Below are 288,358 nucleotides of genomic sequence, written 5' to 3'. Positions count from 1 at the left end.
TTGCAAAGCCATTTTGCGCCTCTTGAATCAACGCTGTAGGGAACTTACCTTTTCCCGAAGCTGTATTCCCACCTACCTGAAGCTGTGGGGTTAAACCTGAGGCAGGCTAAATGTGAAGGTCCCAGCCTCCAAATGGTACTTAAATAGTCAACCCACCTACTGGGAGCGGGTTGGCTGCCCACCTCCTGTCCCGCTGCTGGAAGTACATTTTGTTGCATTTTGCTGGCTGTACTGAGGGTTGGAGATACTCTATAGCACCACCTTCTGGTATTTAAGTATTTGGCAGAGAACATTCCAGTTAAATGGAAATGTTAACAGTTTTAAAACGGTCTGGATTTCGTGGTCAGCGCAACGTGCCGCCACTTGCCTCAAAACAGCTGGCCACAAATAACTAGTAACCTCTGAGCTGTGGATTTCACTTTTGTGGACATTAATTTCATGCAACGTCAGTAGTTGGAGATCTCCAGTGTCTCACAGTGATGTCATCCAGCAGGCTAAAGCGGCATTAACATTGGAGAATTCTTGCAGACATCATGGGCGGAATTCTCCGGCCCCCCGCAGGGTCGTGGAATCGCCCGGGGCCGGCGTAAATCCCGCCCCCGCCGTGGCCGGAATTCTCCGCCACCCGGGAATCGGCGGGAGAGGGAATCACGCCCCGCCGATCGGCATGCCCCCCGCAGCGATTCTCCAGCCCGTGATAGGCCAAAGTCCCACCGCTGACAGGCCTCTCCCGCCGGCGGGAATTGGAGCACCTCTGGTGCCGGCGGGATTGGCGGCGCGAGTGGGCCCCCGGGGTCCTGGGGAGGCGCGGGGCGACCGGACCCTGAGGGGTGCCCTCACGGTGGCCTGGCCTGCGATCAGGGCCCACCGATCGGCGGGCAGGCCAGTGCCATGGGGGCACTCTTTTTCTTCCGCCTCCGCCACGGCCTCCACCATGGCGGAGGCGGAAGAGACCAACCCTACCGCGCATCCGCCGGTGGTGACACAGTGGCCGCTGACGCACTGGTGCATGCGCGGACTGGCGAAGGCCTTTCGGCCAGCCCCGAAGCCGGGCGGCGTAGCGCCAAAGGCCGTTGGCGCCGGTTTTGGCGCTGGCCGGCGGAGCGGAAACCACTCCGGCGCGGGGATTCCGCACCTTTGGGGAGCCCGACGCCGGAGTGGTTGGCGCCACTCCACTACGCCGGGACCCCCTGCCCCGCCGGGTAGGGGAGTATCCCGGCCTATACCTGTAAGTAAGATTCGCTAAATATCCTTCACTTATTCATAATATTACAAAGAGTGAAATAAAGTTTGGGAGACACACACACGGGATTAAAGTAGAAGTTAAATACTATAAACAAAGGGCGCGATTTAACGGCTGTGTCGCAACCGATTTGGTGATGCAATGAGGCCATTGAATCTCGCCAGAGGCCTCTCGCAAGATTCGTGACATTTGAGATGCCTTGCGAGATTTCACGAGGTTCCGTCGTCTGTACCTCGCCCTCTACACCGTATCCTCCCCGGGCGTGGGAATTAACGGCGGCACCTGGGAAATCTCGCGAGGGAATCCTTTGCCACTGGTCCACACAGACGTAGACTAGGCATAGCGGCACGTGGTGGGGGGATCTTCCAGGCCATTAAGGATGCCCGGGTGGTCCGATCTGAGCAGATTGATTCCCTGGCATTCCTGCTGGCACCCAACACCTTGGCATTGCCAACCCAGCACATTGGCACTGCCAGGTGCCCTGGTAGCACTGTCAGGTTGGCAGAGGCACTGCCAGGGTGTCAGGCTTGCAGTGCCATCGTACCCTGGTGCCAGGTTGCCCATACCAGGGATCAGGCCTGTGAGTGCTTTGCCCTTAAGAGGTGGGATGAGGGGGGCTTGAGGGCACCCTAAGAGGTAAGTTGGGTGCAGTGGGGGGGAGGGGGGGTGCAGAGGCCGCGTTGGGGTGACTGAGAGGGGTTGAAAGATCGGGATGGCATTTTAAAACGGCGCCCTGATCTGTGAGTCATCTTGTTGAACTGGTGATCTGAGCTCGGTAAGTGCAGGAACGGAAGTATGGCAGGCATTCCTTGCTAAGGCAAAAAAAATGAGCAAAGTGTCATTAAATAGCACTGCAGGTGCAGAGAAACACCCCGTTAAACACACCTAAAACAGGAATCTGTTTTTGTCCCGTTAATTCGTGCCAAAACGCTAAAAAGTATTTTAAATTATTTTTCTTAAAAACATTTTTTCCCCATAATGGATACATTTCCTATTCCGCAAATACAAAATGATACTTTTTCTGGGCCAGAAAGGAGTATTCAGGAGTAACTATGAGTTAATACACCCTTTGAAAATGCAGTTACACCTCAGTCAACAAGCCACAATAGCGTCAAGAGTTTGTTTTACAGTGAGACTAACTGCACAAAGTGTGGAGGTTCCAGTCGCAGGAAGTGATTTCTAAGATTCCCACCCGTGAGGTTTTCAACAGTTTGGATTTCCGCAGTAACTGTGCATATTTGGACAGCAGAAGTTGCAGTCAGTTCCACAGGGTAATGACGGTGAATGCTGACAATTGTTCTGTAACTACATCCACAAAATCCAGGGTATTGTAGTTCAAATTGGATCATTGCCTTGGCATTACAGGGAAATACAACAATTGTGGCTATTTTAACATTGGAACTGGTTGTTGTGTATTGCACTCTGGGATAACGCAGGCTGTAACTCGGTGCAGCTTTGACCAAAAGATACTCCAGACTTAGAAGTAAGTTGAATGTGATTAGTTGAACTATTAGCATAGTTCTCTATGAGTTCGACTATCCTGCTAATCTTGCGATAGTAACTCAGTCTAACTAACCAGCCTGCTCTAAGCCATGCGGTGGGTGTGATGCCTCTGATCTGCCCCTGTCCTACTCTCTAAGTGTTGCCTGTGGAAAGAGACAGAGCATGTGTGCCCTGTCCTTTTATATATGGGTTGTGTAATGCCCTCTTGTGGTAGTGTCACCTCTGGGTATCTTGACTGCCCATTGGGCGTGTCCTATTCTATGTGTTTATTAGCTGTATGTCTGCATGTCATGACATCTCCGGTGCTCCCTCTAGTGTTTACTTAGTCATAGTGTATTTGCATTAACCCCTTGTGTATATACAGTGATGCATATCACCACATCCCCCCTTTTTCCGTGTTACATATTTTCTGTACTTTATTGAAGAAAATAAAACAAAATAGGTAGATAAGTGATGACATGTACAAGTCATGATGACTGTGATGATTAGACAAGATCAAAGAATAATTATGATGACATTGAGGACAATACCAAATAACAGTTATGAGTCCAAAGTTCATGAATTTACACGGTTGAGTGGCTTTCTTGTGCTATCATGGAAGTGTCGATGCTGATGTTGTCATTCCCTTGTGAACGCCGTCAGTATCCCTGTGCTTAAGTAACCAAGAAGTCATCAGAAGGTGTTCAAATGGTCAAATAACTTAGTTGCCTGATTTGGGCTTTTTTTTTAATGCTTGTGGTAGTGATTCTTGACGTCATCTTTCCTGTCTAACCTGGACTGTTGTCTGTGTTTGCGGTATTGATGCCGTATGTCAGCTGCCTTGAAAGCTGGTCTGCTTGTTTGTAATGTAGCAAACATGAATCTGTAAGATGCGTTATCATGCCATGGTATGTCTGCACACTTGCCATTGTCTTGAGCTGTGCTGTCACAGTGTCCTGCATTTGCAGAGTTGTACCATGTCGTACCAGTCGTTGTTCCAGTGTTGTTGTTTTTATCGTGCTTGTTGTTGACGTTGGTGCCTCTGGTATGCTTCTTGTTGTTGTCTTTGTTGTTTTTATAGGTTTTGTTGTTGTGTTTGTTGCGCTCAATGACCACACCGAGTGGAGAATTCGAGTCCTTCACAAAGTTACTTGTGTCAGTATCCTTTGTGGCATCTGCTGTTTCATTGAGCGTGCCGTCTCTGATTCCTTGGCACTCCCCGTCTGGAGCCATGTCCGGTTCACTAGAATCATCTTTGGCTTGTCGATGCTCCCCGTCTGGAGCCCTTTCTGGTTCACCTGAATCGGCTTTGGTTTCTTGATGCTCCCCGTCTGGAGTCATTTCAGATTCTTGTGGAGAGGCTCGAGTAGATGAGGTTTGAATTAACGTGCTGTCACTGGACTCACTAGTAGCTTCACTTTGATTATCGAGTGCCTCTGTACATACTAGCTGAGATCTGTCAGTCTCGCTGGGATGTCGCACATCTTGTATGGGAATTGTGAAGCCTGCGTCACTTGTCGCACATACAGTGGGTGGGCCTTCAGTGTCTTCTTGCCGGTTAGGTGAGCTGGGTAGACTGTCAGAATCTTCTGGGTGGCTCAAATAATCTTGGTAGACTGTCATAGTCTTTTTGTTGTTCACGTGAGCGTGGTAGACTGTCGTAGTTGTCTTGCTGTGCACTTGAGCGTGGCAGACTTGCATCGTCTGCTGCTAGTTGCTAAGATAAGGTTGCTAGACCTTCATGGTCTTATTCATGCAAGGACTGCGCTCTAGAGTCTTGCGTTGCTTCCATCGTGGAGTCTGTCAACGCGCTCGCTGTGGAGGCTTGTACCGCTCTCTCTGTGGAGTCTGGCATGGTTCCCTGTGTGGAGTCATGCAGTAGCATCGCTGTGGAGTCGATCTGTGCGCTCTCAACGGAGTCGTGCAGTGGTCTTGCTGTGGAGTCTTTCTGTGTTCTCTGTGTGGAGACGTGCAGTGGTCTCGCTGTGGAGTCTGTCATCGCTTCCTGTGCGGAGTCGGGGCTCTTCATGGTGCGTGGACCACTCTCTGTGTGGAGTCAGGGACTCTTTGTGGTGCGTGAACCACTCTCTTGGCATCAGGCCGCTCTCTGTGAGCTTGTACCGCTCTCTGTCTCTTGGCGTCAGGCCCCTCTCTGTGGGCTTGTACCGCTCTCTGTCTCTTGGCATCAGGCCGCTCTCTGTGGGCTTGTACCGCTCTCTGTCTCTTGGCGTCAGGCCCCTCTCTGTGGGCTTGTACCGCTCTCTGTCTCTTGGCGTCAGGCCCCTCTCTGTGGGCTTGTACCGCTCTCTGTCTCTTGGCGTCAGGCCCCTCTCTGTGGGCTTGTACCGCTCTCTGTCTCTTGGCGTCAGGCCGCTCTCTGTGGGCTTGTACCGCTCTCTGTCTCTTGGCGTCAGGCCGCTCTCTGTGGGCTTGTACCGCTCTCTGTCTCTTGGCATCAGGCCGCTCTCTGTGGGCTTGTACCGCTCTCTGTCTCTTGGCGTCAGGCCGCTCTCTGTGGGCTTGTACCGCTCTCTGTCTCTTGGCGTCAGACCGCTCTCTGTGGGCTTGTACCGCTCTCTGTCTCTTGGCGTCAGGCCCCTCTCTGTGGGCTTGTACCGCTCTCTGTCTCTTGGCGTCAGACCGCAGCAGAATCCTGTACTTATGGGTCGGGATGTCGTCTATGCTGGGCTGAGGATCCTCAAATCCGAAGAACTCGTCCATGCCTGTGTCGGATGCTTCAATGTACAACACGTCTCGCTGCGGTTTGGATGTGGTACTGAGGTCGCCACGCCTAATGATGAAATCATCGTCTGAGTCGTAGTCTTCAAGGACTAAATCATCTCTTAGGGCGGTGCTAACTGCTTGTTGCAGGGTTCTGCGGAGGTTACTTTCAGCTACTGGTTTAAGTTCAGGCATTGTGCTGTTGTCATGACGTTTGTGACGTAGAATGTAGGAATGGATTGCGCATGCGCAAATCGTTTTTCCTTGACTGTGCGCATTTTTCGGAACTGCGTATGCGCAAAACACTGGTTTGCCGGATCGCGTCTTCTTGGGAACTGTGCATGTGCGGCATCTTGCGCAAGATGGCTGACAATCAAAATTGCTGTTTGCTTCTGTTGCTTACCTTTACCTCGTGGTGAGTATAGACGCCAATTTTACCGATTTCTGTTGTGTTCACCTTGCAGTAGTTTTCAAACTTGTCCAGGACTGACTGGAAGTCTCTCTTGTCCTGCCCTTTGGAGTACTTGAAGGAGTTGAAGATTTCTGTTGCACTTTCACCCGCAATGGTGAGTAGAAGATCTATCTTCTCAGGATCAGCCACGCCATCTAGGTCGGATGCTATCATGTAAATCTCAAATCTCTGCTTGAATGCACGCCAGTTGGCACTGAGATTGCCGTGGTACCTGAGCTGCTGAGGAACCGGAATCTCGATCATCTTGCCTGGGTGTTGTTGCTGGTCATCACGGATCTCGCTGAGTTTCACTATATAGATTTAACAGGCTACTACTGGTACCATGTTGTGTTATGTACTCTGGGATAACACAGGCTGCATCTCGATGCAGCTTTGACCAAAAGATACTCCAGATTTTGAAGTAAGTTCAATGTGATTTATTGAACCATTAGCAAGGTTTTCTATGAGTTCGACTCTCCTGCTAATCTTGCTATAGTAACTCAGTCTAACTAACCAGTCTGCTCTAAGCCATGCGATGGGTGTGATGCCTCTGATCTGCCCCTGTCCTACTCTCTAAGTGTTGCCTGTGGAAAGAGACAGAGCATGTGTGCCCTGTCCTTTTATATATGGGTTGTGTAATGCCCTCTTGTGGTAGTGTCACCTCTGGGTGTCTTGACTGCCCATTGGGCGTGTCCTATTCTATGTGTTTATTAGCTGTATGTCTGCATGTCATGGCATCTCCGGTGCTCCCTCTAGTGTTTACTTAGTCTTAGTGTATTTGCATTAACCCCTTGTGTATATACAGTGATGCATATCACCACACTGGTTACATATCTTGACAGTGGAGCAAGCAACTTACAGAAGAATTTGAATATCTTTTTTTAAAAACAATTGTTATTGAAATTTTTTTACAAAATATATAACAACAAACAGTAACAAACAACAATAAAACAACATAATAAACATAACACCGGCAAGACCGTAGCAACGCATATATCGAGCCCCCCCACCCCCCCCAAACCTCAAACAACAAGAGAACTTGAAAATAAATAAAATAAAATAAACATAGTCAACAGCCCCCCCCCCTTCCCCCCCCTCCCCCCCGGGTTGCTGCTGCTGCTGACCTAGTTCACTATCGCTGAGCCAGAAAGTCGAGGAAAGGCTGCCACCACCTAAAGAACCCTTGTACCGATCCTCTCAGGGCGAATTTGACCTTCTCCAGCTTAATAAAACCCGTCATGTCATTGATCCAGGTCTCCACGCTTGGGGGTCTCGCATCCTTCCACTCTAGCAAGATCCTCCGCCGGGCTACTAGGGACGCAAAGGCCAAAACACTGGCCTCTCTCGCCTCCTGCACTCCCGGCTCCACCGCAACCCCAAAAATCGCGAGTCCCCAACCTGGCTTGACCCTGGATCCTACCACCCTCGACACTGTCCTCGCCACCCCCTTCCAGAACTCCTCCAGTGCCGGGCATGCCCAGAACATATGGGCATGGTTCGCTGGGCTCCCCGAACATCTGACACACCTGTCTTCGCCCCTAAAGAACCTATTCATCCTAGTCCCGGACATATGGGCCCGGTGCAGCACCTTGAATTGGATGAGGCTAAGCCGCGCACATGAAGAGGAAGAGTTAACCCTCTCCAGGGCATCCGCCCATGTCCCATCCTCGATCTGCTCCCCCAGCTCCCCCTCCCATCTAGCCTTTAGCTCCTCTACTGACGCCTCCTCCACCTCCTGCATTTCCTTGTAGATATCAGATACCTTCCCATCCCCGACCCAGACCCCCGAAAGCACCCTGTCCCTCACCCCCCTCGCAGGCAGCAAAGGGTATCCCTCCACCTGCCGCCTAGCAAACGCCTTTACCTGCAGGTACCTGAACATGTTCCCCAAGGGGAGCTCAAATTTCTCCTCCAACTCTCCCAGGCTCGCAAACCTCCCGTCAATGAACAGGTCCCTCAGCTTTCTGATGCCCGCTCTGTGCCACCCCAGGAACCCCCCATCGATGTTCCCCGGGATGAACCGATGGTTCCCCCTTAGCGGAGCCTCCATCGAGCCCCCCACTTCCCCCTATGTCGCCTCCACTGTCCCCAAATCTTGGGGGTAGCCGCCACCACCGGACTCGTGGTATACCTCGTAGGAGGGAGCGGCAACAGCGCCGTTATCAGGGCCCCCAGGCTTGTGCCTCCACAGGACGCCATCTCCAACCTTTTCCATGCTGCCCCCTCCCCTCCATCACCCACTTGCGCACCATCAACACATTGGCCGCCCAATAATACCCCGAGAGGTTGTGTAACGCCAGCCCCCCACCATCTACCCCGCTCCAAGAAGACCCTCTTCACCCTCGGGGTCCCATGCGCCCAAACAAAGCTCATGATGCTGCTAGTCACCCTCCTAAAAAAGGCCCTAGGGATAAGAATGGGCAAACACTGAAAAAGGAACAAGAACATCGGGAGCACCGTCATTTTGACGGACTGCACTCTACCCGCCAGCGATAGCGGCACCATGTCCCACCTTTTTAAATTCCTCCTCCATCTGCTCCACAAGCCTGGTAAAATTAAGCTTGTGGAGAGTCCCCCAACTTCTGGCCACCTGCACCCCATGGTATCTAAAAATCTTCACTGCCCTCTTAAACGTGAGCCTACCAATTCCCTCCTCCTGATCACCCGGGTGCACTACAAACACCTCGCTCTTACCCAGATTCAGCTTATAGCCCGAGAAGCCCCCAAACTCAGCCAACAGCTCCATCACCCCCGGCATTCCCCCCACTGGGTCCGCCACATACAGCAGCAGGTTGTCCGCATACAGCGATACCCGATGTTCCTCCCCACCCCGCACCAGACCCCTCCATCTCCCTGACTCCCTCAGCGCCAAAGCCAGAGGTTCAATTGCCAGTGCAAAAAGCAAGGGGGACAGGGGGCACCCCTGCCTGGTCCCACGGTAGAGCCTGAAGTACTCTCACCTCCATCCATTAGTAGCTACACTCGCCATCGGGGCCTCATAACGCAACCTCACCCATTTGATGAACCCCTCCCCAAATCCAAACCTCTCCAGCACCTCCCACAGGTACCCCCACTCAACTCTATCAAAGGCCTTCTCTGCATCTAGCGCCACCACTATCTCCGCCTCCCCCTCAACCGCCGGCATCATAATAACATTTAACAACCTCCGCACATTTGTGTTAAGCTGTCTTCCCTTGACAAATCCCGTCTGATCCTCATGTATCACCCCTGGCACACAGTCCTCTATCCTGGTGGCCAGGATCTTCGCCAGCAACTTAGCATCCACATTGAGGAGCGAGATTGGCCTGTATGATCCACACAGCAGGGGGTCCGTATCCCGCTTCAGGATCAAAGAAATCAGCGCCTGTGACATTGTCGGGGGCAAAGCCCCCCCCCCCCCCCCCCCCCCCTCCCATGTCTCATTGAAGGCTCGCACCAACAGGGGGCCCACCAGGTCCGCATACTTTTTATAAAATTCCACCGGGAACCCATCCGGCCCCGGTGCCTTCCCTGACTGCATTTGACCAATCCCCCTGACTAGCTCCTCCAACTCAATCGGCTCCCCTAGCCCCTCCACCAGCTCCTCCTGCACCTTTGGGGAAACGTAGCTTGTTCATAAAGCTCTCCAACCTCCCCCCCCCCTCCCACCGGTGGCTCCGACCGGTACAGTTTCTCGTAAAAGTCCCTAAAGACCCCGTTCACCTCTGCCCCCTTCCGCACCATATTCCCACCCTTATCCATCACTCCACCAATTTCCCTAGCCGCATCCCGCCTGCGGAGCTGATGCGCCAGCATCCTGCTCGCCTTCTCCCCATACTCATAAACCGCGCCTTGCGCCTTCCTCCACTGTGTCTCCGCCTTTCTGGTGGTCAGCAAGTCGTACTTGGCCTGCAAGCTCCGCCGTTCCCCCAACAATCCCTCCTCCAGGGCCTCCGCGTACCTCCTATCCACATCTAGGAGCTCCCCCACCAGTCCCTCCCTCTCCCTCCTCTCCCTCCTTTCCCTATGGGCCCGGATGGAAATCAGCTCCCCCCGGATCACTGCCTTCAGAGCCTCCCAAACCATCCCCACCCGGACCTCCCCCGTAACACAAAACCATACCCAACAGAACCACCCAGAAACAGAGCAAGAACCAGCATAGAAAAAACATATCAAAAATTACAAAAACAGCAACAGCAAAAACAGCAACAACGTAGTACACAAGACCCCGCAGCCCCCAAACCCTAGTTCGAGTCCAGCTTCTCCGCCTGCACAAAGGCCCACGCCTCCTCCGGGGACTCAAAGTAGTAATGCCGGTCCTTATATGTCACCCACAGACGCGCAGGCTGCAGCATTCCAAATTTGACCTGCTTGGCATGAAGCACCGCCTTCGTCCGGTTAAACCCGGCCCGCCGCTTAGCCACCTCTGCACTCCAGTCCTGGTAGATTCGCACTACCGAGTTCTCCCACTTGCTGCTCCTCTCCTTCTTGGCCCATCGCAGCACACACTCCCAGTCACTGAACCGATGGAACCACACCAGCACCGTCCGTGGGGGTTCATTCGCCTTGGGCCTCCTGGCCAGCACTCTGTGGGCTCCCTCAAGCTCCAGGGGCAGATGGAAGTACCCCGCCCCCACCAACGAATTCAGCATCGTGGCCACATAGGACGATAGATCCGACCCCTCCAGCCCCTCCGCAAGGCCCAGGATCCTCAAATTCGTCCGCCTCGTGCGAAAGTCCAGTTCCTCCAAGCGGTCTTGCCACTTTTTGTGAAGTGCCTCGTGCATCTCCACCTTCCCCACGAGGACCACGGCCTCATTCTCCCGATCAGCGGCCTGCTGCTGCAACTCCTGAATGGCTGCCCCCTGGGCTGTCTGGGTCTCAAGCAGCTTGCTGGTAGTCGCCTTCAGGGAGTCCAGCAACTCAGCCTTCAGCTCCGCAAAACAGCGCAGAAGAGCAGCTTGCTGCCACCAATTCTCGGGTACTCCGCCGGCCGCCATTTTGTCCTCCTTCCCCCACTTTTTCTGGGGAGCTGCTGCTGCCTTTTTCTTTGCCCCACTCTGGGTGCGCACCATAAATTCCGGGGAATGTTCCTCCAAGCACCTTCCCCCACTGGGAATCGTCGAAACAGCGCCGTTTGGGGCCCTAAAACAGGCCCAAAAGTCCTTTGATAGTGGGAGCTGCCGAACGTGCGGCTTAGCTCCGCATCGCCGCAACCGGAAGTCGAATTTGAATATCTTATTCACTTGCAAACGTGGAATGTTTTTTCTCATACTCCTCCAAAATGCAGGGTGCCATACAAATGCAACGTGTCATGTCACGTAAAATGATGAAAGATTGTTTTTAATTTACAAATATCACACAATCTCAGAAATCTTAAGTTTTGCCTGTGATATTAGTCCAGCTTCCTTGCAGCTACCCATGTGACAGTGGCAGTCCCTGACTTTACTGTAGATTAGTATCGGCAAATTATTAGTATTTGTGAAGTGTGTGTGGTAGAAGCCATTTAGTTTAATACCAAAAATTAAAATTTTTAAATGCTCCCAGGAGCTATAAATGACCCGGGAACAGAGTTATACTGATGCTACATTTTTTTACATTTGCATTACAGAGCAGCATGAGAACTGCCTCTGTCGGGTAGGAGAATGATCCCAGTGACCTGGCAAAAGTCCAGCACTCCCATACGTTTCAGGATATCTTTCAGAGAGATCTTTTACCTGGGCACTGACCTTCCAGGGAATACTGCAGATTTCTTGCTGCTACGTTAGCAGCAGGCCAGCGCAAACACCAGAGAAATTATGTAAACACAGCTTACATGTAGTTTCTCTGGGGTTTGCACTGTTCTTCTGCTTGGAGATCGGCTGGAAGTCAATGGTGATGCTGCACAATTTATTTTTTAAAAATAAATTTAGAGAGCCCAATTCATTTTCCCAATTAAGGGACAATTTAGCGTGGCCAATCCACCTACCCGGATCATCTTTGGGTTATGGGGGCGAAACCCATGCAAACACGGGGAGAATGTGTAAACTCCACACGGACAGTGACCCAGAACCGGGATCGAACCTGGGACCTCGGTGCCGTGGGGCAGCAGTGCTAACCACTATGCCTCCGTGCTGTCGATGCTGCACAATTTCAGGGCTTACAGGATGAGAGATATCAAATGCTCTTCGAAAGATATGTGCACTCTAAATATGTTCAATGTAAATTGTGCCTACTTTAATAATTGTTTAATTGTATCTTTGCAAACTTATTCTACGCGTTCATTCAATACACAAAATGCAAAACTGTAGTAACTGCTCAGTAATTAATCTGAAAATAACAAAACAGATGTTTCGAAATGAAAGTCCTTGGGGAGCAATAAACAGCAATAATATTGACAAAAAGAATGACAATTCTAGTTGGTATCATTTTATCGAACTTTGTCAAATAAACTCAAAGACGTGTTCTGCAGACCTCCCTCCTGTGTATTGTTGCTCGTTCTGGGTGAGTGTGTTTTACTCTCAATTTGGCTCTGTTTCTGTTACGCATGCAAAAACACACTTCCGAATTATGAGTATTGATTTGAACTACTTGAACACTTGTGGTTTTTCCTTTTCCCAATTGGATTTCAGATTCAAATTTCTGGGTTCTCTTGGAGTGGGGGGGGCCACTTCTAATCGAGTCCCACCAGAGTCGCCACTAAATGTTGCTCGTTCTGGGTGAGTGTGTTTTAAACTCAATTTGGCTCTGTTCCGTTCCTTAGCTGTGGAGTCACCAGGTATCGTTAAGATACTGCCACAAGTTTCAAGTTCAAGTTCAAAGCAATAAATCCATACACCAGTTAGTAAGTTCAAACAAGACATGTTTATTATATTACAGTAATCTACTAATCATGCATATAAAACTATAAGACTAGGCTAATCCTACCACTAATAGGCCAAATACTTATCTGGATAAGGGGACTGCCGTATCAGGGAACAACGGCCTCTAGCTTTGTCCTGGGTCCGCAGGCTTCCAGTAGTTATGGACTAAAGGGGGTCAGGATTGTCTACTCTCGTAGCGTGCATTGTATGACACTTACGTGTTGGCGGCTGCTGTCCAGACCTCTCCTCCTCAAGGTTCTTCTGCTGCAACGGTGTTCTGCTGGGAGGGCTGGCTGGTCAAGGAGAGGCTGGCAGAGAGAGAGAGCTGGGGTCGCGGTCTCTGTCTTATACTCCTCTCAGGGTCTCTCACCCACTTGGGCGGACCCTCTATACACTCGCAATCGATTGGGTCTCTTCCCAATCGATTGATTTGAATTCCCCAATAACAGGGCAGAACCTCGATCACTGGGCGATTCTTGGGACTTATTGTTTTAGACTTCCTTTGGCGCCGAGAAGTCTGGCCTTCTATTAAATGTATCGATTTGTGTTAACTTGTTTCCATTGTACCTGGGGATCGCCCGGTATTGCCTCATTAGTATGCTAACTTGTTTTCTTTCACAGTGCTGTCTGGTTTCTGCAGCAGTCAGAACTGGTTTCTGCAGTAGTCAGAATACACAAGCGCTTTGCAAGCTGCTTGCTTTTGCAACATGTCCATTTTCCCTGCATTCCTTGCAATCTTCCATTTTGTGTTGGGCAGTGGTCACCCCAGGTGGCTACACTATGACAACAATACAAGTAACAAAGTGAGAACAGGGCTCATCATCCTCACTTACATGTTTAAAACACCTGACATGCCCTGAGCTAGGCCATGATCTGGGGTGAGGTAGAAAATGTCTGCTCAGCACATCATGTATTCTTTGTGATGTCACGTTCTTGTAGCTGCTGTTGCAAAATACACCACCTGAGGGTGATAAAGTTACAGGGAAAATGCATTTCTTTTTTTTTAAAGTCCTGCGTCAATATAAATTAGCAATCTCTGCATAAAAGACATAGGATGTTATGACATATTCAGAGAGTAAAGCACGTTCCAGAGAAGCATAAAGCTTCAAAGATCCACAGTAAGTAAATTTAAGGCACTGTAGCATGACTGGAAAGTGTTTGCCATGTTTCACAATACATTAGAAAATTAGGTATTGACCAGTTTCATAATTCAGGGTGTGATAATGTCAGCAACATGAAGGTTTTGCTGTTTGCATTAATGTCTGATGCAAATGTGAGGCACTGGCACAATTCAGATGTATTGCCAAAACATGTTTTACATCATCAGAATTATTAAAATGAAGTTATAGTAGGGACCTGCTGCTCTTGTAGAACGAATTAGCGAAGATGCAGGCTCAGCTGTGACACTGCAACTCAAAATAATTCACCTTTGAATTTTAACACACAAACAAGATTGGACTAAACATTTAATATAGCTTGAAATAGAACATAAATACATTACTGTAAAATCTGGTACATAAGTCACTCACAGTGCAACCACTTACATTTCAGCCATGGAATTTATTCTGTTTATCAATCTTACAGCAATAAAAGGACTGATAAATCTCACTCCTCACTCAGTTTGCAGTTTCCCCCCCATTTTCCCCCTCTGATATTGTCAAACACTGTGGGTGCGATTCAACAGGGCAAAACCAGAGTCCCGTTTCAGGCACATTTATTCAACCTCACTTTTCTGTTTTGTTATAGCCTCGGCAGGGAATGCCCCATCGAGGCTGCACTTATATAATTTCCTGTACTGAAGAGCTCAGCTCGCCAGTGCAGGAAGAGTACTCGCGGAACGGGTAGCTATTTTTAAAGGCTGCCCTGATCTTTTGACCCCCCCCTCAATGGCCCCACTGCGACCTCTGGACACAAACCCCCCCACCCCCCCCCCCCTCCCCCACTGCATCCAACTTACCTCTTACGGGGTTCTTGAACCCTCTCCACCTCTTATGGGCAAGGCACCCAGGGCTCTACCCCTTGTACAGGCAACCTGGCACCTGGGCACCTTGGCACTGCCGGACTGTTCTCCTTGCAGTGCTTCTACCAGCCCAGAAGTGCCACCTGGATACCCTGGCGATACCAGGGTGACACTGCCAGGGTGCCTGGGTGGCAGTGCTAAGGTGCCAGAATGGAAGTGCCAAGGTGCCAGCGATAGTGCCAAAGTACAACCCTACTCAGAGCCAATGCACCCACCGGTCACTAATGACCTGGGAGCCCCCCCCCCACAGGTGCCATTATACCCACCCACGTTTGTGGAAACCAGTGCTAAATGGCACGGTGGTGATGTCCCCCAGGCATGGCCATTTGGTCCTGGGCGCCGGGAGAATCCCGCGCAGACATATTTAAATGAGCCCAATGGCTGACTTAAAAATGCGAATTTGGATCTTGCGCAGTGAGGGCAAAATCCAGATTGCGACGTCTTTCGACATTCCATTGAAGCTCGCAAGACGTTTTGAGTGTCACGAATCTCACGAGAGGTCTCTCACGAGATTCAGCAGCCTCATCGCGTCACCAGGTGGGGCGCGACCCTATCCTCTCTGATACCTACCAACTGATGAGGTGTCCAGGGGAGATAGATTGCATGATACAACCCACTGATAGTGATGGATACCATTTGCCCAGAATTTATGAAATACCCTTTTTCCAAACAAAATGATGCACCTCATCTCTAGAGCCGTTTAAAGAGCTCCTGCAATTTTATTCAGAAATAATTGGAACTTATAATCTTATACTATTCTTTATTGTCACAAGTAGGCTTACATTAACACTGCAATGAAGTTACTGTGAAAAGCTCCTAGTTGCCAGATTCCGCTGCCTGTTCGGGTACACTGAGGGAGAATTCAGAATGTCCAAATTACCTAACAGCATGTCTTTCGGGACTTGTGAGAGGAAACCGGAGCACCCGGAGGAAACCCACGCAGACACGGAGAGAACATGCAGACTCTGCACAGTGACCCAAACCAGGAATGGAACCTGGGACTCTGGCACTGTGAAGCAACAATGCTGACCGCTGTGTTACCGTGCTGCCCAGAACTTAAAGCTGTTATAGAACAGTACAGCACAGAACAGGCCCTCCGGCCCTCGATGTTGTGCCGAGCAATGATCACCCTACCTAAACCCACGTAACCCGTATACCCGTAACCCAACAATCCCCCCATTAACCTTACACTACGGGCAATTTAGCATGGCCAATCCACCTAACCCGCACATCTTTGGACTGTGGGAGGAAACCGGAGCACCCGGAGGAAACCCACGCACACACGGGGAGGACGTGCAGACTCCACACAGACAGTGACCCAGCCAGGAATCGAACCTGGGACCCTGGAGCTGTGAAGCATTGATGCTAACCACCATGCTACCGTGAGGCCCATAAATATACCCATTATACGGCAGCATTGTAGCACAAGTGGATAGCACTGTGGCTTCATAGCCCCAGGGTCCCAGGTTCGATTCCCCGCTGGGTCACTGTGTGTGCGGAGTCTGCACGTTCTCCCCGTGTCTGCGTGGGTTTCCTCCGGGTGCTCCAGTTTACTCCCACAGTCCAAAGACGGCAGGTTATGTGGATTGGCCATGCTAAATTGCCCTCAGTGCCCAAAAAAAAGATTGGGAGGGGAAATTGGGTTATGGGGATAGGGTGGAAGTGAAGGACTTAAGTGGGTCGATGCAGACTCGATGGTCTGAATGGCCTCCTCCTGCACTATATGTTCTATGTTCCTATGTTCCCATACTTTTATTCCACTTTCTGAGAGAGACTTATAACTTTATGAACAGATACAAGGATAAATGAAGACCTATTTAAAAATTATTCGGATGGACATTGATTTGTCAAAGAATTCCAGTATTACTAAATAGAACATAGAACATAGAACATTACAGCACAGAACAGGCCCTTCGGCCCTCGATGTTGTGCCGAGCCATGATCACCCTACTCAAACCCACGTATCCACCCTATACCCGTAACCCAACAATTCCCCCCCTTAATCTTACTATTAGGACACTACGGGCAATTTATCAAGGCCAATCCACCTAACCCGCACATCTTTGGACTGTGGGAGGAAATCGGAGCACCCGGAGGAAACCCACGCACACACGGGGAGGACGTGCAGACTCCACACAGACAGTGACCCAGCCGGGAATCGAACCTGGGACCCTGGAGCTGTGAAGCATTTATGCTAACCACCATGCTACCATGCTGCCCCCACCATGCTACCATGCTGCCCCCACCATGCTACCATGCTGCCCCCAGCATGGCGCCAAGATTCCACAAGGTTCCTTCTTGTCTCCCATTGTAACACTGGTGCATCATCAGTAGATGACCTGAAGAAACAGGTTGCTTCCAGCTGTTTATCATATTACTATTACTTATCATTGCACCTTATCTCTTTTCCCTAAAATCCTTCTCAAGTATATGTCGAAACTCTCACTCATTCGTGCTGTAACTTGAGTCAGGAAGTTGTGGGAATGGTGGCTGGGACAGGAACTGAATAACTGGTGTTCGCGAAGATTGAGGTTGTATTCGCAGCGACGCTGATGTTTGTACCAGATCTACTTCTGGTGTTGCCTTGTGCATTGAATGCCCACCAGGCCCTGGCCAGATTGTTCTCCTGTGCTGGCAGCAGAAGGGCTGAATTTGCATATATATATTTGCTATATATGCCATGAGTACCCTTGGCAGCCACCTGTGCCAGGTATGGTATAGGTTTGTTTAATGGTTTGTACAGAACAAATAATCCCAATTCACTCTTTTTTTAAATAAATGTAGTGTACCCAATTTATTTTTTTCCAATTAAGGGGCAATTTAGCGTGGCCAATCCACCTACTCTGCACATCTTTGGGTTGTGGGAGCGAAACCCATGCAAACACGGTGAGAATGTGCAAACTCCACATGGACAGTGACCCAGAGCCGGGATCGAACCTGGGACCTCAGCGCCGTGAGGCAGAAATGCTACCCACTGTGCCACCCTGCTGCCCCCCCCCCCCCCCCCCCCGCCCCCAATTCACTCTTGAAATCCCCGAGCTGACGCGCTCTTGACTGAAATTACGGAAAGCGTTACGGTTGAAGCACTGGGTGAGATTTTCTGTTTGGGAGACTCTGTTCTGAATTGCAACTGATTTGCATTCCCACTGGGAGCACAGATAAGGAAGCGATTCATTGTCCTTTGCCATGCAAATTTATGCATGGTAAGATTGCGAGGGTTTTCAGAGGGAATCCCCTCTGTCGGGCGTCAGTTTGACTGGGTGGCCCTATAGCTCGGTCACGCAGCTGGCCATAACCCCCACCGCATCACAATTCAGCCCCCTACCCCAGATTTTCCTTGTTTTCCTCCCCTGCTTCCCCCAAGTAAGGGGGTGACCCAACCCACTTCCCACCAGAGACCCTCTAAATGAAGAGACCTCCCATGGAGGCCCCCTAAATAAAGGAACCCTCCAAGAGACCCCCTAAGTAAAGAGACCCTCCAAAAAGATCCCCTAAATAAAGGGACCCTAAAGAGACACCCTAAATAAGGGGACCCCCACAGACCCTCCAGAAAAGAGAAACCTGTCAGGAAGCTCCCCAAAAAAGAGACCTCTGTCTGGAAGACAGAGGCAGTGAAAAATCTACTGTTGTAACACTCACCTGGGCAATACACCTACTGGCTCACACACAGCAAGCACCAATTCCTGGAAAGATAAACCAGTGACCTGTGTTTAAACCCCTCACATCTTTGAGCTGCAAGTCGTTCATTCATTTCCCTTACTGGGCTATGGTTGACAGCTTCCACACACACACACACACAGCTATCAGCCTTGCTTCATTCATCTTCCTTCATGGTTGAGTAACTCAGAAGCGCTATAGCCACAATGTTTACAAACATCAACCACTTCAAAGAGAGTTAAGTGCTGTCAATTTCCACTTGAGCACTTCAAAATCACACAAGCATGAAGGGGGGTGGTTGGAAAGCACTTCAACTCTCTTTGAAGTGGTTGATATTTATAAACATCATGATCTCTTTATTTAGGGGGTCTCTGGGGGGTCGGTGGGGGGTTCTGATGGGGGTGGGGCAGGTAGGTCTAGCATCGGGGGAGGGTGACCCTTGGATAGACTTTGGGGGCAACTCCCTTCAGGAGTTACGCCTTTGGCCCACCACGAGGTCCACCACATCAAGGCCATGTTTGGAAATGCCTGTAGTAAATGCCTGGAACATCAGAAACTGTTTTCTTCATGACGCTGGATTCTCTGCCATATTGGTGAACTCCGATACAGGCGGCGGGTGGCGAAGAATCCAATCCAATGATTACTGTTAGAATACAACCTGCCCCCATGCCTTATTGCTAGATTGCTACATTCACCAAAATGTGCTGCATGTGCTGAAGTATCCCTGCAAAGTGTTGCCTATGGGAGTCATTGTATCCGTAATCTGCAGCAGATTGTCAACACATTAGATTAATATGACCAAATCATATTTCTTTGAAGACCAGCTAACTTCCACCTTATTCCTACTTTTATTGCCCAATGATTGTTCTTTCTCTATCCGTTGTACTTGCTAATTATGGACACATTTTTCTTTGCAAAGATCAAGAAGATTTGGAAGATTCCAGATTTAATGTAGTAAGATGCCAGTCCATTGCAGCATGATTTCAAGTGCAGGTTATGCAGAAGTTTCTTCACTTCTCACTCAAACACCAACTCTGAAAGTTTTTGCAGGTAACAGGCAAAACATCTGGAACTTTTTGTGGTTTTGTAGCAGCTGCTTCCTTCGGTGGAATAGACATTGGGAATTGGTCAGACTCAACGTTATCATCTGGTACATCAAAGGCAATAGATGAATGAAGTTTTTGAATTTAATCATCACAATGCTTCAAGAGCCGACTATTCAAAGCATTAAAATATCAAATAAAGTAATTACAACCAAGATAACTTAATTGTGGAAAAATGTGTGCTTTTTTTAAAACCTATTATCCATGAAGGTAGGAGAGGTTTGGGACGCAGGGATCGGCTAAAATTTGAAAGATTTGCAATTTGAAAGAGCCCTTTCAGTTTTAACGCAAGTAGGTTGAGAGGTGGAGGTGGATCCTGGAAATGCTAATGAGAAGTTATGCTAATGAGGCTGTGTGCCTCAAATTTGAACAATTTCCTGGTCTGAAGGCAGGGCCTGGCTGGAGCCTTTGCAGCACTGCTTGTTGGCCAGCAAGAGCAGGGATCCTCCCTCTTGGTCCTTTAAACAAACCTGTTCCCTCCTCCATGAACAGGCCTCGCACCCCAGGATCAGAAATCCCTCCTAATGACCATTTTAACTCCCAGACCTCATACAATACACCTTCCCCCCCCCAAAAATGTCCAACATGGCCCCCATGTGCAACAATCACAGGTTCACTTCCGCGACAGTGGACGCTTCCTTCAAGCGGTGAAGACAGGACGAGGGGACCCTGACGGTTAGGGACATGTACATGGACGGTAGAGTAGCGACCCTGGGAGAATGTACGGAGAAGTTTCCGCCCCCGAGATGGAATGACTGGAGGTATATACAGGTCAAAAACTTCCTCCGCAAGGAAACAATGATATACCCACAGATACCAGAATAGTCACTATTAGGAAGATTACTGAACACAGGTGACCTAGGGGAGGGAAACTGTGTGGACATGTCTGGACAACTGTTAGAAGAGGTACGCTCACCCCCGGTCGAGACAAAGGAAAAGTGTGAGGAAGAACCCAAAAGGGAGATAGGGGGAGGACTCTGAACTGAAGCACTGCATGGGGCAAACTTGTCCTCCATGTGCGCAGGGCTGAGCCTAACGCTATTAAAGGTGGTGCACAGGACGCACCTAATGGGAACACGAATGAGCAGGTTCTTCCCGGAGGTGGAGGACAAATGTGAACGGTGCCAGAGGGGCCTGACCAACCACACCCACATGTTCTGGGCTTGCCCCAGACTGGTCGGGTACTGGACAGCCTTCTTTGAGGCCATGTTCAGGGTTGTGGGAGTGAGGGTTGGAGCCCTGCCCATTAGTGGCGATCTTCGGGTCCCCCACCCTTTCTGCCATTGTGATCTCACCCTGTCTCCGCTCCAATCCATGGCTCAGACTCTCCTAGCAGAGGCCTTCCTATCCCACAATCAGCCAGCCTCTTAACCTGGCTGATTGCTGTCTGTGAAAAGAGGGGGGGGGGGGGGGAAGAATCAAATTTGGTAATTGTTAAATTTGGCAAGCCCTCTGCATTGCCTGTATTTCTGGGCTTCCCAGCCACTATAAATGTCATAGCCCTGCTCCATCCCCATATATATCAGGCCAGTATTCATTGAGCTACAATTTTTGAGCACCAGCTTCCCAAGTGAAATCAACTCTTGTTCTATTAAATGTTATTTTCATGATAATGTCCATATATGGTATATCATTCACCTGAGGAAGGAGCAGTGCTCCGAAAGCTAGCATTTGAAACAAACCTGTTGGACTTTAACCTGGTGTTGTAAGACTTCTTAGTTTGCTGTCCCCAGTCTAACACCTGCATCTCCACATCATATATGGGATAGTCAACTTGGCGCGATCACTTCCAAACCACAAAGTGTACGGCCAACAGGTAATTTAGAAAACTGCCATTGATCGTCAGGAGAGATGATAACTTAACCTTCAATCATTTTGTTTTTCCATATTCTCAGACTCTTATCTCCTCTTTCCAACATTTCCAGGCCATGCTAATGCCAAGCTGCACCATGTATAGGGGGGAGATTTTTGACAGCTCGTTCAGAAGCTGAAAAGTCTTCGATGTGACCAAGTTGGGGTCTTCAGCAGAAATACCAAGTTTCTGTTTCTGCTGGGATTAGCAAAGTTGCCATCTTAGTAAACGTGTTAAAACTTGCGTTAGAAACTGCAACCAAAAAATAAATAAGTCGCTGATTGCCATTTAAGTTGCCTGTTGATACTCATTGAGGAGGCTGTATAGCATTTTGGTAGCTAACCAATGTTTGACTTGGTACCCTCTCCTAACAACCAGTTAATTGGGAGTAAACAAATCTTCATAGAGGATTTTGTGCACGATGTAAAGGTATAACCTTTCACTATTCACTTGCTGTTGATAACTTGAAGAGGACTTTTGAAACTCATTAGAGACTTGCCAACATTCGATCAGCATCTATTGTGGAAATTCTTTGAAGATTTCAGATAATACAGATGAGGCTGTGCTACTCTACCTCATTGGAGTCACCAAGAGGTAAGGGATTTCCCTTCCACGAGATAAGGGGCTGGATTATCCGCCCCACCACACCATGGACGGAATTCTCTGATCATGGGGCTATGTCCCCACGCCTGTGAGAAAACGGGCGCGAATCATTCTGCACTTTCCTGGAGAAAGTCCAGAGTGATTCTCCGTTTTGAAGGGGGCTTGCAGGGCCCCGGAGTAGTCCTCGCACCTCCGGCTGCTGATACGGGGTGCTGCACTTCCAGCCGCGGATCCGCAAATGCGTGTGGCGACCGCCTGCTGCGGCAGCCCCGCGCAACATGGTGGACCCACATGGCTGGCCGGCCCCGACAATATAGGCCACCCCAGATCGTGCACGCCCGCCGATCGGTGGCCCTCGATCACGAGCCTGCCCCCCCCCTCCCCCCGAGGCCCCCCCGGTGACGGATCCCCCCGCCCCCCCCACCAGGGCGGCTGCGGACTTTGAGTGCCCGCCGGGTGGAACCATGAGTGAACGACGCTGGCGGAAACTCGGCCAGTTGTCGGCAGAGAATCGCCGCGGTGGCCTCTTTCAATGGCCCTGACCGGAGGCGCGTCGGCCGCGTGCGCGTGATTGGCGCCGATTCTTCGGTCCCCCGAGAATCGAGGGAAGGCGTCGGACACGATCGCGGGTCTGACACCCATTCTCTGCCCCCACGCCCAGCACGATTGCAGCAAGGAGGCTCGGAGAATCCCGCCCCACATTTCTATTTCACCCTGCCGGCGGGATGCTCCGTTACGCCGGCCGGTCAATGAGGTTCCCCGTTGTGGGGCAGCCCCACATCTTCGGGAGACCCCCGGGCTGCCGGCCAAACGGAGCATCCCGCCAGCGGAGATTCCAACCCAAGGAGTGCTGGTCACCAGCACCCTACTGTGGGTCACCTTTTGTCTGAGGGAGGAATGAGAGGGGGACCTGAGACCAGGGAGAGCAGCAGCAGCTGTTGTGGGAGAGAGAGAGAGAGGTGGAGGGCATGGTGTGGACCCCCTTCCTCCCCTGTGGATCCAGGGCATCCCTCCTCCTCTGAATCTCCTCCACCAGCATGCCCTCCCTCTCAGTCCCTGAGAAATCCTCGCGGAATTCTCTGATAATAGGGCTATGTCCCCACGCCCGCACGACAATGGGTGCGAATCACTCTGGACTTTCGTGGAGAAAGTCCAAAGTGATTCTCCGTTTTGCAGCGGGCTAGCAGGGCTCTGGAGTAGTCCCCGCAGCTCCTGTTGCCGATAGGTCAATGCAAAATGGCAGACCCACACAGCGGGCCGGTCCGGACAGTATAGGCCCCCCCCAGATAGCGCGCGCCTGCCGATCGGTGCCTCCGATCGGGAGCCTGGCCGTCCTGGAAGCTCCACCAGTGACGGATTCCCCCCGCCCCCCCCCACCAGGGCGGCCGCGGACTGGGTCCGCAGCCGCCCCTCCGAGCTCCCGCCGGGTGGAACCATGAGTGAACCGTGCCGGCGGGAACTCGGCCAGTTGTTGGCGGAGAATCGCCGTGGGGGCCTCTTTTGACGGCCCCTGTCGACTGTGTCGACTGTGCGGGCCCGACCCGCGGCGATTCTCCAGTCGCCGAGCGCGATTTTGGAGCAGAGGCTCGGAGAATCCCGCCCAGGCCTGCTGCAACGTGTCCATGCCTTCAGGGGAAGTGGGTCTGTGATCCCACAAAAAAATAACATCTAATCAGCCATTCAGTGCTAAACATACAGGGAGCTGCTTCAACACCCTCACACAGGTTAAAATTGTAGTAATCAGCAAGCATGACCAAAATTGCAAGCCAAAGCCAGGCTTTCAAACAAGAGTGTCTAATTACCTCAGTGTTCTTTAGCAGCTGTTTCCACTATCACCAAAATAACCTGGATTCGCTGTTGCGGGTCTGTCCCAGAACTTAGGAGTCATAGTTTAGGATCCTCTGAAGGTTAACATGCAGTTTCAGTTAGCAGTTAGAAAGTTAGAAAGTTAGAAAGTTAGCATTCATGTCGAAAGGGCTAGATTGTAAAAGCAGGGATCTACTGTTGAGGCTGTATAAGGCTCTGGTCAGACCCCAATTAGAATATTGTGAGCAGTTTTGGGCCCTGTATGTAAGGAAGGATGTGATGGCCTTGGAGAGGGTCCAGAGGTGGTTCACAAGAATTATCCTCGGAATGAAGAATTTGTAATATGAGGAGTGGTTGAAGACTGTGCTCATTGGAGTTTAGAAGGTTGAGGGGGGATCAAATTGAAATATATAAAATACAGAGAGGCCCAGATAGAGTGGATGTGGAGAGATGAGAACCTGAGGACACAGATTCAGACAGAAGGGATGATCCTTTAAAACAGAGATGAGGAGGAATTTCTTCAGCCAGAGGGTGGTGAATCTGTGGAACTCATTGCCACAGAAGGCTGTGGAGGCCAAATCACTGAGTGTGTTTAAGAGAGAGACAGATAGATTCTTAATTAATAAGGGGACCAAGGGTTATTGGGAGAATGCAGCAGAATGGGGATGAGAAATATATCAGCCATGATCGAATGGCGGAGCAGACTCGATGGGCCGAATGGCCTAATTTTACTCCCGTGTCTTATGGTCCAGTTACCACGTAGAATTTTGTGCTCAGCGAAATCTCCCATTCATTGCAGCGGGATTGGGTAATTCCACTGCTGTGAATGGACGAAGAATCCGGCCCCTAGTCTCCAGTTTGTTTTCAGTATCTGGGGAACGATAGGGCTGTCGCCGTTATCTGCTCAGTATTTTGCAGGGAAAGTAAGTGCTTGAAATTCTGTATTGATTTACTTTTGCTGTTACTTATTTTACTGATGTCCGCAGCCTAAATATAAACTGGGTGGGATTCTTCGTTGGCCAACGCCAAAATCGCAAAATGCGATTGGACGGAGAATCGGTTCTGACACCAAAATTGCAGTGGGCGCCGATTTGACACCAAATCGTAATTCTCCGTCACCTCGACAGCAGCGTCAATGTGTACCGGAATGCATGTACAGTAAACACCGTGTGCACATCATTAGTGGGCCTTACCTGGTATCCTCCGGGCCCTCCGCGATTCTCCTCCTCCGATGGGCTTTCCTTTGGAAACACTTGTGCTTTTAAAAATCGTGAAACTGCCGTCGTAGCTGATGGAGGAGACAGAGCAGGTAGGACACTAAGAGGAGTGAACATAGGCTGGCTGGGGGGTGTTATGCTTCTTGAAAGAATGCTCGAAGTCGTCTTTAGGTTAAGGATGATTTATTGTGTCCCACAATAAATTACAGATTACACTTGATAAAAGGCTGCTCTTCAATGTTCTGCAACTAGGCCCCAAACAGACTAGCACCCTCCAGCTTCTTGCACCTCTTGCCACTCCAACCCCTCCGGTTCCAAGTGCTGGAGGCGGGCCTTCGGCGTTCCTTTTATGGGTGTCCCCGCGCTGCCCCCTGGTGACTCAGGCGAGGATCACCACATCCCCCTTCTTCACTTTTTTTTTTTTTTTTTTTTTCGTAGTTGCAGAGCTGTAGTAAAACACAAAGGTAAAGAGTTAGGTTTATATATGTATATACACAGAACAGGGCAGGGCGATGCATTTGTCAGTCCATGTTCACAGGTTCAGACGGTCAGGTGCACGTCTGATCCGTGTAGACCTCCTGAGTGGGCTTGGAGATCCAGGGTCGTTTGTGTCCGTGCGGACATCTGCTGCTGGGGTGTCAGGAAGATGTATGACCGTGTCCTGTGGATCCAGTGTGTCCTGCAGATCGAGTGTCGGAAGGACCCGTGGACGAGGTGTGACCTTCAGAAGGTCTCGCCGATTTCGTCGAACCATTGTTCCATCATCCGACTGCACGACGTAGGACCGTGGCGATGTTAGGCGGAGGACCACCGCCATTTTGGACCAACCCCCAGCTGGGTTTCGCAGCCTCACTGTGTCGCCGATGGCCAACGGTGGCAGTACCTTGGCCTGCTTGTCATAGTGCTGCTTTTGCGCTTGGCGCTGTTGACGCATTTGATCCAGGACAGGCGAGTGATCAGGATTGGTGAAGTGTAGCGCTGGTAAAGTTGTCCGCACATCCCTGTTGAAAAGCATCTGAGCTGGTGATAGTCCCGAGCTCAAAGGTGACGAACGGTACGATAGGAGGGCCAAGTGTACGTCAGATTTGGAGTCCGCAGCCTTGCTGATGAGTTGCTTGACTATGTGGACACCTTTCTCCACCCTGCCATTCGATTGCGGAAAGTGGGGACTCGACGTTATGTGCTGGAAATTGTAAATCTTGGCGAAGTCCGTCCACTCCCAGCTGGCAAAACAAGGACCATTGTCGGACATGACCGTCCGTGGGATGCCATGCCTGGAGAAAGTTTCTTTGCAGGCCTTGATGACGGCTGCTGCTGTGAGATCCGGGAGTTGCAGGACTTCCGGGAAGTTGGAGAAGTAGTCAATGATCAGGACATAGTTGCGGCCCATGGAGTGGAACAAATCAATGCCCACTTTGTCCCATGGTGACGTGGCCATCTCATGCTGCTGCAGTGGCTCCTTGCATTGTGCCGGTCGATGTCTTTGGCACGTGTCACAGGAGAGCACCATGTTGGTGATGTCCTCGTTAATCCCTGGCCAGTAAACAGATTGGCGCGCTCTCCTTTTGCATTTTTCGGCACCAAGGTGCCCTTCGTGAATCCTGTGGAGGATGTCCGCCCGGAGAGCCATTGGAATGACGATCCTGTCGTTCCGCAGTATAATGCCATCGACCACGGATAGTTCAGTCTTGACATTCTGGAACTGTGGGCACCGCCCCTTTGGCCAGCCATGCTGCAGGTTGTGTAGGACTTGAAGGAGGGTGGCGTCCTCCTGTGTCGCCTGACGAATTTGCTGCAGCTTCTCATCCGTTGCCGGGAGCGTCTCCTTGCACCACTGTGCATGAGCTTCCACATCATTGATGGACGCCAGTGGCGGGTTGTCAGCGTCCATGGCTCGTGATAACGTGTCAGCTATCACAAGGTCCTTGCCAGGGGTGTAGACCAGCGTGAAGTCGTACCTGCGCAACTTCATCATCATGCGCTGTAGGCGCGGCGTCATATCATTGAGGTCCTTGTCAATGATATTGACCAGCGGCCTATGATCCGTTTCCACGATGAAAGTGGGGAGACCGTACACATAGTGGTGGAATTTGGTCACTCCTGTTATTAGCCCTAGGCACTCCTTTTCTATCTGTGCATACCTGCACTCTGTGGCGGTCATCGCCCGTGAAGCGTAAGCCACTGGAACCCAGTCCAACTGGTCATCCTGTTGCAGTAGCACAGCACCAATCCCATGTTGACTGGCGTCAGTGGAGATCTTGGTAGGTTTCACCGGGTCAAAAATGCAAGCGTTGGAGCTGCCATCAGCTGGTATCTTAGATCATCCCATTCAGCCTGGTGAGCCTGGGTCCAGGCAAACTCCGTGTCCTTCCGTGTCACGTTCCTCAACGCCTTTGTCCGTGCTGCCAGGTTGGGTATGAATTTACCAAGGAAGTTGACGAATCCCAGGAACCTTAGAACCGCTTTCTTGTCCTGTGGTCGCTGCATGCTCTGAATTGCAGCGATCTTCTCAGCGTCCGGCTTCACCCCGTGCTCTGAGATTGTGTCGCCCAGGAATGTCAGAGAGGACTGTGCGAAAGTGCACTTGGCCCGGTTGAGCTTGAGTCCAAAGTGGTGTATCCTCTGGAAGACTTGCTTCACCCTCGCAATATGGTCTTTCTCCGTCGCCGACCATATGATGATGTCATCCACATAGACACGTACGCCTTCGATGCCTTCTACCATCTGCTCCATGATTCTGTGGAAGATTTCGGATGCAGATATAATGCCGAAGGGCATCCGATTATAGCAGTACCTTCCAAACGGCGTGTTGAAGGTGCATAGCAGGCGGCTGGACTCATCGAGCTGCATTTGCCAGAAACCCTGTGAGGCATCAAGCTTGGTGAAGATGCGAGCGTTTGCCATTTCGCTCGTGATTTCCTCGCGCTTGGGGATCGGGTAGTGTTCCCTGCGAATGTTCTTATTCAGGTCTTTGGGATCTAGACAGATCCGAAGTTCACCAGACGGCTTCTTGACGCACACCAGCGAGCTGACCCAGTCGGTCGGCTGTGTGACTCTTGAGATGACGCCTTGAGTCTGGAGACGCTGAAGTTCGGCTTTTAGCTTGTCCCGCAATGGAGCCGGGACCCTCCGTGGGGCATGAACAACCGGTATGGCTGTCTCTTTGAGCAAGATTCTGTACGTGTAGGGCAGTGTACCCATGCCCGAGAAAACGTCGGGGTAGTCGGTGAGTAGCAGCTGTATGTCCTCGTAAATGCGTGATGATGCAGCCGTGTGCATGAAAATCCGCTGAATGAGCTGCAAATCCTTGCAGGCTTGAGCGCCGAGCAGCGAGGACCTGTTGTCTTCCACAATCTCAAAGCGTAGGCCTGTTACGACAGTTTTGTTGGCAACTTGTAGGTGGCAGGATCCCTTGGAGATGATCGGGTTGCCGTTGTAGTCAGTGAGCTTGCATGCTGCAGGTAACACCTCGTGCGTCCCTGGGACCGATGCGAGATCTTTGCTCGTTAGCAAGTTTGCTGAGGCTCCCGTGTCCAGTTTGAACGTGATGGGGAAGTCCTGTACGTGCACCGTGGCAGTCCATTCACTTGCAGAGTTGATGGCATGCACGTGTCGAGGTTGTGTCGTCAGCTCCTGTGGTCCCGCTGTGGCATTAATAATGCCAATGCTGTACGTGTGCTCCCAGGAGTTGAATTCTTCATGGTCGGAAAAATTGTCGCCGGGAGCCTGAGTGTTCGTGACATCAACCGTGCGGACTTTCAGGTTGCCATGCCGTTGAGTGGACGAGTGAAATTTAGCTGTGGATTGACATTGGGAGGCAAAGTGATTCATTTTTGAACACTTTCTGCACCTTTTTCCTTGGGCAGGACATTGCCCTTTTAAGTGGGAGGAGCCGCAGTAATGACACGTCATGACGTCATGCGTATGCTGCGTTCGCGCATGCGCATTGCGGTTTTCAGACCAGGGCCGGTATTGCGAGTAGTGCGCATGCGCGGACCGATCACTTCCGGGATCGCGTCTTTCAGGACGGTGCGCATGCGCAGACGGGCCAGAGAACGGAAGAGACGGCCTGGAAAACGGAAGAGACGACCTGTGAGGGGAATTCACCATCTTTATATCGTCCTCGTGGTGGATGTTTTGTAAGGTATGTTTTTCAAATAGCTCCTGTACCTGCTGCATTTTCTGCTCCTGTAACAAGCATTTTTCTATGGTAGTTTTTAGTGTTAAATCGTTTTGCAGTAATAGTGAGTCTCTTAGTTTTTTGTCAGCAAGACCATAGATTAGCTGATCTCTGATGAGTGAGTTTGTTAAATCACCAAAGTTGCAGCCTTGTGCCAGCAAGCGTAACTCTGTGACCAAGTGGGTGATAGTCTCCCCTTGTTTTTGGAGTCTGTGACGGAGGGTGAATCTTTCAATGATTTCATTGGATTGAGACTTATAGTGTTCATCCAATTTTGCCATTATCACTTGAAACTTAGTTTTGTCTTCAGTATCCGCATATGTGAACGAGTTATATGTGTCTACCAGTTGCTGGCCACACGATGTGATTAAAAGTGCAATTTTCTTTCCATCGGTGGCTGTATGTAAGTCCTGAGCTAACAAGTACATTTCAAATTGTTGTTTGAACATTTTCCAATTATAATTTAAATTACCTGTAGCTCTCATTGGCGCTGGAAGTACCGTGTGTTCCATTGTTGCAGAAAGTCGTCTGAAGTTGAGAGGCTGCAAAGTCTGGTGGCCTGCCTGTTGCTGGTGCTTCTTCTTTGTCTGCTGTCTTTGTCTTTCTTTGTCTTGCTGGTAGCGCTGGTTCCCTCTGTTCAGAGAATCCACTCCTGTACCATGTTATGCTTCTTGAAAGAATGCTCGAAGTCGTCTTTAGGTTAAGGATGATTTATTGTGTCCCACAATAAATTACAGATTACACTTGATAAAAGGCTGCTCTTCAATGTTCTGCAACTAGGCCCCAAACAGACTAGCACCCTCCAGCTTCTTGCACCTCTTGCCACTCCAACCCCTCCGGTTCCAAGTGCTGGAGGCGGGCCTTCGGCGTTCCTTTTATGGGTGTCCCCGCGCTGCCCCCTGGTGACTCAGGCGAGGATCACCACAGGGGGTTCTCTGTCAGGGCTGGGGGACAGGGGGGGGATGGGGGGCGGTGAGTGGCCGGGTGACCCCCACACAGCACTGGGGTGGTGTACAAGCACGGACGGTCATTACTGTGGCCATCTTGCTGTGCACCCACTGACTACCCACCCCAGTCCCTGGGTCTGCAGAGTGACACCGGCCATATTGGCGCCCCCACCCCACCCCCATCCCAACATCGCACCCTCCGCCACACCCCTCCCAACCATCCGGTCACCACCCTCCGGCGCACCACTTAGTGCAGCACCCACAGTAGCCCCTGCGGGGGCCGCAGAGCGTACCACTGGCAAGGGCATCACCAGGCAACCGTGCCGCTGGCATCAGGGACGGGCGTCAGTACCGGAGACCCCCACTGTGCCGGCCACGACGGGGCCAGGGGTGCAGGGATGGGTGGAGGGGGAATGCAGGGGCAGAGCCTGCAGTGCCAGCAGGGGCCACCATGTAGCCTGTTGGACCTGGTTGGGCACTGGGTATGCATGATGCTAACATATCGGTCTTTCACCCCCTGCAGACAATGGACATTAGAATTCAACCAGCCATGGTGGCCTTCCTGCTTGTCGCTGCAGCCCTGGGGGATGCCCTGCGCCGGCCCTAGGGTTGCTGGCGCCCCGGGCAAGCTGAACTTCGGCTCCCTTCGGGGGCGGGGGGGGGGGGGGGGGGGGGGGGGGGGGGGGGGGCGGCGGGCGGGGGGGGGGGCGGGGCGGGGGCCGGGGCCGGGGGGGGGGGGGCGGGGGCCGGAGGGGGGAGGGGGGGAGGCAGAGGGGGCCCGAGGGGGGGGGGCGGAGTGACCACCGGCGAGCCTGGATCCATCCGCCATGTTTGTGCGGGGCGTCCTGAGGGAGGGCGGCCACCGCGCATGCGCTGGTTGGCACCGGCCCAACTGCGCATGCGCGGGACCCGCACTCCTTGATGGCGCCCCCTAGCACATGGCGCCCCGGGTGACTACCCGAGTTGCCGGTACCTTGAGCCGGCCCTGCCTGCGGCTGTATGAGCTGTCGCTGCTCTACGAGCAGGAGGAAGCTGCAGCAGTGGACCGTGCCATAGAGGAACAGGAGGCAGCTGCCCAGGATGGACAGGAAGCTGCCCAATAGGCCGAGGAGGAGGAGGTGCCAAGGAGGCGCTGCATTAGGCCTCGTGTGTACCGGCACCGCCTGATATTTGAGGACCTGCCAGACCGGACATGCCATCCAAGACCCCCCCCCCAACATGGGACTGGGCACCCTCCAATAGTGACCGGAACATGCTCTGGGAGGCCTTGACAATGTCCACATGAGACTATCCCCCAGTGACTGGGACACACAGGGCTGTCATGGTCGTCACCGACTGAGCCACGCTTCGAAAAACCTCAACTCATGCTGCCGGTTCGTGCTCCAGTCTCTCCACTATGGTCACCGCTCTAGCAGTGTTTGTCTCGGTGCCAAGCATTGCCGTTGTTAAATCCTGCACCCGTAGCCTCTGGGAGTCATCCAATCGGTTATGGACCTGCTGTAGGGTCACTGACATCATCCTCTGAATCTCAAGCCTCACCCTATCATCTGCAGCAGCTTCGGGTAAACCTGGTCCAGAGGCTCAGCATCTGTCTGGGATCCAGCTGGGTCCTGGGATCCAGCAAAGCACCTGGGCATTCATTCCTCTACCTGATGTGCATCAGCAACTGTGTGGTGCTCACCAGAATGTGCCCCACTACTGTCACCCACCAAGATGTGTGTCTCTGCGCTGGTGGGGGTTGGGGATGACAGCTGTGACACATTAGCTGTGGCATCCTTGGAGCTTTCCTCTGAGGTGTTCTCATGGGAGGCAGGGGACTACCCCGGATGGGCCGGCGCCATTGGATGGAGCTCCTGCAGGAGAATGGACATGTGATCGGTGGGATTGATGGGTCATTCAGTATGGCAATAACAACTCACGTGTGACAGGTTATCTGGGTGGGGACCGATGGATCCTCACCTCTGTGGCGTACGCCAACCTATACTTCGGTAACAGATCTGTTATCAGCCAACCCCGTGACCTCCAGGGCCTGGTCCTTGTAGGGAGTGAGGATTCTGATGTCCAGCGCCCTGCCGCCCGTCTGGGCCCTCTTCCGTCTGTTGTGGGCCAACTTCTCCTCCGGGGACACAGAGGGGACATGATTAGCCATACACATTGTTCATCTTGGTGGGGGCAGCTTGAGGCTCAGCTGCAAGGGGACGGGCCTCGCGACAGTTCCCCCTCGTTACCAAGCTTAGAAACCTTTTGGTTGCATTGTCAAACGTTTGACATTCGATCGCCTTCCCATTATACACCTTCCCAAGTTCCCATTCCATCGAAGTCCATGGAAAGAAAAATTGGGCAGTGTGTGTGGAGCAGACAGTCAATCCATTGTGATCTGTTTGTACATTTGTTGAATATTAAAATTGTCTTTCTCTCCCCCAGTCTAACCCTCCAGACATAGGTCATGGCCCGTTTTGTCCATTGACTATTTTGACTATTTTGGCTCTGCCCTATCCACTCCATAATGCAAGATTGTCTTTCATTCCCCTTGCTGACCACCACCGTAGTCTCACACTCAAAGAGCAACAAGAGAGGCACTACAAAAATACAAGTTGTTGCATGTATATTAAAATTCGTAGTCACACTTTAGAACAAAGAAAAAGAAAAGTACAGCACAGGAACAGGCCCTTCGGCCCTCCAAGCCTGTGCCAGCCATGCTGCCCGCCTAACCTAAAATCTTCTAAAAGAACAATTATTGAAATTGTTCGTGGCATAAGAGATTTATTTAAATTAGAAACCTAGAAGATAGGAGCAGCAGGAATCCATTCAGCCCTTTGAGGCTGCTCTGCCATGAGCCTGCTATGATCATCAAGTTCAATACCCTGATCCCGCCTTCCCCTGCATATCCTTTGATACCCGTCACCCCAAGAGCTATATCTAACTGCTTCTTGAAAACATTGTCAGCCGGATTTTTCGTCCCTGAGACTAAGTTTTGACCCAGGACAGGATTCTTGGAGTTCCACAACAGCAAAACTGGCGCTGCACCCGGACCAATTCACCTACTGTTGAGGGGCTAGCACCGGTGCCTCATGGAACAATCAATTCTTACAAGAAACGGTGCGGGATTCAGTTTTGTGATTGACACTCAGGAGGTTGACAAGCTGCAGCCTCATAAACACACTTCACTCCCTACACACACCATCCCAGCCAACAAGATGGCAGCAAGATTCATAGACTCCGAGCTCTAGACCCTCCTGGATGTGCTGGAGCAGAGGCATGCCACCGTGTACCCCGGCCCAGGAAGGAGGCTGCCAGCTGTCATATTCACCATGCCTGGGCGCAGGTGGCAGAGGCGGTCAACGCTACCAGCAACACCGTCCGGACCGGCCTGCAGAGCAGGAATAAACTGCACAACCACCTCAGGATGGCCAGGGTGAGTAGGCAGCACTGTGCCCCTGGTACCAACCCTGTCCCACACACCCGTAACCCCCCCCCCCCCAACCCCCCGCACCTGGAGGGTGGCCTAACCCCCACTCTGCACTACATGCCAGCATACATACCGGCTGCCATGGCCGGGTGCCCTGGCCGCTGAGGCCACCAGCTACCCTCCTCCTGGGCTGCATGTGTCAATCTGTCCAAAACTGGAGCTGTCTGTTTCCCCACCCCCTCCAGGAGAAGGCTGCCCATAACCGCCAGGAGCGGGACAGAATTGGAGAGGGACCGCCAGACTTGCGGTCCCTAACCGTGGCTGAGCTTAGGGCCCCAGAACGTGTTCGGTGGCCCAGTGGAAAGGGAAGTCACTGGGGTGGAAGTAGGCTGCGGGTGAGGAAGTGAGACCCTGCTGAGTTGCAGTTCCCCATGTCATGTGTGCCAAATCTCCCCAAAACCACCCCCACTCGCCCACGGTCAAATCAGGCATATTGTCTTGTGTCTTGCAGAAACTGCTGGTGATAGGGTGGGTCCATCTGGTGTCCCCTGCTCCCAGCCAGTGCCACAGCCAGAGCCCCACATTGTGCCGAGCAGCGATCGAGGACAGCAACACGGATGGCAGCCCTCGACCTGAGACACAAGACATCCTGGAGCTCGAGTCCGGGGATGACACAGATTTCCCACCACAGCCATCTCCAACAACGATGTGGAGATGCCGGCGTTGGACTGGGGTGAGCACAGTAAGAAGTCTTACAACACCAGGTTAAAGTCCAACAGGTTTGTTTCAAACACGAGCTTTCGGAGCACGGCTCCTTCTTCAGGTGAATGGAAAGGCTTGTTCCAGAAATGTTTATATAGACACAGTCAGAGATGCCCCGGAATGCGAGCACCTGCAGGCAATCAAATCATCAAAGATGCAGAGAGAGAGGTAACTCCAGGTTAAAGAGGTGTGAATGATCAGAGCCTCTGATCTCCGGGTCAGCATTCTACAAGGAGGCCTTCAGGAGACGCGACAACGCAAAATTGCTGAGCAAAAACTTATAGCTAAGTTCCGCACGCATGAATGCGGACTCAACCGGGATCTGGGATTCATGTCGCATTACATTCGGCCCCCACCAACAAGCCTGGACTTGCAGAGGCCTACCGACTGAACTGGCTTGGGACAATTCACACCTCTTTAACCTGGAGTTACCTCTCTCTCTGCATCTTTGATGATTTGATTGCCTGCAGGTGCTCGCATTCCGGGGCATCTCTGACTGTGTCTATATAAACATTTCTGGAACAAGCCTTTCCATTCACCTGAAGAAGGAGCCGTGCTCCGAAAGCTCGTGTTTGAAACAAACCTGTTGGACTTTAACCTGGTGTTGTAAGACTTCTTACTGATCTCCAACAACGTCCACCATCCCAGAGACACTCACCTTGGTTGGGCACTTTAGTGAAGAGGCTCCTGTGACACCCTCCGGTGCGCACCACACAGCTGCTCCGGTACATCAGGTGGAGGTAGGAAAACCAGGGAATAGCTAGATTTTGGGCTTCTGGAACGGACAGCCCCATCGATTGTGGAGATGGAGTCGCAGAGCCAGGGTCTACATGAGGGGTTGTCAGCGAGCATCCAGCACCTGCAGGTGCAGTTGGAGGAGTCCAATCATGTGCAGGAGCAGGAAGTGACAACCATGCAGGCCACCGAGATCAACACCGCATAGATGGCATCTGCGGTGGAGGGAATGGGGGCGAGGGTTTAGGCTATGGATCAGAATGTCAAAGATCCAGGGCATTCTTTGCAGGATCGGGCCGAGGCCCAGGACAGGACTGCCGTCTCACAGGCAACCGCTGCCAGAGCCACTTGGACATTACAGCAGCACTTCTGAGCTTGGCCCAGTCACAGCGGGCCATGGCTGGGAATGTCGGCAGCATTACCCAGGCATTGGCCGATGTGACGCAGGCACAGAGGGAGGTGGCCCAGTTGCAGAGGTAGGTGGCTCAGTCACTGGCTGATGTGACACAGACCCAGAAGGTGGTGGCACAGTCGCAGCGTGATGTGGTGCAGTCCCAGACGTGTTCACTCACTCAGCTTGTTCAAATCACACTGAAGCATCTTTGGTTCCTCCTCACAGCTCACCCTCCCGTCCAGGTTTGTGATATCTGAGAATTTGGATAATCACATTTAGCTGCCTCATCGAAATCATCAATATATATTGTGAATAGTTGATGTCCCAGCACCCATCCTTGCATACCCTACTAGACAATGCCCGACATTTGGAAGAAGACCCATTTATTCCTACTCTTTGTTTCATGTCTGCCAACCAGTTTTTTATCCATCTCAATACACTAACCCCAATCCCATGCACTTTGATTTTGCATGCTAATCTCTTATGTGGGACTTTATCGAAAACCCTCTGAAAGTCCAAATAAACCACATCCACTGGCTCCCCCGATCATCTCTATGAGTTATATCCCCAAAGAATTCCAGTGAATTTGTCAAGCATGATTTCCCTTTTGTAAATCCATGCTGGCTCTGTCCTACCTCTGTTTTCCAAGTGCTCTGCTAGAAAGTCTTTGATAATGGACTCTAGAATATTCCCCACTCCCAACATCAGGCCGACTGGACTATAATTCCCTGTTTTCTGTCTACCTCCCTTTTTAAAAAGTGGGGGTTACATGAGCTGCCGTCCTATCTGTAGGAACTGTTCCAAACAGTGGATTTGCGTAGGAGGATAAAACATGAAAAATCTGAAACCAGAAATCCATCCACTTCTTGTTTCTATAGATGTAGATTCTTGGTTGTTGACAGGCAACTAATCTTGTCTCACGAGGCTGGTTGGTCATAGAAACCTTTTAAAGAGCATGTGTATTTCCACATTCCCTATTTTTAACCACTGTGTTAATTGTATATTAATTGTCTGCAATTAATTGAGGGATCCATTTGTGCCCAATGAATAGACGCAAACTGAAGGTGTGGTATGCTTGAAATGTGTTATTCTGTAAATAAATGCTTAAAGAGGTATGGCCTTCACCAACTGGCTATCAATAGTATAATATTGTGGGCAAGGATTTCTGGGTATTGGAGAAACCTGACAGGTAAAAGGAGGTGAAAAAGGCTTGAATTTTCAGTTAAATGCCTTTCCAACACTGTTTGTGGGCTAGGACGAACAGGAGTGTTTTACCCAGGCCCACCAAATTAACTTGTAAACCTCACCACACGCCCCAGCTCCATAACCATATTCACAATCTTCCCCTGTGACCACTCTCTTTCTCCCATGATCTTTGAGCCCATTGATCATTCTTGAACCACCCCCCCCTCCAATCATGCTTTTCCCGCCCACCACCTCATGGTCTCTACTTCTAACAACCACAAAACTTGTGGTTGATAGTTAAACTTATCAATACTTGGTAATCTGGTGGGGAACCTGTTTTAAAATAAACCAAGCCGATAATTGAGTTAAAGTTCTGTGGCATTTGAGGAAACCTGGCTGGGATTCTCTGAGCCTCTGCACCGAAATGGTTCTTGGCACGGGGGCGGAGAATTGGGCCTCAGACCCGCAATCGGGTCCGACGTCGGGGCACGATTCTCCGGCGACCGAAGAATTGGCGGCAGTCGCGCGCGCGCGGCCGACACGGCGCCGGTCAGAGGCCATTGAATGAGTCCCCTGCGGCGATTCTCCGCGGTTGACCGACTGAGTTCCCGCCAGCGTGGTTCATGTATGTTTCCACCTGGCGGGAGCTCGCATCACGGCTGCGGTGGCTGTCCTGGTGGGGGGGGGGGGGGGGGGGCGGGGCAATCAGTCTCGGGGAGGGGGGGTGGCCTCCAAGACGGTCGGGACCGCGATCGGGGGCCACCGATTGGCGGGCCCGCGCGATCTGGGGTGATCCTACCTTCTTCCGCGCCGACCTGCTGTGTGGCTCTGCCATGTTGCATGGCACTGGCGCGGAAGCGGCCGCCGCGCGCATGTGCGGACCCACGGCCAGCAGTGCAAGGCCGCGTACAGCAGCTGGAGCAGCGCTGAGCACTCTGGCACCGTGCTGGTTCCCTGTGGCCCACGGAATCGCTGGACCAAGAGGCCCGTTGATGCTGGCGTCAAACACTCCGGTGTTTATGCTGGCGTCAACTCTTAACCGCGTTTTTGGAGAATCCCGGCCCCTGGTCTTCTGCCCCGTCTCTGAAATGGTGCCCAATGGATACTACAGCCACTATGGCTTGGATTCTGGGATAGGATATCTTTTGCAAAGCTATCAGCATCACTGTCAACTTGGAATGAATTGGATGGCAACCTGTGATATCAAATCATGAGCAAAAGATAGAAATGAGGAAATTGTCTGCGCCTGTGTTGCAGGGCATGAAACTGCACCACTTTCAAACTAATTACCCACCGTAGCCATGCACCCCACAGCTGGATCTGAGGCAAACTGCGAAAGTGGACAAATCTGCAGTTGAGACCATGCCTGCTAGGTTCTCAAGGCACGATTGAGAAATAAACAACACTGCAGAGTGCGTGAGAAGAGGAGAGTTGTAAAGCCAGTTTTAGTAAACTAGCTGTCTGGACAGCATACTTCATTAAAGTCAATTAGCACATAATTCTGCAATTGTAAAGGTGTCAAAATTGAAGATTAATGGCCCATCCACGGCAATTGCGGAAAAGATATCTTCAGACAGGGCATAGCAGTTGCTGAACAAAAGGATGTCCTCAGGGTGGGGTGGAGGGGAGGGGGGGGGGCGGTGGGGGGTTGGGGGGTGGCGGATGTGGCCTGCTGAACTGTATTCCATGGAAAATTGCAGTGCTGGGAGAAGAATCGACTAAAAGGACAAAGGCTCAGGACATCGAGCAACAAGAAGCCAGGAGTAACCCTTGCAATAAGAAGGTGCCTGAACTACAGTCAAAGCCTCATCTCTTCATCTTCTTCAACATGAGCTTGATCTCCTCATTTTGTGTGGGTAAAACCTTGGACCTTTCCATAGTCATTGATTAGTCGTTCCGTGTAGGTTAAATGTGTTAAGATTTGTTAATAAATTTCAGTTGTATGAAGCTCTTGGACTTATCTCTTTGTCCGATATGTTGGTTGACGCCCCCATAGAGAGGAGGAATGGTCAACCCACGAACCACATCACAAAATGTTAGGACTGATACTTAGTGAATTTCTAATGGGTTAAGTCTTAATTGCTCCCAAACAGCCCCTCTGGCACTGAAAATTTTAATATTGTTGAAAAATAAAAATATTGTATTTTTGCTTCCTGACTCTCTTACACAGTTCTCTCTCTAAATCCCACCCTACCTTTATTTCACTCTTTTGTACGTGATTTTATATTGAATTAAATATCTCACCTTGCACATTCTGTTTTAGAGTCTGTAAAAATTCTTCAATTCAATTGGGTGAAGACACACACCATGAGTTGCCTTGTTCACACAGGCCCCAGAATTCCTGTAGAGGGTGACTCACTGTGTTAGTCACCCAACTGCTGTAGGTTGCTGTCATAATATACACACAAGTATATGATGGTGCATAGACAGACACTGACTGTCACACTGAATGACCAATCAACACACAGAACACAGCAGCCGCGCAAATCAGAGATACCAGAGGCACGTTGGAAACAGAACCAGAGAAGATTAACAAAACCTTCAAGGCCTTCTACCAAGAGCTGTACACCTCAGAGCCCCCAACGGGGAAGGCTGGGATGAACCGGTTTCTTGACGGACTGAACATACCAGTTGTGGGAGAGGGCAGAAAACGGGATCTGGAAGCACCACAAGCACTGGGAGAGATCATGGACAGCATTAGCTCCATGCAGGCGGGGAAGGCGCCGGGACCGGACGGATTCCCGGCGGACTTCTACAAAAAATTTGCGACAGCGCTGGCCCCGCACATGCGGGAGATGTTCACAGACTCGCTAGCTAGGGGCACGTTGCCACCCACGTTAGCACAGGCCTCAATCTCGCTGATACCTAAGAAAGACAAAGACCCAACGGAATGTGGGTCATACAGACCCATATCTCTGCTGAACGCAGACGCCAAAATACTGGCCAAAATCCTAGCCAAAAGGCTAGAAGACTGTGTACCTGAGGTGGTCACAGAGGACCAGACGGGCTTTGTCAAAGGTAGACAGCTGACCGCGAACATCAGGCGCCTGCTGAACGTGATAATGACCCCCTCCGGGGAGAGAACACAAGAGGTGATCGTCTCCCTGGACGCAGAAAAGGCCTTCGACAGAGTCGAATGGAAATACCTCATAGAGGTACTGGAGCGGTTCGGGCTTGGAACAGGGTTCACCGCTTGGGTAAAGCTCCTGTACAACGCTCCCATGGCGAGTGTACAGACCAACAATACCAACTCCCAATACTTCCAGCTGCACAGGGGCACCAGACAAGGATGCCCACTGTCCCCGCTGCTGTTCGCACTAGCAATCGAACCGCTAGCAATCGCGCTCAGGGCAGCAAAAAATTGGAGGGGGATCCGAAGGGGAGGTAGAGAGCACAGAGTCTCACTCTATGCGGATGATCTGCTCCTCTATATCTCGGACCCACAAAGCAGCATGGACGGGATCATCGCGCTCCTGAAAGAGTTTGGAGCCTTCTCGGGCTACAAACTCAACATGAGCAAAAGTGAGATCTTCCCATTACACCCGCAAGGGGGGGGGGGGGCAGCACTAAAGTGGCTGCCGTTCAAACAAGCCCGACATAAATTCCGCTACCTGGGGATCCAAATAGCCCATGACTGGAAAGGGATCCACAAATGGAACCTCACCAGCCTGACGGAGGAAGTTAAAAAGGACCTGCAAAGATGGAACACACTCCCGCTCTCCCTCGCGGGGAGAGTTCAGACGATCAAAATGAACGTACTGCCCAGGTTCCTCTTCCTGTTTAGATCCATTCCGATCTACATCCCCAAGGCCTTTTTCAAAGCGCTGGACAAACTCATCATGGCGTTCGTATGGGGGGGTAAAAATGCTAGGATCCCAAAGAAGGTCTTACAAAAAACAAAAACCAGGGGAGGGTTAGCCCTCCCGAATCTACAACTCTACCACTGGGCAGCAACAGCCGAGCGAGTAAGGGGATGGATCCAGGAGCCAGAAGCTGAGTGGGTGCGTGCGGAGGAGGCCTCCTGCATGGGAACCTCCCTCCGGGCCCTCGCCACGGCAGCACTCCCATCCCCACCCAAAAAACACTCCAGCAGCCCAGTGGTGACAGCCACCCTCCAATCCTGGAACCAACTGCGGCAGCAACTTGGCCTGACCAAAATGTCGAACAGGGCTCCCATCTGCAACAACCATAGGTTCAAACCAGCACTGACCGACGCCACCTTCAAAAGGTGGAGGCAGGACGGGGGGACACTGACAGTCAGGGACCTGTACACGGACGACAGGATCGCAACACTGGACGAACTGACAGAGAAATTTCAGCTAGCTGGGGGGAACGAGCTACGGTACCTGCAGCTCAAAAACTTCCTACGAAAGGAGACAAGGACGTACCCACAACCGCCACGACAGACACTACTGGAAGACCTACTGGACGCAAGTATCCTAGAGAAAGGGAACTGTAGTGACATGTATGACCGACTGGTAGATAGGGACGACACCGTACTGGACGCAACAAGGAGGAAATGGGAGGACGACCTGGGGATGGAGATCGGGTGGGGACTCTGGAGCGAAGCACTGCATAGGGTCAACTCCACCTCCACGTGCGCAAGGCTCAGCCTGACGCAACTAAAAGTGGTACATAGAGCCCACTTAACAAGAACCCGTATGAGTAGGTTCTTCCCGGAGGTGGAAGACAGATGTGAACGGTGCCAAAGAGGCCCGGCCAACCACGCCCACATGTTCTGGTCCTGCCCCAGACTCGTGGAGTACTGGACAGCCTTCTTCGAGGTAATGTCCAAAGTGGTGGGAGTGAGGGTGGAGCCATGCCCGATAGTGGCGGTCTTCGGGGTTTCAGAACAGCCAGATCTATTCCTGGGGAGGAGGGCGGATGCCCTTGCCTTTGCCTCCCTGATCGCCCGCCGTAGAATCCTGTTTGGCTGGCGGTCAGCAGCACCGCCCAGAGCTGCGGACTGGCTGTCCGACCTCTCGGAATCTCTCCAAATGGAGAAAATCAAATTTGCCATCCGAGGGTCGGACGACGGCTTCCACAGAACGTGGGAGCCATTCATGCAACTGTTCCGGGACCTATTTGTGGCCAATGTACAAGAGGAAGAATAGTCGGGGGAAGGTAGCGGGAGGGGGGGGGGGCTACAGGTTCGTTACGGGGGTTCGATGGCTAGCTAAGGCCCAAAACCAAGCTAAATAAACATGTTGAGGGGGGGGGGGGGGGGCGCAGTTACTACTACGAAGATGCTTACCTGTAAATATGTGTGTTAATTTTTGCGTGTTTGTTTTTGTTTGTTTTTTTTTCTCTCTCCTAACAATTTGTAATTTGTTCAATATAAAATACGAAAACTGAATAAAAACATTTATAAAAAAAAAAAGAACACAGCAGCCAATCACCAGACAGGACACGGCCACTATAAAGCCAGAGGGCACTAGTTTTCCCGCTCTCTTGGGATGCAGCCTCTGAGACAGCCAGAGCCCTTGATCAGCAACACGAACATCCACCATGTGCTAGCAGGATAGTCTGGTCAGGTTAGCCTCAGGTCTCCAGTCAACTCAACATAGTGTCAACCCACAGTGCAAGTATGTTTAACAGCTCATAGTTCAATAAATTAGAGTTGTACTTCTACAAGTGTTGGTAGCCTGTCTCTCTCACTGCTATGGTAAAAGCAGTCCTCGCAGACCCAGCATACCCAACACATCAGTTGCTGCACGCAACCCCACAATAAGGCTGTAGGCAGTTTTAGACACATGCAGTACCTTTCAGTTACCACTGACTGCAGAATCCTGGCCAATAAATTTAATTTGTGCAATTCTGTTCATATTTTGTAATTTGAAAATGTAATTTACACTTTAATTTGTCTTGAATTAAAAAAGATAACAGAATTAATTTCTTTAAATCTTGCAATTGATTGTGTATCTGCAAAAAAGCTTTCAACTGCTCACTGTGACTCGATTTTTATAATTCTTCTTATAAATGCTTAATTTAAAATAATCTACTTCGTTAAGAATGGATCATTTTAATTATGTCTTTATGGACAAGCAAAGCTGATTGTTCCAGTAGCCTGGTGCTTTATAGTTATTAAGAGAAAACAAAATACGTGCACTCATGCTTTGAAGAATTTTATTTAACAAGCATTAAAGCGTATTTCAGGCTTGTAGAAATAATTGCATACTACTGTAAGTAGAACTTGAATCAATAATGTTGTGATAGGTATTATACCAAAAGTAATTCCATTCATCCATTTTACAACATGTATTACACTTTAAAATGAACATTTCAGGCATTGTGTTTCAGGAATTGCCCATTTTATAACTCTGCATGAAGAGATAAATAATAAGGGGTCAATTTTAACCTTACCACTCAAGCATGAGCAACTGCATACTTACTGGTAACTCAAACCTTTTCCTTAGTTTGCAGGATTGTGCAAACCGTTAAAACAGCCACCTAAAAGAGGTTGGGGTTTAATGGATTTATGCAAACTAAGTCCTACTGTGTCAAAAAGACCACTACATTTTAACTGGGGCCTCAGTAGGGAATTTGTTGCCTTATCCTCAACAGGCCAAAGCAGGTCTGCAGCTGAGGTAGACCTATTGCCAACCACCACCACTCAAATCCTCCCGAAATTCCTCTTTCTGACTTCCCATTCAATCAACTGCCACTTATCTCCCTTTTGGGAAGGTAGCAGACGAGTAGCATTCAGATGGTGTTAACTGGATAAGATAGTGTTAACTGGATATTAATTGCAGGCGGTGGGTATTAACTGCAGATTCATAGAACAAACAGTGCAGAAGGAGGCCATTCGGCCCATCGTGTCTGCACTGACCCACTTAAGCCCTCACTTCCACCCCGTAACCCAATAACCCAATCTAACCTTTTTGGTCACTATGGGCAATTTATCATGGCCAATCCACCTAACCTGCATGTCTTTGGACTGTGGGAGGAAACTGGAGCACCCGGAGGAAACCCACGCAGACACGGGGAGAACCTGCAGACACCGCACAGACAGTGACCCAGCGGGGAATCGAACCTGCGACCCTGGTCCTGTGAAGCCACAGTGTTAGCCACTTGTGTTACCGTGTGTCCCTCTAAATGACAGACTGAAGCTGTGGTTGTTGGGTTCAGAGGTGCATGTTTTTAAAATATGCAACTCTTGCAAATAAATGCTAAGAAAAGTGTTTGAAGATTGGTTCTAATTCTGTTCTTCAACTGGCTTTCTGGAGTAGAACAGAAAGATCTCGGAAATTAAAATACTTTGGGCCTCAAACTCAGGTCAGTGACTATATATTAAATATACCACATTGCTGTCCACCTAAAATCTATTTGGTGTTAAGATTGGCCACTTAGACATGTTCGCAAACCTGAAGAGAATTACAACATTATCTGCACAATGTGCAACAAACTATTTTTTATTGTATCAGACAGGAATATGCAAAGAATCAGTGGCTGTCCAAAATGGGAGTACAGTGTCTAGTCTGTTATGTTCCCTGTTTGTTCTCCAAGATACCCAAAGTCGTAGTGTTGACAAAGAACATTAAGCTATATGTTTAAATCAAAACTAGTTTATGTCACACTACTGGTCGCATGTTATGAATTTCCACTACTTGAAAAGGTTCGCACACTGTACTGAGTAACAGTTGTCATGTGAGAGTACCTTTAAGAAATGGGTGTTTTTTTATCGAATAACTGTAGTGGGTGTACCTTTAAGAAATGGGCGTTTATTACTGCAGTGATGTCAGAGAGTGGGTGGTGCTGGGCTGACTTACTGCTTTACTTTCATTTTTGAGCAGGCTGCTATCGAGTGAGGTTTTAATTTTGTTTTCAGAGAGAAGAACTGCAGTGAAAGCCAGCAGATGTGCATGTATCTCTCTACAAGCTAAAGGGTGTTCATTTGGGTGATTTCAAAGGGATAACTGCTCTCATTAGAGAATTTAAACCTGATCTCTGTGTTGAAACGGTCTTTTGTCTTCTGGATGATGTTTGGGAATTTATTAAGGATTACTTAGTGTTGTATTCTTTGGGGGTTGCATTTGAATTGATGGTTGCTAAGATGTTCACTGTATGTTTTAAAAAGGTTAACTTGAGTTCATAGAATAAACATTGTTTTGCTTTAAAAAATACTTTTCCATTTCTGCTGTACCACACCTGTAGAGTGGGCTGTGTGCTTCTCCATACCACAATTTATTAAAAGCTGTGGGTCAGGTGAACTCCATGATACACTCTGGGGTTCTCTAAATCCTGACCCATCACACAGTTAACAAAATAATAGTATGGAATCTATGATGCAGTAATTAATTATCTCTCTAATATACAACCTACACTCTAACTCAACTTCATACTATCCTTCTACATCAACTTCTCCAACAGCTTCTCCCAGAATGCCTAGAGACACAGCCTTTTATAAGACTACTGAGTGATGCAATCTAGTGTTGATATACGTGAACATCATCTTGTTAACCCTTTACTCTCCTTAAATTATACATATCATTACATATTCTGCCCTCGGACAGCTAGCTTTTCAAAAGGTACTATTGTTTCTAGTGAACCAGCCACTGGTGCATGCAAGCCAGTGTGCATTGGTGCCAGTCCCAAGCCAAGATAAATAGGGCGGGTTAGCAGCAGGATGGGCATCGAGCTGTAAATCCACTCACCAACTCCAAATGATGGTTGATATGAATGGAAAAAGCACCCGTGCTGGGGCTTGCACTGCAAGAGAGCTTAAATACAGCGGGGTTGGATGAGGAGTGGGGGACTGACAGGAGGTGAAGGAAAAGGATGACCAACCTGCATTCTGGTTGTAAAATGGGAGAAGCAGAAAGAAGACTATTGATTCTATTAAAGGCATCAAACTGATCAATTTGTCAATAGAGTGGTCTCATGATCATTGCTACTCTGTAGAGTTTGCCTTACAGCTCCAAGGGAATATCAAATAAAAATCTCCATCAGTATTGTTTTCAATTCCGAAAACATTTATCTTCCAGTTCCTGACAACTGGAAGCTAAATGCTATCCCAGTGTTCAAGAATACTAAAATGAGACACAAATTGGTTAATTTTCTATATTTTAAAAAAGATTTGTGATGGGGAAATAGATTTTATAAGATACCTTTTAAGTTAGCCTAAAGTGCTCAGACGCAATGTTCAAACTGGCATCATGAATGGTTCAATCCTCATTACTGGAATTTGTGAAGAGGTAACTAACTTCATTGATGTTGGCTGTCCAAAGGATATCATTTATTGGAGTTTTCAAAAGCCCATTTTGTAGTTTTCATTGGAGAAAATAAAAATTAGGAATGATGCAATTCAGGCGACTCAAAATCAAGATTTGCCTCACTACCTTCAACTTACACAAAAGGACAGGTTTGACCACTTTATTTTCAAAGAACAAGAACAAAGAATAAAGAAAAGTGCAGCACAGGAACAGGCTCTTCGTCCCTCCAAGCCTGCGCTGACCATGCTGCCCGTCTAAACTAAAATCTTCCAGGGTCCGTATCCCTTTATTCCCATCATATTCATGTATTTGTCAAGATGCCCTTAAACGTCACTATCGTCCCTGCTTCCACTACCCTCTGCGTAAAAAACTTGCCTCGTACAGCTCCTCTAAACCTTGCCCCTTGCACCTTAAACCTATGCCCCTTAGTAATTGACTCCTCTACCCTGGGAAAAAGTCTCTGACTATCCACTCTGTCTATGCGCCTCATAATTTTGTAGACCTCTATCAGGTCGCCCCTCAATCTCTGTCATTCCAGTGAGAACGAACTGAGTTTATTCAACCTCTCCTCATAGCTAATTCCCTCCATCCCAGGCAACATCCTGGTAAATCTCTTCTGCACCCTCTCTAAAGCCTCCACATCGTTCTGGTAGTGTGGTGACCAGAATTGAACACTATACTCCAAGTGTGGCCTAACTAAGGTTCTATACAGCTGCAACATGACTTACCAATGTTTATACTTAATGCCCTGGCCACTGAAGGCAAGCATGCCGTATGCCTTCTTGACTACCTTCTCCACCTGAGTTGCCCTTTTCAGTGACCTGTCGACCTGTACACCGAGATCTCTCTGACTGTCAATACTCTTGAGGGTTCTACCATTCACTGTATATTCCCTACCTGTATTAGACCTTCCAAAATGCATTACCTCACATTTGTCCGGATTAAACTCCATCTGCCATCTCTCCGCCCAAGTCTCCAAACGATCTAAATCCTGCTTATCCTCTGACAGTCCTCATTGCTATCCGCAATTCAACCAACCTTCGTGTCGTCCACAAACTTACTAATCAGACCAGTTACATTTTCCTCCAAATCATTTATATATACTATGAACAGCAAAGGTCCCAGCACTTATCCCTGCGGAACACCACTAGTCACAGCCCTCCAATCAAAAAAGCACACTTCTATTGCTACTCTCCGCCTTCTATGACCTAGCCAGTTCTGTATCCATCTTGCCAGCTCACCTCTGATCCCGTGTGACTTCACCTTTTGTACCAGTCTGCCATGAGGGACCTTGTCAAAGGCCTTACTGAAGTCCATATCGACAACATCCACTGCCCTACCTGCATCAATCATCTTTGTGACCTCCTCGAAAAACTCTATCAAGTTAGTGAGATACAACCTCCCCTTCACAAAACCGTGCTGCCTCTCGCTAATATGTCCACTTGCTTCCAAATGGGAGTAGATCCTGTCTCGAAGAATTCTCTCCAGTAATTTCCCTACCACTGACGTAAGGCTCACCAGCCTGCAGTTCCCTGGATTATCCTTGCTACCCTTCTTAAACAAAGGAACAACATTGGCTATTCTCCAGTCCTCCGGGACATCACCTGAAGACAACGAGGATCCAAAGATTTCTGTCAAGGCCTCAGCAATTTCCTCTCTTGCCTCCTTCAGTATTCTGGGGTAGATCCCTTCAGGCCCTGGGGACTTATCTACCTTAATATTTTTCAAGACGCCCAACACCTCGACTTTTTGGATCTCAATGTAACCCAGGCTATCTACACACCCTTCACCAGACTCAACATCCACCAATTCCTTCTCTTTGGTGAATACTGATGCAAAGTATTCATTTAGTACCTCGCCCATTTCCTCTGGCTCCACACGTAGATTCCCTCCCCTGTCCTTCAGTGGGCCATCCCTTTCCCTGGCTACCCTCTTGCTTTTTATGAACGTGTAAAAAGTCTTGGGATTTTCCTTAACCCTATTTGCCAATGACTTTTCATGACCCCTTTTAGCTCTCCTGACTCCTTGCTTAAGTTCCTTCCTACTTTCCTTCTAATCCACATAGGCTTTGCCTGTTCTAAACCTTCTAGCCCTGACAAATGCCTCCTTTTTCTTTTCAATGAGGCCTACAATATATCTTGTAATCCAAGGTTCCCGAAACTTGCCGTATTTATCCTTCTTCCTCACAGGAACATGCCGGTCCTGAATTCCTCTCAACTTTTTTTTTTTTTTTTTTTTAAATTTAGATTAGCCAATTATTTTTTCCAATTAAGGGGCAATTTAGCGTGGCCAATCCACCTACTCTGCACATTTTTGGGTTGTGGGGGCGAAACCCACGCAGACACGGGGAGAACGTGCAAACTCCACACGGACAGTGACCCAGAGCCGGGATCGAACCTGGGACCTCAGCGCCGTGAGGCGGTTGTGCTAACCACTAGGCCGCCGTGCTGCCCTGAATTCCTCTCAACTGACATTTGAAAGCCTCCCACATGTCAGATGTTGATTTACCCTCAAACATCCGCCCCCAATCTAGGTTCTTCAGTTCCCGCCTAATATTGTTATAATTAGCCTTCCCCCAATTTAGCACATTCACCCTGGGACCACTCTTTTCCTTGTCCACCAACACTTTAAAACTTACTGAATTATGGTCACTGTTCCTGAAATGCTCCCCCACTGAAACTTCTACAACCTGGCCGGGCTCATTCCCCAATACCAGGTCCAGTACAGCCCCTTCCCTCGTTGAACAATCTACATATTGTTTTAAGAAGCCCTCCTGGATGGTCCTTACAAACTCTGCCTCGTCCAAGCCCCTAGCACTAAGTGAGTCCCAGTCAATATTGGGGAAGTTAAAGTCTTGCATCCCAACAACCTTGTTGCTTTTACTCCTTTCCAAAATCTGTCTACCTATCTGCTCCTCTATCTCCCCCTGGCTGTTGGGAGGCCTGTAGTAAACCCCCAACATTGTGACTGCACCCTTCTTATTCATGATCTCTACCCATGTAGCCTCGCTTCCTTCTGAGGTGTCCTCCCGCAGTACAGCTGTGATATTCTCCCTAACCAGTAGTGCAACTCCTCCACCCCTTTTACATCCCCCTCTATCCCGCCTGAAACATCTAAACCCTGGAACGTTAAGCTGCTAATCTTGTCCTTCCCTCAACCAGGTATCTGTAATGGCAACAACATCATAGTTCCAAGTACTAATCCAAGCTATAAGTTAATCTGCCTTACCTGTTATACTTCTTGCATTAAAACATATGCACTTCAGGCCACCAGTCCTGCTGTTTTCAGCAACATCTCCCTGTCTGCTCTTCCTCAGAGCCATAGTGGCCCGATTTCCTAGTTCTCACTCAATTTTTTTCACCTTCTGACCTATTGCTCCGGTACCCACCCCCCTGCCATACTAGTTTAAACCCACACATGTGACACTAGCAAACATCGTGGCCAGGATATTTATGCCTCTCCAGTTTAGATGCAACACGTCCTTCTTATACAGGTCACACCTGCCCCAGTGGTCCAGATAACTGAAACCCTCCCTCCTACACCAACTGTTTAGCCACATGTTTAGCTGCTCTATCTTCCTATTTCTAGCCTCACTGGCAGAGGGAGTAATCCTGAGATTACAACCCTTGAGGTCCTGTCTTTTAACTTTCTGCCTAGCTCCCTGAACTCCTGCTGCAGGACATCATTCCCCTTCTTGCCTATGTTGTTAGTACCAATTTGTACCATGACCTCTGCCTGTTTGCCCTCCCCCTTCAGGATGCCCGCTACCCATTTCCTACCTAACACATTGTATTGTACAGAAGCGACAAAAGACGCACAGCCCATTTGGTTCAACCAGTCTGGATTGATGTTTATCTTCCACATTAACACTAGTCTTAACCCCCATCAGCAAGACTGATGCCCACAAATAATCCCGTATGAACTGGGTTAAGACTATCCAAGCATTTGTTTTCCTTGCGTTTTGCTGAATTTTTCAGTTTTCAAAATTATGGGTTTTAATATTTTTTTCCATTCAAAACTTCAGTATTAGAAAAGACTTCCATAGTTGCTGCTCAGTAAAACTCTTATTACTCTCACGCAACATTGGAACATTCGACTTGGCATTGACGTGTTTGTGTTCTATTTTCCCCACCAATCATCATATGAGGGTAGTTTTGTGACAGGTCTTGGGATCCTTCAAAACGTATTACATTAAACCTTTGCGGCCAACATGCCAAGTATAACTTTCATCCCAACTGAGTGCATTTAAAATAACTCTCAGAACTGACAGGCAAATGTGTCAACCTACAATGCCATCCAGTTCAAGTTATTTCCTTGCTTGATCCTTAAAAGAGGAAGCACTTTTCGGAAAGTACTCCAGCTATGTTGCTGAAGTTGAAATATGTAAGAGATACAAACACATGCCAGCAGCACAACGGGTTAAAGACTTTGGGCGGGATTCTCCGACTCTCCCGGCAATTCTCCGGGCCCCGATGGGCTGAGCGGCCGTCGGTTTCTGGCCAGTCCCTGCCGGCGTGGATTGGACATGGTCCCACACGGCGGGACCTGGCAGGTAAGTTGGCTGGTGCGGTCCTCGGGGGGGCACACGGGGGGATCCGACCCGGGGGGGGGGGGCGCTACTTCCAGTTGGCCCGACGCTGTTTTTTATGCCGCCATCGGGCCATCGCGCAGATTCGGGAGAATGCGCCGAATGTCCTTGTAAGCAAAAGCAGATTTTGTTCCAGATAAATCGAAAAGATGAAAGATCCCACTTACATAGCTAACAAGGGAGTTGTATGGCATGACATAGAAAGATGAATGTACAGCGTCATCTTGTGCACCACAAAACTGAAAATTGAACGAAATGTTCAAATTGTACAAACAGTTAAAGTCATGTCACCGAAAAGGCCAAACTCTCTTTCCGAGACATGGATGTGCCAAAAACCCTTATTCATCGATTAAGAGCTAATTTGAAAGAATAATGAGACAGACAAAGAGAGAAGATTTCATTCTTTCAAATTCAACTGGTTTCTTCAGACTTGGAAGATAACATCTGTCAGTTACAAGTTAACAAATGGCCCACTGATCCCACTTCGTACCTTGAACAAAAACTTTCAGAGATTGTATGTGCCAATCAAAAAATAAGTACAGCCAGCAGGTGCTGTTTGACTGTCTATGTGGAGTTTGCACGTTCTCCCAGTGTCTACGTGGATTTCCATCGAGTGCTTCAGGGCTTCCTCCCACAGTCCAAAGATGTGCAGGTAGATGGATTGGCCATGATATATCTCCCAGTAGTGTCCAAGGTTGAGTGGCGTTGGGGGGGGGGGGGGGGAATAGGACATGGTCCCACACGGCGGGACCTGGCAACGTGGGGGGAAGGGGGAGATGGGCCTAGGAAGGGTGCTCTTCGGAGGGTCAGTGCAGACTCAATGGGCTGAACGGCCTCTTTCGGCACTGCAGGGATTCTATGATCTCTATCATCTATAATACTTATATTCTTGTAAACATCAGGGGCAGGATTCTCTGAGCACGCGCCGGATCGGAGAATCGCCGGGGGCGTGGGAAATTCCCGCCACGCCGCTCTGATGCCGGGACGCGATACTCCGGTGACCGGAGAATCGGCTGCAATTGCGCCCGCGGGGTCACCATGGCGCCGATCGGGGGCCGCGGAAATAGGCCCCCGCAGCGATTCGACGGGCCGAACTCTCGCCGAGTTCCGCCGAGTCCCGACGCCGTGGTTCCAACCTGGTACCACCTGGCGGGAGGTCAGACCTGCGGCCGCGCTGGACGTCCTGGTGGTGGGGGCAGGGGGACCTGACTCCGGGGGGTGGGGGCTTCCACAGGGTCGAAGCCAGCGATCGGGGACTCCTGATTGGCGGGCAGCCACGATTTGGAGGGGACCTACCTCCTTCTGCGCGGCCCGCTGTAAGGCCCCCGACATGTTTCTCCGCCCCGGCGTGGAGATGGCAACCTCGGGCATACGCCTGCATGGAGACGGCAAGCGCGGACCCACGCCGGCCATGCAGCGCAGCCTTTCGGCGCCGGAGCAGCGCTCAGCACTCCGGTGCTGTGCTAGCCCCTTGCAGACCGGTAAATTTCTGGGCCAGCGTACACCACGCTGACGTCAACACTTGGTTGGGATTTCGGAGAATTCCGCCCCAGATTTCCCTTGCATTCTATTAACACTATGTAGGTGATGCCCCTTTAAGACCTGGTTTGGAACCCTGGGGGACTTGCCTCCGGCTCCGCCCACCAGGGAGCCTATATAAGGTGACGCCCTGTAGGTGGCACTCAGTAAGCGCCACGCCTCTGTCACTGACTAGTTCTTTGCTTATTAAAGCCTTCATTTACCATTCTACACTCTCGTGTCATTATTGAGGGTACTACAATTTAATAAGCAGATTACGTTAGGATGGACGCCGGTCTCAAGCCTGAAAAGCTCAACCTGGAAGCACGGACACCGGAGGCTAAAGACATTTTTAAGTACTGGCTCCGCTGCTTCGAGGCCTACCTGGAATCCTCGGAAACTCCCATCCTAGGGCCTCGCAAGCTGCGCCTACTCCGTGCCCGGGTGAGCCATAGAATCTCCGACCACTTACGACGAGGCAATCGAGATCCTGCAAAAGCGTTTCGTCAAACCCATAAATGAGGTACATGCCCGGCACCTGCTCTCTATCTGCCGGCAGTGCTCAGGGGAAACGCTAGACGAGTACGTGGAAAAGCTTACCACCCTCGCCAGAAACTGTAATCATCAGGACGTGACGGCGGAAGTCCACATGAACCTGCACATCCGACATGCGTTCGTATCCGGCATCCGTTCCACCTATATCAGGCAGCGACTCCTCAAAAATGGAGCAAAAGACCTTCAGGACATGGTAACGCTCGCCACCTCACTGGAAGTGGCCCATCACAACCTAGGCACGTACCCCGCGGACCCTGCGACTCCCCTCGGACTTCCCCAGATTCGGCCACGCTACGGGTCTGCGCGCGCAGCTTCCCGCCCAGACCGGGAGCACACCGTGCCATTTCTGTGGGCAGGGCCAGCACCCACGTCCACTCTGCCCAGCCCGCTCCGCCATCTGCAGCGACTGCGGGAAGAAGGGGCATTTCGCGAGGGTCTGCCTGGACAGGCCAAAGCCCAGAAACAAAAAGATCACTAGGCCCGAAAATCAAGCTCACAGGCCGGCAGGCCCCGCAACGCTGTGCACTGGCCGGACATGCCCCTTTCTGATGTGTCATCGGCCTCGTGCGAGTCATGGGGGCAGCCATCTTGGCGGCGGCCACCTTTTAGACCCGACACGTGCGACCGACGGCGGCGCCCATTTGGTGAATCCGATTCGGCTGGGGACTCGGACTACCCGCAACTGGAAGTGATCACCCTCGACCAAACGTGGCCAAAGCACCTGCAGAATTCCATGATGCAGGTCCAGGTCAACGGGCGCGACACTCCCTGCCTCTTTGACTCCGGGAGCACGGAGAGCTTTATCCACCCAGACACGGTAAGGCGCTGCTCCTTGCGCACCTATCCCGCCTCCCGAACCATAGCCCTCGCCTCCGGGTTAAACTCGGTCCAAATCAAGGGGTATTGTATTGCGGATCTCACGATCCAGGGCGCCGAATACGCTCACATCAAGCTCTATATCCTCCCTCACCTCTGTGCCCCCCTGCTGCTTGGTCTGGATTTCCAATGCAGCCACCGAAGCCTGACCCTGAAGTTCTGCGGACCCTTGCCCCCCCCTCATGGTATGCAGCCTTGCAACACTGAAAGTTGCACCCCCCTCACTATTCGCGAACCTCGCCCCCGACTGTAAGCCCGTCGCCACCAGGAGCTGGCGGTACAGTGACCAAGATATGATTTTTATCAAGTCAGAGGTCCAGCGTTTACTGGCAGAGGGGATCATCGAGGCCCCTGGAGAGCACAAGTGGTGGTAGTACGGTCCGGGGAAAAGAAACGGATGGTCGTGGACTACAGCCAGACCATAAACTGCTTTACGCAGCTCAATGCGTACCCCGTTGCCCGCATAGCAGAGATGGTCAATCAGATCGCTCAATATCGTGTATTCTCCACTGTCGACCTCAAATCCGCCTACCACCAGCTCCCTATCCGACCGAAAGACCGCCCCTATACTGCTTTCGAAGCAGCCGGCCGGCTCTTCCACTTCCTCAGGGTCCCCTTCGGCGACACAAATGGGGTCTCCGTCTTCCAGAGGGCGATGGACCAAATGGTGGACCAGTAAGGCCTGTGGGCTACTTACCCGTACTTGGACAATGTCACCATCTGCGGCCATGATCAGTAGGACCATGACGTGAACCTTGAAAAGTTCCTCCAGACCGCCTGAGCCCTCAACCTGACCTACAACGAGGAAAAATGCGTTTTCCACACAACCCGATTAGCCATCCTCGGCTACGTCGTGGAAAATTGGTCCTAGGTCCCGACCCATCCCGCATGCGCCCCCTTAAGGAACTTCCCCTTCCCCATAGCCTCAAGGCCCTCAAACGGTGCTTGGGGCTTTTCTCCTATTACGCCCAGTGGGTCTCCAGATATGCGGACAAATCCCGCCCACTCTTAAAGACCACAACATTTCCCCTGGTCGGCCTTCAGTCGCATCAAGGCCGACATCATCAATGCCGCTATTCATGCGGTGGACGAAACCATTCCTTTCTAGGTAGAGAGCGATGCGTAAGACATCGCCCTGGCTGCTACCCTCAACCAGGCAGGCAGGCCAGCAGCATTCTTCTCCCGGACACTCACCGCATCCGAGATTCAGCATTCTGCAATTGAAAAGGAGGCACAAGCCATTGTGGAGGCTGTGCGGCACTGGAGGCACTAGCTAGCCGGTAGGAGGTTCACCCTCGTTACTGACCAATGTTCGGTAGCCTTAATGTTTGATAACACAGAACGGGGAAAAATTAAAAATTACAAAATCTTGAGGTGGAGGATCGAACTCTCCACCTACATGTATGATATCAAGTATCGTCCTCGGGAGCTCAACGAGCCCCCAGATGCCCTGTCCCGCGGCACGTGCGCCAACGCGCAGGAGGATCGCCTGCGGGCTATCCACGATGACCTCTGTCACCCGGGGGTTACCCGGCTCGCCCACTTTATCAAGTCCCGCAACCTACCTTACTCCACCAAGGAGGTCAAGGCCATGACCAGGGCTTGCCAGATCTGTGCGGAGTGCAAACCGCACTTCTACCGACCAGACAAGGCCCGCCTGGTAAAGGCCTCAGGGCCCTTTGAGCGACTAAGCGTGGACTTCAAAGGCCTCCTCCCGTCTACCAACTGCAATATCTACTTCCTAACCGCCATCAACAAGTTCTCCCGTTTCCCATTCGCTGTTCCCTGTCCCGACCTCGGCCACCGTGATAAAGGCACTGCACAGCATCTTCACCCTGTTTGGTTTTCCCGCTTATATCCACAGCGACTGGGGTGCATCCTTCATGAGCGATGAGCTGCGTCAGTATCTGCTCAGCAAGGGCATCGCCTCGAGCAGAACAACCAGTTATAACCCGCGGGGAAACGGGCAGGTGGAGAGGGAGAATGCGACAGTTTGGAAGGCTGTCCTTCTGGCCCTACGGTCGACAAGTCTCCCAAGCACTCTCTGGTAGGAGGTCCTACCCGATGCCCTCCACTCCATTAGGTCGCACCTCTGCACGGCCATGAATGAGACCCCTCACAACCGCTTGTTGTCTTCCCCAGGAAGTCCACCTCCGGGGTCTCGCTTCCACCTTGGCTGACGACTCCGGGACCTGTTCTTCTCCGGAGGCATGCGAGGAGCCATAAAACGAACCCCCTGGTTGAGAGGGTCCGACTGCTACATGCGAACCCCCGATACGCCTACGTCGAACACCCCGAGGGCAGGCAAGAAACGGTTTCCCTCTGCGATCTGGCACCCACTGGTTCCTCCACTACTGACAACCCCCCCCCTCGCGCGGGACCTGGCACTCACTGGTTCCCCCACTGATGCTTCCCCGGGATCTCCGCCCCATCGGTAGACACCGACCGTGCCCCCCCCCCCTAGCTCCCCCCCACACTCCCCACCGGTGCCGGCACCGCTACCCCAGCCCCAGCTATTTGCCCAGCTATTCTCCTTGCCCCCCGACCCCCTACCCGACCCGGACCAAAGCTCCGACCACCGTGCTCCTGGATGTACCTTCACCAAAAACGTCCGTGTCCGCTGCACCACCGCCCAAGCTGAGAAGGTCGACGAGGACGATGCGGCCGCCGAAGAGACTAGACATGTGATTCCACTTCACCCCCGATGGACTTTGCGTTTTTTTTAAAACAGGGGGTGAATGTGATGAATGGTTACTGTACCCTTAACACCATGGAGGTGATGCCCCTTTAAGACTGGGTTTGGAAACTGAGGGACTCCGCCTCTGACTCCGCCCACCAGGGAGCCGTAGAGAAGGTGACACCCTGTAGGTGGCACTCAGTAAGCACACGTCTCGGTCACTGACTAGTTCTCTGCTTATTAAAGCCTTCATTTACCATTCTACACTCTCATGTCGTTATTGAGGGTACTACAATTAGGTAGCAAGTTCTTTATTGCAATGCCTGGAAACTTGTGTTGTGCATGGTTTCTGACCACCCGACAATTCTTTCCTAATAACCTGATCATAAAAAGTCAAAGAGCAAGCAATTGTTTGTGTGTTATTCTAACTTTTGAATTAAAAAGGGGATTAAGCTTCCTGGTGATCCAGGAACCCATCCAAGAGCAACCTTGGGTGCTAATTTGACAGAATTTGTCATGAGTTTTGAGATTTCCGAAATGTGGTACAAAATAATTTTTTTCCCTGTTCAATATGATCTTTGAATGTTGGTCATCTTGTTGTCTGTAATTTTGGTTTGCATCACACACTTCATGATTCAATTCAAAGGGATATAAAAGATTGAAGATATTGGACGCCAGAATTGCGTCCGGCGCCAGGGCGGAGAATCCATTTCTGCGCACGGAATTGGAACCGGCGTCGGTTCCCCGATTCTCCGGACCCCGAAAAGCGGGCATTGCTGGAGTCCTGCCCCGCTATTCTGTGCCCCCGACTGGCCGAAGTCCTGATGGCGTGGGCCACTCATGGTCCTGCCGGTTGGGATACTGGTATGGCGGCTGTGGACTCAGTCCGCGGCTGCCATGGTCAGGGGCGGGCCGATCAGAGGGCAGGGGGGGCCTCATATGGCACTGGGCAATTTTTGGGCAGGCGGTCCGGGTCGGGCATGCAGCTGATCGGGGACACTATTTGTGAGGACCAGCTCCGTGGTCTGAGTCCGCCATGGAGCACGGCGTGGCTGATGGCGGCTGCCGTCGTGCGCATATGCGGCCTCTGACCCGGAAGTGAAGGGGGCCCATGTCTAAAGCTGCTAGATCCATGTCGGGTCCCTGCTAGCCCCCTGCAGGCCTTTGTATATGGGGCCTTGTCACACGAGTTTTTTGGAGCGAAAGACCAGTTTTTATGACAGTGTGGGGACATAATCCGAAAAACAGAGAATCCAGCCCATTATTCTTTGGAAGGTAAAGACATAATTTGGCTAGTGGAGTAATGATAGCTAGCAATATCGACACTCTAGTTAAAATTAGCAACGTTAGATGATAAGGTCAAAAAGACTGCAAAGTCCTGGGTTAATTTCTGGAGAAAGGAAAGGAAATAGTAAAGAAAGACACATTTATATTATCGTGCTTATAACCTCCAGATCTCTTAACGTGCTTCACAGCCAATGAAAATTAATTTTTGCTGTGATGTGACCCTTGTGATCAGTTGGTGACATTAATTGCTGAGAGATACATGTAAATAGGAGTCACTTGGGAAAAATACTAAGAAAAATACTACGAATCGGGGCCTCACGGTAGCATGGTGGTTAGCATCAATGCTTCACAGCTCCAGGGTCCCAGGTTCGATTCCCGGCTGGGTCACTGTCTGTGTGGAGTCTGCACGTCCTCCCCGTGTGTGCGTGGGTTTCCTCCGGGTGCTCCGGTTTCCTCCCACAGTCCAAAGATGTGCGGGTTAGGTGGATTGGTCATGCTAAATTGCCCGTAGTGTAAGGTTAATGGGGGGGATTGTTGGGTTACGGGTATACGGGTTACGTGGGTTTAAGTAGGGTGATCATTGCTCGGCACAACATCGAGGGCCGAAGGGCCTGTTCTGTGCTGTACTGTTCTATGTTCTATAGTATCTATTCCTGCCGCAAGGTCTATTTTTTCAAATGCCAGTACCTTCGAAACATTGCATCTGTTACCATGCAGGCAAAAAGATGCAAAGAATGAAATTCTAGGATAACATAAAACAGAAAATGCTGAATAAACTCAACAGGTCTGGCAGTATCTGTGGAGAGTAACAGAGTTAACATTTTGGGTCTAAATGATCCTTCTACAGGACGGAAGCACGATATAAATGTACAAAATATACAGTTAGCAAGAGAGTGGAGGGGTGGGGAAGAATAGAAGACCAGAGATATGTCGGGGCAACGGGGATATGATGGACAACTTTGTCATGGACAAAGAGGTAAATGGTGTCATTAAGGGATGAAGATGTTAATGGTGGCAAAAGGTGATAGAGCAGAATGTGTGAATGCGAGCTTCTAGGGTCTTCTTTATAAGTTGCTCCATTGCAGAATGCAACAAAACATCAAGCTATATTTGCATGGCAGTTTTAACCTAGGAAAAGATCCCAATGCAGTAAAGATTTGATTCTTGGTCCTGTAAATAGCCATCCTTGTCGTTTGAACTACTACTATTGTATGGCAGAAAATGCTTCTTCTGGGATGTCAAATTTGGTGAATTGTTCGATAGTCTCCCGAAGTGACAAGGGGAGAAGTGAGCTCCTGTAGCAGATCTTAATGGGTAGGCTGATGTGATGTGTTCCATGGTCTGGGACTCGTGACCAGAATTACAGTTCAGATTGTCTTTCATTTTCCACTTATGGAACAGGTGGCCAACTTGTTGATTCCCAGTGATATGAGCACTGTCCACTGTCTTTGAAGGAGATCGAAGCCTGGGACGTGTCAGCTGTCAGGTCAATTGCCCATTCTTTATGCTGCAATTATTGCATGTTTGCATCCTCCTCGTGACCAGAACAGGAGGGAGATTGAGAACCTAGTGGAGTGGTGCAGCGACAACAAACTATCCCTCAATGCCAGCAAAACTAAAGAGCTGGTCATTGACTTCAGAAAGCAAAGTACTGTACACAGCCCTGTCAGCATCAATGGTGCAAATGTGGGTACATTCCTCGGGGTACACATCTCCAAAACTCTGTCCTGGTCCACTCATGTTGACGCTACCACCAAGAAAGCACAACAGCGCCTATACTGCCTCAGGAAACTAAGGAAATTCGGCATGTCCACATTAAATCTTACCAACTTTTACAGATGCACGATAGAAAGCATCCTATCTGGCTGCATCACAGCCTGGTATGGCAACTGCTCGGCCCAAGACCGCAAGGAACTTCAGAGAGTCGTGAACACAGCCCAGTCCATCACACAAACCTGACTTCCATCCATTGACTCCATCTACACCTAACGCTGCCTGGGGAAAGCAGGCAGCATAATCAAAGACCTTTCCCACCCGGCCCACTCACTCTTCCAACTTCTTCCATCAGGCAGAAGATACAAAAGTCTGAGAACACGCACAAACAGATTTTAAAACAGCTGCTTCCCCACTGTTACCAGACTCCTAAACTACCCTCTTATGGACTGACCTCATTAACACTGCACCCCTGTATGTCTCACCCGATGCTGGTGTTATGTAGTTACATTGTGTACCTTGTGTTGCCCTATTATGTATTTTCTTTATTTCCTTCTCTTTTCATGTACTTAATGATCTGTTGAGCTGCTCGCAGAAAAATGCTTTTCACTGTACCTTGGTACACGGTGACAATAAACAAATCCATCCATCCATCCTTTTTTGTGCCATTTGCTGTCATTGGGAATTCACATTGAAACTACCCCACACTGCCAGGAAATTTGTGGGACCAGAGAATTCAGCCGGAGTGAACAGCCGGAGAACTCCGGCCTTTGTCTTGTTCACAATTGCTTTAACTCTCTTCCCATCAAATCTTTGATTTATTTCTGAAGTTACTTGTTACTGCAGCTGGCCCTTTCACTCACAACACTTTGTCTGCTTTTCCCTTGAATTCACCTCTGAACAATACCTTGTTCAGCTTCTGTGTCTCTGTTCTCTTAACTTCAGTCTTCCCAAGGTATTCTTGCTGTCCCAATTCCCTGGTAATCTGGACTATATCTGATCCTTTTGGAAGTCTGACCCTTTGCAGCACCCTTGTCCTGTCCAGCTTGTCTTTTCCTGGCAGTATTGAGGGATCTTTACTCCCTGGAGTCCTACCTTTAATTGTGAACAAATTCAGCTAAAAGTAAATTCAAAAAGACTTTCTACCTTAAAAGTACCCTGATTGCTAAGCAACAGTCAAACGCTTATTACTTTTATTCTTGTTTTATTCAAGCACAGTTTGAATTAAACCCCCACACATATAAACACTTTTGTCCAGCGTGGATTTTACCCTTCCTAACACAGAAACATAAAATTAAATTAAACTGACTTAAAACAATACCTTAAAACGAAACCGTATTTCTAATGTTTACCAATACGAATATAATCCCTTAAAACTAACTTTTGTTTCCTGAACAAAGGTTTTGTCGTTGTACTCCCCCCATGTTGTTCTCGTAATATTTCAGACCAAGTTCAGTCAGACCTTTACTCTCTGGCTGGTGGTGTTCATGCATTTTGGATGGGGGGGATGGTCATCAATTTATTTTGGAAAATGAAATGTTGAATTCTTTCCCAGTAACGTTACTGTTCAGATGGAATGTCAACACAACTATCTTCTCTGGATCGGAGTAGAGACACCAGGTTTAATAGTAGCATTCATGGAGGTCTAGGTTGCTGGTGAGTGCCCACATTGTTTCTTCCAGTGTTGATGCCTGCATCAGCAGCACTTTGTCATTGGCATTTTAGGATTTTGGTGGAGTGATGTTGCTATACCTAGATCTTGGGTGATTAAACACTGCAGCAGCCTCTCACAGCATGCCACATGTTCTTTTCAATAGACTGGTGGCATGTCTCTGACGGCTCCAACCATCAGCAAACTATCACAATTGTGTGGCGATTGCGTTATTGTCTGGATGGTGTTTGTGACAATGCTTGTGAAGGTGGACCACAGTGCCTTGTGGAACTGTTATCCTGCTTTAGTGATGCAGGTGACCATCAGCACCTTTATCCCCTCGAGCATCGGTTTTATGATTCGGGGGATTTCCGAAAGGCCTTCTGGGAGCAGGTGAAATGAATGGAAAAATGTTACATATTTTCAATAATGCTACACATTTTCAAAGTTATGGGCGGGATTCTCCGGCCTCCCAGCCGTGCCTTTCTCGGTGGCAGGATTCTCTGTTCCCATTGCTGTCAATAGGAATTCCCCTTGAAGTCACCCCACACTGCCGGGTAACCTGCGGGCGGGGGTGGGCTGCTGGTAGGACCAAAGAATCTCGCCACCAGCGAGCAGCCGGAGAATTCCGACCTATATTTGCAAATACTGGAGATACTTCATATTTTCTGTTTTTATTTTACATTTCCTGCATCTGCAGTATTTTGCTTTTGTGAAGGCGGAGTTTGTTGATGTTGCAACTGCCGATGGTGCACTTGCTATATGTCAGTTTGATATCAAAGTCAGTGATGTTCCTGGTAGCTGCCTGCATCATGATGGCACAGGTCAAGCAAAGTTCGAAGGAGGGAGGGATGGGCCTGCTGGGTAGCAGAGAGATGGGCTCAGTCCCAGGCGGAGTGCAGTGACCATATTCATTTCTTATTTGGATTTGAGCAGAATCTTTGCATAAAAATTGTTCTTTTGCGAACTGTGCCGCAGCGGGGGAAGAAATAAACCTTAAACTGGAAACTGCAAACAATGCTGCATCAGTTTTCAGTGATGGGAAATTAAATTGCATCAAATGAACAAGCCCAACTCCGCAATAACATCTCTGCAAAAGTAGTCTTTAGGCTAGTTGTGCAAAATGGGATTTTCAATTCATAGCTCGACATTTAACCCAGACTGGGTCTGCTGGGTTAGGACGTGAGGTCCCAAGCCCGAGGAGCAGTGAGACGTAACCTCATGGACGGAGGCTTACAATGCCAAAGACTGCATCATTGCGTGCACTATTGCATGGCACAAAGTTCAGGAAAATGGTAGTGAGGGCATGAGAGAGAGTGGCAGCGGGGAGCAAGATGTGGCGGGGGTGGGAGGGGTGGTGTGTGCGAGTGGTAGTGGAGGGAGCAGGGCAACAATGAACAAGACACTTCTTCTGGTTGCAGATGAAGCACTGGAGAGAGCAGCTGAGCGAGCGACGTGACCATACGCAAACGGCATCAGTACCGGCATTGGTTAATGGGTGTACACCAATGATGTCAGCGATGGGATAAACCACACTAGTGAGTGCACTCTGAGCTGAGTGTACATGTACAAATGTTCCGGACATCTCACTAACCATCATCAGGAGTTATTGATTTGCAAAATAATTGACTTGGAATGAATATTAGCAGAACTTTACCTTTCTATGTCATGAAGTTAATTTGCAACTTCCCTGTATATCTGCAACATTTCATCTGAACAATAATTGCTGCTTGAACTCAAATAATCTCCCCGGACAATTTAGTGTCGTCCACAAATTGAAACATTCTTCTAGTTATTCCCTTTTCCATTATGGCTGCGAAAGTCGAGAGCAGCCATAAAAAGAAAAATAATTGACAATACTTTCCAAGATTAAAAGCATCTTAAAACTTTTTTACAATCTGACTGTTTAGTAAATTAAAAATAAAAATGTGGATCAACATTTTATTGTAAGTTGGCAATCAGTGTAAGAGTAACATATACTTTCCTGCCACAAATCCAGAAAGACGTGCTTGTTCGGTGAATTAGACATTCTGAATTCTCCCTCTGTGGACCCGAACAGGCGCCGTGGTGTGGCGACTAGGGGCTCTTGACAGTAACTTCATTGCAGCGTTAATGTAAATCTAAATGTGACACTAATAAAGATTATGATTATTGTCCTGTGTGAAGTTGTACCTTGGATTAGAAAACAACTCAACCAGTTTCTCCAGCAGACTGATTGTAGAAATTAAAATAAGAGGTGGCTAATATCAATCAATTTGGGACTCCAATTTAATGACATTAAAAAAAATTCAAGTTGTATTCTTACAACTTTCCCTTCTTTTAAACAGCTTGCTGCCCTCCTTCTCTGTAGTGAATGTAGCCACCTAAAATGGACGCTGAGCTACAAAGTAAGCCAAGCGCTAAGACTGCAGGGAAACAGGCAGTTTAGCCAAGACAGCAGTCTGCAAAGACAGCATTTTGCATTTCTGCAAGTAGCAGAAACCAGTTTGGGCTCAGGTGAGAAGACCTTAGTTAGGTGCAAATGGCAAAACGCTTTGCATGCTAATGAGGCAATCAGACCTGAACACCCACACAATAGAAACATTTTGATTCTGAATGGTCACATTTGAATCAAGGCCCAGACATCGAGGCACCAGAAACCTCCAAACAAAAGGGCATAAGAAACGCCCCCCCCCATCACGGAGACCCCCTCGCATTGGGGAATTAAAACAGTATCGATGAGGAATTGACCCAATAGATAACCAAAGGTTAAAGCCCGCCCAAGAAGAGGGAAGGACACTGGGATCCCTATAAAAGACAGGGACCTCGTGTTGTCCGGTCTGTTGTTTGTGCTCCGGCTTAACTTCGATCAAGATCTGTTATTCCGTGCTCCGGCCCTGACCAAGACCTTGAAGATACACTCTGACTCCAGCCGTCGAGCACCAGCCGCCGAACCGTAAGTGCCAGTACGACGCTCGCTACGCGAACTAAGCCCGCTAGAACCCCCAGTGACCAGAACGCTTGCTGAAGGTTGCAGCCCAAGACCAGGATGAAGGCCTCGCTCCCTGACCTTGCCTGTTCCTGTTAGATAAGTATTCTGATTACTTTAGTTTAGTCATAGCTTAGTCTCTCAGTGTGTGCATGAATATTTATTATAACTGTATAATAAATATTATCGTTTGGACCTTACTAATCGGTGTATCGTCTTTATTACTTTGAACTTGACCTTGGAATACTCGTGACGGTGTCTATACGGCACCTGGCGACTCCTAAGCTGAATAAATACATACAACAGAGCCTAGTGGTGTTAAGCACTTGGAAGTTAATACACCCCAATAAACGCGTTTTACGCCCATAGCAAAACGTGCAACATGTTCAATATTTAAGAAGATGGGAAAACAACTAGGTTGAAAAACAATTTTTGTAACTGGTTTTATAAGCAGCCACTCAGGAGACAATTCTGAGTTGTTTAGCCATTGATTTTTTTTCTCCATTATATGGAAAGAAATACCTCACCTCTACACCTACTTGACTAAGACTAGCACGCAACACTGTAAGCAACTAGGGGCATCATACCGGTGTGAAACATGCATATCGGTACATATTAGGCACGAGCTTTAGGTTGCCTCCTGTGCAAGAATAATTAAATAAAGAATTTATAAACTGAACCATCTTTCAGTGTTTGAGACCTATTTGCTGAGTACACTAAAGGATTCCAGATGTTATTATCATTATGCTACATGTTTGCATTTTCAAATAAAGGTTATTGCTATTAGACTACAGCATTTGCATGACATACACAGCCAGCTCTGTTACATAATAAAATCAAGTAAACAATTTAGGCTGTAATGATCATAGAACGAATTTACAGTGCAGAAGGATTCCATTCGGCCCATTGTGTCTGCACCGGCCCTTGGAAAGAGTACCTCTCTTAAGCCCAGGCCTCCACCCTACCCCTGTAACCCCTTAACTCAGTAACCCCATCCAACCTTGTTTGACTCAACAGAGAAACCTAAGCTGGCAACATATCTGACTTAAAAAAAATTGTAATAGGCTAATGATCTGCTCTAGGCAGAAGTAGAGATTTAATCAATTTTGCATCATTCAGATATTCACCTCTCCTAACGGTGATTCACTCTTCGTATAACATTGCCTTATCTCCTGGTGCATTGCTTCTGCCTGAGATCTGGAGTGTGCATCTAATCTTTAACATGGTCTTGCTCCTCATCTTTGCACATCAGACAGTTAGACATGGTCCAGTGGAATGGGGTAGTTTGCAGATTGGTCACAGTGAAAGGGGTCTGACTGGTGGAACAAAATAGTAAGGAGTAGGTGCAGAAGGAGTGGATAAGCATTTAATAATTTTCTTTTCATTGTGAGACAGTTCCCATTCTCCTAAAATGGCTGGTTTCCTTAAAGCAATTATTTAAAAAAAAATCCTACTGTTAATCTTCCAAGAAGCTGCAAAACATGATGTTGTGCATTAGTATCAGCGAGTGTCAATCTTCAGTGAATTTAGTGATTGTCGTCCATGGAATGCATACAGAGAGTTTGCACTGGTGCATTATGTGAGTTGCAATGTTCTGCCTAGTTTAACCTCCTGGTTTAATGGCACAGTGTGGCAACGTCAACAACCCAAGGCCCAGAGACCTGAAAGATGTGCCGACTCTAAAGGATTATTGAAGAGGGGTGGCACGGTGGCACAGTGGTTAGCACTGCTGGCTCACAGCACCAGGAAACCAGGTCCAATTCTGGTCTTGGCTGATTGTGTGGAGTCTGCACGTTCTCCCTGTATCTGTATGTGTTTCCTCCGGGTACTCTGGTTTCCTCCCACAGTCCAATGATGTGCAGGTCAGGTGGATTGGCCATGATAAATTGCCCCTTAGTGTCCAAAGATGTGCAGGTTAGGTGGTGTTACAGGATTATGGGGATAGGGTGGGAGAGTGAGCCTAGGTAAAGTACTTTTTCAGAGGGTCAGTGCAGACCCGATGGGCTGAATGGTCTCCTTCTGCACTGCAGGGATTCTATGATCCTGGGTTACAAACAAATAGAAGATAACTGTATGAGAACATAATTATTTTCTTGTGGATTTTATAATCATTTGGTACGTCTTTTCAAACCTTGGTCGAGATGACAATGAAAAACTGATAATTCCCTGTATTTACTATTAAAATGGTGAATTATTGGTATTTTGAATTATTTCATTGGATCCACTTTTCCGCTTTGCTAGTTTTGTTTTAGTTTGCTGGTTCTTGTTTGACAGCTTGGAAAGAACATAGAACATAGAACAGTACAGCACAGAACAGGCCCTTCGGCCCTCAATGTTGTGCCGAGCCATGATCACCCTACTCAAACCCACGTATCCACCCTATACCTGTAACCCAACAACCCCCCCCCCCAAACCTTACTTTTATTAGGACACTACGGGCAATTTAGCATGGCCAATCCACCTAACCCGCACATCTTTGGACTGTGGGAGGAAACCGGAGCACCCGGAGGAAACCCACACACACAGGGGGAGGACGTGCAGACTCCACACAGACAGTGACCCAGCCGGGAATCGAACCTGGGACGCTGGAGCTGTGAAGCATTTATGCTAACCACCATGCTACCCTGCTGCTTTCATGTACTTTTTGATTAGTACTTTCTGTTGCTGTTTTTCCATGACCTGATCAGTTCTAATTTGTTGCTGCTTTGTGAAAGTTAAATTTGGGCTAATAGAGTGCATGTGCAAGAAATTGCTAAACCTGGATTAAGAAGCAAGATGCTGGAAATGTGATGCATGCAATGTGATGAATGTGCACTTTCAGCAAGATTTTAAAGTAAAATAAAGTCTTACATTTACGTAATACCTTTCACACCTCAGCACGCTCCAAAGCACGTCACAGCCAATAAAGTATTTGACTGTAATGTAGGAAATACAGCAGCCAATTTTCACATGGTAAGCTCCCTCAGACAGCAAGATAATAATGACCAGATCATTTGTTTCAGGGATATTGCATGAGGGATAAATATAGGCCAGGACAAGGGGTAGCTTTTCTTCAAGATAGTGCAAATTTTAGTTTTGGGAGTCGTAGATTACCCAGGATAGGCAGTCAGCAACCCATGGGTGATTTTACATAATAAAAGCAGAAAAATTCTGGAAAAACGCAGGTCTGGCAGCATCTCTTGAGAGAGGAGCAGAGTAATTTTTTGGGTCCGTATTACTCTTCTTCAATGTGACTTTCTAGTAGTTTATTAAGACGCGACAGTTTATATATGATGCAAAAGGATGAACAGATGGATGGCGCAAAGTGTGTGGTTTTCTGTAGCTTGTGTCCGCAGTCTTCTGTGCTCTGGTTAAAGCGTTAGTCATCAGCCATCTTCCTTCCGAAGATTAGGGTGCTGCCTGATGAGAACGCCCTCTGCCTTTGTGCGTCCGTTAATATACTTTATTTGTTAGCCCTTACTAGACATTTATGTAGATAAGAGGGTACAAAATGCTATCCAACCGATTTAAGAATGTCAACAAGGTAACCTGAACCAGGTGACCTCAGTATGTCTAGGGACTGTTTGTATTTTTTCTCGGGAGAGAGAAAATGGACTTCTGCCCAATGTCCTTGTGCCAAACCTCCTAATTCCATAAGAATTCGATCCTTTTTTTGAAAAGTATAGGACGGGATTCTCTCAGCCCGGGGCCGGGCCGGAGAATCCCCGCAACCGGCGTGAATTGCGCCACGCCGCCCCGACGCCAACACGCGGTTCTCCTCAGAGCAGAGAATCAGCGGCATTGACGCCAGCATAGTTGGCGCGGCACTGGTCGGGGGGCGCGCCCGTCAATTCTCGGCCCGGTATGGGCCGAGCGGCCATCGTAAAAAAGCCGAGTCCCGCTGGCGGCGTCTACACCTGCTCTCAGTTGACGGGAACTCGGCGTGGAAGAGTCGGGGGGCGGCCTGTGGGGGGGACGGGGGGGTGGGTCCGACCCCGGGGGGGGGAGCCACCGATGTGGCCTGGCCCACGATCGGGGCCCCCCGATCGGTGGGCCGGCCTCTCTGGCTGGGGGCCTCCTTTCTTCCGTGCCGACCCCTGTAGCCCTGCGCCATGCTGCATCGGGGCCGGCGCGTTGAAGGGAGCCACTGCGCATGCGCGCATTGGCGCCGGTGCCACTGCACATGCGCGGATCCTGCGGTGCACAGTTCACGCCGGGATCAGCAGCTGGAGTGGCATTAACCGCTCCAGTGCCGTGCTGGCCCCCATGTAGGGGCCAGAATTGCTGATCCTGAGGCTGTGTTGACGCCATCGAGAAATGCGCCGGCGTTTCCGACGTCGTCAACACTTAGCCTCAGGGTCACAGAATCCCACCTCGTATTTATTAAAGGGCCCATTTCTTAGAATAGTGACATGGAATCTTTTGTCCACCTAAGAGAGCTGACATTGCCTCATTTCCATCCCTCATGTAAAAGACGGCACCTCTGACCGTGCAGCACTCCTTCAGTACTGCACTGGAATGTGAGCCGAGATGTTTGTTCTCAAGTGTCTGGAGTAGGACTTGACCCGATAACCCTCTGACTCAATGGTAAGCTGCTCACTTACATGTGGCTGACATGGTGGACGGAATTTTATAATTTTTTGACTAAGTGTCAACTCAGGTGGGCAAAGTGGGGTGTAGCCCGGCCTGCACTGTTGGTCTTTCCTGCCATAAGTCCAAAAATAACCCAGAGGTGGGTCCCATGACATCATGCTGGTGCCCCCTCCACCAGCAACTTAAGCTCCTGAAAGATATTCGAAGGGTGCCCAAAAGTATAGTAGCCCCACACCACCACGGAACCGAAACCCCCACGGACACAGAAATTCCATTGCTCCCTCATGGAAACCTTCCCTGGCACTGCCCTGGCACTGTTCCAGACAGTGCTCCCTGACAGCACCGGGGGCAGTGCCAGGGTATTGCCCAGCCGTGACTCTCTCCCTCGTCCGGGGGGCGTACTTACTTGTGCGCATCCAGCGGATTTTGATCGGCAGGTGCATGTTGTGGGGCGGGGGGGGGGGGGGGGGGGGGGGACCCTGGCGTGATTCACCGGCGTGTCCTCACATTGATCTGAAGGGACAGTCCAACTTTAGTTTGGTACTCGGTGGGGTATGAATCCAGTGTGGTATTAAGTCTAGGCTACATTGTCTGAGGAGTTTTGTCCAATTCATTCGACTCTATTTGACATACTTGACATCAATTTCAGTATTTAGAAAAGAGGGACTTCTACTTCTTGCTCTCAATAGGCAGACAGGAGCCAAAAAACGCATAAAGGTTGGAGATTTTTCTGCCTTTGATAAAGGGAGTTCCTTCCTTGACTTGGTATAAGGTTCTAGTTGCGGCAACATCAGATGATAGAGCCCAGTGACAGCCTCTCTGGTTAAGAAAAGGCAGTGGAGACAGTGCTACTGGGTGAAATTGGGTAGGAGAAGTGCTTCCAGAAGACCCTGTATGACCTCTTGGGTCCTCCTTTCTTGCTGAATTCAGCCACGCTTGCTCTCGACCTTCCTGCTCCACCACCCCCCCTCCCCCCCTCCCAAGCTCCAAAGTCAGACTTACTAGACCATCCATCACTGAAATATAACTGTTTTAATGAAGACAAAAATAGTTTGGTATCAGCAAAACATGTTAGTAGAAGCTAGAACTAAGTTGCAGAAGGAAGGAAATAAACCAAAAAATGTCCAGAAGTTAACCTGCTGACTGAAGGGACAAGCTAGCAGCTAGCTTGCATGTGACATTTCTGAATAGCTTTGAAAAAGGAGTCTCGCTGCTTGGCCAGCAGTATGATTTGCTGAGTGAAGTTGTCACCTGGGATGTCAAGTGTTGGGGGAGCCCAATTTCACAAAATAACAAAATTTGGCCCCAATATTTAAATATTATTATGAACATTTCACATGCTTTTGGCACATGCACTGGACACCTCTGATGAAGCGGCGGCATCCAATATGGTGAATGCTGTACTTCTGATACAACAAAAATTTAAACCCAGAACCGCAGCACAGCCCAAATCACAGCATGAAAAATGAAAGAAAACAAGAGCGAGTCACTGAAGATATTCATCCCCAAACTTTAGAGCCATTAAATAGCATGTGGTCAACTTAAATTTGGGACTTGTTCCGTAAATGGCATATCATTGTTAATTTAGGTGAAGTGTTTTTACTGAGTGCTGGATGAAGACACCCACCTCTAGAATCTGGGGCGGGATTCTCCCAGCCTGGGGCCGGGCCGGAGAATCGCTGCGACTGGCACGAATCGCGCCATGCTGCCCTGACGCCATTGGCACCGGCGTGGTCGGTGCGGCGCCGGTCGGGGACCGCTGTACGGGCCCCCCCCGCCCCCCCCGCCGATTCTTGGCCCGGGGTGGGCCGAGCGGCCGCAACAAAAAACCTGAGTCACGCCGGCGCCGTTCTAATCTGCTCTTAGCCAACGACACCTCGGTGTGGAAGGGTCCGGGGGTGGCCTGTGGGGAGGGAGGGGGGGTTCGACCCCGTGGGGGTCCTCCGTTGTGGCCTGGCCCGCGATCTTGGCCCATCGATTGGCGAGCCGGACTCTCGGGCTGGGGGCCTTTCTTCCGTGCCAGCCCCTTTAGACCAACACCATGTAGCTTCGTTGGCACCGGTGCCACTGCGCATGTGCGGACCCCGTGGCGCCCAGTTGATGCCGGGATCAGCAGCTGGAGCAGCAAGGGTCGTTCCAGTGCTGTGCTGGCCCCCTGTAGGGGCCAGAATTGCTAATCCTGAGGCCATGTTGACGCCGTTCAGACACGTGACGGCGTTTATGACGGCATCAACACTTAGCCTCAGGATCAGAGATCCCACCCCTGATGTCTAATATCCTTTCTAATGGAAACAATTCTTCAAAACTTTATAAGGATGCTATCCTCATGCTCTAACAGTTAATGCCCTTTCATAGACCATTGACCCTGCTTATTTAAACGATAACATCGTAACTGACAGTACAGATATTGACACCTTCAATCACTGATGATACACTTGGTACGATTTACAACCTCACTTAGTGTCAACCAAAGCTATAAAGTGCTTAACTTCAAGTCAGCCATTGACCTATCGTGACCTTGGTAGCATTATCATTGTCAGTCCAGCTGTTCGCTGTGGCTTACCAAAGCTTACTTGGCAAGTGGACCAGAAATAAATTGAATGAAGGTTGAAAAATGATTGCACATTTGCCTGCTAATTTAGTTGCAGAAACATCACACAAGTTGCCACATTAGTCCCAGTAAAAATAAATAATTAAACTGGGTTAGGGCATAGAATGTAAAAAAATTAAAGTACAGAAAAGGCTATCTAGGCTTGATAAGGCCACATACACCATTTATTTCTCCTCCATGTTTGTTCAAAGGGGTATATAATTAAAATTTAGATTCAATTTAATTTGGTTGCTTGCACCTAATTACTCGGTTCCAAATCAACCCTCTCAAGTGCTCTAGTTTGAATGAGACTTATCCAAAAGGAAAGACTCTGAAATAGCAAATATCAAAGTTTAGTTAAAAGGGTATAATTAAGAAAATCACAACTGACTTTCATAGTCTTAATTGGGCGATCACCCCAAGTGTGAACATTCCTCAGGTTCCTGAACAGACAGTAATTTCCCAAAATCCTGCCTTAGGGAGCACTGAGTATCTAAATGACTATCGTCCAACTTGCGAGCAACAAGATGGCTCCCGAAAACCACTTTTCATCCTTGAATTAGGCCTGTTTTAATTAGCAAATTTTAATTTGTTGTTACTGGGTTAATTTTTTTATCAGATTTAGCCATATACATATGTTCCTCCGTGGAGTGAAATAATGAGACTGTTCGTGGTCTTTTATTATCTGAATTTAAGCAAGTCTTCATTCATTCACCCAAAGCTGCCTCAGACTGCCAAGGCAACATTTGACCAAGCATGGCATCAAGGAGCCCTAGCTAAACTGGAGTCAATGGGAATCAGGACGAAAACTCTCTGTGGTTGGAGCCGTACCTGGCACAAAGGAAGATGGTTGTGGTGGTTGGAGTTCAATCATCTCAGCTCCAGGATATAACTGCAGGAGTTCCTCAGGGTAGTATCCTAGGCCCAAACATCTTCAACTGCTTCATCAGTGGCCTCCCTTCCATCATAAGGTCATAAGTGGGGATATTTGCGAATGACTGCACAATGTTCTGCACCATTTGCAATGCCTCAGATAATGAAACAGTTCATGTCCAAATGCAGTATGACCTGGACAATATCCAGGCTTAGGCTGATGTGGCAGGTAACTTTCACGCTACACACGTGCCAGGCAATGGCCATCTCCTACAAGAAAGGATCTAACCATCACCCTATGACATTCAATGGAATTATCATCGCTGAATACCCCACAATCAACATTCTGGGAGTTACCATTGATCAGAAACTGACCTGGACTGGTCATATTAATACTATGGCTACCAGACCAGATCAAAGGCTAGGAGTCCTACGGCGAGCAGCTAACTTTCTGACCCCATAAAGCATGTCCCCCATCTACAAGGCCCAAGTCAGGAGTGTAATGGAAAACTCTCCACTTGCCTGGATGAATGCAGCTCCAACAACACTCAAGAAGCTCGACACCATCCAGGACAAAGCAGCCCGCTTGATTGCTCCTCGTCCACAAACATTCAACCTCTCTACCACCGATGAACATGGCAGCTGTGTGTACCATCTACTAGATGCACTGCAGTAACTCACTATAGTTCATAAGACAGCACCTTCCAAGCCCATGACTACTACCATCTGGAAGGACAAAAGCAGCAGATACCTGGGAACATCACCACCTGGAGGTTCCCCTCCTAAGTCACTCAACACCCCAACGTGGAAATATATCGGCGTTCCTTCACTGTCGCTGATTCAAAATCCTGGAACTCCCTCCCTGCCAGCACAGTGGGTGTACCTACACCTCAAGGACTGCAGCGGTTCAAGAAGGCAGCTCACCATCACCTTCTGAAGGGCAACTAGGGATGGGTAATAAATGATGGCCTGGGCAGCACAGTGGCCTAGTGATTAGCACAGCTGCCTCACGGCGCTGAGGTCCCAGGTTCGATCCCGGCTCTGGGTCACTGTCCGTGTGGAGTTTGCACATTCTCCCCGTGTCTGCGTGGGTTTCGCCCCCACAACCCAAAAATGTGCAGAGTAGGTGGATTGGCCATGCTAAATTGCCCCTTAATTGGAAAAAATTATTGGGTACTCTAAATTTTAAAAAATAAATAAATAAATGATGGCCTAACCTGTGATGCCCATAGATTAATTTTTTAAAATGTTCCCATGGATAATGCCTACAGAAGTAAATTAATATTTTAAACTTCAAACTTTAGAATACTATCCAGCCTGAATAACTACTTGACTAATTACTTATTCTTCAGTTATTCAATGAAGCTCACTACTTATTTAATCACCTTTTCCTGACTGGTTACTAATTATGTAGTAATTCTTGATTAATACATATGAGTAATTATGAAGTACAGAATACAAAACATGTTCTTTAGCTCAAATGTTAATACAAAATGGCGTCTTGACCTTATTAACGTCCTACAGTGAATATAATGTAAAACGTTCTAAAAATCGTCACGTTAGCCTAAATTTTGCCATCCAGGTCTGCTTACATCTAGTAGTGAATAGAGGATGAGTGGGTCGATGTAATTAGAGGTCAGTGTGCAGTATAAACACTGGCATGAACAGATTGGGATAATTGGTGTGTTTCAATGTTGGTAAATTCTAATTAATTTGATCATAGAAATATAGGAACAGGAGCAGATCATTGGGTCCTCAAGCTTTGCTACTCAATGAGATCATGGTTGATCTGTATTTGAATTTGATCTACATGACCTGGTTTTCATTTCGTACTTAACACACTTGGTTAGAAAAAATCTATTGATCTCAGATTTAAAATTATTAGTTGTGCTGGCATCTTTTGTGGTGATATGCCTGTGCACAGTTCTGCATATAGTTAGGTTAGTAATGTGACCTCCAACCAACTGGTGGCAATAGAGATCCATCACGTGACTCAACACACTCAGCAGTTGGTAGTAAGATGTACAAGAAGACAGTCACACTTAAAGTAGCTCCAGGAGAATTCACTGAATTCATTTAGTAGCAATCATCTTTACAGTAGTTCCTTAGTTATCTTTTCCACGTGTTTATTCATAAATCATCTTTATAGTGAATCAACTACATGTTCTGTGTTCATCATTACAACAGTTACATCAAAGAACACAACATGGTACCAGGAGTGTAGAACACTTAAACATAACAAAGGGGAAGACAGGGTGAAATAGGCTGAAGACTGAAAAGAGAAAATTCTTCTGCTGACCTGGTGAACTATGGCCATCTGCAATTCAACGCAACAAACAACTGTGAAGTTAGAGATGGAAGGCTTGAAGGCATCCCACCAGCTTCAAGTCTCGGGTAACGTAGATGAAAATTGACATATGTTTGAGCATCAATTTAGATTCTATGTTGCAGCCCTTGTCCTGCAGGCACAGCCTGATGGGAGGCCTATTGTGTTGCTGCTCACGGTAGCAGGTCCTCAAGCAATAGAAATATACAACACCGACAGTGAAGAGGAAAGCAAGAGCTATGATGAGGTGATAAAGTACTACGATTGGCATTGCTTTCTGAAGAAAAATGAAACATTTGAAAGTTCCATACCCAAAAAACAGGAAAATCTTTTGATAGCTTTGTAACCAACTTGCGGTTGAAGGAGCAGTCATGCAGTTTTAGTACTCTGAAGTTGTTGACGATCCATGACCAGATAGTGTTTGGGATATCGAATGATAAAGTACGTGAGAGATTATTACGGGAAGAAGATCTGAGATTGGAAAATGTTCTTAAGATCTGCCATGCAAGTGAGCTGGCTGCACAGCAGATCAGTACGCTCAACCTAAAAACCTTTGGCCCCAATTTGTAAGAAGACGTCAGCGCCATCAGCACTGTGACACAGTTCAATTTCTGACCAGATCCGCCATGTTGTGCCGGTGATGTGGCCATCATCATGGGCCGCGCAATGTCCAGCATTTGGAGGCATGTTCCAAGTGTGGCCGTACAAATCATTTTGTGAAGCAATGTTTTTCGGGTCCTACAGTGGACCAAACAGAATCTGCCAACGCAGTTGATGAGATGTCCCTTGAAAAGCAGTTTTTCATTGATCTGATTTCAACCAAGGACACAATGAGGCCGAATATGAAAAGTACCATGCAGGTGGAAGCCTGTGCCCACATTGAAGAGGCCAAATTTGTGAGGGTTTCAGAGAAACTGTGAGATTTCACTGGCTAGAGAGAGTGATCTCCAATTAGTTCCTCACTGTGAAAGTCGGTTTTTGGGTATAGAAGTTATCCGGCTGGAAAAAGTAGCAGAGAATAGCTTTGGACTCGTTCCTGGAGATTAGAGGTCTACTTAAGAGACAGAGTAAAGAATAACCATGGAGGATCAGTCATCTCAATGTCATGTGGGGATCTTTTCTGTGGTTTAGAGTATAAGTTACCTATTGAAATAGTGTCTAGGTAATGTTGTTTTTAGTTTGTTACAGTAAAAAGCTTAAAGCTTGAAATCTTATAGTCATTCACTGCAAGTTTGAATTTCTTCTTATAAAGTTATGGATCTCTACAGGGATTGTAACAGGTGAGAATAATTTATGAAGATGTGTTGATTTCATAAAATGTTTTTGCAAATAAACAAATCACTCACCTTAACTGTTATTATTATGGTATTTTGACTGATATGTTTGAAAATTGCATTTAGATTATCAGTTCAAAAAACATATATTGTGACTAGTTTCCTGGGCTCAGTTAATCATTCTGGCCCTTTCAGCACACTATTAAAAATGATGGAATTGGAAATGTATTGTAAATGTCAACCATTTATTGCTGGCACCAGGCTGCCATTGAAAATGTCATCTTTCCAACTGCAATCTAACTAGGTAGTGTTTTAAAGAATAAATGAGAGGATGGGGAAAAAAATGCCTGTTGAACTTTATTTTTGTAAAGCAGATCTGAAACATTCATTTGTACAGCTTGAACAAATGTGCACCTGCAAATTCCTATTTCTAAACAAACACTCCAATCATATTTTTTCAACAAGATTGGATTTTGCCTTAAATTCAGTTTAGGTTATTAAAGTAAAGAGATTACACTTTGAAGTAATATGTTTTGTAGCCATATCAGCACTTGCAATATTCTACTGCTTAATATTTGACAGCTAAAGTTTGCTTAACATCATCTAAATACCTGCCTTGCCAAAATGGTTATGATTCTATGCTTTGAAATGATGAAAATTAAATGTGCTGCAAGTATATTTTTGGACCATGGCCTTTCACAAAAAATAGGTATTACATGGCATCAAAAATGGTGTTGAAACTTTGGTTTAGAAAAAGCTTTTACAGATAAGATTGTTAAATCTCGTGAGATATTCCATCACATTGGTTTCTCCATCAGTGCTACCGATACATTGGCATGGATCATTATTGTTGTTCCCTCATCTCATCATCTAATCATTCCAAAGCACCCCATACTTTTCAAAATAAATACAATGCTAAGACTGAAAAGATCTCCTCTGTAGTAATGAATTTGTAAGATGTTGATGCATCCTTTTATATGATGACTTCAGTTCTGATATGGAGCTCAGATCGGGTAGATGGAATAAAATTCTAAGATATAAAAAAAACCCACGTAAAATACGTTGACTCCATTTTTCTAAGAATGGCTTCAATTGCATCAGAGTATAGTACCTTTCCCTATTCCAATTTCATGGGTCATATCATGATGCTTGACGAAATTTGGCCAATCCTGATTGTTAACGGCTTGAGATGTATTTATAAAACGTGGGAAACAGAAGAACAAATTGATAAATGTCCCATCAGTTAAGGTTGGACTGAAATACATTCACTGCGATCGAACGGACACACTGTGCCGATAAGCAGCTCGCCGCAGCTCAGAATTGCCAGTCGAGCTGGTAGACCCCGCTCCCAGGGTCTACCCGGCTTGCAAAGCCTCGCATGATCTAACGTGATCTCGCGAGACGTTGCGATGCAAATCCCGCCTATGTGGATAGGGTCACTTTTTGGCAAATCTGCACATTAAATTGAGACAGCTAGTCTCACTTTAATGTGCAGATTCCCGAGGTACCTGTGGCGATGCGATCTGTCCCCTTTGTCTCAGAGACCTTGGGTGAGCATCATTCAGTACTGATCTCCACAACAGTGGACCAGATGGAATGGTACCTGTGGGGCCTCCCAGGGAATCAGAGGCACCCAGGTAAATGCCCATTGGCACTGTTGGTACCACACTGGCACTGCCAACCTGGCACCATGGCACTGGCAGTGCCACTTGGGTGCCAGCTGGTAGGGGCACTGCCAGGCTGCAGTGCCAATCTGGCATTTTTGGCATGGTGGTGAAGGGGCTGGGTGCACTGTGTGGGTTTTGAGGGGGGATGCTGGGGACCTTCCCATAGCTTGGGTGTGGGTCGGGGATTGCTTCTGGGGCTCCAGAGATCAGGACGCCATTTTTAATCTCTCGCTACACTGAGGTGTTCCGGCGAGTGGAGCTTCTCAATGCAGAAAACAGGGCTGTGTGCGACCTCAACCGTGTGTTCCCGCTGAGGTCCCTATCTAACCCGGGTGCCATTTTATAGCATTGTGGCTAAATGCGCTTGCTATGGGGCTTTGTTCCCATTTAGTTAGATCGCGTCCATTATTTCTAGAACAGTAAGAATATGTCCAAACCCTCAGAGTTAATTTAATGCTAGATTTGGCTAATGGGTAGGGGCGGAAATTGCACAGATCATGGAGTTGCACTCCAAAAACAGCATGGACGCGTTTGAGGACGAGGACGAGACATGGAACTCTTATGAGGAAAGGTTTTCAGTTGTTACTTAAAGCCAATCAAACACCAGCGACCTTCCTCAGCTCAGTTGGAGGAAAACATCCAGGTTGCTCCAGAATTTAGCACACCCAGCTAAACCTGGAGATAAGTCATGTGACAAATTCCACTGACATTGCAATTTCTAGAGCAGATTTTAGGATTGGGGATAATCTCGTGACCAAAGGGAAAATGTTTGGATCCGGAGATGGCACAAGAGCATGCTCTCCTTAATGTTCCAGACAAAGGTCTGCGGTGTGGGGTCTTGGGCCACCTGATGTGGCCCAGGGTGAGTGTGCAGATCAAGGTTTGCCAGCACAACTGGCTCGCTGGACGGCACTCTGAGAGAAGGCGGAACAGTCATGGTAAGGGTGGGGGGGAGGGGTGGCACGCTTTTGAGATTTGCGGGTCCCGGGATGGAACTCCTAACTGATTGTTGGTCTCTCTCCTTCTCCTATTCCTTACAGATACCAAAGTGGTTGGTGATATCGGTCCCGCAATGGCTACCTTGCGTTGCTGGTGGCAACCTAGGTGGCCAGATGTCAGAGAAGGAAATAGCGACGACGCAGGCTGGAGGTGGCACTTCATGTGCAGGGTGCCACCGCACACACTGAAGATCTGTTCGCCCTTCAGGCTGAAGAGGAACACAGAGGGGGAGGCCAGTGATGGCCCAAGTTGTACAGGCATCTTTGATCTCTCACTGAGATGACAGACAGCATAACCTTGAGTCTGTCTCGGGAGTGAGATGGTGCGGCACTTGTGCCACTTTATCGTGGATGTGGCACCCCGTGGAGGAGGAGAACACCCACTACCGGTGGCCGTGAAGGTCACCGCAGATCTCAATCTTTATTCCACTGGTTCATTCCTGCACACAAGCTGGGACCTCTGCGGTTTTTCACAATGTACAGCCCACAGGTGCATCCGGGAGGTAATGGGTGCCCTGAATGCCCGGACATCAGACTTTATCAACCTGGACCAGGTCCATCAAGATCCTCAGCCGCAGGATTCTACACCATAGTTGGGATGCCCATGCTCAGTGGCCAGTGTTCTTCAAAATATTTTTCCAGGGACCCCTTTTTACCAACCGGCCAACCTTCGGGACGCAACCCGGCCGATCTTCATGACCCATGCCGGCCGACCTGCGTGACCCACCATTTTCTCTTACCTTGTTTGCTGCTGACAAAAATGGGGGAAATGGTTTTGGGTCCCTTTGGCCCTCGTACATGCTCCTCCAATGGAACCTGTTGGATGAAGGTATTGGAAAGTGTGGAGTCTCCATCTGTCCAAAGCTCTGCATTTTTTTCCTGTAATATTATATCAAATAAATGAAAAAAATAAAAATTAAATTAATAAAAGAAATGAATAAAATGAATCCCCCCGAACTTGTAAAACAAAAAGCAGCGACCGTTTTAAAAAAAAGAGGCCGCACTGTGCATGTGTGCCTGATCATCGGTGCGCATGCGCATAGTTTTGCATGACCACACCTGGTTGCTGCCGGCGGGAACTGCGCAAGAACACTGGGGGGGGGGGGGGAAGGGCGGGAGTGGGGGGGGGCTGTGGAGGGGGAAGGGGGGTTCCTGCACCGGGGGGGGTGCCTCCGATGGGGTCTGGCCCGCGATCGGGGCCCACCAATCGGCGGGCTGACCTCTCTAAAGGACCTCCTTTCCTCCGCCGCCCCACAAAGATCCATCCGCCATTTTCTTGCGGGGCGGCCTCGGGGAGGACGGCAACCGCGCATGCGCGGGTGACTTCATTTACCCGACGCCGGCCGTGTCATTTACGCGAGAGAGAGAACAAGCGGTCCTAGATATGGTCCTGTGTAATGAGACAGGATTGATTAATGATCTCATAGTTAGGGATCCTCTCAGAAGAAGTGATCACAATATGGTGGAATTTAAAATACAGATGGAGGGTGAGAAGGTAAAATCAAACACTAGTGTTTTGTGCTTAAACAAAGACGATTACAATGGGATGAGAGAAGAGCTAGCTAAGGTAGACTGGGAGCAAAGATTTTATGGTGAAACAGTTGAGGAACAGTGGAGAACCTTCCAAGCGATTTTTCACAGAGCTCAGCAAAAGTTCATACCAACAAAAAGGAAGGACAGTCGAAAGAGGGAAAATTGACCGTGGATATCTAAGGAAATAAGGGAGAGTATCAAATTGAAGGAAAAAGCATACAAAGTGGCAAAGATTAGTGGGAGACTAGAAATCTTTAGGGGGCAACAGAAAGCTACCAAAAAAGCTATAAAGAAGAGTAAAATAGATTATGAGAGTAAACTTGCTCAGAATATAAAAACAGATAGTAAAAGTTTCTACAAATATATAAAACAAAAGAGTGGCTAAGGTAAATATTGGTCCTTAAGAGGATGAGAAGGGAGATTTAATAATGGGAGATGAGGAAATGGCTGAGGAACTGAACAGGTATTTTGGGTTGGTCTTCACAGTGGAAGACACAAATAACATGCCAGTGACTGATGGAAATTAGGCTATGACAGGTGAGGATCTTGAGAGACGATTGTTATCACTAAGGAGGTAGTGATGGGAAAGCTAATGGGTAACTGTGAACAAGTACATTTTAAAAGGGCACAGACTCCCCATGACTCTGTCAAATTCTGAACCTTAGTGTGAAAGAAGCCCTTAAGTCCCATTCTGCAATTGTTGGAACTGGGAGTGGAGGAAGCAGGTAAGATGGGTGTCATAATATACATCTATGTATATAATGGAGCGCAGACAGACAGTGATTGATGCACAGGATGACCAGTAAGCACATAGAACAGAGCAGCCAATCACCAGACAGGACACGGCCACGATAAAGCCAGAGGGCACCAGTTTTCCTGCTCTCTCTGGACCCAGCCTCTGAGACAGTCAGAGTTCGTGAGCTAGCCAGTGCAAACACCATGTGGTAGTCAGTAAGTCTGGGCAGGCTAGTATCAGGTCTCCAGTCAAGTCAGCTTAGTGTCAACCCACAGTTGAACATGTATGATAGTTTAGATGTTAAATAAAATCGTGTTGCATCTCATCAAGTGTTGGAGGTCTGTCTCTTGCTACACTGCATCAAGTGCAGTCCACATCGACCCAGCCTGCCCAACACATCAATGGGTTTAAGAAGATGATCTGTAGTAGAGAAAAGAAGCCAAAGTTTACCTTTGAATGCCATGATAATCTTGGAATAGTGAACAGTTTTGGTCGAGGAAACATGAACTAATTTTGCTTCATGTGATCCAGCCACATGTGGTGGAAGGGTGGATGGGCCAGTTGCCTGTCCTTGGAGTTAAGAGAATGGAGATGGCGGGGTACAATCAGAGTGAGAGAGGGTAATCACTTTATGGGTATTAGGGCATCAAAGGCAAAGGTGAGGGTATGGTTGAGACAATGCAGAAAAGTTGTGGTAAATGAAGTGTCATAAGATATGAAGGGTCATAGGTAAGCATGATAGTTGGCATTTTTAAAGAGCGTTTGTAAGCGAATTGGGAGAGCGATGGCAGGAGAGAGGCGCTTTCAATTAGCTTAATTGCTCAACTAGTTTTATGTACATTTTATTGTGTGGCTTGATATAAAGAATGTTCCTGTATGATCATTTTTTCCAATTGATACTACAGCTGTATTACAACATCCTTAAAATCTTTCTCTGGATTGGAAGGGCTGAATACAGATTTTACATTAACAAAAGTAATATTTATAGTGACAGTACACATTGTGGAAAGTAGTTGCTTCTTAGATTGCTTCTGAAACCTTTAAAACTCGTTGCAACATTGTCAGATTAATGTTACCTCTGAGATGCCCCTGCTGGCTGACAGAAACTTCAGGTGGCCCCTGATGCTTTTTGATAGACTTCATTTGAAATATAAATTCTATTTCACTTTGTTATATAAAAGCCTCATATCGGAACTGCAGAAGTAAATTATTTTGGTTACCGTTGAATTTGTGAAGTTTCTTTCAATCGCTGTCAGTAAAAAGACACGACATGGAACCACAAAGGTTGTAAATCCATCAGCACAGTCAAGACTGTTTGAAATATGTATCACTCTTCATATTTCTGCCGTGTTCTATGGTTTCCAAGTCTTTTTGTACATGTTTGTCGAGGAGATGGCTGGAAAATTTACTTGCTCTCAGGTGACCGATGTGAAAGACCTAATAAACATGATAAATCATTGGTATTTTTGATAATACATATGTTAATGTTATATTAATAATATTGCAGATAATTGAAGAAAACATTATTTAGCTCAGATTTCATAGCTGATTAAACTTAACGCCAATTATATTTATGTGAGGGATATTTACTAACTGGAGTGGCTTAAACTGCAGGCCAGGTCCACCACATACTTGAAGTGTGTTACATTATTAGCTGGGCCATCAATCTAAACTTCTGTAGAATCCCTATTGAGAGTATTTAATGGGAGGGGCAGGGAAAAAGAATGCAAGAAATAATAGCAGAAATAGGCTGCATGGGCTCTTGAACTTGTTCTACCATTCAGTAAGATCATTCTTTTTCTTAAATAAATTTAAAGTACCCAATTCATTTAGTCCAATTAAGGGGCAATTTAGCATGACCAATCCACCTAGCCTTGGGTTGTGGGGGCGAAACCCCGCAAACACGGGGAGAATGTGCAAACTCCACACGGACAGTGACCCAGAGCCGGGATTCGAACCTGGGACCTCTGCGCCGTGAGGCAACAGGGCTAACCCACTGTGCCACCGTGCTGCCTCGATCATTCTTTTTGAATCATTCACGGGATGTGGGTGTCACTGCCTGAGCCAGCATTTATTGCCCATCTCTAATTGCCCTGGATCAAGGCATTTACAGGGGGTATTTAAGAGTCAACCACATGTAGGCCAGACCATGTAAGCAATGGCAGATTTTCTTTCCTGAAGAACATTAGTGAACTAGATCATAGAATTTACAGTGCAGAAGGAGGCCATTCGGCCCATCGAGTCTGCACCGGCTCTTGGAAAGAGCACCCTACCCAAGGTCAACACCTCCACCCTATCCCCATAACCCAGTAACCCCATCCAACACTAAGGGCAATTTTGGACACTAGGGGCAATTTATCATGGCCAATCCACCTAACCTGCACATCTTTGGACTGTGGGAGGAAACCGGAGCACCCGGAGGAAACCGACGCACACACGGGGAGGATGTGCAGACTCCGCACAGTCAGTGACCCAAGCCGGAATCGAACCTGGAACCCTGGAGCTGTGAAGCAAGTGTGCTATCCACAATGCTACCGTGCTGCCCTGGTTGGGTTGTTATGACAATGGTCGTCATTAGACTTTTAATTCCAGGATTTTTATTGAATTCAAACTTAGCCATCTGCTGTGGGAGAATTTGAACCCAGGTCCCGAACATTGCCCTGGGTCTCTGGATTATTAGTCTAGTATGCCACTCCCTCCCCAATTGCCCTTGAGAAGGTGTTGGCAAGCTACTTCTTGAACCACTGCAGGCAATGTGGTGTAGGAACAACCGCAGTCCTATTAGGGCGGGAGTTCCAGGTTTTATGACCCAGAAGATCATGGTTGATCTCTTACATCAATTTCACTTACTTGCCTATGCCCAAGACCTGACCAAGAACAAATCGGAGAAGAACATTAAATATTATTTTTAAAAGGAACTACAGAGCTATTGATATGGGGCACTTTCAATACAACACTAACTAATTGCACCATCTGATGTCGTACTGAGCCTTGCACGTCAGGTAGATGCCAGGTGCGACCAGAAGTCTCTGCGAAGCTACGTGATCCTTGCTGCGGTAACAATAGGCTGGATGAAATTCTTACTCAGCTCCCTGTGCTAGTATTCTGCTTCTTTTTGCTGTTCAGTAATTCTGCTGGAAATGGGTGAGACTAGAGTGGAGGTCAGTTGTGATGCTCACCATGGTGACACCCAGTTCCGTCTGTACCTCAGAGTTCTGCAATCTCTCTCCATTTAACTAATATGCTGCCCTTCTATTCTTCCTGTCAAAGTGGACAGGTTCATATTTTCCGACATTATACTCCAGCTGCCAAATGTTTTCCCACTCACTTAACCTATCTATTTCCCTTTGCAGGCTTCATGTCCTCTTCACAACCTATCTTTGGGTCATAATAAATTTAACGGTTTGGATTTTCCGGCCCCCCCGCGACGGGTTTTCGGGCAGCAAAGGCGGCATGTCATTGGCTGCCAGCAGGATCTTCCATTCCAGATGAAATGAATGACCATTTGCGTCGCTTGCCAGCCGCGCTGCCCAGGAACCTGCTGGCTGACAATCATATATTCAGTCCCTTCATCCAAGGCATTGGAATAAATTGCAAATAGCTGAGCTCCCAGCACTGCTCCCTGTGGCTCTCCACTCATTGCATCTTGCCAACCTGCAAAAGACCCATTTAGCCCTATTTTCTGCTTCCAGTTTTCTAACCAATCCTCCATCCATGCTAATATGTCACCCTAATATATCATGAGTTCTTATGTTGTGTAGTAACCGTCGATGTGGCACTTTGTCAAATGCCTTCTGGCATGGATTCACAGAATATCCACATGTTCTCCTTTATCCACGTTGTTACTTACTCCCTCAAAGAACTCCAATAAATTAGTGAAATATGATTTCCCTTTTCACAAAACCATGTTGACTCTCTTTGATTGCATTGAGATTTTCTAAGTGCCCCACTACAACCTCCTTAATAATCGATTGCAGTAATTTCCCTTTGACAGATGTTAAGCTAACAGGCCTATAGTTTTCTGCTTTCTGTTTTCTTCTTCTCTTGTATAGAGGAGTCAAGTGACTATTCCCCATGCCTGGGCCTGCAGGATGCAGTTCACCAACTGTTTGACTATTTGGAGAGGGATGTGGGATGGTCATGATGGTACAGCCAAACTAAAACGTGTTAACACGTCACAATAATTGCTAAGAACACAGCCCTATCCCAGGTGACTGAGGTAAGTTCTGGTTTCCGAATGCTAACTTGGCTGAGATCAGCTAACAATGCTGAGCATTGAAGACCTGAGACCTTCATGAACACATGGATAGGTTCCGCATGAATTGGTGCATTTACGTGTCAAACCATTGAGGGAGTCCACTCTTTGAATTTGATTTGAGATTAATGCTCTGCTCTTATGATGGCAGCAGCTGTGTTCTGATCCGCTGCCAAGTGGCAGGTGGCTTCAGATCCTGGATGTGGGCTGATAGGAACTCAATCAAATTTATGATGGTAATTTATGATGGCACCGGGTTATCAAAAAGTACTCCTGAAGTCAATGGTGGAAAATCTTATTTCCTGGAAATGTCTGACAATGATATGTTAAACATTACTTGTGCGATTCACCACTTTCCTTTAACACATTTATGAATGAAACATGAGCAGCACCCAAACGGATGATTTTGTGAAAATTGTAGATAATTCGTTTCTTCCCTTGTTACACAATAGCCTGGTAGGAAATCAATGGAAGATTACATTATTGATGCACAGCCCTACTACAATACATTCAATCAGCAAAATGTCACTCTAAACTGGGAAATTAGGGTTGAACCTTTCCTCAATAATTGTGTTTAATTGCTGCACCAATGCTATACAATGCAAAAACCATGTCTCTTTGACTAAGCTTTTGGTCATCTGTCCTAATACCTCATTTGGTTTGATGTCAAATGTTGTTTGATAATGAAGTGAGGACTCTTGTGACATTTTAAAATGCTAAAGGTACAACATAAATGTAACTTATTGTTTGTGATGCCTATGTGTGATGCTTCTGCGGAGGCACGGTCACACAGTAGTTAGCACTGCTACCTCACAGTGCCAGGGACCCATGTAAATTCCGGACTTGAGTGACTGTGTGGAGTTTACACATTTCCCCGTTTCTGCGTGGGTTTCCTCCGAGTGCTTCGGTTTCCTCCCACAGTCCAAAGACGTGCAGGCCAGCTGGATTAGCCGTGCTAAATCAGGGTGGGGTTGCAGGAATAGGGATCGGGGCAGCACGGTAGCACAATGGCTAGCACTGTGGCTTCACAGCGCCAGGGTCCCAGGTTTGATTCCCCGCTAGGTCACTGTCTGTGCGGAGTAGGCATGTTCTCTCCGTGTCTGCGTGAGTTTCCTCCGGGTGCTCCGGTTTCCTCCCACAGTCCAAAGACGTGGAGGTTAGGTGGATTGGCCATGTTAAATTGGCCTTAGTGTCCAAAAAGGTTAGGAGGGGTTATGGGGATAGGGTGGAAGTGAGGGCTTAAGTGGGTCGGTGCAGACATGATGGGCCAAATGGCCTCCTTCTGCACTGTGCGTTCTATGTAAGGTGCTGTTTTGAAGGGTCGGTGGGGACTCGATTGGCCGAATAGCCTCCTTCTGCACTGCAGGGATTCTATGATTCTAGTTTCCTTTGCCTTGCATTCAGTGTAATGCATTCTCTTTTAGGATGCTGATAATGTACCTCATGCTGCTAAAACTTTCAGCCCTATGTTTTTATTTTGTAACACCTGCTCTCACGCAGCTAACTGTAGCTATTGGTTATCATTCTGAAGCACTGGGTATGCATCAAGGCAGTACCAGAAGAGAATTCTCAGCCATTTTATTGCATCATAAAAGGTATGCAAAAATCTAATAAACTAAATGAGGGTTATACTATGCACTTCAATTTTAAATTACAATGATGAAAAAAGGTAATGTGGTTTTTGAACAATAAGTAGGAATTCCAGCTCAAAATGTGCTTCATATCTCAAAATGTAAATAAATACCAGAATAGAAAATTGATAACCTGATTGAGGAAATAGTGCATCCAGCTGCAGAACGGTGTTTGCAATCTATCGAATTCCAAGTCAGATAATTTCTAAATGCTACAGCGTACAATAGTGACGGTTTGTTAATCTTTTGATCAGTGATAACATTTTGCATTTTCTTTAGTGTGACCAGCTGTAATCAATCTTGATATCTGTAACTTGATGCAATAAAAGTCCTGATCTAACCGACTGCTAGTGACTGGGTGCACCTGTCCTTTTCTCTCAATGAGATCTGTGAGATACAGAATGTTGACCAAGCAATGTTAAGGAAATGCTGTGAATTTGTGAAGTAACAGTGGGCGGTTGCACTGAGCGAGTCCAGCAACAATAAGCATACACAAGAGTTACATGCAGACTACAGGTTGAGCACCCCTTATTCGAAATTCTGAAATTCAAAAAGCTCTCAAATCCACACTTTGTTTTCAGCGCCGACGTGACGCCATGAGTGGAAAATTCCACAAGGCTCTGGGAAGGTCCCTGGGCGGCGTTTAGCTCCCTATGTGCCCCAGATGTTTCACAGCTATTGCATTCGACGCCCACCCACCTGGGCGGCCGAGGCAGTGACAGCTTACCTTTCTGAAGGTTCAATGTACATCTTATTATTATTTCATGCAGAAAATGATTCTAAATATTGCAAACAATTACCTTCAGGCTATATGTATCTAAATGAAATATAAATAAAATTCATGCTTCAACCTGGGATTCATCCATGCTGGATGAGTTACCTCATTATATAATTTTACAGATACTCCAAAATTCAGAAAATTCCCGAATCTAAGACACTTTCGGCCCCAACCATTTTGAATAAGGTATGTTCAACATGTACTTTATTTTTCACTGCTTAATTCTTCCCTTACCCTTTTTTTTGTAATTTTACCTTTCAGATTTTATTCTACCACCGAACCTCCGACAGCTCCACCTCCCACCACAGTTACAGCTTTTTACCATTACCTGTATGTTTCAGAGCTCCCTTCTCCCTTTGCACCTGTTGGTTTGTTCATCTCACCCTCAATCTCATGTTGTTCATTATCCCTAACTCTTCTAACTCTTTTTGCATTTGCACTCTTAGTTACTCCTCTTTTTAAGAATTATTTTTCCTTTTATTTCTTTCCCCACTCTATTTTTTCTTTCTTCTGGTTCTTTGTTTCTCAGCCTGCCTTTCTGTTTTGGAGGAGAATTGGATTGTCCTGTATTTTATGTGTGTTGGTCTCTTTACACAGGCTTCCTGGGATTCCTAGGTTTAGCACAAAATTATGTTTTCAGAAAATGGCATTTTGTGATTGGACTGAGTGCACTTCTCTCAGGTACACTCATCCTGCCCCCCCCCCCCCCCCCCCCCCCCCCCCCGGGTCAGACCCCCCCCTCCCCCCCCACAGGCCGCCCTGTGGAGAATCGCGTGCCGGCGGAGGGGAGGCGTGGCCCGATCGTGGGGATTCTTTGGCCCGGACCAGGGCTGGGAGAATCCCTCCCTTGGTGAGAGATTCTGTTAATTCCCTGAGATAGCAGGTTGCAGGTTCAAGTCCCACTCCAGGACTTGAGCACAACAACCTCGGTTGTCACTGAAGTGTGTACTGGAGGAGCGCAGCACTGTCTGACGTGCCGGGTTTCAGATGAGACATTCAACTGAGACTCCATCTGTCCTCTTGGGTGGATGTCAAAGATCCCACTATTTCGCAGAAGGGCAGGGGAACGTGGTTTGGAAAGGTGGGATATCGAATTTGAGGAAGGGGGAGTAGGGAGTGCTATCAAGGAGGAACCACACCCACAACCCGACACCAGGACTCACCAGCTTTTATCTGGTGATCAGGTGTGGATGAAACCCTTGTGGTGGCAGGAGGAGACATTTAGGTAGGCATTTATTGACCACTTAAGAGCCTCAGTTGACCCGCGGATCAGCAGCCAACTGTTACCTTCCCAACATTGTGTGAAATTGCTGCGGAGGTGCAGGAATGCTGCCATGGGCATGGCGCCCAATTTAAGGTTCCCCTCATACCCCCACCTCCTCCCAGCTTTTCTACCTTAGCAAGGCTGTAACATTTCTTCTGTATTTTATGTACAGCAATAGGTTTTGGGTGACTATTAATTTTAGTTAACTTTAATCCAGTTCCCACTAGAATCATCATGAGACAGTTGGTACCATGTTGAGAAACTACTGTTTTTTTTTTTGAATTTAGAGTACCCAATTATTTTTTTCAATTAAGGGGCAATTTAGCGTGGCCAATCCACCTACTCTGCACATTTTTGGGTTGTGGGGGCGAAACCCACGCAGACACGGGGAGAATGTGCAAACTCCACATGGACAGTGACCCAGAGCCGGGATCGAACCTGGGACCTCAGCGCCGTGAGGCGGTTGTGCTAACCACTAGGCCACCGTGCTGCCCTGAGAAATTACTGTTAATTTATATATTTGCTGTGAGAAACCTGTGAGTGTGTGAATAAAGTTGCAGTGTCATACAAAAAGACAATTTTTAACTTTTATTCAGGGAAGAAAGAAGAAAATAAATGTTCATTCTTCACTGACACAATTTTGTACTTTATGACTATGACACCCTTGGTCAGAGCAAATGTATCATTGATAGCTGGAAGGAGGAAACATCAGAGGAAGTTATTCTAAGTAGGATTTTATTTTACCCAACATTGTAGTTGATGTAACTGCAGTACAAAAATACCATGTTGCGGTGCCTCATGTATTTTTATAGGAATCGGAGTGGCATAATGGAAATTTTAAACAAATAGAATAACTGATATAATTATTTTTCAGGCCGAGATATATTTAGCAATTAAGCAAATATTAAATCTCTGTAAGAGACTCAAAGGCTTCGGATATTGTGTTGTCGATATTGGTTAACTTTTGCAAACATGAATCTAAATTAGTCCCTTAACTTTACAAACAGCATTGACCTTGTTACATGTTTTGTTTAGTAAATTTAATCTATTTTTCTGTTAGGCTCAACCAAACGTCTGTTGTTCTTACCCTAAATTGCACCATCACCACTGTTCTCCTGATATTGGCACCAGGTAATTCCTCAATTTTAAAATTCCCATCCTGGTTTTCAAATCCCTCCATTGCCTCACACCTACACATCTCTATAACATTCTCTAGCCCCACAACCCTCCGGGATCTTTGTGCCTCTTAGGCATCCATGTACAGTGGAGGCAATGCCTTCAGCTGCCAAGGCCATAAACGTTGGAATTCCCTCCGTAAACATCTCCACCCGTCTATCTCACCCTTAAAACCTATCTGTTTCAACAAGCTTTTGGTTACTTGTCCTAATAGCTCCTTTTGTGGCTTGCTGTCATATTTTGCTTTATAATACTCCTGTGAAACACTTTCCGGTGCTTTTACAACATTAAGAATGCTATATAAATACAAGTTGTAATATTCTTGTCGGATGGCCTTATTTATATTATAAGAACACTTGTAGCTAAAGCTATAAACGATTTATTAACGTAAACTGTGTTAATATGTAAATTATATACAAAACAACAGACGAATAACAGTAAGGTCAAGCACAAGCAACCTCTCTCCAGCTTCCTCCAGCCAGCCTGAGGGGTCACCTGACTCTAACATTCACTTATATACTAACGAGACTCCTCTTGGTCAATCGGTGAATTACAACACAACCATGATATCACTCCACAAGCTATCATTATTATTGAGGTGAATTCACCAGCTGCCTGAGCCGGACTGGCTGCGGGTTGGGCATAGATTATACAGGAGAGCAGTTGTGAGCCTGTTAAATTGGGGGTAGGGGTTCCAGAGCTTAGAATCAGATGACAAAAATGTTGAACACTGTGGGTGCCGTGAAGTTCTAAAGCTTGAGCCCCTATGCCATATTTTAGCATGGGTTTTAGAATGCCGGTCCAAATTTTCTTTTGGCAAAATATGGTAACTTTGGGTTTTCTACCAGAAGGACATCTGCAGCAGAAAATATGTTTAGTTTGAAAATGGGCACCATTCAGAAGCAAGAAACTCTGGACATATTGTCATGGATTAAATGTAACATACTAGAACTGAATGGTTTTCATGGAAATCATGAACAAAGGAAGGAACATATAATTATTTTGAATTATATATTTCAAAATTATATATTTCACCACTTCAAAAGTAATTCATTGAGGCGTTTCAAAGTGATAAGATGCTATTTACATACAAGCATTACCAGTATTGCATAAGCAGCTTTCACAATGTCAAATGAATATGTTTAAACTTATAAATTGGGATTGGTTTTGCCCTTTGCTGGGATGCAACTATAATTACTCGTGGAATCAGATAGCTTTTGGTTTGCTAAAGTGGAGCCTTCTGATCATTGATCACAAATCGCTGCTCTTATGGGGGAATAAGACAAATAAAGATTCTTACTAATTTAAATAAAATAATTTACTTTAATTAGCAAAATGAATGATTTGTCTATTAAACCATATTCTCTGGGCTCTTTAATAATTACAATATTTATCTTTTCAGACATAATTTCTGCTCTGAGAATAGGTTCCAAGATTTAATATAATATAAATTGCTCCTAAATTCTACAAAAATTAGTTAGTTTTAGATTCCATTTGCCTTTTTAATTTGCTTTGTTCTCCAACTTACCATGGCATATAAAGTATTTTTCCTACAGCACATTAGTACAATATGCAAACAAGGTGTTAAGTTTCAGATTTTACAGTAATAATGTCATTTGGTCTACATTATAAAGGCAAGGTTTGTTGCAGTTAAAGAACCATATTACACATCAGATTGAGGTGAAGCCCAAAAGGCCAGTTTAGAATACAGGGATAACTTCCTAAAACATAAACTTATACAAACTATGTTGACTGAGCATGTCATTTATTCTTTATTGTAGGAAAACTGAAAACGTTGTAAGGATAATATAGACATTTTATAAACTCTAAAAGAACCTGGTGAGCTTACTAATAAGGAATAACCTCTCCACTCTGGGATGTCTATCTAACACAGACAATTGATTTACATAGTTGTAAATTACCAGAGGCGAGATTCTCCAGTCCGCCAGCGCACTTTCTGGCACGGCACGCCCCTGCCGGCAGCGGGCTTCTCCATTCCCGCAACCGGCCAATGGGGTTTCCCATTGTGGCCACCTCACGCCGTTGGAAAACCGGTGGGTGAGGATGTGCTGCCGGTGGACCGGAGGTCTAAGTGTTCAGGCAAAAAGAAAACTGTAAAGTATGTCTCATCATTTAATCAAATAGTTGAGTCCACGAAGAAAGGGAGAATGTACAGTATAATAGCAAAAATAATGTTAGTACTTGTAAGATGAGCTGAAGCCGACATAGGTTATGGCCAAAGAGATAACACAATAACTGTGGATCAGGATTGGTTGCAGGTTGCTCCTGAAGTAAAGTTCGAGCATCCCGGTGGAAAGGTGAACTTCCCAGTGTCACAGCTGCCAACATTGTACAAAAGGGGAGGTTATATTTTCATAGAATTTACAGTGCAGAAGGAGGCCATTTGGCCCATCAAGTCTGCACCGGCTCTTGGAAAAAGCACCCTACCCAAGGCCACACCTCCACCCTATCCCCATAACCCAGGAACCCCACCCAACACTAAGGGCAATTTTGGACACTAAGGGCAATTTAGCATGGCCAATCCACCTAACCTGCACATCTTTGGACTGTGGGAGGAAATCTGAGCACCCGGAGGAAACCCACGCAGACACAGGGAGAACATGCAGACTCCACACAGACAGTGACCCAAGCCAGGAATCGAACCTGGGACCCTGGAGCTGTGAAGCAATTGTGCTAACCACTATGCTACCGTGCTGCCATCTTCGCAAAATGGCATAAATTCTGGAAACCAACCTGCATAGGTTGGACATGTCAGGCGGGATTCTCTGGCCCCCCCCAACCGCGTGTTTCCTGGTAGCGGGAGGGGGTGCGCCTTTCGCTGCTGGCGGGATTCTCTGTCCCTGCCACTTGTCAATGAGAATTCCCATTGAAGCCACCGGACGTCACCGATAAACCCAGAGAATCCTGCCGCATGGGAACGGCCAGAGAACTGCAACCGTCATCTTCCACATGGAGGATTTGCTACACTGCAATTGAGAAAAACTCAAGCTGTGCTGAAATGTTGACTGACAGAGGGGCATCTTGTGGTGTGACCCATTTGTTAGACTTTTTCCCTTACCCATCAGTTCAAAAAAAACATTTGCACTGCAAACTTAAAGCAGTTTTAGCTGATAATGGTGCAGTGAAGACTGTGACCTCAATAAATAGGAGGACCCACAGTCCAATCAATAAGGTGGCATACACTGCCACTCAGTATATTTCACAGAGTCTCATTCAGTTTCAAAAGCAAAAGTTAACTTCCTTACTTCCTCTCACAAAAGCAGAGGTCATTGCCATAAATTCACATGAGTGGACTGTTTGCTGAGTCCAAATCCAATGTTAGGTAGCATGGTATGGCAGGATTCCATTCACTCACCGAGAGACTTTTTGAAAGCCAGTCTTGAGAGCGACGGCAATTAGGATTATCAATAAAATGAATGAACGAAAATCGCTTATTGTCACGAGTAGGCTTCAATGAAGTTACTGTGAAAAGCCCCTAGTCTCCACATTCCGGCGCCTGCTCGGGGAGGCTGATACGGGAATTGAACCGTGCTGCTGGCCTGCCTTGGTCTGCTTTAAAAGCCAGCGATTTAGCCCCGCGTGCTAAACCAGCCCCAATTGGTGACCAGCTGCAGCCAGACTTGAAAAGGTCTCACTTTTTCTTTTGACCTCTCAGGTTGTGGCTCTGTAAATGCTTCAGAGTAGCTTCCAAATTCCTCAAGTGTTCCAGCTCACTTGAACCGGAGATGAGTATGTCATCTAAGTCAGTGCTTCTCAAAGTGTGGTACGCGTACCGGTGCCGGTACTTGAGCCGTCGTCTGCCGGTACGTGGAGTACTCCCAGAAAAGAAACACTTTCACACTTGCGCAAAGGTGAGTGCTGAGCTGGAGCTGGAGCTGGTTCCGTCCTCGTGCTGAGTGGGGCGGGCGGGTGGGTGGGGGGGGGGGGGGGGTGGGGGGGGGTGGTTGGGGTGGGGGGGTTGCGTCGCGTCCTCGGGCCGTGCTGGGGGGGGGGGGGGTTGCGTCCTCGGGCCGTGCTGGGGGGGTTGCGTCCTCGGGCTGTGCTGGGGGGGGGGGGGGGTTGCGTCCTCGGGCTGTGCTGGGGGGGGGGGTTGCGTCCTCGGGCCGTGCTGGGGGGGGGGTTGCGTCCTTGGGCCGTGCTTGGGGGGGGGCAATTATATTACATTATATTATATTATTGCAAATATATCCATTATATTTGGAATAATATAATATAATGTAATATAATTGCCCCTGCAATAAGATATATCTCAAAAAAATTTCTGGGGGTTCACATCCCCACCCCCCGAACCCCCAGCTGGATTGGCTTGTTTTGCTCACCGGTCCCTGGCACATTGAAAAAAAAAACTGCCGGTCCGCCACATCAGGTAGTTTGAGAAGCACTGATCTAAGTAACATTGTACCCCATTAAGCCCACTTAGAATTTGATCTATGTATCTCTGAAAAAGAGCAGGAGCAGATGTTATTCCAAAAGGAAGTATTCTGGAACAAAACATGTTTGTGCGTCACAATGGTGATTAGCGGCATTGATTCTGCAGCCACATTCGAGCTGCCAGAGGCAGTAGTAGAGGAGGGTAAAATGTTGTCTTTTAAAATGTCTTCAGACAGTTATATGGGTAAAATGGGATTGAGGGATATGGGCCAAATGCGGGCAATTGGGACTAACTTAGTGGTAAAAACATGGTAGCATGGACAAGTTAGGCCGAAGGGCCTGTTTCCATGCTGTAAACATCTACGACTCTATGACTCTACCCCCCCGACTATCTACTGATTTCCCTGATGACCCACTGCGCCCCCCTCACTACCTTCCCATTGCCCTCATTACCCCCCAAATAGCCTGCATGAGCGCCCTGCAACCTCCACCACCATTGATGCCCAGATACTGCCACCTTACGTCCTCTGCCAGAATAACATTCTTGACGGAAAGCCCTATGGTGACCTTCCCGCCCTACTACCATTGAGACTCTATGTAGTAAATTAATAGCAGCTTACCAGCGTTCTATGGACTATAGTGTCCACATTGGTGCTTCCATATTTGACTCCAACGGCCTCCCAGGGCAGTGCCCTAATGGCCAGGTCACCTCCAAAGTGACAACCAAGGGTACAATATTGCTTCTGGCTCATTATTCCGGACCCCCCGCAGACCAACCGGACTCGTCACCTTAAGACAAGGGGGAGTTCCGGCAACATTGCCAGGCATGTGGGCATAGAGCACATGGCAATCAAGGCTGCCAGAATTGGCAGAGTCCGCGCCACCCTGGACAGACAATGAAGTTGCCCTGGGTCAGGGCCTTGCACGTGGTACTGAAATGGAGCACATGGACAATATAGAGAAGGTTCTCAGGAGGACAACGTGATGCATTGAAGTGCATCATGGTCCTGAAGGTGGCGCCGATTTAGATCAAACTTCAGGTGAATGGACAGCCCTGATGATGGAGATGGACACAGGGGCATCCGTCGCCATCATTCATCAGCAGACCTTCCACTGACTCTGCACAGGAATTGTGTCACTAAGCCTGTGCGACACGAAAGTCAGATTGGCGACTTCCACTGGGGAACCACTGAGCATCTTAGGAACGACCGTGGTCCTGGTAACCCATGGGCTGCCAGGTCATGGTTCAAGGACCGGGACCTAACCTGCAGGGGTGTGATTGGCTTTGAGTACTCCGCTTCGATTGGCAGCAGATTTTTCGGATGGGCACCAGAAACCGCTATGAGGTTCTTGGAAAATATCCAAACATATTCCAGGAGGGCCTGGGCATGATACATGGAGCCAAGGCATGAATCTACGTGGACCCATAGGTCCAGCCTAGCACCTCAGGGCAAGGCCTGTTCCGTACGCCTTGCTCACCAAGGTGGATGTTGAGTTGCAGAGCCTGGAAAGTTTGGGCATCCTCCGTCCTGTGTTGCAGAGTGGGCCGCACCAGTGGCCCGGTGATGAAGTCGGACAAGTCTGTTCGTCTCTGTGGGGATTATAATCTAACTGTAAACAGGACATCCCAGCTGGACCATTACCATATGCCTCGCGTGGAGGACTTGTACGCGAAACTGGCTGGAGGATGCACGTTCACCAAACTGGTTCTGAGTCACGCATATCTTCAGTTAGAATTGGGCACCACACCATGGAAGTATGTGACTATAAATACCCAAGGTGGCTGTTCAAATACACTCACCTTCCCTTTGGGGTCTCTGCAGCCTGTGCAATTTTTTAAAGGGTGATGGTAGGCATCCGCGAGGGACTACCCATAGTGGTGATGTATTTAAACAATGTGCTCATCGTGGGGAGCACTTAAACGGAGCACATGGACAATCTAGAAAAGGTCCTCAGATATTTTTCCCAGATAGGCATCCGCCTGAAGAGAGGCAAGTGTGTCTTCCAACAAAAGGCTATGACATACTTGGGGGGTAAGGGCAGCTTGCACCCTGTGGAAGAGAAGGTTCAGACAATAAAGGGAGCCCCGACTCCGCAAAATACCACGGAATTGTGTACATTCCTGGGACTCATAAATTATTATGGGAAGTTTATTCAAAACTTGGCTACCTTGTTGGCACCCCTTCACATCTTTGTAAGGAAAAAGCAGAAGTGGGTCTAGCGAACTCCACAGGAGGAGGCATTCACAGGAGTGAAGAGGCATCGCCCCATCTGCTCACTCACTCTGTTCCAACCCAGCGGCTCGTCCCCACTTGGGACGCCTCTCCTAATGGCATTGAGGCAGAGCTGTCCCAAAGATGATACACGGAATTTACAGTGCAGAAGAAGGCCATTCGGCCCATCGAATCTGCACCAGCCTTTGGAAAGAGCAGCCTACCCAAGCCCACACCTCTGCCCTATCCCAGTACCAGTAACCCCACCCAACCTTTCTGAACACTAAGGGCAACTTAGCCTAGCCAATCCACCTGACCTGCACATCTTTGGACTGTGGGAGGAAACCAGAGCACCCGGAGGAAACCCACGGAGACACAGGGAGAATGTGCAGACTCCGCACAGACAGTGAACCAACAGGGAATCGAACCTGGGACGCTGGTGCTGTGAAGCAACTGTGCTAACCACTGTGCTACCGTGCCATCCATGGAGCAGAATGCCCCATCGTATATGCATCCAGAACCATATACGGAACACCGCTACTCCCAGATAGAAAAGGAAGGCTTGGCGGTGGTATTCACCATGAAGAAATGTCAACAGTATGTCTAAGTGTGACACTTTTTTGCAATCACCAAGGATCTCTTTAAGAAGTTTACTGGGTCTCTTTAAGGAGCACAAGGGGATTCCCCCCATAGCCTCAGCTCTGGGAATTTTTGCTGGCGGTGTACGAATATACTTTTCAACATCAAAACAGGGGTCCAGATAGTCCACACCAACGCCTTCAGTCATCTCCGGCTGCCTGTGAGCCCCCATCTCCACCAGTAACAGGTGAAGTTGTAGCAGTTTTGAACTTTATGGGCACACTGCCGGTGAGAGCCATACAGATATGCACGTGGACGCAGAAAGGTCCGACATTGGCGAAGCTCCGCCACATTTTACTGCAGAGCTAATTTCAGGGGATCCAATTGGCAGCCCTATGTCCAGAAACAACAGGAACTGAGCGTCGCAGACGGTATCCTCCTGTGGGGAACATGCATGGTCATCCCACAGCCAGGCCAGGAGTTCATCCTGCAGGACTTGCACAGTGGTCACTCAGGGGCTTCAAACATGAAATGCTGGCATGAAGTTATGTATGGTGGCCAGGGATCGATGGGGACATTGGGTGAGCCATACAAAGATGCCCGGCATGTCAGAAGCATGAGAAACTCCCACCTTTGGTCTCTCTTCAACACTGAGAATGGCCAGGGCATCCCTGGGTAAGGCAACATGTGGACTTCGCTGGTCCTTTCATTGGGGCCGTATCTCTAATCTTTGTGGATGCCCATTCTAAGTGGTTCAACGTATATAGGATAGACTCCACCACATCAAAGGCCACTATCAAGAAATTAAGGTGCTTGTTCAGCCTTCATGGAATTACTGAAGTACAGGTCACCGATAGCCGAACCCATTTATGAGCGAAGAGTTCTCCACATTTGGGCACATATGAACGGAATCTGACACATCCGGACTGCCCCGCACCACCCCTCATCCAATGTCCCTTCTGAACAGGCAATCCAAACATTTAAGAGGGGGCGGGTGGAAGCAAGCCGCAGGCTTCCTGGACACATGGCTGGTGAGATTCCTTTTCAACTATAGGACCACGACGCATGTCACAAAGGGGGTGGCACCAGCAGAGCTGCTGATGGATCAATGCCTCAGAACCTGGTTCAGCCTGACTTTCCCAGACCTGGGCAGGAAATTAGAGTTGCAGCAAGACTTGCAGCGAACATACCATGACCACAGGATACCAGGGCAGAACTTTCAACTGGAAGCCATTGTTTTACACCTGTAATTGTGGAGTTGGGGCACTGGCTCCCAGGGGTCATATTGGAGAAAACAGAACCCTTTTCATACAAGTTTAAGACCCAAGGGAAGACCTTGCACAAACACGTTGACAACCGGAAGACGCGAGCGCCCTCACCAGAGCACACCCGGCCGCGGACATCGTTACTTCACCTCTCTGGGAAGTACTCCTGAGCCAAGGTGTACAGCCCACCATGGCCCAATATATAGACCATCGAGATGGTGCTAGCTGGTTGATGGACACTGAAGCGTCTGCACTGATGGACAGTGTCACGTCTGGGGCCAAAGTCCTGGCAATAACCCTCCGGAGACAGAAAAAGGTAGTATACCAACCGTTACATGCCACCTGACCCTGATCCACCACCACATGCCCAGCCTTGTGCGAAACGGCGCAGAAGTCCTCCTCAGATGGTTGCAGAGGGGGAACATTCGGACTTGGGGGAGTGGGGGGGAGGGTGTAATAAACCCCTTGAGGCCCACAGGAATATCCTGATTGAGCTCCCTGTTAAACTAGTGGAATTCAAGCATCTCCACTAGTGAGCAGAGGTCGATCCAGCTGGGGCTCATGGTGCTCATAAGAATCGAGTATAAAGGCCGACCTGGACAGGAACCAGCATGTTGGTTGTCCCAAGGGGACTGTGTTGTATAAATAGTTCTCTGCCCATGCCAGCCTTTAATTGACATTGATTAAAATCTTACCGTTGGCTTCTTGTACCTTAAAACCTTCCTATGATTCTACATAAGATTGTAGTGATATTGGTTGAAGATAATATGGCTAGAACCTTGGGGAGAACTCCCCACGCCCATCACGCCACTTTTCTTCCAAATAATGCCATGGCAACGTTTCTATTCAGCAAAGAGGACAGACAGTGCCTCAGTTTAGCATCTTATGAAAGATGAAGCTTCTGATAGTAGATGAAGCACTAAATTCTGTAATTGAGTGTCAGCATGGGATATGTGCTCAACTCTCTGGAGGTGGGGCTCCAGTAAATCTGATTTAAAAACAAAATTAATTGTTTATGTGTTGTGTAACAAAGATAAACATATGCACCAGCTAATCACTGCTAAAATTTGTAGCCAATGCATCATTGAATGCAGACTTATATTTTCTCCCCATCTCTCCTGAAAACAGCCATTTATTTTGCGATAAGATTCCTCAGAAACTCGGGAGCCTTTCATACCTTGTATATGTGACTATTTTGTATACCTAGCCTGTGTTTGATCCTGTTCTGCTCAGACCTTCACACATTCATATTCCCAGCTGGATAACCAAAAGGATCAGGAATGACTTACAATTAAGGAAACATTGTTACCTTACACTTCCTGTCTCTTACTCCTGATAGATACCCTCACATCTTTTCCGTTGTAGATTCTTTTAAGACACAGATGGTTCACACCGAGTTGAATAAAATCAATGAAGGTTTATTAACAAGTCTTAAAGTATACTATTCCTGGTGATACCCAACCGGGTCTGAGCAGGCTGGCCGACCTTATATATTGTGGCAATTAAGCTTCCCTGCCTCCCTAGCGGGAAAGTTCACATTCTGCAAAGGGCACTGGGAATACAATGGATCCCACCCCGTAGGTCTCGTGTGGATGCAGATTATGACATCCCTCCCCCAAAGTTCAAAGAACCCTCTGACGTCGGTGGACAAGTAGGAGAAAAAGCAGAAGAAAAAGAAGAAGGAGGGCGATAACTCTCTTCAGCTCAGGCGGAAAATCCTGCTCCCACGACACTGTGTCTGACAACGTGTATGGGGGTCAGAGAACATCATTTCCTGTAGTAAGGCTGTGGCAGGAATGCAGCAGGAGGTAGCTGCACAGCAGAGTCCACATCAGAGGCTGGGGAAGGCTGTGTTTCCATTTCAGAGTATTTTCCAAAACTCATAAGCAGCAGCAGCAGGGCCCAACACTGGATCCTTGCTGACGCAATAGGCCCGATTGCCGTGTCCTCTCGAAAAAAGACCAAGCAAGGGCTTATTGTCTGTCACAATGTGGAAATTGCGGCTTACTTACGCTCAGCATTCGGGATGCAAAGATGATCGTCTGCTCCCGACCATCCGGAATCTAATGGGCCAGAACATTCCCAAACATTTTTTTTTAAAATTTAGGTTACCCAATTATTTTTTCCAATTAAGGGGCAATTTAGCGTGGCCAATCCAACTACTCTGCATATTTTTTGGGTTGTGGGGGCGAAACCCACGCAGACACGGGGAGAATGTGCAAACTCCACACGGACAGTGACCCAGAGCCGGGATCGAACCTGGGACCTCAGCGCCGTGAGGCAGCTGTGCTAACCACTAGGCCACCGTGCTGCCCAACATTCCCAAACATAAGGCGATGCGTCACACGTGACGATCAACGGCTTTCCCGAACCACGGTGTGTCAGCACCCCCAAGGATGACAACCCTCGTTTGATACACCGAGAAGCCGCCTCCTCGGCCGCACCCCAAAATGAGAACTGGTGCTTCTTCAGGACCACATGCAGAGGGACCAGTATGGCTGTGAGATTTAGGACAAACGTCCCGTAATAATTGACCAACCCCAAAAATGAGCAGAATTCCATTACATCAGTCGGGGCGGGGGCCACCTGGATGGCACGAACCTTCTCCACCACTGGGTGTAAGCCGGCGTGGTTCAACCGATAACCCAAGTAGATCACCTCTTTTACATGAAACACGCACCCTGCTCAATGCCGACGGACGCCAAACCTCGAGAAGCATCGCAGCACAGATTTTAGGTTCTTTAAGTGCTTTTGGTCGGTAGTCCCTGTGACCAACATCTCATCCAGATACACCATGAAGCATGGCAACCCGCACAGGATATTCTCCATGATGCGTTGAAATTACCAGCCAGTTTAGCATACAGGTGCTCGATGCAAGGCATGGGGTAGCGAAGCTGTATTGACCGCAAACTTGTAATTCCATGGGGCGGCATAGTGGTGTAGTGGTTAGCACTGCCGCCTACGGCACTGAGGACCCGGGTTCAAATCCCGGCTCTGGGTCACTGTCCGTGTGGAGTTTGTACATTCTCCCTGTGTCTGCATGGGTTTCACCCTCACACCCCAAAGGTGTGCAGGGTAGGTGGATTGGCCATACTAAATTGCTCATTAATTAAAATCCTGTAATCCCTACAGAGGTGGACAGTTCTGTCCGTTTGGGTGCTGCCCAGTTGACAAAAGGCACGGGCTGAATAATGTCCAAGCTTTCCAACCTGTCATTCTCCGCTTCCACCTTCTCCACCAAGGCACAGGGAACTGGGAGTGGCTGGAGGTACTTGCTGAGCACCTCGCACAGTCCATCGGACCCCACCTGTACAATGCGCTGCCAGTCTAAGTGTAAATGGCGCAATCAATTACGCCCCAGCAGGCTGGGGCTGTCCCTGTGAACAACAATAAGGGGGAGATGAGTTGACTAGTTGCCATAAACACAGGAGTCAATGTTGTCCCCACAATACATTTTGCCACATTGTACATTGCCAAATGAGCCACCATGGCTGCTAAGGTAGCTATGCTCCATTTTATGCCATCAAAGGTGCTCTGAGCCATTACGAAAACCACCCACTGTCCAACTCCATGCTCAATACATGCCCATTAACCTGCATCGGGACCTAGATGGGGTTACACGGGACACTGCCAGACAATGCAACTGCATTGCGGCCTAGTCCTCTGGCTCAACTAAGAGAGAATTCTGATTCCGAGGTAGACGTCTACCCCTTCCGGGGCACCTGCTGGGACCCTGCTGCCTGCAGTCGCGCCGGGGCTGGTTGCCGTATGGAAGCAAATCAGACTCGGCAGACTCCGGTGACGGTTCGTGCCAAAATGGTCGGGCCTGTGACCAAAAGTTGGGGTCCCGCTGCCTGTCAGGCCTGGTTGCGGGGTTTCCATGTGAGGGAACGCATCCCAGCGAGTTGACCTCCATGCCCTGTACCTCTTGAAACCCACGTTCCGCACTTCCATGGGACAAGAATATCTGCGATGCCTGCTGGAGATGCAGGGTAGGTTCAGCGAAGAGCTTTATCAGTGTCTCCGCGTTGTTGATGCTGCCGACCAGGTGATCGTGCAACATCTCACACAGCGCAGCCCAATGTTCACAGAACCATGCGATTTTAAAAACCGGGACATCAACCCGGTGACTAACTCACCCGGAGCTCGTTCTGCCTTATTGAAGCGATATCCTTGGACTACAATGGATGGTGTCAGGTTGAAGTGGGGACCGATGAACGCTACAACCAGGTCAAATATGTCCAGCGCTGCCGGCTATGTAAGGCTCCAAATGACCTCAAATATATGGGTGCCACAAGTGGTTAGCAGGATCACCGTTTGGTGTTCAACACACCCGCTCTGGCGTCAAAGGTGTCCTGGTCGCCAATTTTAAGGAGACATGGGAAATCCACACTGAGTTAAATAAAAGAAACAAAAGTTTATTAACAAGGCTTATGGTACTTTGCTCCCGGTGATACCCAACCAGGTCAGAGCATGACAGGTCCTGAACGAGCCGACCTTATATGCAATGGCAATTAAGCTTCCCCCGCCCCCTTAGGGGGGAAGGTCGTATTCTGCAAAGGATTCTGGGAATACACTTGTCCCCATCCCGTAAATCCCATGAGGATGCAGGTCATGACAGATTCCAATTTTGTTTTCCTGCACAGATGTTAAGCTTACAGGTTTATTCTGGTGCTTACTTTCACAAAGGCTGAATTGTTCTCAGTACTGCCCCTGTATTCATGTTTCTGTTGCAGCACTGACTGCTTCTACTCTCCCATGTCTTGACCCGGTTACCCACTGTCATTTTAATTGGTTCAGTGTTCCATGTAACTCTAGGCACTGATGTTTTTAACTCCTGTTTCATTGCAGATTGTAATTTTCTTTGCGACCTCAACACATACTCCCCTCCTATTTAAGTTCCCAAATTGGAATATTTCTGGCATCTCCTATCATGTAAAGGCAATGTATTTTGTAGTTTCAGTAGCCTTGCTTATGCTCTTGAATTTTGCTTCCTTTAAAAATATGCAAAAAATCTATTTTAGTTCCTCCTATGACCTGTGCCATTTGATTTTCTATTTATTTCCTTTTGATCCTCCACTATAAATGTGTTAGATGCTAAACTGTCTGTCTTTCAGCTATAGACTAGCTATTGAAACAGTTCTCCTTTTTATTCATCTTCATCTCCCCATGTGAGCGGAATGTGAGATGGGGCTGGAGGAAGTGTGGATATATGGGGATCCGGGATGGGCAAAAGAGAAACCAGGGACTGGGAGCCAAAATCCTTTGGGTTGGTTGGTCGGGTGAGAGAAGGAGACTGGGGAATGGGGCCTGGAATTACCTACAGCGCTGGGAGGAGCGGCATTAATGTGGTGATTGGGAATGGCGCGGAGAGAGGAGCAGTTAGTAACATAACATCATTGAAAAAGCATTCCTAAATCTTCACAATCATTGCTAACCATAAATGAATTGCGGTCTTAAATTTCAAAGCTGCTATTAAATATTTCATAGTTTTCTTTCCTGTTGTCTTTTAATCTTTGGTGTCTTGTTTATGTTTTGCTACTGTTTTTAAAGCTGTCTAGACTTATTGCAATTCAATTCATACGGCACGGTGGCACAGTGGTTAGCACTGCTGCTTCACAGCACCAGGGATTCAGGTTCAATTCCGGCCTTGGGTGACTGTCTGCGTGAAGTTTGCACGTTCTCCCCATGTTTGTGCGGGTTTCCTCCGGGTGCTCTGGTTTCCTCCCACAGTCCAAAGATGTGCAGGTTAGGTGGATTGGCCATGCTAAATTGCCCCTTAGTGTCCAGGGATTTGCAGGTTAAGTTACGGGGTAGGGTAGGGTAGGGGAGTGGGCCTGAGTGGGTGTAGACTCGATGGGCTGAATGGCCTCCTTCTGCATTGTAGAGATTCTATGGATTAGAATTGCATTTACTGATATTTGTTTGTCTGTTCTTCATTCATTTTTTATTTGCTCATAATTAATTATCATTTCTTCTGTCTGCCCGTGGGGATTTGAATTATTGCAAACCACTTTCCTTCTTGTTAGTGGTTGTTCTTTTAAAAGTTAGGACTGAAATAAAAATATATCAAGATTCCCCATGAACTTTTAGTCTCCGTTCAAATGTCAAACACCCCACAAGTGATTTGCACCCTTCGATGTTCACTGGTCATAAAATTGCAGTCGGTACACCTTTGAAGTTTCTTTGAAGACCGTAGGACATAAGAGCACCCTCTCTCCTAAGCCATGCCCGGGTGTGTATCTTTCCAGGGTTTGTGCTCCTTGCGGAGGGAGCCTCTCTTCTGATGTGAGGTTATCGGGGGGGGGGGGGGGGGGGGGGGGGGAGGGGGGGTGATGGACGAAGTAGGAAGTAGCCGCTTGCTGGTTTTGTGGCTCGCGGCCTGGAAATGTTGCTTTGGTTTTAACTGGGACCCCTTGGGGGCGGTGGGGGGGGGGACAGGGGGTGCTTGTGTAACGTATATGGGTGGCTTTTTGGTATTAGTAGATGTTTCTTCCTTTTGACGTGCTACTATTTCTGTCATTTTTGATTGTACCGTTTTTATATGTCGATGAAACTGTTGAAATGTATTGAGGCCTTGTGCCTTGTGACTGTTTTACTCGTGACTGTCGAAATATTACTATGTTAAAATATTTTGAAATGTATTGAGGCCCTGTGCCTTATGACTGTTTTACTCATGTGACTTTTGAAATGTTACTACATTAAAATATTAAGACATAGGAGCAAAAGTTGGCCATTCGGCCCATCGCTTCTGCTCCACCATTTAATGGAATCAGGACTGGTCTGATGTGATAATGCTCAACTCCACTTTGTCGTGTTATATCTTTAAGTTTTCCACAAAGAGAAAATGTATGGAGGTGCCCACACTTCTTACAAACACAATGAGAGGTTTTATTAGGAGATGTTGCTCTTACAATCTAAGATGGAGAACTGAAGCCTCTCTCTGTTGGCGTCACTGGAAATCATGCGATGCTTCACTAGAAGGGGTGTATTCTCTGATACATAACATCCCTCCCCCTTTACTTCTTTAGTGCAACGACTTATAATTTATACAACAGACCCGCTTATGCACTATATCAATACACATATCGAAAAAAAGCATAGAAAAATACAGCACAGAACAGGCCTTTTTCGGCCCACAATGTTGTGCCGAACTTTTGTCCTAGATTAAGAACAAATTAATCTACACCCCATCATTCTACCGTAATCCATGTACCTGTCTAATAGCCCCTTGAAGGTCCCTAATTTTTCTGACTCAACTACTTCCACAGGCAGTGCATTCCATGGCCCCACTACTCGCTGGGTAAAGAACCTACCTCTTGAAGTATTGGCTAGTGTAGACTTGAGAGATGAGCAGACACTTCCAACACTGATGAAGGTTCAACTCAATTTTATTAACTATTTCTAATTAACTAACACACGATGACTGTGGGTCTAAATGATGCTAACTTAAACTAGAGACCTAAGCCTTGTCCGAACCAGTTGAATCTCTCAGCATGTGTTGTGAGTCTGTGCTGGGCTGGATAAGTTCTTATTACACTCAGAGGCAGCACCCAGAATGAGCGGGAACCGTGGTGCCCTCTGCCTTTATAGTGTGTGTATTCTAACTGGTGATTGGGGCTGCGGTGTTTGTACATGTTGATTGGTCCCTGTGTGTGTCCATCAGTGTGTGTCTGCACCATTATGACACCTCTGACATCCCCCCTATATCTTCCACCATTCACCTTAAATTTATGTCCCCTTGTAATGGTTTGTTCCACCCGGGGAAAAAGTCTCTGACTGTCTACTCTATCTATTCCCCTGATCATCTTATAATCCTCTATCAAGTTGCCCCTCATCCTTCTCCGTTCTAATGAGAAAAGGACTAGCACCCTCAACCTTTCCTCATAAGACCTACTCTCCATTCCAGGCAACATCCTGGTAAATCTCCTTTGCACCTTTTCCAAAGCTTCCACATCCTTCCTAAAATGAGGCAACCAGAACTGCACACAGTACTCCAAATGTGGCCGTACCAAGGTTTTGAACAGCTGCATCATCACCTCACGGCTCTTAAATTCAATCCCTCTGCTAATGAACACTAGCACACCATAGGCCTTCTTCACAGCTCTATCCACTTGAGTGGCAACTTTCAAAGATCTGTGAACATAGACCCCAAGATCTCTTTGTGCCTCCCGATTGCCAAGAACCCTACCGTTAACCCTGTATTCCGCATTCATATTTGTCCTTCCAAAATGGACAACCTCACACTTTTCAGGGTTAAACTCCATCTAACACTTCTCAGCCCAGCTCTGCATCCTATCTATGTCTCTTTGCAGCCATGATGTGGATCACCTGAGGAAGGAGCAGTGCTCCGAAAGCTAGTGTTTGAAACAAACATATTGGACTTTAACCTGGTGTTGTAAGACTTCTTACTCTTTGCAGCCGACAACAGCCCTCCTCACTATCCACAACTCCACCAATCTTCGTATCATCTGCAAATTTACTGGCCCACCCTTCAACTCCCTCATCCAAGACATTAATGAAATTCACAAACAGCAGAGGACGCAGTACGCCACTGCGGTACGCCACTGGTAACCCGGCTCCAGGCTGAATATTTGCCATCCCTCACTACTCTCTGACTACTATAGGTTAGCCAGTTCGTTATCCAACTGGCCAAATTTCCCACTATCCCATGCCTCTTTACTTTCTGCATAAGCCTACCATGGGGAACCTTATCAAATGCCTTACTAAAATCCTTGTGCACTACATCCACTGCTTTACCTTCATCCATATGTTTGGTCACCTCCTCAAAGAATTCAATAAGACTCACAAATCCGTGCTGACTATCCCTAATCAAGCAGTGTCTTTCCAGATGCGCAGAAATCCTATCCCTCAGTACCCTTTCCATTACTTTGCCTACCACCGAAGTAAGACTAACTAGCCTGTAATTCCCAGGGTTATCCCTATTCCCTTTTATGAACAGGGGCACGACATTCGCCACTCTCCAATCTCCTGGTACTACCCCTGTTGACAGTGAGGATGAAAGGATCATTGCCAACGGCTCTGCAATTTCATCTCTTGCTTCCCATAGAATCCTTGGATATATCCCGTCAGGTCCGGGGGACTTGTCTATCCTCAAGTTTTTCAAAATGCCCAACACATCTTCCTTACTAACAAGTATCTCCTCGAGCTTACCAGTCTGTTTCACACTGTCCTCTCCAACAATATGGCCCCTTTCATTTGTAAATACTGAAGAAAAGTACTCGTTCAAGACCTCTCTTATCTCTTCAGACTCAATACACAATCTCCCGCTACTGTCCTTGATCGGACCTACCCTGACTCTAGTCATTCTCATATTTCTCACAAATGTGTAAAAGGCCTTGGGGTTTTCCTTGATCCTACCCGCCAAAGATTTTTCATGCCCTCTCTTAGCTCTCCTAATCCCTTTCTTCAGTTCCCTCCTGGCTATCTTGTATCCCTCTCGTGCCCTGTCTGAACCTTGTTTCCTCAGCCTTACATAAGTCTCCTTCTTCCTCTTAACAAGACATTCAACCTCTCTTGTCAACCATGGTTCCCTCACTCGCCCATCTGTTCCCTGCCTGACAGGGACATACATATCAAGGACACGTAGTGTCTGTTCCTTGAACAAGTTCCACATTTCACTTGTGTCCTTCCCTGATAGCCTAGGTTCTCAACTTATGCGCTTCAGTTCTTGTCTGACAGCATCGTATTTACCCTTCCCCCAATTGTAAACCTTGCTCTGTTGCACGCACCTATCCTTCTCCATTACTAAAGTGAAAGTCACAGAATTGTGGTCACTATCTTCAAAATGCTCCCCCACTAACAAATCTATCACTTGCCCTGGTTCATTACCAAGTACCAAATCCAATATGGCCTCTCCTCTGGTCGGACAATCTACATACTGTGTTAGAAAAGTTTCCTGGACGCTGCACAAACACCACCCCATCCAAACTATTTGATCTAAAGAGTTTCCACTCAATGTTTGGGAAGTTGAAGTCACCCATGACTACTACCCTGTGACTTCTGCACCTTTCCAAAATCTGTTTCCCAATCTGTTCCTCCACATCTCTGTTGCGATTGGGGGGCCTATAGAATACTCCCAACAAGGTGATTGCTCCTTTCCTATTTCTGACTTCAACCCATACTACCTCAGTAGGCAGATCCTCCTTGAACTACCTTTCTGCAGCTTTTATACTATCTCTAATTAACAATGCCATCCCCCCCCCCCCCCCCCACCTCTTTTACCACCCTCCCTAATCTTATTGAAACATCTATAACCAGGAACTTCCAACAACCATTTCTGCCCCTCTTCTATCCAAGTTTCCGTGATGGACACCACATCGTAGTCCCAAGTACCGATCCATGCCTTAAGTTCCCCCACCTTATTCCTGCTGCTTCTTGCATTGACGTATACACACTTCAACCCATCTCCATGCCTGCAAGTACTCTCCTTTGTCAGTGTTAACTTCCCCACTGCCTGACTACACGTTTTGGCGTCCTGAATATCGGCTACCTGATATATACAACTTAATAAGACAATCTCTCAGGTGGATGTCTATTCCCTTTGGGTTGTATTCAACGTTCTAGAAGCTGGCTACTCACGACCTTGGAAGTGGCCTCTTTTCCCTCAGTAGGTGGCAGGTTACTGCAGTGTTCATCTCTAAAGGTATTGTGAAGTCCTCAGAAACAATCTGCAATTGCCTCGGTTCTGTTCCGAAGTATTGCAGTCTATATTTTCCATGGGAAATATTTCTTGAGAATTTTCAGCGATTTCACTTCATTTAGCTTGTAGCTGGTCAGCGCGACTTGCCAAACTCTTTAATCGCCCGTCTGTACGATGTGTCATATTAGACCTGTCTTTGCCAGGATCACACCAAGTACTCATTTCTCGCTGGTGATGTAGCTTCTGGCTACTACACCCTCTCCTTGATCGAATACTCACTTTTAAGAGTTCTGTTCTCTCTCAGAAATCTATGCTTGCTGTTGATGTCACCATCACCAACAGTCTGTCCTTTCCACTCACGTTGATGCAACAGTCAAGGAAGACTAACAACGTCTCTACTTCCTACAGAAGCTAAAGAAATTCGGCATGTCTGCATCGACTCTCACAAACTTCTACAAATGTGCCATAGAGAACATCCTATTCGGCTAGATCATAGCTTGGCATGGCAACTGCTCGGCCCAAGATCGCAAGAAACTGCAGTGTGGTGAACTCAGGCCAACGCATCACACAAGCTTGCCCCCTCCCATTGATTCCGTACACACCTACCGTTGTCTCAGGAAGGCAGACAGCATTGTCAGAGATCCCTCACACCCAAGCTTTGTCCTCTTCCAGACCCTTCCATCAGATGGAAGATACAGAAGCCTGAAGACCTGCACATCTAGACAAAGGGACAGCTTCTTCCCCTCTGCTACTAGACTCCTCAACGACCCCCCCCCCTCAGACTGATCTGTTCGCTGTAAGAACACTATTCATGATGCCCTATGCTGCTCTTGCTCATGTATTGCTTGCTTGGCCCTTGTTCCGCACTGTAACCAATCAGTATTTGTTGATGTACCATTTGGCAATGTACTCTGTCGAATAATCTGTCGATTATTCTTTTGTCTGCTATGTATGTACTGTGTATGTTCCCTTGGCCGCAGAAAATACTTTTCACTGTACTTCAGTACATGTGACAATAAATAAATATCAATATCAATCAATCAGTGACTCTCTGAAGTATCAGGTGGATCGAACAAACCAAACTGTGTCGCAGGTTCCTTTTGAACAGCAACACTGCTGGTGAACTCGGTGTTGTTGTGTGCTCGGTGTTCTAGTAAAGACATTAAGAATTTGTTTATTCTTCTTGCCGTTGTACCTTGGTCCTTTGATGCTTGATGAAATGTTTCAAGGATTGAACAAAATGTTCAGCCAATCCATTTCTTATGGGATGGCACAGAGCTGACTTGATGTATTGTATATAATTTCCCTGCAGGTAGTTCTAAACTCCTTTGAACTGAGTACCTTTGTCACTCATGACCTGCTCTAGTGTCCTAAATCTTGTGAACATTTTGTTCAGCTTCTCAATGCTTTGTTCGATCGTAGTGACCCTCTCAAGACGAACTTCTGTCCAGCTAGTGTGTGCATCAAAATCACTAGTCCCCTTATATGGGAGTCACTGGTCACATGACCTTGGTATTGAGAACACATGGTGTATCTGCACTGCCACCTGCTGGTTGGAGATCGCAAACCATCCATCTATGATATAGCCCATAGACATATCACCACATATCTCAGCCTTGAACATTCTTAACAACCCAGCCTCTACTGCCCTCTATGGTGAAGATCTCCACAGATGCATGACCCTCTGAGAGAAGAAATTCTTGCTCTTCTCTGAATTAAATGAGCGACCCGTTACTCAGAGATCGTACTTCCCATTTCCAGTGGGGTGACAACCTACAGACTGTGCAGCAGTCATACAGAACCATGGAAATCCTGTAGAATTTCTATGGTATCTTTATAAATCTGGCAGATATCAAATGCTCATCTCGGTTCAAACAGACTAAGATCATGGATCAAATTTATTTACAATTAAAACAGTTACAGAAGTGAAAAAATATTTGGGAGAAAATAAGCAGCACAATAATTCCACAAATCCCCTTGAAATTTACCTTTCCCTTCCTTTCATTAAAAGCAAGCAGTTATAATTCATTCCAACAATACCGCTGGCTCTATGAAGCCAGCTTTGTCAAAATAGCATAATGTAAGCTTTTGTTACAAATTTTCTTCCTTCTCACTATGTTCAGAATCAGAAAAGAGCTAACAGCTAACAGTGCAATGCTCGTTTCGGATCGGTTTCACTTTAAAGATAGGAATGTCCATCAAATGTTTAATTATAGGAGAAATTGCTTTTTCTGTCACATTACAACACTACAGATATTGCCTGATATAAAAGCACGCTATTGTACAGACTAATGGGAAATAGCTGAGGGACTTTTTTCTTGCAGTCAGTGATACAATAATGGTATTCTGGAATTGTCAAAGTGTTGCGAAGCAGTTGATGCTTTGCAAACCCTGGGCAGATTTGTGCGCTATCCTGCGGGTGGGTTGGCAGGTGGGTGTGTGCGTAAAATTGGGCACAATGCCGTAAGCGCCAGTCCCAGTGTCTACCAGCCCATCTCAATCCGACTGCAATTTTACCCCTTGTGGGGAAGTCATTGGGCGACCCACCCATTGGACCAAATAGCCAATAATTGCCATTTATGACCTCTTACAACCCAGCCACATTGTCTGACATGCTGGGAAGAGGCCGATGCCTGGTTTGAAGCCCACCAAGCCTCTTGCAGAATTACCTTATGGCAGAATGGTTACAGCTCGGAAAGAGACCATTGGGCCCATCGTTTCTGTGCTGGCCCTTTGAAACAGCACGTGAACAAGTGCCACACCCCACCTTCACTCCGTAGTCTGGAACATTCTGTCTTTTCAATCCAATTCCATCTTGAATACCTTGATTGAACCTGCCTCCACCACACTCTTTGGCAGTGCACTCCAGCTCCTAACCATTCGCTGTGTGAAAATGTTTTTCCTCACATTCACCTGAAGAAGGAGCCGTGCTCCGAAAGCTCGTGTTTGAAACAAACCTGTTGGACTTTAACCTGGTGTTGTAAGACTTCTTACTTTCCTCATATTGTCATTGCTTCTTTTGCCTATTACATTAAATATGGTTCTCTATCCTTTCACCAGTGGGGGCAGTCTCTTCCTGACTACACTACCCAGACCCCTCAAGATTTGACTATCTCTATCAAATCTCATCTCAACCTTCTCTTCTCCAAGGAAAACAGCCCCACTTCGTCCGATCTGTCTACAGAATTGAAGGTCCTATTATCTTGAACCATTTTTCATGAATCTTCTGAGCTCTCTGTAACTCCATCATATCCTTCCTAAGTTGTGGCATCCATAAAGGTCATTGGTTCTTCACAGAGTGTATAGTAGGTGAATGGGCATTGAAGTGCCATATCTTGGCATGAAGGGTGAGTGGAGGGGTATAGTTTTCAGGATATGACAGCAGTGGGAGATTGGGTGGAGTACAATTGCTTGGCAAGGGAGGCATGGGAAAGACCTTTTGAAGTAAGGTTGCCTCACCCAGACCAATATTTTATGACACCTCTGAGGTTCTTGAACCGTGACTCTTTGAAAAACTGGCCTTACTATGAAAATTTTGGAGGACTGGGATATGCCTATCCCTTCATTGGGGCCGGCCAGGTCAGGGGTGCAGGGCGTAGACTCGCAATCCAAACCAGCGCATACCCTTAAACAGCTGAAAATTGGAAACCCCAGGAATGGGGTTGTGAATCTTGGAATCAGGCCCCAGCTGCCCTCCACGGAGTCTTCCCAGCTCCATGAAAATCTAGCCCATTGTCTTCATCATCATGCCTCTTCATGGACTTTTTTCTCCTTCTCACGAAAGCCTAGTTCTAATCATGATCTAAAGATGGGAATTAAACTTGTCGTAGTGCAAAAGTTATTCCTCTTAATTTGCCAAGAGTATAATGACCCATTAAGATAGAAGTTGTAAATGCATTTTTTCTCTGCTGACTAGTCCTGTGCTTAAATTGTCCACGTCTTTTGTATCTTACAGTAGCATTTTCAGGAAAGTAATTATTGTTTCTAAAATTATAAAATTGGCAAAGGTAACCTTCCCCTGACAGGAAAAATCCCAACGATAAAGCAATTTAGACCAATGTGAGAAAAAATTGTACAATTTCAACGTGAGGGTTGGTCGGAAGCCCGTAAATACTCAGAGGTTACTATTTATCCATGTAGAGGCAGTAATGTTATAAGGACAACATTTGAAAAAAAAACAGTAAGCTTATTCATTGAGAATCTAATAAAATGTGAAGAATGAATAGACAGAATTGAGGAGTCTAGTTATTAAATGGTGAGCGCAGCATCAGATGATATGATTACATAATTACCAAGCTTCAAATGAGAGTCGAGATGGGAAGAATTATTTTTCCAGTAGATGTAGATAACAAACTCCTATCATAAGTAATTAATGCTCTGGTAATTAGCTTCCTTTAAAAGGAATATCGACATGCTGGGGATAATCTTAGGAGGTGGGAGGAAACATAAAGGTATAAGAAAGAGTAACAAATCTACAGTAGTGTACTTAGATAGACGTCATGCCATGTTTTAGAATTGGAATAGTCAGTGAGATGAATGAGGTAGCAAGAAATGAAAAGCATTAATGATATGATCTAGGAGCATCTTGTTAAGGAATATGGGATAATGAATGACAGTTCACGATAGTTATTTTTAATGCAGAATCTTAATGTGTTCTTTGTTTAATGCATTGGTCCCTCATTGATACTTGTATGCAGATGCGAACAATGGTATTACAAAGATATCCATTGCTTATGTTACAACCATATCTTCAAATACTGTATTTTCTTGCAAAATACGAAAAGACATTGGGCTGGATTCTCCAATCCCCGACGCTGAAATCGTGTTCGGCGACGGGGCGGAGAATCCCCGATGACGGCGAAATCGGGGGCAGCGCCGTTTTCGCAATGCTCTGCCCCTGAAAAGCGGCGTACTCTAGTTAATGGTCTCTAGCCATTCAGATAGTAATATGCCTTCCTGTTTTTGCTACCAAAGTGGATAGCCTCACATTTATCCACATTAAACTGCATCTGCGATGTGTTCGCCCATTTACTCAGCTTGTCCAAATAACACTGAAGCTTCCTCCTCATAGCTTTCTGTGAAGAGAAAAAGATTGGTAAAGGCAAATGTCCCTTTACAGTCAGAAACAGGGGAATTTATAATGGGGATGGCTTTGTGCCATCTGAAAACTTGGAAATATTGCAAATAGTTACCTCATCTAAATCATTAATATATATATATATAAATGGCTGAGGTTCCCGCATCGATCCCTGCGGACCTCACTCGTCACTGCCTGCCATTCGGACAAAGACCCCTTTATTCCTACCCTTTGTTTCCTGTCTGCTAACCAGTTTTCTATCCATCTCAATACACTAACCCCTAATCCCATGCACTTTAATTTTACACACTAATCTCTTATGTGGAACTTTGTCAAAAGCCTTCTGAAAGTCCAAATAAACCACATCCACTGGCTCTCTCTCATCAACTCTACTAGTTGGGTCCTCAAAGAACTCCAGTAGATTTGTCAAGCATGATCTCCCTTTCATAATTCCATGCTGATTCTGTCTGATTCTGCCACTGTCCGATTCTGCCACCGTTTTTCATGCGCTCTGCTGCAAAATCTTCGATAATGGATTCTAGAATTTCCCCCACTACTAACATCAGGCTGACTGGTCTTTAATTCCTTGTTTTTTCTTTACATCCCTTTAGTTGGGCTACATTAGCTGCCTTCCAATCTGTAGAAACTGTTCCAGAATCTATAGAATCTTAGAAGATGACCACCAATACATCCACTATTTCAAGGCCACTTCCTTAAGCACTCTAGAATGTAGATTATCTGGCCCTCGGAATTTATCGGCCTTCAACCCCATCAATTTCCTTAACATCGTTTCCCTACTAATACTGATTTCTTTAAGTTCCTGCCTCTCACTAAAGCCTGTGTTCCCCAACATTTCTGGTATGTTATTTGTCCTCCTTTGTGAAGACAGAACCAAAGTTGGTCAGCCATTTCTTTGTTCCCCATTATAAATTCCCCTGTTTCTGACTGTAAAGGGACTACCTACATTTGTCTTTACCAATCTTTTTCTCTTCACAGACCTTTAGAAACTTTTGCAGTCAGTTTTTATGTTCCCCGCAAACTTACTCTTGTACTCTACCCGTATTTTCCAATTAAGGGGCAATTTAGCGTGGCAATCTATCTACCCTGCACATCTTTGTGTTGTGGGGGTGAGATCCACGCAGACATGGGGGGGGGGGATGTGCAAACTCCACACGGACAGAACCCGGGTCCTCAGCGGCATGAGGCAGCAGTGCTAACCACTGCGCCACCTTGCCACCCCTATTTTCTCCTTCTTAATCAATCGCTGGGTCTTCCTTTGCTGAATTCTAAAGTGCTCCCAATCATCAGGTCTGTTGATTTTTCTGATGCTTCTTTTTCTAAGTCAGCACGGTCAGTGACTTGGACAGGAGCCTCCAGGTGGTGGTGTTCCCAGATATCTGCTGCTCTTGTACTTCTAGAGGGTTGTGGTCGTGCGTTTGTAAAGTTCTGCAATTATTTTAATGGATGGGGGAGAAAACTCATTAAAAGGCAAAGTCTAGTGATTTACTGGATATCACATGATTTGCTGGATATCACGTGACAGAGGTGAGCTTTACATTGTGAACTTATTTTTTGAATTCAGTTGAGAATGAACTGAGAAAGAGAAAAATTGCCCAGGTTGCATTCTCTTTGCCTTGCCTGTAACCATGTGATTGTCAGTTTCCTTCAGTGGAACCTATCTGTCTTTGCAAATCCAAATGGCTGAGACAAGAAGGATTGATCCAGTTACATTTTCCTCCATGCCAAAGCTCCATTGGTGAGAACTTCTGGTTATCCACGGGGATTAGCGGTCCATCTTCACGCGAGGGTGCTCCAGATTGACAGCATGGAAATCTGGCAAACTTTATAATTTTCTTCAATAAATGTTATGATCTGACATTACCAGGCAGCACAAATCCCAATGAGAAACTTGAACCAGCTGTTGCATGGATTATTAGTTTGTATTTTATGAAAAGGATCTGCAGTCAACAGAAAGAATTTCAAACTACTTGTGAAAATTTTAAAATTTTAAATATCTATTTAAAAAAAATGAAAACTTAAAGACACAAGATTACATATGCACCATTAACAGTACTTTGATAAACATTTCCCAAAAGGATTTCTGTGTAATTAACTAAGAGCTAAACATCCCTTTTAGGCAACATTCCTCATAGATTTTAAACTGTAATAATCTCTCTGCCTCTCTTGCCTCTCTCTCTCTGTCTGTCTCACCTCTCTCTGTCTGTCTCGCCTCTCTCTCTGTCTCTCTCGCCTTTCTCTCTCTCTGTCTCTCCCGCCATACTCTTTGTCTCTCTCACCACACTCACTGTCTCTCTCTCTCACGTTTTGGACAGGTATAGTGGGATCTTGGCGCCGAGAATGACCCTGCTACCAAATGGGATTCTGTCATTTTATTTGGCCTAGGCAGGGGACACCCTGCCAAAGCCGCACTTATTCATTTCCTGCATTGATGAGTTGAGCTTGTAATTTTTAAATGCCACCCCAATCTCCCAACCCCTCTCAGACACCCTTGGACACCACAGACCCTTGTATTGCCTCAACCTATGTCCCAGGGGGTCTTTGACCTCCACCTCACCCTACCTCTTTAAAAAATATATATTTTTAGTAAAGGCACTTTGCATATATGCGTAGAAATATCAGAGAACCAGAAATCCACAGGAATACAAATCACCGACCCTCACCCCACCTCTTAAGGATAGGGCATTCCCAGGCCCAATCTCTGGCATGGGCACCCTGGCACCCAAGCATTTTGGCATTGCCAGCCTGGCACCCTGGCAGTGCCACTTGGGAACCTTGTCAGTTCCAGGATGGCATCGTCAGGGTGCCCTGGTAGCAGTGCCATGGTACCAGGCTGGCAGTGTCAAGGTGCCAATGTGCCATCTGGAGTGCCAGGGTACCACCCTGGCCATAGCCCGACAACCCAGGGGCCTCCCACTGTGGACCAGCGCTAATTGGCACCATGGCGAAGTCTCATATGGGCAACTGTTGGATCCTGGGCCTCAGGAGAATCGGGTGCAGACATTTTAAAGTGTGCCATTCAGTTAATCTGATCTTGAGAGAGTTTGTGAGGCGTTTTGATCATCTCAAATCTCACAAGATTTACCGGGCTTGTTGCATCACCGAGTCGGGTGGGGCGATGCCAATCGATCTTGTTCCCAAAACCTTGCAGACATAGATACTTTGAGGGTGATAGCAGCTTTTCTTTACAGGTCTCTCTCATAACCCACTTACTCATACAGTCTTCCATTTCACTTTAAATATGCTTTTTCTCTTTCACCTTGAACTTTATTGTATTAAATTCCTTTAGAAATTATTTTTCTCTGAATTTCCACGTCTTTCATGGTATTTTATGGCCACTACTTTTGGGTAAACACAAACGTAATCATTTGCTTTATTTCATAAATGATTTCCTCCAATTGTACATGTTCCTTTTGAATTGCAGTAGCTAACTTCAATAGTTTTCCTCCAATGCAAATTTCCATTCATGCTGCTCACTGTTCGCCCTGCTCAATTTCCACTTCAAAATATTTGCTTTCACACCTATTTCCTTTCTAAAGTATTTACATTTGATGTCTAACAGTCATCAGGGTAATCAAATTAGTTACATCCCTACACAAACACGCATGCACACACACACACACACACGAGTCTGTTTCAGAATACACTACAGTAATACTAGGAAAATGCTGCACATGATATTTTCATCACTTAAAGTCTATTCTCCAAAGCCCAGCTCTGCACAGACTCCTGTTTGTCCTTTGTTTGTTTGTTTGTGTGTGTTCTAGGGAATTTTATGAGTGATAGATAGTTATACTTCCAAATCGCAATTGTGTATTAACCAGTTTTTGCAACTTGTTTTAAAAAATAAGCTTAATTTTATAATAAATTAATCTTTCTGAGCTAAAGAATTTATTTTATTCTGGGACTAACGGTACTGAAAGTGAACAAAAGGCCATTTTGGTGCATGAACTAAACTGTTAAACTCATGGTGCAACCAGTAGTAGTGGGGCTAGATAATCTGTGTACCCCTCCCATCCATCAGAACACTTAGTGACAAACATCAACAGCGAAGACCATAGATGATAATTATATGGACACAATTGTAGGATATGTAAAAGCACAGTGTGTTGAAATTGTGCTCACCAAACAGCAAAGGTTGTTTAGCAAAGTATAATTGACCTACATTTTCCACTTAGCCGTAAAGAGAAGCACACAAATAATTTTAATTCTACACTGTCCACGCAAGGTTGTATGCCATCGATCCATTGATACACATAGGAAGGAGGGTAAGTTGGGTTTTGCAATATCTCACTGTGTTTATATTCTATTCAGGGCTGTGAGCAGTTTGGCTAACATTCAATATGGTACTTTTATTTTAAACACTAGAATACACAAATATCAGTTGTAACAACCACAGAATCAGGCGCGGGATTCTCCGACCCCCCGCAGGTTCGGAGAATTGCCGGGGGGGGGGGGCGGCGTGAATCCCGCCCCCACCGGCTGCCGAATTCTCCGGTGCCGGAGATTTGGCGGGGGCGGGAATCGCGCCGCGCCAGTCTCGGCGGCCGCTGGCAGCCCCCCCCCCGGCGATTCTCCAGCCCGCGATGGGCCGAGTGGACGCCCATTTTCGGCCAGTCCCGTCGGCGTAAATTAGAGTAGGTTCTTACCGGCGGAACCTGGCTGTGCGGGTGGCCTCCGGGGTCCTCGGGGGGGCGCGGGGTGAATCTGGCCCCGGGATGTGCCCCCACCGTGGCCTGGCCCGCGATCGGGGCCCACTGATCCGCGGGCGGGCTTGTGCCGTGGGGGCACTCTATTCCTCCGCACCGACCATGAACCCCTCTGCGCATGCGCTGGGATGATGCCAGCACGCGCTGGCACTCCCGCGCATGCGTCAACGCATGCCGGCTGGCAGAGGCCCTTCGGCGCTAGTTGGCGTGGCGCAAGCCCCTTCCCCGGGGTGGCCCGACGCTGGAGTGGTTCAAGCCACTCCTCGGCGCCGGGATCCCCTGACCCGCCGGGTAGGGTGAATCCCGTCCCAGATCTTTATTGAGCTCATGTTACATAATCTAACAGGAATATTTAGGTAAATCATGCTTCATGATTCTACTATGATCGCACCATTCTTTATTGAGCTCACAATTCACTTTGAGAAATCAGCTATATTACACTTCACAATCCACAGAATCATAGAATTTACAGCGCTGAAGAAGACCACTTGGCCCATCGAGTGTGCACCGGTTTGGAAAGTGCATCTCACTTAAGCCCACACCTCCACCCTATCCTCGTAACCCAGTAACGCCACCTAACCTTTTTGGACACTAAGGGCAATTTAGCATGCTCAATCCACCTAACCTGCACATCTTTGGACTGTCGAAGGAAATCGGAGCACCCGGAGGAAACCCACGCAGACATGGGGAGAACGTGCAGACTCTGCACAGACACTGACCTAAGCCAGAAATCGAACCTGGGACCCTGGAACTGTGAAGCAACAGTGTTAACCACTGTGCTGCACGTCGCCAGTGTGACTACAACATACAGTGGTTTCCTGAAAATTCTTATGTCAATTCTAGCTTGACATTTAAATTTCATGAATACTATCCCTCGATCACAGTACATCATAAGACACACAAAGTAGCATTGAATAAATTAACTTGGAACAAGAATTATACACTTGGCCTGTCTCAAATTCTGTTAATTATCCTGATACTATGGTTATTTAGTCTAATTAAGCTTTTCAATTTTTTTTTGCTTTTATCACAACATCCTAGGCTAGTGCACAATCAATTACAGCCCTATCTGACCCAGAGTCACGACACAAGTGAAATTAGATGTTATTTATAAAATATCCGAGGACCTTGGTTAAGCCCAATAAACTTCAGTCATCAGGGTTGTAAAATGTAAACACAAGTAACCTTTTGTCATGTACAGTATTATAATCAAACTGACAAAAATGTAACTGACTACCTAATACCCCTTTCCCAACCTTCCCTTTCTAATTACCCCATTCTCTCGACACACGGACAGACAAACAACACAGAGGGAATGGTGATTGAAAGGTGAAGAAAATATTAATAAAAATAAAAGAACAAAGGGTCTTTGATTCACTGGGAGGGCTTCCAGTTAATGTCTGTCTGAAGTTTAAGTTTTCGTTCTGGTACTTCTTTGTCGGTTTGAGATGGATTTCTGTGCCAAGGTCGTCTACTTTATTTGTAGATTCAGGATTATTTCAAGTTTACAGCAAAGATGTGCCAGGCATTCACTGGTTTTAGAATATTTAAGCAGTGTTTGCACATCAGCAAGCAAGGGAGAGACAGATTTCTCCTTCCAAGGTCTAACCACTTCTGCCCAGCACTCTCAGATAGCATCATGCAGGAACCAATCACTGACTGTTGTCAGGCAGAGCAATGACCCTGACCAACCGACAGGTTGCCAGCCGGCCAATTGAACTGACATCCTCCAAAGCTGGTTCCATGGTCCGTTCGGTACCGACGAGTCTGTTTCTCCTCATACAAAACTTTGGAACTCAATGTTCTGGTAAACAGGCTGCTTCAGCTTGAACTCTCTGCTTAAAGGCACATTCTGAATATGGGCCCTTCGACCAAAACTAATAAAATGAAAATTTTAAAAATGGGATCAAAGGAAATAAACGGGAAGGACTCGTATAAACACAGTGATAGCAACACAGAGACCAACATTTCCCAAAGCAGGGTTCAATAACCTTCACACATTTCTTGAATTCCTGATCATTACCTTAGGCCGCATAAGACAACACCATTATTCCAGCAATCAACCTAGTGAGCGTTCTCTGAACTGCTACCAATGCAAATGTGTCCCTCCTTAAGTAAGGTGACCAAAGCTGTACACGGTAGTCTAGGTATGGTTGCACCAAAGCCCTGCGCAGTTCTAGAATGATTTCCTCATCTTCATAGTCCATCTCCCTTTCAAGAAATACCAACACTCTACTTGTCTTCCCAAATACATAATAATAATAATCTTTATTATTGTCACAATTAGGCCGACTTTAACACTACAAAGTTACTGTGACAATCCCCTAGTCGCCACAATCCAGCTCCTGTTTGGGTACACTGAGAGAGAATTTAGAATGTCCAATTCACCAAACAGCACATCTTTTGGGACTCGTGGGAGGAACTGGAGCACCCGGAGGAAACCCATGCAGACACGGGGAGAGCGTGCACACTCCACACAGACAGTGACCCAAGCTGCTAATCGAACCTCTGACCCTGGAGCTGCGAAGCAACTGTGCTAACCACTGTACTACTGTGCCACCCATACTCTCACACATGCTCTCACACACGTTCTCACACACTCTCTCACTCATGTTATGTGTGCATGATAAATTCTTGTGATTTGTGTAGAAGGACACCCAGACCCTCTGTACTGCAGCAGTCTGCAGTCTTTCCCATTTAAATAATATTCTGCCTTTCTTTTCTTCCTGTGAAAGAGGACGACTTCACATTTTTCCACATTATACTCAATTTACTAAATTTTGGTTAACTTACTTAACCTGTCCATCATCCCTTTGCAAACTTTTTGTATCCTCCTCACAACTTGCTTTCCTACCTACCTTGACATGATCAACAAAAGTGGCCTCAATACAGTCAGTGATCTCATCCAGTAATATAGACCATAAAATGGCACTCCACTAGTTACAGTTTGTCATTCACAAAATGGCCTATTTATCCTGATTCCCAGTTGCCTGTTAGTTCGCCAGTCCTCTAACCATGCTAACATATCACCCCAGCATCATAATCTTGTGTCATAACCTTTTATGTGGCACCACTTCCCATTGGTCTGCCCTGCTTGCTACATCCTTAAATAACTCTAATAAATTTATCAAACATGATTTCCCTTTCACAAAACCATGTTGACTCTGCCTGATTACTTTATGATTTTGTCACTGTCCTGCTAGGACCTCCTTCATAATAGATTTGAGAATTTTTCCAAAGCAGATGTTAGACTAACTGCTAATAGTTTCCTGCTTTGTGCCTCCCTCCTTTATTGAAAAAATAGATAAGGGTAATGTAGTAAATGTATTTTATTTGGATTTTCAAAAGACTTTCAATAGAGTACACATAGTTGCCTGAGGACTAAGGTACGAATATGGGGAGTCAGAGAAAGTGAATAAGAAACTTTTTATAAAACAGAAAGCCCAAACCATTGGTCAAAAGTCGATAAATGGTGGAAAGTGATGTTCTATAAGGATTGGTGCTGGGACCACTGTTGGTTGCCACTTGAACTCAGGAATTATAATTTCGATATTTGCAGATGACCCCAAGTTGCAAGGAATCGTTAATAGAAAGGAGCACTGTGACAATGTACAGGAAGCCATAAACTTGCAGAATGGCAAATGAACTTCATTATAGCTAAATGTGGGATGTATGTTTTTGTAGGGAGAATAAGGAGGCCACATATTTCATGGAAAATAGACTCTAAATTAGCAACATATGATAATAAGGCTATCAAATAGCAAATGAAGCACTGTGATTCATTTCTGGAGGAATATATTTGAAAAGAAGAGAAGTTATGCGAAACTCATGTTGAAGCTTGATTGAATCACATTTGAAGTACTGTCAACAGTTCTGGTTTTCCTGTTATAAAACGAATATAGAGGCATTGAAAAATGTGCAAAAATGGTTTATGAGGTTGTCGCCGAAGTGACAGGTTATACCTATTAGTAAAAGATTGCCCAGGCTGGGGCCCTTCTCTCTCGGAGAAGACTGAGAGTGACCTGATAGAAATCAACAGTGTGCATTTATATGCGATCCACTGTGCATTCAGAGCACTCAAGTCTATTTCACAATTAATGGATTGATTCATTACTGCCATTTTTCTGATTTTCATCGACCACGCAATCTAAAATGGAAAATGCATATTGTCAAAGGTAGGAGATAATGGTCAAATTTTCCAAATATTTTTTGGCTTGTTTTAGCAGTGTATGATAAAACTTCCATATTCTTATCAAAAGAAGAATTGGTTGTCAAATTCCTTCATTTATGAAAGTAACTTCTGTCATGGTGACATAACAGTTCCACTCCACAAAATCTGCCGGAGGAATCAAATATGTGTAGTCATCTCCTGAATACGAGAAGAATACAATGTAATGTGCAGATAACAGCCAGAGGAGAGATTATCACAAGAGATAGCCTTTTCCATGGATAGACTAACAACTAACTAAACATTTGTCAGATAACCAGCCTGATAACCTCTTCAGGAGATGCTGTTTGTAATGAAATACTTTCCACGTACACATAAACTGCTCCAGCCAAAATGCTGTTTAAATGAGAAAACTAAAACTGTGATAGAGATACAAAAAAGCACTTGGGCTGTATTCAAAATTTGCCTCGTGTGAACTGGGGGCATGGGTGGGGGAGGCCTGGAAACACGTGGGGAAAACAGGAGTGAGTACAGTTCATCTGTCCGTGGTATTTGAATCCAGACACTACGGGTGGGATTCTCCGTCCAGCGATGCCGAAGTTGCAAAACGTGATCGAGCAGAGAAGCGCGCGTCAGCCAAAATTCGAGGCTGCCGCCGGGTGCCCAACGGAATGTCATGCTCTGGTGCTTGGATAGCGGTGTGAATGGATTCCACAACACACGTCGGCGGGCGATGCAAATTGTACAGTAATGGCCGTTAGCATGTCATTAACAGGCCCTACCCGGCACTCTCTGGCCTCCCGCGATGCTCCGCCTCCACCAGACGGACGCCGGCCGGGTTCACTTGTGTACCAAAAATCGTGAACTGGGCGCCGCGGCTGCTGAAGGTGTGAGAGAAGGTAAGCCGAGTACCCAAAGGCATAACCGCGGGCTGCCTGCCGTACCGGTGGACAGTGGGGTGCGGTGGGGATCTGTCAGGGCTGGGGGGAGTTGCGATGGGTGACCAGGCAACGGATCGTGGGTTTGGAGTGTCCCACCATCGGACTGGGGTGGCCAGGCCACCATTGCCACGGCCTCCATGACAGTCAATAGGCTGCCCACCCCACTTACTGCCCAGGACAGATGCCACACCTGTGGCACCACAACGCCCTGGCGGATGCCCCGAGGCTGTACGAGCAGGAGCTGTTTGGGGAGGACTCTGGAGAACAGGAGCCTTGCCCAGAGGCTCAGGGGTGTGTCAGTGATGGCAGAGAGCCGGTCATCTAGCAGGCCGAGGAGGAGGTAAGATGGAGGTGACAGATCAGGCCCCATGTACACTGGCAGCGCCTATTATTTGAGGTCCTGCCAGACTGGGTGTGCCGTCCAAGACTCCGTCTGAGCCCCAGGGGGTGATTGATGGGACACATGTTCCCCTGCGGGCGCCAGCACTTGAAGGGGTGCCCTTCGTTGATATGAGGGAATCTACTCCTTTGACGTGTAGCTGGTGTGTGATCACCGCATGCCCATCGTGCACGCCTGCGTACATAGCCGGACAGAGTGCACCATGCCTTCATCCTGACGCACTCGCCGATGCCAGAGATGTTTGAGGCCCGGGTGAGGGGCTGGATGCTGGGCAATAGAGGTTATCCGCTGCACCCATGGCTGATGATGGCTATCCGGAGGCCACAGTCAGACACAGTAACCCGCTTCAACGATGCCCATGCAGCAACCAGGGGCATGATCGAGCGGTGCATTGGCATCCAGAAGGCACAGATCAGGTACTCTGGAGTGGCCCTCCAGTACATCCCTGGGAGGGTCTCCAGCATCGTGGTGGCCTGCACAACAATGCGCAGCAGAGGGGCGACATGCTGGAGGAGGAGGTGGAGGAACAGCATTCCTCATCCGACGAGTAGGACACAGAGGAGGGCCAGGGTGGCCAGTACTTGGGGCCTGGGCAGGCACAGGAGGCCACCCAGCGTGTGCATCAGGGCCTTCACGCAAGGGACAATTTGGTCGCCTCCAGGTTCACTGATAAGGTGGCCTCACCAAAGGCAGCTCAACCGTCCCGTCCCACCCCCACCACCCCACATCCACCCCTCCCCCTGATCCGCCACTCCCCCTCAACCCTGCACCCATCCACCCGAGTCCCACACCATATGCCATTACTCCAACTCCCAGGTCTCTTTTTTTCCCTTCTTGAAAAAGAAGCTGGTAGAGAACATGAGAGAGAACATGCTACGAACAGCTGAAGAGCAGAGGTGCTGAAAACCAGTGAAGCCTCAGCATCCCTGGCTCTCTCAGAGAGCCTCCCTGTTGCATAGTGACAGAATTTAGTACGACATGGTTTCATAGCATATGACACTCATTCATGTTGACTTGATGTCAGCAGCGAGTAAATTATAGTGATTACTTAGAACATCCTGACCTTGACAATTCAAACTCATGTCCTCAATCTTCCATAAGATCTTGAGGCATATTGCAGGAGGGAGTGCAGGAGAATGAGGATGAGAGACGTTCGCTCACTCTGAGGGTGTACCATTACAGCATTCATGCAGCCAGGCCCCGGTTCAGATATTCACGGCCTGGAGAGGACGATAGTTGGGTTTTCGCCTGGTGAGTCACTCATTACAAGTGAGCAAGAACTCCTGGTGGAGGCAGGGGCATGGGGAGCTGGCATCGGAGGCTACAGGGCACACGTGTTCTGTTCAGCTGTCGTTTGGGGGTCTTTGAAGAACAGGACAATACTGGATCAGCAGCAAGAAATGTGGATTGTAGTGACAGGTGTTTCAGCGCACTGTGCACTCTACCATTCAGATTAGAAGGGTGTTCTTTAGTAAGTGTGGCATGATGTCACAATGATTCACAGAAAAAGTTACCATCTATATGGAGCACTATGTGTGAACATCAAACAAGTGCATGCAAGCCCCCACCAATGGCTTGCATCACTGAATATGCCCTAATCTTGGCTGTTCATCAATCCACTGATCTGCAACCATTTACTCCAGTTCATGTGAACAGGGAGGCACAAGTGGGCCATGAGAGGGATGATGATGAAAGGGGAGATGGAAATGGGAACTTGGCTCAAAGTGGCTCCACTTCTCACCAATTGCTCCTCACAAACCCCCTACATCCCAGTCATTAGCCCGCACTCTGCCTCATGTGCTGATGGCTGAGTCTGCCCCTGCACAGGTTCGAGCAGTATTTGGTGGGAGTTTCCTTGGCTCCAAAACCAGGAGGACATCAGGCCAGAGTAGCTCAGCAGTCAGAGCAGGGATTTTAGCAGCCTGTCTCAAACCTTCGTGAAGGGACATGCATTTGTTGAAGTGCTGGGGAGAGAATGGGTCAAGGTTTGTGGTCGCACACATGCATACACATGGTGGCATTACACACTGTTGGATTGGTAAGTTGCTATCTAATTTTTGTCCCATAAAATATTATTTGTTTCCTCCAGTTTGGTGCCTTGCCCACTTTAGCTGCGGGGTTGACAATGGCCTTTTCACTTGTAATGAATGGTATTACATGAGCTGATGTGGGGCTATGAAAAGGAATCTTGGTTAATTGCAGAACTGCTTTGTCATAACTGTGGTAGAGGAAGGGGAAGTTTAGCCTTTCATGTGGTTGTCCGATAGATGGACCACTGTAACCTGAGTGAATCATATCATAATGAAGGCATCCCAGCAACAATGGACCATGAGTTTTGTGGATAATGAAAGTTTAGTAAAACATTCTTCAACAGAAAGTGATGTTTCTGGATGTGGTCACCCTCTGCAACTCAAAAGGGTTCAGGCAGCAATGGAATAGGCGACCACCAGACAGTCAAGGAGTACCAGGCAGGTAGCTCAGGAGTCACCTGAGTGCATCTCGCTCAACAACTGTTATTTGGTTCTGAATATTGGGAAGAGTGATGCGCTCTTGGGAGTGCAGTCAGAGCTAAATCCACAGCACCTCAGCTTGCTCAGGGCGACAGGAGGAAGATTGGGAAAGCAGTAGTCATCAAGGATTCGATAGTTAGGGCAACAGATAGGCAGGCGTTCCTGCAGCCGCAGATGCCAATCCAGGATGGAATGGTGCCTACCTGGTGCTGGGGCCAAGGTTGCCACTGAGTGACTCCAGAGAATTTGGAGTGGTATTATGATTCCATACCAGACCCCAACAGTGGCTAGGATACTGGACAGAAGCCCCAACATTTTATTTTAATTTTGTAAGACTGTGAGGAAAGGATACCTCACTCCAGGAGTGATTTCAAGCAAAATTGGGATATGGTATATGAAAACAAACTTTATTACTGACACAATATTAAAATATCTTTAACATCACAAAAGGAAAATAGTTTACAATTACCCCTTAAACGATGCTACTCAATAGCATTGACACAACCCTTAACTGCGTTTTGTGGGCAGCACGGTAGCATTGTGGATAGCGCAATCGCTTCACAGCTCCAGGGTCCCAGGTTCGATTCCGGCTTGGGTCACTGTCTGTGCGGAGTCTGCACATCCTCCCCGTGTGTGCGTGGGTTTCCTCCGGGTGCTCCGGTTTCCTCCCACAGTCCAAAAGGTGTGCAAGTTAGGTGGATTGGACATGATAAATTGCCCTTAGTGTCCAAAATTGCCCTTAGTGTTGGGTGGGGTTACTGGGTTATGGGGATAGGGTGGAGGTGTTAACCTTGGGTAGGGAGCTCTTTCCAGGAGCCAGTGCAGACTCGATGGGCCGAATGGCCTCCTTCTGCACTGTAAATTCTATGATAAATCTATGCTATCTTTATTCCCACTCAAAAAACAAAACCATCCCCGCTCACAATCCAATTTTAAATACGGTGAGCACTCAGGAATACCTGCTGTACAGAGATGACTGGATCCTCTACTTTGAGAAAGAACGATCTTTTAACACTGCTTTAACGCAAGAGAGCTGGCCCTGTCAGAACAATGCAGGATCTGGAGCTGAAGTCTTTAGAAACTCTGGCTGTATTTATTCAGAAGCTACTTCTCAGCTTGTTTCAGCTCCCCTTCAAGCCACACAATTCTGAACTGCTTGGAAATAAACTGCTAATTGTTCTACAGACATATCTTTAACTGAACTGCAGTAAGAGCAGATGCTTGACGTCTGCTCACAACCCAATCTAATACTCAACTAAACTGTTTTTCTGCAAAATGCTTGGCACCTTAGCTCGTCCCATTAATTACATCATCTTACTAAGCTGAAACATAATGCATCTAATTAACTACACAGGGATTCCCCTTAATCTGAATGGATTAGTCCACGTTTTTACAATGCCTTAATTGCACCAAAACCTTTCAGACCAGGATGTTGAAAAGCACTACTGCAGCAGTCATACACACACTAATTCAGGCTTTTAACCCTGACTGCACCAAATACCTATAATACAATGGCTGGGATTCTCCCCTACCCGGCGGGGCGGGGGATCCCGGCGTATTGGAGTAGCATGACCCACTCCGGCGTTGGGCCACCCCAAAGGTGCGGAAGTCTCCGCACCTTTAGGGGCCAAGCCCTCACATTGAGGGGCTAGGCCCGCGCCGGAGTGGTCCCTGCTCCGCTGGCTGGCGTGAATGGCCTTTGGCCGTAAGTCGGCTGGCGTAGGTCCGCGCATGCGCCGGAGCGTCAGCGGCTGCTGACGTCATCCCAGCGCATGCGCAGGGGAGGGGGTCTTTTCCACTCCACCATGGTGAAGACCATGGCGAAGGTGGAAGAAAAAGAGTGCCCCCACGGCACAAGCCCGCCCGCCGATCGGTGGGCCTCAATTGTGGGCCAGGCCACCGTGGGGGCACCCCCCGGGGTCAGTTCGCCCTGCGACCCCCCGCAGGACACTGGTGCCCGCCCGCGCCGCCAATGCCGCCAGTCAGGTAGGTAGTTTAATCCACGCCGGCAGGAGAGGCTTGTCAGCGGCGGGACTTCGGCCCATCGCGGGGCCCATTGACCGGCGCGGCGCGATTCCCGCTCCCACCGAATCTCGGGTGGTGGAGAACTCGGGACACGGCAGGGGCGGGATTGACGCCGGCCCTGGGCGATTCTCCGTCCTGGCGGGGGGTCGGAGAATCCCGCCCAATATATCTGAAATGTCTACATTCATCACAGTGGGGAGGATGAACAGTCAGTGGTCATGGTGCTCCTTGATACAGAGATAGGTAGAAAGTGCGATGGGGTCTTTAAGCAGATTTTAGAGAGCTTAGAAAAAGACATCAAAGGTAGTAATCTCTGAAATTCCCCATTCCACATGTTATTGAATATAGAAATAAGAACATAGAACAGATGGATGCATGTCTGAAGAAATGGTGCAAATGGGAGGGATTTAAATTCCTAGATCATTGGAACCAGTTCTGGTGGAGGTGAGGCCTGTAAAAGCTGGATGGGATTTGGGACCAATGCCCTCAGTGAGTGGTTGCTAGTACTGTTGGCAGGTAAATGGGCATTATAATGCAGCATTACAAAGGAGAAATAGTGCTTGAAGGGTTGGGTGAGATACATAACACCAGAGAAACAAATGATTAAATTGTCGAGGAGGCCAGACTGAAAGGGAATACAATAAGGTCTAAATTAGATTTACAGTGCATATTTATGAACGCATGGTGTTAGAAATATGGATGGGAAGTTATATTTGCAAATAGCCAAATGAGAATATAATGTTGTGACAATAGCAATGGTCTGGTTCAATAAAAGTCAAGAGTGGGCATTAAATACTCCTAGATTAAGAATGGAGGATAAGCAAAGATGAGGATCGGGGTGTGGGGTTTGGGGGGGGGGGGGGGGCAAGTGTTGCAATATCGATTAAGGAAAATATGACAGTATTGTACAGGGACAATGTCATGGAGAGGTTGAGTACAGAATTTATTTGGTGAGAAGAAACAAAAGAAGCACCTGATCACAGCTGGGTGTATTCTATAGGCTATCAAATAACAGGAAAGATATAAAGGAGCAAACTTGCAAGGAAATTAAAGATATGTGCAAGAACTATATGATAATGATAATGGTGATTTTAATTACCATAGCATAGACTGGGATTACAACAGTGTAAAGGACAGAGAGGGGCAAGAGTTACTGAAGTGTCTTCAGGAGTATTTTCATGATCAGGATATTTCCAGCCCAAGATTGAGGCATTGTTGGGTTTGATTCCGGAAATGGGGTGGTTCCAGTGCATGGTGTTTTATTACCACATTTCCCTGTATGTCTTCAGATCCTTCAATTGCCATTTAGGGCTGAAGGGATCAAGGGATATGGGGGGGGGGGGGGAAGATGGTATTGAATTTGATAATCAGCTATGATCATAATGAATGGCGGACCAGACTTGAATTGCTGAATGGCCCCCTCCTGCTTCTATTTTATATGTATGTTTTTCTAAAGGTTCTCTTCTTGCTTTCACTGGCAAGTTCCAAGAATCCTGGGAAACCCATAGATCCACAGTTAATTGGCAAAGACTGTGTTAATGTCACTTTGATATAGTGGTTCACATGTCGAAATTAACAACCTGCCTCTCCTGAAGAGGTTATACACATGCCATCCAATGCGCTGGAGTTAACTGCGGAAGTCGATGGGTGATAGCTCACTTCATGACGCAGTCACATTTTCCCAGGACTTAAACTCTAACCTGCACCCAAACACATGTGCTCATCCACCTCAACATGCCAACTCTATCAGAATAATAATAATCTTTATTGTCACAAGTAGGCTGACATTATCACTGCAGTGACGGCACTGTGAAAAGCCCCTAGTCGCTACACTCCGGCGTCTGTTCGGGTACACAGAGGAAGAATTCAGAATGTTCATTGTCCAACCTAACAGCACATCATTTGTAGCCACCTAAGATGGACACTGGGCTACAAAATGGAGAACTGCTAAGGCTGCAGGGAAAAACAGTCTTAGCAAGGACAAGCAGTTTGCAGGAGACTAATTAGCATTCTGCACGTACAGAAACCAGTTTTTGGCCAGGTGCAGATTTTCAGCCAAAGGTGTAAATGGCACCAAGATCTACATAGTAATGAGGTGATCCAGATCCAGACCCCGCACACTAGAAACATTTAAGTATCAATAGATACTTTTGAGTAGACGCCCAGACAAAACGGCACCACTGTATCCACCACAAAGAACCATAGGGACAGCCCACCCATCGAGAAACGACCCTCAGATTGGGGGGTTTAGAAGATATCGATTGGGAAAGGCCCAATCGATACATGGCAGGTAAAAGGCCCGCCCCGAAGGGGCACGGACTTCTAGGAACTATAAAAGTAGACCCCGCACATGGTTCGGTCTGTTTTGTCGCTCCGGCTCCGCTTTGCTGATACATCGCATCCTGACTCCAGTTCCATCACCAGCCGTTGAGCCATCAGCCATCGAACTGTAAGTGCCAATACAACGATCGCTATGTGATCCAGACCTTGCTAGATCCTGACAACTTTAAGTACCTGAGAGTTGCAGACCAAGAACAGGACGAAGGCCTTGCTCCCTGACCTTGCCTGTTCCTGTCTAGATAAGTATTTTAGTTGTTTAGTATTAGAAGTAAGTTAGTCTCTTTAGCGCATGCATGTGTATTTATTATATTTGTCATAATAAATATCAATCGTTTGGACTTACTAATCGGTGTACAGATTTATTACTTTGAACCTGACCTTGATATACTTGTGAGGTGTCTAAATACGGCACCTGGCGACTCCTGAGCATAATTACATACACAGAGCCATAGTAGTGTTAAGCACACGGCCTTTAAACGGAGGCGCGTTAATACACTCCAGTAAAACAAGCAACACTTTCGGGACTTGTGGGAGGAAATCGGAGCACCCGGAAGAAACCCACGCAGACACAGGGAGAATGTGCAGACTCCACACAGACAGTGACCCAAGCTGGGAATCGAACCTGGGACCCTGGAGCTGTAAAGCAACAGTGGTAGAAAAAGGAACAGAACTTCTTTGAAATGTAAAGAAGGACAATTAGCATTTACAGGTAAAAGATAGGTTCATATTTTGGTTGGGACATTTCATCACAATGCTGTTGATACATTTTCTCTTGATGGATTAATGGCTTGGGGTCAGCTTCGCAGTTTTCAGATGTTGATTGATCTGTTGTAAGTCTGCACTATGTTGGACAAGGAAAATAAGAATAATGCAAACTTACTGGGCGCGATTCTCCGCACCCGCGGAAAATCGCGAAGTCGGCCGTGGCCCGACATGGCCCATTTCCCGACGTATTCACGTCCGGGAAATGGGCTAGGAATGGGGCCGCGTCAATCACGTGCGCGATGACGCTGGAACATGGCGACGCTACGAACACGCCCACGTGACGCCGCCCGACGCCGTAAAAAGGCACGGGCGAGCACAGAAACTAGGCCAGGACGTCGGAGCTCAGGAGAGCAGCCCCGCGATTCGTTGAGGCTGACATGGAGACGCTGCTCGAATCAATCGAGCAGAGGAGGGGCATCATCTGCCCGCGTAGAGGGCATCGCCACCCTGCCAGCGCGGTGCGCCAGGCCTGGCGTGAGGTGGCTGCTGCCGTCAGTGCTGTCCCCTCACTCACGTCAGACCCCTCACTCTGCAGACCAATGTCGGAAGAAGATGCACGACCTCACCAGGGCTGCCAGGGTAAGTGCCAAGAGGGTGCCCCCGGGTCACAACCATCCCTCCCCCCTTTACTTAATCACCCCCCCCCCCTCCCCCCCCCGGCACGGGGGGTGGAGGGGGATTGGGGCAGAGTGAGTTGAGGGTGGTTCACAAAGTTGTCACAGACCCAGCGCTCTGGCCCCCGTGGAGAGATGCAATGGTCTTATTACAACTTGACCCCCATTCTGTGCCAGTATCTGAACGGACTGCTGATACCTGCCGTATTGTAATGATCTACCTATGCCCCCTCCCCCAACAGGACAAGACCGCTCACAACACTCGTGAGCGGAACAAGACTGGAGGGGGTTCGCCCATCCTGCACCCCCTCACCATGTTTGAGCAGAGGGCACTGGACCTTGTTGGGGGCTCTGCCACCTGGGAGATCGCGCAATGCGAGGTTGGCGGAGCTGCAACAAGTGAGACAACCCTGCATGACAAACACCCCGCCTCCCCCATCCTCTGTCCCTTCACACTCTGCCCACTGGAACACCTCCCCATCCTCTGTCCCTTCACACTCTGCCCACTGGAACACCTCCCCCATCCTCTGTCCCTTCACACACTGCCCACTTGGACACCTCCCCCATCCTCTGTCCCTTCACACACCCTGCCCACTTGGACACCTCCCCCATCCTCTGTCCCTTCACACACCCTGCCCACTTGGACACCTCCGCCATCCTCTGTCCCTTCACACACCCTGCCCACTTGGACACCTCCCCCATCCTCTGTCCCTTCACACACCCTGCCCACTTGGACACCTTCCCCATCCTCTGTCCCTTCACACCCTGCCCACTGGGACCGTCCAGCGCCCGGCCGAGCGAATCTAAATAACCCGTTTCATTCTCTTCCCTTGGACGTGATGCCAAACGACCAGGGCCGTCTGCCTCCAGGCGGACACAGGCATCTGCCCCCACCTCACCCAGGGCCGCACAACAGAGAGTGCCCGATCAGCGGGGAGTCCCATCCTCCCCAACCAAATCTGTGGAGCAGGACGCCCAGAGGGCGGCGAGAGAGCAGGAGAGAGAAATGGCCCGCGAACGCCCTGCGGCCTCTCAGCGGGCCGATGACATAGAGGAGGCGTCAACCCAAGACGACCTCGAGCTTGCGGCACAGCTATCTCCCACACCATCCACCATCCCAGAGACACTCACCCCGGTTGGCCTATTTAGTGATGAGGCTCCTGGGTCACAGTCTGGGTCGCACATCACAGCTGAGCAGGTACAGCAGGTGGAGGTCGGAGCAGCCGAGGGCCCGGACTGGCGGAGGCCAGGACAGGCCCATCATGCAGCTGGCTCCCAGACGTTTTCCGAGTTCCTGGACTTTCTCAACCCACCCGCACAGCCGATGCATCAAGAAACCCAGGGAAACAATGACGGGATGAGGGCTGTCTTCAAGACTCTGCAGACGCTGTTAGAGGAGTCGAACCGCGTCCACGAGCAGGGAGTGGTGCCGCTCATGGCAGCAACCCAGGCCGACACTGCACGGGTGGCATCCGCGGTGGAGGCAATGGGTCAGGTTATGCAAGGCGTTGGGCTTAATGTGCACGCGTCATCCTCGGCCCTGGACAGGGTTGCCCTCTCACAGGCAGCAATGCGCCAGAGCCAACACGACATTGCCGGCGCGCTGCGGGGCCTTGGCCGAGTCTCAGCAGGTCATGGCCCAGTCGCAGCACGCCATGGCACAGTCACAGCAGTCGATGGCACAGTCCCAGAAGTCGATGGCACAGTCCCAGCAGTCAGTCGCGGAGAGCATCAACCGCCTGACACATGTGCTGGATGGCGTCGGGCACTCACAGGTTGAGATCGCACAGTCCCTGGCGGGAATGTCTAACTCCCTGGACTCCGTCTCTGCAAACCCTTGGATCCTGGTGGATACAGTTGCAGGCCTCCAGGACTGGCAGCGCCAGGTGTCGGTGGCGCGACGGGGCACCTCCCCGCTCGCACCTCTGTCCCAAAGTGAGGCCCGGGGGCCACCGGGCTCCCCGAGGGAGGAGGAAGTTTCAGGGCCCACCCCATTAACTCCATCACGGGACGTCCCGGAATTCTCGTTCTCCCCCCGTCCCATCCCTGGTGCATCGGGTGGGCAGCAGGCAGAGCAGGGTGGCACAATGTTACCCGAGACGCCCGCAGAGCAGCCTGGCCCATCAAGGCCGGGTCGCCCCAGGAAACGCTTGCCGAAGGAGAAAAAAGTCGAAGGGGGCGATTTGCAGCAGTCCTCCTCCATTCCTGCTGTATCATCTGGGGAATCACTTAGACATAGTGGTAGGGCCCGTAAGGCAACAAAGAGAGACACTGAGTAAGTTGGCACGGGTGAAGGGCACAGTTTAGTTGTAGGGGCTAGGGCACCTGTAAATTATTGTTCACATTAAACGCACTGTTCCACCTTGCTTGTAATACCGTGTGATTGTTCCACAGCCACAGGAATCGTGATGGTGACCGAGTGTCGCTGGGGTTGACGAGCGGTGAAATTTCGGTGCCGGGTGTGCAGTCCCTTCCCCCCCACCCCCTCCCACAGCTAGCCCACGCGGGCACGTGATGGAGTGTCCGTGACGAACTCAGCGGCCACCAAGGTGGATGGTTCAGCTATTGCCATGGGTCAGACTCTCTCTAACGATTCTGAGCTCACAGCTCTTCGCAGAGCGGGCTGTCATCATTCCACATGGCACTGATCACACCCGCTGACACAGCCATCAATGTTGTGCCATACAGTCTGGACCCAGTGGTAAGGGTGATGTCGAAGTGGAGCAGTGTACACTGAGGGGGGGGGGGGGGGGGTTGTGGTGGTGGCAGTTGTGTGTTGACCCTCTGCACGACTAGCGATGCAGGTGGTGGTTTGGTGTTCAGCAGGGACGTCGCATACGACGCGTGAACCGTGCTGCCACCAAGGCGTCGCGTGCCCGCCGTCCTCGCCAGGTCCGTCATGCCGCCTCCTGGACATCACCAGCACCTGGGTCGTGTCTGCGTGCTGCGCCCGCCACTCCACCAGCCTCCTCCTCCTCCTCCCTCTCCTCCTCCTCCTCCTCCTCCTCCTCCTCCTCTGTGCTGGCACCACTGCCACTGGCTTCTCCCTCCGCCTCCTGCAGCCGGTCATCTCCCCTCTGCATCGCATTGTTGTGCAGCGCACAGCAGACCACAACAATGCGAGCGACCCTGTCGGGCTGGTACTGCAGGGCCCCTCCGGAGTGGTCCAGGCACCTGAATCTCATCTTCAGGAGGCTAAGGCAGCGCTCCACCACACCCCTGGTTGCTGCATGGGCCTCATTGTATCGGGTTTCCGCATTGGTCTGAGGCCTCCGTATAGGAGTCATCAGCCAAGACATCAGCGGATAACCCCTGTCGCCTAGCAACCAGCCCCTCAGCCGGGGGGGACGTCCCTCAAACATCGCAGGGATGTACGACTGCGCCAGTATGTAGGAGTCACGCACACTCCCTGGGAACCTTGCACAGACGTTCATGAACGTCATGTGGGGGGTCGCATACCACCTGGATATTCATGGAGTGTGTCCCCCTCCTGTTTGTGAACACCACCCTGTCCCCTGCAGGCGGGCGCATGGGGACGTGAACACAATCGATTGCCCCCTGCACCATCGGTATCCCGGCCACACTGGCAAATCCACAAGCTCGTGAGTCTTGAGTTGCTTGGTTCTCGGGAAAGGTGATGTAGCGGTCCGCGATGGCATAGAGGGCGTCGGTCCCATCCCGGATGAACCTGTGGACCGATGACTGGGAGATCCCGGAGAGGTCCCCGCTCGGAGACTGGAAGGAGCCGGTCGCATAGATGTTAAGAGAGACCGTCACCTTGATGGCTACCGGGATCGCGTGTCCACCCCCCGTTCCACGTGGGGCGAGGTGCGCCACGAGGTGACAGATATGTATCACCGTCCGCGTACTCAGCCGGAGTCTCCTCCTGCAGGTGATGTCCGTCATTGTTAGGAAAGAGACCCGGACACGGTACATCCTCAGCCTTGGTCGTCGCCTCTGGCGCCGTGGCTGCACCCTCACTCTCTCCTCCTCCCCCTCCTCCTCCTACCCCCCATGCTGCTCGATGACTGGCAACTTATAGATACATAGAATAGAACAGTACAGCACAGTACAGGCCCTTCGGCCCTCAATGTTGTGCCGAGCCATGATCACCCTACTCAAACCCACGTATCCACCCTATACCCGTAACCCAACAACCCCCCCCCCTTAACCTTACTTTTATTAGGACATTACGGGCAATTTAGCATGGCCAATCCACCTAACCCGCACATCTTTGGACTGTGGGAGGAAACCGGAGCACCCGGAGGAAAACCCACGCAGACACGGGGAGGACGTGCAGACTCCACACAGACAGTGACCCAGCCGGGAATCGAACCTGGGACCCTGGAGCTGTGAAGCATTTATGCTAACCACCATGCTGCCCTGCTGCCCCAAAAACTCCTCGGCCCTTCCCTCTGCTGCTGTAGCTGGCTTTGCATCCACTGCGGGTTGTGGCTGTGGATGCTGCTGCATCTCCAAATGCAGTGCAGCGGCCCCAACCACTGCGCAGAACATAGCCGTTCTGTTCACAGACATTGTGCTAACCTACAGGTGGTGGGGGGCAGAGAAACGGTACATGTTAGACGGAGGTTAGTCAACACCTCTGCAGCCACCTGCCACGGGATACCTGTGTGTCCCGGTGGCCTGGTCACGCTGCTGACACGCGGGCAGCCTAACCCCTGGTCACTTTCTGCATCCAACGGGCAGTTAACTACGTCCTCTTCACCGGTGCGTCAGTGGCCTGTGGCCGTAAGCCACAGGGGAACCAGCGGCCGTGTCCTCGTGACTGGCACGCCATGGCATGGTGGCAGACATTTTGTAACGGGGTTGGACAGTCACTCGCTCACTCTCTCGCTAACCCCCCCCACTCCCAATCCCCCACTCCCCCCTCAGTCTCCCCCACTCCCCCCTCAGTCTCCCCCACTCCCCCCAGTCTCCTCCACTCCCCCACTCCCCCTCAGTCTCCCCCACTCCCCCCTCAGTCTCCCCCACTCCCCCCTCAGTCTCCTCCACTCCCCCACTCCCCCTCAGTCTCCCCCACTCCCCCCTCAGTCTCCCCCACTCCCCCTCAGTCTCCCCCACTCCCACCTCCGTCTCCCCCACTCACCCCTCAGTCTCCCCACTCCCCTCTCAGTCTCCCCCACTCCCCCCCTCAGTCTCCCCCACTCCCCCCTCAGTCTCCCCCACTCCCCCCTCAGTTTCCTCCACTCCCCCCCTCCGTCTCCCCACTCCTCCCCTCAGTCTCCCCCACTCCCCCCTCAGTCTCCCCCACTCCCCCCTCAGTCTCCCCCACTCCCCCCTCAGTCTCCCCCACTCCCCCCTCAGTTTCCTCCACTCCCCCCTCCGTCTCCCCACTCCTCCCCTCAGTCTCCCCCACTCCCCCCTCAGTCCTCCCCCACTCCCCTCTCCGTCTCCCCCACTCCCCCCTCAGTCTCCCCCACTCCCCCTTCAGTCTCCCCCACTCCCCCTCAGTCTCCTCCACTCCCCCCTCAGTCTCCCCCACTCCCCCCTTCCCCTCTCCATCTCCCCCACTCCCCCCTCAGTCTCCCCCTTTCCCCCCTCCCCCCTCCGTCTCCCCCACTCCCCCCTCAGTCTGCCCCACTACCCCACTCCCCCCTCAGTCTCCCCCACTCCCCCCTCAGTCTCCCCCACTCCCCCCTCCGTCTCCCCCACTCCCCCCTCAGTCTCCCCCACTCCCCCCTCAGTCTCCCCCTCTCCCCCATAGTCTCCCCACTCCCCCCTCCCCCTTCTGTCCCCCCCACTCCCCCCTCAGTCTCCCCCACTCCCCCCTCAGTCTCCCCCACTCCCCCCTCAGTCTCCCCCACTCCCCCCTCTCCCCTCCGTCTCCCCCACTCCCCCCCTCAGTCTCCCCCACTCCCCCCCTCAGTCTCCCCCACTCCCCCCTCAGTTTCCCCCACTCCCCCCTGCTCTGGACCCCCTCCCGTTCTCGGGGATGCCTTCCCCGTTGTGGCCAGACTCCAGCAGTGCGCTGAGCGGTGCGCCCACCTACTCGAAGCTCTCGTTAGCCAGCACGACTGGTTGACGAACTTGAAAAGCAGGTGTGTTGGCCGGCGTGAAAACATTGCGTGATGACGTCGAGACTTTGGCCCATCCGGACCGGAGAATAGCAGGGGGCCAATAAGTTGCGATTCTGGTCGTGTCGGGGGGCACTCGAGGCCTTTGCCGGGAATGCCGACGTGTAGTTTGTGCGGGGTTCGGAGAATAGTGGGAGGGCGTCGGACCGGCGTCGCCGTGAAAATATGCGCGGCCCGCTATTCTCCGAAACGGCGTGAGTGCGGAGAATCGCGCCCACTGAATATGTGAAAGTGGAAGGGACTTGATAGAAAGTGGGAGAATCCAGAATGAGAGGGTATAATCTTAACGTTAGAGTTGATGTAAGACTTCATCACCAAGAATAGTGGAACACAATCACCCAAAAGGTTTTGGATGCCAAATCAATCAAAATTTTCAAGGTAGTTATTGATAGATTTTTGTTAGCTAAGGGTAGGGAGGAACATGGAGCAGGTAAATAGAGTTTATGGATAAGTCTAATAAAACAGTGAACCAGGTTTGACAGTCTCAATGGCCTAATCTTGTTTTCACGTTTCTCTCAGTCAAACATGCTTGAGGACATGTGGCAGTGAAATATCATGATATATTGCAAAAAATATGTTGGTTGACAAAATCAATGATTATCCTCTTCTAATTTCCATTAGATGGAATTCAATGTTTTAAAGTCTCATTATTTTCAAAATGTATTCTGCAAGGAAAGATATATACAGTACCACGTGTCAGCGTTACCAAAATGATCCGAAACAAATAAGTCTAAAAATGTTGTTTGAAGCCACTGGGTTTTATGGCATTATTAGCCAATGAGGACTGCCGAAAAAATGACTTAGAATATGATAATATTGGGTATTTATCTGCTGTTACTGTCTTCATAATTCCACTCACCTTCAATACCTTTTGTGCCTGACATGTTTTTGACTTTGTTAATTGGGAGAAAAGACCGAGACCCAAGACGTCCGACATAAAAGATTAGCATATGTATGTAAAATGACATCTGCAAGACCAAAGCTGTGAGGAATGTTTGGCAGTTCTGCTCCTGGAGAGTTTTAAATTGCTAATTGAATTGAAGTAATAATTAATTTAAATCTCCTCAGCAAAAGTGGCAGAATCGGTGGCAAATGAACCAACATTCTCTGTAGAATTAATAGAATACTTCAGGATTAATTCACCATCTGTTTCTTAACACAGTCACTATAGTCAGAGCTACAGTGGGTATCCTTGATTCCATAGTTGTTACCTGCCTAATGTTCCTACTCCTTCAAATATTGTGATAATGGACAACTACAAAATTAGGCATCATGGTTGTTCCTGTGGTGTAGCACATATGTTTTATTTATTCGTTCAGGGGATGTGGGAGTCAACCACATTGCTGTGGATCTGGAGTCACATGTAGGCCAGATCAGGTAAGGACTTTTGTGTTCTATGTGACGACCGTTGCAATGATGTGCATAGGACATCTAATTGTTTAACTAGGAAGATGATTTATTAACAAACACATGGAAAGAAAACTGACAAACTATAATATAGATGATGATTACTAAATTAATTCAGTGAATTTTCCTGGAGCTACTCTAAGTGCGACTATCCTCTGATATGTCTTATTACCAACTGGTGGGTGTCTCAAGTCATGTTATGGATCTCTAACGCCACCAGCTGGTTGGAGGTCGCATTGCTAACTATATACAAAACTGTACAGAGGCATATCACTACAAAGACGACAGATTCCCTTCCTTAAAGGATGTTAGTGAACCAAATGAGTTTTTAACGACAATCGACAATGGTTTCATGGCCATCATTAGACGTTTAATTCCAAATCTTTATTGAATTCAAATTTCACAATCTACCATCGCAGAATTCAAACCCAGGTTCCCAGAGCAAGACCTTGGGTCTCTGAATTACTCTGGATTACTAGTCCAGCAACAATAGCACAAAGCCACTGCCTCCACTAATGATTTGATTCTTGTGGTTCAAGACCACGTGAGCATTAAAACATGTAAACCATTCTTAAAAGTTGTGTAATCATGTGATTCATGGAGGGCTACATGTGAGGCATTATTGACACCTTGCACTTTTAGAAGGCTTTCATGCAGTAAAACTGCTATTCCCCTTGATCAGCTGCCTCGGTTCCATGGGAAATGTATTTCCCCAGAGAAACAAAATCTTGTTGGCTTAGTAGTGCACACAAAACTGACAGACTGACTTGACAAATTTCATGATTGGAGGCTTGGGAGGACCAGCGTATCACATAAAACCTTGACACTCCAACCACCTTCACATAGCAGACCTTTTCCTCTAGTGGATATAAAATGGGGATCTGAATTGGGAAAGCACCCCAACCTGATGGGATGCCTCCCTCGGGAAGCATGATAATGAACAAAGGTCAATTCTGACATTCCCAGGTGTGGGTGCCTTGGGATGAAGGCAAATGAAATGAAAATCGCTTATTGTCACGATTAGCTTCAATGAAGTTACTGTGAAAAGCCCCTAGTCGCCACATTCCGGCGCCTGTTCTTCAGTCTTCTTGCACCCACCCATCTTCTTTCCTCAGAAACTCGGCTGCTTCTTCCAAATCTAAAAGTACCATAGAAAGCACAAAGGAATTCCAGGCCTGAACAATTTGCCGTCTGAAAGTGGACTGGTAATTGTCAGTGTTAAGGGATTGAATGCAAGTGAGAAATCCATTTTGTATTGAGCCTTAACAATGTTGCTGATGGCGGCAGAGGTCTCAAACAGTCTTATTGAGATCAAACAATACACTTCCATTTAATTGTATAAATATATATTTTATGTTTTACTTACTCTGAATATCAGCAGTTAATACTTCTGGAACTTCTGAATGTATAAAAGTCAAGGCATATATATGAAGTATTGATTGATTGATTTGATTTATTGTCACATGTACCGAAGTACAGTGAAAGGTATTTTCTGGGGCTGGGGGAACGTACACACTACGTACATAGTAGAAAAAAAGAATAATCAACAGAGAGCATTGACAAATGGTACATCGACAAACAGTGATTGGTTACAGTGCGGAACAAAGGGCCAAACAAAGCAAATACATGAGCAAGAGCAGCAGTGGGCGTTGTGAATAGTGTTCTTATCGGGAACAGATCAGTCCGAGGGGGAGTCATTGAGGAGTCTTGTAGCTGTGGGGAAGAAGCTGTTGCTATGTCTGTATGTGCGGGTTTTCAGACTTCTGTACCTTCTGCCTGATGGAAGGGTCTAGAAGAAGGCAATGCCTGGGTGGGAGGGATCTCTGATAATGCTGTCTGCCTTCCTGAGGCAGCGGGAGGTGTATACAGAATAAGTAGTGCATTTAGAAAGATGTAAAAAGGGTGAGGTTAATTGCTTTCTATGGTTCGAAGAGGTCTATAAAGTTGAGCTCATTATTTGTAACGTGACGTTTTACAGCAAAGACAATGTTCATTTAGTTCTTCATGAACATAGAACCAGAGAAAAGTGGTAGCACAGAAGGAAGCCGTTCAGCCCATCTTGTCCATGCCAGCCCAAGGATAGTCAGATGCCCTTTCTACTCCCACCTCCTGCACCTGGTCCATAACCCTGTATCTTACGCAGATCCTGGTTCTTTTAAAAAGAGTTTAGGGTCTCTGTCTCCACATGTGAGTGTTTGACTCCTACATTTAAAACTCTCAATTCTAGTACACAGACAAGAATTGCAATTGTTTGGGGGGGGGGGGGGGGCGGAAGCAGTAGATGGTGTGAGAGGGGACGATGGAGTGGGGGGTGTCAGGTGGTGGTGGCTCTGCTTATAATAAGATACTGGTGTGAGGCTCTCACAATCATGTCGTAAGTTTTCCAGAAAGTTTCAAAAAGGTTTTTAATGCTGTTGGTGTTTTTTGCACATTGGATGTTCTTATCTTGTTCACTGAGGCACACTCCTGGAATATATGGATGTGCTGTTTGTTGAATGAGCCCTGCATTATCAAGCTGGCAATTGTAAAATGATAATACTTCTGCCTTCAGGGCTAGAAACTAAAGCATAGGCCTTTTATAAGGGATGCGGAATAATGTATGTTATTGCTTTTAACTTTGCATCATTGTATTGAGATCACTGAGAGACATTAATGGGCAAGAAAACAACATTATTCTTCTATTCTTGCACTCATTTTATATTATTTATTTAGAGATGTCATTAATTTGAGTAACAAATTAACATTTTTGTCTTAACTTTAACTTGCATGCCTGTTTGCTTACTAGAATGAGTATTACTAAGGAGTGTGACCTTTCACAATGCGTTTTTATGCAGTGATTGATTCTCAGTTACTGGACTTGTAGAATCATAGGTTGCAGCTGTGATCACTGATCAACATTTGTGAACAAATGGATTTCTTGATTCAGTTTTCTGATAACAGATTGCACAAAAGGGTTGTTACTCATAATTAAAACTACTTTTGGATATCACGTTGCAGTGAATGAGGAGGGGGTTAGCCTTGTGCTGCCGACCACAGGCACACAGTGTTGTGGAAACAACTTATTTTCCTACCCCTGATTTTTACTCTTTTTTTTCCTTCACCATCTTCTCACTATAAAACTGGGCACAGTAAGAAGTCTTACAACACCAGGTTAAAGTCCAACAGGTTTGTTTCAAACACGAGCTTTCGGAGCACGGCTCCTTCTTCAGGTGAATGGAAAGGCTTGTTCCAGAAATGTTTATATAGACACAGTCAGAGATGCCCCGGAATGCGAGCACCTGCAGGCAATCAAATCATCAAAGATGCAGAGAGAGAGGTAACTCCAGGTTAAAGAGGTGTGAATTGCCCCAAGCCAGTTCAGTCGGTAGGCCTCTGCAAGTCCAGGCTTGTTGGTGGGGGCCGAATGTAATGCGACATGAATCCCAGATCCCGGTTGAGTCCGCATTCATGCGTGCGGAACTTAGCTATAAGTTTTTGCTCAGCAATTTTGCGTTGTCGCGTCTCCTGAAGGCCTCCTTGTAGAATGCTGACCCGGAGATCAGAGGCTGAATGTCCTTGACTGCTGAAGTGTTCCCCAACTGGAAGGGAACAGTCCTGCCTGTTGATAGTCGCACGATGCCCGTTTATTCGTTGTCGCAGTGTCTGCATGGTCTCGCCAATGTACCACGCTTCGGGACATCCTTTCCTGCAGCGTATGAGGTAGACTACATTGGTCGAGTTGCACGAGTATGCGCCGCGTACCTGGTGGGTGGTGTTTCCACGTGTAATGGTGGTGTCCATGTCGATGATCTGGCATGTCTTGCAGAGATTACCCTGGCAGGGTTTTGTGGTGTTGTGGTTGCTGTTCTGAAGGCTGGGTAATTTGCTGCAAACAATGGTTTGTTTGAGGTTGCGCGGTTGTTTGAAGGCCAGTAGTGGGGGTGTGGGGATGACCTTGGCAAGATGTCCATCCTCGCTGATGATGTGTTGGAGGCTGCGAAGAAGATGTCGTAGTTTCTCCGCCCCAGGAAAGTACTGGACGACGAAGGGTACTCTGTCAGTGGTGTCCCGTGTTTGTCTTCTGAGGAGGTCGGTGCGGTTTTTTGCTGTGGCGCGGTGGAACTGTCGATCAATGAGTCGAGCGCCATATCCCGTTCGTACGAGGGCATCTTTCAGCATCTGTAGGTGTCTGTTGCGCTCCTCCTTGTCTGAGCAGATCCTGTGTATACGGAGGGCTTGTCCATAGGGGATGGCTTCTTTAATGTGTTTCGGGTGAAAGCTGGAGAAGTGGAGCATCGTGAGATTATCTGTGGGCTTGCGGTAAAGCGAGGTGCTGAGGTGACCGTCCTTGATGGAGATGAGTGTGTCCAAGAATGGAACTGAATTTGGAGAATAGTCCATGGTGAGTTTGATGGTGGGATGGAACTTATTGATGTCATCGTGTAGTCGTTTCAGTGATGTCTCGCCGTGGGTCCAAAGGAAAAAAATGTCATCGATGTATCTGGTGTATAGCATCGGTTGAAAGTCCTGTGTGGTGAGGAAGTCCTGTTCAAACTTGTGCATGAAGATGTTGGCATATTGAGGTGCAAATTTGGTCCCCATGGCTGTTCCGTGCGTCTGGATGAAGAATTTGTTGTCGAAGGTGAAGACGTTGTGGTCTAGAATGAAACGGATGAGTTGCAGAATTGCGTCTGGAGATTGGCAGTTGTCGGTGTTGAGGACTGAGGCTGTTGCAGCAATGCCGTCGTCATGGGGGATGCTGGTGTAGAGTGCCGAGACATCCATTGTGACGAGGAATGTTCCTGGTTCAACTGGTCCATGGGTGCTGAGTTTCTGTAGGAAGTCCGTCGTGTCGCGACAGAAGCTGGGTGTACCTTGTATGATGGGTTTCAAGATGCCCTCGATGTGGCCAGAGAGGTTCTCACACAGGGTCCCATTGCCTGAAACGATAGGACGGCCTGGTGTGTTGGCCTTGTGTATTTTCGGGAGGCAGTAGAGATCTCCAATGCGGGGATTACGTGGGATGAGAGCACGTAGGGTGTTCTGAAGGTCTGGATCTAAGGTCTTGATCAGTCTGCTGAGTTGGCGGATGTGTTCCTTGGTTGGATCTGCGGGTAACTGCCTGTAGTGTTCCTGGTTGTCGAGTTGTCGGTATACTTCTTTGCAGTAGTCTGTTCTGTTCAGTATGACGGTGGCCCCTCCTTTGTCTGCTGGTTTGATGACGATGTTGCGGTTGGTCTTGAGAGTGCGGATGGCGTTGCGTTGTGCTTGGGTGACGTTTGAGGCTGCCTTGTGATTGCGAGTGATGAATCTGGCATTGACACGACTTCTGACGGCTTGAGCATACATGTCGAGTCTAGGGCAGCGGCCTTCCGGAGGGGTCCAATTTGACTCTTTCCTTTTCGGTTGCTGCACTGCAGATCTCGCGGTCTGCTGTTCCGGTTCATTGGTCGTGTCCCTGGGTTCGCTGTCGGCCTCTTGGGGTCTGTGGAAGAATTCCCGGAGCCTCATTCGCCTGATGAATTCCTCCGTATCTGCCGCGAGACTGATGGGGTCCATTTTGGTGGTGGTGCAGAAATTGAGCCCTCTGCTGAGGACTTCGATTTCGTCTGGTTGAAGGGTGTAGTCTGACAAGTTGACAATGGATTTCCCTGTATTGTTTTCGACTGTTGTACCGGGAGAAGCTTGATTGCTGCTGGTGGTGATGCCAAGTTTCTCAAGCTTCCTGTTCTTGGTGTGCATGTAGGTGGCATAGTATTGCTGTCTCATCTGTTTGGCGGTTTTCCGCAGCTGGTCTGCTGTGTCCTGAGCGCAAGTTGAGAATATGGCCTCTCTCTTGGTTTCCAGGTTGCGTCGACTGCTGTAGGTGTACGAGGTGTTTGAGGAGTGTGACAGAGGTGCGGTGGCAGAGTCTTTCAGCGTAGTCTGTGTTGTAAGTCGACTTGAGTGGGTTTTTGATCTGTAGTCCTTTCGGGATCTTGTCTGCTTTTTTGCATCTTTGTAGAAACTGAATGTCAGTGTCTATATGCGCGATCTTCCTGGAGATCCTCTCCACTTTGAGCCGGCAGTTTGCGGTGTCAATGGTAGCCATGATGTGGAGATGCCGGCGTTGGACTGGGGTGAGCACAGTAAGAAGTCTTACAACACCAGGTTAAAGTCCAACAGGTTTGTTTCAAACACGAGCTTTCGGAGCATCGAGGGCATCTTGAAACCCATCATACAAGGTACACCCAGCTTCTGTCGCGACACGACGGACTTCCTACAGAAACTCAGCACCCATGGACCAGTTGAACCAGGAACATTCCTCGTCACAATGGATGTCTCGGCACTCTACACCAGCATCCCCCATGACGACGGCATTGCTGCAACAGCCTCAGTCCTCAACACCGACAACTGCCAATCTCCAGACGCAATTCTGCAACTCATCCGTTTCATTCTAGACCACAACGTCTTCACCTTCGACAACAAATTCTTCATCCAGACGCACGGAACAGCCATGGGGACCAAATTTGCACCTCAATATGCCAACATCTTCATGCACAAGTTTGAACAGGACTTCCTCACCACACAGGACTTTCAACCGATGCTATACACCAGATACATCGATGACATTTTTTTCCTTTGGACCCACGGCGAGACATCACTGAAACGACTACACGATGACATCAATAAGTTCCATCCCACCATCAAACTCACCATGGACTATTCTCCAAATTCAGTTCCATTCTTGGACACACTCATCTCCATCAAGGACGGTCACCTCAGCACCTCGCTTTACCGCAAGCCCACAGATAATCTCACGATGCTCCACTTCTCCAGCTTTCACCCGAAACACATTAAAGAAGCCATCCCCTATGGACAAGCCCTCCGTATACACAGGATCTGCTCAGACAAGGAGGAGCGCAACAGACACCTACAGATGCTGAAAGATGCCCTCGTACGAACGGGATATGGCGCTCGACTCATTGATCGACAGTTCCACCGCGCCACAGCAAAAAACCGCACCGACCTCCTCAGAAGACAAACACGGGACACCACTGACAGAGTACCCTTCGTCGTCCAGTACTTTCCTGGGGCGGAGAAACTACGACATCTTCTTCGCAGCCTCCAACACATCATCAGCGAGGATGGACATCTTGCCAAGGTCATCCCCACACCCCCACTACTGGCCTTCAAACAACCGCGCAACCTCAAACAAACCATTGTTTGCAGCAAATTACCCAGCCTTCAGAACAGCAACCACAACACCACAAAACCCTGCCAGGGTAATCTCTGCAAGACATGCCAGATCATCGACATGGACACCACCATTACACGTGGAAACACCACCCACCAGGTACGCGGCGCATACTCGTGCAACTCGACCAATGTAGTCTACCTCATACGCTGCAGGAAAGGATGTCCCGAAGCGTGGTACATTGGCGAGACCATGCAGACACTGCGACAACGAATAAACGGGCATCGTGCGACTATCAACAGGCAGGACTGTTCCCTTCCAGTTGGGGAACACTTCAGCAGTCAAGGACATTCAGCCTCTGATCTCCGGGTCAGCATTCTACAAGGAGGCCTTCAGGAGACGCGACAACGCAAAATTGCTGAGCAAAAACTTATAGCTAAGTTCCGCACGCATGAATGCGGACTCAACCGGGATCTGGGATTCATGTCGCATTACATTCGGCCCCCACCAACAAGCCTGGACTTGCAGAGGCCTACCGACTGAACTGGCTTGGGGCAATTCACACCTCTTTAACCTGGAGTTACCTCTCTCTCTGCATCTTTGATGATTTGATTGCCTGCAGGTGCTCGCATTCCGGGGCATCTCTGACTGTGTCTATATAAACATTTCTGGAACAAGCCTTTCCATTCACCTGAAGAAGGAGCCGTGCTCCGAAAGCTCGTGTTTGAAACAAACCTGTTGGACTTTAACCTGGTGTTGTAAGACTTCTTACTGTGCTCACCCCAGTCCAACGCCGGCATCTCCACATTATAAAACTGGGGGCAGCATTCTCCCAATGTGCCAGCAGCAGGTTTGGTCGCAAGTGGGCATGGAGAATCTGGCAGGAAAATCTGAGTACAACAAAGCCTTTCTGCCATGGTGCTGTGCTGTTCACCACTCTGCCAGGGCAGACTGGTCCTACCCTCCATCTCTATGCTGAGCTGGCCATCATGGAAGCACTGTGTTGATAGGCCAACGGACCCTCCTGTATCACTGTCTTGATTCAGTACTGTGTCTGGGGTTGGGGAGTACAGGGGTCTCCTTCCCCCTCCACCCCAATGCCACATACCAGTGTCTATGTGGACAGCACTGTGCTGCCGACCACATGCAACCAACGCCTCAAAGGTCCTACGTTCGACCGAGGCTGGAGTGCAAGGGGTCTTCTTCCCCCATGGTGTGTGTGGGGCAGGACAAAGACAAGCACAGACTAGGAGGACAATATGGACAGAGGGCTGTGCAAGGAGTGGGGTGGGGGAAGGGCAAACACATGCTGCTGCCCGTCCATTCCACCGAACACCCCCAGTGCAGAGCACGGTCCGTGATAATATGATGAAGGCCACTGTAGCTCCCTTGACCATGAGCAGCCTCTGGCTGCACAGTTGAAGGCTAATGCTAATAGGGAATTGTCATTGTTTGTTATATGAGCGTTTCAAAGCTCTCCGGTAGAATCCCGTGGGTACACGTGCCATGTCTCAGGCAAGTGTTATTGTCTAGCATCCCAATCAAAGAGTGAGGCCTAGATACTTTTACCTGAACCCCGGAGGCGACAACATTACAGAGGCAGCAGCCAACAATCAAACCCCCTCGATCTGGGCTTCAGCACTGGGGATATCCCGACAACCGGAGTATGAGTGTGTGGATTGGGGAGAGAACCTGAGCCTGGTCCAAGTTATGTTTTTAGCAGGGGTTTGGAGTCCAAAGCCCCTGCTGTGGCTGGGGATGCATGTGCAGGTGGGGTCCCCAGAACAGCCGGCTCATTGAATGGCACCCTGGGAGAAGGCAGGGAAGGTAAGGATGGGGGAGGCTTGGGGGATTTGCAGGTCCTTGGGTGGAAGACATAACTGATCATTGGTCTCTCACCCTCACCAATTCCTTACCCATATCACATCTGGATGGTATTGTGGACCCCACAGCAGCTGCCCCCATGGTGCTGGTGGTTGCCCAGGCAGCCAGACGCTGGAGAATGCGGCGGCAGCAGTGCCGATGGAGCCTCATGGCAGCAGCCCATGTGCAGAGGCCCGCCCCACACCCTGAGGACCCGGCCACCTATCAGGCTGGAGAGGGACACAGAGGGGTAGGCCAGCGATGGCTCAAGGTGCCATTGGTCGTTTGAAGAGATGTCGGACAGCATGTGTCACAGGAGGCTCCACCTCAACAAGGGAACGGTGCAACACCTATGCCATGTCCTTGAGGACTTGGCACCATGTGGAGGAGGAGGATACCTGCTCCCGGCGGTCGTAAAGGTCACTAGGCTCTGCACTGCTACACTTAGGGTTCATTCCATGGCTCGAGCGAGGGGTTTTGTAGCATTTCACAACCTACAGCCACAAGTGCATCCGTGAAATCATGGATGCCCTGTATGCCTGGGAAGCTGACTATATAGATTTTGAGCTGGAGCAAGCCCATCAAGATGACCGGGCAGCAGGATTCTCCGCCATCGCTGGGATGCTCCAGGTCCAGGGGTAATGGATGGCACGCATGTCGCCTTTGCACATCTGACCAATAGGGAGTGCCCTTCATCAACGGGAAGGGGTTCCACTCCTGAATGTCCAACTCGTGTGCAACCACCACTTCTAGATGAAGCACATGTGTGCATGTTTCCCCGTCAGTGTGCAGGACAGCAACATACTGCGACACCTGGAGATCCCCGGCATCTTCGAGGACCACCCCAGGATGACAGGTTGGCAGATAAGGGGAACCCATTGAGGTCCGCGCTAAGGATGCCAGTACGGAGGCCTTAGACCAATGTGGAGACCTAGAATGATGAGGCCCATGTTGCCACCCGAGCTGTCATTGAATGGTGCATCGGACTGCTCAAAATACAGTTCCAATGTCTTGACCGCTCTGGTGGTGGCCTGCAGTACACCCCTCAGAGGGTTTCCCACTTTGTGATGGTCAATGTGCCTTCCACAACCTGGCACAGCAGCGGGGGCGACGTGCTGGAGATGGAGGAGGAGGGGCAAGCAGCCATGTCTGAGGAAGACGGGGAGGAGGGGCTGGATCAGGAAGGGCTGATGTACAATCCTGGAGAGGACCCACTGGAGCAGTCGGAGGATGGAGGACAGGTGGTAGCGAGGGTCTGGCATGCCTGGAGAACAAGGGATGCCCTCATCATCTCCTGCTTCTCATAGCATGGGATTTGGTCCATCATCTCCCCCCCTCTCCCCCTTCCCACCCATTTCCCCCTCCCACACCCCAATCACTCTGTTCCACCCTCTCAGGGTCCGTGTACCATCACTCCAGGGTTATGGGTCTTTGATGGCACTGTCAGTGGGTCATTAGACAAGGCAGGAGGGTGATGATAACCTGCTGCGAGGTATGTTCTTGTGCTCCTCAATCTATGTAAAGTGTTTGATAAGGCTCCCCACGGTCGGCTATTGCAGAAAATACGGAGGCTGAGGATTGAGGGTGATTTAGAGATGTGGATCAGAAATTGGCTAGTTGAAAGAAGACAGAGAGTGGTGGTTGATGGGAAATGTTCAGAATGGAGTTCAGTTACGAGTGGCATACCACAAGGATCTGTTCTGGGGCCGTTGCTGTTTGTCATTTTTATAAATGACCTAGAGGAGGGCGCAGAAGGATTGGTGAGTAAATTTGCAGACGACACTAAAGTCGGTGGAGTTGTAGACAGTGCGGAAGGATGTTGCAGGTTACAGAGGGACATAGATAAGCTGCAGAGCTGGGCTGAGAGGTGGCAAATGGAGTTTAATGTGGAGAAGTGTGAGGTGATTCACTTTGGAATGAATAACAGGAATGCGGAATATTTGGCTAATGGTAAAATTCTTGGTAGTGTGGATGAACAGAGGGATCTCGGTGTCCATGTACATAGATCCCTGAAAGTTGCCACCCAGGTTGATAGGGTTGTGAAGAAGGCCTATGGTGTGTTGGCCTTTATTGGTAGAGGGATTGAGTTCCGGAGCCATGAGGTCATGTTGCAGTTGTACAAAACTCTTGTACGGCCGCATTTGGAGTATTGCGTACAGTTCTGGTTGCCTCATTATAGGAAGGGCGTGGAAGCTTTGGAGCGGGTGCAGAGGAGATTTACCAGGATGTTGCCTGGTATGGAGGGAAAATCTTATGAGGAAAGGCTGATGGACGTGAGGTTGTTTTCGTTAGAGAGAAGAAGGTTAAGAGGTGACTTAATAGAGGCATACAAAATGATCAGAGGGTTAGATAGGGTGGACAGTGAGAACCTTTTCCCGTGGATGGAGGTGGCTAGCATGAGGGGACATAGCCTTAAATTGAGGGGCAGTAGATATAGGACAGAGGTCAGAGGTGGGTTTTTTACGCAAAGAGTGGTGAGGCCGTGGAATGCCCTACCTGCAACAGTAGTGAACTCGCCAACATTGAGGGCATTTAAAAGTTTATTGGGTAAGCATATGGATGATAATGGGATAGTGTAGGTTAGATGGCCTTTAGTTTTTGGACTTCCCATGTCGGTGCAACATCGAGGGCCGAAGGGCCTGTACTGCGCTGTATCGTTCTATGTTCTATGTTCTATGTTCTATGTCATAGTCTGACTCCTGGCTTCCTGCTGTCAGTGTGCTCACACTCATCACCTGTACATGGTAAGCCTTGGGGTTGCCAGATCTAGGACTACTGTGCCGGGGGGAGGGGGGGGGGGTTGCAGGGGAGAGCGGAGGGTGAAAGGGGGTGTGGCGGGGGTGCAGGCTGGCCGGCAATGGGAAATAACGTGACAGGAGCCTCACAATTCCCCGGTGTAACATGTTCTAATAGTGAACAATCAAAACCCAACTGGCTCTAGCCAGTAATGGTGCGACCCCCCCTTCCCCATAGTGCCCTCTCAGTGATCCTCAATCCTCTTAGTCCTCCGTGCTCTGCAGCTATGTCTAGGTGTGTTTCTAGGATGCACATTGGAGATGGTGGCAGCTTGCTGGCTTTCCATGCCCTGTGATCTTTTATTTCCCTAGCGGCGTCCTCTGCAGGGCATGGAACTAGAGGTCCAGGCTACCTTACTGGTGGCACTTGCCTCACCGTGCCACCCCGTTCCGCCCGCTTACCTCTAGACATGCCATTGTCAAGCGGTCTTGGGAGAGCTGGAGGCCGCAATTGTCTCCCTGTTGGGAGGCTCCAGGCCACAGTATGGTGCTCCCTCCTCCCAGACGGTGCCTGTAGGGCTCTGGGGGTCACCTTGGGATGGAGGGGCAGCTGGAGTGAGCTCCAGAAGCCCTTGCATCATCTGGTCGTGGTCTCGCCGGGTCAGCCCGGCAAGTTGCATTCGCTCCCTGATGCACGATCAATTGCACAAAGACTAAGGTTGGATTTGGCTTTATTGCAGTAAGATGTGTGGCCTCCCACAGCAGCTGGCGAAATGGCTGCTGAATAGAGGACACGCTCCTCCTACTGGGCGGAGCCAGAGGCAGGGGCTACCGGCGAACCTGTAGTACAGGTCCTACCTTACATCACCTAATACAGGTGTAACAGTGGTTTACCACACTCCCACACTGAGTGCTCCTCCCGTTATATTGCACCCAACATGTTTCAAAATTTTAAATATATACCATATTAAACACTGATAGGTTTGTGCAGTATCTCTGCATATGTCTGGGCAAAGATTTACTTTGCTGGGATGGTACTTTTTTTTGAGAAATGTTTAAACTTGGATCCAAGTTATACTTCATCAGCTAAGGCGGCACGGTAGCTCAGTGGTTAGCACTATTGCTTCACAGCACCAGTGACCATCGATTTGATTCCCGGCTTGTGTCGCTATCTGTGTGGAGTCTGCACATTCTCCCCGTGTCTGCATGGGTTGCCTCCGGGTCCTCCAGTTTCTTCCCACAAGTCCTGAAAGACGTGCTTGTTAGGTGATTTGGACATTCTGAATTCTCCCTCTGTGTACCTGAACAGGCGCCGGAGTGTGGCGGGAAGCGATTTTCACAGTAACTTCATTGCAGTGTTAATTTAAGTCTATTTGTGACACTAATAAAGATTACTATCATTAACAAGCGATCCCAGAAAGACTATGGGCTGGATTCTCCATTCTGGAGAGTAAGGGTTGGATTCTCCTCCCCGCCGTACCGCATTTCTGACTCGACCCACAGGTGGGATTCTCCGTTACACCGGCCGGTCAATGGGGTTTCCCTTTGTGGTGCAGCCTGACGGACGCTGGCCAAACGGAGCATTCCGCCAGCTGAGAATCCCGCCAAGTACGCCAGTGAAGAATGTGTCGAATTTCACGACAGGAAATTTGGCACCGACCCCTTACCAATTCCGATACCGGTCAGGGGCTAGCACCGGCGGCGAGTGAACGTCCTGTGGATCGCGCCCAAAATGGCCGCCAAATAGGCGGGTCCCGGGCCACGCATGCGCAGGCTGACGACCTGCACTGGCCGCGCCATACAACATGCGGCGGCCGTACGCAAAACCTAACCCACCAATGACGACCCCACAGCTCACCCCCTGGCCACCCCCCATCAGTCCCCCTAGCCCTAGCAGAAGCCCCCCCCCCCCCCCCCCCCCCTGCCCAGCGACATGGACCCTGGCTGAGTGTGGTGGTGCTGGACACAGTCCGCAGGCGGAACGCCGGCTGAGACCACACGTGACCCGCACCGTCGGGAACTCAGCCCATGGGGGTGGAGCATCGTGGGTGGGCCAGCATGCGGCGCACATGACGATGACGGCATTTTGGAGGGGGTGGTGCATGGTGGACCAACGTCAAACCAGCGCCGGCACCGGTTTGACGTTGGTCGGCCATGCTCCACCCCTTCCAAAATGCTGTTGTCGTGATGTCTATTCTCCACTCGGTTACCGATCTTGATTTCGGTGTCGGCTATGGAGATTCCGCCCTATTTGTTCTTTTTTTGAGAAACCAGTAGGGGGCAGTAGTCATTTGATCTGCAAAGATCAGAATGTAATTTGAGCTGCACTCAAAAACTAAAAGCTTACTGGGGAAGTGATTTCCTTAAACATTGCCAAATTTGTATATATTTTGTGTCTTTCTTTCATAGATGTACACATTCCACTATCTAAAATCTCATACCCACATTGCAGCTTCTGTATCTGAACAGAAAATTTACACTGGACTGATTTTTAAGTCGACAAAACAGCAAACAGTCACAATGGATTCACCCAGACTGTGATTAAGAATGATTGAGTTGGACAGCACGGTGGCGCAGTGGTTAGCACTGCTGCCTAACGGCGCCGAGGTCCCAGGTTCAATCCCGGCTCTGGGTCACTGTCCTTGTGAAGTTTGCACATTCTCCCCGTGTCTGCGTGGGTTTCGCCCCCACAACCCAAAGATGTGCAGGGTATGTTGATTGGCCACGCTAAATGGCCCCTTAAAAAAAGATTGAATTAATGAACTGGAAACCTATTCTCAACGTAAACAAGTTTATATTCAAACAAATTGCTGACATTTCCTTGTGTTCTGCACCAGCTATTATTTCCACCCCCTCCCATGTAAGCTCCAAAATGTTTTAAATAAGTCTCAAGCAAAACTGTTTCAGACATTTCAGCCAGGTGTCTGCTGCACAGAAATTTAGAAACATTAGTAAAATATTTAGTATGGCTGACATGGAGTACATACTCCTCTCCACGCCTTATTTAACTTGTTTTGGCTCACTTGATAGGAATCTCACTTCTGGGTTCAACTCGTTCCAGGACTTCAGTAGATAATCAAGGCAGGTGCTCTTGTGCTGCACTGCAGCGCTAATCGCTGCAGGTGCTGTCCTACGGATGGAACATTAAACCAAGACCTACCGCATTCCCATAATGATGCTATTCAAGGAAAAACAAGCAGTTCTTCCAGTGTCCTGAGACAATCCCAAAGATTGTGGGATTATGGCTGTGCTAAAAATGGCTGCCAGACTTACCTACCAAACAAATCTTTGCAGCTCAAGGTAGCTCTCATATTTGCTTTGCGAGGTTTCTCAAACTCGCACGTAAATATAAGCTGAGGAAGAGACAAGTTGATGAGAGCTCAAAGTTTGGAGGCAACTTGCATTTAATACAACCACTTTGTGAGGAATTAATTTCTCCAAGGACTATATGCTTTTTCAATTGACCACTTTAGTGAATGAATGAAATATTTAAACTATTGCTTCGACCTGTGGGGGAGTGAGGCTCGAGCATTTATGCACTCCTCCCATCCAGGTCATAACTTATTATAACACATTGAATGGTGTGCATTGGTATTGCTGGAATTTAAACTGCTTCAAGCATTCAGCATGAAGTATCAGGAAGCTTTATGTTACTCGTCTAGATAGGGCAACTCTGTTGCAAAGCATGCTTTACCTCAACACCTTTCATGTTTAAGAACAGTTTCCATAAATAGACACATGGAACAAAATTTGCACCCCTATGTATTTGTTTGTGTATCTAATAAAATGGTTTATGGAAAATGAAGCTGTGAGCCTCATATTCCTATCATTCCTACAATGGAAAAAACAAAAAATTCAGTCCAATGGTAAATTACATGGTTAGATTTACATAAGTAATAATGCATATAGTGTGCAATTTAACGGGACAAAAACAGATGCATTTAGCCTGTAGTGCCAAGAACGACATCACTATTTAATGAGACTTTGCCTTTTTTTGGGCCTTGTTGAGGAACACCCCGCCGAGGCGGCACTTACCTTCATTTCGCGTACTGCTGAGCTCAGCTCACCAGTGCAGGAAGAGTATTCGCGGATTGGGTCGCCATTTTGAAATGCCGCCCCAATCTTTCCACCCCTCTCAGCCACACAACGCAGCCACCAGACCCCGTCCCACTGCACCCAAGCTACCTCTTAAGGGCAAGACACTTCTGGGCCCGACACCTGGCAGGGGAAACCTGGCAACCGGGCACCTTTGTGCTGCCAGACTGGCACCCTGACAGTGTCACCAAGGCATCTGGCAGTGCCATGGTTCCCAGGTGGCAGTGCCAATGTGCCAGGCTGGCTGTGTCAAGGTGCCCGGGTGTCAGTAGGAGTGTGAGAATGAAAATGTGGGCAGAGAAACAGTGAAATTCAATTGCCCCTATAAGGTGGTTAGGAGAGTGAAATGAAATGAATGAAAATCGCTTATTGTCACAAGTAGGGTTCAAATGAAGTTACTGTGAAAAGCCCCTTGTCGCCACATTTCAGCACCTGTTCGGGGAGGCTGGTACAGGAATTGAACCGTGCTGCTGGCCTGCCTTGGTCTGCTTTCAAAGCCAGCGATTTAGCCGTGTGCTAAACCAGCCCCTCGTGTGTTACTTACCTAATCGATGCTCCAGATTGTAGGAAGAAGTACCAATGATGCCACGTAAATATGTTAAAGAAATACCATCGTAAGGAAAAAGATAGGAAGGGGCAAGTGCGTCAGGTGGTACAAGTAGTGGAAGAGGCTGACAGTTCACAGAACGACCCTCCGGTGGTGTGACTAATAAATACGGGCATCTTAGAGCAATTAGAAGCCCAGTTTGGCTATTTCGAAGAAGGACACCAGAAAGATCTAATAAAGAGACTGAGAAAATATAGGACACATTAGGGCCCACTTTGTTAACTAGTCATGCTGTAGACGGCAAGGCATGGGCGGCACGGTAACACAGTGGTTAGCACAGTTGCTTCACAGCTCCAGGGTCCCAGGTTCAATTCTGGCTTGGGTCACTGTCTGTGCGGAATCTGCACGATCTCCCCGTGTTTGCATGGGTTTCCTTTGGGTGCTCCGGTTTTCTCCCACAGTCCAAAGATGTGCAGGTTAGGTGGATTGGACATGCTAAATTGCCCCTTACTTCCAAAAAGGGTTAAGTTGGGTTACTGAGTTACCGGGATAGGGTGGAGGTGCGGATTTGGATGGGCTGCGTTTTCCAAGGGCCGGTGCAGACTCAATAGGCCAAATGGCCTCCTTCTGCACTGTAAATTCTATGATGTTGATAGACATAGGAAACCCCGAACCAATAATGCAACATCCATTGGAGGTGGAAATCCAGCGCATGTTGGATATGTTGTGGAAACAAGCGAAAATGGTATAGTTCACAGAACGCTAAGTCGCGTTTGGGAGATTGTGGGCCATGTTAGTGGGTAAACCAATGCTGGCCACCATGGATTTTTCCAGACCTTTTAATATGACCAGAAATGCCAGCGACTGAGGAGTGGGGGCAGTGCTACTACAAGACGGCGAGGCAGGAATAGAGAGGCCAGTGGGATATTTAAAAAAAAACGAAGTCCATGCCAAAGAAAATATTCCACCATTGAAAAGGAAGCTGTAGCATTGCTAGTGGGCCTTCAGCACTTGAAGTATATTTCCAGCATGACAATAAACAAAGCTTAGTTTATACGGACCGTAATTTGCTTGCATTTATAGAAAACTTTAAAACCCGGAACACTAGGGGCGAGATTCTCCGCACTCCCAACGGTGCGGAGAATAGCGTGGCTCGTAAAATTTTACGGCCACGCTGTTCCGACGCCCTCCCGCTATTCTCCCCCCCCCCCACGCCCAACTCCCGACACGAATCGCTGCCGCCATTTTTTTACGGCCGGCAGCGATTCTCAGCTGATGGATGGGCCGAGTTCCCAGCCCTTTATGGCTGTTTTTACGAACGGCAAACACACCTGGTCTGGCCGTTCGTAAAAACGGCCGTAAACACTCGCATTTTATAACCATGGCACCGATTGGCACGGCAGTACCACGGCCGTGCCAAGGGTGCCATGGGCCCGCGATCGGTGGGCACCGATCGCGGGCAGCGGGCCCGATGCCCGCGCACTATTTCTTCTTCCGCCGCCCCGCAGTATCCATTCGCGGGGCGGCTGAGGGGCAACCCGGCCCGCACATGCGCGGGTTTCGCGCAAATGCGCGATGACGTCATCCGCGCATGCGCGGGTTGGAGTCTTCAAATCCGCGCATGCGCGGCTGACGTCATATGACGCGTCAGCCGGCGCTAACTCCGGCAAGCGGGCTTAACGAAATTCGTTAAGCCCGTGATGCCGGAGCTTACGGCGTCGGGCTGCTAGCCCTGACCGGGGACCAGAATCGGTTCCCGGTCGGGAAGGGGGGGGGCTGGCGTCAAACCCGCCCGGGTTTGACGCCAGCCTTACGATTTCTCCCCATATGGGAGAATATCGCCCAAGATTATTCCATTGGAGTTTATTATTGAAACTGTTCGATGTAGCCAGGATGTAATCCATATGACCAGCATAGATTGTTCTTAGTATCTTTCAGTTTAGCTAGCAGCATGTGGTTTGGAGGAATTGTAGCTGTACTTTCTTATTAACAATAATTGCTGAATCTTAACATGTCTGCTTAGCAAACCTGCACTATACCTTCAAATAAACCAAACCTATGTTTAGTTCGCCAGTCCTGCATGAGATTGGTAAGTTTGTATGAAGCAAACATAGAATTACAACATAGTGTGTCGCAATGGCTCTTCTTAGACAATATGGTGAAGATTTCAAGATCACAGGAAAAGCCACTGACAAGATTTTAGAACATAGAACAGCCAGTGCAGAAGGAGGCCATTTGGCCCATCGAGTCTGCACCGACCCATTTAAGCCCTCACTTCCACCCTATCTGCGTAACCCAATAACCCAGCCTAATCTTTTTGGACACTAAGGGCAATTTACCATGGCCAATCCACCTAACCTGCACCTGGCGGAAACCCACGCAGACACGGGGAGAACATGCAGACTCCGCACAGACAGTGACCCAAGCCGGGAATCGAACCTGGGACCCTGGCGCTGTGAAGCCACAGTGCTAGCCACTTGTGCTACCGTGCTGCCCTTAATCTTGCCCTTTATGTTGTACAAAGGCTGTGTATGCATTGAAGACCCCTGGAAGCAGAATTCCTTCACAGACAGTGTTTCGCAGAGCAGTAAGTATCTGATTTGTGGGATAGCTGGACCAGTGATGAATTGGGCAGTTCATTTTTGAATTGGATAGTTCAAGCCGCAGGGCCTTTGTGACGTGTCATTCCTGCACAAACAAAAGGCAGCTCGTGAAGCAGAACCCCCCCCCCCCCCCCATACTGCAGCCAGTGAATAAAAAAGGGGGAAAGAGAAAAAGAAACTGATTCAGCTGCTACATTGCTGAATCTCTCCACAGAGAAGCGACAAATCTCTATCAAATCAACAGCACACTTTAAACACAGGAAACATCAGGAAAATGGCCACTGAATTCCCCAGTATGAATTGGAAGGCAAGTGATTTGATTTGATTTGGTTTATTGTCACATGTACCGAAGTACAGTGAAAAGTATTTTTCTGCTGCCACGGGAACGTACACAGTATGTACATAGTAGACACAAAAAGAATAATTGACAGAGTACATTGACAAATGGGTACATCGACAAACAGTGATTGGTTACTGTGTGGAACAAAGGGCCAAACAAAGCAAATACACGAACAAGAACAGCATAGGGCATCGTGAATAGTGTTCTTACAGGGAACTGATCAGTCTGAGGGAGAGACGTTGAGTCTAATAGCAGTGGGGAAGAAGCTGTTCATATGTCTGGATATGTGGGTCTTCAGACCTCTGTACCTTCTACCTGATGGAAGGGTCTGGAAGAAGGCAATGCCTGGGTGGGAGGGGTCTCTGATAATCCTGTCTCCCTTCCTGAGGCAGCGGGAGGTGTATACAGAATCAATGTGGGGGTGGTAAGCTTGTGTGATGCGTTGGGCTGAGTTCACCACACTCTGCGGTTTCTTGTGATCTTGGACCCAGCAGTTGCCATACCAGGCTGTGATGCAGCCGGAGAGGATGCTCTCTTTCACATAGGTGCAGAAGTTTTTGAGAGTCGATGTAGACATGCCGAATTTCTTTAGCTTTTGTGCGAGGTAGAGACGTTGTTTGGCTTTCTTGACTGTTGCATCAATGAGAGTGGACCAGGACAGACTATTGGTGATGGTGACCCCCAGGAACTTAAAGCTATCGACCATCTCCACTTCGGAGCCATTGATGTAGATGGGGGGTGGGGGGTGGGGGGGGGGGGGGGGGGGGGTGGGGGGGGGGGGTGTCGTACTACGCTTCCTGAAGTCAATGATTAGTTCCTTGGTCTTGCCAACATTTAGAGAGAGGTTTTTTTCGGTGCACCATGCAACCAAGTGATCTATCTCCCTTCTGTAGTCTTATTCGTTGTTGTTTGAGATATGACCCACCACAGTCGTATCATTTGCAAACGTATAGATTGAGTTGGAGCTAAATCTTGCCACACAGTCATGTGTGTATAGGGAGTACAGTAGAGGACTGAGCACACATCCTTGCGGGGCCCCGGTGTTGAGGACTATTGTGGGGGAGGTGCTGTTGCCTATCCTGACAGATTGCGGTCTGTTGGTGAGGAAGGCAAGGATCCAGTTGCTTTCAAGATCAAGGCAAGGAGCTATGCTTTTTAGTTTGCTCCATCGCAGAACCAGATAAACAAGCTGTGAAAATGAAGATAACTATTGGTAACTAGGGGTTGCTCAGATTCAGCACTTAGGGTCTGAAGTGGATGATCAGAAAGACTCTGCCAAGTTGTGGAACATGCCGGAGGATCAGCTTTGTGAACTTTAGAATATGCCGTTGAGAGCTGATGGCTTACAGACAACAGCCAGAAGAATCAATCGATCAGTTAATCAGTTGGTGCTGTGATAAGGGCAAGGACTGTGATTTCTCAGAAACTCAGTTGTCTGAATCATAGAATCTTAAAATCAGAGAATTTACAGTGCAGAAGGAGACCATTTGGCCCATCGAGTTTGCACCGACCCTTGGAAAGAGCACCCCACTTAAGCCCATGCCTGCACCCTAGCCCCATAACCCAGTAACTCCACCCAAACCTTCTGGACACTAAGGGCAATTTATCATGGCCAATCCACCTAACCTGCACATCTTTGGACTATTTAAGGACATTGGGCTCACCTATACAGGAAGACTGGTTCCAGGGCTAAGATGCAACTGCACAAAATGTATGTGCAATGTACTGGCAACAAAAACAGTGGGCAGGATTTTGCAGCCCCCCCCCCCCACCCACGATGTGTTTTAGGGTGGTGGAGGCGGCTTGTCATTGGCTGCCAGCGGGACCTTCTGACCCCGACAATGTGTGTGGTGTTTTGTGTGGCTCGGCCATTCCACCCGCAGGAAACCCGCTGGGGAAGTCACCTTTGGTGGGACCGGAAGATCCTGCTGGCCGGAAGGGATGGAAAATTGTGCCCAGCGAATGTGATAGAGGTGACTGTACAAGTTTCCAACATAAAAGTAATCATATGAACATCTGAAATAGCAGCAGAAGAATCATAGAAACGTAGAAAATAGGCTGTTCAAGGCTGCTGAAGCACTCAATATGATCATGGCTGATCCTCCTTCTCAATACCATATTCCCACGCTCTCGTCATTCTCCTTGGCGCCTTTAGAGTCTTGAAATCTATCTATTTCCTTCTTAAATATATTCAGTGACTTGATCTCCACAACCTTCTGTGGTAGTGAGGTTCACCATCCTCTGAGTGAAGGGGTTTCTCCTCCTCTCAGTCTTAAATCATAGAATTTACAGTGCAGAAGGAGGCCATTCGACCCATCGAGTCTGCACCGGCTCTTGGAAAGAGCACCCTACCCAAGGTCAACACCTCCCCCTATCCCAATAACCCAGTAACCCCACCCAACACTAAGGACAAATTTTGGACACTAAGGGCAATTTATCATCGGCAATCCACCTAACCTGCACATCTTTGGACTGTGGGAGGAAACCGGAGCACCCGGAGGAAACCCACGCGCACACGGGGAGGATGTGCAGACTCCGCACAGACAGTGACCCAAGCCGGAATCGAACCTGGGACCCTGGAGCTGTGAAGCGATTGTGCTATGGCCTCTCCTGTATCCTGAGACTGTGACCTCTTGTATTAGCCCCTCCCAGCCAGAGGAAACATCATCCCTGTATCCAGTCTGGACAGCCCTGTCAGAATTTTGTATGTGTCAATGAGATCCCCTCTCATTCTTCTAAATTCCAGTGAATACAGACCCAGTTGACCCAATCCCTTCTTGGTACCACAACCCTGCCATCTCAGGAATCAGTTTGGTGAACTGTGGCAAGTATATCCTTTTTAAAATAAGGAGATCAAAACTGCACACAATGCTCCAGGTGTCATCTCCTGTACAGCTACAGTAAGGCATCCATACTCCTGTACTCATGTTCTCTTGCAATAAAGGCCGCTATACCATTTGCCTTCCTCACTGCTTTCTGTACCTGCATGTTTGCTTTCAGTGACTGGTATACAAGGATACCCAGACCCCTTTGTATGTCAACATTTACCAATCTATCATAATTTCAATACTCTGCTTTTCTGTTTCTCCATCCGAAGTGGATAACTTCACATTTATTCGCGTTATACTTCATCAGCCATCGATTTGCCCATTCGTTCAAAGAATCTTAATATACTCCTCACCAGTCACATTCCCACCATGTTTCATATCTTCAGCAAACTTGGAATATTGCATTTGGTTCCCTCATCCAAATCATATTGTGAATTGCAGGGACCCAAGCAGTAATCCCTGTGGTACCGCATTAGTCACTGCCTGCCATTTCATAAAAGACCCATTTATTCCTACTCTTTGTTTCCTGTCTCAGCCAGCGTCTCAATACCCTTACCCGTGGAGCACTGAGACTGTGCCACATCCCTCAGCGAGTGTGTCATGTCTCTCTGTGCCTGGCAGAGGTCAGGCTGTGCCCAGCCAATGCTCTTGACGCCCTCAGCCATGATCCTTTGTGGCTGGGCCAAGCTCTGGAGCACTGCAGCAGTGTCATGTGACTGCCTCCCCATGTGACAGGGCTCCCCTGCCCTGAGCCTCAGCCATCAACCACACAATGTGCCCAATATCCTGGACATCTTGACCCATGGCTGTGACTTTTTCACCCAATGCTGCCACCGTGGGTACCACTCGTTCGGTGTTGGCCTGGGTACCACACATTGTCGGCACCGTGTCCTGCGCCTGGAGGCGGTTGGACTCCTCCGACTGCACTTGCAGGAGCTGGAAGATTGCTAACATCCCCTCCTGCAAATCCTGGCTCCGTGCCTACATCTCCACTAGTCAAGATTTCATTCTTTCCAGAAGCGTGATACCTGTCCAGACTACAGCTGTTTCCTGGGATCGGGCAGCCCTGCGACTGTCGGCTCCCTCGAGTGGCCATACCTCCACCTGATGTGCTGCAGCATGTGTGACGTGTGCACCAGATGGCGACCCAGGAGCCTCTTCACTAATATGACCCACTGAGGTGTTCGTATCTGCGTTGGTGAAGGGTGCAGGTGAATGCAGTGCTGAGAATCATAGAATCATAGAATCATAAAGTCACAGAATTTACAGTGCAGAAGGAGGCCATTTGGCCCATTGAGTCTACACCAGCCCCTGAAAGGGACCCTACCTAAGCCCACACTTCCACCTTGTCCCCATAACCCAGCAATCCCACCTAAATTTTCGACACTATGAGGCAATTTAGCGTAACCAATCCATCTAACTTGCACATCTTTGGACTGTGGGAGGAAAATGGAGCTCCCAGAGGAAACCCACGCTGACACGGAGAGAACATGCAGACTCAAGCCAGGAATCGAAGCCAGGTCCCTGGCGCGGTGAACCAACAGTGCTAACCACTGTGCTACCGTGCCGCCCCAGAAGCTGATGTTATCCCCGGAATGGTCCTCCGGGGTGTGCTGGGGTGACGGCTGGGGGTGAGGTACCCCAGGCGGGCCGGCCTAATCTTAGGAAGGAGTGGTCTGGGGGAGAGGGATATCTGGGGGAGAGGCTACAGGGATATCACTTTGCATTAGCCGCTCACTTGATTGTCCCATGCCGACCTCTGCCTGGGAGATAGTCGTCTCTTCCACCTCTCCGGAGAATTACATCAGCCTCTGCTTGGCGGCCATGTGAGTCGCAAGATCCAGCACACCCCCTCCTGTCTTCTCCCACCCCCGATGACGATGGACCATCTTTTCCCTGGGGACACATAAAGGACATGGTGAGATGCATGGACGTGAGTTACATGGGATGAATGTAGCTGGTGGCCGGTGTGTGCAAGGCACTTGGCCAAAGAGGACAATATAAGTGTTGGGGTTTGATACAGGGTTGGATGTAAGGAGGGGTGCAGACAGGAGCTTTGAATGGCTTCTAGGGGATTGCAGGGGTGAGTATCGGCTATGATGAATGAGGGATGGGAGTGATGCCAGGGGCACAGAAATGGTGACTCACCCGAGTTGACCTGAAGAGGTTGTTCATCTTTGTTCATCTTTTTCCTGCACTGCGTGCCGGTCCGCCTGGTGAGACTCACAGCACTGACTGCCTCTGTCACCTCTGCCCAGGCCTGGTTCACATCTGTGGGCAGTAGCTTCCTACCCACTCTGGGGAAAAGGTTGTCCTGCCTCTTCCCCACTGCATCCAGCATTCTATGCAGCTCTGCATCCTTTACCCTGGGGGAGGGGAGGGGGCAGCTTTTGCGGGGCCATCTTCTTGGCTGGAGTGAGTGTTCGGGGAGTGGAGTGCTTAGAAGCTGCTCCAGCTTGTCAAACCCGCCAATGCCAATTCCGGCCCCAGCCAATCCGATGCCAGTGGGAATGAGAATTGCTCTAGATTCACGTGGGCAGAGTACTGGCCCATTAAAATGTCCTGAATTGCTCCAGAAATGATGCCTCCAATGGGAACGGGAACCCCACACGATTCAGTGCCAGCATCAACCAGCTCCCAAACGGACAATCTCATCCCAGTATTTTAGACTGAAACTGAAATCCTCAACTTTTATACACTCCATGAAGTCAGTGCTGACCACAACAACTTGTCCACAAACTGTTTATTGCAATATTTCTCTTTAGCTCCTGATGATACATCCACCTGTACTCTGAAATTCGTCCCTGTGGGTGAATTTCTAAAAGATCAAAGCAACACATTGAATCAAAGGAGGTTCTTTTGATGAAAACTGCACATCAGAAGCTTTCAGCTGATTTCGCCAAGCAATCAGAACAAAATTCTTCCACCTCTCCGGCTAATTGCTTTGCCCTCTCCTTGGCGGCGATGAGAGTCCCGCGGTCCGGCATGCTCCCTCCTGTCTTCTCCCACCCCCGGGGATTATGGACCATCTTTTCCTTGGAGACACAATGAAGATGAAAAATGAAAAAAGTGAAATTAAAATCGCTTATTGTCACAGTAGGCTTCAAATTAATTTACTGTGAAAAGACCCTAGTCGCCACATTCCGGCGCCTGTTCGGGGAGGCTGGTACGGGAATTGAACTGTGCTGCTGGCCTGCCTTGGTCTGCTTTCAAAGCCAGTGATTTAGCCCTGTGCTAACCAAGATTTGAGCATCACTGAGCAATCTGGGATGCCTGATGCGTTTTGGTTTCCTGAATGTTGAATTTTCATTCCAACACATATTGTCATCACAAATGTTATTCCCAGTATTTGTGGAAGAGCTCCCAGTTACCATGGTCACTCCTGGTGCAAAGTAGTTCAGCTTCTATATTCATTTCAAAATTTTTACAGAAAAGCTGAGCACAACTGGTGTATAACTTGAGCCCACCCACGGACGACTTGTCAATATTCCTGGTTAGAAATGGATATGAAATCCCACAACCTTTTGAAGGAAGCATGGTTGGATACATCAAAGGCTGATTAGAGGTACGGATCATTTGGATACGTCAAAGGCTGATTAGAGGTACTGATCATTTGGATACGTCAAAGGCTGATTAGAGGTACTGATCATTTGGATACGTCAAAGGCTGATTAGAGGTACTGATCATACTGTGGGATACTTTGATTTTTTAAAACAAATGTTTCATTTGGTACTGTAGTACAGTGATCTCTCCGACATGGATATTAAAAAGGAGAATCAGACCACCAGGAAAAAAATGGGTCCTATTAGGACTTAATGCACCAACATGGAGCCTTCCCATTGCAGACCAGTGGTATGATCCTCTGGGCAAATGCAAGTCCAAAGCGCTGATGCAAAGCATAAGTAGATTAAACATCGGATTCGGAAGTTTCTTTCCAGAATATGGGGGTTCTGGTTGTTAATGTTCTATTTGGGCACAGCACCAGTTTAGCAATTTTAACTACCTAATCTGTGAGCCACTGTTGTCCCATCTGAGCCTAAAGAATTGCCCATTCTCCTCAGTCAAATAAAGCATCAAAACTGCCCGGTTGACAAGTGAAAACCTGCTTCCTAATGTAATGTCGTCCAATCTGAAATTTGCTAACACCACCGCCATTGGCAGAGTGGTTAACTGTTCACCTGAATGGCAAATATTGATCATAAGAATCCCAGTACTTGTGACAGCATTGGAAAATGCACAAAACAATTCGGTGGATGCGTTTAACCCTTGTAAGTTGGAATGTTGTTTATAGCCTTATTTTGGACATTATAATTTCAGTTCCTCAGGAAAAATCGGTGAATGTAAAATTTTTAGCAAGCATTGGAGTAATTTATGTGGAAATGTTGGTATGATACCGCTAAGTAGCTGGAGTGTCTAATGACAAAATGACATGAACGCATTAACACAGGGATTTTTCCATTATAAATATTGACATAGAAAATGAATGATCAGAAAACTGCTGAGTTGTCTTTAACACCAAGAGCAGAAAATGAATAACTCTGCCCACATGAACATACAAATTAGGAGTGGGCGTAGGCCACTCAGCCCCTCGAGCCTGCTGCGCCATTCAATAAGGCCACGGCTTCGCTAATTTTAATACAGACCGATATTTCTCATTTCCTTCTATATTTAAGGTAACGGTTACTCCTTGGTACACAAATTCCAGCTGCTTGCTTTTTGATGTTTAGTCTGGCCTGGGAAAAGCAAGTAGCAAAGATTGCTGGAAAAATAAGAAGTCTCACAACACCAGGTTAAAGTCCAACAGGTTTATTTGCTCCTTCATCAGGCTGGAAAAGTTGGTAGGAAGCGTGAATCCTTATCACCACTTAATGTTCAGACTGCAAAAGAAAAAGACAGACTAGTGGTTTATGAAGTGCTTTTTGTGACCACTGGAAGTCCCAAAGCAGATTACAGCAAATTAAGCATTTCTTAGAGTGTGGTCACAGTTGTAATGCAGGAAACATGGCAAGCTCCCAAAAACAATGATCTGATAATTATTTTAACTCGACTGATTGAGGGATAAATATTGGCCAGGATGCTGGGGATAAATTCCCTGCTTTTAGTCAAAGGAATGCGATGGGATATTTTACACTCACAAGAGCAGGCAGGTAGTGCCTTTGTTTAACATCTCATCTGAATGATGGCACCTCTGACAGTGTAGCAGCCCCTCAGTACTGCTCTGGAGCATCAGCATTGATTTTAGTTTGATTCCCATCAGAGGGGGAATGAGCCTGTTGCCTCTGATACTCATAATAGCTTGAGTAAGCTTGAAGCAGTAAATATTTGGTCCCCATATTCTTTTGTGATGTGAGCATTGCTGGCAAAGCCAGCCTTTGTTTCTCATCCCTATCTGCTCTTGAGAAGGTGACGGTGAGCCATCTTGTATAACGTCTGCAGTCCAGCAGTACAGCCAATTCAGTGTGGTTCAGAAGAGAGCTCCAAGATGTTGACCCAATGATAATGAAAGAATAGTGATATAGTAAAATGTCATGATGGTGTGTGGCTTAGAGGGAAACTTAGATGGTGGTGCTCCCTTGTCTTTGCTGTCCTTTGTATTTAGGTTGTATGTGTCATGGGTTTGCAATGTGCTATCAATAGAGGCGTGGCAAATTTCTGCAGTACCTCTTGTTGAAGGGAGTGAATGTTGAAGGTGCTGGATGGGGTGTCAATCAAGCGGGCTGCTTTATCCTAGATGATTTATTTATTTATTTATTTATTTTTAAATTTAGAGTACCCAATTCATTTTTTCCAATTAAGGGTCAATTTAGCATGGCCAATCCACCTAGCCTGCACATCTTTGGGTTGTGAGGGCGAAACCCATGCAAACACTGGGAGAATGTGCAAACTCCACACGGACAGTGACCCAGAGCCGGGATCGAACCTGGGACCTCGGTACTGTGACGTAACAGGGCTAACCCACTGCGTCACCGTGCTGCCTTGTCCGAGATGATTTTGAGCATCTTGAGTGTAGTTGGAGCTGTACTCACGCGGGCTAGTGCATAGTATTCCATCACACTCCTGACCTGCGCTTTGCCGATGGTGGATGTGCTTTGGGGAGTCAGGAGGTGAGTTACCCCTAGCATGATAACTAGCTCCTGATCTGTTCTTGCAGTCTTGGTATGTATGTGGCAGGTCCAGTTCAGTTTCTGGTCAATGGTAACCCGCTGCATGGTAATGTGGGGGATTGAATAACACAGACAGAGGAACCATATAAACTAGTCTTACCCGCAGGTAAACTATATTTGCTACTTATCAGGATAAGTATGAATACTGTCAAAAGGATAACCAAAATACAGAACATGCACCTTGGAGCACCAGACTACCCAAGAAGGGAGGAGGAGGGGATTCAATAATTTGGGGAATGGTGAGCATTCCTTGTAAGAAGGATTGAGTGCCCAGCAGGTCATGCTTCCTATCTAGTGCCAGGGTAAAGTATATCTTGGAGCAGGGCCGGCCAAAGGTACCGGCAACTCGGGCTGTCGCCCGGGGCGCCATGTGCTAGGGGGCGCCAGAGACTCGGGTCCCGCGCATGCGCAGATGGGCCGGTGCCAACCAGCGCATGCGCGGTGGCCGCCCTCCCCCAGGGCGGCCCCCTCTGCCCCCCCTCCGGCCGCCCCCCCGTCCGCCCCCCCATGGTCCCACCCCCGCCCCCCCTTGGCCCCCCCCTCGTCCCCCTCCCCCCGGCCCCCCCCCCTCGGCCCCCCCTCGGCCCCGCCCCCCCGCCTCGGCCAATGAACACACAGGTCACAGAACAACCAATTACCAGACAGGACGCCACCACTATAAAGCCCACAGGGCATTAAGACTTGATCTTTATGTCGTCTTTGTCGACAGGAATAGTGCCGGATGACTGGAGGATAGCAAATGTTGTCCCCTTGTTCAAGAAGGGGAGTAGAGACAACCCTGGTAATTACAGACCTGTGAGCCTTACTTCGGTTGTGGGTAAAATGTTGGAAAAGGTTATAAGAGATAGGGTTTATAATCATCTTGAAAAGAACAAGTTGATTAGCGATAGTCAACACGGTTTTGTGAAGGTAGGTCATGCCTCACAAACCTTATTGCGTTTTTTGAGAAGGTGACCAAACAGGTGGATGAGGGTAAAGCGGTTGATGTGGTGTATATGGATTTCAGTAAGGCGTTTGATAAGGTTCCCCACGGTAGGCTATTGCAGAAAATAAGGAAGTATGGGATTGAAGGTGATTTAGCGGTTTGGATCAGTTATTGGCTAGCTGAAAGAAGACAGAGGGTGGTGGTTGATGGCAAATGTTCATCCCGGAGTTCAGTTACTAGTGGTGTACCGCAAGGATCTGTTTTGGGGCCACTGCTGTTTGTCATTTTTATAAATGACCTGGAAGAGGGTGTAGAAGGATGGGTTAGTAAATTTGCAGATGACACGAAGGTCGGTGGAGTTGTGGATAGTGCTGAAGGATGTTATTGGATACAGAGGGACATAGATAAGCTGCAGAGCTGGGCTGAGAGGTAGCAGATGGAGTTTAATGCGGAAAAGTGTGAGGTGGTTCACTTTGGAAGGAGTAACAGGAATGCAGAGTACTGGGCTAATGGCAAGATTCTTGGTAGTGTAGATGAACAGAGAGATCTCGGCATCCAGGTACATAAATCCCTGAAAGTTGCCACCCAGGTTAATAGGGCTGTTAAGAAGGCATATGGTGTGCTAGCCTTTATCAGTAGGGGGATTGAGTTTCGGAGCCACAAGGTCATGCTGCAGCTGTACAAAACTCTGGTGCAGCCACTCCTGGAGTACTGCGTGCAGTTCTGGTCACCACATTATAGGAAGGATGTGGAAGCTTTGGAAAGGGTTCAGAGGAGATTTACTAGAATGTCGCCTGGTATGGAGGGAAGGTCTTACGAGGAAAGGCTTAGGGACTTGAGGTTGTTTTCGTTAGAGAGGAGAAGGCTGAGAGGTGACTTAATAGAGACATATAAGATAGTCAGAGGGTTAGATAGGGTGGACAGTGAGAGTCTTTTTCCTCGGATGGTGATGACCAACACGATCATAGCCGGGACATAGCTTTAAATTGAGGGGTGGTAGATATAGGACAGATGTCAGAGGCAGTTTCTTTACTCAGAGAGTAGTAGGGGTGTGGAACGCCCTGCCTGCAACAGTAGTAGACTCGCCAACTTTAAGGGCATTTAAGTGGTCACTGGATAGACATATGGATGAAAATGGAATAGTGTAGGTCAGATAGGCTTCAGATGGTTTCACGGGTCGGCGCAACATCGAGGGCCGATGGGCCCGTACTGCGCTGTAATGTTCTATGTTCTAAGACTCTCGCTCTCTCACAGGGCACAGCTACTGAGATAGTTAGAGTGCACAAGCCAGTGAGCATCATCACCCCATGTGGTAGAAAGCTCGTCTGGTCAAGCCAGTAGAGTGCCAACCCACAGCAGATTATGTACAGCAATCAGCATGTTCAATAAAACAGTGTTGAACCATCTCCTGTGTCGGAAGCCTGTTTCTAGTTTCACTGCATCCAGTTGCAGTCGATGTTAGACCAACTCAGATAACACATCATGGTACCAGAGAGCTATTAATTCTAATGAACCTACCTCGAGTGAATCTGCAACAACCAGCAAGCAGCCATCCAGCGGCATGGAGAAGATTGAGCCTCCTCCGCAACTCCGGATCTCAGACAACCTCGGCGCCAACTGGAAAGTCTTCAAACAGAAGTTCCTCCTGTATATCGAGGTCTCCGACCTCGAGGCAGCATCGGATGCCAGAAAGATTGCACTGTTCCTGTTGACTGTGAGGGATCACGCCATCCACATCTATAACTCGCTCACGTTTGCCGATGGCGAAGACAAGACGGTTCTGCTGAAATTCGACAGCCACTGCAACATTGAGGTGAATGAGAGCTTTGAACGGTACATCTTCTAACAGAGGCTTCAGGATAAGGATGAACCTTTTTAGTCCTTCTTGATCCATCTCCGCATCCTAGCGCAGTCATGTAATTATGACTCGACGGCTGATTCCATGATCCGGGATCAGATCGTTTTCGGGGTCCAGTCCGACTCCCTGCGGGAGCAGCTTCTCAAAATCAAACAGTTGACCCACTCCGTCGCCATCGAAACGTGATTTGTCCATGAGCATGCCAGAAATCGTTACTCCCACATCAGGGCGGCCGAAACTGCAAAACTGGCCTCCCACGAGGCAGAAAGGGTGCAGGCCATCGCAAAAAATCCAAGGCCTGAGCATCGAGGAGAGTGGCCGTTTCACGTGCTTTTCCCGGGACCCTACGCATGCGTGCCACGACCGGGTGGACGAGGAGGCTGAAGATCCTAATGCGCATGTGTGAACGTCGGCCGACCGCACTGCGCATGGGTGATGGCGCACAGAACGCGCTGACGTCAGCGTCATGACATGTCCAAATTGTGGCTCCGCCCATTTAAAGCGGCAATGTCCAGCCAAAGGAAGGCGATGTCTACAGTGTGGAAAGCCTGGGCATTACGCGGCACTTTTGCAGGGCAAGAAACAGCCAGCGATCCCAGCTGCAGCGCAGACATATCCGCTGCGTACAACAAGGCATGCAGGATTCGGATCCCGACAGCCCAACGGACCCCGATGCTGACTGCCTCGAGTCTCCATATCGGATGGGCATCATCACCACCCGCGAGCTGGTCTCCACCGCGCCTGCAAACCGCCTTTCAATCCTGAGTGTGGAGCCTGACGACGAGTGGTGTGCTGTCATCACGGTCAATCAGTCTCACATCCGATTTAAATTGGACACTGGCCCATCTGCAAACTTCATATTACAGTCTGACCTCGACAGCATCCGAGACCAACCTAGTATTCTTCCACCAGCCTGCCAGCTCCTTGACTACAATGGCAATGCCATGGCTGCCAGTGGATCGTGTCAGATAGGTGTATCTTACAAGGCAATCAAGGCGATGTTACGATTCAAGATCGTCCAGCCTGACAAGGCATCCCTGCTCGGTGCTCGCGCATGCAAACTCCTAAATCTGGTCCAGCGTGTCCATCCCATGTCCTCGACACCAGCGACTGCCTCGCCCAATGTAAATGTCCAGGCTGAGATAGACGACATTCTCACGCAATACCACAATGTGTTTGATGGGATGGGCACGCTCCCATATAGCTACAAGATATTGCTCAAACTGAATGCCATCCCAGTCATCCATGCACCGCGCCGGGTGCCGGCTCCTCTCGAGGATTGTCTGAAATCGCAGCTACGAGAGCTCCAAGACCAGGGCATCATCTCAAAGGTCACAGAACCAACAGACTGGGTCAGCTCCATGGTCTGCGTCAAGAAGCCCTCTGGTGAACTCCGCATTTGAATTGATCCCAAAGACCTGAATCGCAACATCATGCGCGAGCACTACCCGATTCCAAAGCGTGAAGAGTTAACCTGTGAGATGGCTCATGCCAAATTCTTTACCAAGCTGGACGCCTCCCGTGGGTTCTGGTAGATACAGCTGGACGAGTCCAATCGGAAGCTGTGCACGTTTAACACTCCGTTCGGCAGGTATTGCTGCAACCGCATGCCGTTTGGTATCATCTCAGCTTCCACAGTATTTCATTGCATAATGGAGCAAATGATGGAGGGCATCGAGGGGGTGTGAGTATATGTGGACGACGTGATAATCTGGTCCACGACGCCCGAGGATCACATCGTCGCCTCAAACAGGTTTTCCAGAGGATTCATGAAAATGGCCTCCAGCTCAACAGGGCCAAATGCTCATTTGGGAGGTCTGCCATCAAGTTTCTGGGTGACCACATTTCACAGCAGGGTGTGCAACATGACGCTGACAAGGTGCTGGCAATCAATGCCATGAAGACCCCAGAGTACAAAAAGGTGGTCCTCCGTTTCCTCGGGATGGTAAATTTTCTCAGAAAATTCATTCCCAATATGGCATCCCACACCACGGCCCTCCGGCATCTCGTTAAAAAGTCGACAGTGTTCCAGTGGCTTCCCGCAAATCAAGCGGAGTGGCTTGAGCTGAAGGCGAAGCTCACAACAGCCCGAGTACTGGCATTCTTTGACACAACCAAGGATACCAAGATATCCACAGACGCAAGCCAGGACGGCATTGGGGCGGTGCTCCTCCAGCGAGACGACTCCTCGCCCTGGCCTCCAGTGGCATACGCCTCCAAGACCATGACTCCGACCAAACAACGGTATGCCCAGATCGAAAAGGAGTGCCTGGTTCTCCTGACAGGAATAGTCAAGTTTCATGACCACGTATACGGCCTGCCAAAGTTCACGGTGGAAACAGACCACAGGCCTTTAGTCCACATAATCCAAAAGGATTTAAATCACATGACACCTCGGCTGCAGTGAATTCTTCTTTGTCTCCGCCGATATGACTTTGAACTTGTCTACATACCGGGTAAGGAGCTGATCGTCGCGGATGCCCTATCCCAATCAGTCACTACGCCATGTGAACAGGGCGACTTCATTCGCCATTGAGGCACAGGTGCAGTTGTGTGCCAGCAACCTCCCAGCCACTGATGAACGAGTTGTCCAAATACGCAAAGAAACTGCCAAAGATCCCCTACTGCAGCGCGTGATGCAGCACCTCGCCTATGGCTGGCAAAAGGGGCACTGCCCCCAGTTCTTCAACGTTAAGGACGAGCTAACGGTTGTTGAGGGGATCCTTCTTAAACTAGATAGAATCGTCATTCCCCAAAGCATGCAAACCATGGTGCTCAGACAGATCCATGAGGGTCACCTTGGGGTCGAGAAATGTCGACGCAGAGCTCAGCAGGCAGTTTACTGGCCTGGCATCAGCCAGGTCATTGCCAACATGGTCCTTCACTGCACAATATGCCAGAAGTTTCAACCAGCTCAGCCCAAGGAAACGCTGCAACAACACGAGATCATGACTTCTCCGTGGTCCAAGGTGGGGATAGACCTCTTTCATGCAAATGAGCGTGATTACGTGCTCTCCAGCTACCCGGAAGTGGTGAAACAGTAGGAACTCACGTCCAAGTCCGTCATCAAAGCCTGCAAAGAGATGTTTGCCAGGCATGGGATAACACTCACGGCAATGAGTGACAACGGTCCATGTTTCTGCAGCCAAGAGTGGTCCGACTTTGCATGATCCTACCACTTCAGCCATACCACATCCAGTCCCCATAACCTGCAATCAAACGGGAAGGCCGAGAAGGGGGTCCATATTGTCAAGTGGTTGCTGTGCAAGGCTGCAGACTCAGCCTTGGATTTCAACCTGGCGCTGTTGGCATACAGGGCAACCCCTCTGTCGACTGGTTTGTCTCCGGCGCAGTTGCTCATGAACCACAACCTGAGGACGACTGTTCCAGCCATCCATGTTCCAGACCTTGACCACCTCACGTTGCTGCAGAAGGTGCAGCGATCCAGGGACCAGCAGAAGATCACGTATGATGCTCATGCCACGGATCTGCCTGCGCTGGCTCCAGACAATGTTGTTCACGTTCAGCTGCCTGAGGGAGGTTGGTCAGCCCCAGCTGTTGTTGTCAGACAGGTTGCCCGCAGGTCTTTCGTTGTTCAAATGGCTGATGGCTCCATTCTACGGCGCAACAAAAGGGCGCTGCACAAAGTTCAATGCATACCAACTGACCGCACTTCTCCACATGTCATCATGCCTCCTCCGGACATCTTGCACCACGAGGCCACCGATCTGGCAGCGATCCCGCCTGTCAAAGAGGCCACCAAAACGGCAGCGATCCCGCCTGTCCAGGTGCCGGCGCCCCCACTCCACCTCTGAGGCGATCGACAAGAATTTGTCGCCCACCACAAAGACTGAATCTATAGACTTAAATCTTGTAAATTTTGTTCAGTTTGCTCTGTATCTGCACGATAGACACCTTCCCATGTACATATGTTCATTCATTCACCACTTGTACATAGTCATGCATGTATATACAGCCACGTTCCAAAATTTATTTTAAAAAGGGGAGATGTCATAATATCCACTCATGTATTTCATGAGATGCAGACAGGCAGTGATTGACACACAGGATAACTCATGAACACACACGACACAGAACAACCAATTACCAGACAGGACGCCACGAAAAAGCCCAAAGAGCCCATCTCGCTCTCTCACAGGACACAGCTACTGAGATAGTTAGAGTGCACAAGCCAGTGAACATCATCACCATGCGGTAGAGAGCTCGTCTGGTCAAGCCAGTAGGAGGTTATCAGTTAGATTAATAGAGTGTCAACCCACAGCACATTATGTACAGCAATCAACAGGTTCAATAAAACAGTGTTGGACCATCTCCTGTGTCGGAAGCCTGTTTCTAGTTTCACTGCATCTAGTTACAGTCGATGTTAGACCAACTCAGGTAACACATCAGAAACCCCAACAGTTCTTCAATTTGAGAAACTGTGAGGGAAGGATACTTCACCCCAAGATTGATTCCACTGACAAATAGGGATCGTTTATATTAAAACAAACATTTTTACTCATACAGTATTGGCCAGTTTAACATGAAAATGAAATGAAAAATGCTTATTGTCACGAGTAGGCTTCAATGAAGTTACTGTGAAAAGCCCCTAGGCGCCACATTCCAGCGCCTGTCTGGGGAGGCTGGTACGGGAATTGAACCGTGCTGCTGGCCTGCTTGGTCTGCTTTAAAAGCCAGCGATTTAGCCCAGTGAGCTAAATCAGCCCCTAAATCACACAGGAACAGCTTTTCAATTAACAGTTAAATAATTCTTAAAATAAAATAAATCAGGTCAGCAAACACAGGAATACTAGCTGTACTATTGGGTGGCGATTTCTTGGAAAGACTGCTTGGAGAAAGAGACCCGTCCAGGCACAACCTGGAATCCTTCTCTCTTTCTCAGACTAAAAAAGCCTACAGTTAAACTGCATGCCAAAGACCTGGGGCTGGATTCTCCGACTCCCCGCCGGGTCGGAGAATCGCCAGGGGGCGGCGTGAATCCCGCCCCCGCCGTCTCCCAAAGTCTCCGGAACCAGAGATTCCGCGGGGGTGGGAATCGCGCCACGCCTGTCGCCCCCCCCCCCCCCCCCCCGGCGATTCTCCGGCCCACGATGAGCCAAAGTCCTGCTGCTGTCATGCCGGTCCCACCGGTGGGAATCAAAACACCTCCCTTACCGGCGGGACTGGCGGCGCGGGCGGGCTCCGGGGTCCTGAGGGGGGGGGCGCGGTGCGATCTGGCCCCGGGGGGTGCCCCCATGGTGGCCTGGCCCATGATCGGGGCCCACCGATCGACAGGCGGGCCTGTGCCATGGGGACACTCTTTTCCTTCCGCGTTGGCCATAGACTTCCCGATGGCGGATGCGGAAGTGACCCCCTCCACTTCGCATGCACGGGGATGACGTCAGCAGCCGCTGACGCTCCAACGCATGCGTGGACTTCTGCCGGCTGGCAAAGTCCTTCCAGCCCCGGCTGGCATGGCGCCAAAGGTCTTTCCCGCCGGCCGGCACGGCGCCAACCACTCTGGCGCGGGCCTAGCCCCTCAAGGTTAGGGCTTGGCGAAATCCGCACCTTTGGGTGTCCCGACGCCGGAGTGGTTCACGCCACTCCATCCCACCGGGACCCCCCGCCCTGCCGGGTAGGGGAGAATCCCGGCCCTGGTTCCTCCCATTAATTACATCATCTCTATCCCACTCAGATGTCCCATGATTGTCTTACCTAAGTCTAAACACATAGACTTAAATGATCTTCTCCCCAGAGAATTGCCAGAAATCATAATAATGTTGTATTAGGCCCTCCGTAGCTAAACTAGTAAATGGTTAGAATACATCATGACCACAACTTTTACAACCTCTTATTTACAGGTTTAGCAGACATACAAGCTGGATACCTTAACCTACATTGTTTAATAATATTACTGCAACAAATATATGTACCTTAACCCAGGCTGTTAAGAACATTGTTGCCACAAATATGAAATACAATCTATATAAAAATGTCCTACATTCATCACAATATAGATTTACAATCACTGAAGACATCAAGGCTTATGGAGATAAGATGGGGAAGTGCAGTTGAGGGTCATATCCGTTCAGCCATGATCACAGTGAATGGTGGAGCAGGCTCGATGGGCCGAATGGCTTACTTCTGTTCCCACATCTTACGTTGCAGCCAAGAACATAGAGGAAGAATAAGCAAGCATTCCTTTTTGGAGAGTAACAGAAGATAAATTAAATAACAAAATCTTCAAGATTACAACCTGTAGCTGTATGCAAGTTAGCGCAGCGATTAGAAAGGTTATCATGTGACTGGAGGAGTGGGATGGGAAAGAGAAATCCCATTTTGTGGGACACCAATAAGAGGACTTGGACAAGCAGAAGTATCTGTATCTAAAATGGACTGAGCCAGGGGAGAAGCTGCAGGTTAAATAGGGCAGTCATATGGACCTTAAACTAGTATATAAGGGAAGGAGAAAATTTAGTATAAATAACTTATAAACAGAAAGGGAATAGATTAAGCAGCAAAACACAAGAATTAGAGCAGGTAGACCATATGCACATGACACCTATTCTGCAATTCAGTGATCGATCTTGGTTTTTAACTCCATTCTTTCACCTATTCCCTATATCCCTTAATTTCCTGAAAGACTAAAAATTTGTCTATCTATCCCAGCCTTCAACGCATTCAATGCTGAAGCATCCATCCATTAGAGAGTTCCAAAGATTCATAACCCTTTCAGTTAAATAATTTCTCCTCATCTCATTCCCAAAGCAAAGACCCCTTATCCCCAAACTGTGCACATGTATTTTATCATCGCGCGAGATAATCTCTCAGCATCCACCCAATTAAAGTAATTCAGAATTGTTTTTTATTGGCCATGGATCAAGATGTCCAAGGCCTGGGGCACTCTTTGTGGGCGTGGCCGAGTCACAGGATAGGGCTGCCCTGTCACAGGCAGCCATGTACTAGGGCCACCTGGATATTGCAGAGGAGCTCCAGAGCTTGGCCCAGTCATAACAAGTCGTGACTGAGGGCGTCGGCAGCATTGCCCAGGCGCTGGCCGACCTGAGCCAGTCACAGAGGAGGTAACGGTTTACTGGAGGTCACAGTTACTGGGTGATGTGGCACAGTTCCAGAGGGAGCTGGCCCACTCCTTGTCCTCCATGGCTGTAACATTGATACCCTGGTTGAGACGGGAGCAGGGCTTCAGGACTGGTAGTGCTAGGTAGCGGGGGAGCACCAGGGGGTAGCCCAGGTCACATGCTTGTCCAAAGAGTAGCTCAGGGGCCATCGGGCATCCCGAGGGAGGAGGTGTTGGGGAGGTTCTGGAACACCAAACCGACTCGGACTAAACCTCCCCCCCACCTCCCCTCCTGTCCATTGTGCATCTGATGGGCAGCGGGCAGAACCGGGTGGCACAACACCACCATGGACACTCGAGCGATGGCCGGGGCCATCCAAGCCTGGTCGCTCCAGAGGACGGCCGCCAAAGGGGACCCATGTCACAGGACAGGAACCGCAGCCGGCCACCTCCTCCCCTGATGTCCTGGGGAGGATTAGGGTTCCTGTCCTGCACCCTCCTGCAGGGGCTACTGTGTTGCCCCTTGCTGGGCCGCGTGCTGTCCCGCCGGTGGAAGGCGCCTGGTGGGCGGGGGAGGTGCGGTGGAGGGGTGGTGGAATGCGGGGATGGTGGGCTGGGAGCACCCATACGGGCACTGTCACTCTGCGCGACCACTGGCCATGGTGGGCAGTCGGTGGGCAGCGCAGCAAGATGGCTGGCTAGGGGGCTGCAGCAATGGCAGTCTCTGCCTGGGTAATGGGTCACTTTGACCGCACTGCCAATTCCCTGGCCACCCCTGTCATACCCCGCTATCCACCCCCTCAGTCCTGGCAGAAGCCCCCCACCCAGCCATCCCTGCCAGTGGCAGGACCAGCAGCCCAAGATCGCACCTCAGCATGTCCAACCTCCTCTCTATCCCTGAGCAGCCACGGCACCAGCAAGTGAAACTCGCTGTGGGTAGGTCCTCCTGGGGGAGGTGAAGCATTACGGAGGCCACGGAGAATACCGGGTCAGGCCCCCTCATGATATGCGAATGCTATTTATTGTACGTGTGGAGTAGAACACATTTACGCCGCTGTTGAGGCACCCGAGAATGGCATTTTGTCGGGCACCCAGCCCTGCCCACGATTTTCACCTCACACTCCATTCTCCGCCCAAGCATGTTTCCCGATTCCAGCGTAGGTTGACGGAGAATCCCGCCCAATGAATTTCTTGTTTGTGTTTAGCATGATTTTCTGTAACAATGGAATTCTCCGGCCATTCGGGATTTTCTGTTACTGGTGTTACTGGGTTTCCTGGTGGTGGGGGGTGGCTTAATTTGGAAATCTTAATGACAAGCAGCAGGAGTAGAGAATCCCGCCGCCAGCGAACGGCGCGCCCCCGAGAAATGGCGCCCCCCCCGAGAAACACGTGGCTAGGGGACCGGAATCTAGCCCAATATGTCCCAGAACCAACAAGGGACGTGTCATATTGGATTCTGTAATGAACCAGATTTAGTTGTTAAATAATTGAACACTTATCTAATAATGGTCATAATACAATCAGGTTCAACACCACGTTTGAAAGGGAGACAGCTGCTAAGAAAATAGATTGAAATAAGATGGTCTTTAGAGTGATGAAGTAATGACCATCCACAGTAAACTGGCTAAAATGACTGGAGGCCAATGCCAGGTGTTCAAACAGGTTTTAATTTGATAACCAGTTCATACCCCAAGGGATCAATAGCTCAATTACCAATAAACAGCCATGGACAACTGAAGCTCTAAGAGACAATATAAAACTAAAAAAGTAAACAGAAATGCAGCAAAAACACACATCCTGGCAACTGGGAGAGACCCAAAGAACAGCAAAGAGAGAGGAAGAGCAACAAACCTGGTAAACTTGGACGTGACATCGAAATTGGCAAAAGAAAAAACTTTCTCAATTTCAAAAAACAAGGATGGCGAGGAGCATTGTGGGCCCTTGAAAACTGTGAATTGCTGTACTATAATGAAACTAATGAAATGGTGGGCATGTTGAATCGATGCCAGAGATCCCAAAACAACTAATTTTGAATCAACGGAAGGAGGATCGCAAAATCAATGCAAGACAAATAACAGTAATGGAGACATTTGTTTTTTAAATTCACTTACGGAATGTAAGCATCAATGGCTAGGCCAGAATTTATTGCCCAAGCCTTAATTGCCCTTGAGAAGATGGTGTTAAGCTGACTTCTTGAACCGCTGCAGTCCCTCCGATATAGGCATACCAGCAGGCCCTGTGGTATATGTACACTGGCAGTCCCTCTGGTATTGGTACACCGGCAGTCCCTTTGGTATAGGTACATCGGCAGTCCCTCTGGTATGGGTACACCGGCAGTCCCTTTGGTATAGGCACACCGGCAGTCCATCTGGTATAGGCACACCGGCCGTGCCTCTGGTATAGGCACACCGGCAGTCCCTCTGGAACAGGTATACTGGCAGTCCCTTTGGTATAGGTACACCGGCAGTCTCTCTGGTATAGGCACACCGGCAGTCTCTGTGGTATAGTCACACCAGCAGTCTCTCTGGTATAGTCACACCGGCAGTCCCTCTGGAACAGGTACACCGGCAGTTCTTCTGGAACAGGTACACTGGCAGTCCCTCTGGAACAGGTACACCGGCAGTCTCTGTGGTATAGGCACACCGGCAGTCCCTCTGGTATAGGCACACCGGCAGTCCCTCTGGAACAGGTATACTGGCAGTCCCTTTGGTATAGTCACACCGGCAGTCCCTCTGGAACAGGTACACCGGCAGTCCTTCTGGAACAGGTACACTGGCAGTCCCTCTGGTATAGGTACACCGGCAGTCCCTCTGGTATGGGTACACCGGCAGTCCCTTTGGTATAGGTACACTGGCAGTCTCTGTGGTATAGGTACACCGGCAGTCCCTTTGGTATAGGTACACCGGCAGTCCCTCTGGAACAGGTACACTGGCAGTCCCTCTGGAACAGGTACACCGGCAGTCTCTGTGGTATAGGCACACCGGCAGTCCCTCTGGTATGGGTACACTGGCAGTCCCTCTGGTATAGGCACACCAGCAGTCTGTGTGGTATAGGCACACCGGCAGTCCATCTGGTATAGGCACACCGGCAGTCTGTGTGGTATAGGCACACCGGCAGTCCATCTGGAACAGGTACACCGGCAGTCTCTGTGGTATAGGCACACCGGCAGTCCCTCTGGTATGGGTACACCGGCAGTCCCTCTGGTATGGGTACACCGGCAGTCCCTCTGGTATAGGCACACCGGCAGTCCCTCTGGTATAGGCACACCGGCAGTCCATCTGGTATAGGCACACAGGCAGTCCCTTTGGTATAGGCACACCGGCAGTCCATCTGGTATAGGCACACCGGCCATGCCTCTGGTATAGGCACACCGGCAGTCCCTCTGGAACAGGTATACTATCAGTCCCTTTGGTATAGGTACACCGGCAGTCTCTCTGGTATAGGCACACCGGCAGTCTCTGTGGTATAGTCACACCAGCAGTCTCTCTGGTATAGTCACACCGGCAGTCCCTCTGGAACAGGTACACCGGCAGTCCTTCTGGAACAGGTACACTGGCAGTCCCTCTGGTATAGGTACACCGGCAGTCCCTCTGGTATGGGTACACCGGCAGTCCCTTTGGTATAGATACACTGGCAGTCTCTGTGGTATAGGTACACCGGCAGTCCCTTTGGTATAGGTACACCGGCAGTCCCTCTGGAACAGGTACACTGGCAGTCCCTCTGGAACAGGTACACCGGCAGTCTCTGTGGTATAGGCACACCGGCAGTCCCTCTGGTATAGGTACACCGGCAGTCCCTCTGGTATGGGTACACCGGCAGTCCCTCTGGTATAGGCACACCGGCAGTCCCTCTGGTATAGGCACACCGGCAGTCCCTCTGGTATAGGCACACCGGCAGTCCCTCTGGTATAGGCACACCGGCAGTTCCTTTGGTATAGGTACACCAGCAGTCTGTGTGGTATAGGTACACCGGCAGACCCTCTGGAACAGGTACACCGGCAGTCTCTGTGGTATAGGCACAACGGCAGTCCCTCTGGTATGGGTACACCGGCAGTCCCTCTGGTATGGGTACACCGGCAGTCCCTCTGGTATAGGCACACCGGCAGTCTGTGTGGTATAGGCACACCGGCAGTCCCTCTGGTATAGGCACACCGGCAGTCCCTCTGGTATAGGCACACCGGCAGTCTGTGTGGTATAGGCACACCGGCAGTCCCTCTAGTATAGGCACACCGGCAGTCCCTTTGGTGTAGGCACACCGGCAGTCCCTCTGGTATAGGTACACCGGCAGTCCATCTGGTATAGGTACACCGGCAGTGCCTCTGGTATAGGTACACTGGTAGTCCCTCTGGAACAGGTACACTGGCAGTCCCTCTGGTATAGGCACACCGGCAGTCCCTCTGGTGTAGGCACACCGGCAGTCCCTCTGGTATAGGCACACCGGCAGTCTGTGTGGTATAGGCACACCGGCAGTCCCTCTGGTATAGGCACACCGGCAGTCCCTTTGGTGTAGGCACACCGGCAGTCCCTCTGGTATAGGTACACCGGCAGTCCATCTGGTATAGGTACACCGGCAGTGCCTCTGGTATAGGTACACCGGCAGTCTGTGTGGTATAGGTACACCGGCAGTCCCTCTGGAACAGGTACACCGGCAGTCTCTGTGGTATAGGCACACCGGCAGTCCCTCTGGTATGGGTACACCGGCAGTCCCTCTGGTATGGATACACCGGCAGTCCCTCTGGTATAGGCACACCGGCAGTCCCTCTGGTATAGGCACACCGGCAGTCCCTCTGGTATAGGCACACCGGCAGTCCCTCTGGTATAGGCACACCGGCAGTCCCTCTGGTATAGGCACACCGGCAGTCTGTGTGGTATAGGCACACCGGCAGTCCCTCTGGAACAGGTATACTGGCAGTCCCTTTGGTATAGGTACACCAGCAGTCTCTCTGGTATAGGCACACCGGCAGTCTCTCTGGTATAGTCACACCGGCAGTCCCTCTGGAACAGGTACACCGGCAGTCCTTCTGGAACAGGTACACTGGCAGTCCCTCTGGTATAGGTACACCGGCAGTCCCTCTGGTATGGGTACACCGGCAGTCCCTTTGGTATAGGTACACTGGCAGTCTCTGTGGTATAGGTACACCGGCAGTCCCTTTGGTATAGGTACACCGGCAGTCCCTCTGGAACAGGTACACTGGCAGTCCCTCTGGAACAGGTACACCGGCAGTCTCTGTGGTATAGGCACACCGGCAGTCCCTCTGGTATGGGTACACCAGCAGTCCCTCTGGTATGGGTACACCGGCAGTCCCTCTGGTATAGGCACACCGGCAGTCCCTCTGGTATAGGCACACCGGCAGTCCCTCTGGTATAGGCACACCGGCAGTCCCTCTGGTATAGGCACACCGGCAGTCCATCTGGTATAGGCACACCGGCAGTCCCTTTGGTGTAGGCACACCGGCAGTCTGTGTGGTATAGGCACACCGGCAGTCTGTGTGGTATAGGCACACCGGCAGTTCCTTTGGTATAGGTACACCGGCAGTGTCTGTGGTATAGGCACACCGGCAGTCCCTCTGGTATGGGTACACCGGCAGTCCCTCTGGTATGGGTACACCGGCAGTCCCTCTGGTATAGGCACACCGGCAGTCTGTGTGGTATATGCACACCGGCAGTCCCTCTGGTATAGGCACACCGGCAGTCCCTCTGGTATAGGCACACCGGCAGTCTGTGTGGTATAGGCACACCGGCAGTCCATCTGGTATAGGTACACCGGCTGTCCCTTTGGTGTAGGCACACCGGCAGTCCCTCTGGTATAGGTACACCGGCAGTCCATCTGGTATAGGTACACCGGCAGTGCCTCTGGTATAGGTACACTGGTAGTCCCTCTGGAACAGGTACACTGGCAGTCCCTCTGGTATAGGCACACCGGCAGTCCCTCTGGTGTAGGCACACCGGCAGTCCCTCTGGTATAGGCACACCGGCAGTCTGTGTGGTATAGGCACACCGGCAGTCCCTCTGGTATAGGCACACCGGCAGTCCCTCTGGAACAGGTACACTGGCAGTCCCTTTGGTATAGGCACACCGGCAGTCCCTCTGGTATAGGCACACCGGCAGTCCCTCTGGTATAGGCACACCGGCAGTCCCTCTGGAACAGGTACACTGGCAGTCCCTTTGGTATAGGCACACCGGCAGTCCCTTTGGTGTAGGCACACCGGCAGTCCCTCTGGAACAGGTACACCGGCAGTCCTTCTGGAACAGGTACACTGGCAGTCCCTTTGGTATAGGTACACCGGCAGTCTCTCTGGTATAGGCACACCGGCAGTCCCTCTGGAACAGGTACACCGGCAGTCCTTCTGGAACAGGTACACTGGCAGTCCCTCTGGTATAGTCACACCGGTAGTCCCTCTGGTATGGGTATACCGGCAGTCCCTTTGGTATAGGTACACTGGCAGTCTCTGTGGTATAGGTACACCGGCAGTCCCTTTGGTATAGGTACACCGGCAGTCCCTCTGGAACAGGTACACTGGCAGTCCCTCTGGAACAGGTGCACCGGCAGTCTCTGTGGTATAGGCACACCGGCAGTCCCTCTGGTATGGGTACACCGGCAGTCCCTCTGATATAGGCACACCGGCAGTCCCTCTGGTATGGGTACACTGGCAGTCCCTCTTGTATAGGCACACCGGCAGTCTGTGTGGTATAGGCACACCAGCAGTCTCTCTGGTATAGGCACACCGGCAGTCCCTCTGGTATAGGCACACCGGCAGTCCCTCTGGTATAGGCACACCGGCAGTCCCTCTGGTATAGGCACACCGGCAGTCCATCTGGTATAGGCACACCGGCAGTCCCTCTGGTATAGGCACACTGGCAGTCCCTCTGGTATAGGTACACTGGTAGTACCTCTGGAACAGGTACACTGGCAGTCCCTCTGGAACAGGTACACTGGCAGTCTCTGTGGTATAGTCACACCGGCAGTCCCTCTGGTATAGGCACGCCGGCAGTCCCTTTGGTATAGGTACACTGGCAGTCGCTTTGGTACAGGCACGCCGGCAGTCTCTCTGGTATAGTCACACCGGTAGTCCCTCTGGTATAGGCACACCGGCAGTCTCTGTGGTATAGGCACGCCGGCAGTCTCTGTGGTATAGGCACACCGGCAGTCTCTGTGGTATAGGCACACCGGCAGTCTCTGTGGTATAGGTACGCCGGCAGTCTCTGTGGTATAGGTACGCCGGCAGTCACTCTGGTATAGGCACACCGGCAGTCTCTGTGGTATAGGCACACTGGCAGTCTCTGTGGTATAGGCACACTGGCAGTCTCTGTGGTATAGGTACGCCGGCAGTCACTCTGGTATAGGCACACCGGCAGTCTCTGTGGTATAGGCACACCGGCAGTCTCTGTGGTATAGGCACACCGGCAGTCTCTGTGGTATAGGCACACTGGCAGTCTCTGTGGTATAGGTACGCCGGCAGTCACTCTGGTATAGGCACACCGGCAGTCTCTGTGGTATAGGCACACTGGCAGTCTCTGTGGTATAGGCACACTGGCAGTCTCTGTGGTATAGGTACGCCGGCAGTCTCTGTGGTATAGGCACACCGGCAGTGATGTGTGGGAGGGAGTTCCAGGATTTTTATCCAGCGATAGTGAAGGAATGGTGGTGGTGTGAATTGCAATAATGAATGACAAATCAGGAGGACCAAGTGGTTTCCAAACCAGAATGAATTACGTGAGAGCATTGCAATGCTCTAACTATAATTATTTCCCAGACTCTTTAATCCTTTTCTCCCTGAGAACACAACTCCTGAGTCACATGATCCTGATTTTGAATCATTTCCTTTTTTGCACAGGAGCAAAAGGATCCACAGCCCACTGAACTTCAAAACTGATTGATTGCAGATGGGAGGCAAACAGGGGTTTACAACTTGGAAAAGCTCAGAACTAAATAAGGCAAAGTTACTAAATTTACTTTTACCAAAACGAGGGGGCAATAGGAAAAGTATAAGAGATTTTTATATTCTGGGACAGGTACTTTTCAAAGAAGGATAAAGTGTTGCTCATTCTGCGTGAGTGTGCTTTACACTCAATTTGGCTCTGTTTTATTCCTTAGCTCTAGAGTCGCCAGGTATCGTTAAGATACCGCCACAAGTTTCAAGTTCAAGTTCAGACCAATAACTCAATACACCAGTTAGTAAGTTCAAACAAGACACATTTATTATAATACAGTTATCTACTACTTATGAATATAAAACTACAAGACTAGGCTAATCCTACCACTAACAGGCCAATACTTATCTGGAATAAGGGAACTGCCGGATCAGGGATCAATGACCTCTTGCTTTGTCCTGGATCCGCAGGCTTCCAGTCGGTGTGGACTAAAGGGGTCAGGAATGTCTACTCTCGTACCGTGCGTTGTATGACACTTACTTGATGGCGGCTGCTGTTGGCCAGGCCTCTCCTTCTCAAGGTTCTTCGAGAGCTGCTAAGATGTTCTGCTGGGAGGGCCGGCTAAGAGAACGAATCAGTCCTGGGACCTGACTTTTATAGGTCCCAGGGGCTTCGCATCCTTCAGGGCGGACCCTCTATAAACCTGCAATCGATTGGGTCTCTTCCCAATCGATTGATTTGAATTTCCCCAATAACGGGGCCGTTCCTCGATCACCGGGCGGTTCCTTACACCTTATTGGTGTCCTTTGTCTTAGACTCTACTGGCGCCGGAATGTCTGGCCTTCCATAGACTGTTTAACTGTTGTATCCATTGTGCTTGGGAATCACCGTAAATCGCTTCATTAATATGCGCAGCTTGTTAGTTACAATTCTGTCGGGTTTCTGTGGCAGCTAGAATACAGGGGATTCTGCAGACTGCTGGTTTCTTTACCAATGTCCATTTTACCCTGCAATCTTTGCGTTCTTCCATTTTGTGTGAGGAAGTGGCCAGCCCAGGTGGCTACAAAAGACAGTGGAAACTGGATGAAAGAGGGGGAAAGGTCCATGAGAAATGCTGAGACCTCAGGGGAGTGGCCATGTAAAACTTCCTGGAGAGATGCTCTGTGCTGGGAAAGAATTGTCAGAAGAAGCAAAGTGAAGCAGCTTCCAGCCAACCCAGAATAGAGCCTCTTTTTCAGAAGCAGGAGTTAAAACTTTCTTGAATTTTAACAGCAGAGTGGAATATGGAATGAGTAGCCCTGTGACCCATCTTCCCCATAGCTACAGTGTGTTTGCCTTGCGGTAATATTACTGGAACCTTTGTGGATTAAATGTTTAAAAGGGATTGTTGCCAAAAGGCTGTTAATTTGTGAGACTAATCAAGGAGGAAATCTTTAATGAGAATATTCTGTAAGACTAATTTTAACTATGTAAATACAATCTTGTGTGTTTAAGTTTTCTTTTCTTTGTTAATAAATGTTTTAATTTAATATTTAAAATATCCAAACGTTTTACTGGTGTTTGTGGCTTCTGACTTCAGTGTATGTTTTTTCTTGTGGTAAAAGTACAAAAATGAAAGAGCTGTAATAGCTTGCCAAGTTTCTTTTGTGGATTTGGTTTGTGTGGCACTTACCACCTGAAAGATCATAACATCATGCACCTGCTTCCCTTGTTTTCCACATTGGTAGAGTTTTGAAATGTACTGTTGAAAAACTCCAAGCAAGTTGCTGAAGTGCATCTTGCAGATGGTACACATGGAAGCAAACTCTATGCTCGTGGTAGAGGGAATGAATGTTTGAGGTGGCGAGTGGGGTGTTAAGTAAGAGGGCTGTTTGCTCTGGATGTTGTTGAAGTCATATTTAGAAAGAAGATTTTAGATAAAGGTACCCTGCCTTAGATGCCAGGATAAGAGGCAATTTGTAGCAAATAGTTAGTGTATAAACACTGCGTGTGATTTTATAACCTAAGAATTTCTAATATCAGAAAGGACAGACATACAATTAAAAGAAGTTACACAAAATGTCTGTTAGCTGAGTTAGCAATACTAAAGACACAAAATGGCCTTTAGCTGAATTAGCCACATTCCTGAACACCCATTTGCTGGGTGTGATGAATGGTATCAGTAGCTGCTGTAACTGTACCTTACCTTTAATACATTGGCCCTTTAAGACCGGGCTTGGAACCCTGGGGGACTCCACCTCTGGCTCCGCCCCCAGGAAACGGTATATAAGAAGAGGCTCACTCGGCAGCATGTGGTGAGCACACTTCTCGGCTGCTGTTCAGTTCTCTGATGATTAAAGCCTTTGAATTACCAATCTTCTCTCATGTGTCGTAATTGAGGGTATCTCACTGGGTTAAGTTGCAAACTGGTATAAATAACATAATTTAGTTACAGACAGCAGAGATAGTCAGGGAGACAAGGACGATTGATATTCAGGCATTGAATGGGAAACAGATGTGGGAGATTCTAGGGAGGCAAGGGAGTATGCACAGAGAAGTACAAGGAGCATTGTTCATCCTCGCCAGCCCAAGGTTGCCGATGCAGGCAGGAGAGATAACTTTAACAGTTAGTATGAGTGACTTCTTCATGAAGTCAGGAGCTGGTAAGATACCAACCTACTTTACTTAATGTCAAATTTAATTGGATATATAACTAATGTATGTAATCCATAATCAATATTATTGGACAAGGTCTAATGGGCTGAAATGGGCTGTGTAGCTGTTTTGAAAATGTATAAGAATGGATGTTTTCCTTTATTCGGTAGAGAGGCAGTCTGGGACTTAATAAGACGCCATCTCCCCGCCGGCGAAATAAACCGTTTGATGTAAGGACCAGCAGCCCTGAGCGTTGAGTCATTTCTTTGAGATTCTCTCCCGCTAACATTGTTAAACATCTTGAGTATTGTTGGAGCTGCATTCGTACTGCGCTGTAATTTTCTATGTTCTATGTTCGAACACTGATATCATGCAATTTTAGATGGTGGAAAGACTTCACGAAAGTTGGAGCTGAGTCATTGATTGCAGAAAACCTACTTTTTATCTACTGGTTGATCCAGTTACGTTTCTGGTCAATGGTAACCTCAAGGAAAATTGTGGTGGGGGATTTGGTGATGCTAATCCCATTGAATGTCATGGGAAATAATATGAATCTTTCTTTTTGGGGATGGCCATTATCTGGCCCTTGTGCGGAATGAATGTTACTTCTACATACCAGCCCAAGCCTGAATATTGTCTAGATCTAGCTGTATGCAGGTGCAGCCATTATCTGAGGAGTTGCGGATGCACTATCTTCGGTTTCAATCATCGGTTAACTTTCTTCACTTATGACTCAAAAAACAGTAAAACCTGGGAAATGGCAGGTACTGGACTGAACTGGTTTTGTAGATCCAAGTATGGAACTTTACTTTGGATAAATAGCAGTCATTTGCAAGTTTTGCCTTTTTCCCCTGGCTGGGTGGGGAGAAGGTCACTAATGAAGCAACTGAAGGTGCTGCTTGGGTCTTTCACACTGTCCTGAGGAGCTTCTGCAGCAATATCCTGGGGCTGAGATGATTGGCTTCCAACAACCACAGCCATCTTCATTTGTGCTTTGTACAATGGAGAGTTTTCTCTCGATTTCCACTGACATCTCAGCCAATGGAGAGTTTTCTCTCGATTTCCACTGACATCTCATTTACTCCTCCGTCAATAGCTACATTGATGTCCAAAGCAGTCATTCTCCCTCACCTCCTGGAACTTGGCTCTATTGTCCATGTTTCGACCAAAGACGGTAATCAGATGTGAGCAGGAGAGAAGTGTAGTTTTATAGCACTTTCAATGACTCCTTTCATCATTTTGTAGATTATTGAGTAGACTAATGGGGTGGTGATTGGATTTGACCTGTTTTTCATGAACAGAACATACCCGATCAATTTCCCACTGTTGGGTGAATGCCACTGTGGTAGCCGTTTAATACACAACATAAGTTAGTTGATATTAAACCTTTCCAAGTTGCATTGTTTTCTCAGTGTTCATATTAAGCATTCATAGCTAAATTTTGTAATCTAAACAAAAACTTGCTCTGAGATGAACAGTAAACATGGGTGCTCTTCCATGTTACTTATGCAGATGTGTTTTGAATTTGATCATATCTAATTGTGGTGGAGCAAAATTTAAAAAAATACGTGTTTACTGTCTCTGAGGTTAATTTACAAATTGATTTTCAGTGAGGTTATGCTTGCACTCTCACACCTTAGGCGGGATTCTCTGATCGATCAAGTCGGAGAATCCCTGGGGGGGACAGCGCGAATCCCGCCCCACCACTCCGATGCCGGCTGCCGTATTCTACGGCCCGCGAAAAAGCCCACTGACGGGAATCGCGCTGCGCACCTTGCAGAATGGCAAGAATCCGCGCGACGCGATGTTCCCCGGGTCTGCTGCAAATCTCCAGCCTGGATGGGCCGAAGTCCTGCCGGTGTAAATCAAAGTAGGTTCTAAATGGCGTCAACCAGTCGTGCTGGCTGATGCCGGTGAGCGAGGAGGTAGGGGTCGGCGTGGGACGGCCGCCGGAGAGGAGACGGCACCGGGGTGCATGCTGGTAATTGGGACGGTGCCGGGGGTTGGGGTGGCAGAGATAAAGGGCAACAGTGTTAGGCGAACATATACTTGCAGACCAGCAGTTGTGTGTATGTTGGCATAGGTTCACAGCCCACCCTGTCAATGTAGCCTGTATGGGTGGGTGCAGCCATGTCGGTTTCAGCTACGGATGTGCCGCCCATCCTGGTGGGGAGGGGGGGAAATGGGGGGGGTAATTAATGGGGGGGGTGTGGTACTTACCTTGGCTGCCCTGACTAGGTTATTGACCTTCTTGTGGCACTGGCTGCCTGTCCTAGCTGTTACTGCCACGGCGCTGACGGCCTCTGCTACCTCCCTCCACATGCGCCAGCTGATGTTAGATGCGACCCTGCGGCCGTGTCCGGGGTATAGGGCCTCCCTTCTCTGCTCCACTGCGTCCAGGAATGCCTCAATGTCCCACTCCTGGAACCTTGGCGGGCGGCCATTTTGCCATCTCTCCGGCGGTGGTGTCTTTTGTGGAGCGACGCCACGCACATCTGTGACTCGTTCCCGGGTCACCCCGTCACGATTGGCATCACACCGGTGCTAGCCCCTTCCGGTGCGGAGGATTCCGCAACTTCCGGGCGGCCCGCGGCGGAGTGGTTAGTGCCGTTTTTGACGCCGGCGACGTGCCATCACGCCGATTTCAGAGAATCCCGCCTCTTATAGCTATTCCTTGCGCTGTATTGCTTACATTGTCTATTATGGATAACAACACAGGAAATTAATAGCAAAAAGATTTTGGAATATTTCAGATTTCAAATTTAGTCCAGTCAATCATCATTGATTAGCATTGTGTATAATTCAGACAGCTGATGATTCTGACTAAAGGTGACTTAATTTCTACTGTTACGAACAGGAGGGGTGGGGGCGTTATTTTTTGAATGGGCCCTGATTTCTCTTCTCATGGTCTATCGATAAACAGAAAGGTATTTTTGTTGCTTTCCCGAACCCTTAAATTTGTTGTGTTCCAACCTTTCTATGAATAACTTGCATAACTTAAACATGCTCATAACATGAATGACTCAAGATAAGATAATGTATAGGGGTTGGTTTATTTAACACACACACAAAATGTGGGAATGATGATTCATAACATGCTCCCTTTTTCACTCACACCATCAAAGTGAAATAATAATTATAATAATCGCTTATTGTCACAAGTAGGCTTCAATGAAGTTACTGTGAAAAGTTCTTATTCGCCACATTCCGGCACCTGTTCGGTGAGGCTGGTACGGGAATTGAACCCGCGCTGCTGCCTTGTTCTGCGTTACAAGCCAGCTGTTTAGCCCACTGTGCTTAACCAGCCCCTAAAGGGAAAGGAAGGAGGTTCAGGGCAAGACCACAGCAAAAATGCAAGTTCGGGTTTTACGTGTGTCCAAAGTCCATAATCAAAAGTCTAATGTAATGTTTTGTCAGCGGGGAGGTTAGTTGACTGTTCCGGGTGACCCATCTTTCCAGAAACAATACTTCCACAAGGGGATAAGGCAGAAAGTCCTGAAATCGGCTTGAAGGCACCAGTTTCCACTGTTCCATTAGTTTGCAGTTTAGATGAGAGCCAGGTAATTGTACCTGAACAGAGTTCCTTCTGCTGCTACCTGTTTGATGGTCAGTTGATACACAATGTAGGCTGTTGCCTGGAGTTACTCTTCGGAGGCCAAACAGCGACTGAAGATAATGTCCAACAGCTTATTAATTAAAGGAATTCAGACAGCTCAAATTTTGGTCATGGACAGCATGGTTTTGGAACAAAACTCCTGGTTGGAATTAATTGTTTTTGGAAGCAGGTAATGGCCAGACATTAATACCATCTTGGGATATTGGGAGTCACATAGAGGTGCCTTTGCCCATAGTTGACTGGGACAGACACACTGTACCTGGGGCTGGAATTCTGCCTTAGAAATTTAAAAGAATTGATGTTCGTTTTGGGAATTTAATTGTCATCAGTCATTGAAGGCATTAGCGCCTCTTTGAAAGATAATGAGCTCCCTGCTCATTTTCTGAAGGTTAGAAATTCCTCCTGTACGAGTCATGGCTATTCATGGAGCCTTGACCATTTAAAACAAAAACAAATGAAAATAATGACAGAGTAGTCCGGGTGACGTTGACATGTATTCATTTCCCCTACCCGTCTCAATCGGGACGCAATGTTTCTAGTTCCATCTAAACATTAAAATGATCTTGAATTCCAAGATTCTCTTCTTTCCCCCCTCCCCCTTTCCCACCAGTTGGTTTTACATTGAGTGAACAAACTGTAAAATAGATCACCAAAGGAAACAATTAAATGCAGTCAATTAGGCATCTTGATATTTATTCTAATAATTTGCTATATTTTAAAATCCCTTTCTTTGACCCAAAAGAACCTACAGAATGCTTTAAGCTTGTAAAGGAAAATGGTTCAAATGATCATTTTCTCGGGAATGAGAGACATAAGAAAAATTCAATTCTGTTGCAGTGATAGATAGGCACAGTGGTCACCAAGGCAACCAGAGTAAATGTTCAGTGCAGACCGTTTGCATGTGTAATAATAACCAGATGTTCTTGAGGAAGATAAGTATCATGCAAATGTTGTGGTAGGAAGTGCAGAAGGAGGACTAAACAGATTTTTACTCTCAATAGACGCCATACTTCATGAAAAAGAAAAATTCAATTTAATTTGATGTAGTTGACAACCTGGACGAAGGGACATGGGGCAGGACTCTATCCTATCCGACGGGACGGGGGTCCCGGTGCCGAGAAGTGGCGTGAACCACTCCGGCGTCGGGCCGCCCCAAAGGTGTGGAATCCTTCGCACCTTCAGGGGCTAGGCCGGCCCTGGAGTGGTTTGCGCCGCACCAGCCGGCGGGGAAGGGGCTTGGCGCCACGCCAACCGGCGCTGAGGGGCCTCCGTCGGCCAGAGCGAGTTGGCGCATGTGCGGGAGTGGCAACGTTTGCTGGCGTCATCCCAGCGCATGCGCAGAGGGCTTTGTCTCTGCACCAGCCATGGCGGACCACTAGAGCTGCCGGTGCGGAAGAATAGAGTGCCCCCACGGCACAGGCCCATCCGCGGATCGGTTGGCCCCGATCACGGGCCAGGCCACTGTGGGGGCAGCTCCCGGGGCCAGATATAACCCCCCCGCCCCCGAGGACCCCGGAGGCCGCCCGCACTGCCAGGTCCCGCCGGCAAATACCTGGTGTAACGTACGCCGGCGGGACTGGCCGAAAACAGGCGGCCACTCGGGAGAATCGCCGGGGGGGGGGGGGGCGCTGCTAGCGGACGCCGACCGGCGCGGCGCGAATCACGCCCACGCCTGATCTCCGGCGTCGGAGAGTTCGGCAGCCGGTGGGGGGGGGGGGGGGGGAGGGGGGGGGGGGGATTCACGCCGCCCCTGGAGATTCTCTGACCCGGCGGGGGTTCGGAGAATCCCGCCCATGGAGACCCTCCGGCCCATCATGTCTGTGCCAACCATCAAACACCTATCTATTCTAATTCCATTTTCCTGCACTTGGTCTGTAACATGTTCATAATTGGAGCTTAAAATGTAAAGAAATATGTGCATTTATATTGCTTTTCACAATCTTAGGGAATCTAAAAGCACTTGCAGTAACTGAAATACTTTTCTGAAGTGTCACAACTGCTGAAATGTGGGGGACGTGGTAGTGGGGAGAAAATAAAACAAAGAGCAATGCCACTGATTTGATTCAGAAGGCTGAGGTAAGTTTAGTTCAATGGAACAGAAAACTGTGGTGTTTTTGGTGTTGCTTATTTCAGGATGGTCGGCATAGTGTTCACAAAGGCCACAAAATAGCTTTAACTGAAACAAAGCTATAAATGTATTACCACTACCAACTTGGATCGACACATACTCCTAAAGAATACATAATTGACTAGAAATCGAACCGCTAGCAATCGTGCTCAGGGCAGCAAAAAGTTGGAGGGGGATCCGAAGGGGAGGCAGAGAGCACAGGGTCTCACTCTATGCAGATGATCTGCTCCTCTATATCTCGGACCCACAAAGTAGCATTGACGGAATCATCGCGCTCCTGAAAGAGTTTGGAGCCTTCTCGGGCTACAAACTCAACATGAGCAAAAGCGAGATCGTCCCAGTACACCCGCGGGGGGGGGGGGGGGGGGGGGGGGGGGGGGGGGGGGGGGGGGGGGGGGGGGGGCAGCACTAAAGGGGCTGCCGTTCAAACAAGCCCAACACAAGTTCCGCTACCTGGGGATCCAAATAGCCCATGACTGGAAAGGGATCCACAAATGGAACCTCACCAGCCTGACGGAGGAAGTAAAAAAGGACCTGCAAAGATGGAACACACTCCCACTCTCCCTCGCGGGGAGAGTCTAGACGATCAAAATGAACGTACTGCCCAGGTTCCTCTTCCTGTTTAGATCCATTCCGATCTACAACCCCAAGGCCTTTTTCAAAGTGCTGGACAAACTTATCATGGCATTCGTACGGAGGGGTAAAAATGCTAGGATCCCAAAGATGGTCCTACAAAAAACAAAATCCAGGGGGGGGCTAGCCCTCCCGAATCTACAATTCTACCACTGGGCGGCAACAGCCGAGCGAGTAAGGGGATGGATCCAGGAGCCAGAAGCCGAGTGGGTGCGTGCGGAGGAGGCCTCCTGCATGGGGACCTCCCTCCGGGCCCTCGCCACGGCAGCACTCCCATCCCCACCCAAAAAACACTCCAGCAGCCCAGTGGTGAGAGCCACCCTCCAATCCTAGCAGCCCAGTGGTGACAGCCACCCTCCAATCCTGGAACTAACAGCGGCAGCAATTTGGCCTGACCAAAATGTCGGTCAAGGCTCTCATCTGCAACAACCATAGGTTCACACCAGCACTGACTGACGCCACCTTCAAAAGGTGGAGGCAGGACGGGGGGACACTGACAGTCAGGGACCTATACACGGACGACAGGATCACATCACTGGACGAACTGACAGAGAAATTTCGACTAGCTGGGAGGAACGAGCTACGGTACCTGCAGCTCAAAAACTTCCTACGAAAGGAGACAAAGACCCACAACCGCCACGACAGACGCTACTGGAAGACCTACTGGACGCAAGTATCCTAGAGAAAGGGAACTGTAGCGACATGTATGACCGACTGGTAGAAAGGGACGACACCGTATTGGACGCAACAAGAATGAAATGGGAGGACGACCTGGGGATGGAGATAGGGTGGGGACTCTGGAGCGAAGCACTGCATAGGGTCAACTCCACCTCCACGTGCGCAAGGCTTAGCCTGACGCAACTAAAAGTGGTACATAGAGCCCACTTAACGAGAAACCGTATGAGTAGGTTCTTCCCGGAGGTGGAGGACAGATGTGAACGGTGCCAAAGAGGCCCAGCCAACCACGCCCACATGTTCTGGTCTTGCCCCAGACTTGTGGAGTACTGGACAGCCTTCTTCGAGGCTATGTCCAAAGTGGTGGGGGTGAGGGTGGAGCCATGCCCGATTGTGGCGGTCTTCGGGGTTTCAGACCAGCCAGATCTATTCCTGGGGAGGAGGGTGGACGCCCTTGCCTTTGCCTCCCTGATCGCCCGCCGTAGAATCCTGTTTGGCTGGCGGTCAGCAGCACCGCCCAGAGCTGCAGACTGGCTGTCCAACCTCTTGGAATCTCTCCAAATGGAGAAAATCAAATTCGCCATCAGAGGGTCAGACGATGGCTTCCACAGAATGTGGGAGCCATTCATGCAATTGTTCCGGGACCTGTTTGTGGCCAACGAACAAGAGGAAGAATAGTCGGGTGGCCAAGAATCAGGGGAAAATGGATGGGAATCGGGGGAAGGTAGCCGGGGGGTGGGGGGGGGGGGGGTTCGTTATGGGGGTTTGATGGCAAGCTGAGGCCCAAAACCAAACTATAAATAAATGCCTATAAACATGTGCCTCGGCCATATTGGGAATTGTAAAATATGTATGCCGGCTAAAGGGGATGGCCACAATTGTTATTATGAAGATGCTTACCTGTAAATATATATGTTATTTTTTGTGTGTTTTTTTTCTCTAATAATTTGTAATATGTTGTATATAAAATATGAAAACTCAATAAAAAAACATTTAAAAAAAAAATACAAAATTGATTAATAACATTTAAACTACGCTCGTCTACAGCTAATCTCACTACTGATATAAACTATGTAAGAAGTCTTACTACACCAGGTTAAAGTCCAACAGGTTTGTTTCAAATAACTAGCTTTTGGAGAACTGCTCCTTCCTCAGGTGCCCATCCCAGTCCAACGCCGACATCTCCACATCATGATATAAACTATGATCTGCACTGACTTACACTATCTGTGTTCCTGACTCTCTCTAGCTAACTCCTGCACACACTCTCCCCACAAGTTGTAACTAGGGTCCCTCTAGTGGCTACTCTAGACACTTCATTAACCCTTGCAGTTCTTACAGTTATGATAATACCACACAAAGAACTTCAGCTTTTAACATTGGGTTAATAGCACAAAACAGATTATTGTGTGAAAACAAGGTAAATACTGTATTCAGTAGCGGGCCAATAGACCCCTTTGCACATATACCTACTACAGCAATGCCCCGCTCGCTTCAACTTCTCCCACACACACAGTCACAAAATAAATACTGTACCTTTCTTCTTTGGTTCCAATGAGCCAAATGCTTGCAGGTAGTGTTTCTATAAGTTCTTCCTTATAAATCCTCACCTCGGAAGTATACTGTCCCACCTCCTCTTGATTGTCCTTCATATATTTGGCTTTCCTCAGTCATTATTTCAGCCAATTTCTGAGGTCCAATGTCCATTCTCCAAAGTAGTTTTGTACTGAATTTCTGTTGCTTTGTAATCTACAAATTCTCAGTGACACTACATCATCGGAATCTTGCTGCTGAATCATGAGAGCGCACTTATTGATATAAGTGTTCAACCTGAAAAGAGTGTTATGGATAAGGGTAAATGAAAAACCTCCAGTCCATGCAATTAATTGTTGCAGGACACATGTGAAGAGGATATGTTGTATTGTAAAGTGATCGCATGCAAATTTATCATGAGTTCCCTGCTTTTATCTCCAAACAGCTTTCCATGTTGCAAATTCCCAATTGTGTTTGAATTGTTTAGGAAAGTTGAAATGAAGGCCAGGAAAGAAAGTTGAAAGTTGTCCTGGGAGAAGAAATGGGTCAGGAAAGGATGCCGAGCATAGAAGTAATGTGAAAAGAGGAGAAAATAATGCAGAATAAAATGGGGCGAATGGAAAAAGGACAGAAAATACAAGAGAATGTTGACTCAGGACTTGTTGAATACAATGCCATGAATATAAAGTTCGGAATTCTACGGCCGTTCCCTCGCGTTGGGATTCTCTAGTCCTGTCGGCAGTGCACCCCCTCCCGCGGGTTTCCTGGTGGGGTGGTTTCAAGGAAATTTCCATTGACAGTGGGGGAAGCAGAGAATCCCGCCACCAGCGATCGGTGCACAGCCAGGAAACACATAGGCCGGGATTCTCCGAAATCCCGGCCAAGTGTTGACGCAGGCGTAAACACTGAAGTGGTGTACGTCGGGGCCAATGGGCTTCCTGGCCCAGCAATTCACCGCTGTTCAGGGGGCTAGCACAGTGCCGAAGAGCTGCGTGCTGCTCCGGTGCCGAGAGGCGGCCCTGCACAGCCGGCATGGGTCAGCGCATGCGCGCGACAGCCGTCTTCCGTGCCGGCTCCGGCACAACATGCGGAGCACTACAGGGGACCTGCGTGGAGGAACATAGGCCCCCCCCCCGGAATGAGCGCACCCGCGGATTGGTAGCTCACGATCGCGGGCCTGGACACCGTGGAGGCCCCCGCCGGAGTTGGATCCCCCTGCCCTCCCCACCAGAACGTCCCCCGCAGCCAGAACGCCGAGGTCCCGCCAGGTGGGACCACATGTGAACCACGCCGGCAGGTCTTGGCGGAACTCGGCCGGCATTCGGCCCCTCGAGCGCGGAGAATCACTGTGGAGGGTGCTTTCAAGGGCCCCCGACTAGCGCTGCGTCGACTGCGCGCGATTGGCGGATCCGTGGAGAATCGCGGAAGCACCGTCTCACCAGATTTACGGCGTGAACAGCTATTCTCCACCCCCGTGCTGGGCCAGATTCCGGCGCGGAGGGTTCGGAGAATCCCACCCATAGCTTGGAGACTGGAGAATCCCATCCTGAATTTATTCCACGCAGACAGGGGAAGAATAAGCAGACTCTGCCAGACAGTGAGCTAAGCCGGGAATCAAACCTGGGTCCTTGACACTGTGAAGCAACAATGCTAACCACTATGCTACCATGTCGCCCCATATAGGCGTATACCCAAAATCTGTAATACTTTGATTTAATGATTCATCGTGAATTCTCTTCATAAATTTGTTGGGTGGGAAATTGCTTTGCACAGTCTTGAGAACCAAGGGTAGTCAGATGGAAGACTGATGCTGAAGTTTATTTTCCATTGCCCAATGCCAGTATTGGAATTCCTGATTGGGCGAAGGATGGCAGGTCGCCTGAAAAACAGGATTGGCGGTGGGTGCAAAACCCATTGCTATGCTTCGATCCCCTACTGGCAGTGGCAGAGTGTTACCTGCCCCTTGCCAGTGGGAACATGTAAATCAATGTTAAGTGTACATATGAATGCAATTAATGGACTTGAAGCTCAAGTCTGTTCTCCCCCCTGCTGACGTGATGCTCTGACCCCCTCATCCAGAAAATCCACAGGATGAGCTTTGGTGTGAGGTTGGCCAAGCGCAGCCCTGCCATAGTGGAGCCCAACGAGGAGACTAGTGGAGCCTTCTGCCACTGCCAGGCTGCAGATGGAGGGGGGGGGGGGCATCCAGCAAAGGCCCTGGAGGTTGGTCCCTCCCCCATCAGACGCCCCCATCAGAGACCCCCAAAAGGCCCCCATCAGTCACGACTGCCTGAAAGCTGAAGAGCAGTCAGGCAGTAGGTTTCACTTCCTCTTTCTCACAGCAGAAAGCACTTACCCCTTTTTATGTGATGAGGAGCTGTCAATTATAGCAAGTCTATTCATAGACATTGCGATCAGCATCAACGCAGATTACATTAGATGCATTCAAGCGTGAAGTGAAAGATCAATAAATAATCCACCAAGCATGGTGCCTGAGCCATAACACTGTCAATCACAAGCTAGTGAAAGGTTTTTGTCAGTGGTTTTGGAAGTTTTACATTTCAAAGGCTGTCCGGGAATTTGAAGCCGTGTGTTCTGAGTTTTTGAGGAAGCCTCTGACACTTATAACAGTTGCTACTTTAAACACTTTCGTCTGAGGCAGCAGATTTTAGAAAAGGGTAAGTGAAAATGCAATGATTTTTCATTGTACTGCCTTGACTGCTCCTCAGCTCTCAGGAAAGGATGATTGGTTGGAGGGGTCTGATGGGGATCTCTGATGTGGTGACTGATGGGAGTCTCTGATTGGGAGGTCCGAAGGGGGGCACTGATAGGGGACTCTGATGTGTTTCTGATGGGGGTGACTGATGGAGGTCCCTGATGGGGGAATCTGATGGAGGTCTGATGAGATGGGCTTGGGGGGTCGGTGGGAGAGTGTGTCAGGTCACCCTCATGTGTGCATGATGTCCCATTCCCATGTTGGGGGTGGGGGGTACAGGATAAGCATTGTGTGGGGAGGGATGCCTGTCACTGGACCTCATGATTGGCCTGCCTGCTCAAAATGGTGACCTCTCCCCCATGCATATATTTTCATGGTTAAGGAGTGAGACTCACACATGGCCCCCGCTCCCAGCACCAGCAGACACCAGTCCCAATTCTCCGCTGGTGGGAGCATTTAGGCTGCAGAATGGAGAATTCTACTGTGTCATGGAAAGTTGGTGCTTTAAAAAAATGTGTCCATGGGGTGTGGTGCTCATTGGCAAGACTAGCCTTTATTGTTCATCCCTAATTTCCCTTGACATGTTGTTGCCTTCTTGAACTGCTGCAGTCCATGTGGTGCAGGTGCCTCTTGTTATGAAGCGAGTTCTAGGATTTTGACCCAGTGACAGTGAAGGAATGGTGATGCTTTTACAAATCAGGATTGTGTGTCACTTAGGAAGAAAATCCCTGGTGCTGGTGGTCCCAGGCATCTGCTGCATTTGTCCTTTTAGATGGTAGTGGTCGTAGGTTTGAAAGAAGTTGTCCCCGGAGCCTTGGTGAGTTCCTGCAGTGCATCGTGCAGATGGTTCACATGGCTGTCACTATGTGTCAGTGGTGGAGGAAATGAATGTTTTTTGGTGAGGCGCCAATCAAATGGGTTGCTTTGTCCTGGATGGTGTGGACCTTCTTAAGGGACGTTGGAGCTGCATTCATCCAGGCAAGTGGAGAGTATTCCATCACACTCCTGACTAGTGTCTTGTAGATGATAGACATGCTTTGGGGAGTCAGGAGGTGAATTACTCACCACAGATTCATTGTTCTCTGACCTGCTCTTGTAGTCACAGTAGTTAAACCCCAGGATATTGATAGTAGGGGATTCGGTGATGGCAATGCCACTGAATATCAAGGAGTGATGGTTAGATTCTCTCTTGTAGGAGATGTTCATTGCTTGGCACATGTGTGGCATGAATGTAACTTGTCACTTGTCAGCCCAAGCCTAGATATTGTCCAGTTGTTGTTGCATTTGGACATGGACTGCTTCAATATCTGAAGAGTCATGAATGGTGCTGAACATTCTGCAATCATCACCGAACATCCCCACTTCTGACCTTATGATAGAAGGAAGATCATTGATGAAGCAGTTGAAGATGGTTGTGGATAGGGTACTACCCTCAGGAACCTCTGCAGCAATGACTTGGAACTGAAATTATTAACATCCGACAACCACAACCATCTTCCTTTGTGCCGGGTATGACTCCAACCAGCTTTGCCTTGAAAAATGCAGGGATTTAGCACTGGAAAATTACCCCGTATTAGTTCTCTGCTTGGCGTACTGTTTGTGATGTACATGTTAGAGTCACATTTGCTTTTTTTGTTTTCATGCTGCAGAGTGTTTTCCAGGGATATCTCTATTGCCTGTGCAGCAGGTGAGTGAATGAGGATTCATCCAGTATCTTCAGTATCATCGGGCTTCTCCATTGAAGATGGTACTGCATCTATGATGGCAGCATCTGTCAGTTCCAATGTTCAGCGTACAGCATCGTCCACCTCCACATAAATTTCTGTGGTTGTCTTTTATACAAGGTGCGTGTATACAGGGGCTGGTTTAGTACAGTGGGGTAAGACAGCTGGCTTGTAATGCATAACAAGACCAACAACGCAGGTTCAATTCCTGTTCCAGCCTCCCCGGACAGGCGCCGGAATGTGGTGACTAGGGGCTTTTCACAGTAACTTCATTGAAGCCTACTTGTGACAATAAGTGATTATTATTATTATGTTGGCCTCCAGTAGGAGAGCAAAACTGCCCCATCATCGGCTAGGTTGGCCTCGCTCTGCTCCTCCTCATTCTTCATATCTTGTGCAGTTGTAAACAGTTTGGACCTAACACTATGGAAGCAGTTGGCAATTATGGCTTCCACCATCACCTTCTTAGGCACTACTTTGTGAACGTGGCCTCTAAAACAGTTCTTTTCCATCGTCTCATTAATCTGAGAGATCAGCTGCCATCGGCAGTGGGTTTCCGGGTTCCTAATCGTTCCATGAACCATTGGTTGGAGCCTGACTATTGTGTTGGGAAGCACTCTCTTTTTTTTAAAATAAATTTAGAGTGCCCAATTTTTTCCAATTAAGGGGCAATTTAGTGTGGCCAATCCACCTATCCTGCACATCTTTTGGGTTGTGGGGGTGAAACCCACGCAAACACGGGGAGAATGTGCAAACTCCACACAGCCAGTGACCCAGAGCCGGGATTCGAACCCGGGTCCTCAGCGCCGTAGGCAGCAATGCTAACCACTGTGCCACCGTGCTGCCCTGGGAAGCACTCTCTTAATGACAGTGATGGTGAGGTGTGCGGGGAGGTTACCTGTTAGCGATGACAATCCTCCTTTTCTTTTTGTTCTTATGTTTTGTCCACTTTCCTGATCCATACCTCAAAATTGCTCGAGGTAATCCACGTGGTTTTGAAAATCACATACTGCATGGATAATGTCTTAACATTAGTGAAGCAACATGGCTTCCTGGACCTTCATATCACAAAAAGCAGCAGCTTTTTTGCCATAATCCATGTTGGCACAGACCATAGCAGTGAATTGCAGAGTTGTCACACTGCAGAAGGATGCCATTTGGCCCATCATATCAGCACCGGCTCTGCAAATGAACATCATGACTTAGTGCCATTCCCCTACCTTTTCCCCATTCTCTTGCACATTGTTTCTATTCACCTAAACATCCAATCCTTTCTTAAATTTGACACATTCTTTGCTCCACATTCTCCCGTTAAATGGCTCACCTTTAAACATCAGAGTGGCCTGGCAAAAGACGGTGAAACAGTCCAGTTTCATCTCATAGGTTTTGCACGTCCTTTCACGGGAAGGTCTCAATGCCAAATGATGGCTTGCCCAGCGCTCCAAGAATTTGTTTTCCTGCGCGGTCTAACTCCCCTCTGATTGGTCAGCACTGTTAAATGGCAAGTTTATACATATTTGACAAATCTGCAGGAACCAGTGCAGTATTTCGGTCTATTGCTGGCATCATTCTATGGGATTTGCTAATCTGATAGCGGGAATGGTTGACGACTTCAACGTGACCAGAATTTTGTGTCATCCGAGTTTGACTGGGGTTAGTTCTTGTGGTTCTGAATGTTTTGTGGTATTAAGCTGCTGATTTGAATAGTTTATACAACAATGCTGATTCTGATGCAATGCTTAATTTTGCCCATGAAGCTGCACAAATTCTGAATACTTTATTCTTGAAACTTTACTGAATCGTATTACCATCCAACCTCTTTCTTTCTACGTTCAAAACAACATGTTTGAAATAAGCACAAGACATCTTGTAGTGTAGTATATGGAACAAACTTCATTGATGCATTGGTTAATCCAACTAGGATTAGAGAGTAGTTTTGTGGTCTCTGTATCTTTTGAGCTCTCTTACTGGTGAAAACCATGCTCCTTTACATATCATACTTTGTCTACACGGAAGTGCATGTCATAGATAAGACTGCATTTATGTACGTATTTCCACATTCTTTAAATATTCATGTAAAGATTGCCACCAAGATTCTTCCCTTAAACAACACCTGCTCACCTAACAGTTTCCAACATCTTTAAATAGGCTTTATAAACCATTATCTTTATATACTATAGCTATTGGGTATAGTCACTTGTGTCACAGACAGGAGGAGAATTAATTTAAACAGCCCTGATTTCTCCTCTCATAGCCTGTCCAGAAACCAGAAAGTTGTTTTTGATTTTCTTTCACCCCGTTTATAAGGGGTGTTATATTGGATGGGATTCTCCGACTCCCCCACCGGGGGGGCCGAGTGGCCGTCCGTTTTCGGCGGGTCCCGCCGGCATATGTGATGACAGGTACTTACCGGCGGGACCTGGCTCTGCGGGTGGCCTCCGGGGTCCTCGGGGACGCGGGAGGATCTGCCCCCGGGGGTGCCCCCATGGTGGCCTGGCCCGCGATCGGAGCCCACCAATCCACGGGGGGGGCCCTGTGCCATGGGGGCACTCTATTCCTCCGCGCCGGCTGGTGTACCGATCCGCGATGGTTCATCTCTGCACAGACAGGAGGAGAATTAATTTAAACAGCCCTGTGCGGAGATGAACCCCCCCTGCACGTGTGCTGGGATGACGCCAGAACACGCTGGCGCTCCCGCGCATGCACCAACTCGCGCTGGCCGGCGGAGGCCCTTTGGCACTGGTTGGCGTAGCGCCAAGCCCCTCACGGCGCAAACCACTCCAGTGCTGGCCTAGCCCCTGAAAGTGCGGAGGATTCCGCACCTTCGGGGCAGCCCGCGCCGGAGTGGTTCATGCCACTCCTTTGCGCCGGAGTTGCCCACCCTGCCGGTTTCCGAAGAATCCCGCCCACTATCTCCAACCCTTAAATTTGGATGGCGGAATTCTCTGTTTGGGAGACTAAGTGATGGTGCCGGGACTTAATTGCGAGTGTTCTGCATGGATGAAAGCGGTGCCAGTCCCCGAGCGATTTAGGTCCCGTTAATGGGCTAGCACCGGCACCATGTGGAACTCGTGCAATTCCAATGCATGCCGACCCTCATCCCAGCCAAGATGATGGGCTGATTGCGCTGGAGCATGGTCATCCCATTGATGGGTCAGCTGGGGCCAGATGGAACCTAGGGTGGATGGCCTGGGGTGGTGGGGTGGGGGGGGGGGGGGGGGGGGTGGGGTGGGGGGGGGGGCATAGTGGCGCTAAGTTCATAGTGGGCAGTCAGAAACATGCGCAGCCCGATGGCTGTCTTGCAGGCTGCAGCAATGGTGGTCCGTGCCCATCCACCCCAACCGCATGGCCCACCTCCTCGCCACCCCCACTACTCCCCCCCCCCTCCCCCGACCCTGGCAAACATCCCCCGGCCAACGGCATAACTGTCAGCACACTATAGTGATGTTGGGCACTTTACGAACTCCCTCCCTCTCCCTCAGCAACCATGGCACCTGTTTCCCAATTTAAAGTACCACAAGTGGACCTCGCCATCTGTAATTCCTACTGGCAGTGACCAGCATCACTGGGGGCCCAGGAATTGCCGGGTCGGGCTCATTAGTGATATTCCAAAGGCGCTTACTGCATGGCCAAGCTGGCTTGCGGTGTGCAACACATTCATGCTGTTGTCGAGGGACTGGAGCATGGCATTCTGTTTGGTGCCTGGCGCAGGCCTCAATTTTCAGCCGACGCACGATTCTCCGCCCAATTGTATTTCGCGGTTCCGGCGTTGGCTGACGGAGAATTCGCCCAGTGTGTTCCAGTCTTCCACAGTAAACACAAGAAAAATAAAATGATAGGGTTGGGCTTATTTCACGCACAATCAGAATGTGGAAAAGAGGTTTTGCAATGTTCTCCCATATTGTACTCATACAATTAAGGAGGGATAAGGGAAAAAAAGGGGTATAGGGTCAGGCCACAATTAATTTAAAAAAATATAATTTAGAGTACCCAATTCTTTTTTTTTCCAATTAAAGGGCAATTTAGCGTGGCCAATTCACCTACACCGCACATCTTTTTGGGTTGTGGGGGTGAGACGCATGCAGACTTGGGAGAATGTGCAAACTCCACATGGAGAGTGACCTGGGGCCAGGATTGAACCCAGGTCCTGAGCACCGTGAGGGCGCAGTGCTAACCACTGCCCCACTGTGTTGCCTTAGACCACAATAAAAATGCAAGTTATGGTTTTATATGAGTCCAGAATTAAAAGTCTAATGGATGGTTTCTTCCAAGGGTAAGTTGGTTATCTTTTGCAGGATGATTGTCTTTCCGATATGAGACTTTCACGAGGGGAGAAGACATGTAGGATTGGATTATACTCGAAGGCACCAGTTTTGATGTTCCAATATTCCACAGTATAGATGAGGGCCAAGACTGTCACTACCTGGACTGAGCTCTTTCTACTGTTACCTGATTATAGGAAGGGTGTGGATGCATTGGAGAGCGTGCAGAGGAGATTTACCAGAATGCTACCTGGACTGGAGGGCATGTTTATGAAGAAAGGTTGAGGGAGCTAGGGCTTTTCTCACTGGAGCGAAGAAGGAAGAGAGGTGACATGATAGAGGTGTACAACGTGATGAGGGGCATGGATAGAGTAGATAGCCAGAGACATTTCCCCAGGGTGGAAATGGCTGTCACGAGGGGACATAATTTTAAGGTGATTGGAGGAAGGTATAGGGGAGATGTCAGGGGTAGGTTCTGTACACAGAGAGTGATGGGTGCATGGAATGCACTGGCAGCTGAGGTGGTAGAGTCAGAGTCATTAGGGACATTTAAGCGACTCTTAGACAGACACATGGACAGCAGTAAATTGAAGGGGTGTAGGTTAGCTTGATCTTTGATGAGCATAAATAGTCGGCACAACATTGTGGGCCCAAGGGCCTGTACTGTGATGTACTGTTCTGTTCTATGTTCTATGTTTGAGGGTATTATGGTAGACAGCAACAGGCTCTTTGCCTGGTGTTACTTATCTGTTCAGCGGTCAAACAGAAAACATTAGCTAAGATCCAAAAGCTGCATAATTAAAGACCGCTTAAGCCTCAGTCATGTGATGATGTGGTTTCAGTTTAACTAACGAGATCCCTTGTTGAAACTCATTGTGTGTTGGAGAAGGTAATGGCCAGTCCATTAACAACACATTGGATATCAGGAGTAGCTGCCTTGGACCAGAGCTGGCTGGGACAGACATACCATCTCTGGGGCTGGAGTTCTGCCTTCAAATGGAAAACAATCAATGTATTTCTCTGAAACTCAATTGCCGGCAGTCACAGAGGACATTAGCAACTGTTTTTAAAAATAATGAGCTCCCTACTCATTTTCTGAAGGTTATATATTCTTCTGTATGAGTTACGGCTTGTCCTTAAAGAAAAATGGTAACTTTTACAGAGTAGTCAGGGTGACATTGATATGTATTTATTTTTGAACCAATTAACACTCTTGTCTCATGCAGTAAAATTGTTGTCCCCTGTAAAATTGGTATTTTTGGGAATCTGTCCTGGTGAGGACAAGACAAAGATCTTTAACAACATGTCTCTATTTTTCAGAAATAATGGATAGCTCCTACAATGTTTATTACCCTAGTCCCTGAAGTTACACTTTTATTTCACATGGTTGATATCATTACTGTCACATATCCCTTTACACAAGTACTTCTTGAATCAGCAGACAAACTATGCTTGCTTCCCACGACACTTCAAAGCCATCCTGGTTAAACTGGAAAATCTATTGCTCTGTGATTCAAATAGGTTTGACTGTTCTTTTAACTCTCCACAATGTTCAACAGACTTGAAAATAATTACATTATTGCTTTAGTTTTCTCACGCTTATATTTGAACACCTTGACAATTTTCCCCAGATACTTTGGGTACTGAGGAGTTTCCAATATGGCATCTTGAGCTGCCATGCCACTTTAGCCAGCATTGAACAAAAAAATGGCACCTTTGTGAAGGAGTTAAAGCTTCTGCTAAGTACAGCCACCCAGAAGACTGTTATGAGACTGCTTCCTGATTAAATTGCCTGACAGCACTAATTAAAAAGGCTATTTGGCATTTTGTTGGGTTGCACATCAATCTCTTAACAGCGAACCTTTGAATAGGAGTAAATAAGTCATTGGTGAGGATTTCGAGAGCTACTTAAAGCTATGCTTGGCCTTCACTATTGACTTTCTGCCGGCAGATTGAAGAGGACTTTAGAGGCACAGCTTAATATTTCAGGGACAGTTTGTTCAGACTTCACTGTTACAAATATGAAGTTTGAAATATAGTTGTGATGTGGGACTGTCTTTTTTAAGGTAAAATTGAAGAATGAAGGGGATCCTCTGAATTCTGCCCAACATCAACCCTGGGTGGCTTCGATGTTAAAGGATTGCCTTACTGGGAAGGTGTTTACACCTGTAGACAATGGTAAGAGCAGTTACATTGACTGTTGTTAGACTATTACTCTCCAAGTATCACGGGGGGTCTTAGAAATTATAGGTTTTATAAATGGTTATACTTTGAACTGTCTGTGTAATTCCAAGATAGAATGGAGTTAGGGGTCTAGAGGTTCCCACCTGCATACAAGATCCATGTGTTTTTTGTTGCCATGGGCTTTTTGGGCGAATAAGTGTGGAGTAAACAATTATAGTCTCAACTTCCCTGGGTTTATAAGATATCATATACCTCATGAACCGCATATACAAGAGTCTGCCAAAACCGAGAAAGAGGGAAAGAGAGAGGAGAGAGAGAATTCAGGTGAATTCAGGCAGCCCGTCCTGTAGCTGCAGCCGAGAAAATGGCAATTATATTTTTCACCACCCAAAACACTGGTGGGAGCTTGTGCTCACATTCAAGAGACTAAGCTAGTTAGGATATAAAAAGGCTGGAAGATTTGTCTAGCATGGGCTAAAGGGAAGGAACCTTCAGCATAACCCTCACAGTGAAAGTCAGTTTGCAGGTTAGAAGTTATCCGGTTTGAAAAGAAAAAAGGACAAAGCCCATCGGGGCTGGAAAACAATCTTGGACTGGTTCCTGGAGAATAACTAATCACGTAAGGGACAGAGTGAGGAATAGTTGCAGACGGGGATTTCAGTAACTTTAAAAGTTGAATGAAAAACATTTCTGTCATTTAGAGTATAAACTATCTATAAAAATATTGTTTGCTCAATCTTGTTTTTATTGAAATAAAAATCTTCAAACTTGAAACCTTGAATCATGTGATCCTTTCCATCAGCAACTGGATATTCAAATACATTTTTAAAATTTATCAGTCTTTGTGGGGATTGTAAAATGACCTAAAATTGGAAGTACGAATTGAAAAGAATAGCTTGGTTCTAAACGAAGGAATAGGGATTATTTAGAACATGGGTCGACAGCTGAGACCTGCTGCTTCCAATTCCTGTGCCATGTAGGAACTTCAGGGCACTTCATGTATCTTGGCTGACCACGTGTAGGAAGTATCTCCAGCTGTTTCAACTTGAGCTCAGGAATTCCGAAGGGCAACCGGCATTCCTGAGGAGCTTCAGGGAGGAGTTGATTGCTGTAGGAAGTAGCAGCCCTATAGGCCGATAGAGCTCAGGAGATTAGACCGGGGGGGGGGGGGGAGGGGGCATTGAGAAGAGTGGCAAGAGGCAGGAGGTTCTGGGTTTTGTGCCACTCTTGAACTACTACTCGGCATTGGAGACTGGTGAAAGTGACGGCACCCTGAAGGACTCCAGTCCAGACCACTGCACCATGGGCAAGGGGTTGCACAGAGGGAACCAGCAAAGAGTAGCAATGCAGTCATTACAGTAGATCCCATAGACAGAAAAACATGTTTAAGAATATAAGAATTAGGAGCAGGAATTGACTTATAAATTCATGGCTGACCTGGTTGTGGTCTCAACTCCAGCTTCTTGTCTGCACCCCCTGTAACCCATGACTCCCTTGTCTGTGAAAGGATTTACTGGTGCTAGAGGGTGTGCAGAGGAGATTCACTAGGTTAATCCCAGAGTTGAAGGGGTTGGTTTACGAGGAGAGGGTGAGCAGATTGGGACTGTACTCGTTGGAATTTAGAAGGCTGAGGGGGGATCTTATCGAAACATATAAAATTATGAAGGGAATAGATGGGATAGATGCGGGCAGGTTGTTTCCACTGGCGGGTGAAAGCAGAACCAAGGGGCATAGCCTCAAAGTCAGGGGAAGTAGATTTAGGACTGAGTTTAGGAGGAACTTCTTCACCCAAAGGGTTGTGAATCTATGGAATTCCTGGCCCAGTGAAGCAGTTGAGGCTCCTTCATTTAATGTTTTAAGATAAAGATAGCTAGTTTTTTGAAGAATAAAGGGATTAAGGGTTATGGTGTTCGGTCCGGAAAGTAGAGCTGAGTCCACAAAAGATCAGCCATGATCGTATTGAATGGCAGAGCAGGCTCGAGGGGCCATATGGCCTACTCCTGCTCCTAGTTCTTATGTTCTTATGTCGATCAGAAATCTGTCTAACTCAGCCTTGAATAAATTCAATGACGCAGCTTCCACTGCTTTATGGGGAAGGGAAGTCCACAGACTAACAACCTCCTGAGAAAGAACAATTTCCTCCACTCCATCTTAAAAGAGATATCTTCTTCTTAAACCATGTCCCATAGCTCTTGTCTTCCCAACAAGAGGAATCATCCTCCTGGTATCCATCCTATCAAGCCCATTAGGAATCTCTTATTCATAGAATTTTAGAATCCCTAAGTGCAGAAGGAGGCCATTCGGCCCGTTTGAGTCTTCACCGACCCTTTCAAAGAGCACCCTACGTAGGCCCCCTCCCTTGCCCTATCCCCATAACCCGACCTACCTTTTGGACACTAAGGGGCAATTTAGCATGGCCAATCCATCTAACCTGCACGTCTTTTGGACTGCGGGAGGAAACCGGAGCGTCCAGAGGAAACCCATGCAGACAGGGGGAGAACGTGCAAACTCCACATAGACAGTCACCCAAGACCAGAATTGAACACTGTGAGGCAGCAGTGCTAACCACAGTGCCACCATGCTGCCCTGTAACCTGGGTCGCTGTAACCATCATTGTGAGTCTCACAAGCTGGGCTGCCTCTCTTGTGAATAGGGTACAGAATATTCTGCAGGGGAAATGGGGTGAGGCAGAAGTTGTTATACGCGTTGGTACCAGTGACAAAGAGAAAGCAGATATTGAGGTCCTACGGTCACATTTTCCAGAGATAAATTGGATCTCTAAGGTCGTGATCTCTGGATTACTCCCAGTGTCATGTGTTAGTGAGAGTAGAAACAGGAAATTAGGAATGATCACTGCATGGCTTGAGGAATGGTGGAGGATGGATGCTTTCAGTTTCTATGGATGATGGGACTAGTTCTGAGGCAGGAACAATCTAGTCAAAAGGAAAGAGTTGCACCTCAAGCACACTGGAACCAATGAATTTGTAACAATTCAAATTCCTTGGTGTGCACATCACCAACAATCTGTCCTGGTCCACCCACGTCGACGCTATGACCAAGAAAGCACAACAGCACCTATACTTCCTCAGGAAACAGGATATTCGGCAAGTCCACATTGACTCTTACCAATTTTTACAGATGCACCATAGAAAGCACCCTATCTGGCTGCATCACAGCTCTGTATGGTAAATGCTTGGCCCAAATCGCAAGAAACTACAGAGTCTCTTCCAGCCTCTTCCTTTGGGCAGGAGATACAAAAGTCTGAGAACACGAACTAACAGATTCATAAATAGCTTCTTCCCCATTGTTACCAGACTTCTGACTAACCCGCTTATGGACTGAACTGATCTCTCCACGCATCTTCTCTACTGAGTAGTACTACGCTTCGTATGTCTATGTATTTACATTGTGTATCTATTGTATGTCCTATGTTTTTTCATGTTTGGACCAACTGACTGTACTGTACGCAGAACAATACTTTTCAATCCCAAATCCAAATTCATAACGTTCACTAATGTGTTTGGGGAGGGGGATGGACACCAACATATAGATGTAGAAAAGAAGAATAAGGTGCAGAAAGGAATAAAAATTGTAAATGGTACTGGAGAAGGAAGTAGTGCCTTATGACAAAGGAGCAAACTTAGAAATACAGAGAAATACAAAGACAACTTGTGTTAAATGCCCTAACTGTGGTGAACAAGCTACAAGCACACAAATAGTCTTGTGGGAATATGAGGTACTTACAATAATGGAAACAGAAGCTGCATAAAGTGAACTGGGAAATTAGATTAAGAGATAATGAGTAAAGGTGCAGTGGCAGACATTTAAGGAGATATTTTCTAACACTCGGCAAAGATACATTCCAGTGAGAGAGAAAGACTCTTGGGAAAGGATGTATCCTTCATGGCTAACTAGGGAAGTTAAAGATAGTATCAAATTGAAAGAGAATGGGTACAGTTCTGTGAAGGTTAGTGGTAAGTTAGGAGACAAAAACAGCAAAGAATAGCTAGAAAAATAATGAAGGCGAAATTAGAGCACAGACCAAAGCTCACTGGAAATATACCGACAGCGAACCCAGGGACACGACCAATGAACCGGAACAGCAGACCGCGAGATCTGCAGTGCAGCAACCGAAAAGGAAAGAGTCAAATTGGACCCCTCCGGAAGGCCGCTGCCCTAGACTCGACATGTATGCTCAAGCCGTCAGAAGTCGTGTCAATGCCAGATTCATCACTCGCAATCACAAGGCAGCCTCAAACGTCACCCAAGCACAACGCAACGCCATCCGCACTCTCAAGACCAACCGCAACATCGTCATCAAACCAGCAGACAAAGGAGGGGCCACCGTCATACTGAACAGAACAGACTACTGCAAAGAAGTATACCGACAACTCGACAACCAGGAACACTACAGGCAGTTACCCGCAGATCCAACCAAGGAACACATCCGCCAACTCAGCAGACTGATCAAGACCTTAGATCCAGACCTTCAGAACACCCTACGACCCGTGCTCTCATCCCACGTAATCCCCGCATTGGAGATCTCTACTGCCTCCCGAAAATACACAAGGCCAACACACCAGGCCGTCCTATCGTTTCAGGCAATGGGACCCTGTGTGAGAACCTCTCTGGCCACATCGAGGGCATCTTGAAACCCATCGTACAAGGTACACCCAGCTTCTGTCGCGACACGACGGACTTCCTACAGAAACTCAGCACCCATGGACCAGTTGAACCAGGAACATTCCTCGTCACAATGGATGTCTCGGCACTCTACACCAGCATCCCCCATGACGACGGCATTGCTGCAACAGCCTCAGTCCTCAACACCGACAACTGCCAATCTCCAGACGCAATTCTGCAACTCATCCGTTTCATTCTAGACCACAACGTCTTCACCTTCGACAACAAATTCTTCATCCAGACGCACGGAACAGCCATGGGGACCAAATTTGCACCTCAATATGCCAACATCTTCATGCACAAGTTTGAACAGGACTTCCTCACCACACAGGACTTTCAACCGATGCTATACACCAGATACATCGATGACATTTTTTTCCTTTGGACCCACGGCGAGACATCACTGAAACGACTACACGATGACATCAATAAGTTCCATCCCACCATCAAACTCACCATGGACTATTCTCCAAATTCAGTTCCATTCTTGGACACACTCGTCTCCATCAAGGACGGTCACCTCAGCACCTCGCTTTACCGCAAGCCCACAGATAATCTCACGATGCTCCACTTCTCCAGCTTTCACCCGAAACACATTAAAGAAGCCATCCCCTATGGACAAGCCCTCCGTATACACAGGATCTGCTCAGACAAGGAGGAGCGCAACAGACACCTACAGATGCTGAAAGATGCCCTCGTACGAACGGGATATGGCGCTCGACTCATTGATCGACAGTTCCACCGCGCCACAGCAAAAAAACCGCACCGACCTCCTCAGAAGACAAACACGGGACACCACTGACAGAGTACCCTTCGTCGTCCAGTACTTTCCTGGGGCGGAGAAACTACGACATCTTCTTCGCAGCCTCCAACACATCATCAGCGAGGATGGACATCTTGCCAAGGTCATCCCCACACCCCCACTACTGGCCTTCAAACAACCGCGCAACCTCAAACAAACCATTGTTTGCAGCAAATTACCCAGCCTTCAGAACAGCAACCACAACACCACAAAACCCTGCCAGGGTAATCTCTGCAAGACATGCCAGATCATCGACATGGACACCACCATTACACGTGGAAACACCACCCACCAGGTACGCGGCGCATACTCGTGCGACTCGACCAATGTAGTCTACCTCATACGCTGCAGGAAAGGATGTCCCGAAGCGTGGTACATTGGCGAGACCATGCAGACACTGCGACAACGAATAAACGGGCATCGTGCGACTATCAACAGGCAGGACTGTTCCCTTCCAGTTGGGGAACACTTCAGCAGTCAAGGACATTCAGCCTCTGATCTCCGGGTCAGCATTCTACAAGGAGGCCTTCAGGAGACGCGACAACGCAAAATTGCTGAGCAAAAACTTATAGCTAAGTTCCGCACGCATGAATGCGGACTCAACCGGGATCTGGGATTCATGTCGCATTACATTCGGCCCCCACCAACAAGCCTGGACTTGCAGAGGCCTACCGACTGAACTGGCTTGGGACAATTCACACCTCTTTAACCTGGAGTTACCTCTCTCTCTGCATCTTTGATGATTTGATTGCCTGCAGGTGCTCGCATTCCGGGGCATCTCTGACTGTGTCTATATAAACATTTCTGGAACAAGCCTTTCCATTCACCTGAAGAAGGAGCCGTGCTCCGAAAGCTCGTGTTTGAAACAAACCTGTTGGACTTTAACCTGGTGTTGTAAGACTTCTTACTGTGCTCACCCCAGTCCAACGCCGGCATCTCCACATCATGGAAATATAAAAGCAGATAGTAAGAGTTTCCTCAGGTGTTTGGAAAGGAAAAGAATAAGTAAAGAAAATAGTGATCCTCTACGGAGTGAACCTAGGTAATAAGTAATCGAAAATTAGGGCCTAGAATTTATAAATTTTCTCTCCCCTCTCCCCTCCCTGCCCACCAGGTGGGTTTTGAGGTGATGAAATTGCATGATGGGAATTCCTCCGGGATCCCATCCATCCCGGCTCGGATTTTACAGTGGGGCGGGCAGGGCCTCGGACGGGAAGCCTTTCCCTGCCCCAACTGAGGCTCTGAAGTGGCCACTTAATAGCCACATAAGGGCCTTCTCCCGACAACCCTGAATTTTTAAAACTGAGGGTGTGAAACAGAAACAGTCTCAATCTTCGAACTTGGGCTGGAAGGAGACACCACTATCAGAAGCCCCCCTTCTAATTAGGGGTTCTTCCCCTCAAGGACCAGATACTTCCAGACCTCCCTCTTTCACACCCCACCCACTGAACTACCCCCAATAACCCAATCACCCCCTCATACGCTCCTCCCCCTCCCCCCCACCCAGGGATTTCCTCCCCTCCCCTCCTTGGGACCCCTACCACTAACGTGGCCACCATGTCCCGGGCACAGGGCTGCAGTGCCTGTAATGGCCATGCAAATGTGTTCCCCTTGACTTCCTGGATGGGGGGGTGGGGGTAGGTTGTGGTTTGAGCCTGACCATGCTAAAAATTCTCTGTTTCCCCAGCCATGTGTTTCTCGGCGATGCATCGTTCGCTGGCAGCAGGACTCCATACTCCCCCCGTTTGCCAATGGGCTTTCCCATTGAAGCCATCCTACCCCACCAGGAACTCTATGGCAGAGGTGCACTGCCTGAATCACAACAGCTGGAGAATTGACATCAAGTGATGAGGAAAGATAGAGAAGTAAAATAAAGGGAGATGGCAAGTACTAATTCGTGAAGACGTTGGAGTGTTAGAAATAAGGGATGTCTTCAATGGGGCAAAGACAAAATCCATTTGAGTAAAGTTGAGAAGCAAAAAGGTTGTGGTGTACCAATAGTATTCTATTGGCCTCCAAATAATGAGAGATAGAGGAACAAACCTGCTGGGAAATGACAGAAATGTGCAGAAACCGTAAAGTGATGATACTGGGGCATGCTCAGATATCGACTGGGATCAAGTTTGAGTAAAGGGTAAGGAGAGGGAGGAATTTCTGAACTTCTGTGTTCAGGAGAACTTCTTTGATCTCTGTCGAAATAAAATGAAAGGCATGTCTGGATCTGGTTCTGGGAAATGAAGTGTCAAAGTGGACCAAGTGACTGTGGGGAAACACTTATTGTAACATAAATTTTAAATCAGCAGTGGAGAAGAACAAAAAGCAATCTAAAGTAGAATGTCAAAGTTAGAAGAGGGCTCGCTTCAATGAGATGAGGGAGGATGTAGCCAGGGTGAAGCGGAACCAAACAGTTACAGGAAAAACTGAAACAGTGGGTGATTTTTGAATATGTTTCAGGTACAGGCTAAGGTACATTCCAACAATGACGGAAGGTAAGGGAATCAAAGCCAATGTTTCTTCGAATACGAGGGAGGTAAGGAATAAGATAAAACAAAATAAAAGAGTATGTTATGCATGTCAAGTGGATTATTCAAACAAGAAGCAGGTCAAATACAATCAGTTGAGAGAGAAAGTGACGAAGGAAGTATGACTGGGAAAGAGAGAATTTGAGAATAGAATGACAGTTAACATAAAAGTGAGCCCAAAATCATACAAATAGTAAATGGGTCGTAAGAGGTAGGGCATGGGTCTATTAGGGGCCAAGAGGGTCATATATACTTTGGGTATAGTGCAAGGCTAGACTATTTGATGAGTCCTTTGTATCAGTGTTTACCAATCAAGAGTATTTTGACAAAATATTGATAGAGAATGGAGATGGTAGAAATAATGGATGCAGTAGAAAGTGATAGAGAGCATGCACTGGAAATGTTGGCTATGCATATGATAATGTAATTTGCCTGGTCCACGTGACTTACATCCAAGTTGCGAAAAGTATGTGGGAGTGGAGATAGCAGAAGGAGTTGCCATTGGGCGGCATGGTGGCACAGTGATTAGCACTGCTGCCTCACAGCTCCAGGGGCCTAGCTTCAATTCCAGCCTCGGGTGGCTGTCTGTGTGATGATTGCACTTTCTCCCCATGTCTGCGTGGGTTTCCTCCGGGTGCCCTGGTTTCCTCCCACAGTCCAAAGATGTGCAGGTTAGGTGGATTGGCCATGCTAAATTGACCCTTAGTATCTAAAGGGTTAAGTGGGGTTGCCGGGTTACAGGGATAGGATGGAGGCATGGGCTTAGGTAGGGTGCTCTTTGTGGTGGTATGAATGCGAGCACTGCCATTGGTGCAGAGCATTGGTTTCCCATTGGCTTTTAGAAACAATAACCAGGCACTTGGAGTGGTTTGAGTTAATGAAGGAGAGCCAACACGGATTTGTAAAAGGCAGATTGTGCTTGGCTAATTTAATTTAATTTCTGATGAAGTAACTGAAGGTTAGTGAAGGGAATGCAGTAGCTGTTGTCTCTGTGAATTTTAAGGAAGCGTTTGCCAAAATACTACATAAAAGGCTGGTCAACAAAATTGACTTGACAGAAAACAGCAAATCTTGGAGAATGGGCATTTTTCAGACTGAAGGTTGGCAGACAATGATGTTCCCCAAGGGGCAGTGGAAAACCTGGAGCACAGCGTCTGCATCTTGAATGGGGGTGTCCAAGGCATGGCTCAGTCTGTGACGACGATGGCTGAGGGCCTCGATTTGTGCCCCAGTCACTGAGTTACATGTCCCAGACGCAGGTGGGCATTGCCAAGGCATTGCAGAACATGGCTCAGTCACTGAGGATCATCATTGAGGGTGTTGACACCATGGTGCAGACAATGGGGAGCCACCAGGGCTGGCAGAGCCAGAAGATTCGGAGGCCTCTGGAGCTCATTCCAGCTGCCCTGCTGTTCTATGGAGGCTGCCAGAGGCACCGTCCATTCAGTTGCGAAGCTAGAGGCTGCTCACAGTAAAAGGGAGTTAAAGTGATCTTCAGCATATATCAAAGAACAGGGTATTGTCCTGAGAAGTGTTTGACAGGACAGACAGGCAGCAGCTATAGTTGCCCCTGTTATGAGTATCCATAATATTTAAAGATGGCTTGAAGGCCTTACAGACGAAAAGCCCTTGAGCTGCATGCTAGAAAATGGAAATGGCTACTCACCTCCCCAGTTTCCCTCAGCAGCCATTGCGCCAGCTTCACGCTTAGTACTAAACAACGCCAGCGCAGTTTCTCGCTGGGGAGCCGGTTCATTCCTGGGAGGTCGTTGCATTTGACTTCAATCTCATTATTGAGATGGAAATGAATGCAAATGAGGGTTAATAATATGCTCGCCATATTTGGAACTCACCATTGGGAGCCGGCCGATTTGATAGCAAACTGATTTGCTCATGGCACGAATCTTGCTTTTGACCTATCCTGCCATTTAACCGGCACGGACAGCACGGTGGTTAAATCGTGCCTGTAAAGTGAACACGGTTCCTCTCTCAACAGATGCTCCCTGACTTTCTGAGTATTTCCCATAGTTTCTGTTCGTTGCAACCTGTTCGGCTCTGTGAGCATTTAAAGCAGGAAGCCAAGCATCCAATAAATAACTGATACAACTGCACCACAAACTTTATTGTGTATCTAAAATAATTAAACAAAGTAAGTCCGATTATCTTAACACCATAGCTTATAAAGACTTACGTTAAAAACTCAGTTGTACTTTTTACTTCCCCTCCACCTCTGCATCCCTAGAGTTCCCGTATACTTTATATGAACATGGAAGGTTCATCGCCTTCTTCTCGGTAGCATTGTGGATAGCACAAACGCTTCACAGCTCCAGGGTCCCAGGTTCGATTCTTGCTTCGGTCACTGTCTGTGTGGAGTCTGCACATCCTCCCCGTGTGTGCGTGGGTTTCCTCCGGGTGCTCCGGTTTCCTCCCACAGTCCAAAAATGTGCAGGTTAGGTGGATTGGCCATGATAAATTGCCCTTAGTGTTCAAAATTGCCCTTAGTGTTGGGTGGGGTTACTGAGTTATGGGGATAGGGTGGAGGTGTTGACCTTGGGTAGGGTGCTCTTTCCAAGAGCCAGTGCAGACTCGATGGGCTGAATGGCTTCCTTCTGCACTGTAAATTCTATGATAATTCTATGATAATTCTCTGAGACCAGAGCAAAAGTATATTAGAGCTCTCCAGTATATACTCTGATTTATTTTCTGTATTCCAGCTATTCTCCAAGGGTCAAAAATTCATGGGGGTGCTTCTGTTAGATATTGTCTATGTAGCCATTCAATTTCTTAAAAATTTACACCCTGGAGTCCACTGCTCCAGTACGGCTTCCATGCAACTGCTGCACAGTGGCTTAAAACATCAGAAAATAGCCTTGGTTTGCAATAACCCTCCATTATGGTTTCTTTAATAAGAACATGGCGAGTCCATACCGAATAAAATAAAGAAACGTAGTTTTATTTACACATGGGGCTGGATTCTCCGCCCTGCCATGCCACTTTTCAGCCTCGACCCGCCGGCGGGATTCTCCATTACGCCGGCCGGTCAATGGGGTTTCCCATTGTGAGGCAGCCCCACGCCGTCGGAAAATCCCCGGGTGCCGGCAAAACGAAGAATCACGCCAGCGGAGAATCCCGCCCATGATATTAACACCGCTCGATAGATCCTTACCGGGTTCCTGCTCTGGTCGATGTCTTACTGGCCGACATTTTATACAGAGGTTAATAGAGATACCCCGCCTCCAGTGGGGGAACTCGTACTCCGCAAGGACCATGGGGAAGATAATCATCCCCACCCCATAGGCCCCGTTAGCGGCTATTGCAGTTTCAAACCACAGGAAAGCTGATTACTTCCAGAACTCCCAACAATCTGTCCTGGTTCACCCATGTCAACACTATGACCAAGAAAGCACAACAGCGTCTATACTTCCTCAGCAAATTAAGGAAATTCGGCATGTCCACAACGACTCTGACCAATTTCTATAGATGCACCATAGAAAGCATCCTATCTGGCTGCATCACAGCCTGGTATGGCAATTGTTCGGCCCAAGCCTGCAAGAAACTACAGAGTCGTGAGCACAGTCGAATGTATCACGCGAACCCGCCTCCTATCCATTGATTTTGTCTACATCTCCCACTGCCTTAGGAAAGCGGGGCGGCATAATCAAAGACCCCTCTCACCTGGATTAGTATCTGTTTCAACCTCTTCCATCGGGCAGAAGATACAAAATTTTGCGAAAAAATTACGAATAGATTCAAAAACAGCTTCTTCCCACTGTTACGAGACTCCAAAATGACCCTCTTCGGGTCTGAACTGATTTTATGACTGAACTGATCTTCCTGCATCTTCTCTATAGTTGTAACTCTATATACCCTATATTTCTCCCAATATGTTTATGTATTTTGATTCTGTATCCTCATGTATTTACCAGATGTTTTATGTTTTCATGTATGGAGTGATCTGACTGGACTGTACTCAGAACAATACTTTTCACTGTATCTCGGCAATATTGTGACAATAAATCTAAATCCAAATCCAACAAGGTGAACTGTCACAATGTGATTTTCAGGTGAGGTGCTTTTGACTTTCTTTTGCTGCTGCTGAGTTGTGTACTGTGTTGTTGTAGAAGCTGACATGCATGTTCCTTTGAGTTGGAAGGGGGTGCTTCTCCTTTGCAAGGAGTTGTCATAGAATCCCTACTGTGCAGAAGGAGGCCATTTGGCCCATCGGGTCTACACCGATTCTCCGAAAGACAACCTACCTAGGCCCACACCCCCACGCTATCCCCATAACCCAGTAACCCCACCTAACCTTTTGGGCATTAAGGGGCAATTTAGCATGGACAATCTACCTAATCTGCACATTTTCTGGACTGTGGGAGGAAACGGGAGTACCCGGAATAAACCTACACAGACATGGGGAGAATCTGCAAATTCCACACAGTCATCCAAGGCTGGAATTTTCCCTGGCATTGTGGGGCAGCAATGGAAACCACTGTGTGCGTGAAATGAACTTTAAAGGTCTTTGAGAAGAAAATTTGCTATCAGTCACAGCCAGTGGCGGACTGGGTCTAAAAATATTGGTTGCCAGGAGACAAAGGGGCCCACCCACAACTACAATGCTATCATTTAATTTTCATAACGAATAAATAAAATTTTCAAAAAATACATATGGAAAAAAGGGTACAATTAAAATTTTTGTGGAAAAAATGTGTATTTCTTAGTAATTACAGTGTACATGTACTGTACATATTACTGGCAGTAGATACCAAATGTAAATACAGAATGTTATAATTGAATTTTTTATTTATTTATTAAAATTTTAAGTAATTGGTGATATTTTAAAATAGGTTACTGCACAATTTACACATTAACAGATAGTTCAAAAGCACAATAGAGCATTGCATGCAGTCCACTATATTAAGAGCAATCGTATGTGTTTGCTAGATGATTGTGCGAATCTGCCAATAATTGCTTCTGCATCCAATTCATCTAACAATTCCTTTTCAATGGATAGCAACATGTATGATTCCAAATTCTCCTCAGACAGCGAATTTCTTAACCTTGTCTTTATGATATTTAGCTTTGAAAATGTCCTCTCACATTGGACTTGAGTAACTGATAGTGTGCAGATGACTTTATAAAGTTCATAAAGGTTATCATATGTTATCATATCAAAGGTTGTCATGAAGTCTGTTGGATGCAAGAATTTTTAGTACACATGATGGGCAAGTGCTGCAAATTTTACAATTGTTGCAACTGGAATCCATATTCTCACCATCATTAAGCAATAGCTTTAATACATCAAAGTTTGAAGCAAAAGAAAACAATTCCAATATTACTTGATCTTTGCTGATTTGTGGAAACAGCTTAATAATACCTTCCAATGCTTCATATTCAAGGCCCTTCTCTGCAATAGTTTTAAACTTTGCTGGGTCCAAGCAGGATAAATCTTTATACAACTGTTTGTGTTGTACAAAGCGTGATTCTAGTGACTGGACAATGCGATCCATTATTAGGTTAAACACATTTACTCGAAAATCAGCTAGAGAATCTGAGGAATTTCTTTCATCATCAATAAGCTCATCTGCCATTCTTTTTTTCTTCCTCTGCCTCCTAACTGGCAATGCTGTTTCCAAAGCATCAATTTCCAATGTTTGATTTTCATCCATATTCATCTGTGAAATCCTGTCATTACATTTATTTACAAATTCCAAAGCCTTACTGTGGACGTTATCAAATGTTCTTGTCTGTTCCTTCAACTTTGTTGTAGCTGAATCTACCAAACTCCATGCAGTAAACATATCTAAACCACTTGTCTGTAGATAACTTGATAACGGGGTTGTAGTTTCAAATATATACAAGTAAGTAAATGCTGTCAATATGGTTTCAAACTTTAGAAGACTTTGAAGTAAAACATTTGCTTCATGTTTTGTTTTTGCATCAAACTTTTCTGAATCTTGTATCATTGATAAGCATGTCAATAGATTTACGAAAGTACTGGCAGCGGCATCATCAAAATGTCCAAATATAGTTTTTGCTGCATTGGATTTTCCTGACCATCTGGTCTCACCAATTAGCTTTAATCGTTTCATTTTTTCTTGTCCTAGATGTTTTCCAACAACTTCTACCCATACAGCCATTCTTCTCTTGTATGATGCTTTCACAAAAGTTGCTATATTCTGGAGCAAATTGAAAAAAGAAACTGCAGGCACACAACATTTTGTTGTTTCAGTTATCACCAAATTCAAGACATGGGCATAGCACCATATATGAACATATTGATCAGCCACATCAGCAATTTTACTTTGTAAACCATTATACTGGCCATGGTGGCTTGCAGCGCCATCTGTGCTATCAGATAAACATTTTTGTGGGTCAATTTTAAGATGCTGTAATGTTTCAATCAATAGATCAAAACATCCCTGTTTCTCCTGTACCATCATTCCTTGGCACAACTGAAAGTAGTCGCTCACAGATAATACCTTGAAGCACATACCGAATAATAATGCTAAACTGATCGATGGATGAATTATCTTGTGTTGAATCAACCTGAATAGAATAATATTTTGCTTGAGAAACTTCATGACTAATTCTTTCTTGTATCATATTCTTCATAATTTTGATTAACATGTTTATAGTTGTTTTACTCAGGTATGTAACAAATCCACCACGGCCTTTACTTTGAGTCTTTCCATGTTGCTCTAATCGTTTGATTCTTTGTTTAGACTTGTTTTGCACTGCAGAAACGTGAGCTGCCATAATGGGGTCATATTTTGCCATCAACTGCACTGCAGCTAAAAAATTGCCATGATTCAGAACCTCATTATCTAGAGTGTACGCCGGTTCATTTCTGTGACCTCGAAAAGTAAGTGCTTGCTTGCCTAACATCTTTATGATGTCTATAATCCTCATGACAATACTTCTCTGCTTCAATACTTCTTGTTTCCTTTTAATTTGTCATGCTGCAAAAAATTTATCTAAGGTGCCATGATTAACCACACTGATATATTGCTGAGCATTTCTGACATGTGTTGTTGTCGATTCATGTAAAGTCAAGCTCTGGCTAATACGCCTGTAGTCACTAAAGCCACGTACAAAGGGTGATGGATTACAAGTGTTGGGAAACTCAAAGGCTAAGCAGTATGAACAATATAAGCATCTATTTTCTTTGTTATATGTTAGCCATTTTCTTGGGACTGAGTCATTCATAATTTTCCTCTCATACAAACGAGCATCAAATGGCAGATCATCAAGTGGCTGAAGTGGATGTTCAGCAAAAAACTGTTTTAGCTTTGCTCGTGATGGATATTGGAAGATTCCCGTAATTGATCTTTCATTTTCTTGCGTAGGTTCATTTACAGGATGTGCTTCAGAAACCAAGTCATTTATGTTTGAAGGAATATCTGATTCCCTGTCACTAGTTGAAGCTATGTGTTCAGATGTTGCAACTACAGGCAGTACAGCTACCGGAACAAGGAAGCCAGAAGAAATATTGGGCCTGGGTTGATTAGTAATGGATGCACTTGTATTTGTCTCTACATTCAAAGTAGCTCTTCTCTGTTCTTGTAACTCGCATGTCATTGCATCATCACCATGAGCATTGTTTCTTGCTTCTTGATTATTTGTTGCAGGACTGGATATTGATGTGGATTGTGCTTGTGGTATTATAAACTCTGTAATAGGCCTGCATCGCTTGGCTGATTCCTTCCTTTCTGCTTCTTTTTGTTCTTTGCGTTTTAGTGACCCAGATTTATGCTTTTTCTTTTCCATGCTGGTAGGGGTAATATTCCTGAAATAAAAACTTAATTAAAAATAGCCCACATTGGGAAAAATGAATATTGATGATTGCAAGAATAACTTGAAGGAACGCCAGATATACCCCTACTTGATAAAAAAAAAAAAAATAACTTACTTACACTTCAGTAGGCTATGTTCATTAGTCAATACTACTGTGCCCTATGCAGCTTCAGAAGAGGAGACAACCCACTGTCCAGTGTTCACACCAGCAAGCAACTGAGACAACTGTTGAAACTTAGAAGTTTGGTCCGACTATAGTAAGACATTAAGAATGGTCCCACGACCAAAGTTAACATGTCCAGTTTGATACCAGTGTAGTGTTACAAGTCGCAACCCTTTGAGTTTACCGATCATGGCTTATCACTTCAATATCTTTGACCTCATGATTCACGGTCAAAGGTACCGCTTCTCCTTTTCGGTGACCTCACGACCCTATGTACTGCTTAATATCCTTTCAAGTTGCCGACCATCTCAAATCATGAACTGTAACTTTATCTTTAAATTCACGCACTCTTGCTGAAAACGTGGATTTCCAACTATGTCTGACCCGGGTGAACCAACCCCCCCCCCCCCCCCCCCACCCACCCACCCCCCACTCCTTTTCACATCCGTTTAACACTGCTTCGTTCCTTCATACACTGAGTGATTATTTGTTTGTTTCTTTATTGCATTTTTATTTGGTATTGCTCTTTTTAAAAACAATTATATTTTATTAAGTTAGAATACAAATCTCAGGAAAGAAGTTGGAGATTTATTTATCTAATTAATTATAATTTTTAAGGGCCCTTCAGTGATTCACGGGCCCCTTCTTGGCTCTCCGGGCCCCGGACCGATGTACCGGCTGAACCAAGACTACTGCTTGATATCCTTTGAAGTTGCCGACCATCTCAAATCACGAATTGCAACTTTATCTTTAAATTCACACACTCTTGCTGAAAACATGGAATTTCCTTAATTATGCCTGACCCGGGCCCCCCTATTCCACATCCTTCCACTACCTCCCCTGCTTTGTTCCTTTTCATGCACTGTTTATTTGTGTCTGTTCTCTTTTTTTTTCTTATTCCTTTTTATTACTAAAACAGTTGTCTGTGTTTGTTTCTTTATTGCATTTTTATTTGATATAGGGGGCCCACTTCATCAGGGGCCCACTTGCCATCGGGCAAGCTGACACCCTGGCCAGTCTGCCACTGGTCACAGCTACTAGTCTTGGATCATCACAGTGAAATAAATCTCCTTGGTCTCTTCTTTTTTTAAATTCTCCAATGCTAATTGCGTCCTTGAACACCTCACACCTGACCCCTCCACTTGTGCTTCCAGAACTAAGTGCAGAGAATTCACTGTCATCAAGCTTTGAAACCAACAATTCTTCTGCTTCTTTCACCTGTTTTCCTCCCAGCTCTCCAACTTCCCTCTGCTGTTATGGGAGAGGTGTATTCAGAACCCCAAAATGTATCATGGAGTTCAACCAACCCCCACCTTTAATGGATTGTTGCTTTTGAAGCACACGGCTTGTTCCCCACGTGTAGTATTACAATTATGGACATGTGTTTTTTAAAACAAAACAATGTTTATTCCATGAACTCAAATTAACCTTTTAAATAAACATTGTATCTCTTAACACCCCTTACTTCAAAGATAACCCTGAAAAGAATACAACACTACCCAATCCTGCAAACTGTTCCTTTACACATCTAAAAGACTTCACCTTCACAAAAACAGTAACACACCAGGCTAAAGTTAATATATATTTTCTGTTAGATGGCAGAGATATATCAGCTTGGTTGACTTCCGCTCCAGCACCTTGCTTTTTCTTCATGCGGCTCATAGCCACAAAACACAGCCACACCCAAGCTGCTGTCTCAAGCGGAAACTAAAACTCCCAAAAAGCAGAAGTGAGCTCAGCTCCCCACCCCCCCCCGCCCCCCACTCCCGTGACATCACTTCAGTATTATGATCAGCTGCATTTCTTAAAGGTACATTTCTTAAACATCCAATTCTTAAAGGCACTCTCACATGACACCTCTCCCCAAGAAAAAAAAGAAACCACCAACTTCAAGATGATTTCATTTTTCACTTTTGCACCATCCACTAAGAAATGCACACAGCAAATATACATTTTTGTTTAAAAAAAGACAACACATGCAAACATGCATAATAATAAAGTCCATCTTTCCCGTTCTTTCTCCAACTGAAAACCTTCGCGATTGACATAAGAAAGTCTCTGCACGATCCATTCATTCCTCGACTCCTCAGCATTTCTCTTTAGAATCAGATACTTTAGTTCAATCTGATCACAGAGCCCCTTGCAATTCTCCAATACAGGAGCATTGGTGATCACAGCTTTCAGGCAGTCAAATGCCTGTTGAAAGTCCCATGTCCAGTGAAATATTTTACATTTTTTCGGTAATTCCATCAGTGGAGCAACCACGCGACAAATCGTTTGCACAAAGGTTTGATCAAATTTATTCATGCTAAAAGATTGCATTATTTCCCTTTGTCTTGAGGGTATCGGAAACTCCTCAAGGAAAGTGATTCGGGCTTCCACAAATTCACTTTCGGCTAGGTTTATCACCAAACCCGCCTCCTGAAGTCGATCGAGGAACTCCATACGATGTTTTAAATGTTCTTTCCATGTCTGGAAGTTGGAAATAAAAGCAGATTGTCCCACTTTCTCAATGCAATCCTTCAAACATGGGATAAGGTAAGAGTCCGTTCTTGTAACTGCATTCACCTTTCGATAGTCCACACACAACCATTGGGTACCGTCTGGTTTAGATACCATCACTATGGGTGAGCTCCATTGGCTGCAACCCACTTCAATTGTGCCATTTTAAAGTGTACTCTCAATCTCTCTGTTAACCTATGCCAATTTTAAAGGACTAAGTCTATATGGATGTTGTTTGATTGGAACAGTATTTCCCACATCTACATCATGTATAGCCATTTTAGTAGTTCCCATTTATCTCTACCAACTTGCCCATGTGATATCAATAACTCTTTCAGGTCAGTTTGTTTTTCATCTGGAAGGTAACTTAACAATTCATCCCAATTTTTAAGAACATCCTCATTTTCCAATTTAATATGAGGTATGTCAAATTCATAGTCATCTGGATTTGGTTTGTCACTTTGAGTTAGAATCCTTTATCTCTCCTTCCCTTTCAAAGTACCTTTTAAGCATATTCACATGACACACTCGGTGAGTCTTCCTTCTATCTGGTTTTTTACCACATAATTCACCTCACTTAATTCCTTTCAATCTGATACGGTCCACAAAACCTAGCTTTTAAAGGCTCACCTACCACTGGTAACACTAAAACTTTATCTCCACTGGCAAAACTACGAACTTTGGATTTCTTGTCCGCTACCCGTTTCATCACATTTTGTGCAACTTTCAAATGTTGTCTAGCCAATTCACCTGCTCTATTTAATCGTTCACTAAAATTTGACATGTAATCCAATAGTGTAATTTCCGATTTCTCACCCACCAATTTTTCCTTAATCAATTTAAGTGGTCCTCTTACCTCATGACCAGAAATTAGTTCAAAAGGTCTAAATTTGGTAGCCTCATTAGGTGCATCCCTAATTTCAAACAATACGAATAAGATTCCTTTATCCCAATCCTCTGGATAATCTTGACAATACACCCTCAACATTGTCTTTAATGTCTGATGCCACCTTTCTAACGCTCCCTGTGATTCTGGATGGTACGCAGTTGATTTAAATTGTTTTATTCCTCAACTATCCATAACTTCCTTGAATAACTTTGAAGTAAAATTCGATCCTTGATCCAATTGAATTTCTGTGGGTAGTTCATATCGAGTAAAGAATTGAAGTAACTCCTCTCCAATTCTTTTAGCTGTAATATTAAGTACTGGAATGGCCTCTGGAAAGCTGGTGGACACATCCATTATAGTAAAAAGATATTGATTCCCACTTTTTGTTTTAGGAAGCGGTCCGACACAATCAATTAGGACCCTCGTAAAAGGTTCCTCAAATGCTGGAATGGGTATTAAGGGCGCTGATTTTATCACTGCTTGAGATGATATGACATGTGTGACATGATTGACAAAATTTAACTACATCTTTATATAGTCCAGGCCAATAAAAATGTTTCTGGATTTTAGCTTGAGTTTTCCTTATTCCCAAATGACCTCCCACTGGTACCTCATGTGCAACTCGCAACACCTCCTTTCTATACCCTACCGGCAATACTACTTGATGAACTTCTGCCCACTTTTCATCTGCCTGCATATGTACAGATCTCCATTTTCTCATCAAGACATCACTTTTACGGTAATAACACTCTGGTATACTCTCAGATTCCTCTTCCGTATATGCTTTCTGATATATCCGTTTTATTTCTACATCTTTCTGTTGTAACTCCAACAATTTTCCTGAACTAAAAATATCTGCCTCATCCTCCACCTGTTCTTGCTCTTTTTCAACCATCTGAACAAAAATCGTTTCTGATAATGGCACTTCAAATTCATCTTCACTCTTTAATTTCTCCTCTTGTCTTAACCTGTGACTTTGTGATCTTGTTACTGCACAAACCCAGGATATTCGCCACTCAACCCTTCAATTGTCTGATTTTCCACTGGCTTATTAACCACAGTAGGCATCAATCCCACCTGCAATCCAGCTATATAATTACCCCAAATAAACTGTATTCCTGGACAAGATCTATTACTCCTACTACCACTTCACCACTCTTCACTGGACTTTCCAACCTTACCTTATATAATGGAACGCTACTCATCTCACCCTGAATTCCACATATCACTACCTTTTCTGGCAACATTCTTCCCAAACTATATAATTTCTCATATCTTACCATTAAAGATTGATGAGCCCTTGTATCTCTTAAAATTGTGACTTCTTTACCTGCTCCTCCTGATACACATGAGTAAACTTTACCCACACAAGTAAATTCTTTAAAGCATCTGGCACCTTCTGAACAATTACTTCTTGAACAGGCTATACAATCATTTGCAGCTCCTTCGCTTCCCTTGGGCTTTCCTTTATCACTCTAACAAATCCCACTGTCTTATCCAGTTTCACCACATCAGCCTCCCAGTGCTTTTCTTCAACCACCAACACTGTGACTTTACATGGCCTAGTTTATTACAGCGAAAACATTTGAAACTTTTCATTTCTCTTCCACCCTCCTGGATTTCTTTTTTAATCTGAGGTACACTCTCTTTATTATCTCCCATCAGATCACCTTTACCTTTACCACTTGAGTATTTCTCATGTCCCTAGTTTCTATCCCTCACCGGCTGAAACTGATGTCGGAAACCAATCTTTGATTTATGAACTAATTCACAATCATCTGCCATTTCTGCTGCTAATCTCACAGTTTTAACCCTCTGTTCTTCCACATGAGTTTTCACTCCATCAGGAATTGAATTTTTAAACTCCTCCGAAAGTATAATTTCTCTGAGAGCTTCATACATTTGATCTATTTTCAAAGCCCTTATCCACGTATGAAAATTACTCTGTTTGAACCTTTCAAACTCTATGTATGTTTGACTAACTTTTTTCCTTAAATTTCTAAACCTTTGTCTGTAAGCTTCAGGCATCAGCTCATATGCACTTAAGATGGATTTCTTCACCTCCTCATACATTCCAGATATCTCCTCCGTTAGTGATGAAAACACTTCACTAGCCCTACTTACCAGCTTTGTTTGAATCAGTAATACCCACATGTCCTGTGGCCATTGCATTTGTTCAGCTATCTTCTCAAATGAAATGAAAAAGGCTTCTACCTCCTTCTCATCAAACCTTGGCAAAGCTTGGACACATTTAAATAGATCCCCACGACATCTTTGACTATGACGCTCTGTCTCATTGGCCTGATCCACCTCCTCCAACTGTACGTGTCCCTTTGCGTCTGCCAATTTTAACTGATTTTCATATTTCAGAACCACTTTCCGAAGTTCAAACGCTCTCTCTTTTTTCCTTCCCTCTCTATCTCTTTCTTTGTTTCTTTCTTCTCTCTCCTTTTCTTTTTCTTCTCTATCTCTATAACTTTCTTTTTCTTTCATTGCATATTCAAGCCGCTTTAATACTTTTTCATGTTCAAGTTGCTTTAATTATTTTTCATGTTCAAATTGCTTAATCTGCAACTGGAGCTTTGCCATATCTAATGAGTCAGAATGTATCACAGGCAAACATAAATGCGCAGATACCGCGTTAAGTACCTCATCTTTTTGTATTTTGCTAGGCAGTGTTAACTGCAATGCTTTTGCCAAACCTAACAGTTTGTTTTTAGTCTCTGTCATAGATCATAGAATTTACAGTGCAGAAGGAGGCCATTCGGCCCATCGAGTCAGCACCGGCTCTTGGAAAGAGCACCCTACCCAAGTTCAACATCTCCACCCTATCCCCATAACCCAGTAACCCCACACAACACTAAGGGTAATTTTTGACACGAAGGGCAATTTATCATGGCCAATCCACCTAACCTGCACATCTTTGGACTGTGGGAGGAAACCGAAGCACCCGGAGGAAACCCACGCATACACAGGGAGGATGTGCAGACTCTGCACAGACAGTGCCAAGCCGGAATCGAACCTGGGACCCTGGAGCTGTGAAGCAATTGTGCTATTCACAATGTTACCGTGCTGTCAGTAAGAAATCACGTATTACCGTGTCCACCCCCAAAAACTTCTGAGCCTCCGAAAGAGCCATTGTTCACAACACTCTCCCCACTTAAACTAAAATACCACACCAGAAAAGCAACAATCCTTCAGTGTCTTTAAGTTCACAAAAGCCAATCCAATAGATAGACTTTTATCCCGGATGAGCCCCCAATTGTTATGGGAGAGGTGTATTCAGAACCCCAAAATGTATCATGGAGATCAACCAACCCCCACCTTTAATGGATTGTTGCTTTTGAAGCACACAACATGTTTACAGGTGTAGTATTACAATTATGGACACGGGGTTTTAAAAACAAAACAATGTTTATTCCATGAACTCAAATTAACCTTTTAAATAAACATTGGATCTCTTAACACACCTTACTTCAAAGATAACTCTGAAAATAATACAACACTACCCAATCCTGCAAACTGTTCCTTTACACATCCAAAAGACTTCACCTTCACAAAAACAGTAACACACCAGGTTAAAGTTAATATATATTTTCTGTTGGATGGCAGAGATATTTCAGCTTGGTTGACTTCAGCTCCAGCACCTTGCTTTTTCTTCATGCAGCTCACAGCCACAAATACACAGTCACACCCAAGCTGCTGTCTCAAACTGAACCAAAACTCCCAAAAAGCAGAAGTGAGCTCAGCTCCCCCCCTCCCGTGCCATAACTTCAGTAATATGATCAGCTTCATTTCTTAAAGGTACATTTCTTAAACATCCAATTCTTAAAGGCACTCTCACATGACACAGCCCGCTGAACTAAACCTGGTCCAAGATCTCTCATTGCCCTAGCCTGCTTGGATCCATGTCTCTTTCTCCTTTTTCTTCTACCTCTCATCTTATATTCACTGAGCTCATTTTGTTCGGGAGATCTACTTCCTGTTCCATTGCATCCCGTTCCACATTTATATCTCCCCAATCCGGTGTCTACCCCATACACAACATTGAAAAAGCCCTAATTAAGGTCACAAAATGACAATTTGCATGCATGTCCCCATTATGCATCTATCTTCCTTGTTCTCTCTGGCTCTTCTGAAAACCCAACTCTTCCAAACATTTGGCTTGGCATTTATTTCCCATTGTCCGATTGCACTCTGCACTCGGAAGTGCTTCAAGTTGTTTCTCAACATTAAAGGCAAGTTCTTGTTGCAAGGTCGACAAATAAAGCTTTATTGCAGATTTTGTTTTCATGTTTTTGTTCTCAGAAGATCTGCAATTTAAATATTAAGTAAAAGGGGGCTGAGCACGGTGCTTCAAATTATTATTTCTAAATAGTCTTTTTGAAACGCCAAAATCTGATAAACTCTATTTGTTTGATGCTATTTGCACAATCTTTGAGAAATGATTGCCTGACTGCTAGTAAATTCAATCCAACACACGGACAGAATGCTGACAGGAATATTAACTGGGGAAGGCTGGCAATATGGAATATAGATGAGTTTTTTAGACTGCAGAGCACAACACTGATCTATAGACTTCTCATTTCACAATAAATCACTGGCTTCTAGACAGCTCTGTGCACTTAGGATATTGTTTAATGTGGTATCAAATGTAACAGTTATGTGAATATTACAAAAGGTATTGTGTAGGTTTGTCTTGATGTCAAGAATAGAAATTAAATCGTACATGGCTCAGAATATGCATTTAAATTCAACATTATTTATTCCTTGGAAGATAAAGGGGCTGTATATTACCTTGATAAATAATGCAAGTAATATTTAACTGATAAATGACTTTTTGATGGCAAGGTTGTTGCTGTGTGAATCACGTGCATAGCTCTTTCATGAATATGGTTACTTTTCTATTGGAAAACAATTACCTATGTGAGAATAATTCCTCGGGCACAATTCTGAATAAAGCCTCTGAAACATTCTCTGTGAAATTGTCTTTAATTATTTTGTGATTAAATTGCTCAATATTTTAATTGTTCGATTCAAATCTATATTTAAAATAATTGTTAATTGTCCTTTTTTGACCCTCGTTTATTATAGAGAAACCTATCAACCTATCTTCACTGAGCAAAGTGAAAGTAATTTTAAGAATGTGCTTGTGGTTTGAAATATGGTTGTTAATTGTTGGAATTGGCAACTTTAATCTCAGAGCGTCACCTGCAAGAGTTAGAAATTAAATGGCTAATTCTGATAGCCCCTGAAAACTGGGTGGGTGAGAGGGATTTTCTGATGACAAGGACTATCTCCTCATGATGGCAAGATTGTGCAGCAATCCACTAATTTCAACACCCACTCGATTGAATATTTCAAGATTATTACTCCAAAGCGGTCCAGGCAGTGGAGTGGTGTTTCAGCAGAGTGATCTGTTCTACCACATTTATTGTAGTAGTATATTCTCATTCCATTCATGCTTCTCATGTGTGTCGATTCTAGACCGGGGTCATGCGCTATGTCACCAGCAGATACCCCTTATCCCGCGTTAGCCACCTGTTGGCTTGCCATAGCTGCTCAAATGCAGATGGCAACACAGACTGGTGCAGACTGAAGATATCATGACTGCTGCTAGGATACTGGGCGTTGATCTGCATGCCTGTTGATGCATGGTCGCACATCAGTCAAATCCCATTTGACTGTGGATCCTCCCAGAGTTGACACTCAGGGCCCATAAAGTGATGTGCGTTCAGTAAATTGTGGCCAGCCATCCCCCCCGAGTCACGAACTTGTTCCATCTGCCTTTCTCTGGCAATGAAATAGTACGCCCACAGCCACTGGAAATGCTGTCTTCGCCCTGCTGAGGTTGCAGTTGTGGCTTACAGCATGTGGCAGATTTCAGTGAGCACATCTTTCCTGATGTACGGGTGTCTCACACACTGTTCCCGGTTGAGGTCCAGCTAAGAGAATGGCTCCCTAGGTGATATTTGGTCTCCTGCTGAGAGTTCTCTTCCTTTTTCCTCTTGTGGCTGCATGCTCTGCTCTGTGTTGACTCTGCTCAATCTCCCAGCCTTGCTGCTTTCCAAGGTGAATGCCTGATAGAGCATACCTGAGAGCAACCAGTTTGTGCAGAAGCCTTGAAATTAGGACAAAATCCTTCAGCATCTGCCACACCACCTTCTTTCAACTTTTAGTAACTTTAAGCAACTTTAGAAAACACCAAATGATTATACAATCGCACCAGACACCAGTAGAAGTCAATTAAACTGAGGTTAACTGCTGATCCCTTTAAAACCACTGGTGGTGATGGGGGTTCCTTCCTGCTACTGAATGCATAATCAGCCAAGTATCACCACTCTATAACCCTTGCACATCTCTTTGATATCCCTGCATATTTATTCCTCTTATTCACTCACTATTTGAAGCCTATAGAACTCTCCAAAACTCAGGTCATACACTTTTTGTTTCTCAACTCCAACCAAATAGATTCTGTCTTTACCGCTCAAGGACATCCCCTCTTTCCAACTTTACAATGCCTTCTATAATCAGTACTGCCACACAACTTACCTTTTTTTCTTCCCTGTCTTTTCTGAGCATCTCGCAACTCACCATTTTAAGCCATATTCTATTATTGCCACTGCATCACCTCTGTTCATCCTCTGATGTTAGTTTCCCTGCTGTTTGACCTTTCACATCTTTTGTCCTCTCTGGGGACTGCCATTAACACTCTTTCCCCTTGGTTTCTGTGGCCATTAGCACCAAGTTTCCCTGGGTTTCTGTGGCTATGACTCATCTTTCATTCTCACTCCACAGTATAAATATTTCCCACTCTCTCTGTCTGTTAGCTTTGACAAAGAGTCATCGGACTCAAAACGTTAGCTCTTTTCTCTCCCTACAAGATGCTGCCAGACTTGCTGAGATTTTCCAGCATTTTCCCTTTAGTTTCAGATTCCCGCATCCGCAGTAATTTGCTTTTATAATAGTAATAATCTTTATTGTCACAAGTAGGCATACATTTACATTGCAATGCAGTTACTGTGAAAAGCCCCTGGTCAGAATGTCCAAATTACAAGGGCAGTGCGGTGGCACAGTGGGTTAGCCCTGCTGCCTCACGGCGCCGAGGTCCCAGGTTCGATTCTGGGTCACTGTCCATGTGGAGTTTGCACGTTCTCCCCGTGTCTGTGTGGGTTTTGCCCCACAACCCAAAGATGTGCAGGGAAGGTAGATTGGCCATGCTAAATTGCCCCTTAATTGGAAAAAATAAATTGGGCACTCTAAATTAAAAAAAAAAGAATGTCCAAATTACCTAACAGCATACCTTGCGGGACTTGTGGGAAGAAAGCGGAGCACCTGGAGGAAACCTACGCAGACACAAGGAGAACGTGCAGACTCCAAGCCGGGAATCGAACCTGGGACCCTGGAGCTGTGAAGCAACAGTGCTACCCACTGTTCTACTGTGCTGCCCCCAGTTTGAGAAGCTGATAAACAAACCTAAAGTAATTGCTTACCAAAGGGTGGCCAATGTTTATTCTGTAACATAATGGGAAGTTTTGGATTCTAAACAATGACCTATGCTCTGTGCTTCTTGGTGGAGATGGGTTGGCTACAACTATCTCAGTAAGGGATTTAAACAATTCACCTGGTTTCCCAGAACAAAAGGAATGCTTGGGTGTTGGAGTAATTACTCTCCATCTAGGACATTATCAATGTGCCATATTGTCATGGAGAATGTTGTTTTTATTTGAGTGATTTCTTGCAGAAACTGATAGTTAAAGTCTGGGCAGTCAACCTGACAGCAGCTTTATTGACAGGCAGAGAAAGAATGTGTTCTGAAAGCTAGTAAATTGAAACAAACCTGTTGGACTTTAACCTGGTGTTGTAAGGCTTGTTAGCATTCCTATTTTTGCCCTCACTAGTGCATGGCACTGGGTGCTATCCAGAAATTCTTTCAAGTTGTTGTCATTTCAAGCAATCTCCAATGCTGAGTACCTGTTTGAGAGTGGCACACACCCCGGAGCATCCTGTGTTTCCTGCCACTTCCTAGTCTTCCCAATGGCCATCTACCTACTAGGTACAGGAGTTCCTCAGGGTAATGTCCCAGGTAATGTTGGAGATAGTCATTGTGAGGCCTCTTACAGCCTGTGCATTGGGGGACATCCTGGAACATTTGATCCTGGAAACCTTCATCCTCTCTGATGCCCCACAGTGACTCCAGCTGCCCCTTGAAGCTCAGAAATCCTGTGTTCAAACTGAAGCAGCTGGAGACACTCTCTGCGCACATGTGACCTAAAACATGTGGCAGTATTGAACTTTCAACATGGCAACAGGCCTCCGATGCCCATTCATGATCCAAATCAAAACCCTCTCTTCCATCTTGAAAATCTAGTTGGCCCCTTGTTTAAATTATCAATTTTAATTCAATTTTCAAAAAAGTATTTCACAGGGTGTGGGCCTCTGGCTAGGCCAGCATTTATTGCTCATCACTAATTGCCCTTGAAAAGGTGGTGGTAAGCTGCCTTCTTGAACTGCTGCCGCCTATCTGGTGTAGGTAAACCCACAACGCTGTTAGGAAGGGAGTTCCAGGATTTGTACTCCGTGTCAGTGAAGGAATGCCGATATAGTTTCAAGTCACGATGATGTGTTGCTTGGAGGGGAATGTGCAGGTGGTGGTGTTCCCAAGCACCTGCTCGTCCTTTGAAATGGTAGGGGTCACGGATTTGGACATTTGGAAAGTAATGATGAAGAAACCTCATTGAGTTCTGCAGTACATCTTGGAGATGACACACTTTACTGCCAATGTGCATTGGTGATGAAATAAGGTATTGTTTAAGCTGGTGGATGACGTGCTGATCAAGTGGCTTGCTTTGTCCTGGGTGATGTCCAGCTTCTTGAGTGTTGTTGGAGCTGTACTCATCCAGGCAAGCGAAGAATATTCCATCACACTCCTGACATGAACCGTGTAGACAGTAGACAGGCTTTAAGGAGATAAATTACTCACCACAGAAGTCCCATCCTCTGACCTGCTCTTGTAGCCACAATATTTATCTGGTTGGTTTAGTTTCAGGTCAATGGTAACCCCCAGGATGTTGATAGAGGGATTCTGCGTTGGTAATGCCATTGATTGGCACGGAGAGATGGTTGCATTCTCTCTTGTTGGAAATAGTCATTGCGTGGCATTTGTGTGGCATGGATGTCAATCACGACTTATCAGCCCAAGCCTGGATATTGTCCAGGTCCTGCTTCATTTGGACATAGACTGCTTCGGGTTTGAGGAGTCGCGAATGGTGCTGAACTTTGTGCAGTCATCAGTGAATATCCCACTTCTGATGTTATGATAGAGGGAAGGTCATTGATGAAGCAGCTGAAGATGGTTGGGCCCAGGACATTACCCTGAGGAGCTCCTGCAGCAAAGTCCTGAGACTGGGATGATTGATCTCCAACAATAGCAACCATTTTTCCTTTGTTGTATGGTATCACTCCAACCAGTGGGCAGATTTCCCCTGATTCCCATTGACTCCAGTTTTGCTGGGGCTCCACGATGTCAGAAATGCCAAGGATATTTGATGTCAAGCGCACTCACTCTCACCTCTGGAAGTCAGCCCTTTCTCCAGACCTGCTTTATGGTCTGCTCATACTAATTGCCTTACTGCTATACTTACCCCGACTGAAATTATTAATTCCCAAGCTCCTAATTTGAACAAAAATAGTTGAGGGAGAAAAAGAGAAAAATGCTCAACAACTAAGAATTTGCCTGCTACCCTGTGATATCCGACTTTGATTTTTTTTTTAATGCGGTCAATTGTATTTGAACTACCTCCTAGCTCTTTTATCCTCCCCACTGGTCTCGCTGTAGTCTCCCATCCACTGGTCTCATTGTCTTCTTCCTCTCATTGCTGCTGTTGCCGCACTTTTACATTCCCACTGCTCTCACTGTACTCTCGTTCTTGGTGCTGCTCTGCGATTGCTGTCTGACATACGAACGTATGAATTAGGATCAGTCATGTCTGATCTGATTGCCGCCTCAACTCCACTTTCCTGTTTACAGCCACAATGTCAGATTCTTGATGAACAGGATAGTCAGTCTAACTCAGCCTTAAAAATATTCAATGACTGCCGCCACTGCTCTCGGGGCAAGAGAACTCCATAGATTACCACCCCCTGAGAGAAGGAATTTCTCCTCATCTCCATCTTAAATGGGGAACCCCTTATATTGAAATACTGACCCCTTGTTCTAGTTTCTCCCATAATGGGTAACCTCCTCTCAGCATCCACCCTGTCAAGTCTCCTCACGATCTTATATGTTTCAATAAGATCACCTCATAATCTTCTAAGTTCCAATGGATATAGACCTAGCCTTTCCTCATAAGATAACCCCTGCATTCTCCCGCCGGTTTTGAGGTGGTAATAAGGGTGGGAAGAATAACAGTCTGCTTGGAATCATGTTCTTGTCTCCATTTTATGGCCAGTTGGAATACCCTAGTATTACCTGTCTTCGTGGGGAATGTTCAAGGAATTCCCCATTGAGATAATCGAGGCAACATTTGTCTTCACTCCAGCATACATTTCTACCATGTAATTGTTTGATATTGGGTGTGATTTTGTGTGAGAATTCCTTTTCCCACATGAAGGTATTTGTGGAAGATGAGAATAAGGTCCATGGTTGTACATAACTACATCCTAAAACTCCAGTTCTGTAGAGGGGTCAATGGACTCGAAATGTTAACTGCACTTCCCTCTCCACAAAGGCTGCCAGACTTCTTTAGTATGTCCATCATTTTCTGTTTCTATTTCAGATTTCCAACATTGGCAGTATTTTGCTTTTACCTAAAACGTTAGGTTGGCTTATTCCTTCTTCAAATTCTCCTTCATGAACAGAGGGAGTCAACATGTATAGGAGGAAATCTGTGGATAATGTTACTACATGCACTTCGCAGGGAGAATTTTCCCAGGCCTTTTGGAGGCAGGTTTGGAGGATTGTGGAGGCAGATGAAAATGGCCATCTGGCAGGTATTCCAATGTGCTTCCCAGGGGCGGTGTGGGTATGTTGGCCTCCACCTGCCTGGCAGTCGCAGGAAACCACTGAACCTGTTAAGGAACAAATTAAAGAGGAATTTTCCCAGTGGAATCCTACTTTCCCAGCAGGGGCGCAGTCTCACACACTGTCATATTGGAGGAGGGGAGAGCACAGCAGGAGGGACTACCTGAGTGAAGCAGCTGTGAAGGCTTTGATCTGATGCACTGAATAGCGACTGTAATGGGCGGGCTCAGAGGCTGCCTTTTAAAGCTGCCACCAAAGTCTATCATTGTTCGATAGGTGAATACCAACTGTCCAGAAGACACTCCACTCACCTTTAGCTGCATTGCCCAGTCCTCTGTCTGCAGAATGGCACAGGACAGGTTTGGCATCTCCCTTGCCCCTCTGCTAAGGCTCCAAGGGAGAGGGCCTCCCACTACAACATGCACCCGCAACAACCTTCTTCATAGCCATATGCCCCTCCATATAGCAGACAGAGAGGGCACCAAGAAACAGGCGAGAGGAAGCCTGAGCCCCAACATAGGATCCACAGAAAATGGACCGATATCCTGACATGTACCTCAGGAAGCCCATGATCTGACAGCAGCTCTTTCCAGATTTCTGCATCTTCATGATCCCAGACCATCGTCACAGTGGAGCAGGTGGGTGGCGCATTGCCAGTGCTTGACAAGGTGCTGATTAATGGAAGCCCATCCCCACTTCCAAAACCTGCGTCCTTGATTCTCGACAAGTTTTATGGTCTCTTCTCTTTCAATGAGATAAAGCAGGAAGGTGGGAATGTTAGTAATGGTTTATATTCAGAGGTATGAAGGACAACATTTGTATGGAGTAGCTGTAATTGTGTGAAAAGTAAATAGGGTGAGCGTGAGCATTTGCTGTTCAGAGGGAGTTGTGAGGTGCTTGCAAAGGAAGAATGATAGGTCTTGCAAGTCCTGAGCTGTACTGTGCAGGGAAATGCTGGGATGTCACAGTGTTTAGCTTGGCACCTGAGAGTGGATTGCTAATTATCTGTCATACTCTCCTGAGGTCCTGGATCCTCCTGGTTCACGATCTCCAGGCTAGAATGACCATACTGCAGCTCCCCACTCTCTGTCTATTCCATCCATCATTGAAGAAGCCACTCTCATCCTTCTGCCCTTGGGAAAGTTTGCCTCTCTTTAGTCCCTCAGATCTCGCGACAGGATCTCCAGGTATGGGTGGGAGACCTTTTCCAGGATTCCTCGCCGTTCCCGTGGGCACAGCAGCCTAAAACAATCTAGGTCCTGATGAACTTCTCTGAAGGAAGTTGTAGTCCCTTCAATCAGAAACCTTTCCTCTGAGAAAATGGCTGTGACAGAGCCTCCCTCCCCACCCTGTCCAATTGGACAAGGAGGCCAGAGGTGGGATGACAATTGGCTTATCCTGGGAAACAGCAACTGGGAGACCAACTGCTCCAGAAAACAGATTCACGACACCAAAATGATTACAATAACCGAGGAAAAAATACAATGGGAAGATTCAGCCCATTATTTGCCTCTTGCAGTTTAGAAAGGTTTCGGGCTAAGGTGTAACAAAAAGCAAGGGCAGGATTCATCGACCCCCCCCCCCCCCCCCCCCCCCCCCCCCGGGGTCGGAGAATCGCCGGGGGAGCGGCGTGAATCCCGCCCCTGCCGGCTGACAAATTCTCCGCGCCGGGGATGGGAATCACGGCGCACCGGTCGGGGGCCGCTGACAGCGCCCCCCCCCCCTCGGTGATTCTCCGGCCTGTGATGGGCCGAGTAGCCACCCGTTTTCAGCGTGTGCCGCCGGCGTAAATTAGAGTAGGTATTTACCGGCGGGACCTGTCTCCGCGGACGGCCTCTGGGGTCCTCGGGAGGGCATGTGGGGATCTGGCCCCGGTGACCTGGCCCACGGTTGGGACCCACCGATCTGGCCTGTGCCCTGGGGGCACGCTATTCCTCCGCATCGACTGCTGTCAGCCTCCGCGATGACCGACGCGGAGATGAACCCCCCTGCGCACGCTGGCGCTCCCGCGCATGCGCCAACTCACGCCGGCCGGCGGAGCCCCTTCGGCACTGGTTGGCGTGGTGCCAAGTCCCTTCCACACCGGCCTCTGATGATTCCGCACCTTCGGGGGGCCCGACGCTGGAGTGGTTCATGCCACTCTTTCGCGCTGGAGTTGCCCGCCCCGCCGATTCCCGCAGAATCCCGCCCCAGAAATCTCAAACTCATGTACACAATAAAGATTGAATGTGAATTAATCTTGAGCACACTCCAAATGACAAACCTGCCCATGACAAAAGCAATCTTTTGCAATATTTGCCCTCGGCATCCTCTCCAGATTGATGTACAACATCAGCGCCCCTAATTTGTCGAACCGGTTTTGTCAACTTGCTTAAAATATCCAGGTTTCGAGTTTTATTGATGCCATTTCATGCAAGCCGCAGTATCTCACTGCGTTTGTTTTCTAGATTAATTTGCTTGAGTCATAAAATACTTTGGGTGAAAAAATGCAAGACTGAGCATCAATTTTATTGTTAAGATTGACATTGACAGCAGAGAGAAAATACAGCAATTTAAAAAGACACATATAGGGACACATTAACATACAAATGAGCTCTGCTGCTTGTACCACTGTGAACTTCAGCTGTTCGGAAAACCTATCCCGGCAGTCTTTTATGTAACACATATTTTGTCTCAATTAACAGCACATTTCCATGTTAAGTTTTAACATTAACTCATATATTTCCTTTAAATCAATTTGAAACATTTCTTTTGTTGGTTCCTTTTAAAACTTGTGCTAATTTAGTTTTGGAGTATTTCCATTTTTTCAGTTGAGTTAGAAGCTGATGTGCAATCTTCTATAGTCATTTAAAAAGAAAAACATTTTTTTTCCAATTTCGATTTTCTTTTCCATGAATGCTCCTCTGCAAGTTATGATATAGCCTTTCCACAATGCTCCAGTGAATTGATTTGTTTTGTTATCTGCCTGCTACGCAAACCGGAACTTTTGTACATTTCCAAGTTTTGTCTCAATAGTTAATGAGTGGCCAATGAAATAAAACCCTCATGATAGACATCTTGGTTTTATCAGGTATTCCAATAACTCAGCAATATTTTAGTCGCAAAAAAATCCAAATATTCCTACTTTTAGTTTGAAGGATGGGCATCGAATATGGAAAAAGAAAATTGCAGCTTTTGAATCTAATCTCACGGTAATGCGGCTAAACATGAAGTCCCCCAGTGGATCATCAATTTAAATTAAGGTTCTGAACTGGTGGAGTACCTGAATATTGTTAGGAATCAGACAGGAACCCTGCAGACATGCTAGGCTGCCCTACTGTGCACAAGTAGTCACCACCCTATGCCCCAGATTTCAGATCTGATCAAGCAGTGATGTATTTGATTGTCATTGTATTGAAGTGAATTACCTCTGGGAAAAGAGCTAATTTACAGCACAAGATGAGTTTAGAGTTAGAAGATACAACAGCTCTCTATTATAACCGATTCATTAAATGTAAGACTGTAGGTGTATGAGATCAGGCTTCCTAAATCAATGTAACATCTTTTAAGGCTGATGACAGGTAAAAGCTGAATAAGCCTCTTTAATGATGAGCTAACATGTTGTATTTTAAGCTTATAATCTAATCGGAATTTGCATTGTTTTGAAATGGTCCGAATATATCAATCACTACGACTCATATATTTTCTTTAAATCAATTTGAAACATTTCTTTTGCTGGTTCCTTCTAAAACTTGCGCTAATTTAATTTTGGAGTGTTTCCATTTTTTCAGTTGAGTTAGAGGCTGATGTGCAATCTTCCATAGTCATTTAGAAAGAAAATCATTTTTTTTTCCAATTTCGATTTTCTTTTCCATGAATGCTTCTCTGCAAGTTATGAAATAGCCTTTCCACAATGCTCCAGTGAATTGATTTGTTTTGTTATCTGCCTGCTACGCAAACTGGAACTTTTGTACATTTTCAAGTTTTGTCTAAATAGTTCACGAGTGGCCAATTAAATAAAACCTCCACGATAGATGTATTGGTTTTATCAGGTATTTCAATAACTCAGCAATATTTTAGTAGCAAAAAATCCCAAAATATTCCTACTTTGAGTTTGCAAACATTAAAATAAAACAGGAAGTGCTGGAAAAACTCAGCAGGAAGTTAACAGTTGAGATTTTCCAGTTCCCCTGCCGGCAGGTTTCCCGGCGGCGCGCCATTCGCTGGTGCTGGAATTCTATCGTCCCACCGCTTGTCAATGGATTTCCCATTGAAGCCATCCCATGCCGCCAAGAAACAAACGGACAGGGTGCGCTGCCAGCAGGAAAGGTGTATCACAATGACTGGAGAATTTAGGCCAACATTTCAAGGCCAATATGACTGTCCTTTGGATTTATGGGGCTGGGTTCTCCATTTCTGAGACTCTGAGAAAGTGCTGACGCCAGCGTGGGAACAATGGAGTTTTACGACAACAAAAATGGCACAACAGCTGCACCGATCTACCACTCTGTATGGGCTAGCACCATCGCCACGTGGAACACAAACGGTTCCATGTGAAACAGCGCCGGATTCGCCGGGTCCGTGATTGGCACTGCAGCCTCATTAAATGATCCACCCCCCCCCCACCCACAACATCCCAGCCAACACGATGGCTGCAAGGAGAGCGGCGCCGGGATCAGGGATGCTGAGCTGGATACCCTCCTAGACGCCATGGAGGAGAGGCGGATGTACCCCAGCCCGGGACAAAGGCCATCAGGCGCTGCCGTTCACCGTGCCAGGTTGCAAGTGGCAGACGCGGTCAGCGCCATTGGCAACGTCGCCCGGACTGGCATAGAGTGCCGGAAAAATCTTCTCGACTTTCTCAGGGTGGCCAGAGTGAGTTGGCAGCGCTGTGCCCCTGGCACTAACCCTAACCCCCCAAACACCCGTAACCCAGTCCCTCCCCCCCCTGGGGGACAGCCGAACCCCCACCCTGTCCCACATGCCAGTGCCCATGCCAGCCGCAATGGCCGGGTGCCCTGGCCACTGATGCCATCAGCTATCCAACCCTTGGGCTGCATGCGTCGAAGCATCTAACACTGTTGTGACACATGTGTCGGCACCCTCGACCCACACCCCTCACCCCCCCCACATCCCCCCTTACCCCACCACACATCCCCCTCACCCCCTTCACCCACGCCCCCCTCACACACACAGGATTCCCCCTAAGATCCCACTTGCCCCGACCCAAGTGCAATTTCACAGTAGGGCAGACAAGGCATTGGACAGGAAGCCTGCCCAAACCCTCTTAAGGCCCTTAAGTGGTCACTCAAATTTTAGGCTGGTAGGCGCCATTTGGATCAGGGTGATGAATAGAAAAAGTTAACAATCTCAATCCCGGATGGAAAATGTGTGCTGTGGAGAGGGGCAGGATGGTGGTAGGTGCCTCAACCTGAAGGCCCCTACAGATTTAGGAAACCCTCTCCTCAGGGACGTGGGAACTCTGGACCTTGTCCCCCCCCCCCCCCCGCCGTTCCCCCCACTCCCCCGTCGACCCCACACCCCCCCACCGCCACCCCCTCCCTCCCCAATGCTGAGATTTCCCCTTCCCAATTCCATAGGGCATTCCCTTCCCTCCAGCCCGGGACCCCTACTACTTATTGTTATGTTCGTGTACAACAATAATAAATGAATTAGCGTACAACAGAACATCTAGTTCAAGACTAGTTATTTAAATCTGAATAAACTGTGGGTAGACAAAACTATTGCTAACCAAACTGTGGATCTTTTCAACATGCTACCAGCAGCTTCTGTAACTCTGATCAAGTCTGGCTCTGTCCGGTTCCAGTGTCTTGTTCCTCTTGCATGACACCTTGTTGTAGGAGGCTACATACACTTTTATATACACTTTTATATACACTGTTTGTGCACATCATTACACTTATCTGAAATGTGGTCATGGGACCTGCGCACGATGCTGCAGCACCTATTCCGCCATTGCAGTGCTGTGCCTGGAGGGGCTGGGGAGCTGTTGGCCAAGCAGATTAGCCGACAGCTCTCTATGGTGGGACCTCCTTCCAAGGGTGGACACAAGTCCTGCCCGCTGCCAATCAATGTTAAGTTGAACATGAAATGGCAGTGGGCCTGCAGAAGCCAGCAGGGATGCGTTCCCCGCGCCGAGCACTCACCATATTGAAGATTTAGACCAATAATAATAATAATCTTTTATTGTCACAAGTATGAAATTACTGTGAAAAGCCCCTAGTCACCACATTCTGGCACCTGTTCGGGTGCACAGAGTGAGAATTCAGAAGTCTCACTCATGGCCTTGTTCTGCATTACAAACCAGCTGTCTAGCCCACTGAGCTAAACCATCCCTCACCAACACCTCACCCTCACTAAAACACCAGGGTGTTTTTGTGGTCCAGATGGTAATGTTGGCCATTTTTGCAGCAAAATTATAAGCATTTTAGGCTTTTGGCCTCAAGTTACTTTCAATAGATTGGAGTCCTTTAATTGCTATATTAATAGCTCGTTAAGTGAAGATGCAACTTAAACAAATTGGGCTTTTACAGTCTCAGAGGTATGATAGGTTATATATAAGTACTTAGTTGATATTTTTTAAAGCTGGATGACTGAATAATAGATTTTGACAATACATGTCAGTGACTGATGATTTTTAGCAGGAAACATTCAAGTGATGAGAATGTCAGATCACAAATATACGATTATGAATAATCTCTGACACAACTATTTTATTTACCATAAGCAAGTGATCTCCAATGTGTATTTAATTAATGCTGTTCATGAATTTATTCATCTATGATATGCGTGTTTGTTTACTGTTTGAAAATAACATATTTGCATTTAATATTTTGGATGAACTGATTGCTCTGCCTGGAGTGATTATATTACTGTGGCTGCTGCAGTTTGTCAGTAGTCAATCTTCCTGTCTCTTTGCAGTGTGATTGTTAAAACGACAGGTAAACAATGACAAGATTAATAATGTTCTGAATGTGATGCAATGGCAGTATTAATCACTCATCTTAACTTGTTTCATATATGAAATAATGAAAGACTCTAAAGAAGTGAGTATCCCATTTCCCAGGGGCAGTGGGGGATTAATCCTGAATTAAGAACACCAAATCTAAAATTTGTGCTCAGTTCCAAAATGGTTTCCACTGTGGAGCTGGTATAACCCAAAGTATTGACCCTAAATTCTTAATTAGTGTGTTAATGAAACACCACCAGTGGAACTCTCCATTCCTGAGACTAAGTGTTAACACACACGCACCATCCCAGCCAACAAGATAGTAGGGAGGAGAGTGGCACCCTGTTTTAGGGTCACCGAGCTTGAGACCCTGCTGGATGCCATGGAGGAGAGGCGGGCAACCATGTATCCCAGCCGGGAAGGAGGCTGCCAGCGCTGGCGTTCTCCGTGCCTGTGCGCAGGTGGCAGAGGCCATAAGTGCCACTAGCTATACTACCGGGATCAGATAGCAATGCTGGAAGAAATGGCACAACCTCGTCAAGGTGGCCAGGGTGACTAGGCAGCACCGTGCCCCTGGCACTAACCCCCGTCCCACACACCCATAACCTTACCTCCAACCTGCACCACATGCCGGCGCCCATACCAGCCACCGTGGCCAGCTGCCCTGCCCACTGAAGCCACCAGCTACCCAACCCCTGGGCTGCATGATTCGCACATCCCCCAGGAGCGGGGGAAGACTGGATGGGGACCACCAGATGTGCGGCCCCTCACCGCGGCAGAGCAGAGGGCACTGGAGGTGGTTGATGGGCCAGAGGTAAGGGCAATCGCCGGGGTGGAGATCGGCCTTGGGCGAGAAAGTGAGACCCCGCTGAGTTGCGATTTCCCATGACACCTGTGTCACCAACCCCCCACATTACCCTCACACCATCCTCACCCCCCACCCTCACCCCCACCCCCACAACACACGCCACCCCCCTTACCCCCCCAGACCTAGTGATGGGGTGGGCACTTCTGGTGTCCCCCGCCCCCAACCACATCCAGAGCTCCGGGTGCCGAGCAGTGGCGAGGACACTGATACAGATGGGAGCCATGAATCCAAGACCCAGGACATCACGGAGCTCAGGTAGCCCGAGGGCCATCAGGCATCCTGAGGGAGGTGGAGGTGAAGGGGCCCATGCCTGCGACTCCCACAGGAGAGGTGCTGGAACTTCGCAGCGCCTTGGTCTCACCCACTCCTGCCCCTGGCTCATCTGGTGGGCAGCGGGCAGAACAGGGTAGCACTTTGCCCCCTGGAATGCTCGGGCAGCAGCCAGGCCCATCCAGGCCTGGACGAGCCAGAAGAAGCCCTCCAAAAGGACCCCCAGGTTGCAGAATGGGAATCACAGCAGGTCACCTTCACTCCTGATGTACCATCTGGGGATCCACCAACACATAGCGTTAGGGCCTATAAGGCCAGAAATATGCCTCAGTGCTCTGTGAGAAGGGTGTGAGCTGTGGGTTGGTCTGGGCTGACCACAGAGAAGGTGCGGGTGGGGAGGGGTGGGGAACGGGCAGACGTCGTGGTTGGGCTTGGCTCAGGGACCGCATTTCAGCCAGTGCCCACCGTTCCAGCGTGCCCACCCCCAGCCCCCCCTTCCCCCCCCATACTCCCCCCCCCCCCCCCCCATCGTCCCCACCTCCACCACCTCAGGGATCCGATAGGACCGTGTGATGGAATGGCCAGCTCACATGCAGGGACCACACAGGTGGACGGTGGAAAGTGCTACAATGGGCAGGAGTCAAACACTCAAATGATACGGAGAACCAGGGCTCATCACAGAGCGGATGGTCATCATCCTCCATCCCATGGGCCAGACCTGCCGTTACTGCCAAACTGGGGCCCACACACCGTTGTGCGGCAGGTATTTATCATGGAGGGGGTTACAGACAGCGGGTTGAGGGTGGGGGAGAAGGTGGTCAGCCGGGGAAGGGGGGGGCATGGAGGGGCTGTGGTGTGTATGGGGCGGGGTGCGGTGTCCATGCCCCCGGCCAGTTCTCCCCCCCCCCCCCCCCCCCACACACAGTCAGTGAACCTGGAGGCGATCAAAGCGCCACATGCATGTTGGCCCTGGCATACAAGTGCAGCCTCCCCTCCCTGCCAGGCCCCATGCCTATCCTTGCCCTCCCTCGCATTCTCCTTGCTGGACGAGGACTGCCGTTCATCCTCCTCCTCCAGCATGTTGCCCCTCTGCTGTGTGTTGTTGTGGAAGACACAGCAGGCCCCTCACGGTGAGGGCGACCCTCCCAGCATCAAACTGGAGGGCCCCTCCAGAGCTGGAACTGCACCTTGAGCAGTCCTGTCATTTTTTTCACCAGTGCATGCATTGATGTATGAGCCTCATTGCAGCAGGTCTCAGCGTGTGTTTGTGGCCTCTGCACTGGCATCATCAGCCAACTCTTTATTGGGTACCTTGTGCCCCTGAGGAGACATCCTTCCAGTCGCTGCTCTCCCTCAAAAACGGCTGGCAGCTGCGGGCATCCCAAGATGTAACCCTGAGAAACAGACACACATCCGCATAATGCACAATGCATGGCCTCAGACGATTTGGACATTGAAAGAGTGGTATCCTTTATGGTTTATGAATGGAGTGGCATGCTGCCATAGAGAACATAGAGCCATGTGGGTGCAATCAATGACACCCTGCGCCTAGAGCATGCCTGCAATGTGGGCGAAACCCATGCCCCTGGTGTCCTGGCTTGCCTGGACCCGGTCCGAGTTTACGTACATGTGGGCCCTCGCGAATCGCGAATCTGTGACCTCCTTTATTCACTTGTGCACAGCTGACTGGGAGATCCACACAGGTCGTCTGTGCAGCCCTAAATTGAGCCACTGGCAGAGACATTCAGTGCGGCTGTAACTTTCAGGGTCACAGGCAATGGGTGACCTCCCAGTTCATGTGGTTCCAACTTTTGCATCACCTGGCACAGATAGCCCTTGTCCCCCGGGGTAGATGCAGTCTTGTCTGCACTGGACCTTCAACATCTGAAGCTACGAAGTTCTATGGTAGGCCCTGCTTTCCCTTCCTCTGCAGGGTCATGATCCTGGCCAGATGCAGCGGCACATCGATGTCACTGCTCTTGCTCGATAGCAATCCAAAGAATTGCCAGATTGACTTGCTCCATGATTCTCCTGATTTAAAAACTGAAAGGTGGAAAACATCAAAGTGAGCAATGAGGAGTCCTGCCAATTCCTGACTCACAACGCTCTCAGGATCTGGGAGGTACATCCATGCGCATCCCCCTATGTGAACACCTTTCCAATGTGTCTCACTCTCTCCCCTGTCACACAATAGCCACTTTACCACAGTTGCTCCTCCTGAATGAGGTGCTCCAACCCTTGAATAGGGTTAACTATTCGGTGCCAATCAGTGGTACACTAATGCATTGCAATGCTAACTAAATTGGCACAATTGCTTCTTCAAGGAAAGGCCAGGGAGCTGTTTAGGCAACTAGCTTCCCCTTGTAGTAGGCGAGACACACCTGATGCAAGTGAAGTCTGCAATTTACAGTAAACTACAGCGGCCGTGAACCTCTGGGTAGTTCATATCCTCAGGCCTCAAAGGTCAGCCTGAGTGTGGGGATTCATTCTGACTCCACTCGTCCTCCCTCTGTGTGAAGGTCATAAGGCTGGAAACCACCCCTTGGAAGAGTTCTCCACTCTCTCCATGCAGCCTGGAATCTCACATGTCCCCACCCAAGAACCTCACAGTCAGACCCAGTGCTGACCCTGTGGATTTACCTGCTCCAAACCACTTTCCAGCTGCTACTCTAGATGGGTAATCCCTCAGTGGTGACATCACTACAAGACCAGCAAGGGGGACACGGGAAGCGATGTCTACTCACCAGCCGCCATACATAGAGGCTCACAGATATGAAGGGCCGCTAATGTGTGCGAGCGAACCCACCCCCCGAGATACCGAGACTGAACAACCCCCCAGGCCTGATTTGCACTTGTGTGCCCCCCCTCCCCCCCCCCCCCCCCCCGCCCCCCCCCCCCCCCCCACACTCTCCAGTGCCCCCTCTGTAATTGGCACCCTCAATGGTGACGATGACCTGAGTGCTCACCTCTGACATGCCCTTAGGAAGTGGGGACACCAGGTTATCATTTTGAAACAGCTGTGATGTCATGCAGGAGGACACACTAATGCTATGTTGATGATGTATTTGAATGAGGTTCCTGACCTTCTATGGCGGAATTCCCGTTACGTCACTGGCGAGAGGCTGGAAAATCGAGAAATGTGATCTCACTGGCGAGAATCGCGTTTCCTAATTCTCGCCGTATTTTGCACCCACGTTGCCATTCTCGCTGACGGCTAACGCTGGCTGAAAAATCTCTTTGCTTTCTTACACTTGCCGGACATAAGCGGTCATTTACATCAGATAATACTACCGCCTGCAGCACAATTTGCGAAAATAATGAACAGCGTAGTGCATCACATCAATAGGAGGGTACTCAGATTGTTGTGAATGCGCAAGTGCTCGAACTTTCCCATTTACAAGACTTTGGATGGTCAGTTTGAAAAAGTGAGTTGGAAGGTAGCCACAAGAGCAGATCTGGTAAAACCGAGAAGTGTAGCCCCAACTAAGGGTGATACGGTAGCACTGCTGCCTCACAGCGCCAGGAACCTGGTTCAATTCTGGCCTTGGGTGACTGTGCGGACGTTACATGTTCTCCCCGTGTCTGCGTGGGTTTCCTCCGGTTGCTCCGGTTTCCTACCACTGTCCAAAGGTATGTAGGTTAGGTGGATTGGGCCTTGATAAATTGGTGCTTAGTGTCCAAAAGATTAGGAGGGATAAGGGGGCTAGGGTGGGGTCGCGGCCCTTTCCACGCATGGTATAGACTTGATTGGCTGAAAGGCCTCCTTCTGCTCTGTAGGGAGTCACTGATAACTGAGGTTGAGAAGAGCTCATCCTTGTTCAATAAATGTGCATCATGCATAGAAGAAGGTGATTGGTCATAAATGTTAATCCATGCATCTTAAAAAAGTTGAGGAAGAGATTTTATGCCAGTAGATGCCAAGGAATGGTGGCCTGCAGGTTTATAATACATAAGTCTATACTATGCATCCTATAAGCACTGAAATCTCAATATGATAAAGCATCAGCAGTAGAAAGCAAACCAAAATGTATTCTAAAATGACTTGTATTATATAAAAACAAGAAATACTGGATAAACTCACCCGGTCTGACAACATCTGTGGAGAGAGAAACAGTGTTAAAGTTTCGAGTCCATGTGACCCTTCTACGGAACTGTTTTTATTTCAGATTCCTGACATCTGCAGTATTTTGCTTTAATTTCAAATTACTTTCCAGCTGTCTCACCATCCAGTCACAGAGGCTGAAAGTTACATCGGTGAGGCTCAGAAACATGATTCTGAGTGGCCGAGCGGTGCCAGCAGAGTGAGTACAGGAACAAGTTGTCAACCTTGTTGAGGGATCATTTTACATACAATCGATTACAATTAAAAGCTTTAATATCATAGAATCATAGAATTTACAGTGCAGAAGGAGGCCATTCGACCCATCGAGTCTGCACCGGCTCTTGGAACGAGCACCCCACCCAACGTCAATACCCCCACCCCATCCCCATAACCCAGCAACCCCACCCAACACTAAGGGCAATTTATCATGGCCAATCCACCTAACCTGCACATCTTTGGACTGTGGGAGGAAACCGGAGCACCCGGAGGAAACCCACGCACACACGGGGAGGATGTGCAGACTCCGCACAGACAGTGACCCAAGCCGGAATCGAACCTGGGACCCTGGAGCTGTGAAGCCATTGTGCTATCCACAATGCTACCGTGCTGCCCCATGGCACGCACATGCTCTGGGTGCAGCCTCTATAAAATAGAGGTAATTGAATTCAGATGCCTGGTGATTCCGATTCTTGGGCACACTTATCTGATTTAGGCAGCATGCATATAAAATATGCAATTGCAGCCCTGAGTCTGCAATCATGGCATCATACCAGCCTGTCCTGTCATTGCCAAAATATACAGTGTAATGGCTATAAGTTAAACCTGTGACAATTATTTTGTTCCAGGGGCCATAAACCTAACAGGCTGAAACTTGTGATGTAAGGCTGTAGCACACATTATCTGAAGTAAACATTAACCAGGAACGGGCAGGGTATTGTTCATCTTGACAAGGCAGCCTGAGGTGGATTACTGATTGTCGGTGACAAAAGGTGGTTGAAGTTGACTGTCTGTTTCTCTATCTAAGATAATGAAACTGTGAGCGTGAAATGGAGAGTAACCCACTTGCCTCACTGCCTAAGATGATGCCGACTGGTTTTGACAGACTTACAAATCTACCCTCCAGTGCTCGAGAGGTAACCTGAAAACTTCTTTAGCCTGAGGCCCATTTACAGCAGCTTTAAATGGGGAAACTAAATTAACCCGGTGCAAATTTGCATATTTCATTATTTGTCTCCACTGAATAAAGAGTTAACAAGCCTCAAGAGAAAAACAATGAAGTAATGTGGACTAGGATTATTAAATCCACGGAGAGAATTTCTGAATGTGGACATCGTTTTGCTTAATAATGAATCACAAAATTATACCCCTTAATGCACAACCTGCGTGTGTACTTGTTCTAACATCATTTCAATCAGCCCCTGATTTCTAAAAGATGCACAATTATAATTTTCACAGAGATTGTTACGCTTGCTGATGTTTTTCTTTAATAATCCCGCTAATGTCTTCCCTCGTTTCATCGGACAAAACAAAGTTCATTTATAAAAAAGCAACTCCAGGAGGGAACCACATTATTTTGAATTTTCTATGAGCAGTTCAGAGAACAATCTTGAATGTTTGACTTTGTGCCTTGATAAACATTGAATTTAAACACATTTCTAAACATATCACTTTGTGGTATTGAGAGCTGATGACTCTCAGGACAGCAGTTCTGTACAGTGAGTGGTAAGTACTGCCATCAGAAAGTGCACAGATAGTTAGTTCCAGCTGTACTGTTATCAGAGTGCTTGATAAATCACACTAATGTGCGGTACTCTTTATCTATCAAAACACCTGTTGTGCAAACTGATTTTAAACACCACATTCTCCATGCTCTTATTTTTTTTTTAAAAAAGGCTTATTTTTTATAACAACTCTCCTACCTCTAGATATTAGTTATCATAAAACATGGAATGGATCCATGTGAACCAACATGTGCAGTAAGCAAATCATCTCAGCTTGAGACCAGGATGTTTCGGATGACATAATAATAATAATGTAATAATCGCTTATTGTCACAAGTAGGCTTCAATTAAGTTACTGTGAAAAGTCCCTAGTCACCACATTCCGGCGCCTGTTCGGGGAGGCCGGTATGGGAATCGAACCCGCGCTGCTGGTCTTGTTCTGCATTACAAGCCAGCTGTTTAGCCCACTGTGCTAAACCAGATGGAGTCTCACCTCCCACCATTTGAGGAGTCAGTGGTGAACATGTTGCTGACATGTGGTAGAAGTTAGTATTAAGATAGCACTTAATCAGGACTGCATCTTGTATATATGTGTATAGCTATGTATTATTAATGAACAATTATTGTTTGAGAGCCTCTAGGCCTCTTCGTGAGGCAACATACAACCTTGCAACATGGTGGCAGCAGGTGAAGGACTCCATAATCCAGAAAAATGAAGAAGTAAAGAAGTTGCAGCCCGACCTGGCCTAACTTTATTACCTCAAATGCACAGCTGCACATTGTCGAAGAAACTTCATTACAGGCATAGACGTTGAAGGGCAGAAGAAAGATCCATTATACAGCGTAAGAGAACTCCACCAAAGCACGTGGAGGTCTGTTGCAAAATCTGATCCGAAGCAATGTCAAAGGGCCTAGCCAGATTGCAAAAGGGTGAACAAACCTTCCAAGAAAAGGCTAAAATCAGCTTTTAATTTTGGCGCAATCATAGAATCCAGTACAGAAGGAGGCCATTTAGCCCATTGAGTCCACACCGACCCTTGAAAGAACACCCCACCTAGGCCCACTCCCCCACCCATTCCTGTAACTCCATAACCCCACCTAACCTGTGGACACTATGGGAAATTTAACATGACCAATCTACCTAACCCGCACATATTTGGACTGTGGCAGGAAACCACAGCACCCGGAGGAAATCCATGCAGACAGAGGGAGAACGTACAAACTCCGCTGAGAGAGTCACCCAAGGTCGGAATTGAACCCCGCTCCCTGGTGCTATGATGCGGCAGTGCTAACCACTGTGGCACCCCAATAATCAGGCAGCAGTGCCAGACTAATTGTTTTTTTTTGAAAAATATTTCTATTCTTCATTTTCATATTTTCTTCAGAATTTACCCCCCCACCAACAAACAGTAAACGGTAATGAATACAATGTCAACCCCCCTACCAGCAACAATGATCCCATCCTCCCACCACCCTGCAAATAATGGCCCATCTGACAATATGAGCATCAAATAAAACTAAACCTCCCAAGGTGGAAAAAAGGAAAAAAGAAAAAGGAATCAGGAATCGCCCCGGTCACCATTGATACATATAGTCAACCCCCCCCTAATATTCAATGCCATCCAATCCCCGAAAGAGTACCGTGAATGGCACCCATGAATTGTAGATCCCCCCCCACCCCCCCCTCCCAGACTCCTCCCCTCCACTTCCTCTTGTCAACTCCTCCCCTCAACCTCGGTTCCTTTCCCCCAACTTTTCACCCCGGCTAGACTCACCGAAATCTGTTCTACCAGGCTCTAATGGCCGCAACCGCTCCTCCCACCTCACTCCCGTTCACTGACCGACTTAAACCGGTCAGCGTGGAGGCCCCCACTGGGGTCTCCTTCCCCCTTGCTCGGTCCCAGGAAAACCAAGAAATTCCCTTTAGCAACAACCCCAGTATACACACCCAAGCCCCAAAGAACCACCATTGCAAATGTAAGCCCCAACTCTTCCCTTGTCCAAATATACAGCGTCGACTCATTTAGTACATACACCAACACACAGTGAAAAAATAAAGTTACTTGAGGCTACATCGGTACACGACCCGCTCTCAGTCCCATTTCTCAATTCTGCCACAGTCCTTCTGCTTTCGCAAATTCCTCTGCCACTTCCGCTGTCCCAAAATAAAAGTCCTTGGATTTGTAGGTCACCCTCAACTTCGCTGGATATACTATGCCGCACTGCACCTTGCTGATGTACAGTGCCTTCTTCACCCGGCTGAAGGCAGCCTGCCTCCTCGCCAGCTCCACCGTAAAGTCCTGGTATATGCATATACCAGCTCCAGCCCACTGCACCACCCGCTTCTGCTTGGCCCAGCACAGGACCTTCTCCTTCACACTGTACCTACGGAAGCACAGAGTCACTACCCTTGGCGGCTCACTCGCCTTTGGTATTGGCTTCCACGACCGATGAGCCTGATTCAGTTCATATCGAGAGGGATCGTCCCCCTCCCCCAATAGCTCCGCCAACATCATGGCAAAATACTCAGTCAGCCTTGGGCCTTCCACCCCTTCGGGCAGACCCACGATCCTCAGATTCTGCCGCCTGGACCTGTTTTCCAGGTCTTCCATTTTGGCTCGCAGACCCATGTTGGTCTCTGTCACCTTCCGCAACTCCTTCCTCATCGAGTTGAGTTGATAACTGTGCTGCGATAATACCTCTTCCATTTCCTTCAGTGTCTCACCTTGCTCCCGCACCACCGCCGCTGCGCTTGAAACAGCCGCCCTCATCGGGGCAATCGCCTCCTCCACCAGCACTTTCAATACCGCCCCCACCTTCTTCTTCATCGCTTCCATGTGCTTTGTGAACTGTTTTTCAAGTTCCACAACCATCACTTTGGTCATTTCTTCTGCTGTGAGCGATGCGGCCTCCACTGGTGCTCCAGCCTCCACTTTCCTTACAGTTCCTGCGCTGACTTTTCCACTCACCGGCGGACTTTCATTAACCCCTTTTTCACGGCCGTTTTTTTTCCCAAGCTTGGACATTTCTCCTCCCTGTGCCTTCTTACAGCTTTTTCAGCCTCTGTTGCCCCTGGGACAAGGCGTTAAAACCCCAAAATTTCTATTCCTGAGCGGGAGCCCTCTAGTGTGCGGCTGCCTCCCGTCCGCTGTCACCGGAAGTCCACACTAATTATTTTAACAAGCTTGAAGAAAGCTGCAGCACAGATCTAATCTCATCACCATAACACATGGCAAACACGTGCAAATGAAAATAAAAGTTTTAAAGAGACATCATAGCAAAAATCAATTTAAGTTTAATTCTACAACTCGAGGAAAGCAAATGGTTGGCCAAAACAATTAATTTTGAAGATTTTCTGCAAAATCTCTGAAGTTTTAAATGGCTCTATAACTGCAACAGGAGCCTGCCATATCCCAACACGCATGGGAAGAGAAAACAATTGCTGCAGCGCCCTTCAAAAAAATACAACAGCATCCCCCTGTACTTAAAACAGCTATGTATGATAAATCAACACTGACGACCAATTAAGCAGATAGAAGGGACCGACCAGGTACAAAATGAGATTTTTAAGATATATTATAACATCAGGCTTGAATGGAAAAATAGAGGCTGGACAAATTAATACACAAGTTTATTAAGTGGGGCCAATCACTGATGCTATAATTGCCAGATGAGAAATAAATAAATCTTCCATTTATGTCTACATCATGAGATACTTAGACACTGACTTTAAATTAAAAGTGATAAAAGTTTGGAGCAAGCAAAATTTAACTAAGGAGCTCAAAAGCACAGGGAACTGGTAGACTCTTTAATTAATGAGTTAAATAGATTGGCTGAAGGCTGTGACTGTGATAATCTTAACTTGGAGCTCATAAGGAGGGGCCAATAACACCCTTTTGGACGTACCCAATCTACAGATTATCTGGCATTGGAAAAAGTAATTCAAATCGTCAGAGAATTGGAAGTGCATGAGCAAAGCCAACTCATTCTGCGTGGTGAAGTTAAACAGGGGTACAGAACAACCCCAACAATCTTGCCCCCTAAAGCAATGGAACGTTAAATTCCAGGTCAAGGAAAGCTATACCCAAAGCAAAATACAAGATAGTAAAAGACCGTGTCAGTGCTATGGTGCCGAAATACACACCACAGCACTGAGCAGTGTCCAGCAATATCACTGTGGGATACTTTCACTGCAACCACCAGGATCACTTTGGAAAGATGTTTAAATCCAAAACCTTGAGATGTGTAGAGGATCAAAATAGGTCCATGAGATAGATGACACACACCAACTACACCAAGCAGAATTCCAACACTGCGTCTTGGGTGAAATTAAGGGTCGCAGATCCACATTTTGCAAAGCTGATACATCTGTCAATGGTCATCTTGTGAATTTTAATTTAGACAGCGTGACTGTCCTTTTCAATCAGCAACCGTGGCTACAAAACCTTGTAAGAAATCTTACAACACCAGGTTAAAGTCCAACAGGTTTGTTTCGAATCACTAGCTTTCGGCGCACAGCTCCTTCCTCAGGTGAATGAAGAGATAGGTTCCAGAAACATATATATAGACAACGTCAAAAATGCAAGACGATACTTTGAATGTGAGTCTTTGCAGGTAATTAAGTCTTTACAAGTCCAGATGGAGCAGGTTAAAGAGGTGTGAATTGTCTTAAGTCAGGACAGTTGGTCGCATTTCTCAAGCCCAGGCCAGGTGATGGGGGGGGGGGGGGGTGAATGTACATAGAACATAGAACATAGAACAGTACAGCACAGAACAGGCCCTTCGGCCCTCAATGTTGTGTCGAGCCATGATCACCCTACTCAAACCCACGTATCCACCCTATACCCGTAGCCCAACAACCCCCCCCCTTAACCTTACTTTTATTAGGACACTACGGGCAATTTAGCATGGCCAATCCACCTAACCCGCACATCTTTGGACTGTGGGAGGAAACCGGAGCACCCGGAGGAAACCCACGCACACAGGGGGAGGACGTGCAGACTCCACACAGACAGTGACCCAGCCGGGAATCGAACCTGGGACCCTGGAGCTGTGAAGCATTTATGCTAACCACCATGCTACCCTGCTGCCCCTAATGTAATGCAACATGAATCCAAGGTCCTGGTTGAGGCCGTACTCATTTGTGTGGAACTTGGCTATAAGTTTCTGCTCGGCGAATCTGCGTTGTCGCACGTCCTAAAGGCTGCCTTGGAGAACACTTACCTGAAGATCAGAGGTTGAATGCCCTTGACTGCTGAAGTGTTCCCCGACTGGAAGGGAACATTCCTACCTGGCGATTGTCGCGCGATGTCCGTTCATCTGTTGTCGCAGCATCTGCATGGTCTCGCCAATGTACCACACTTTGGGATATCCTTTCTTGCAGCTTATGAGGTAGACAACATTGGCCGACAACTGTTGGTCTTTAACCTGGTGTTGTAAGACTTCTTACCATGCTCAGCCCAGTCCAATGCCGGCACCTCCATGTCGTAAAAATCCGGGAGGGATCTAACTACTGGTCATAGGCATGATTCGAGAGCCGATCCGATATGGCTACAAACAAATAATCAAAATTCTGTATGTCATCCCAATCAATCCCTTCTCTCTTCTGCAAAGGTGTCTGTGTTGTTCTTAATCTCCTCAAGCAGAAGACATCAAACAACCCTTCAAGTTAGTTACACTGAATTAGAGATTCATGGGAGGTCCACCAGTGCTGATGGTCTCAACTTGGACTTTAGTTTGGGATTCCCCTCATTCTGTGCAGAGGCAGTTTGCAGATGGAAGAAAATACTCTTCTTCAGTCAGACCAACCAAACCTCTAGATAAGTGGCGACATACTTAAAACAGAAGATACAGGGGAGAAGGAGCAGAAACACAAGGTTGAGCCTGAAATTCAGAATCAAACAGTTGCTGTTACAGAACCAGAAAACACTACAGCAACAAAGCTGAAACCTCAAGCTCACACACACAACATGAAGTCTATCCTGAGCAGGAGAGAAGCAACCAACAACTCACCAAGGTCCACATAAAGAAACAGAGCACAGCATTAGTGTAGTTATCTAAGGATGTTTGGCATAACAAAGGTTCATCTGGGGAACAGCACTGACATATATTCCCATCTTTGAACAATTCCTGTGTGCTCTTAATCATGTATCCCAAACATGGAAGAAATGTCAATGATTTCACTGCACCTACATGTGTGGCGGGATTCTCCCATCTCCCAGCTGTGTGTTTCTTGGTGGCGGACTGTTTGCTCGCAGCAGAATTTCCCATTGAAGCTCCCTTAAACCTGTGGGTGAGGGTGAGCTGCCAATGGGAAAAGAGAATCCCAATGGCTGGAGAATTTGGCCGTGTAATCAAAATCAATTATCTTAGTTTTTGAGTGGGGAGAGTTTGCATTTAAATCAATGGAAATGGCAAAACAATATGCTGAAAATCAGTTTGATACTCCAAACAAAAGTAATGTTGAGCAAAGGGTGTTTTGAATTGCAGGTGTTGTCACAAATAGGAAGTTTGTAAGATTATTATGTTTTCTACTTTTCTCTCTAATTTGGGGTATAATAGAGAAGTGAAGGGGGGGGGGGGCGTGACCTGTTCTGACAAAAAACCTGGGTGGCTTGATTATTAAAGGTTAAAGGGGGGGGGGCATACTGGTTGTCTTACTGGAAAGAAGGAGCAAGGCATTCACACCTGTAAACAATGACCAAGGGAGCTGTGCTGAGGATGAGTAGACAGTTAGTCTCCGAGTCACTGAGAGGTGTTAGGAATGTCAGGTTTAGTTAATGGTTATACTTTAAACTGCCTATTTAATTCCAAGATAGAATGGAACTGGACAGCTGAATGGAGAGGATAGCTATTAGCAATTCTACTGATACAAGGCCCCTGCTATTCACATTTTCATGAAAATTGGCTTTGAGAGAAGAAGAGTCCTTAGCAAGCCATTGTAGAGTTTTTCTTAAGGTATCTCTGAACCTTACAGACAGGTCAGCCTGCAAGAATTTGAGAGAGAAAGAGGCAGGCAGTCTCTATTGTTCACCACACAGAATGTTGGTGGGAGCTCCCGCTTTGATTGAACAGTCTAGGTTTCTGAGGATTTAAACAAGGCTAGAACATTCAGCCAGCATTGGTTAGAGGGAGGGATCTCCATGGTAACCCTTACTGTGGACGTCAGTTGGGTATTAGACGTTATCAGCTGAAAACATGATAAGGAAGCTAGCCATCAGAAGCTGAGAATAGCTTTGGACTGGTTCTTGGGAGAATTAAGTGTCCACATAAGGGACAGAGAGAAGTATGATCATGAAGGGGGATTTTCAGGCATTTTAAAAGTTCAATAACATTTGTTGTAGTTAGAATGTAAGTAGCCAACCGAATTGTGTTTAACCACTGTTGCTTTTCATTTGTTTGCTGCAGTAAAAGTCTTAAAACTTAAAGTCCTGTCATGTGATCCTTTCAGTCGGTCACTGGAAGTTAAATCTGTGTGTGTATGTGCATTTTTAATAAAAGTGTCATTGAGAATTTAGACATCCAGTTAGAATGAAATGTCTTTCATCTATCGCAGTACTATACCAGGACTAGTCTTTTGAAAAACAAAACAGGGAGTGAGGTAGCAGGCTGGAAACTGTGCTCTCAATATGGTACGACTAGCAGATTATCAAGTGAATAGTCCACCTTTGAAAGAAAGATGCACAAAAGAGATAGTAATTTGAAGAGTAGAGAAAATAATGAGGAAATCATAGTTGCTGTAATTGTCATGCTTCGAAGTCTAAATGTCAAAAAAATACACAAGAGGTAAATAAAGGTACTTATATTTCAAAAGATGAAATGATACTTCTGGGAAGGTTCCTGGTGCAGATTCTTAATTTAAAAAAAGGCAAAACTAGAGCAGCTGGAGTTAGTTGAACAGAAGGCCTGAGTAGTCATGAATCCTGTCAGCAATAAAGGTGGGGGTCTGTAAAATGAATTTTAGTTACTAAGAAAGAATTGAATATAAACCAACGACAGTCCAAAGATGTGCAGGCAAGGTGGATTGGCCATGCTAAATTGCCCCTTAGTGTCCAAAGACGTGGGGCGAGATTCTTCGCAAATGCGGAGAATCATAAAGGCTGCCGTAGGACAGGCCGTGACCCACGGGAGCCTTCACGGCCACTTCCGGGGCCGATTCTCCCTCCCGGGTGGGGCTAGGAGCGCGGCCCCGTGCATCACGGCGGCGCGGCCTTGACGACAGTCGTCAAGGCCGCACGTCAAGCGTCACAGCGGCTGACGCGGCCGATGACGTCAGCTGCGCATGCGCAGGTTGGACAACGCCAACCCGTGCATGCGCAGTTGGCGTCTTTCTCCTCAGCCGCCCGGCAAGACGTGGCGGCTTGATCTTACCGGGCGGCGGAGGGGAAAGAGTGCGTCTGTTTTGGACGCTGGCCCGACGATCGATGGGCATCGATCACGGGCCTGTCCCCTCCCGAGCACAGTCGTGCTGCTCCCGTGCCAATCGGGCCTCTGGATGCCCCAAACGGGCATCTGGTGCTCGTTTCACAACGGCAGCGAGCAGGTGTGTTTGCTGCCGTGGTGAAACGGGCGTGAAGGGCCGGCCGCTCGGAGAATCGCTGCTCGCCGTAAAAAACGGCGAGCGGCAATTCGTGCCGTGGGTCGGGCGTGGGGGGGGAGAATAGCGGGAGGGTGTGAAAAATGTCGGGAGGCCCTCCCGCTATTCTCCCACCCGGCATGGGGGGGGGGGCGGAGAATCGCGCCCGTGGGGTTATGGGGATTGAGCGGGGGATTGGACCTAGGTGGGATGCTCTTTCGCAAGGTTGATGCAGACCCGATGGGCTGAATGGCTTCCTTCTATACTGTGGGGATTCTAAACATAAGGGTATATGTTTGAAAATCAAAATGTGTTTAATCCAGTTAGTTATATCTGAACTTGTGTAAAACTGCATTTTTTGTGTGGAAGAAAATTTCCGCTCACAGAACATGCAAACCATTTAAGTATTATTAAAGAAAAAAAGAAAGACATTCATAAAGTGCTTTTCATGAGCACCAGATATCACAAAGTACTTCATAGTTAATCAAGTACTTCTGGGGTGGGATACTCCTTCCCCCTGCCAGGTCGGAGAATTGCCCGGGGGGGGGGGGGGGGGGGGGGGGGGCGTGGGGCGTGAATCCCGCTGCCGCTGGCTGCCGAATTCTCCGGCGTTCGGATTTTGGCGGGGGTGGGAATTGCGCCGTGCCGGTCGGCGGCCGCTAGCAGCGCCCCCCCCCCCGGCGAACGCTCCAGCCCGTAATGGGCCGAGCCGCCACCCGTTTTTGGCTGGTCCTGCCGGCGTAAATCACAACAGGTCCTTACCAGCGGGACCTGGCTCCACGGGCGGCCTGCAGACTCTTCGAGGGGGCGCGGGGGATCTGGCCCCGGGGGGTACTGCCACGGTGGCCTGGCCCGCGATTGGAGCCCACCGATCCGCGGGCGGGCCTGTGCCGTTGGGGCACTCTATTCCTCCACACCAGCCGCTGTCAACCTCCGCTATGGCCGGTGCGGAGAAGAACCCCCCTGCGCATGCTCAGGGATGACGCCAGCACATGCTGGCGCTCCCAAGCATTTGCCAACTTGCGCCGGCCGGCGGAAGCTCTTTGGCGCAGGTTGGCGTGGTACCAAGCCCTTCCGCGCCGGCTGGCGCGGCACCAAACACTCCGGCGCTGGCCTAGCCCCTGAAGGTGCGGAGGATTCCGTACCTTCGGGGCGGTCCGACGCCAGAGTGGTTCACGCCACTCCTCGGCGCCGGAGTGGCCCGCCCCGCTGGTTTGCGGAGAATCCCACCCTGAAGTGTAGCCACTGTTGCTACACAGGGGCAAGCTCCCACAAACAAAATAATGAGCAAGTAATCTGTTTTTGTGATGTTGACTGAGGGATAAATATTGGCCAGGTCTCCAGGATGAACTCCCCTGCTCTTCTTTGAAATAATGCCATCGTATACATCCAACAAAGCAGGCAAACAGGCCCTTGGTTTAAGGTGCCTCTGACAGTTCAGCACACCCTAAGTACTGCACTGAAGTATCAGCTTTGATTTTTGTGCTCCAGTCCTGGGGAGGATTTGAACACGAAAACTTGTGACTCAGGCAAGGGTGCCGCAGCTGACACAATATGAAGCACAATATTTGCTTTGAGAGGCATTGAAATGCTATTCAATGGTCCTGCAAAGAAGGAAGCAAATTCTGAAAGAAGGCTTTGTAGAAAGTAATTCCTTGGGTTGGAATAGAATCTGACAAAATTGCATGGAAGGTGTTGAATGTCAGAGCACTATGCACAACTTTATTTAATACTTCAAGGAAGCTAAATAGGGTACACCTCGTAAGAGGTAAAGTCTCCATTGTCCCAGATGGCCATAGGCTGCTTTCCCCATTGAGGGGGAGAGCTGACTGGTGGTGATTTAACCTGAGGATCACCACACCTCAGTCGAGGGACAAGGTTGACAAGGCGGGCCCCGGTCCCTAGCGCTGTGAATCAACAGTGCTAACCACTGTGCTTGTCGAAGCAGATATTTGGGACAGGACCCTCCAGTCTCCTCGGTCTCCCTGGCGGGAGGCGGCGCACCATTCGCTGGTGGCGGTATTCCCTGCTCACGCCGCTGTCAACGGGAATTCCCATTGAAGCCACCCCACACCGCCAGGAATCCATGGTCAGAGGTGCGCTGTCAGTGGGCCAAGAGAATCCTGCTGCCAGCGAATGGCTGGAAAATTCCAGCCCTGGTCTAGTTAACCAAAATAAAATGTTAACTGGGTTTATTTTAAGTTTTAATCCATGTGCTGATCTTGGAAAATCCCATTATTGCCGCACATTGTTTTTGCCATTCCACTTTGGATAGAGTCACAAATTTAACATAGTTACCAACTTGTTACCAATAGTCACCAATGGGTGGCACGGTAGCACAGTGGTTAGCACTGTTGCTTCACAGCGCCAGGGTCCCTGGTTTGATTCGGGGCTTGGCTCACTGTCTGTGCTGAGTCTGCACGTTTTCCCTGTGTCTGCATGGGTTTCCTTCGGATGCTCCGGTTTTCTCCCACAAGTGCCGAAAGACGTGCTGTAAGTAATTTGAACATTCTGAATTCTCCCTCAGTGTACCCGAACAGGCGCCGGAATGTGGCGGCTAGGGGCTTTTCACAGTAACTTCATTGCAGTGTTAATGTAAGCCTACTTGTGACAATAAAGATTATTATTATTAACTTGTGTTGTAAAATTACCAGCTCAGTTATGGACTCAAAACAGTAATTTGAATAGCTATTGCGTTATTTGGGCTAAAGTTTCTTATTGCCCAATGTATACCCGCTGGCTCTGAAAGGCAGTCAGAATAATTAAGGACCCCACGCACCCCAGACATACTCTCTTCCACCTTCTTCCGTCAGGAAAATGATACAAACGTTTGAGGTCACGTACCAACTGACTCAAGGACAGCTTCTTCCCTACTGCCATCAGACTTTTGAATGGACCTTGTATTAAGTTGATCTTTTCTCTACATCCTAGCTATAACTGTAACATTATATTCTGCAGTCTCTCCTTCCTTCCCTATGTATGGTATGCATTGTCTGTTTAGCATGCTAGAAACAATACTTTTCACTGGATACTAGTGCATGTGAAAATAATAAATCAAATCAAATATATTTTCAGACTATAAATGCAGTTACAAGTTGCTTTTTCCCTCAGCTGAAAGAGTGTGAAATTCCAGTTATAGAGGATGATGTACCATAATTCACTGCAAGGTGATGAGAGTGAGTGAACATAGGCTTTATTAACCAAGAACTTGCCTGCCTGTGTCTGCTGTACAAATGAGCGCTGCCCCCAGGCAGCCGGTCTATATACCGTCCAGTGGGGGGGGGGGGGGGGGGGGGCAGAGCCAGAGGCGGAGCCCACCAGGTTCCAGTACAATATCTGGAAGGATATCACATTACCATTGGGCCACAGTGCTACACAGACAGCTTATACTATGGTGAATATATTTACCACAGAGGATGTACTTTTAGAGGTGGGGAAAATAGCAACTTCCTTTGCGTTTGCACAACCCCTTCCCTGGATGAAATGCTACCTCAGTCACTGTGTACTGGCACTGCAGGTTGGATGTCAATTATTCTTTTGTTCTACACACTGACATCTGCTATCTGAAGCACAAAGAAACTCATTGTGATCGAGCCAGCGGCAGTGCAATAAATCCAGCCCAAATGGAAATATTAAATTGACTTTTAACATTCCATTTTCTTTAATATTTCCATCTTCCTCTGCATGAACTGTTGTGAAATCACCAACTGAGCAGTTCATAAAGATACGGTCCTCTTTATGACAGTATATTGTGAACATCTGTGAGACACCTTAACACGTTTACCCGATAAGAACTATTTTATAGAAAAGCCAATAACAAAGCTTTATATTCTTGTTTGTGCATTTAAAATAAGTTCCATTTTAAATAGGCACACTTTGTCTCTAAATGTTTTGAATGCAATTAAGACAGTAATCGTTCAAAATTAACATGAGGCCAGAACCATTTGTAAACAAAACTGTCAGTCAGCTCTGCAAAGACCAACCCATCTCTGAACTGCATCTAATTTGCAGTGCAACAAAATGAGAGTGTGTTGAATGTGGTTGATTATATAAGGCAGACAAGGATCTGCTGCCATTAGAATGTGTGTGTTCCTACCTTGATATCCAAGTCCTGCTTTCAAAAATGAAATAACGTCGGTTTGATTTAGTGATGCCTCAATGGAAATCAAACAGATATGCACGGAAACCATTTGAAATCACTGGCTGCAATTTTACATCCTTCTTCAACTCTGCCCCGGGAGCAGTGTGGCAGGCAAGCTGGGGTGTAAAATTGGAGGAAATGGGTGCAGGGTCACCTTGTCCTTTGTCCATCTGTAATGTCAGATGACCCACTTACCCTTGGACTAATTGAGGCTCTGAATTCTCTCCATATGTCCCATTCAGGGTCTCCCCCGAGTGGAAAGGGATGCCCACGTTTGAAATCCCGCCACAGCCTCCTGATTATTGACCCCGCCCTCCTTTCTGGTGGCTGTCTGACTGGCCCTGGTGAGAACTCTCCAACTCCCCACTTAACTTCAAGTCTGGCTTCCAGCGACAGTCCTGCTCGGGGACGGACTGCAGACCGAGAAATGGCCACCACCCCTGGTGTCATTGTTGGGGTTGGAGAGCTACCAGTCACTTGATTGGCCATCAGGCCTTTGAGGTGGGATATCGTTCCTCATGGGGATGGAAACCACAACCTTTAATTATCTGACGAGTGTAAAATCCGGTTGTGGCTTTCTGGACCGACAGAGGTGGAATCCATGTAATATTCAGTTTGTTATTTCCGATAACTTTTCTACTCTGCCAAGCTGAACACCGCTAAAGTGAATAGGAAGACTGCTAACATCGCTTACTGTTGCAATTAAACAGTGTCTGCAGTAGTTTGCGTTTGTAGTCCAGAGTACACGTTTTACAATATTTATCATATTCCCTCATGATACAATGTAAATCAATGCAATATTATTTCATCAGAAGACCTAGTTGTGTGGTAACTTAGAGCAGGAAATGTCAAGGCTGATTCAGGTGACTGTCCATTTTTATTTACCTCCCCTCATGTGTCTTCTACTCAGCATCTTCCTGCACGAGCATAGTTGGAATCTGGAATTCTGAATGTGGGAAAACTTTCATGCATTGATATACTTCAGAAAAACTCTTATGGGGTAGATAAGGCAGGGTTTTCAAACTGCGCGTCATGAACCTGTGAGTGGATTGAGCGCAGGTGTTGGGAAGGTCACAGAGCAATCAGTCGCGGCATTCTCGATCGCCGAAGAAGTGGCAGTGACCAGCTTTTAAGAATGCGACAATCCTTCAAATGCAAACAATGCAGTCTTCCCGCCAGAAGTAGTGGCATCGAGCAGGTCACATGACCTGTACGTCGGTGCTTTTGGTGCAAAATCACAGAGGAGAGATTCCTCCATTTTGTAGCTGGCAGAAAACAAAGCAACAGGACTGTGAAGAAATGAAGATGGATCGTTTTGTTATAAGGAAGAGAGGGCCTGAGACACAAACAGGCCAGGATCTCACAGCTGAAGCTTTGGAGAGAGCTGCACAGGAGAGTCTTTGGCAGGACAAAACAGTGCTAGTATGAGCTGTATACAGAGCTCCAGGACCTCTGGTGAACAGCCTACTAAAAAGAAACTAAAATCGGGAAACAAAGCAGTATAAAGAGGATTTCCTGAGCTATGGCTTTGTTAATTGTTAAAACCCATGTGTGTCATATGCAGGGAAGCACTGGCAATTGAGAGTTGAATGCTAACTATGTCTTACCTTGCAGACATATTTTCAATTCTAAACAAACTGAACCTCAAATTGCAAAGAAAGAATGATGAATACTTTTGGTACTGTGAAGAGATAGATGCTTTCCAAAAGTCATTGAATGTTGGGCAAGAGCGAGTACAAAGCCAAAACTACTACATGTTCCCCACACTGCTACGACACATCGAAGAAAACAGTGTTAGGAAGAAAAAAGTCAGTTGACAGGCAAACCTTATTCAGTCGCATCTAGCTGCGCTGGTCAACATTTTATGCAACTACTTTCCAGAGGAGAAGTTTCAGATTTTGAAAGAGAGAGGTGGGTGAAAAACACGTCCATGATGCTGTCAGTATTCTGGAGTAGTGTCTCTGAGGAGTATCCAGTGCTGAGTAAAACAAACATTTTGTTGCTATTGCCCTTTACAGTAACCTACATATCTGAGGTTGGATTTTCTGTCCTCACGAAGGTGACGACAACACAAAGGAACCGGCTGAATATGAGCATTTCCCTCTCCTCCTGTGAAACTGATTGAAGTGAGATTGTGACGACCAAGCAGGCTCGCCTGTCACATTAAAGGTAAGCAAAATGTTGTGATGGGAAGGTCAGCCAGAGTGGATCGCGAAGGTCGGCCGGCATTGGCATTGTTTTCTTCCAGTTTTCAAGTAAAGTTGTCAAGTCTTTGGGCCATAGCAACATAACCTTTAATCAGCACCCAGAAACAGAAACCCTAACTGCTGAACCGTTGAGAAAGAAAGTCAAAGAGTCAGAAATGTTTCAAGAGATAATCTATACTTTGGATTTCTGAAAATCATGCCGAGAACCACAAAACCAACTGAAAGAGGTGTTCAGAAATGTAGAAACTGACATTTTTCTAACTTTAAGCAGCTTGTAATGCAATGGCAGTACTGCATATCATAATATAACAAGTTTTCTCAACCGAACCGATGTATGCCCCACATAAGTCTCTTCCCACACCTCGTCATCCAACCCAATCAGCAGAAAAGCCGTGGAAAGCTTTCTGGCATGAGTAAGCAGCCTGAGGTATTCCTACTCAAGATAAATGTCTTTGGTCATGAGTATGTGTTCTAGTTGTCTTTTGATTCCCAGATGCTGGTAATAATTACACTTTAAGCTTGGAAAGATCAGAACACTTTGGCTGGGATTCTCCGATCCCGCGGCGGGTCGGAGAATCGTGCCGTGCTGCTCCAATGCTCCGGCGCGGATTCTCCGGCGCCCGGGGGGTTGCCGCTGCGCCGGTCAGGAGCTGTAGAAAGCGTCCCCCCCACGGTGATTCTCCGCGCCTCGATGGGCCGAGTGCCCACCAAGTTCGGCCGAGTCCCGCTGGCATGGGTTATGTATGATCCCAACCGGCAGGACTTCAGAGTTCTGCCTGCAGGGGCTGTCCTGGCTGTCATGTACAATGGAAGGACCAGCTTGAACTGTTCTGAAGCACATCACTTCAGTCTCAAGTGCAGCCGTGAAATGTGATCACCGGAACACTTACCATTTGTTCACAGCTAATTAGCTCCTAGCTCTTTACAAGTTATATGACAATATATAACATCCCTCATTCTTAAATACACAATGTGTCTATCAAATCAGTTGTTCCAGTCATTAACTTTTATAAACTAAAGAAGATTATCAATCGACTTTTGGAAATCAACTGAACTCTTTCATAGGTATTTTATAGCATATATTCTTTCATAAAAATATTGTTCACGGTATTACTTAGATGGTAAAATGTTATGCCTCCATCTTGTACATTTGACACTCATTACTCTTTGTGGTGATTTGTGATGAGTTGCCACTCTGCACAGCTGATGTGCGTGTGTTGTCCCTGTTATTGCAGGAGCCATCCTGTTGTTGCTGATGTTATCTCATTTACGGTAGTTGTAATTATGATGTCTTCCTGGATATAGACGTTTCTGATGCTGTTGCTGATGGTCTTTCTCTTTTTCAGATCTGGTCTTGGTTGAATATGAATTACTAGTTCAGCAACAATACCACTAATCCAGCAGGATGCCCACCTCCCTCACCCCTCAAACCTGTCTGTTAGTCCTTTCCTCAGAGCAGGTATCACTGACTCTGGCCAGGCGCCCCTACAGTTTTAGCGCCTTCTACAAAATTTCACTGACATCTGGCAGTTCCCTTTATGTAGCAGCTTCCCTGCCACCACACGCCTACTCCATCAATAACCTTCTGAGACAGCCGGGACTAACCCTGTTTGCTTCCTTGCTGCCTCATTCCACTTGTTGGAGCTCTGAAGATCTAAGGTCCCGGGGAACCATTGATAAAGTTTGAAATATATAGTAGCCCACACAGGGGCCTACAGGATGGGAATGATAATCTTCCCCGTGGTCCTAACAGTGTATGAGCTCCCCCGCTAGCGCGTGGGAGCGGGGCAGGGGGAGGGGGTCTTTATTAACCTCTGTATCAAAGGGCGACCAGTAAGGCACTGACCAGAACAGAAACTCAGGAGGGGTCTATCTAGTTATGTATATATCACATTGTAACTACAACTATGTTTCTTTATTTTACGCGGTGTGGACTCCGAGTCCTTTTTTAAAAATGCATTGTAAGATTGGAGTTAATTGCAAATACCTTAATTAATGTCAAAATGGTTTTGTGAAAGAAAAGTCGTATTTGATTCATTTATTACAGTTCTTTGAGCAACACAGTGAAAACTGGAGATGTGATTTCCAAAGACATTTGATTAGGTGCCACATCAAACATTACTCCACAAAATAAGAGTTCATGGTGTAGGGGGTAACATATTAATCTGGGTACCAGGCACCCAGCTGGCATGGACACTGCCAAGGTGCAAGGTTGGTAGTACCAAGCTGGCAATTTTTGCACGTGTGCGATCGGGCCAGGATTGCCCAGCATGGGTGTTGCGGGCAGGGCCTGGGACCCTCCTCTCTTGTATACAGGCAGAGGGGAGGAGGTAGGGATTGTTTTGGGGGCCTCAGAGATTGGGACACCATTTTTAATGGTGCTCGCTCGAATGGGGGGTTCTGGAGAGCAGAGCTCTCCACTGTACAAAACGGAGCTATGTGCCGCCTCAGTCGCGTGTTCCCCATTCAGGCCCCTTATTCAATGTGAGTTGCGTTGAATAGTCATCTATTTATTGGCACTGAGAGTGCCGGGAAATACGCGGCTGAATGCACTCGCTCCGGAACTTTGTTCCTTTTTGGGAAAATCGCTCCCGTATGTCCCATATTCACCACTTGTTCCATAACACAGTTTTTCCTCATATCACCTTTGATTATTTTGCCAAGCCCCTTAGGTTGTTGCCCTCTGGGTCTGGATCCATCCAGCAGCAGGAACAGCTTCTCTCTATCTACTCTATCTGAACCCTCTTGATTTTGAATACCTCTATCAAATCTCTTCTCAGCCTCTCTTCTCTTAGAGGAACAACCCCAGAATCTCCAGTGTATCCTGTAACTTGAAGTCACTGATCCCTGAACCATCCTCGTAAATTCTCTCCGCACCCTCTCTAATGCCTTTGCGTTCTTCCTAAAATGTGGTGTTCAGAATGGGACATAATTGTCCAGTTGAGACCAAGCAGATTAAAAAGATCATTATAACTTATTTGCTTTTGTACTTTGTGCCGAGAATCCTGTATGCTTTTTGAACCAGTGTGGAGTCACCTTCAACAATTTGTGAACATATCCACTCTCCCTGCAGCCCCTTTACTTTACATTGCCTCTCCTCATTCTTCTTATCAAAATGTGTCACTTGTCTGCATAACACTTCATCTAGCACCTGTCTACTGATCACAATAACCTGTCTATGACTTCCTGATGCCTATCACTATTGTCCTCACAGTTCACTATACTTCCAAGTTGTGTGACTTGTGCCCTGAAGACTCAAACCTAAGTCATTAATATAAATCAAGAAAAAGAGTGGGGCCAGTGTAGAGGCCTAGGTAGCACCAGTGTGTATCTTCCTCCGTACTGAGAAACAACAGTTCATCACTCTCCTCTGTTCCCCGTCACTCAGCCAACTTCACAAACAGATTGCTACAAAAGCTTTTATTCCATGGGCTTCAAGATTTCTTGCAGGTTCATTGTATGACATTTTATCAAAGGACTTTTTAACACCACTTCAACCATATTACCCTTATCGACACTCATTGTTACCTCATCAAAGTTTCAATCAAGTTCGTTCAACATGATTTTCCCGTAAGAAATAAAAGCAGAAAACACTGGAAATGCTCAGCAGATTAGGCATCATCCAGGGGGTAAGAAATAGAGTTGATGGGCAGAGTTTTCCGAGGAGTGGCAATCACCAGGCCTCTTCAGAAATGTAGAGTGTACATTTTCTCAGTGTATCGCAGAGGCCCTGGGGGAAGTCAACCCATGCCCCCTTTTTATGGCACTAGCCGTTATATTCCAATCAGTTTAAATGCCCGAAAACCACTTTGAGAAGTTATGGAGATAAGGTAAGTGTTTCTGATAAATGAGTGAGGGGGCAGGGTGGTAGGTAGGTCGGTGAGAGGGTTGGGTGGTGGATAAATGGGTGAGGGTGGTGGGTAAGTGGGGAGAGGGTAGGGTATTGGATAAATGGGTGAGGAGGTAGCGTGCTGGGTAAAATGGTTGAGAAGATAAGTGGGTAAGGGGTGGGGTGGCGGTTGGCGGGTGGGTGAGGGGGTGGGGTGGCAGGTGAGTTGGTGACGGGGTAGAGTGGGTAAGACAGGTTGGGGTCATACGATGGTCAGGTTGTTGGGGTAGTGGAGGTGGGGTTGGAGAGGCAGTTGGGTCGGGGTAATCGGGGGGCATTCAGGGTGTTTCAGGGCCTTGTGGGTAGTCAGGCCAGAGATCAGGAGGAAAGTCGGGTCTGCAGGGTAGTATGGTGTTTGGGAGCATTCCTGTGGGAAATTAGGAATCAGTAGTATAAACCCAGGAGTTAGAACTGTTTTGAATGCTTTGAACTGTTTCAAGGGTGGAATTTCCTACCTGGCGCTATGTCCCATGGTGGGGAAGGATGGGTAGTATTTCCTGCTGCAGAGACCAACAGGTAATCGTGCTGTATCTTCCAGCCCTGACCTAATTAAGTATGCACCTGGAGGTGTTGCGCTGTACTCCATTGTAGGGTAGGTTTGATGGCGAGGGTCCCGCCATCATATCTGGGAACTCTATTTAAGAGGCGCCTATCATCACTGGCCCACCGTTGATGAAAGATGGACCTCCTGAAAAATAATGGATCTCCAGGAACACACTGAGGATGGAAGATGTACCTCCTCGATGACACTGAAGCTGAAATATCCACACGAACAATGCTCCACCCACCTACTGCTGTGGTAATCGGGGTCCAGAGTCGCTGGCAGCCTCCATCCCAAACTCCAGAGGCAACTCCAGGCCTTCTTTAGGTAAGTCCCGACTCCTTCATGCCATGTTGTTCCAGCCATGTTCTGGACTGGTGTGCTTTCATGCCAGCATCGCGCAGAATGGGGAGGGGAGGGAAGATTATAATTGGGCCTTCATCTGCATGTCATTAGAATCACAGCATCCCTACTGTGAGGAGGAGGCCATTTGGCCCATCGCATTTACACCAACCCTCAGAAAGAGCATCCGAACCACTTCCCCACCTGTTACCTCATAAACCCCACCTAACTGTTGAACACTAAGGGGCAATTTAGAGTGGCCAATCCATCTTTGGATTGTGGGAGGAAACCAGAGCACCCGAAGGAGCCACAGACAGGGGCAGAATGTGCAAACTCCACAAAGACAGTCACCCAAGGTTGGAATCAAACCCGGGTCCTTGGCACTCTGAGGGAGCAGTGCTAGCAACTGTGCTACCCTGGGATGGAAATCAGTTTCACGCTGGTGTCAAGCGGGATTCCCGCTCCGCCATGATGGACCCCAGCGGAAAATCCCATGGGAAATTCACATCGGCGAAAAACCTATTTGAAATGAAAATGAAAATCGCTTATTGTCACGAGTAGGCTTCAAATAAAGTTACTGTGAAAAGCCCCTAGTCGCCACATTCCGGCGCCTGTTCGGGGAGGCTGTTACGGGAATCGAACCGTGCTGCTGGCTTGCTTTGGTCTGCTTTCAAAGCCAGCGATTAGCCCTGTGAGCTAAACAGCCCCTTTGGGCCTCCCAACAAATTGTCGCCTCCGCCCAGCATTGAGCCTACCGGCAGGGGCATGGGAGCATTTTGCCTTGAAGGGAGTGAATGTTTGTGGGTGGAGGTAATCAAGGGGGTTACTTTGTTTTGGATGGTGTTGAGCTTCTTGGGTGTTGTTGGAGCTGCATTCATCCAGGCAAGTTGGGGGCATTCATCACACCCCTGACTCCTGCCTTGCAGATGGTGGACAGCCCTTTGAGAGTCAGGAGGTGAGTTACTTGCCACATGATTCTCAGCACCTAGCCTGCTCTTGTAACCACAGTATTTATATGGCTGGCCCATTTCAGTTTCTGGTCAATGGTAATTCACAGGGCGTGGATAGTGGGGTTTTCAATGATGGTAATACCATTGAATGTCAAGGGCCGAGGTTAGATTATCTCTTTTTAGAGATTGTCATTGCTTGACACTTGTGTGGTGTGAATGTTACTTGCCACAAATCAGTTGATGCCAGATACTTGTTGGAAAACAGCATGATTTGGAGAATGGACAGAGATCACGCAGAGCAGGTAATGCTGTGGGAAGAAGGAGGAGGAGCAGCCAAAGGGTTGTCATCAGGAGATCATATTGGTTCAGGTTGTTCAGATAGTAACTCTCCTACCTGAAAGTCAGCAACAAACAGATTGTGAGTTATCTGTGCTTCCCGAAAGATATTTTCCCTCGGAAGGAAATCTACCACATGCTACAGCCAAAACTGCATCTCAGAACAGGGCATGGGTCACATTTGCCAGCATCTGAGAAGGTACCCTTGACATGGACCTTAGAGGCATTGACCTCAATCTTGGCTGGAGCTGGAGATATTTTAGAATCTGCAATCATCTTCAGACGATAAGACGCAGCATAAGATGCTGGCCATCTGAGGCTTTGTATTCCAAGGGAGTTGAATACATTTCATCATCTCTTGCCAGAGACAAACCAGTAGATTGAATACATAGCTTTGTGAGGATTGCAGACTTTCCCATGGTGAAGAATGGCTGCATACACTTTGCTTTGTGGGTGTCTCATATCAGGTCAACTATAAGGTGTGTCACACCTGAAAGAGATCCCACACCCTCAACGTTCAGCTGATGTGTGACCATAGGCAGCAAACATGCAGGTCAGTGAACTGGTTTCTCAGCAACAGCGATGATGCCTTCATTATGTGCCATCTGCTTTTGCGCCGCCACGACAAGCCAAAGGCTGGCTGCTGAAAAACCAGGGCTATTTGATCGCAGTATGGCTGATGTTGTCAGTGCCCAAACCACACATGTGGACAACATACATACAGTGAAAGCCCACAAAATATGATGGAGCAGGCTTCTGGCATGCTGAAAAAATGCTTCAGCTGCCTGAGTTTCTCTGGAGAAATTTTGTAGCACTCGGCTGAGTAGGTATCAAGATTCGTAGTGGTCTGCACAACCTCACCATTACTGAAATATCTCATACTGTGATGCAAGAGAATAAACAGCAATGTTTGGCAGGGGAAAGCATGCAGTAATGTGCAATAGGTCTTCATATAAGAAATCAAGGAATATCAAACTACAACTAATTACAGGAACTTTAACCCAAATTTGACTTGTATGTTTTCTTGAAAGAGCGTCAGATATTGTTTTACTTGTGATGATGCTATTTCATTTACAACTAGGAGTTGGGCCAGCCAGAATAATTGCTTTATTACAGTCGTAAACACAGGAAAGTGATCATGAAGAATTTCTGAATTCTTCCATTCCATTTTGAACATTTAGGGGATTATAATGAGGCCTGAAGCATTTTGCGACCCAGGTCTTGATTTGATTTGATTTATTATCACATGTACCAAAGTACAGTGAAAGGTATTTTTCTGTGGCCAAGGGAACGTACACAGTATGTACATAGTAGACAAAAAAAGAATAATCGACAGAATACATTGTCAAATGGTACATCGACAAACAGTGATTGGTTACTGTGCAGAACAAGGGGCCAAACAAAGCAAAAACATGAGCAAGAGCAGCAGCAGGCATTGTGAATAGTGTTCTTACAGGGAACTCTGTATCAGTCCGAGGGAGAGTCGTTGAGGAGTCTAGTAGCTGTGGGGAAGAAGCTGTTCCTATGTCTGGATGTGCGTGTTTTCAGACTTCTGTATCTTCTGCCTGATGGAAGGGTCTGGAAGAGGGCAAAGTCTGGATTGGAGGGGTGTCTGATAATGCTGTCTGCCTTCCTGAGGCAGCGGGAGGTGTAGATAGAATCAATGTGAGGTCTTATTTACATGGAGCTAGCAAGCCCACTGTTGAAACTGCTACTCATTTCAAAATGGCGGCTCCTACCTGCAGTTGGAGCCAGGAGTGAGGGAGGGGGTGAGAAAACCCAAGGTGGGGGGGGGGGGGAGGTGCTCAGATTGGCTGACATTTGATCAGAGTTTCCACCGGAGACGCCAATAATGTTGCTCTGTTTTGGTCCCAACAGCATCACCAATACTGTGGATATTTCTATTTATCTTGGTGAACAACAAGCCTTCCCTTATATCGATCAAATGACCACATAACCAGTTAGCTAGTTCAGAGATGGTTTATTTACATACACAAGAGTTATCTCAACATGCAAACACAATATCTACTATGAGTTAAACTACACCTATCAGCTACAATAACCTATACTTAACTCAGGGTGACCGGCACTGTGCAAATGGATAAGGCCTTTATCTGGATTTCACTCGGCTGGTTCGAAGAAAGTGGCTCTGTCTCTGCTGGGCTCAGCTGTCAGGTAGCGATCGTTGGTCTTGAATGTAACTGGCTGTTCCTGCTGCTGTTGGGTTGGCACAGGCCCCGGATCCAAAAGAGACAGAACACATGACTGCACTCTCTTTTACCCTCAGGGATTTCGTGCTTATTGGGGCGGTCCTTAACCTTGGACCCAATAGTTGGACAGGGCTCTGATCACTGTCTTCGATTTCGGCCAATAAAGGGGCGGGTGCCTTGGTGGCTGGGTGGGTCCTTAGCAGTCATCGACCTTGGCAGTTGGACTCTCTGAGTAATGGGGGTGGCGCCGATCAGTCTGTGGCTGTACCGGTTGCTTGATTGGAGTTCTATTTTCCTGGGAAAATGGGCCATTAAAATGCAAACGAGCGGGGGTTTCGATCAGGTCTGGTTACCTGTATTTTAGATACACATAGGCTGTGTATCTGTCTGAGTCCTGGGTTGGCCATAATTCCCATGGTCCTTTGCAGGTGTCCATCTGCGATGGCTACAAATCAATGTTACAAAGAAAACTCTGACCTGTTAAGGATGATGACTTAAGCCAATAAAGCCGGTACAAAAATCTGGCACTGCATAGCCCACACTGCCACCATTTGTACATCAAAATTATAATGGGTGTCCTCTCTCAGTCATGGAACATCAATTTATATTTTACAAAGTGGTTTTCCACCTCAGCCAGGCAGGTACTCTGGCAACCCATCTTTATCCAATATGGTAAATCAATATGAGCGAGCCCAGACTATTTTGAAGTTTCAAATGCCCATTTGTGCCAAGTGAGGGCCCTTAGATTTGGCCCTAACATGGGTGAAATGAGGAAAAGTTGAAATGTTAAAAATCTTCCCTGTCAACTGCATAATTCTTTACAGTTTGGTTGTCATAAATATGAATTTCTCTTTATTCCTCTCATCTGCCAGAGAGATCTGGAGCTTGTCCTACCGATCTGTTTTTCCCCTGGAATGCTTTTAAATATCCACCGATATCCACTGTGACAGGAGTACAAAGCATTTCATATTTATCAAGCCTAAAAATATAAAATCACCGCTGCTATCGCATAGGGATAGACTTGTGTTAAAATAAATTAAGTTTTACTGACAGCTGCACCGCGATATTCCCTTAATGGACATTAAAATAGCTTCGGAGAAGAAATACTGCAATTGAATCATAAGCTAAACAGCTTACAATAAATAATCTATTCGGAGGAACTGTAGTTTTTAGGCATCGAAAGATAAGGAGGAATGTAATAATTTCTATCTTAATAGAATTGTGAAACCTGATTTTAAGTGATAACAGGTGTGAGGTGCATGTCAAGATATGTGTTTCTAATCCAACTGACTGATGTAAAATGATATAAACAGACCATTGAACCACTTCGGGCAAACAACCTCAAAAGGGGAGATAACAAGTTAGCGCATGCCAGGAATTTTGTGAAATGCGAGAACATGTTTGTCTCTCACTTGATTGTTGTCATATATATTTGAATCATTGATTTTAATTTGCAAGGCAGTTGTATATCAGCATATCAAATTATGGCCCCAGGCTAATTTTCCAATTTTTATCAAATGTAAATTGTATGCCATTTAAATGCTCCTTGGCTGTTCTATACTTTACACATGATATCAGCACTTGAGGACTGTGAACAAAATAATGTATGAGAAATATTCAGCACAATTAGATTGACAATATTTCTTCGATCTGCTTCTTGAACAAAAGAAATCAAATGCAATTTTAAAACTTTCACCGATGCTGCAGACGTTCGAAACCGAAAATGCTGGAAATACTCAGCAGGTTTGTGTTTTGATGAAAGATTATCAGCCTGAAATGTTGGGCTGAATTCTTGCATGCCATGTGTGGGAAAGCAGGCAGAAGGACCCATAAAATAGGGCACTGTGGCGTAGGCAGCGTCCCCACTACCTGGCCTGCCCACCCTGCCACGGTTTTACAGGTAGTGGGTTGCCCAATTGAGCAATTAATGGCAACTCAAGTACTCGTCCACCACCCCTCAGATTTAACAGGCGATGGGAGAGGCCTGCTCCCAACATGCAGCCCAGCAGCTTTGTCCCTAAGGGCTGCTAGCCAGCAAGAGAGAGGGGTTGCGGGTGTCTATTTTCCAGGTCTCCAGTGCGGATTGGTGCACCAACCCCCCACAACAGTTTTACCTCCTGCATCCACTCTGGTGAGATCCCAGACTGGTGGTCCAGGTCCAACACCGTGTGCCTCCTCTTTAGCCTATGTATCTATGTACAGAACCAACGGTGGTCACTACTCCCAGTGGTGTTGTTGATATTGCGGATCTGCTGATCCCCGCTTGGCTAGCAGTTCTACGAGATGGAACTTCCTCCTGAAGAGGGGCAAAAGTCTTGCCTCATAACAAATGTTAAAGTGGGGCAAGCTGGTCAAGCTGAGGTGGGCTTCTTTTCTGACATTAATAACGGGGTACACAGAGCCTACCCTCAGCGTTTAATACAGTCTGTTAATTCTGCTACTCTCCCCAAGGATGTTGCCAGTCAACCTGCTGAGTATTTCCAGCATTTTCTATTCTTATTTAAAATATTAATACTTATTTACAAGTCCCACCATGGTCTTGCTGCACCTGATTTCTAACACCCTCCAGCTATATAAGCACTATGAAGTCTCTCTGTTCCTCCATTTCTGGCCTCTTGTATACATCCAATTTTAGTTATTCTGTGAGCAGCCTTCCCTTCAGCTGCCTACATGCTGGGCTCTGGAATTCTGTCCCAAGACCTCTACATCTCCCAATCTTTATGCTTAAAACCCAATGCTTCGGCCACACTTTTGGGCACCTATCACAATCCCTCTTGTGGCTCAGTTGATTCCAGTTTGATATTTCTGTAAAGCATTTTGGGATTTTTTTTAATGTTAAAGGCACTACATGAATGCAAGTTATTGTTTGAAAATAAAATCAGGGCTAGATTTTGCTAGTATGTGTCAATCCATAGCTTGGAATGTGTGACAGAGAATTCTAAATGTAAATTCTAGGACTGATCAAAATTATAGGACATCAGAAGCAATTAAAATAAAGCCATGCGTTTGGATTATAGTTCCCTCCTCTTCCACATCCTTCTGGAGCTGATACTTCTTGGTAGAAAAAGGGTTGAAGCCGAATATGAGAAACGTGAGGTCAATCAATCAAGATTGTTAAACACCATTTTAAATGCTGAAGGACAGGTGAAAAGAAACAGACTTGTTCATTCTTGGTAACCAGATGTGTTTACCGTTGTCATCTGTGTTCCAAGCTGCTGCTCTTCATTTCAGTGATTGACGTTCACATGCATTGGGAGATGGAATGCCGGTTGATGCACTCAAATATAATTTAAAGATCACGGGCTGGATTCTCCGCCCCGCGGCACCACATTTCTGCCCCGACCTGCCAGCGGGATTCTCCGTTACGCCAGCCGGTCAATGGGGTTTCCCGGGAAACCCCCGGGCACCGGCAAAACTGAGAATCCCGTCGGTGGAGAATTCCGCCCCACATCTGTGTTATTCCTTTAGCCTGATTGCAAAAAAATGGTTGCAAAATACTGATGGACACAAATCAGCTTAATAAAGCTAGTTTAAACTAAATTAACCCGCATCAGATTTAAACACATAACCTCTATGATAAACAAAGAACAAAAACTGGTTTTATAAAAAATACCATGCAATGCAGGCACACAGTCCACTTTTCAAAATATATGTATTAGTGCAAACATCTACACATCAACAACGTTCTCCCTTGTGCTCAATTCTAAGCTAGGTTTTTGGCAGCATATATTTTGTTTGGGGAAAGATCTGTACAACCTGGCATGCTTAATGATATGAAAAATATTCTGTAAAACTCATACAATTCTTTTTTTTAAGTAATTTTGACAAAATGGGCTCATTTTTCTGCTGTCAATGCCCTTGGGAAATGGCTTTTCACACAGTACCAAAGTTAGAAAGAAGAAGGCAGAGACCAACAACAGCAGCTAATCTATCATTTCAAGTGAAGGCAGACAGAAGAAGTGGGACTGCGCTGACAATATGTAAAGAATAAATACGACAATGGAAGGTTTTCTTTACTCATTCTTGGGATGTGGGTGTCATTGACAAGGCCGACATTTACTTCCCAACTTAAATTCCCTTGACCATAAGACACAGGAGTAGAAGTAGGCCATTCAGCCCTTCGGGCGTGCTCTACCATTCAATGAGATCACGACTTGTCTGATGTGATAATCCTCAAATCCACTTTCCCACCTTATCCCCATAATCTTTGATTTGCTTACTGATTAAAAATCTGTTCATCTCCTACTTAACGACCCAGTCTTTACAACCCACTGCAGAAAAAATTCAATAGATTTAATATTAATGATCTTTATTAATGTCACAAGCAGGCTTACTAGCCTCTGTGAGAAGAAATTCCTCCTCATCTCTGTCTTAAATGGGTGACCCATTACTCAGAGATTATGCCCTCTGGTCCAAGACTGTCTCACAAAGGAAAATTTATTGGAGGTGGGCATCACTGGCTAGGCCAGCATTAATCGACCATACCTAATTGCCCCTGTTCAGATGGTATATAAGTGTTCACTACATTACTGTTGGTCTGGAGTCACATGTAAGCCAGACCAGGTGAGGGCAGCAGATACGGTAGCATGGTGGTTAGCATAAATGCTTCACAGCTCCAGGGTCCCAGGTTCGATTCCCGGCTGGGTCACTGTCTGTGCGGAGTCTGCACGTCCTCCCTGTGTGTGCGTGGGTTTCCTCCGGGAGCTCCGGTTTCCTCCCACAGTCCAAAGATGTGTGGGTTAGGTGAATTGGCCATGCTAAATTGCCCGCAGTGTCCTAAAAGTAAGGTTGGGGGGGTTGTTGGGTAACGGGTATAGGGTGGATACGTGGGTTTGAGTAGGGTGATCATTGCTCGGCACAACATCAAGGGCCGAAGGGCCTGTTCTGTGCTGTACTGTTCTATGTTCTATATCCAGGACATTAGTGATCAGATGGGTTTTTATAACAATCGGTTCATGGTCATCATCAGACTTTCAATTCCAGATTTTATTTTTAATCAATTCAAATTCTATCATCTGTCATGGTGGGATTGGAACCGGGGTCCCCAGACTATTACCTTGGGTACCTCGATTACCGGCCCCGTGACAGTACCACGGCACCACTGCCTCCCCATAACCTCTCAGCATTTACCCTGTCAAGTCATACATTCTTCTAAATTCCAATGAGTACAGGCTCAACCTACTCAACTTCTCCTCACAAGAAAATCCTTCCATACCCAGGATCAACCTAATGAGCCTTCTCTGGACTGCCTCCAATGCCAGTATTTGTTTACTCAGATAAGGGGACCAAAACTGTTGACAGTATTCCAGGTGTTGTCTCATTAGTGTTTTATATAGTTTCAGCAAGACGTCCCCATTTTTATACTCCATTCCCTTTGAAATAAAGGCCAACATTCCATGAGCCTTCCCTATTACCTGTTACCTATTACCGGGCGGCAGGGCTAAACAGTGGTTAGCACTTTTGCTTCACAGCGCCAGAGTCCCCAAGTCGATTCCCGCTTGGCTCACTGTCTGTGCGGAGTCTGCACGTTCTCCTCTTGTCTGCGTGGCTTTTCTCTGTGTGCTCCAGTTTCCTCCCACAAGTCCCAAAAGGTGTACTTATTCGGTGAATTGGACATTCTGAATTCTCCCTCTGAGTACCCGAACAGGCGCCGGAGTGTGGCGACCAGGGAGTTTTCACAGTAACTTCATTGCAGTGTTAATATAAGCCTACTTGTGACAATAATAAAGATTATTATTGTTATTCTTTACATGCTAGCTTTTAAAAAAAATATTTCATTATTCTCCTCCTTTTTCACATTTTCTCCCAAATTTACACCCACCAACAATAAACAATAATCAGCAATAAATATGTCAATCCCCATATCAATAACAACAATCCCATCCTCCCACCAAACCACAAACATTTGCCCACATGTTCACATAAACAAATGACAAAAAGGAATCAGGAATCACCCATAGCCACCATTAACACCCATCGCCCCCTTCCCCCCAATCCTCACACCCATCCCCTCCCCCAACTAATGTTCGATGTTATCCAGTTCTTGAAAGTGCACAATGAATAATGCCCATGAATTGTAGAACCCTTCTATCCTTCCCCTCAGTTCAAACTTAACCTTCTCAAGAGTAAAGAATACCAACAGGGCCGCCCCGCCATGCCAAGGCACAGGGTGGAGAGGTTGCCCTCCAACCCATCAGGATCCGCCTTCGGGCGATCAACGGGGCGAAGGCTACAACATCTGCCTCCGCACCCGTTTCCAAACCTGGCTGGTCCGACACCCCGAATATGGCCTCAAGGGGGCCCGGGTCCAGTTTCACGTGCACCACTTTAGAAATTACCCTAAAAAACCTCCTTCCAGTAATCCTCTAGCTTTGGACAGGACCAAAACATATGAACGTGATTAGCGCGCCCCCGCCCTGCAACGTTCACACACATCTTCTACTCCTTCAAAGAATCAGCTCATCCCCGCCTTCATGAGGTGTGCTCTGTATACCACCTTCAGCTGTATCAGCCCCAACCTCACGCACGTGGTGGAGGCATTCACTCTCCGGAGCACCTCACACCAGAACCCCTCCTCCATATCCTCTCCCAACTCTTCCTCTCGCTTTGCTTTGATCCCTTCCAGTGGTGCCTTCTCCTCTTCCAAAATAGCTCCGTAAACCTCTGACACTACCCGCTTCTCCAGTCCCCCTGTCGTCAGCATCTCCTCCAGCAATGTGGAGGCCGGCTCATCCGGGAAGTTCTGTATCTCCTTTCTGGTAAAATCTCGAACCTGCATGTATCTAAACATTTCCGTTGCTCCAGCCCATACTTCGCTTCCAGCTCCTTCAATCCTGCAAACCGACCCCTAAGAAACAAATCTTTCAGTGTCTTAATCCCCTTTTTCTCCCATTTCCGAAAAATTTCCATCCCACCTCTCTGGCTCAAATCTGTGGTTCCCCCGAATCGGCATTTCCCTTGACCCTGCCTGCAACTTGAAATGTTGGCGAAACTGCCTCCAAATTCTCAATGAAGCTATTATTACCGGACTCCCTGAGTACTTCCCCACTCAGATACGGGGAGAACATGCAGACTCCGCACAGACAGTGACCCAGCCGGGAATCGGACCTGAGACCCTGGCGCTGTGAAGCAATAGTGCTAACACCATTGAAGAGTTTTACCCTTGATTTATATTAACTTCAATATTTCTAGGGCTCCGAGTGCTGCCTTGATGTCAAGGCTGTCACTCTCACCTTACCTCTTGAATTACAATTTTTTGTCCATACTTGGACCAAAGCTGTAATGAGATCTGGAATTGAGTGGTCCTGGCTGAAACCAAACTGAGAATTGGTGAGCAGGCACCGTCAGCGACATGTTCCATCACCTTGCTGATTATTGGGAGTAGACTGACGGAGCAGTAATTGGTCAGATTTGGTGTCCTGTTTTTTGTTGATAGGACATACCTGGGCAATTCTTCACGTAGTCACGTAGATGCCAGTGTTGCAGTTGTACTGTAATAGCTTGGTTATGTTTGAGGCTAGTTCCGGAGCACAAGTCTTCAATATTTCAGCCAAGATGCTGTCAGGGCCCATACTCTTTGCCGTAACCATTGCAACAAACTTGTTTCTTGACATCATGTGGAATGAACTGAATTGGCTGAAAACTGGAATATCACTGGGAGTCCAAAATCGATCATCCATTTGGCACTTCTGGTTCAAGATGGCTTCAATTGCTTCAGCTTTTTATTTTGCACCTAATGGTCTGGACTCCTCTATCATTGAGGACGAGGATGTTCATTGAGCTTTCCCCCCCCCCCCCCCCCCCCCCCCCCCCCCTCCATTATTCTTTAATTATTCAACACTGGATATGCCAGAACTGGAGATCTTTGAGCTGATCTGTTGGTAGTGTGATTGTTTAACTTTGTTATGCCACCTCAGCTGTTTAACTTACACATACTCCTATAGTGTTGCAGCTTCACCAAGTTGATACCTCATCTTTAGGTATGTGTGGTCCTGCTCCTGGTATATCCCCCTAAACTTCTCATTGAACCAGGATTGGTCCAAATTGACTTTCTGGTAATGGGAGAGTGAGAGATATGATGGGCCACGAGTTTACAGATTGTGGTTGAATACAATTCTGCTGCTCCTGATAACCCACAGCGCCCCATACCAAGTTTTGAGTTGCTAGATCTATTCTGAATCTATCCTACTTGGCATGGTGGTAGTGCCACAGAACATGATCGCCAGTATTCTCACTGTGAAAATGGGACTTTGTCTCCATCAGGGCTGTGCAATGATCACTCCTACCAATACCGTCATGGACAGATGCATCCGCAACAGGTAGATTGGTGAGGATAAGAACAAGTAACTTTCAGGACTCAGCTAGCTTGGTCAGAAGTGGTGCCATCGAGCTATTCTTGGTGATGAATATTGAAGTCTCACACCTAGAATACATTCTGTGTCCTTGCTACCCTCATGTTCAACATGGAGGAGTACTGATTCATTTCTTAAAGGAGGGTGGTATGTAACCAGCATGGACTTTCCTTGCAGATGTCAGACTTGGTTTCAGGTTTCATGGGGTGTGGGGTCAAAGTTGAGCACTCCAAACACCATGACCTTCCAACTGATAGCACTGCGTCGCCATCTTGGGTGGGCCTGTCTTGACGATGGACCAGGGCATACTCAGGGATAATGATGCAGGACTGTAAGGCATCAACTACAAGCTATGATTTTGAGTATGACAGTGTCAGGATGTTGCTTGACTAGTCTGTGAGGCAGCTCTCCCAATTTTGGCACAAGCTCTCAGATGTTGGTGAGGACTTTGCAGGATAATTTGAGCATGGTATATTATCTTTGTCGTGTCTGGGTCCTTGGTAAATTCCAGGTGGTTTGCCAAGCTTTATTATTATTTCACATTTCTGGTAGCAATTTGATACAATTTGAATGGGTTGCTGGACCATTTCAGAGGGAAGTTAAGAATTAACCACATTGCTATGGATCTGGAGATGTCTGAAGATGTTCCCGGTCCTCCTGCTTCACATTGCTGTGCCACCCTTAAAAGGAGCCAAGATATAGGAAGCTTGCTACAAGCCTTGGGCATAGACCCCCTCAGCAATTGGATTAGCTGTGGGGTTTAGTCAGCAAGGGAAGAAAAGGTAGAGAAGGTGCATGGTCTGCTTTGGTTACCATTCTCAAGCAGCATCCACAATGCAGTAAAGCTGGTGGACAAGCCTCCTCATCCAGGCCCCTGAGGATGGTCTTTTGTTAGCTCCCTCACCTCTTGGTGCAAGATCCTGCCTGGGGTACTGGGTCATGGTACTTGAGTGCATAGAGTCATGATAGCCAGGTCACACCCTGCCCAAAAAATCCAGGCTGATATTGCAATGCAACGTTGAAGGAGTGCAGTACTCTCAGAGGCGCCATCTTTCAGATGAGGCTTTAAGCTGAGACCTTATCTGCTCCCTAAGGCGGATGTAAAGGAACTAATGGCACTATTTTGAAGAAGAGCAGGGAAGGTATCCCTGGTGTCCTTGTCAATATTTATCCCTCAGTCAACATCACAAAAACTGATTGGTTGGCATCACGTTGCAGTTTGTGAGAGTTTGCCGTGTACAAATTGACTGTTATGTTTTGTAGATTCAACAGTGGTTCCACTTCAAGACTACATCATTAATGATGTGGAGATGCCGGCGTTGGACTGGGGTGAGCACAGTAAGAAGTCATACAACACCAGGTTAAAGTCCAACAGGTTTGTTTCAAATGACTAGCTTTCGGAGCACTGCTCCTTCCTCAGGTGAATGAAGAGGTAGATTCCGGAAATTTATATATAGACAAAGTCAAAGATGCAAGACAATGCTTTGAATGCAAGCATTTGCAGGTAATTAAGTCTTTCCAGATCCAGAGATAGGGGTATTCCCAGGTTAAAGAGGTGTGAATTGTCTCCAGCCAGGACAGTTGATGGGATTTTGCAAGCACAGGCCAGATGGTGGGGGGTGAATATAATGTGACATGAATCCAAGATCCCGGTTGAGGCCGTACTCATGTGTGTTGAACTTGGCTATAAGCTTCTGTTCGGCGATTCTGCGTTGTCACGGGTCTTGCATTGTCTTGCATCTTTGACTTTGTCTATATATATGTTTTTGGAACCCACCTCTTCATTCACCTGAGGAAGGAGCAGGGCTCCGAAGGCTAGTGATTTGAAACTTACCTGTTGAACTTTAACCTGATGTTGTAAGACTTCTTACTGTACTTCATTAATTGTGATGGATTTTTGGGTGCCCTGAAGCCATGACAGATGTGATCTGTTCTTTTCCCTTTCTCTTTAGCTGATATCTTCTGGCAAGCAGGGAGGAAGGAGTTCATAAAAAAAATTATTTGTTGGGATGTGGGCATCATTGGTAAGGCCAACATTTGTTGCCCATCCCTAATTGCCCCCAACTGTAAGATTTGCTACGCCATTTCAGAGGGCAGTTAAGAGTTAATCGCACGGCCGTGGGCTGGCATGGCAGGTGGAAATTCAGACTTTGAGTTTCACCCAGTTATTATTTTCTTCCCAGATCTTTTTGATTTTTTTGTAATGTTTCTCAAACCGATGGGCAACATTGTGGCATTGAAGGCAGATGAGTATGTGAATGGTACAACTGATAAGTGTTATGGCAACTTCTGGATACAGAAGCATGAGCCAAAATAGTGTTCTACTACTCAATTGAGAAACCCATTCTTTCAGTAAGTACTGTATCACCTGTCCTCCACATCCATCAATGGCTTTGTCATCGAACACACGGAGACTAAGTAAGGTGGGGATGGGATGTGTGGCAGGTTTTCCATTGGGTTCTCATGCCCAACCTTCTACTTGAAACCTCATTAATTATGCATGGACTCGCTGCCCGCTGAAGCACGTGGCAAGGCAGGGACATCTTAGTGCCAAAGTTCCTGCCACCATATTTAAATACCACCCGAACACACAAACATCTGCAGCCCAGCGGTATGGTCAGCAGTTCTGGAGATAATACCAATGAACTAGAAGAGTGCGCCAAGGTTTAGCCACGATGTCCACCAACACCGGGAGGTTCTTTTTCCCAGGGATGGATCCAGGAGGTCCATCAGCCTCACCTCACTGACCTGGGAGGTGGTTGTGGAGGCGGTCAGCTCCATTGGCAACTGCCAGAGAAATGCTATCCAGTGGAGGAAGCGAATAAATGATCATATCTGCACCACGAAGGTAAGTTAACCTTTAGCTCACTCCAAACTCTTATTCTCGTCATGGCTTTGTGCATTCAAAGCACCTCACAGCTCAGGGATCTCACACAATATTAGTGACATTGAAAATGTATTCACCTCCCCATGTCTGCGTGGGTCTCACCCTCACAACCCAAAGGTGTGCAGGGAAGGTGGATTGGCCACGCTAAATTGCCCCTGAATTGTAAAAGTCTTTTGAAAAAGAAAACGTATTCACCAACATCTCATCTATCATCCTGCACAAACAGCATCATCATTCTTCTCAACCTCTGCTCCATCCCCTCTTGTTACATCCCATCCATTTTCTTCATGCAGACCAAGCTTGAGAACAATAGGGAGAGATCCCAAACATGAGGAGGATGACTAACGCCCAGGAGATCTCCAAATTTGTGAAGGATGTTGCCGAGGGGGAAAAGAGATCATTCCCGTAGTGCAGGCGAGATCAGCCTCTCTCAGCAAGCCAGTAGGCGTGAACCCTCCATGGATTGATCACACCCTCACATTCACAGTGAGCGACTTGCAATGTTGTATTCAGCTTGTTTATGAATTAAATCCATCTTCTCTTTCTTACAGGCAGCAGCAGGTCCAGATAGACCTGGACAGGAAACGTAAGCCCCAGCCATCAGGCCACCTCAGAGGAAGATGCTGAGGAGACGTTGGAAGATGATCTGATACAGCATTCACCTGCTCCCTTCACCAGTGCATAAACACACACCATGGTGGGTCATAGTTCTAGATTAGGCTTGGGGCCACATTCTGGGGAACACCTAACTGACATACCTCAACAACTTGCAGAGTTAGTGACAGCCCAGGCCTCCGGCTCTTGGAGAACTGTTGGAGAAGATTACCCACTGAGTCCAGGTCAGATGATGAGCCTCTGGAAGCAGCATTTGCAAACATGTTGGAGATACAAAGACAGATGGCGGAACATCAGACGGTGTTGGGAGAGGCAGTCAAAAGACTAGAGCAAAGGATAGAACTTTCCGTATTCAGTCTGTGGTCATGACTTTTGACATAGATTTACATAGAATTTACAGTGCAGAAGGAAGCCATTCGGCCCATCGAGCCTGCACCGGCTCTTGGAAAGAGCACCCTACCCAAGGTCAACACCTCCACCCTATCCCCATAACTCAGTAACCGCACCCAACACTAAGGGCAATTTTGGACACTAAGGGCAATTTATCATGGCCAATCCACCTAACCCACACATCTTTGGACTGTGGGAGGAAACCGGAGCACCCGGAGGAAACCCACGCACACACGGGGAGGATGTGCAGACTCCGCACAGACAGTGACCCAAGCCGGAATCGAACCTGGACCCTGGAGCTGTGAAGCGATTGTGCTATTGGCAATGCTACCGTGCTGCCCCTATTAGCACCATGGGAAGGTTGGCAGCTGCCTTGGAGACCTTGGTCCAGCAGCTTTGCGCACTCATGAGTCTCTGTGCAATTCTGCCGTCTTGTGTCACACTAACACCCCACCTTCATACTATAGAGTTCATGTGCATCCCCTCCCCTTCATGTAAATCAAATCCCATCCACCCCTTTCTGTGTCTGCGTTCTACTATTCTATATTGGGATCGAGCTTCTGCACCCCAACCTTCCCTTTGACTGACATTGTTTACTCCTCCCTCCAATCTTGCCAAGCTCCTCCTCACCCTCATGCGTATCATATCCACCACCTCCCACAATCCCACACCTGGCACTAGTCACCACGCTGCTCTCTGTTTCAGAGTGCTGTCCTACTAAAGATACACAGCACGCAATGCTGCCATGTCAGAGTAGCCCAGTAACCACGGTGAGCAGCCCAACCTCAACACCTAAATCAGCCATGGTAAGCACCCCACCATACACCACCACCAGTGTGTGCCAACACCGGCATCGCTGAGGGGCAGCGCTGTTGCAGATAGACTTTAAATGTTGCACTGAACTCAAAGTCACAAATGAAATGAAGGTGGATGGCTACATGCCACTTCTATTTGGAAGATTCAGACTGGCCTCATTTCCCA

Source organism: Scyliorhinus canicula, chromosome 9, assembly GCF_902713615.1.
Source record: "Scyliorhinus canicula chromosome 9, sScyCan1.1, whole genome shotgun sequence".
Lineage (NCBI taxonomy): Eukaryota > Metazoa > Chordata > Chondrichthyes > Carcharhiniformes > Scyliorhinidae > Scyliorhinus > Scyliorhinus canicula.
The sequence above is the reverse complement of the archived record's forward strand: the minus strand, read 5'-3'. Positions refer to the sequence as shown.